General features: G+C 40.9%; 26 protein-coding genes, 1 long non-coding RNA gene, 9 other non-coding genes and 1 pseudogene across 44 annotated transcripts; 22 read left to right on the plus strand and 15 right to left on the minus strand.

Annotated features, from left to right (window-relative positions):
* Positions 1 to 15,809: 15,809 nt before the first annotated feature.
* rabggtb (Rab geranylgeranyltransferase subunit beta) lies at positions 15,810 to 51,603 on the minus strand. 3 transcript variants are annotated; one of them, XM_034152857.1, is made up of 10 exons: positions 51,566 to 51,603; positions 50,940 to 51,047; positions 47,119 to 47,316; positions 46,746 to 46,802; positions 21,264 to 21,312; positions 20,666 to 20,718; positions 20,466 to 20,576; positions 18,649 to 18,774; positions 16,612 to 16,761; positions 15,810 to 16,038 (listed from the first exon to the last, which is right to left on the minus strand). In XM_034152857.1, the coding sequence occupies exons 1-10, from the start codon at positions 51,566 to 51,568 to the stop codon at positions 15,898 to 15,900; spliced, it is 996 nt and encodes a 331-aa protein (XP_034008748.1). In that variant the 5' UTR covers positions 51,569 to 51,603; the 3' UTR covers positions 15,810 to 15,897. The 3 variants fall into 3 exon arrangements, with proteins under 3 accessions (XP_034008748.1, XP_034008749.1, XP_034008750.1); XM_034152858.1 differs by lacking the exons at positions 46,746 to 46,802; positions 47,119 to 47,316; positions 50,940 to 51,047; positions 51,566 to 51,603 and adding exons at positions 21,687 to 21,884; positions 22,609 to 22,716; positions 23,215 to 23,271 and having other exon boundaries at positions 21,264 to 21,369; XM_034152859.1 differs by lacking the exons at positions 46,746 to 46,802; positions 47,119 to 47,316; positions 50,940 to 51,047; positions 51,566 to 51,603 and adding exons at positions 21,687 to 21,884; positions 47,317 to 47,355 and having other exon boundaries at positions 21,264 to 21,369.
* LOC117500143 (tripartite motif-containing protein 16-like) lies at positions 24,073 to 27,639 on the plus strand. Of its 2 annotated transcripts, XM_034152849.1 has the most exons (2): positions 24,073 to 24,198; positions 25,862 to 27,639. In XM_034152849.1, the coding sequence occupies exons 1-2, from the start codon at positions 24,165 to 24,167 to the stop codon at positions 27,529 to 27,531; spliced, it is 1,704 nt and encodes a 567-aa protein (XP_034008740.1). In that variant the 5' UTR covers positions 24,073 to 24,164; the 3' UTR covers positions 27,532 to 27,639. The 2 variants fall into 2 exon arrangements, with proteins under 2 accessions (XP_034008740.1, XP_034008741.1); XM_034152850.1 differs by lacking the exon at positions 24,073 to 24,198 and having other exon boundaries at positions 25,852 to 27,639.
* On the plus strand, positions 43,498 to 45,370 carry LOC117500147 (tripartite motif-containing protein 16-like). The gene has a single exon (XM_034152856.1). It carries the CDS (start codon positions 43,597 to 43,599, stop codon positions 45,253 to 45,255), a length of 1,659 nt encoding a protein of 552 aa, XP_034008747.1. The 5' UTR covers positions 43,498 to 43,596; the 3' UTR covers positions 45,256 to 45,370.
* Positions 51,604 to 53,762: 2,159 nt separating the features above from the next.
* On the plus strand, positions 53,763 to 55,569 carry LOC117500144 (tripartite motif-containing protein 16-like). Its single transcript, XM_034152851.1, has one exon. The coding sequence runs from the start codon at positions 53,860 to 53,862 to the stop codon at positions 55,525 to 55,527; it is 1,668 nt and encodes a 555-aa protein (XP_034008742.1). The 5' UTR covers positions 53,763 to 53,859; the 3' UTR covers positions 55,528 to 55,569.
* A 755-nt stretch (positions 55,570 to 56,324) lies between these two features.
* LOC117500150 (geranylgeranyl transferase type-2 subunit beta-like) lies at positions 56,325 to 61,807 on the minus strand. The gene is made up of 4 exons (XM_034152862.1): positions 61,760 to 61,807; positions 61,134 to 61,241; positions 57,379 to 57,576; positions 56,325 to 57,062 (listed from the first exon to the last, which is right to left on the minus strand). The coding sequence occupies exons 1-4, from the start codon at positions 61,760 to 61,762 to the stop codon at positions 56,844 to 56,846; spliced, it is 528 nt and encodes a 175-aa protein (XP_034008753.1). The 5' UTR covers positions 61,763 to 61,807; the 3' UTR covers positions 56,325 to 56,843.
* A 3,337-nt stretch (positions 61,808 to 65,144) lies between these two features.
* On the plus strand, positions 65,145 to 66,854 carry LOC117500145 (tripartite motif-containing protein 16-like). The gene has a single exon (XM_034152852.1). The coding sequence runs from the start codon at positions 65,145 to 65,147 to the stop codon at positions 66,807 to 66,809; it is 1,665 nt and encodes a 554-aa protein (XP_034008743.1). The 3' UTR covers positions 66,810 to 66,854.
* Positions 66,855 to 68,123: 1,269 nt separating this feature from the next.
* On the minus strand, positions 68,124 to 83,962 carry LOC117500149 (geranylgeranyl transferase type-2 subunit beta-like). 2 transcript variants are annotated; one of them, XM_034152861.1, is made up of 5 exons: positions 83,888 to 83,962; positions 83,278 to 83,385; positions 81,243 to 81,440; positions 80,849 to 80,926; positions 68,124 to 68,275 (listed from the first exon to the last, which is right to left on the minus strand). In XM_034152861.1, the coding sequence occupies exons 1-5, from the start codon at positions 83,888 to 83,890 to the stop codon at positions 68,135 to 68,137; spliced, it is 528 nt and encodes a 175-aa protein (XP_034008752.1). In that variant the 5' UTR covers positions 83,891 to 83,962; the 3' UTR covers positions 68,124 to 68,134. The 2 variants fall into 2 exon arrangements, with proteins under 2 accessions (XP_034008752.1, XP_034008751.1); XM_034152860.1 differs by lacking the exon at positions 68,124 to 68,275 and having other exon boundaries at positions 80,654 to 80,926.
* On the plus strand, positions 71,324 to 73,584 carry LOC117500152. Of its 2 annotated transcripts, XR_004557765.1 has the most exons (4): positions 71,325 to 71,600; positions 72,004 to 72,265; positions 72,459 to 72,526; positions 72,921 to 73,584. It is a non-coding gene; the product is annotated as an uncharacterized LOC117500152 (long non-coding RNA). The 2 variants fall into 2 exon arrangements; XR_004557764.1 differs by having other exon boundaries at positions 71,324 to 72,265.
* On the plus strand, positions 77,620 to 79,435 carry LOC117500146 (tripartite motif-containing protein 16-like). 2 transcript variants are annotated; one of them, XM_034152855.1, is made up of 2 exons: positions 77,620 to 78,695; positions 78,822 to 79,435. In XM_034152855.1, exons 1-2 carry the CDS (start codon positions 77,717 to 77,719, stop codon positions 79,373 to 79,375), a joined length of 1,533 nt encoding a protein of 510 aa, XP_034008746.1. In that variant the 5' UTR covers positions 77,620 to 77,716; the 3' UTR covers positions 79,376 to 79,435. The 2 variants fall into 2 exon arrangements, with proteins under 2 accessions (XP_034008746.1, XP_034008744.1); XM_034152853.1 differs by having other exon boundaries at positions 77,620 to 79,435.
* Positions 83,963 to 88,541: 4,579 nt separating the features above from the next.
* LOC117500200 (tripartite motif-containing protein 16-like) lies at positions 88,542 to 98,939 on the plus strand. Its single transcript, XM_034152978.1, has 2 exons — positions 88,542 to 90,037; positions 98,513 to 98,939. The coding sequence occupies exons 1-2, from the start codon at positions 88,763 to 88,765 to the stop codon at positions 98,897 to 98,899; spliced, it is 1,662 nt and encodes a 553-aa protein (XP_034008869.1). The 5' UTR covers positions 88,542 to 88,762; the 3' UTR covers positions 98,900 to 98,939.
* LOC117500202 (geranylgeranyl transferase type-2 subunit beta-like) lies at positions 92,301 to 104,184 on the minus strand. Of its 3 annotated transcripts, none has more exons than XM_034152982.1 (5): positions 104,128 to 104,184; positions 103,510 to 103,617; positions 101,476 to 101,673; positions 100,869 to 101,037; positions 92,301 to 92,369 (listed from the first exon to the last, which is right to left on the minus strand). In XM_034152982.1, the coding sequence occupies exons 1-4, from the start codon at positions 104,128 to 104,130 to the stop codon at positions 100,912 to 100,914; spliced, it is 435 nt and encodes a 144-aa protein (XP_034008873.1). In that variant the 5' UTR covers positions 104,131 to 104,184; the 3' UTR covers positions 92,301 to 92,369; positions 100,869 to 100,911. The 3 variants fall into 3 exon arrangements, with proteins under 3 accessions (XP_034008873.1, XP_034008872.1, XP_034008871.1); XM_034152981.1 differs by having other exon boundaries at positions 92,303 to 92,363; positions 100,863 to 101,037; XM_034152980.1 differs by lacking the exon at positions 92,301 to 92,369 and having other exon boundaries at positions 100,665 to 101,037.
* Positions 104,185 to 110,192: 6,008 nt separating this feature from the next.
* LOC117500097 lies at positions 110,193 to 120,365 on the plus strand. The gene is made up of 3 exons (XM_034152797.1): positions 110,193 to 112,347; positions 114,840 to 114,915; positions 118,650 to 120,365. The coding sequence occupies exons 1-3, from the start codon at positions 110,690 to 110,692 to the stop codon at positions 120,312 to 120,314; spliced, it is 3,399 nt and encodes a 1,132-aa protein (XP_034008688.1). The 5' UTR covers positions 110,193 to 110,689; the 3' UTR covers positions 120,315 to 120,365.
* A 747-nt stretch (positions 120,366 to 121,112) lies between these two features.
* On the minus strand, positions 121,113 to 124,807 carry LOC117500201 (geranylgeranyl transferase type-2 subunit beta-like). Its single transcript, XM_034152979.1, has 4 exons — positions 124,772 to 124,807; positions 124,163 to 124,270; positions 122,180 to 122,377; positions 121,113 to 121,863 (listed from the first exon to the last, which is right to left on the minus strand). Exons 1-4 carry the CDS (start codon positions 124,772 to 124,774, stop codon positions 121,645 to 121,647), a joined length of 528 nt encoding a protein of 175 aa, XP_034008870.1. The 5' UTR covers positions 124,775 to 124,807; the 3' UTR covers positions 121,113 to 121,644.
* Positions 124,808 to 126,486: 1,679 nt separating this feature from the next.
* Positions 126,487 to 138,140, plus strand: LOC117500098. Its single transcript, XM_034152798.1, has 2 exons — positions 126,487 to 128,701; positions 136,425 to 138,140. Exons 1-2 carry the CDS (start codon positions 127,040 to 127,042, stop codon positions 138,087 to 138,089), a joined length of 3,327 nt encoding a protein of 1,108 aa, XP_034008689.1. The 5' UTR covers positions 126,487 to 127,039; the 3' UTR covers positions 138,090 to 138,140.
* Positions 138,141 to 144,888: 6,748 nt separating this feature from the next.
* On the minus strand, positions 144,889 to 152,449 carry acadm (acyl-CoA dehydrogenase medium chain). The gene is made up of 12 exons (XM_034152945.1): positions 152,380 to 152,449; positions 151,067 to 151,166; positions 150,861 to 150,958; positions 150,463 to 150,532; positions 150,119 to 150,219; positions 149,917 to 149,997; positions 149,523 to 149,653; positions 149,137 to 149,245; positions 148,481 to 148,621; positions 148,201 to 148,296; positions 147,373 to 147,621; positions 144,889 to 145,815 (listed from the first exon to the last, which is right to left on the minus strand). Exons 1-12 carry the CDS (start codon positions 152,392 to 152,394, stop codon positions 145,744 to 145,746), a joined length of 1,263 nt encoding a protein of 420 aa, XP_034008836.1. The 5' UTR covers positions 152,395 to 152,449; the 3' UTR covers positions 144,889 to 145,743.
* Positions 152,450 to 153,694: 1,245 nt separating this feature from the next.
* On the minus strand, positions 153,695 to 158,034 carry LOC117500099 (annotated as a pseudogene).
* Positions 154,107 to 154,172, minus strand: LOC117500420. Its single transcript, XR_004557790.1, has one exon. It is a non-coding gene; the product is annotated as a small nucleolar RNA SNORD38 (small nucleolar RNA).
* On the minus strand, positions 154,725 to 154,792 carry LOC117500417. The gene has a single exon (XR_004557787.1). It is a non-coding gene; the product is annotated as a small nucleolar RNA SNORD38 (small nucleolar RNA).
* On the minus strand, positions 155,241 to 155,308 carry LOC117500412. Its single transcript, XR_004557782.1, has one exon. It is a non-coding gene; the product is annotated as a small nucleolar RNA SNORD38 (small nucleolar RNA).
* Positions 155,533 to 155,640, minus strand: LOC117500415. Its single transcript, XR_004557785.1, has one exon. It is a non-coding gene; the product is annotated as a small nucleolar RNA SNORD46 (small nucleolar RNA).
* LOC117500413 lies at positions 156,391 to 156,458 on the minus strand. The gene has a single exon (XR_004557783.1). It is a non-coding gene; the product is annotated as a small nucleolar RNA SNORD38 (small nucleolar RNA).
* A 732-nt stretch (positions 158,035 to 158,766) lies between the features above and the next one.
* LOC117500185 (high choriolytic enzyme 1-like) lies at positions 158,767 to 159,661 on the plus strand. Its single transcript, XM_034152946.1, has one exon. The coding sequence runs from the start codon at positions 158,826 to 158,828 to the stop codon at positions 159,627 to 159,629; it is 804 nt and encodes a 267-aa protein (XP_034008837.1). The 5' UTR covers positions 158,767 to 158,825; the 3' UTR covers positions 159,630 to 159,661.
* A 3,032-nt stretch (positions 159,662 to 162,693) lies between these two features.
* On the plus strand, positions 162,694 to 163,588 carry LOC117500186 (high choriolytic enzyme 1-like). Its single transcript, XM_034152947.1, has one exon. The coding sequence runs from the start codon at positions 162,753 to 162,755 to the stop codon at positions 163,554 to 163,556; it is 804 nt and encodes a 267-aa protein (XP_034008838.1). The 5' UTR covers positions 162,694 to 162,752; the 3' UTR covers positions 163,557 to 163,588.
* Positions 163,589 to 166,664: 3,076 nt separating this feature from the next.
* On the plus strand, positions 166,665 to 167,706 carry LOC117500273 (high choriolytic enzyme 1-like). Its single transcript, XM_034153085.1, has one exon. The coding sequence runs from the start codon at positions 166,724 to 166,726 to the stop codon at positions 167,528 to 167,530; it is 807 nt and encodes a 268-aa protein (XP_034008976.1). The 5' UTR covers positions 166,665 to 166,723; the 3' UTR covers positions 167,531 to 167,706.
* Positions 167,707 to 170,573: 2,867 nt separating this feature from the next.
* On the plus strand, positions 170,574 to 171,626 carry LOC117500271 (high choriolytic enzyme 1-like). Its single transcript, XM_034153083.1, has one exon. The coding sequence runs from the start codon at positions 170,647 to 170,649 to the stop codon at positions 171,448 to 171,450; it is 804 nt and encodes a 267-aa protein (XP_034008974.1). The 5' UTR covers positions 170,574 to 170,646; the 3' UTR covers positions 171,451 to 171,626.
* A 2,932-nt stretch (positions 171,627 to 174,558) lies between these two features.
* LOC117500277 (high choriolytic enzyme 1-like) lies at positions 174,559 to 175,606 on the plus strand. The gene has a single exon (XM_034153089.1). The coding sequence runs from the start codon at positions 174,618 to 174,620 to the stop codon at positions 175,428 to 175,430; it is 813 nt and encodes a 270-aa protein (XP_034008980.1). The 5' UTR covers positions 174,559 to 174,617; the 3' UTR covers positions 175,431 to 175,606.
* An 8,355-nt stretch (positions 175,607 to 183,961) lies between these two features.
* Positions 183,962 to 185,000, plus strand: LOC117500272 (high choriolytic enzyme 1-like). The gene has a single exon (XM_034153084.1). It carries the CDS (start codon positions 184,021 to 184,023, stop codon positions 184,822 to 184,824), a length of 804 nt encoding a protein of 267 aa, XP_034008975.1. The 5' UTR covers positions 183,962 to 184,020; the 3' UTR covers positions 184,825 to 185,000.
* Positions 185,001 to 187,256: 2,256 nt separating this feature from the next.
* LOC117500281 (high choriolytic enzyme 2-like) lies at positions 187,257 to 188,098 on the plus strand. Its single transcript, XM_034153092.1, has one exon. The coding sequence runs from the start codon at positions 187,316 to 187,318 to the stop codon at positions 188,096 to 188,098; it is 783 nt and encodes a 260-aa protein (XP_034008983.1). The 5' UTR covers positions 187,257 to 187,315.
* A 3,965-nt stretch (positions 188,099 to 192,063) lies between these two features.
* LOC117500100 lies at positions 192,064 to 193,572 on the minus strand. Its single transcript, XM_034152800.1, has one exon. The coding sequence runs from the start codon at positions 193,450 to 193,452 to the stop codon at positions 192,064 to 192,066; it is 1,389 nt and encodes a 462-aa protein (XP_034008691.1). The 5' UTR covers positions 193,453 to 193,572.
* Positions 193,573 to 199,761: 6,189 nt separating this feature from the next.
* On the plus strand, positions 199,762 to 200,732 carry LOC117500276 (high choriolytic enzyme 1-like). Its single transcript, XM_034153088.1, has one exon. It carries the CDS (start codon positions 199,821 to 199,823, stop codon positions 200,625 to 200,627), a length of 807 nt encoding a protein of 268 aa, XP_034008979.1. The 5' UTR covers positions 199,762 to 199,820; the 3' UTR covers positions 200,628 to 200,732.
* Positions 200,733 to 203,079: 2,347 nt separating this feature from the next.
* Positions 203,080 to 211,650, minus strand: LOC117500101 (E3 ubiquitin-protein ligase TRIM39-like). Its single transcript, XM_034152801.1, has 3 exons — positions 211,051 to 211,650; positions 205,616 to 206,233; positions 203,080 to 203,717 (listed from the first exon to the last, which is right to left on the minus strand). Exons 1-3 carry the CDS (start codon positions 211,648 to 211,650, stop codon positions 203,460 to 203,462), a joined length of 1,476 nt encoding a protein of 491 aa, XP_034008692.1. The 3' UTR covers positions 203,080 to 203,459.
* Positions 211,651 to 213,117: 1,467 nt separating this feature from the next.
* On the plus strand, positions 213,118 to 216,766 carry rps8a (ribosomal protein S8a). Its single transcript, XM_034153155.1, has 6 exons — positions 213,118 to 213,189; positions 214,308 to 214,414; positions 214,657 to 214,756; positions 214,973 to 215,148; positions 215,625 to 215,754; positions 216,612 to 216,766. The coding sequence occupies exons 1-6, from the start codon at positions 213,186 to 213,188 to the stop codon at positions 216,719 to 216,721; spliced, it is 627 nt and encodes a 208-aa protein (XP_034009046.1). The 5' UTR covers positions 213,118 to 213,185; the 3' UTR covers positions 216,722 to 216,766.
* On the plus strand, positions 214,456 to 214,563 carry LOC117500416. The gene has a single exon (XR_004557786.1). It is a non-coding gene; the product is annotated as a small nucleolar RNA SNORD46 (small nucleolar RNA).
* LOC117500414 lies at positions 214,787 to 214,854 on the plus strand. The gene has a single exon (XR_004557784.1). It is a non-coding gene; the product is annotated as a small nucleolar RNA SNORD38 (small nucleolar RNA).
* Positions 215,334 to 215,401, plus strand: LOC117500418. The gene has a single exon (XR_004557788.1). It is a non-coding gene; the product is annotated as a small nucleolar RNA SNORD38 (small nucleolar RNA).
* LOC117500419 lies at positions 216,297 to 216,364 on the plus strand. Its single transcript, XR_004557789.1, has one exon. It is a non-coding gene; the product is annotated as a small nucleolar RNA SNORD38 (small nucleolar RNA).
* A 6,139-nt stretch (positions 216,767 to 222,905) lies between the features above and the next one.
* Positions 222,906 to 223,941, minus strand: LOC117500275 (high choriolytic enzyme 1-like). The gene has a single exon (XM_034153087.1). The coding sequence runs from the start codon at positions 223,880 to 223,882 to the stop codon at positions 223,082 to 223,084; it is 801 nt and encodes a 266-aa protein (XP_034008978.1). The 5' UTR covers positions 223,883 to 223,941; the 3' UTR covers positions 222,906 to 223,081.
* Positions 223,942 to 229,592: the final 5,651 nt, after the last annotated feature.

Below are 229,592 nucleotides of genomic sequence, written 5' to 3' on the forward strand. Positions count from 1 at the left end.
CTCAACATAATTGGCGCAATTTAATTAGGCTATATGTAACGCCTAATTTGCAATATTAGATACACATTTTACTGTATTCACCTGTAGTCTCTCCCCTTAAGTACAGTACATTAGCCTACGCCCATGATAAATTGCCATAGCTAAACCTTGAGCTAACTTATCCATTAGCCACCACCTTAGTTAACTATTTGTTTTTTGGCTTTTGGCTAAGCTCTGTAAACTAGAGGCACTGGCAGTTTAGTCATTTGTTCATCACCACTCACCTTCAAACAAGCCAAGAAAAGCCGGCATAACATGGGACTGTGAGGTGGGAGGTGCTGCTTCCTGTCTGTCTGAAGTGACTGCCGATGACTGTCATAAAATGCACCCCCCCCCCCAAAAGATGTTTATATTAATCCCACCCTCAAGCATGTTTCAGGGTATAGTTGTAGGACTAGTACCAATGAATGGAGCAAGTTTCATGAATGTGACCCTTTTATTATGTAAGATAGCAAGGGGTGCATAATGTGGCAAAGATATGCTGACAAAGACTATGTAACATTTGTAAACATATATTTTGATTATTATATGACAAATATGTAAAATTAAACAATACATTTTAAAGCACGTGAATACAGACAGGACGTAACAATAATTTAAAAAAAAAAGATTAAAAAAAAAAAAAACTGAAAAGGAAGTGACGAATGAATTTCGACACCACTACCATCAAATACGGAGCGAAAAGTTTAACCACAAGAATCAAGACTATATGAGCTACCACTAAACAACTCACAGTCTGAAAATTACCATTAATAAAAACCCTGAACGTTTACTTTTCGTTTTAGGCCCCGCTCACACAGGACCGTTTGCGTTTATGCACAGTATGCGTATTCAAAAAAGTCTTCCGTTCACATGCATTAGTTTCATTTAACGTGTCTGTTCAAACGAGGCCGCTGGAAACGCTGTAGTACATATGCCGGGACTGTAAGTGGCGCTGTAACTTCCGCCAAAATACACCGAAGAAGAAGAGCAGCCCGAGCAGCCCCGCCGCAATGTTGCCATGGCTACCCTTCTGTTTATGCCCCGCGGTGGATTTAGCAACATGTAGTTCATGTAATTCTCCATGTCCACTTGTTGCTGATGGTTGTGGTAGAGGAGCTGTAGATTTTGCACTAATATCTGTAGCATGGTCAGTAGCAGTAGCACTAGCAGTAGCTACTGACAGGAGGAAGTGTGTGTGGCGATTGCTGGTATTCAGCGGGATATAGTCATTTCCTCAGCATATGGATAAATGCAACGGGGAAGTTAACCGAATCTGTGGATATTGCATCGACCGACCAAGAAGCACGTCTCCGTGGAGAGGACGGCTCAGAAAGAGAGATATTCTCTACAAACACCGGGTGAGATCGCACCTTTGTCAATATAATGGATCAATGCATGAAATCTGACTCTGTTTATTTTGTTTAAGGAGTATATTGGGCGTTAACAATTCTGGTTTGCCTTTTATAATATTATTTCATTCAAGAACCCCTTGTGCGTTTAATTAACACAGTTCTTTTTGATAGTTGCTACAGCAGTGAGCAGGAGAGGTGGGGAGAGGTGGGGCTATCGCTATTTTTTCAGGAAATATTCGTATAGAGGCGATTACACGGACTCGGTTGACCCCCCAGAGCGTTTCGTTTGCAAATCTATCCACCTTGGGACCCGTTATCGTTTGTGGGGTCAGTTTCTATCGGCCTCGTGTAAATAATAGGGCTATACGCACGCGAAACTATGCAGATACAAGCAGTTTTCTCCTCGTGTAAACGGCGCCTTAAACATCGTTTTAAGATGTAAACGTGTCATTTAGAAATGCGCGTTCCCGTGACAAGGGGGACATTTCATGATGGGGGTGCATAATTTGACACAACACCTGTACTAAATACGGCAAAGTACTTGGTGTGAACGCGCCTTATGTGTGCACCAGAGTTCCCGTTAGCCGGTAATTACCGGACAATGACCGGTAAAATATGCTGAAGTCCGGCAAATCTAAATCTCTCCGGTCAAAATGTCCGGTCAAAATAATTTTCCCTTAGCGCAATACCGCATCAGTTGCGCCACTTATGTGACAGACAAGAATAGTATGTGACAGACAAAAGAGTATGTGACAGACAAAAATTGTCAATTCTAATGTCTAACACTTAATGTGGAGAAAGAGATGTCCTGTATGGGTTGATTGTGCGTTGATCTGTTGGTAATGCCTCGGGGTTCCGGTGGGCATGTAAACAAATGCATAATGCTGCGCTATACTTTGTGGCCTCATCCGGTTGCATAGCGACGCTTATTGTTTAGGTGTCTTTTAACAAGCAGGTAGTCATATCATTAGCTAGAACTAGCTAGATCTGATCGATATGGACATAAATGCGAGTAAAGTCTAATCTGACAGGAGAGAGAGATCGGCTGCTGCTGACGAGTCGACACGCAGCTCTGCATGATCCCCTGCAGCGGCGAGCAGAGCAAAACACACTTCAGGTTAGAAAATCACACGTAGCTATTTTAATTACCTCTCAAACTACCTAAACTAGTTATAGATATGTTTAGTTTTACTGTCGGGTCACTCATTACTGGATCCGCGAGCTGCATGATACTGACGGGCTGTCAGGAGAAGGAGAGAGCGCTCCGTTTATTATTCCCGCGTTTTTGTAAATTACTGTACACTTTTGAATAATGTAGTTAATCTACTATAATTAGTTTGTTTAATGTCGAATCATATCAATTTGTTTTAAAGCTCAATAAATAACAAAGAAGACCTTTAACCGGCACTTATCTAATTTTGTCCGGAAGATTTCAACTTTAACGGACATGTTGACCGGCAAAAAAATATTCTAACGGGAACTCTGGTGTGCACGTGCCTGCAACACAGTAATAAAATGTATAGACTTAAGTTCTTAAGTTTTACATGCATAAATGTACATTTACTAAAGTAAATCCTCACTTTCAATCAATAAATGAATATATTAAGACAATAACTTTGGAAAAAAAGTTATTACAACTGTGAGACTGCTCTCCTAATATAATGTTACTTTCTATATATAATAATTCCTAGTATTTTGTGTTACTAAATGTTTCTCTTTTTATGTTTATCCCATCCTTTGTATACTTGAATTGGTCACGTATTTAAATAAAAAAATAACAGCAAAATCTTCTACATGACAAGATGATTGAAGTTATATTATTTTCTGTTACTTCACATTTCTACTGGAAAGTGTGTGTTTTTTTTAAATCAACACAGTAGACAAAAATCTAGTTGTCAATCGTAAAATTGGTTTTGCAGAGCTGTACATAAAAAGGGGTAAAAAGTAAATCGTCACTTTTATGTTTCAAAACAACAAACGCAGGTAAATGTTAAAACAATTGCTTTTTAAAAAAGCTTTTCAATCTGTGAGACTGTGTTAATTCATGCCTTTACCCAAATTACTTTTATGTTATTTCTTTGCATGTTTTGTTACCTTATTGTAAATCATTTAATGTTTTTATTCTATTTTGCTTTCATATACAGTTAAACATTGTCTTTCTTATCTACAAAAATATCCCTAAAATGTGTTTTCAATGCGGGGGGAAAAACCGCGGAAACAAGAAGTATCCAAATAGGTTTCATAAATAGTTTCTGTGTGTTTTGGAATGAGCCTCTGGGTTTTTCAAACATCGCAGATTAAATATGTTTTCCATTTAGTTATGATAAGCTGAATACATGCTAATAAGGGAGAGGCTCAAACTGGGCTCAATGTTCCCTGTATCACCCTTCCATGTTACTATGTATTTTCATGCTCATGCAAGGGATAAAAAGAATGGTTGCATTCAGGCTGCTGTGCATGCAGAAGGTCAGTTGTGTTTCCTATCGGAGAATATTAATGTTATCTGGTTGGGGGACAGAGAGAGGTAAACTCAGGTCTGCAAACACATTATATTCCTCAGAGCTGAATTCACATGAATGCAAAAGTGTTGCATTAAAACATATCATTTCCCCTCTGTGGGAAGAATAAAGGTATTTTGATATATTTCCTGGAAACATTTCAGGGATCCTTATAGAGACACATTCATACACATTTTCCCTCTTATCTGTAGCACTATTTATCAATGTATTTGGAAAGACCGGCAGCGTGTAGGAGATATCAGCCCTAGAGGTGTCAGCCTTCTCTGTAATGTTACTGCATTACTCTCTGCCTGTGGTGCTATAGAATGGCAAACATATACATGAGAAAACTCTCAACAGCAATGTCTCAAGATTATCCACAGATCCTGTGAAAGAACAATACAAAGAAGTAAGCATGCATCTACACATGGGTCTGAAGACTGTCATCCTCCAGTGGTCTGATCCCCTGGCGCTGTAGTCAACATGGCTTTGTGTCCTTGGGGGATACACTTAACCCCAAATTGCTCCCGATGGCCAATGTGTGTGAATGTTAGCGTCCCAGGTGTATGGCAGCCCCTGCCTCTGTATGAATGTGTGTGAATGTAAAAGTACTTTGAGGGGTCAAAAAGACTGAAAAAGCGCTGTACAGATGTAAATATGTAAATGCCGTCCCCCATGTCTGAGTTCTTGTATTAATTCGCTGAGTAACGCCGGGTGAGTTACAGTAGCTTCTCCAATATCTCCATCACTCGACAACTCACACCACACATCTAGTTCATAATTAGCACTACAGGTAAGAGAGTGAATATGTATTTCAGATTTGAGGTGAACTGTTCCTTTTACTCAGTCGTAAAGAGATTCCAGCGACCAGCCGTGATTCTTCCTCTATTTTCTACATGAGGCTTTTTCACGGTCACAGGAGGACCAGAGGCCTCCTCAGGGGTCAAGTTCCTGTCCGTCACACAGAGGGGAAAAACACTAACACTGCAGATGATTCAGAGAATCTAATCCTCCCTTTCTACATGTCTTTGGACTGCGAGAGGAAACCGGAGCACAGCGAGGGAAACAGGAGCCGGCATGGTGAGAACATGTGAACACCGCACAGGAAGAGCCAGCAGAAAGGATCCGATTATTTTCTGCAGGAGTAGAGGTGCCGTATCACACAAGAGAAGTTTATGAACTTTTGATTCAAGATTCAAAGGTGTTATTGCACAAAGCTACAGTGTAGAAATGGCAATAATATTATTCTGACCTGAGCTCCTCCAACAATTCTACATATATAAAAAAAATACAAAATAAGAAGTAGTGCAAAAAGTCTATATCGGTCTATATACATGTAAATAGAATATGAGATATGTACAAGAACAGAATATGAAATTAAATAATGTAAATTAAGACTATTTACATAAATTAGTATATTGCAAGATGACAACAGTAATGTATATTTATATTTGAGTGATTTCACTTTTAGTTTCAGAATTTGTTAAATTGCATTTGGCCATTGCATTAAAGGTTTTTGTCAATATTCACATGGTTAAATTAGTTTAACTTAAGCTGGCAGGGACAGGAGGAAGGAAACACTTTGAGGAACTAAGTAACTGTAAATCAGTGTATTTACTAAAGTACTATAGTTAAGTAAAATACAAGTACCTCAAAATTGTCCTTGAGTGTGTCTACTCTATGCTATTTAAAACTTGTACTACACAACCTTTTGGAAGAAAATGTCGTACTTTTTACGTCACTGCATTTATCTGATAGCTTTGATCACTAGTTACTTTGCAGATTCAGATTATTAAACAAAATAAACATAAAAAAATACATTATTAATAATATTTTATCATTTATTAAGCTAACCAGAAGTACTTAACGTAGTAGGGATTAGCCCTACATTTTCAAACTACAACATTAGTGATGCATGAACATTAATGATTATATTTAAATTAGTAGGTTAATCTTACTTTTGGTGCTTTAAGTTCATTTATATGCTACATAAGTATTCGCATGGCCATTCTTTATAAACCTGTGTGACCAGCTTTGACATTATGACATGTAAAGCTTCTAAAGGAGCTTAGTAAATAACTTAAAATGTACTTAAAGGTCCCATGGCATGGCCATTTCTACTGATCATAATTCCATTGTTGAGGTCTACTAGAATAGATTTACATTGTTCAATGTTCCAAACTCACATTGGTTTCTTATACAGCATCTCTGTATAGTATTCACTCTCTGTCCTACACGGCTTGTTGGAGCTCCTGCCCCCCCCCCCCTCCCTCCCTATGAGCCCACTGTGCTCTGATTGGTCAGCTCGCCCACTGTGCTCTGATTAGTCAGCTCGCCCACTCTGTTCTGATGAGTCCACCACCGTTACAGCTGAACATCAGTGATTATGTGTTACAATGGCGTTAGCAACCAGAAAATGACACCAGTAATGACAAACAGATGAGAATGCTGCGTGGGGTCTGGGTGCCGTGTTGGCGGGACGTTGCGCGGCTCGCTGCTCCGCCCTTTGAGGCTCGAGGAGCAGACAGTGTGAGCTGGATTACTGGTGTCGTTTCCTGGTTGCTGCATGGGGTCTGCGAGACAGCGAGACATCGCGAAACTCAGCCTGAACTCAGCCTGAGCACCATGGACGCGGGAAGGGGGGATGCTGAGGGGGCTGCAGCACCCCCATCTGCGAGGCTCCACTAGCACCCGCACCCCCAAACGCGGCGCACCTACAGTGTAAGCTCGCCACAGTTTCGCCGCTGAGAGAGTGTGTGTGTGTGAGGAGCTCCACGGATTGGTCCATTGGGTCGTCGTTACGTCACTTGGTTCCCGGAAGAAAAACATGGAAAAAGAGAAATCTCCAACGAGGCGTTCTGGGGCAGCATAGACAGGTCTTTTCTGTGTTAGAGTTGTACTCGCTACAGGGTGTACTTATTCTCTCTTGTGAAGTTGAGAACCTTTGCTTGTTGACCTTTTGTCTCGTTGCCTGTTGTTGTTTACTTTCAACTGTGCGAAATAAATGAGAAAACTTTGTTTAGGAAGATGATTAGACAGTGTGTACGAAGTCTCTGGTGCAACTATTCAAATAGGATGAATGCAGAGAGGAGGTATGTGTACAGATGTTTCAGTTGATTCTGAATAAATAAACCAATAACATAAAAAGGAAGCCTCTCACAATATATCTCCATTTAATCTGCTCTGATAGGCGGTACTTGAGAGCTGTTTTTGGTTTATCACTGATTTTCGCTTTATTTTTACAGCTACTGTTGAAATGATCAGAAAGCGTGATGCAAACCTTGCAAGCATCCTGTCATTCAGAGGCTGCCTCTGTGTTTGCCCGCCTGCACGGAGGCAGTAATTGAGTTCAGCTGCAGTCTGCCTTCCTACAAGATGACATGACACCTCGAGTAAACAGAAAGAAAAAAAAAATTGGTTTCTTTGATTTGCAAACAAACAAAAATTCTATCACCGAATATATTTGATGTACACCCTCTGTAATTACCGGAACACAAACAAGCCTGAATCTGCAGATGTACAAACACTCGAGTGGGAAGAGGAACATTCACTCAAACCCTGTGAGCTCTGCAGGTCACCACATGCTGCTGGAACTCATCACTATTTCTGATTCGCTGTCGGCACATCGATTAAAACTCTCAGTTCTTTTTTCTGAATCTCGCCAGGTGTGAAGCAGGTCCTCTAACTAAATCAATATCTCTATCTGGGTTATCGCCAAATCTCCCTCCCGGCCTCTCCTCTCTTAAAGCCTTTCAAACAGAGCATGAAAAAGGTAATCCTCAAACTCGGAGAGCGCCACATCAAGGATTACATTCTCAGGAGTGCGCACCCTGCTCAAAAAGAGAGAGTCAAGGTCATCTGCATCTGAAATTACCTCAAGATGAATAAGAGACTGCGGATGATAACCCGTCACCTTTGAGGGTGTGATAAGGAGCTATCAGGCTCAGGAAGATGAGGATGTAACACAACGCTTTCAAGATTAAAGTTTTATTTTTGAACCTCCTTCTAGGATCACAAGTGCAAATCGTGACGTGCACCTCCAACTCCCAGCTCTCAACAATGCTGTGTCCCCATTTCATATGAGATACTAATTATCATACTAAAACGAAATGATGCAATAACATGTGTTAATCTATGCGAGTGTCACTAACAATGAAACCTCAAAGATTGTTGAAGAAAAATGTTTTAAACCGAGATCTTAAATACTTACTTTTTGTGTTTATCCACCCCTAAACATCCCCTAATCCCCCGCCATTACCCCACTTAAAAAAGGGAATGGTAATTTCAATGTGTTTTAAGTATATTGAAGATTTGCTTAAAAAAAAAATAGTGAAAAAGCTGGGAATCAGAGCCAGGTATTGTTCATAACTTTAATTAGAGAAAAGGCCATCGGGTTCACCTCATTTAGGGATTATTTCTCTCAGCAGTGAAGAATACATTAAAAAAAAGTTTGGACTGGAGATGTGTCAGTGCAGGTCTGTACTTTCTGTCTCTGAGCTTTTGTCTAAAAATACTTGACACCCTGCTGTGCAGCGGGGCTCTGATTTCAGTTTCAGAGCACCTGGGTCCATTTGCCTGATGAGAACGGTCATCGTTGGTCTGGTTCCCAGGCTTCAGTCCAGTGAGCTCAGTAAGAGGATGCCTCAGAGAGGATGAGGCCTGAAACCCTCCTCCTGTGCTGACAGACGCACACAAAGACACGGCGGAGGTTCCCAGCTGATGGAGACAAGTCGCTCTTCACAGTCTGTCAGTCTGCAGGAGACCCGTCTGGAGTCCAAAACAAGAAAACTTTTGAAGAAAACGTAGCTTTCTCGCATGCCTCCATGATGAAGGAAGACTCCAAATACAGGAAATGATTGATGAATAAAATAATGTTAATGAGGGCCGGCTTTAACAACAGCAAACTATATAAAAACAACAGTTAATAAGCTGTCACGCAACTAGAGCAGGATAATCCAACTCTTACATTTTTGTATGCTAACTATTTCGCAAACGTGTGCTTTTCGCTAAAACCTCACTATTTTAAGCCCTCTCGCAAAAACAGGCTAACTCTTATGCAGGCCAGCTTCTTGTCTGAATGAGGACTTTGTCTGTTGAAGTGTTTTAAAATAGTAAGGTTTTGACAAAAATGCATTTATACATTTTGACTCCTGTGTCACTAACCTTTTGATACGCTGTTCACAAACTATTCAACATTAAAGGTAGGGTAGGTAAGAATGGAAAAACCAGCTCGAGTGCGCTAAAATTTGAAAGTACACAACCGGAAAAAATCTGCCTCTTCCTTCAGACTTCCTTACAGAGCCCCTCCTCCAACACACACGAACGCGCACATGACCAATGAGGGCACGAGATAAGTTTGTGCACAGATGGAAGGCTGACAGGCAGGTAGGCCATCCAGTTATTTTAGCCGGGCCGGCTCAGATGATTGGTCGTGCTTTTTACAGCGCCACGGCTTCCACAGATGACATTTTGTTATGTATTTATTGTCAAAGCATTTAATGTATTCATTGCTATCGGGATGTTAAGAGCATTCCATGGAATATAACAACAAGTGTTTCTGAAGTGAATTACCTACCCCACCTTTAAGTGGTAATCTATAGTTGCTTTCTATAACAGGTATAAGTTTGCTGTGACTTGAATAAAGAGTAACTCTCTCACACTAGTGGAGCACTTCAGCCTTTCTGTACAGAGGATGTACTCTCACATCAGATTGCCGGCAGCCACAGGATAAGCTGCTGTCCCGTGTTCCTCCTCTGCTTCCAAGAAGGCTTACCACCATGAATCATCTCCATTCAATGTCGCAGATTTGTCTCTACTGCCACTGAAAAGAACCATACACTGAAATCCATATACTTGTACACTGTGTACATTTGTCAACGTGTAATGGTTCGTTTTAAAACACAAGCTTCCTTTATGTTCATATTGTTCGTTAATTTTACCATTTGAGGCTTAAAGGGCATTTTATTATGTCTTTTGACAGAATCTACTACAACACAACTGATAAATGTAACCATGACTATGCACTGTGCTTTACTGCCTCCTAGTGATTATAACAATGTGTTAATGCAGAAAAAGGAGCCTCAAATCATCAGATATCATTCTTTTTTTTTGTTTATCTATATGAAAAACTCCAGAGTGTCAAAAAGTCAATTATAAATTCACTGGAAAGAAAATGGTTGCAAACAAAAGACCAGTTTAGTCCAGTTTGGTCGAGTTTAGTCCAGAGAGTTGAGCTATCAATCAGACTTCCCCAGAGCTGGGCAAATAAGTGTAATATGTCAGTCTAGTTCAGTAATAATAACCCCAGACTGGGTGAACAATGCAACACAAATCTCTTTCGGAGCCGTTTTAAACACCATTTCATTTCCTACCAAACTTGTGAGTCATCCACATACACATTCAAATAACACTGCAGCGGTTTAATTAAACATTTATGAAGTGATTATCTGCTGTGCCTGTGGTTCAGCAGCATTTGGCTGCAGCCCCCGTGGCCTGGACTAATCCTCAGTATTTTGTGCGGAGAGATAACAAGAGGGAGACTGAGAAGAAGAGAAGGAGGGAAATGGGTTGCGGATTTTCCTCGCAAACAAAACAAGACTGAGAGTGAAAAGCTGTGATCCGTCCATCTGCTTCTCCCTCCATATATTCCTAAATCTCTGCCTCTATCGCCCATTCACACCTTTCTTTACCCATCTCTCCCACCTTCTGTCTCCTCTTCATCTCTCTCTTCCTCACTAATGAGAGCCGGTGGGGTTTCCTGGTCTTAACAACCAGCCTGTTTGTCTCTGCCCAGACACCAGGGGGCCACAGATTACTGCTCCCCCGTCGCCTAAACAGAGAGACAAGTATATCTAAAACTCACAGGGCTGCCAGCAAATTCTTTATAGTGTTTGCAGTTTGCAATGCACTGAGAATACCACATGATGAAATGTGCATTCAGCTGGAACCGAAGCAGGGCATGGACCCCTCCCTGGAGTCTGATCCAGCCCCTAAATAATACCTTCTCGTACCAGAGGCAGAAGATGGTTGGTTTGTTAATAACAGGGATGGATAACTGAACAGGCCTACTGGGTGCAGGGCCTCTGTATGCGTTCATTTAGTTGGTAAATAAACTACAAACAAAGAGACAAGCAGAACAAAAGGAGATACACAATGAGTACAGAACAGCGCAAATAAACTATAAAGAGACACAAAACAAACCACAAGGATACAGACCCAGGGACTCGTGTGAAATGAGAGTTGACATTTCTTGTTGGAATATCAATCCAAACAAATACAATAAATCGACCACAAACAGAAATACGATGATGATAAGGAGGTCACGCAACATTGGTGCAAAACAAGCCAAAAAGACACAAAGCAACCACAAAGTAAGGCAACATAACTAAGATGTTCAAAAACATTTAAGAGTCACAACATTTTCATGAGATGTAAAACAACCACAACGAGATTCAGTTTGATCACAGAGATGCAAAACAATGCAATTCACTCGAAGGAGACGTTAAAAAGTTGAAAGTACGTCGTCCACACGGCAGCGTGCGTTGAAGCTTGCCAGTGGGCGTGTCTGGCGTGCGACCAACAACCAATCACATTAATCTCCCGCCCTGGACACACAAGCACGCGGTTTGATTGGCTAGCGCTTGTACTGGCATATGATTTGATTGGCTGGCGCTTCCGTCGACGCTTGAAAAGTTGAACTTTTCTCAACTTTCGAAGCGAGCAACGGAGGCAAAGCGAAGCGACGGAACCACAAATCAAATACAGTTCGGCAAAGCCTGACGTCACCCCATTCAAAGTGAATGGGAAGCGTCTCCGCTGAAGCACGCGACGTCCACACGGCAGCGTGCGTTGAAGCTTGCCGGTGGGCGTGTCTGGAGCGCGACCAACAACCAATCACATGAATCTCCCGCCCCGGACACACAAGCACGCGGTTTGATTGGCTAGAGCTTGTACTGGCATATGATTTGATTGGCTGACGCTTCTGTCGACGCTTGAAAAGTTGAACTTTTCTCAACTTTTGAAGCGAGCAACGGAGGCAAAGCGAAGCGACGGAACCACAATGCAGTTAGGCAAAGCCTGACGTCACCCCATTCAAAGTGAATGGGAAGCTGCGTTGAAGCTTCAACGCACGCTGCCATGTGGACGGGCCGTTATGTTTTGTAATATGTAAGGGTAAAACTTCCCATGTTCAATTGTAAATAATTAAAGATTATGTCATGAAAGAAACCTTTGAAAGAGCCAAGCTGTAAAATGGTTATCAAATGTACTTCAGTTTTGTTTTGCGGTGTGCACAATGCTAAATTAATCTACCTGTCGTAGCCTACATACTGGTGCTATGTAAAACCATGAATGTGAAGTAAATTGAAACAAGAGAGAAGAAACAGACCCATGGGATTTGAGTCTATGAAATGACTGTTTAACATTTCTTGTTTGAAAGTCAATCAACTACAAAGACAGGCACATAAACTACAAAAATACTCACAACCACATCCCCACCCATATTTAAAGTTGCAAAACCACCCCTGAGCAGGAATCCAGAGGTGCATCAGAATATTAAAACTGTCATGTAGAGTAATTAGTGCACGGAGATAAAAATGTTCCTCATAGTTCCTGTTATCACTTGATCATTAGTCAGACTTTTTAGCCATTATTTTTTAAACAAAAGCCATTGTTAGTAATGGTTGCATCAGGTAAAGCGTAATCTTTCTTATCAGTCTGTCCATTGCAGGGGAAGTGGTGATCTTTTATACAAGGAAGAAAACATGTAGGAGGGAATTACCTTCCTCTAATTGAGAGCATCAATCTTTACACTCTATTATTACAATCTGCCACTGCTATGAGACATCATTTCTCCAACAGTCTGGGCTGCCAGCATTGTTACTAAAGCCTCAATATGGCTGTGGAGTAGGATGTAAAATGCATGAGAACATTTTAAGTGCTTCAAGTGACCAAAGTAGGTTACAGATAACTCACAGTTTCCATAGAGCTTTTGATACCGTCTCACTGTATTGGTATAAAGTCAGAGAATGTAACCTGTGATTATTATATATTTGCTTTCAATCACATCACAAACTACCAATAATCTGGCAAATGACTCACCAGGAGTCTTCTCAATTGTACATTAGTCGCATCAACATAAATGCATTTTGAACATTCAGTAAAGATGTTGAATGGTAAGACCGCCATCTAGTGGCTTTACTCAAACCAGCCACAAATACTGAAACGCAAACGTGCCCATGTAACAACACAAACAGAGTGGTATTTAATGTGGGAAAAAATGGGGCAACTTTGGACAGATGCAACACAAAAAAAACACAATTTTTGGTTGAAAAACATCAAAGTTCTAGTTTAACAAAAGGGATATCCAGACTGAGCACCTCAACTTGTTAAATTGCTTCGGTGCGGTGTCAGTTTTGTTAACGTCATGTTCGTCCAAATGTTATCTTGATGTCCTCTTGTTCCATGTTTGTTTATCCTCTCAGAATAATGCCTGATATCCTAAAAGCTTGTTTTTGACCACTAACCATAACAGAGGCGTCTCTCTGGCAAGCTAGCCGCCTTTAACGTTAGCCACTTTTCATGGCAAACCGCTAAATCTCAATGAAGTTTGGTTAAAACAACATTCCTTAGATATTTGACTTACATTTTATCTAAATTTCGATGTCAGCTGTAGAAGATAATCCACATCGTTCATGGTGGGGCCGACCGTTACCAACAGCCAATCAGCTCTGAGCATGGTTATTGTTGTTTTCCCACACTCTGGGAGCACTTGACACTGACAGCGTGTAAACCGATTAAAACCCCATTTTAAAACTATTATCAGCCACTTACCTCACATTTTATTATAATGATTTCTTTAATATTATGCAATAAAACTGAAATATCAAAAACAAATGCTGTTAAACAATTTAGACTAAGATTTGTTGGCTGGAAGGTGCCGAATAGAGCAGAAATGTGTGTACTATTAGGTACATTTCACATAACTTTATAGCTAGTCGGTTACAAATTAAAACGACTTCGGATTCCTGCAAGCCAATAGGATATTAGCTTGATCTTAGAGAAAACATGGATATACCTACTATACATGTATTGTTGAAGGAGATGTATTGTAGGTATCGGATAGACCGATTTACAAAGGAAGGCCTGGATTATTTGCAAAAAAAAGTGATTTATTTTCTGAATTTTTGGAAGTCCAGGTGCAGAGTCATTTTAAAATTGATTTGCATTTCTGAGTGTTTCTTTGTTTTTGTTTTCTTTACTTCGTCATGCTTTTATTTTAAATGTAGTTTTATTTCTTTGTCGAATATGTGAAATATAGCGAATGTTTAAATAATGTGTATCCAATTTGTCCTTTATCACAGTGAGTGATATCCAGTGACTAAAATAAACTGGGTTAGATAATTACCCAATTTGTCCAATATACTGAGAGATGAATATTAAAAATATCCTTATTCCCATTTAGTGCACAAACATACTGAATCAGAGTTGATGGAGTTATCCTACATTTATTGCCAACCAAAATAACAAATAAGTTACATGAATATACACACAGACAGTTGTGCAACAGTAAGCAGCTTTTTGGATTAGAGCTGCCCCCACAACACAGAGATGAGAAATAGAAGTTTACCCTAAAGTTTTGACTTTTTGAATCATACAATTTCTTTATAATTGTGATATAAAACCGATGATAATAATAAAGGGATTTGTTTGAGTAATGACACAGCATTAACTTGGCATAACAATGTCAATATGAACATTTATCAGTTTGTCATTTAAATTGGGGACACACTAATAGGTTCAATGAGTGATTTAGTGACTCTCTGTAACAATGTCAACACTGAACAGTTAGCTTACAACAGATCAAAGAAAGACAACAAGTGTGCAGCAATATGACAATCAGTTATTACTGAAAAGGGGGGGGGGGGGGGGGGGGGGGGGGGGGGGGGGGGGGAGTACACTTAAGAAGAAGCTTAAAAATCATCAAGATTTGAGACGAACATTTACTTCATGTTTTAACACAGTTTGGGGGCAATTCTTAACTCTCTGCCCACAGCTGCATCACACATCTGGGTTGAGTAACACAGGTTTAAATAAATAGTGTAGCTAAGATTGTGGATAAGACGTTAAATGTGCTTGGCAAGAGACTAAGACGTGGCCATGTTTTATACCTCTAGGGACAAAAGATTACATCTTCCTCAAATCTATGCAAAAAACTATTCCTGTTAGTACTGTAAACTGAAGTGAACTAACTTGTTCACAACAAGTCATATGTTGCTTCTCCAAGTGTAAGAGATGTAAGCAAAGGGGTGGTACATTTGCTCTAGTTTAAACAGGACAAGGATAGTTTTACCTTCACATGCTTTTACTTTTCAAAAAACACAGTCGATGCATAAGAAAGGCAGAACCAGTCAAGTGTCTTAATCTGTCAAAAATAATCTACCTTGATCATTTGTTTAATGCACATAACAAAGCAGAGTTAATCAGTGCCTCTGTCTCTGGCCAATGAGAGGTATGAGAATATTCCAGTTCGCTAACAGTCACATGTTTTCCCTCAGACAGAGTAAGTCGGAAATCTAAGGAATGTTTTCTAATGGTTTCTGGAGTTTAGCACTGATGGTTGTCTCTTTTCCAAACTGTTCTCTTGCAGTAAAACCGACAAAAGTGACATGATAACATAAGCTGTGAGGGTGTAAAGACAGACTCTCCTTGTCCTTAGTGAAACCTGCAGATAAAATGTGTCTGAGGACTTCAGTTAACACTAAGATGTGTAGTGGTCCTCTCTCTCTCTCTCTCTGGGTGTTTAGCAGGGCAGCTGTGTGTGAGTGTGAGTGTGAGTGTGTGTGTGTGTGTGTGTGTGTGTGTGTGTGTGTGTGTGTGTGTGTGTGTGTGTGTGTGTGTGTGTGTGTGTGTGAGTGTGAGTGTGAGTGTGAGTGTGAGTGTGTGTGTGTGTGTGTGTGTGTGTGTGTGTGTGTGTGTGTATGTGTGTGAGTGTGTGCGTGTGTGTGTTGTTGTGATGGTGTCGTGGGCTAGCTGAGGATGTCGGGCTGCAGGCGGACCCTCTGCAGGACGTCCTCCGGCATGCACAGAACCGGATTCACCGGCTTTATCTGCTCGTCCCCGAGAAGAGAGAGACCTGCGATTCCAAACAGAGTGTGGAAAGGATCCACCTGCAGAGAGGAGGCATGACACTTAACATTTAAGAGGAATATAATAAGCAAAAAGGAGTTGCAAACTTACTTATTTAGCCAGGCTATGTATTCAGAATGGTTTATGGACATTATTTACATCATTTTATTTACATAATTTTTTTTTTATTTCAGTCGTAACAATGTTTCTATTCTATTTTAGTATTATTTTTTCCAGTACTTTTCCCTATTATTACTATTATAATATCTTTTTGATTACATCTTCAATATGCTTATATGCACTTCTGGGTAAATTCTTAACAGGATTACGTAGGTTGTCTCTGTGCCTGAACTGTGCACAAACTAGAGTCTGATCTTATCTAAAACCCTCCAGTACTTAAGTCCATTGCCATCTACCTCAAGATCTCTTTATCTCATACCTTTTGACCGGTTCAAAATATATATATAAGATGGAGAGACAAAGGAGGGGATCATGGATGTGCAGACAGGGTTAGACGAGTTGAAACAGCAGACAGGATTTGGGGAAAACACAGGTCTTAAACGCTTCCTCTTTCCATCACAGCATGCAGGAGTTACTCATGTGTGACGGCTCACCATGTCTCCCGGTCTGTCGGCAAAGCCTCCGGTCTCCTCGTCCTGACAGGCCAGAATAAACGATCGCAGCTTGGCCTTGTCGATCCAGTGGATCCTACCAATGATTTTAAGAGATGCTAAAACCCACCACGAGTAGCACACATCCGGAAGCTGAATGACACAAAGAAAACCAGAGCGGTGTCAGTACTGTACGTGCAAGTTAATAAGATCCCAGCTTCCTTATGTTTTTGATATAAACAAATGTACATATATTATTTTATTTTACAAGTTAACGGAATTACTTTTGCTAATTTAAATGAGTAGATATGTTGCACTTGGAGCAGTCAGCAGGAACAAGGAGAAATATATGGGATTGCAGGGGCATGCAACACCGAACAGAAACTTTGGCTGTGAAAGCCCAAACTTGGTGGTCAATATGCTGCCGTCTGAGCTTTTCAAAGTTTCCCCATCTAATGAGGAGATGCCTTGTCTGTGAGATCAATTAAATACTTCGTGTGATTCATCATCAAATGTTTTGCTAATATTTGGCAAACAGTGAAGGCCACTCTCTGCTCTCTACTCAGCAGTCCACACACTCTCATCTGAGCACATACACACACTCATCTGAGCACATACACACACACACTCATCTGAGCACATACACACACATTCACAGAGCAAGTGGGGACGGAGTGGGGGAGACAGTCATTTTTTCCCCCCTCATGCTGGCATTGTTTCAAAGTTAAGGCGTGTAAGGCAAGGCAAGGCAAGGCAAGTTTATTTATATAGCACCTTTCAACACAAGGTAATTCAAAGTGCTTTACAAAAATGGAAGACATTTTAAAAATGGCATTTAAAATCAGTCATTAAAAACAAAAGATAATAAAATAAACATTAAAAGAAAAAATACATGGATAAAAGTTAAAAGTTACAGTGCAGTTTAAGATGTGAATAGTTCAATTAAAAGCAGCGGCAAAAAGAAAAGTCTTCAGCCTGGATTTAAAAGTAGTAAGAGTTGCAGCGGACCTGCAGGTTTCTGGGAGTTTGTTCCAGATATTCGGAGCATAATAACTGAACGCTGCTTCTCCATGTTTAGTTCTGACTCTGGGGACAGAAAGCTGACCAGTCCCTGAAGACCTGAGAGTTCTGGATGGTTCATAATTTAGCAGTAGGTCAGACATGTATTTTGGGCCTAAACCATTCAAAGCTTTATAAACCAGCAACAATATTTTGAAATCTATTCTTTGACACACAGGAAGCCAGTGTAAAGACTTCAGAACAGGAGTGATGTGATCCACTTTCTTAGTGTTAGTGAGGACTCGAGCAGCGGCGTTCTGAATTAGCTGCAGCTTTCTAATAGATTTTTTAGTGAGACCTGTAAAGACACCATTGCAGTAGTCGAGTCTACTGAAGATAAAAGCATGGACAAGTTTTTCCAAATCCTGCTGTGACATTAATCTTTTAATCCTAGATATGTTCTTTAGGTGATAGTAGGCTGATTTAGTAACTGTTTTAATGTGACTGTTGAAACTCAGGTCAGAGTCCATGACTACACCTAGATTTCTGGCTTTATCTGTTGTTTTGAACATTGCAGACTGAAGCTCAGCGCTAACTTTTATACGTTCTGCCTTGGCTCCAAAAACCATTACCTCAGTTTTATCTTTGTTTAATTGGAGAAAGTTCTGACACATCCAGTCATTGATTTGTTCAATGCACTTACTCAGTGTTTGAATTGGAGCATAATCTCCTGGTGAAATCATACAATGAACACATATAGCACATTTAAAGCTGTGGAGCTAAATTGTTTTGTTAGACTCAGCCATATAAGTATATAATAATGGCAGCCAGGAAATGGAAATCTCTGTTAAACTCTTCCAGTGTGAATAAACTTTTGTCCTGTGGAACTCACAACTAATCAAAAATAATTTCCAGATAGAGAAGAAATAAGAATAGGAGCAGCAGAACTACTTCAGTAATCATTCTGTCCTGATTTAGTTAAGGTTAAACAATGACAAGAAGCCCCTTGATTTCCCCGCACATCCTCTGGAGAGCACTAACCTTCTCCGGGCGTCCGTTCAGGCCTCCGGACGGCAGCTGCCTCTCGCAGAGCCACCAGCCCAGCAGGTCAGCGTTCACCTGGTGCAGCTGGCCGGTGAGCGACAGGAAGCCGGCGCAGCAGTAGATCTGACGGACAGCAGGGAAGAGACCACAGGGAGTACAGGTGAGAAGAAGTTTAACACATGTCACAGCTGAAGAGGGGTGTGAATGAAACGGCATCCGACTCCAGAGAGGACATTTCACCTGTCAGTGTGAGGGATTGACAGTCTCTCCGTTGTGATTTAATCTTCCCACAAGACCAGCCCACAGCCTCACAAATAAATAACATTTATTTAGAAACTGGCAGCTCAACACCTGTATGAGGCAAGGATTTGCTTGTACATTTCCCCATAGTTTTCCTATTCTATTCATAAAAGATGTACATTTGAACAGGGAAGGGGGGGGTGCTGAGGGGGCTGCAGCACCCCCATCTGTTGGCGGAGAGTTGTAACTGCAACGCCAAAAAGTTCACTAAACAAATCAATACAAAAGTTTTATTTTGAGTTACTATTTTTGAGTTAGCATTTTAGTGTAAGCAGTCTATAAAAAGCTTCACTATATAAGAGAAAGTGATAATGCGGGGTGCTTCTTCTGTTGCTCTGCTATAGAAAAGAAGCTCGTCACTGCAGACAAGATCAGGGATGGGGGTTTTGTGAAAGCAGGGTTTAACAACTGGCGAAAGGCAGGGGAAACATTTAGGGAGCATGAGAAGTCCCATCAACACACAGGCCGTCAACAAACTGGCAGCATTAAGACGAACACTGATGAATGCGCTGCTCTCACAAGCTGTTGCTAAAGACCAAATGACTGCATTTAATATGACGTTATTATACAGGGCCGCCCCTCCCTACACGCAGATCACGCAGAGCCCTCGCGGATGGGGCCTCATTTTGCGGAGGGAGCCTCCTCTGAAGCGCAAACTCGGCGCACCTAGTGTAGCGCGCCACAGTTTCGCCGCTGCGAGGCTCCACTAACACCGCCCCCCCCCAGCACGCCGCACCCCCAACTCTGACTGACTTCCTGCGTCCCTGCATTTGAAGTTATATCTTTTGAATTTAAGTATATTAGAGGTAAGGTAGTCATTATGGATTATGAAGTAGGTTTTTATTGAGATTTGAATTTTTAGATATGATTTGTCTTGAAAAGAAAAAGCTCCCTGGTGCATGAGCTTCAGTTCAGCTGTTGAACTGTATAATAAAGTGGAAGCTAGTCTCTCATACAGTGTCTTCTAATGGTTAGTTTTTACATGACTGCTTGATTATGGCAAAAATCATAATCTCGATTATTTGGGTCAATAACTGATATCACGATTATTAAAAACTTTTACTTTTACTTTGAAAACATCAATTTATTGGAGAAAAAAAATGTGAACAGTATGTTTTTAACAGTTGATTACCCTGAACTTTAAGTATAATTCAACTGAAAACAAAAACAAAAAATTGTTTTTATTATTATTAATAAAAAAATAATCGTTTTATTTCGATTACGATGTTTTCGTAATCGTTGCAAGCCATAATCGTAATCGCGATTAAAATACGATTAATTGAGCAGCCCTAATTTGACCTGTATGTGTGTGTTTTCCTAACCCTACAACAGATGTCAAGGATAATTGAAAAAACGACATCAGATAAACATATCAAATGTTGAACACCTTGACACACCAGTTAGAACCTTCTTCAGGTTTAAACTCTGGATGGGCTGCTTTTGTTCTAAAAGAGATGAAAGTGAAACTCAAATAGCGATTGTCTTGCATTAAAGGTGAACATGAGTGGACTCACCTGACCAGCGTGAGACTCTGAACCCGGTCTGCAGCCAAAACCCCCGTCAAAGTTCATACAGGACAGGATGAACTCCACAGCTTTGTCAACATTTATTTTGTCCATCTTGCCCTTAGAAGGAAGAGAGGACAGAGAGTCATCTTCAGATTAGAAAGAGTTACACTGTTGAGACAAGAAAAAACTGTACATGATATACGTACCAGTAACGCAAGTGTCGCAACAGCACAGAAGGAAAATCTGGTGTCTATTTCTCCTGTAACGCAAACACGGTATTTAATATTATATTTATTATTATTATATGTTTAAGTGGAATTTACGCTGCAAGCACAACACGCGTTTGAATTGTACCGGGGCTGAAACTAACCATTATTTTTATTATGAATGATCAAATGGTCTAAGAAATGTCAGAAAATACAAAAAGAAATGCATCCCAGTTTGTCAAAGTTCAAGGGGACGACTGTAAATGTCTTTCTTGTCAGACCAAGACCAAATGATAATCAGTTCAATATTATATAAAACAGGAAATATCATAATAAAGCAGCTAAAAACTGCATTTTCTGGAATTCTTGCATAAAAAAACAACTTAAACACTGTATTATTATTTTATATATAGTGGGTTCATTAATCTGTTGTTAGACTAATTGTTACAGCTCTAATTTGTACATTGTTGTTGTGATACAAGTTATTTGATGAAATGCCTATTATTTGATCCCCTTTTCTCAAATTATTGTCTGCTTTTATTTTTCATTGGAGGAGCAAATGTTTCTTGAGACATTAATCAGAGTAAGTCTGGCTCACCCCATTTGTCTCCTGCAAAGGATCCGTCTTCCTGCTGCAGCCCTTTGATGTACTCCACCACTTTGTCCACATCGAGAGCATCCACACTGTCATACAAGCACAGGATCTGAAGAAAGGAGTAAAACAGTAAATAGACTGAAAGGATTTGGGTACTGAGGCTGCTAGAGAGAGAGAAAGAGTAAGATAAATAAAATCTATAAGAAATACAATTATTGTATAGTTCTGTGTGTCCTCCAGGAACTAAATCCATTAAAACATACTTAAAATGTCTGCTTGCATCAAATTTGAATAAAGTTGAAAGTTTGAACAAAGTATACTATTTTTTCCGTTTGTTGGCAACATTTCCAACTTCTCTCATCCACAGAAGTTGATGAGAAAAACAAGAATAGGTTTAGCAATCTGTCACATTTCCTGAGGAGTCACCTGCACGGCGCTGAGGGTGTAGAGCAGGTGGGGGTCGTGTCCGATGCTGGCGCTGAGGCCTCCACACTCGTGCTGACAGGATTTGATGAAGTCTACGATCTCCGGCCGGTTCATCCGGGGCAGCTGCGCCATCAGGTCCATCACCGTCAGCCCCCAGTAGATGCCGCTCATCCGCAGGTACTCTGACAGTGTGTACTCCTGGACAAACACAAACAAACAGGAAAGATAAACAGTGCAGCAGGAATGAGTCCAAAAACCCGGGAATGAGTCAGCATTATTGCACTTATGGGTCCCTCATCTCAAAATCTATGGGATCTTTTATGGGTTTTTGGTTAAATCCCTGGTCTGTGGTAAAGACAATCTTAGGAGATTTTTTTCCAGAATGAATGTTCCTTGGATCCAAGACTAGCCTCAGCATTATTCACCGTACTTAACAATGTTGGAAGAGGTTGGTAAGGCCATTCACAGATCAAGCAAGGAAGTTGAAGTGAGAGTTTTGAATGCAGTTATTACAGTCAAAATATGTTCAGCCACTTTGGAAATATAAACGCCCAAAGGGGAAAAAATGGTGGGTCAAAACCGATGCGGAGTAAAGTCATATTATGTAGATGAATGAGTGAATATGACAAGAAGAATTGTTGACATGCTGTGGTATATCTGCACATTTGATGGTGTCTGTTTCAAAGAGTAGATCAGTTTGCTTTTAGCTGAAGGTGGGTGATTTCAACTGACCATGAAAAACATATATTGAACATTTAACAATGGCCAAAAAAGCATTGCTTAAAAAACGAATTCCTCTAAAAAGTGTCCTTCATGTGTCATATAAAGATAAAATATACTTGGGGAACATAGGACCCTGGGAACTAAAAGATACACTCTTAAAAAAACATCAATTAATCCTGCAAAATGTCCTTTTACTCACATAGTCATCCTTTTTGGAGCCGTAGGCCGCGATGTAGTCTGCATGTTTGTCCAGCAGCAGAGAGCTGGGGGCGTCAGGCTTAATGATGACATCTTTCACTTGGGTACCCTGACATTGAACACATCACCACAATACTTATCAGAATCAGAATCAAGTGTTTTACACGTTTACATAAACAAGAAATTAGCTTTGGTGTATGGTGGTGCAAACATAAACAAAGAAAATATACAAATAATAACCTAAAAAGAAACTTAAGACAATGAATATATGACATACTACAGTGTATTATATATTTTAAACATGGCACAATTTCTAAATGACCTTGTTTCAATGATATACAACCACAACCTGCGTGTCAAGCCTGAAAATGACTATATTATGGAGCGAAATTAGTGAAAATTGCAGTTGTTTTGGTATCATTGAGCTACATGCTAACTCTGATGCTAACCACTTTACTTATGTTAGCTGTTTTCACAGGTAAGCGGTCAATGTAACGCTAAAGCTGAACATAACGGAGATAAGTGGACATGTTAATGCATTTCGGCTGTATTGTTATATAAAAATAAGCTGAGTAACGATGACATTTACAACATGATAACCGGTTACCATTCTGGAGATGTTCGCATGATCAGGCTACTTCTTCTTCTTCTGTTTTCTTTTTGGTGGCTGTCAAACTGGTTAAGATGCGCATTACCGCCACCTAGTGGGGACACGGGATTATGCAGGAGAAAATCACTTGGATGCTTTTGGAATTAGATATAACAATACAAAATCCCTTTTCGTTTCACACATGTACAATGGTGTTACATGAGTGGATATTATACATTGCACATGGTGGGGTTAACTTACAGTCTTTATTGTGTGGTGGTCAGTGGTGGAAAGTAACTAAGTACATTTACTCAAGTATTTTACTTGAGTATTTTTTTGACGTGTGTACTTTACTTCAGTGCTTTCATTTTATGTTACTTTATACTCGGCTTATGAGCTTGGCTTGTGCGCAGTTCTCAGCGCAGTTGAGATTATTAGTAGAAGTAGTTTATTTGCATTAATTATATTTTAATCTTTTTGAGGCTAGTATTTGGCAGGAAATGCAGACTTATTCACCTGTAAACGCATACTGAACGACATACATGCACATTTACCATTTACCTCACTGTATAAAAAAGTAACTGTGTGGATAATAATAATAAACAGGAATTATATTTGCAAAGTACTTTGTTTCCAAAAAAATGGTTTCACTCCTGTCGGTGGGGGGGGGGGCCTCATCTCACAATGTCGCTTGGGGCCCCAAGTTGGCTGCGGAAACCTCACCTCAACCCAAACCACATGCCTGAAGTTCACATGAGATCAGACTGCAGTTGAATGCCACTCATAAAACATTCCCCTGATCTGAGGAACACAGTTTAGTGAGGAATCTAATGCTTTTAGTTTAATTTGCTGGAATCATAGACTGTATACATAAAGGGTGGGATATGAATGGGTTAAGAGGCAACGCTGCTACTCTGTGGTTAATGCGGGATATGGCATGCAGACAGATATGGTGTCAGATGATATGAATGCCAATCCTCTGTTTAACAATTCTGAGCTTTAGTTTTCTTACAGGTAACAGGGGATTTGAACCTTTTCTGTTTAACCGTAAATGGTTTGTACCTAACATGTTGAGTATATAGTGCACAATCTTAAACTCATACACTACAAATAAAATAGAATAGAATATAATTCCTGACCTGTCCGGTGGTGATTATCAGATGTGAAGCTGCTGGGAGTTTGTTCCAAGGGTGGGGCTGAAGAGCATTTACTATACATTGGAGCACCAGAGACAATCACTACACTTGATTTCTCTCCATGGGTCTGCACCGTGGAGTCCTTACATACAGAGTTAACAGTTTGAAGACAATGTATCCCAGATACTGTGTTACCTGACTGAAAGAAGTCATGAGGAAAAAGCATGGATTTTCAGTTTTTACTGCCTTGTGAATTCATTTTCAGGAGATATTTGTAAACCACCTCAGGTCTGGAAAATATACGACTGCAGGGGGTTTTCTTATTCATTAAAGAGCTGAAAAAAGACCACAGTCAAAGTGAAGTAGTCATGACCGCAGAAAGCATTGCATTTATTTGACAAAATGAGTTACTAGTTACTTTACAAATACAAATGATTAGATTAAACAAAATATGAATAAACAGTGATATATAATTATTATTATTATTATTATTATAAGATATCCAGCAGCAGTATATAAAGTAAACCTTGCTCCACTTTTAACAGCTGTGATGAACACATTAACGTAAACAAAATGAAAGAATCCAGTAATTCAATATAAGATTCTAAAATGGGACATTGGGCGCAGTAAGTACTTTTACTTTTGGTACTTTAACTATTTTTTGATGCCAATATGTCTCAGTTTATGCTGCTTTACTTCTACTCGACAGCTTTTAGTTACTAGTTAGATATAGATTAGTAGATAATTCAAATTATAAATCAGTTATTAAATACACTTTGACAGATATTTATAGGATAAGATATCCAGCAGCAGGACATACAGTTGCTCAAATTAGCTCTACATTTACTAACTGTGATAAAACACATCAATAATCATTATAGTAACTCAATATATATATATATATATATATATATATATATATATATATATATATATATATATATATATATATATATATATATACGATTCTGAAAAGGGCCATTATGCATAAGGAGTACTTTTACTTTTGGTACTTAAAGTATATTTTGATACCAATGCTTTTGTACTTTTACTTGTTACAGAGTATTTTTACCCTGTAGTATTTCTACTTTTGCTTTAGTAGAATATCTGAGTACTTCTTTCACCACTGCCACCATGAGTGTGGAGCTGTGTGCTACAAAAGCCTGAATTTAAAACAAATATTTTACAGCTGAAGACTGTTTACAAATGTAGAGCAGGTTGTAAGCGAGGCTCCGTTTGTGAATGAGGAAACAGTTCAGAGTGTCAGCGCTGCTCCTCCTCCTGGAATGAGTCAGAGTTTGATAAGCCCTCCCTCTTCTTCCTGCTCTCAGACACAGCCAGCTCCACTCTGTATTTCCTGGCTCCTCCCCTTTAGATCCACACTGAGGAGGACGGGTGTAACCAACATGTGGGTAAAGAACAAGAGCTGATAGGCCACATTCACTGCACACACCCATGCTGTTCAGATCACAGCTCACATAGTTTCAGGTTTCAGGAAGTGAAACTCAGACACTCGCTGCCAGTGAGAGGTGAAATGGCGCAGAAAGGAGTTCAGCTGGACCGGGAAACCTTCTCTTGTTCGATCTGTCTGGATCTACTGAAGGATCCGGTGACGACTTCCTGTGGACACAGCTACTGCATGAAGTGTATTAAAGGCTTCTGGGATGGAGAGGATGAGAAGAAGATCCACAGCTGCCCTCAGTGTAGGCAGAGCTTCACACCGAGGCCTGTCCTGCTGAAAAACACCATGTTAGCAGCTTTAGTGGAGGAGCTGAAGAAGACTGGACTCCAAGCTGCTCCTGCTGATCACTGCTATGCTGGAGCTGAAGATGTGGCCTGTGATGTCTGCACTGGGAGAAAACTGAGAGCCTGTAAGTCCTGTCTCGTGTGTCTGGCCTCTTATTGTGAGAAACACCTCCAGTGTCATAATGAATTTAATAATGTCTTGAAAAAACACAAGCTGGTGGAGCCCTCCAAGAAGCTCCAGGAGAACATCTGCTCTCGTCACGACGAGGTGATGAAGATGTTCTGCCGCACTGATCAGCAGTGTATCTGTTATCTCTGCTCTGTGGACGAACACAAAGGCCACGACACAGTGTCAGCTGCTGCAGAAAGGACTGAGAGGCAGAGAGAGCTGGAGGGGAGTCGACTAAACATCCAGCAGAGAATCCAGGACAGAGAGAAGGAGGTGAAGCTGCTTCAGCAGGAGGTGGAGGCCGTCAATGGCTCTGCTGATAAAGCAGTGGAGGACAGTGAGAAGATGTTCACTGAGCTGATCCGTCTCATGGAGAAAAGAAGCTCTGATGTGAAGCAGCAGGTCAGATCCCAGCAGAAGAGTGAAGTGAGTCGAGTCAAAGAGCTTCAGGAGAAGCTGGAGCAGGAGATGGCTGAGCTGAAGAGGAGAGACGCTGAGCTGAAGCTGCTGTCTCACACAGAGGATCACAACCAGTTTCTGCACAGCTACCCCTCACTGTCAGCCCTCAGTGAACCTACACACTCATCCAGCATCAACATCCGTCCTCTGAGCTACTTTGAGGACGTGACGGCGGCCCTGTCAGCAGTCAGAGACAAACTACAGGACGTCCTGAGAGAGGAATGGACAAACGTCTCACCGACTGAAGTGGATGTTTTACTGTCAGCAGCAGAGCCCACCACCAGAGCTGGGTTCTTACAATATTCACAGGAGATCACTCTGGATCCAAACACAGCACACACACTGCTGGTATTATCTGAGGGGAGCAGAAAAGCAACATGCATGGGACAACATCAGTCTTATTCTAGTCACCCAGACAGATTCACTGTATTGCCTCAGGTCCTGAGTAGAGGGAGTCTGACTGGACGTTGTTACTGGGAGGTGGAGTGGAGAGGGAGAGGAGTTTTTGTAGCAGTCGCATACAAGAATATCATCAGAGCAGGGGGTGAAAGTTTATTTGGATACAATGACAAATCTTGGTCCTTAGATTGTAACCAAAACAGTTATTCATTTCGTTACAACAATATCAAAACTCCCGTCTCAGGTCCTCAGTCCTCCAGAGTAGGAGTGTACCTGGATCACAGAGCAGGTATTCTGTCCTTCTACAGCATCTCTGAAACCATGACTCTCCTCCACAGAGTCCAGACCACATTCACTCAGCCGCTACATGCTGGAGTTTATCTTTATGGTTATGGAGACACATTTGAGTTGTGTAAACTGAAATAGCCTGAAGTCATTTGAGGAACTCTTCTACTTCTTAAACTCATTGTGTGTCCATCATTGTTGCTGAGAGCTGATTGTTCATGTCTTCACTGCACAGAGATCAGCTGTCAATCAAACATTATGGGATGTGCTTTAACATCTTCTCCTGAGTTGTTCTGTAGATGTTGGAGTTTCTTTAGGCGGCGCTCCTTCCTGTGTCTGTTTAGCCGTGGAGGCTGTCACTGCTCAGGAGGATTTCTGTTAACCTCAACTCATATTTCTCTGCATGGAAATGTAAACTTTGCTCTAAATATTTGTTGAATATCGATATTGATGTATTTGTATGTTGTTGTTTCTCTTGTAAAGCATGAGAGAGAGAAAGCACCAGAGCTTCTTTCATTGTAGATATTTTATTCTAAATGTCTTTTATTTTTGACTAAGTCTCAATGTGTTGAATGCATCAATGAAAGTTTGAAGAAGGAAATAAAACACATTCAAAGAAAAGCTAACAGGTTGAGTTTGTAATAAATTGTGTTTCTATGTTCAAGATGTGAGATGAGTGCCACATTTACATGTCTGTACAAAATAAAATGTTGGAGTTTTTCTTGTTAATAAAAGAGCTAAGAGGACACAAGTGAACATCTCAGTCTTTGTTTGTAATCTTAAAATGAATGATCTCTCCTCTCCAGTGAAGCTGCACTAAGTTGAGTTGAATTTTTAATACATGTAGTTCTTGTTTTACTGCTACGTCCCCAATAAGCTCTAGGACAAAAAAGGAGACGGTAACACACGACAACAAATAACATTGAGAGAGTCGGGGGGGAAAGTGAACACAAGTGCATTTATTTACACCAAAGAATGGAGAGGACGAAACGTCTATGGAAGAGGGTTAGGAACATGTGGAGAAATGTGAGATCTGAACTAAAGTGATATTTTTTTATGTTTCAAGATTTTAGTCAGAATATTGAGAAACAAGTCAGAATTCAGAATATTTTTAATAAATCTTTTTCTTAAGAACATTTTTTTTCTGAAAATCTCAGAATTCAGAATAAATATATTTTATTCCTTTTTTTTAATGAAATTACAGAAATCTGAGATTAAAGTTAGAAAAAAATCACTTTGGTCAGACCTCAACATGTTCTTTACTAGTGAAAGTCAGAATTCTGATAAAAAAAATATTCTTTTACAAAAGAAATTCAGATTTTCAATTTTTTTTAAAGAAAATCTCAGAAATCTGACTTTTTCTTCAAATATATTTTATTTATTTTCATGAAAACCTTCAGAATTAGTTTTCATAGATCTGAGATTTAAGTAAGAATTTTTGATTTATTACTCAAAAGAAAAAATCAGTTTTGGTCAGGTCCAAAAGATAAATCCACATGTGGTCCTAATCCTCTTCTGTATTTCAGAAAAGCAGAAAAGCATTGTTACCAGGATGAGAGAGGATGCTAGATCTGCCTGAAACTGTCTCCTGTTCAGCATCTCCTGCTTTGGCATCTTTAGAGCTTTGCAGAAATGACATCCTCTGTGATATCTGGAGCAGAGAAATCAGTATTGGGACTGATCAAATATCTTTTCAGCCAGCGATACCTGTCACGGGGCTTGGTGTGTTTATTTGGTTGGGGCTCGATGTCCACATAATCACTGACTGGGCGGCCATTGGGTTCAGATAAGAGATAAGATAAGATAGTACTTTATTGATCTCAATTTGGGACATTGTTGTGTTGCAGCAGCATAAAAGACATGGCATTGTACAATAACGATTAAAAAAGACTGGAAATAAACAAGAAAGTAGAAAATATACATGTTGACTTTACACATTAACAATGACAAAAATAAAATATAAAGCAAGTTATTATATGAACATAAGTATATGAGGGATGGATTGTTGTTGGTTTTCTTTGTCCACTTGTCCACAGGCATCTTCTTCTGCCTCTTCTTCACTCATAGCAGTGTCACTGAACTCTGATTCCATCTCAAAGTCACTTTTTGGATGGCAGCAGTGGTCGTTGGACGCGGGGGATCGCCGTTCCCCCACTTTCTTTGAAGCATGATTTTTTTTGAATAGTCTAATAAATATAAAATCATTGCCAGTGTTATCAGTTGCAAGTGTGTATTTGTTGTAATAATGATGAAAACATAATACATTTCACAATAATTATAATAAAAAATAAAAACGATTTCCTTAAAAAAGTATCCGTCCAGATTCAATATTGTTTGCAGAGCCGGCCCGAGCGTGTCGTTGTGTCCCTGAGACACTTCACCCCAAATTGCTCCTGTGGGGATTGCCCACAGTATTGAGTATGTAAGTTGCTTTGGATAAAAGCGTCCAACAAATGACATGGAATGTAATGCAAGTTATTGCAAGGTCTGCTTCACCTTAATTGTCCCCACTGCTTGGTGGCAACAGCTGTCTGTTCTCCAGTTTTTTAAGGTGGTAGCCTGTCTTCTGTGTTCATGTTTCACAGGAAAGAAATGGGAATGTATCAACCTCAGATGTTGCTCCAGCTGAAAACTATATCCAACCATATCAAATTAATAGTACCACAAAGTGGTTCTGAGACTTATTCAGAAATGTATACAAAGGGTCATCGCAAACACTGCAGCATTTTCTGCTTCTATTTCATTGCATGCTGCAGAATAGTATTATATATTGATATATAGTGCTTGTGAAGGAAGAGGGGACACATATATATGAAAACAAGAGGGACATAATATCACAAAACATATGTACTTTACCATATGTACAGTACATTTAAAAAAAAAAAAAAAGTAAGTAAGTGGCCTGGATAGTAAATCACCTTGAAATAATAATGAAATATCAGAATGCTAGAACGTCCATGACACAGAGTTCTGCTCCATTTTATTGTTTATCTTTCCTGTGGTTGGCGTCCTGGTTGCTGAGCAACTATCTTTGTCTCTATCAAAGAAACTGCGCTAGCTGTTTGTATATGCTTATTTGTTTACCAATGTAGCACTTTTGGAGATAATAAGGAGCCTTTAGAATTTCTGAAATGAATGAACGGATGAAAAGAAACACGATGTGTGTCCTTGGAGATGCTTCAGAGTCCATACCGAGTAAAAAGAGGTGGTCAATTTCATCGGAGACTATGGATCCAGATGTTCAAGGTGCCCTGCTCTATAGCGTGGTCTATAAATATATGGTGTAATATAATATAATATGTAATATATGGTGGTTAAAGTCCGTAGGTTTTGGTGTGCAACACTCCATGTCATTTTCACTTTACATTCAGAAAACTTATTATTATTAGCCACATGCTAACTGCTAACTGCTGACTGGATATGAAGGATTTTCAGAATAAAAGCTTGGCATTGAGATTTCCTGAGAACTTCCGGGTTTTTTCACAATAAAACAGCTTTTAAACTGACGATATGTTTTAGACTAAATTATGCTATTAAACATTGATTTTAATTTCTAACACAACCCTGAAGACAGAGACGCCCTCTCTGGCACCCTTTCAATGTCCTCATTCACACGTTTGATGATACGTGGTGTGTACTACAGATGGCCAGACTGCCCTCGATGGGGGAGGGGGAATAGCGTCTCCTCTACTGTGGCAGGATATAAAGTTGGAATTTGGAGTACAGTTTTAAGAGGACAACTCGAGACTCAGAGCGTCTCACCAGAATGTTCTAATTAATAGCTGGCAACTACAGATTAAAAAGGTTTTTATATTGGCATTACCAATATTTCAAACAAATAATTACTTTGAAATGTATTGGCCACTTAGTACTCAACAATACTATCACTGGTTTATCAACGAAAGCCTATGCTAAAGTGAACAATTATCACATCGACCGACCTTGTTGTGCGGGTGTGGTAGGCCAAGATCTCCGGACTTCAAGTATATATTCCCGAAGGTCCTGAAGTAAAATATCAGCTGTAGGGACGTTAATTAGCCTGCCCCGTGACCACTCGAGGCTCCTTTCCATGGTTTCTAACCTGCCAGTAAACGGTTTGGTGAAATAGGGGAGAAGACAGAATTTGTAAGTGTGAAAGATCTCACACAACCTCAGTTTAGGTTACATGCAAAAACAAACTACATTCCTTTGTGTTGGTACTGGTAGTAGTGATAGGCTTGGCCCTTACCTCGTTACTGTGGATTGTAACACAGCATGACCGGCATCATCTGTTTGGAGAAGTCTTGTGCAGTAATTTATTGTCCTTTTGCAACGCAAGATGAAGTTTCTCGTGGACATTTTTCCGGCTTCTGAATCTGCTTCTTCTTCGATGATACTGCCATCCGTATGTCTTACCTTTATATACAGTCTATGGTCTTACCTTAAACTGCCCCGCCCATTTGTTTAGCTTCCGGTTCGAACACATGTTCTTCTTGTTCTTCTTCTTTGGTGTTTATTGGCGGTTGACGTTGAATAAACAGAAGGCTGCTTTTGTGGAGGAAGTTACAGCGCTACGTACAGGCTCGGCATATGTACTGCAGCTTTTTCCAGCGGTATCCATAAATCTCTTAATTTTGCCCTCAAAGTGCACCAGATTGATGCATTTAACTTCAATATAAAGAAAAACATCTTCTGTTGTAACAACAATAACATTATAAATAGTAACATAGCTGAACATGGTATTGCACATTTAGCTTTCAGTGTTACTGACCTGAGATGTTTTTATTACATGAATTAAGGTGACTGAGGCTTTTTAACATAGACTTGGGAAATGCAGATTGTCTGAGACAACTTGGCACTAAGAGTACTGATATGTCTACCATTTCTTTTCTGAGTGTAATATCTGCATTTTCTCTGACCCAGACAAAACTGACCCAAGATACCTGTACATAGTGGAAAGTGAAATTGACATTGTCAAATTTAATAAAAATACAAAATAATGTATCTGTGTACATGTTTTACTGTACTGTGATCTGCATGCACTTATCAAACATTTAATTAAAGAATGGTGATATACACAGTATATGCTGTGATGCAGCGGGAGGAGGAAAACACACACTTCAAGTCAGATCATCACCCTTAGCTATTTTAATTACCTCTCAAACTACCTAAACTAGTTATAAATGTTTATTGATATATCTACCATTTCTTTTATGAGGGTAATATCTGCCTTTTCTCTTTTGGTTTGAATTGGAGAAGGGCAATGGTTATCGATGGTGCTTTTAAAGCCTATTGTATACTAACTGTGTGATTTATATTGCTTTTCAAATGCATATAGGCCACCCATTTACACTGCTCTTCCCGTCAAGAATATGAATAGAACTTAGTTAGATCACTTTACATTTCTGCGAATGAATTTTTAATCACAGACGTCTCCCCGTCCCGAAAATAATAAATAAAATAAAAAGAGGAAACAATTTTCAAGTTCAGTTTTCATCGTTTTATTTAAAACAACTGACATAACTGACATAACTGACACCATAGGCCTATCTGCTGCGGAAACCAGGACGAGCTATAAAAAGATAAAATAAAGATAAAAATGTTCCTCTCGCTCTGAGGAAACTGCCCTGGTGGGTTCATCAGGTGTGGCCGCCGACCCTGGAGTGACCACTGGCACTGGAATGACTGGTGGCAATGATGTTTTTATTTATTTATTCATTTATTTAACAGGGACAGTGCACATTAATGAACATTTCTGTAAATGTGCCAGAGTTAGCCAAGAGGCTATTTTTCATCTGTAGTCCCTGGACAGATTTTAAAAGTCAATCTAAAACACATTTCATTTTAAACAAGTAAATACAATACATTTAAAACATGCAACATACATTACTGGGATACTTAAATAAAACAATTTAAAATACAGAACATTAAAACAAAACAAATAAAACAAAACAAAAGAACATGTTAAAACACAGGCAGTGGGTTGTAAGGAGCAGAATATTTGGTTGGCAGAGCTGATTCCTCACTAACCATATTTTGAGTTTTGATTTAAATAAAGTGAATGTGGACTGGTCTCTGATTGGAGATGGGATTGAGTTCCATTGCTGAGCAACTTTAACAGAAAATGAAGACTGACTGAAATAATCTCCTCTCTCTGCACCTCTTGTTACCCTAGTTGCACTTGTGCGTATGTTAATAAACTGTCTAAGAGGAGGTGAGGTAAGGCCGTTTATTTTAAGGCCAGTATTTTGAGTGCTTGTTTGTACAATGACTCCAGTGGTTTTAATGTTGTTGTACTGGCATGTGACCAGGTCGTTAAACAGTAGGTGATGTGTGAGAGAACCACAGAGTGTGTGTCAGAGATGCCTCAATTGACATGTAATCTCTGGTGAACCTAAAATTCGACAGACTGACTGTTGGTGTTGAGATGTTTTTATTACATGAATTAAGGTGACTGAGGCTTTTTAACATAGACAAGCAGATAGTGGATAGATTTAGTTTGAAAGATATAACTCTGGAGTCCACCCACACAGTGCAGTGTCAAAGTGCGCATATTTTACATATTTAATCATATATTTTCGAATATAAGGGGTAGAAATATGATTCAGATAACCGCATAAATATGTGGTTACATTTTCAATGTATATTGTCTTGTATAAATTAAGTTATACTCTCCAAGGCATGTTTATGTTAAACAGTGTATATCATTACAAACAGCAGAGGGCAGTATAGGACACGGAAAGGCCTCTGCGCCGTAAAGTAAGTGTTGTTATTATGTGTCTGCCGCAGACTTGGCATTCTGGCTAGAAAGGCAGCAACGTTCCCTCTGCTTCATTCATATCTCCTGTTCAACAGGTTAGTAGTGTGTACAAATATGATGTCATATTTCGATCTAAGAAGTGTGTTTGAAACTGTTCTTTATGTGTAGTTTAATGTCATTTTGTGAGCTAGTGAGCTCCACTACAGTAGCTAATGGCGTCCGCTAGCTTCTTTAGCACAGGCTATCGCTCCCTGAATAATGTAGGGCTAAAACCACTATGTTACTAGGTGTATGACTCCCGTGCACTAGTTTGGCTTACATTTCAAGTGTATTCTGCTTGTATAAATATGTGAAATGCTGGTCTGAGTTCATAATTGTTCATAGTATTGCAATGCTAATAGCGCTAATGCTATGCTAATATTGTGCCTATCAGTGTACAACAGAGCCAGGTTAAAGGGAGTACAGTCAACTGGGTTGTGTGTGTTATCACTATATTATATACTGTAAATTAAGAAGGCTTTAATCCTCCATTAAAGTCATAATATGGCATGTGAATTTATTTCCATTTTTTTATTAGAGACAAATACGTCATACAGTTATTTTGATTTGCTAATAGTAAAGGTATGTTTTTTTTTCATATTTCACAGCTGCCTGGGCCTAGTGGCCCACAGGCGACGTTTATCCAGCAGCCAGAACCTTCATCTGTGCCGGCCCCCAGGTCAAGATCTACCGTGGCTCAAAGACCTCCACCACAGCCATCACCACCAAGGACCAGAGGACCAGCATCACTACAGCAGCCCCCACCTCCATCTGTGCCTGCCATAAGATTAAGATACACATCGGCACAAAGGCCTCCACCACAGCCATCACGATCAACCCGGGACAATCCCACCTACCTCCCTCCGACACAGCCACCAGCAGCCCATGCACCATCACCCCCACCTACACAGCAGCCAGCCCCACTGTCTTGGAAGACGGACAAAGAGCATGACACTGCTCCCCCTGTCTTTACATGTATAATGAATAGTTGGTTGAGAAAGTTCTGATATTGTAAATATTGAAATTTTACAGTTTCTTATGTTAACATAAATAGTTGGTTGAAAAAAAAAGTTGTAATGCTCAATTTGTATTTGTACACATCACATGAACCTCATTATGGAATATGAAGTCATGAATCAGTCCTGATGTAACTTTTCTGTGGTGAAAGTAGAGTGATAGAACAATTTTACTTACTCCAAATTCTAATTTACACATTTTCATTTTAGACATGAATAACACATTTATGTAGGCCTATAGTGTAATTCATATATTTCACTACTTTTGTGAACCAAAGACTTTGGTGAACCAAATCTGAAACACCAAAATAAAAGGAGGACATGAGTAAATCTGTGTTTCACAACAGTTTTGAAGTTTTCCAAAAATCGGATTTCTAAGCTAAGTATCTCATAAAACAGTGCTCTAAGGTGAGTGACTTGCATTTCTAGCAAGACCAGAGACTGTACTGAACATTTTGACAAGGTGATAAGGTGTAAGGTGATATATTTATTATATACAAATTAATACTTAGTCCCCTGCATCTGGAATAATGTACAATTTACAGCACAGCCTCACAATGTCAGTCAGGAACTTTTCATCTACAGATTGCTTTGGTCTGGCTTTACCCCTCACTGATTGGTTGAAGACACTTTGAACTCATTGGCTAATGAAATCAGAAGGAGGGGCTCATTATCATATTAAAAACCGCGCGAAAAAACGCGCGAATATACGGACCTCCCCGTATATTCGCGCGAGACTATGTATGCGTCATATGGCACATTCGGCTTTCCATAGGGGCCTCACATTGCGCAGGGGGCCTCGGCTTATGAGCTCGGCTTGTGCGCAGTTCTCAGCGCAGTTCCCCCCCCCCCCCCCCCCCCCCCCCCGCTGACACGCGAGAGTGAGAGGTGACAAGGGGAGTACGTCTGTAACCCGACACCGTTGCAATGAATCGATATCTGACCAATCACGGCTTTGATACGGCCACTAGTGCAGGGTTGCGGTCGAATACTCCAAAAAAACAGCTCTTAAAGGGCCCATGTCATGGCCATTTCCACTGATCATAATTACATTGTTGAGGTATACTAAAATAGATTTATACTGTGCAATTTTCCAAACTCACATTGGTTTCGCATACAGCATCTCTGTCAAGCATGTGTATTCAGCAGTATTCACTTTCTCCACTAAACGACTCGTTGGAGCTCTTGCCCCCCCCTCCCTGTGAGCCTAGTGTGCTCCGATTGGTCAGCTCGGCCACTCGTTCTGATTAGTCAACCACCAGAGAGGCTGCGCCCATGTCAGTGCTTTTCCCGGCTGCTCTCAGCGTAACATCAGTCTTATCATGGCGTCGGTACAGCGGTATATTTTATATACATATATATTTTTAACTGTTGTTATAGAAGAGTGTGACGGCCTCAGGGCCTTTGTCTTACGGTGGGGTGGAGCTGAAGAGGGTAATCAGCGCGATCACGGACACCTCCGTAGCCGGTGCTATTAATCCCAGCGGCCCGGAGTCTCTCTCCAAAGCGGCTGCAGAAGGACGAACTGAGCGACCCTCTCCCCTCGACCACCTGTCTCTGCATTTACTACAATAAATGTGCCGTGGTTTTGTAAACTCGTGTATGTCTCCTTGTCTTTCCGTTGTGGCCTACGAGCTACTCTCATAACAAAGAGTAAGTTATTTTTACCCGTTATAAACTACTACTGTTTGATGAGAAATCAAATCATGGTTTGCTATATATGAATTCAGGGAAGAAAGGATAGGCCTACTAAGTATTTCCATTAAACTTTATTTTTAGAAATGTACAAAATGAACATAAATATACATATATACACGGTATATCATCCATTCCTCCTCCTCGCATCTTGCCTGCGCACAGTCGGTGCGGTGCCTTTTAGCACCCTCAGTAGTAGTAGAATCCCTTCCCCGTCATGGATTGTCTGCCAGGATCTGGCTGGACGAAATCAAATGCAAATCACAAAATATTAGAGAAACTTAGTTGTTTTAGATTCGTTAGTAGTAGTTGTGTAATGAACAGCTTGCCTGCTAATATGCTAACCTAGCTTTGTTTACCTTGGTAGCTAACACGATATGAATGTTAGCTTGGAGGAAAGGCAACTATAATGCAGTGTAATAAAACTACTATGAACAAAAGCTAGTGGTTCATATTAGGCTAGCAATAACGTGTTTATAATTGCAATCGTATACGGGTATTCTGCTACGTTCGGTCATACAATGTAACTTGCATGAATACATTGTTTTGCGCTAGCATACAGCTAGCCTCGTTAGCTACATGCAGTATATGTACGGTCACAATGTACGGTAAATCACAGTACAGTATACTGTATGAGTATTCCGTGTGTGTGACTGCAGACATTCTCCTGCCATGACAAACATGTAAGGCCATCTGCTGACATTGTAGTTGATATATTTAAACGCTAGCAACGTAGCATCACAAAAATGTTTTTCTGACCGAAACTAGCTCTAGCTCCGTGTGTTAGATCGCTACGCCAGCTATAATGTAATTACGTTTCGCGACTGACCGGCAAATCACCCGGAGTATACTGTCAATAGGTATTTTGTGTGTGAATGCAGACATTCTCCTGCTATGAGATACATGTATGCAAGGCCATCTGCTGATATTAGAGTTGATATATGGAAACTCTAGCAACTTAGTTAGCACTGTGTCAATGGCTTAGCAGTCCAACACAGTTTACACATTTAAACAGTCTTGTTTGATAAATACACAAATAACAATGCAAACTTACAGGTTGTATACCCAGATCTTCCCCTGCTCCAAACGGTCCAAACAAGCTGTGCATATCCGGCCTCAAACTGGGCAATGTTTTGGAAGCTTTCGTCTGTGAAATGCCGGTTCTTCGAACCTCTGGAGGAGGAACACGACGCTGCTGGTGTGGCCATAGCTCTTCGGGATTGGTCCATTTCGTTCCGGGTACCGCATGACATCAGGCGGTACCCGGAACTAAATGGAAGACTCAAATGGGCAGTGACGTATCTCCAACGAGGCGTTTTGGGGAGGTATTTTCTGTGTTAGAGTTTTACTCGCTACAGGGTGTACTTTGAGGGTTTTGACTCTGCACACCGTTTACATGCATAAAAACCTTCATAACACACAAGGGGACGGGTAATAACCGGAAAAGCATGACATGGGAGCTTTAAGTTCTAACCCTATCGTCTATTCCTTGACCTCGGAGTGAAACGTCATGGGGTTAAGGGATAGTGGATAGGAGAATTCAAAAGGATTTAGGAGAAGAGACTGCGGTACTTTAGAGCAGGGGTTCCCAACCTTTATTGTGCCAAGGACCGGCAGATACATTAAAAAAAAATCGCGGACCGGTTGTCAATTTTAACTGATTTTAATATTTACTCACCACCAGCAGGTAGCAACAGAGGCTAATTGTATGTAACAGCCTGAACAGATACTAGAACAATATGCATCCAAAACATATTAACAAAGTTTAAAAAAGAACCGGTGTCATTTTTTGGTTTTTCGGAAAACCAAAAAACCGACGTTATTCAGTTTTTAAACCAAAACGGGAAAACAGATAAATTAACGTTTTGGTTTTGTTTGTATGATTTACGGATAATCCAGTGAATGCTGGGAAAACGAGGAGAAGCCGCATTATGAACACTGGCATTTGTTTTCAGAAGATATTATGATAGTGTCGTTCGTTCCGGTGCACTCCGACAGCATTAGCACTACATCGAGATTAAGATTAAACTAATTTATTTTGGGAACAGCCGCATATATGGAGTTAGCCATATGTGTGTAAATTACTGTTCATAAACATTTGAAAACAAATGCCGGTGTCGGACAGACACAAACACACCGAACACACAGAGCTGAGCTGAGCAGAGCACATACACACACACATCATGCGCCTTGGTGACTGACTGGACATCTCCTTCATAAAACTAATAAAAGGGGGAGTAATCGGGCAGTTCGATGTGTGTAGATGTGTGTGTATAGGTGTGTGTGGTTAACACGTAGCAGCCTGCAGTCACTCTTAAACTGTTCTGATGAAGTTAAACACAGTCATACTGGTGCTGCACTTCTCAGAAGCGGAGTATACGTGCCGCTGCCTCCGGATGCTGCAGCCGTTTTAAGAAGTGAAGGAGGGTTTCCGTCTATAAAGCAGCTGCGGGCAGCTGCGGGTCCGAGAGTCCCGGACATTAATTCATAGATCAAGGCAGACTGGTTTACTCTTCTGTTTTGCCAATCCGGTGCTTAAACAAATAGCTCTACACCCCTGGCCGACATGTCCTTAAAATGAAGTCCGAGTTTGAAATATATCTCAAATAATGTATGCACCACCATTTCCCCACATAAACATAACAGTCTGCAATCAAACGGTTGTCTCCTGTGCGCTCCTCTTCCTACTTGGCGCACCGGTAACATGCTTGTGCGCACGAGAGGAGACCTTATAAGGCTGAGCCGCCGAATCCCTCATCATAAAAGCCATTTTCAACGGTTTTCTGGTGAAAGATTAACTAGCTACTGGATGAAATAATATGACTGGTGGCATAGGTGCGAAAATTAAACACTTTTTGAAAAAATATTATGATAAAATATTTTTATATATTTATAATTCTGCAAATATTACGATAAACTCACAGCTATTTCGCGGCCCGGCAGTAACACCTCTGCGGCCCGGTACCGGTCCGCGGACCGGGGGTTGGGAACCCCTGCTTTAGAGAATCGACTGCACTTTCACTATCCGACGTGTTTATGATGCGCCAGCGGAGGTCATAAATGTGCGCCTGCTGCTGTGGGGAAACTATGGAAACTACAGTTTTCTATACAGCGGACTACAACATGGATGTTTAATAAGAACGAGGGCAAACTACTGTAAACTCATCTAGAGACTCTGCACCGTGCTCTGATGCTGTTGTTTTATGCTTTATGAACGGGGACAACAGAGAAACATATTCTTCATGACCAAAGTTGGAATTGAAATAAAAAAGGAAAGTGAAACTTATGCTCGTCACCCTCTCCCTCCGGTCCACATTAATACAAATGATCCCAATACGTATGATTGTATGAAAAGATCTTAAAATCAATACAAATGTATTTATTATAAACGTTAGTCCTTAACATCTATCACTGTGTATATCACCATTCAAACATCTTTTAAAAGTTGAACAAACCCCACACAGCTCAGTAAAGACTGTGAAATGTTGACTTTATTTGATCATTTCAGTAAAAACTAACGTTCATATTTCTCTTTTTGATTCTAATACTGATGAACGTTCAAAACAAAGCACTTTGGCAACTTACCACATACGTTTTAAAATGCTTAATAAGCACCGTAACTTTCATGATATTATTTCTCGTTCATAATCGGTTGTTTCCGTGAACGGCCGACTGTTGTGTGACGGCTGTCACTACCCGATCTGTCCCCCTGCCCGATCTGTACTGCGCATGTGCGAGATGGTCCGCCATATTGGACAACTACATACGGCAACTCTACTAGGACACTTGACACAGTGGCTTTTGGCAAAGCAGAAAAAGAACCGAGAGAGATTATTGTTATTACAACGTGACTTCACTATTATTTAACAACTCTTTTTATTGGGTTCTTTTATTTGGGGTTAAATACATTGTCAGAATAAGTGAGACATGGATTTAACTTCTGTTAGACAGCTATATGCCATACATTTTTGCATACAATCAGAGTAAATATTTATTCAGTATGATAGCTGTCTAACATAAGTTAAATCCATGTCTCACTTAATGTATGTATTTAACCCCAAATAAAAGAACCCAATAAAAAGAGTTGTTAAATAATAGTGAAGTCACGTTGTAATAACAATAATCTCTCTCGGTTCTTTTTCTGCTTTGCCAAAAGCCACTGTGTCAAGTGTCCTAGTAGAGTTGCCGTATGTAGTTGTCCAATATGGCGGATCATCTCGCACATGCGCAGTACAGATCGGGCAGGGGGACAGATCAGGTAGTGACAACGGCAAATGCGGCGGCCACAAGGCATTGTGGGGCAGCATTTTCTCCTCTCCTTTCGGTTAGGGAGGTCCAGTGGTTCCTAAGCTAAAGGAGGTTATAAAGGAAGTTTGAAACCTCCTTTCCTTTTAATTTAGAGAATTCGAACAGCACTTGTCATGGCTGCCACTGAGGGACTTCCGGGTCATTTCACTCCGTTAGGAAGGTTCCTAAGCTAAATGGACTATTCGACCGCAACCCAGGTGAAGAGATGTTGGCGAAAAGACAGTTTCAGTCCGGCGCAAGCAAGAGGGAGAAAAAAACAAAACATGAAGAAACTAGAGCATCACTCAAAGGTGGGTTATTGTATGAGTCAAATGTACAACTTGCGAATGTTGTATAAGTCAAATGTCAAACTTTTGCCAATTGCCATATTAAACACATCAGCTGCAATTCACGACATGAAGAAGGCAGTCTCTGCATAGCATATAGGCTAATGGAGATGCAGTTATTTCCAGCATTCTTTATTTACCATTCATTCAAGTATTTTATGCCTTTTAATAATAATCTTTTTGAGGCTAGTATTTGGCAGGAAATGTAGACGTATTCACCTAACGCATACTGAACGACATACATGCACATTTACCATTTACCTCACTGTATAAAAAAGTAACTGTGTTGATAATAATAATAAACAGGAATTATATTTGCAAAGTACTTTGTTTCCAAAAAAATGGTTTCACTCCTGTCGGTGGGGTGGGGGGGGGGCCTCATCTCACAATGTCGCTTGGGGCCCCAAGTTGGCTGCGGAAACCTCACCTCAACCCAAACCACATGCCTGAAGTTCACATGAGATCAGACTGCAGTTTAATGCCACTCATAAAACATTCCCCTGATCTGAGGAACACAGTTTAGTGAGGAATCTAATGCTTTTAGTTTAATTTGCTGGAATCATAGACTGTATACATAAAGGGTGGTATATGAATGGGTTAAGAGGCAACGCTGCTACTCTGTGGTTAATGCGGGATATGGCATGCAGACAGATATGGTGTCAGATGATATGAATGCCAATCCTCTGTTTAACAATTCTGAGCTTTAGTTTTCTTACAGGTAACAGGGGATTTGAACCTTTTCTGTTTAACCGTAAATGGTTTGTACCTAACATGTTGAGTATATAGTGCACAATCTCAAACTCATACACTACAAATCAAATAGAATAGAATAGAATTCCTGACCTGTCACCGGTGGTGATTATCAGATGTGAAGCTGCTGGGAACCACCTCAGGTCTGGAAAATATACGACTGCAGGGGGTTTTCTTATTCATTAAAGAGCTGAAAAAAGACCACAGTCAAAGTGAAGTAGTCATGACCGCAGAAAGCATTGCATTTATTTGACAAAATGAGTTACTAGTTACTTTACAAATACAAATGATTAGATTAAACAAAATATGAATAAACAGTGATATATAATTATTATTATTATTATAAGATATCCAGCAGCAGTATATAAAGTGAACGTTGCTCCACTTTTAACAGCTGTGATGAACACATTAACGTAAACTAAATGAAAGAATCCAGTAATTCAATATAAGATTCTAAAATGGGACATTGGGCGCAGTAAGTACTTTTACTTTTGGTACTTTAACTATTTTTTATGCCAATATGTCTCAGTTTATGCTGCTTTACTTCTACTCGACAGCTTTTAGTTACTAGTTAGATATAGATTAGGAGATAATTCAAAATATAAATCAGTTATTAAATACACTTTGACAGATATTTATAGGATAAGATATCCAGTAGCAGGACATACAGTTGCTCAAATTAGCTCTACATTTACTAACTGTGATAAAACACATCAATAATCATTATAGTAACTCTATATATATATATATATATATATATATATATACGATTCTGAAAAGGGCCATTATGCATAAGGAGTACTTTTACTTTTGGTACTTAAAGTATATTTTGATACCAATGCTTTTGTACTTTTACTTGTTACACAGTATTTGTACCCCGTAGTATTTCTACTTTTGCTTTAGTAGAATATCTGAGTACTTCTTTCACCACTGCTACCATGAGTGTGGAGCTGTGTGCTACAAAAGCCTGAATTTAAAACAAATATTTTACAGCTGAAGACTGTTTTCAAATGTAGAGCAGGTTGTAAGCGAGGCTCCGTTTGTGAATGAGGAAACAGTTCAGAGTGTCAGCTCCTCCTGCTGGAATGAGTCAGAGTTTGATAAGCCCTCCCTCTTCTTCCTGCTCTCAGACACAGCCAGCTCCACTCTGTATTTCCTCGCTCCTCCCCTTTAGATCCACACTGAGGAGGATGGGTGTAACCAACATGTGGGTAAAGTCCAATAGCTGATAGGCCACATTCACTGCACACACACATCCTGTTCAGATCACAGCTCACATAGTTTCAGCTCTCAGGAAGTGAAACTCAGACACTCGCTGCCACTGAGAGCTGAAATGGCGCAGAAAGGAGTTCAGCTGGACCGGGAAACCTTCTCTTGTTCGATCTGTCTGGATCTACTGAAGGATCCGGTTACGACTACCTGTGGACACAGCTACTGCATGAAGTGTATTAAAGGCTTCTGGGATGGAGAGGATGAGAAGAAGATCCACAGCTGCCCTCAGTGTAGGCAGAGCTTCACACCGAGGCCTGTCCTGCTGAAAAACACCATGTTAGCAGCTTTAGTGGAGGAGCTGAAGAAGACTGGACTCCAAGCTGCTCCTGCTGATCACTGCTATGCTGGAGCTGAAGATGTGGCCTGTGATTTCTGCACTGGGAGAAAACTGAGAGCCTGTAAGTCCTGCCTCGTGTGTCTGGCCTCTTATTGTGACCAACACCTCCAGCCTCATTATGAATTAGCTGTATTTAAAAAACACAAGCTGGTGGAGCCCTCCAAGAAGCTCCAGGAGAACATCTGCTCTCGTCACGACGAGGTGATGAAGATGTTCTGCCGCACTGATCAGCAGTGTATCTGTTATCTCTGCTCTGTGGACGAACACAAAGGCCACGACACAGTGTCAGCTGCTGCAGAGAGGACTGAGAGGCAGAGAGAGCTGGAGGGGAGTCGAGAAAACATCCAGCAGAGAATCCAGGACAGAGAGAAGGAGGTGAAGCTGCTTCAGCAGGAGGTGGAGGCCGTCAATGGCTCTGCTGATAAAGCAGTGGAGGACAGTGAGAAGATGTTCACTGAGCTGATCCGTCTCATGGAGAAAAGAAGCTCTGATGTGAAGCAGCAGGTCAGATCCCAGCAGAAGAGTGAAGTGAGTCGAGTCAAAGAGCTTCAGGAGAAGCTAGAGCAGGAGATGGCTGAGCTGAAGAGGAGAGACGCTGATCTGAAGCTGCTGTCTCACACAGAGGATCACAACCAGTTTCTGCACAGCTACCCCTCACTGTCAGCCCTCAGTGAACCTACACACTCATCCAGCATCAACATCCGTCCTCTGAGCTACTTTGAGGACGTGACGGCGGCCCTGTCAGCAGTCAGAGACAAACTACAGGACGTCCTGAGAGAGGAATGGACAAACGTCTCACCGACTGAAGTGAATGTTTTACTGTCAGCAGCAGAGCCCACCACCAGAGCTGGGTTCTTACAATATTCACAGGAGATCACTCTGGATCCAAACACAGCATGCACAGATCTGTTATTATCTGAGGGGAGCAGAAAAGCAACATTCATGGAACAACAACAGTCTTATTCTAGTCACCCAGACAGATTCACTCATTGTGTTCAGGTCCTGAGTAGAGAGAGTCTGACTGGACGCTGTTACTGGGAGGTGGAGCGGAGAGGGGGAAAAGTTCGTGTTGCAGTCGCATACAAGAATATCAGCAGAGCAGGGAGTGGATGTGGATTTGGATACAATGACAAATCTTGGTCCTTAGAGTGTAACCAAAACAGTTTTTCATTTTGTTACAACAATATCAAAACTCCCGTCTCAGGTCCTCAGTCCTCCAGAGTAGGAGTGTACCTGGATCACAGAGCAGGTATTCTGTCCTTCTACAGCATCTCTGAAACCATGACTCTCCTCCACAGAGTCCAGACCACATTCACTCAGCCGCTACATGCTGGAGTTTGGCTTTATGGTGGAACCACAGCTGAGTTGTGTAAACTGAAATAGCCTGAAGTCATTTGAGGAACTCTTCTACTTCTTAAACTCATTGTGTGTCCATCATTGTTGCTGAGAGCTGATTGTTCATGTCTTCACTGCACAGAGATCAGCTGTCAATCAAACATTATGGGATGTGCTTTAACATCTTCTCACGAGTTGTTCTGTAGATGTTGGAGTTTCTTTAGGCGGCGCTCCTTCCTGTGTCTGTTTAGCCATGGAGGCTGTCACTGCTCAGGAGGATTTCTGTTAACCTCAACTCATATTTCTCTGCATGGAAATGTAAACTTTGCTCTAAATATTTGTTGAATATCGATATTGACGTATTTGTATGTTGTTGTTTCTCTTGTAAAGCATGAGAGAGAGAAAGCACCAGAGCTTCTTTCATTGTAGATATTTTATTCTAAATGTCTTTTATTTTTGACTAAGTCTCAATGTGTTGAATGCATCAATGAAAGTTTGAAGAAGGAAATAAAACACATTCAAAGAAAAGCTAACAGGTTGAGTTTGTAATAAATGGTGTTTCTATGTTCAAGATGTGAGATGAGTGCCACATTTACATGTCTGTACAAAATAAAATGTTGGAGCTTTTCTTGTTAATAAAAGAGCTAAGAGGACACAAGTGAAAATCTCAGTCTTTGTTTGTAATCTTAAAATGAATGATCTCTCCTCTCCAGTGAAGCTGCACTAAGTTGAGTTGAATTTTAATACATGTAGTTCTTGTTTTACTGCTACGTCCCCAATAAGCTCTAGGACAAAAAAGGAGACAGTAACACAAGACAACAAATAACATTGAGAGAGTCGGGGGGGAAAGTGAACACAAGTGCATTTATTTACACCAAAGAATGGAGAGGACGAAACGTCTATGGAAGAGGGTTAGGAACATGTGGAGAAATGTGAGATCTGAAATAAAGTGATAATTTTTTATGTTTCAAGATTTTAGTCAGAATATTGAGAAACAAGTCAGAATTCAGAATATTTTTAATAAATCTTTTTCTTAAGAACATTTTTTTTCTGAAAATCTCAGAATTCAGAATAAATATATTTTATTCCTTTTTTTAATGAAATTACAGAAATCTGAGATTAAAGTTAGAAAAAAATCACTTTGGTCAGACCTCAACATGTTCTTTACTAGTGAAAGTCAGAATTCTGATAACAAAAATATTCTTTTACAAAAGAAATTCAGATTTTCAATTTTTTTTTAAGAAAATCTCAGAAATCTGACTTTTTCTTAAAATATATTTTATTTATTTTCATGAAAACCTTCAGAATTAGTTTTCATAGATATGAGATTTAAGTAAGAATTTTGATTTATTACTCAAAAGAAAAAATCAGTTTTGGTCAGGTCCAAAAGATAAATCCACATGAGGTCCTAATCCTCTTCTGTATTTCAGAAAAGCAGAAAGCATTGTTACCAGGATGAGAGAGGATGCTAGATCTGCCTGAAACTGTCTCCTGTTCAGCATCTCCTGCTTTGGCATCTTTATCTGCAGCCCTTTGATGTACTCCACCACTTTGTCCACATCGAGAGCATCCACACTGTCGTACAAGCACAGGATCTGAAGAAAGGAGTAAAACAGTAAATAGACTGAAAGGATTTGGGTACTGAGGCTGCTAGAGAGAGAGAAAGAGAAAGATAAATAAAATCTATAAGAAACTAAATTATTGTATAGTTCTGTGTGTCCTCCAGGAACTAAATCCATTAAAACATACTTAAAATGTCTGCTTGCATCAACTTTGAATCAAAGCAAAGTATACAATTTTTTTTGTTTGTTGGCGACATTTCCAACTTCTCTCATCCACAGAAGTTGATGAGAAAAACAAGAATAGGTTTAGCAATCTGTCACATTTCCTGTTGGCTGTCTGAGGAGTCACCTGCACGGCGCTGAGGGTGTAGAGCAGGTGGGGGTCGTGTCCGATGCTGGCGCTGAGGCCTCCACACTCGTGCTGACAGGATTTGATGAAGTCTACGATCTCCGGCCGGTTCATCCGGGGCAGCTGCGCCATCAGGTCCATCACCGTCAGCCCCCAGTAGATGCCGCTCATCCGCAGGTACTCTGACAGTGTGTACTCCTGAGGCCTGTACTACGAAGCCGGATTTTCCTAACCTGGATATGTTTGAGTTAGCCGGTTGGCCCAATCCAAAACATACGCGCTCTCGCTAAGCTGTACTACGACGCTGGTTATCAAGTGGATCGCTCAAGCCAGCCGTGTCCTATCTAGTTAGGTGCGCGTTCACATGAAAGGGGTGGTATTTGGAGCATTCGACTAATCTCAAACATGGACAAGCGCACTGACAGCGCAGCGTCATACTTCCTGAATGAAAAGTGAACTTTAATATTAGTCAAATATGAAGAAGTTAAACTTCAAACATCCATGACTTAAACACTTTATCCAGGATAAAAGCCACATAGCTGCACCTGCAAGGTGAATACAGCTGGTAAAAGAAAAAGCGTTTGAATGCGTACATTAACAGGTTTATGAAATCACTGCCCCGTCTAAGACACGATCTGACTTTAATTACATTTGACTCGAGTGTTTCTTCAACTTAATGTGCTGCTTAAAATAATACTTCTGCATACAGTATGTGACACTGTGAGTGTTGCACGGCCAGATACGGCTCAAGAAGCTGACTCAGATAAGGAAATATATGATACATTATGATGTGATATGATATGAATGATAATGGGACACATCGACGTCTGCACTCACAGTGCCGCGGACTGTACTTAATGTTACTCTAATCCGGTTACTTATGTCGTGGCAGATATTTAAGTAAGCTTTCTTAACGCTAATGTTATAATAGTCAGATTGCTCTGAAGATGGGAGGGGATATTCTATTCATTTTCACGTTCACACAGTCAGTTGATTTTTGCCGGCCGTCTTTCCTGCAACGGCAGTTTTTCTGTATTTCCTCTATCCTGTAATATGACTTGATAGCTTTAAACTCCGCACACTGAGCTCTGATTGGTCAGCAGGCGGTGCTTTCACTGAGTTGATCTCTGAGCCTGCAACCTAACCTGCTCCCGAGGAGGTTAGCCGCTCAGCATAAGTTACCATGGAGATCTAGCCCGCTAAAAAGAGAACCAGCGTCGTAGGACCGGAAAGCCCGAGTTTTCCCTGAAGTCAGCCGGCTAAGCGAAAATCCGGCTTCGTAGTACAGGCCTCTGGACAAACACAAACAAACAGGAAAGATAAACAGTGCAGCAGGAATGAGTCCAAAAACCCGGGAATGAGTCAGCATTATTGCACTTATGGGTCCCTCATCTCAAAATCTATGGGATTTTTTATGGGTTTTTGGTTAAATCCCTGGTCTGTGGTAAAGACAATCTTAGGAGATTTTAAGTGTTTTTTTTCCAGAATGAATGTTCCTTGGTTCCAAGACTAGCCTTAGCATTATTCTCTTTACTTAACAATGTTGGAAGAGGTTGGTAAGGCCATTCACAGATCAAGCAAGGAAATTGAAGTGAGAGTTTTGAATGCAGTTATTACAGTCAAAATATGTTCAGCCACTTTGGAAATATAAACGCCCAAAGGGAAAAAAATGGTGGGTCAAAACCGATGCGGAGTAAAGTCATATTATGTAGACCAGGGGTCGGCAACAGGCGGACCGCGGTCCGGATCCGGACCCAGACGCCGACCTATACGGACCCGGACCTATAATCAATACATTAATAGGGGATTTCAATTTTGACGGGGCGATTCTATTTTAACCGCCGCCGACAGGGGGCGAAAGAGACGAGTGAGCGATACAGGGAGAGAAACACAGAAGAAGAGACGAGTGAGCGATACAGGGAGAGAAACACAGAAGAAGAGACGAGAGAGTGGCAGAGAGAAGCGGAGAGGAAAGTGAGTGAAGAGAATAATTAGCGATACAGGGAGAGAAGCGGTGAATGTGAATACATTTTGGAATACTTTTTGGAATTATTGGTGGAAAAGTTTCCTCATAAAATGTAATATTCATTACCAGCAGAACTGTGTGCACACTGCACAGTGCTGCAGCATGTCTGTGAGGCCCCGCCCCCGCACGCAGATCAGAGAGAGAGATCTCTTTTAAAATATATAGAAACGGAGATGGTTCGATAAAATGTGCAAGATAACGTTTATGTAGCATTTCTTTATTGTCGAAATGATGACATTTCATAACGGGATCAAATCAAAGTGAATGGCCTGCTGCTGCTGAATGCATGGGGCAAGTGACTGGAAACAGTTTTAAAAGTTATTACGTCGTTTCAGATAATAAATAATAATAGTAATTCATTCTATTTAGGGGCGCCTTTCAAAGCACCCAAGGACACCTGACAATTCATAACATATTCTAAGGAAAGGTTTAAGAGAGTACAAATAATGCAGTCCTTGTGATGTTTTTTATGTGGGTGCAGATGAGAGGGAGCTGTCCAGAATGACCCAAAGATGTTGTGTTTGAGTTGTGCTCTTGATAAGCCATTAAAACAGTAAAATAAGTGTCTCCTGTTCACCAAAACATACCCATCTGTTATGGAAAAATAAAGTATTCTAAAAGTAATCTGAATACGTTACTTTTTTAAGACACGTAACTCTAACTGTATTCGGATTACTTTCAGAGCCATGTATTCAGTAACCGATTACATTTACAAAGTAACCCTCCCAACCCTGATTAAAAGTGCCAAAACGCCACTATGAGACAAAACACAAAGTGTTTGACCAAACATTCCCTCTCAAGTCAGAACTGAGGTCACAAAAAGTAAGCAGTCTCAGAGCCCAATATGATCAGTCCACCAGGATCAAAATTAAAACTAAATATCGTTCCAGGGCAGGCTAACCGAGGCTAACCAATGAGCACCTGCATGTGTGTATGAGAATGGCCCTGACACCATTTCAGCCCAGATTTAAACTCCTGGCAGGACAAGCTCGAGCTCAATTCTCGCACTGAATTAAAGAAAAGTGAGTGAGGGACTGCAATATAAGAGGGAAAGAAAGAGAAACTTTAAAACTGTTCAATTGTTATGATGTGTAAAGACTGATATTGTTCTATAATCGTCTGAAACTGTTAAGTCATGATGTGAAACGGTTAACAAAGCTATTTTATTTATTTCTCTATTTTATTTTTAAATGCAGCCCGAGAGGAACATTACACATATCCACAGTATTTACTGTATATCTGTATAGTTCAATGTTCATTGACAATAAATATTGTTGTTTTTGAATTGTACTTTCTTTATCTGATTGGCAGTCAGTTGTTGATTACATGCAGACGTTGATACAGCTACAGGCTACTTCAATATATATCACACTAATTCATAAAGCAAGTTAGATATTTTGATGTTCCGGACCTTTGCATGGGGACATTTTCTCTAACTGGACCTCGTTGAATTTTAGTTGAATACCCCTGATGTAGACGAATGAGTGAATATGACAAGAAGAATTGTTGACATGCTGTGGTATATCTGCACATTTCATGGTGTATGTTTCAAAGAGTAGATCGGTTTGCTTTTAGCTGAAGGTGGGTGATTTCAACTTATTGACCATGAAAAACATACATTGAACATTTAACAATGGCCAAAAAAGCATTGCTTAAAACATGAATTCCTCTAAAAAAGTGTCCTTCATGTGTCATATAAAGATAAAATACACTTGGGGAACATAGGACCTTGGGAACTAAAATATACACTCCTAAAAAAACATAAATGAATCCTACAAAAATGCCTTTTACTCACATAGTCATCCTTTTTGGAGCCGTAGGCCGCGATGTAGTCTGCATGTTTGTCCAGCAGCAGAGAGCTGGGGGCGTCAGGCTTAATGATGACATCTTTCACTTGGGTACCCTGACATTGAACACATCACCACAATACTTATCAGAATCAGAATCAAGTGTTTTACACGTTTACATAAACAAGGAATTAGCTTTGGTGTATGGTGGTGCAAACATCAACAAAGAAAATATACAAATAATAACCTAAAAAGCTCAAAAGAAACTTAAGACAATGAATATATGACATACTACAGTGTATTATATATTTTAAACATGGGACATTTTCTAAATGACCTTGTTTCAATGATATACAACCACAACCTGCGTGTCAAGCCTGAAAATGACTAATATTATGTAGCAAAATTAGTGAAAATGAAGATAGTAAAGCAGTTGTTTTGGTATAATTTAGCTACATGCTAACTCTGATGCTAACCACTTTACTTAAGTTAGCTGTTTTCACAGGTTAGCGGTCAATGTAACGCTAAAGCTGAACATAACGGAGATAAGTGGACATGTTAATGCATTTCGGCTGTATTGTTATATAAAAATAAGCTGAGTAACGATGACATTTACAACATGATAACCGGTTACCATTCTGGAGATGTTCGCATGATCAGGCTACTTCTTCTGTTTTCTTTTTGGTGGCTGTCAAACTGGTTAAGATGCGCATTACCGCCACCTAGTGGGGACACGGGATTATGCAGGAGAAAATCACTTGGATGCTTTTAGAATCAGATATAACAATACAAAATCCCTTTTCGTTTCACACATGTACAATGGTGTTACATGAGTGGATATTATACATTGCACATGGTGGTGTTAACTTACAGTCTTTATTGTGTGGTGGTCAGTGGTGGAAAGTAACTAAGTACATTTACTCAAGTATTTTACTTGAGTATTTTTTTGACGTGTATACTTTACTTCAGTGCTTTAATTTTATGCTACTTTATACTTAACCTCACCTCAACCCAAACCACATGCCTGAAGTTCACATGAGATCAGACTGCAGTTGAATGCCACTCATAAAACATTCCCCTGATCTGAGGAACACAGTTTAGTGAGGAATCTAATGCTTTTAGTTTAATTTGCTGGAATCATAGACTGTATACATAAAGGGTGGTATATGAATGGGTTAAGAGGCAACGCTGCTACTCTGTGGTTAATGCGGGATATGGCATGCAGACAGATATGGTGTCAGATGATATGAATGCCAATCCTCTGTTTAACAATTCTGAGCTTTAGTTTTCTTACAGGTAACAGGGGATTTGAACCTTTTCTGTTTAACCGTAAATGGTTTGTACCTAACATGTTGAGTATATAGTGCACAATCTCAAACACATACACTACAAATAAAATAGAATAGAATATAATTCCTGACCTGTCCGTGGTGATTATCAGATGTGAAGCTGCTGGGAGTTTGTTCCAAGGGTGGGGCTGAAGAGCATTTACTATACATTGGAGCACCAGAGACAATCACTACACTTGATTTCTCTCCATGGGTCTGCACCGTGGAGTCCTTACATACAGAGTTAACAGTTTGAAGACAATGCATCCCAGATACTGTGTTACCTGACTGAAAGAAGTCATGAGGAAAAAGCATGGATTTTCAGTTTTTACTGCCTTGTGAATTCATTTTCAGGAGATATTTGTAAACCACCTCAGGTCTGGAAAATATACGACTGCAGGGGGTTTTCTTATTCATTAAAGAGCTGAAAAAAGACCACAGTCAAAGTGAAGTAGTCATGACCGCAGAAAGCATTGCATTTATTTGACAAAATGAGTTACTAGTTACTTTACAAATACAAATTATTAGATTAAACAAAATATGAATAAACAGTGATATATAATTATTATTATTATTATTATTATAAGATATCCAGCAGCAGTATATAAAGTGAACGTTGCTCCACTTTTAACAGCTGTGATGAACACATTAACGTAAACAAAATGAAAGAATCCAGTAATTCAATATAAGATTCTAAAATGGGACATTGGGTGCAGTAAGTACTTTTACTTTTGGTACTTTAACTATTTTTTGATGCCAATATGTCTCAGTTTATGCTGCTTTATACTTCTACTCGACAGCTTTTAGTTACTAGTTAGATATAGATTAATAGATAATTCAAAATATAAATCAGTTATTAAATACACTTTGACAGATATTTATAGGATAAGATATCCAGCAGCAGGACATACAGTTGCTCAAATTAGCTCTACATTTACTAACTGTGATAAAACACATCAATAATCATTATAGTAACTCAATATATATATATATATATATATATATATATATATATATATATACGATTCTGAAAAGGGCCATTATGCATAAGGAGTACTTTTACTTTTGGTACTTAAAGTATATTTTGATACCAATGCTTTTGTGCTTTTACTTGTTACACAGTATTTTTACCCCGTAGTATTTCTACTTTTGCTTTAGTAGAATATCTGAGTACTTCTTTCACCACTGCCACCATGAGTGTGGAGCTGTGTGCTACAAAAGCCTGCATTTAAAACAAATATTTTACAGCTGAAGACTGTTTTCAAATGTAGAGCAGGTTGTAAGTTGTAAGCGAGGCTCCGTTTGTGAATGAGGAAACAGTTCAGAGTGTCAGCGCTGCTCCTCCTGCTGGAATGAGTCAGCGTTTGATAAGCCCTCCCTCTTCTTCCTGCTCTCAGACACAGCCAGCTCCACTCTGTATTTCCTGGCTCCTCCCCTTTAGATCCACACTGAGGAGGACGGGTGTAACCAACATGTGGGTAAAGTACAAGAGCTGATAGGCCACATTCACTGCACACACCCATGCTGTTCAGATCACAGCTCACATAGTTTCAGGTTTCAGGAAGTGAAACTCAGACACTCGCTGCCACTGAGAGGGGAAATGGCGCAGAAAGGAGTTCAGCTGGACCGGGAAACCTTCTCTTGTTCGATCTGTCTGGATCTACTGAAGGATCCGGTGGCGACTCCCTGTGGACACAGCTACTGCATGAAGTGTATTAAAGGCTTCTGGGATGGAGAGGATGAGAAGAAGATCCACAGCTGCCCTCAGTGTAGGCAGAGCTTCACACCGAGGCCTGTCCTGCTGAAAAACACCATGTTAGCAGCTTTAGTGGAGGAGCTGAAGAAGACTGGACTCCAAGCTGCTCCTGCTGATCTCTGCTATGCTGGAGCTGAAGATGTGGCCTGTGATGTCTGCACTGGGAGAAAACTGAGAGCCTGTAAGTCCTGTCTCGTGTGTCTGGCCTCTTATTGTGACAAACACCTCCAGCCTCATTATGACGCAGCTACGTTTAAAAAACACAAGCTGGTGGAGCCCTCCAAGAAGCTCCAGGAGAACATCTGCTCTCGTCACGACGAGGTGATGAAGATGTTCTGCCGCACTGATCAGCAGTGTATCTGTTATCTCTGCTCTGTGGACGAACACAAAGGCCACGACACAGTGTCTGCTGCAGCAGAGAGGACTGAGAGGCAGAGAGAGCTGGAGGGGAGTCGACTAAACATCCAGCAGAGAATCCAGGACAGAGAGAAGGAGGTGAAGCTGCTTCAGCAGGAGGTGGAGGCCGTCAATGGCTCTGCTGATAAAGCAGTGGAGGACAGTGAGAAGATGTTCACTGAGCTGATCCGTCTCATGGAGAAAAGAAGCTCTGATGTGAAGCAGCAGGTCAGATCCCAGCAGAAGAGTGAAGTGAGTCGAGTCAAAGAGCTTCAGGAGAAGCTGGAGCAGGAGATGGCTGAGCTGAAGAGGAGAGACGCTGAGCTGAAGCTGCTGTCTCACACAGAGGATCACAACCAGTTTCTGCACAGCTACCCCTCACTGTCAGCCCTCAGTGAACCTACACACTCATCCAGCATCAACATCCGTCCTCTGAGCTACTTTGAGGACGTGACGGCGGCCCTGTCAGCAGTCAGAGACAAACTACAGGACGTCCTGAGAGAGGAATGGACAAACGTCTCACCGACTGAAGTGGATGTTTTACTGTCAGCAGCAGAGCCCACCACCAGAGCTGGGTTCTTACAATATTCACAGGAGATCACTCTGGATCCAAACACAGCATTCACACTGCTGTTATTATCTGAGGGGAGCAGAAAAGCAACATACATGGGACAACAACAGTCTTATTCTAGTCACCCAGACAGATTCACTGCATGGTCTCAGGTCCTGAGTAGAGAGAGTCTGACTGGACGTTGTTACTGGGAGGTGGAGCGGAGAGGGGGAAAAGTTTATGTAGCAGTCGCATACAAGAATATCAGCAGAGCAGGGGATGGAAGTGGATTTGGACGCAATGACAAATCTTGGTCCTTAGAGTGTAAACAAAACAGTTATTCATTTCGTTACAACAATATCAACACTCCCGTCTCAGGTCCTCGGTCCTCCAGAGTAGGAGTGTACCTGGATCACAGAGCAGGTATTCTGTCCTTCTACAGCATCTCTGAAACCATGACTCTCCTCCACAGAGTCCAGACCACATTCACTCAGCCGCTACATGCTGGAGTTTGGCTTGGTTATGGTTATGTTGGAGACACAGCTGAGTTTTGTAAACTGAAATAGCCTGAAGTCTTTGAGGAACTCTTCTACTTCTTAAACTCATTGTGTGTCCATCATTGTTGCTGAGAGCTGATTGTTCATGTCTTCACTGCACAGAGATCAGCTGTCAATCAAACATTATGGGATGTGCTTTAACATCTTCTCACGAGTTGTTCTGTAGATGTTGGAGTTTCTTTAGGCGGCGCTCCTTCCTGTGTCTGTTTAGCCATGGAGGCTGTCACTGCTCAGGAGGATTTCTGTTAACCTCAACTCATATTTCTCTGCATGGAAATGTAAACTTTGCTCTAAATATTTGTTGAATATCGATATTGATGTATTTGTATGTTGTTGTTTCTCTTGTAAAGCATGAGAGAGAGAAAGCACCAGAGCTTCTTTCATTGTAGATATTTTATTCTAAATGTCTTTTATTTTTGACTAAGTCTCAATGTGTTGAATGCATCAATGAAAGTTTGAAGAAGGAAAGAAAACACATTCAAAGAAAAGCTAACAGGTTGAGTTTGTAATAAATGGTGTTTCTATGTTCAAGATGTGAGATGAGTGCCACATTTACATGTCTGTACAAAATAAAATGTTGGAGTTTTTCTTGTTAATAAAAGAGCTAAGAGGACACAAGTGAAAATCTCAGTCTTTGTTTGTAATCTTAAAATGAATGATCTCTCCTCTCCAGTGAAGCTGCACTAAGTTGAGTTGAATTTTTAATACATGTAGTTCTTGTTTTACTGCTACGTCCCCAATAAGCTCTAGGACAAAAAAGGAGACAGTAACACACGACAACAAATAACATTGAGAGAGTCGGGGGGGAAAGTGAACACAAGTGCATTTATTTACACCAAAGAATGGAGAGGACGAAACGTCTATGGAAGAGGGTTAGGAACATGTGGAGAAATGTGAGATCTGAAATAAAGTGATAATTTTTTTTTTCAAGATTTTAGTCAGAATATTGAGAAACAAGTCAGAATTCAGAATATTTTTAATAAGAACATTTTTTTTCTGAAAATCTCAGAATTCAGAATAAATATATTTTATTATTCCTTTTTTTAATGAAATTACAGAAATCTGAGATTAAAGTTAGAAAAAATGACTTTGGTCAGACCTCAACATGTTCTTTACTAGTGAAAGTCAGAATTCTGATAACAAAAATATTCTTTTACAAAAGAAATTCAGATTTTCAATTTTTTTTTAAGAAAATCTCAGAAATCTGACTTTTTCTTAAAATATATTTTATTTATTTTCATGAAAACCTTCAGAATTAGTTTTCATAGATATGAGATTTAAGTAAGAATTTTGATTTATTACTCAAAAGAAAAAATCAGTTTTGGTCAGGTCCAAAAGATAAATCCACATGAGGTCCTAATCCTCTTCTGTATTTCAGAAAAGCAGAAAAGCATTGTTACCAGGATGAGAGAGGATGCTAGATCTGCCTGAAACTGTCTCCTGTTCAGCATCTCCTGCTTTGGCATCTTTATCTGCAGCCCTTTGATGTACTCCACCACTTTGTCCACATCGAGAGCATCCACACTGTCGTACAAGCACAGGATCTGAAGAAAGGAGTAAAACAGTAAATAGACTGAAAGGATTTGGGTACTGAGGTTGCTAGAGAGAGAGAAAGAGGAAGATGAATAAAATCTTTAAGAAACTAAATTATTGTATAGTTCTGTGTGTCCTCCAGGAACTAAATCCATTAAGACATACTTAAAATGTCTGCTTGCATCAACTTTGAATCAAAGCAAAGTATACAATTTTTTTTGTTTGTTGGCGACATTTCCAACTTCTCTCATCCACAGAAGTTGATGAGAAAAACAAGAATAGGTTTAGCAATCTGTCACATTTCCTGTTGGCTGTCTGAGGAGTCACCTGCACGGCGCTGAGGGTGTAGAGCAGGTGGGGGTCGTGTCCGATGCTGGCGCTGAGGCCTCCACACTCGTGCTGACAGGATTTGATGAAGTCTACGATCTCCGGCCGGTTCATCCGGGGCAGCTGCGCCATCAGGTCCATCACCGTCAGCCCCCAGTAGATGCCGCTCATCCGCAGGTACTCTGACAGTGTGTACTCCTGAGGCCTGTACTACGAAGCCGGATTTTCCTAACCTGGATATGTTTGAGTTAGCCGGTTGGCCCAATCCAAAACATACGCGCTCTCGCTAAGCTGTACTACGACGCTGGTTATCAAGTGGATCGCTCAAGCCAGCCGTGTCCTATCTAGTTAGGTGCGCGTTCACATGAAAGGGGTGGTATTTGGAGCATTCGACTAATCTCAAACATGGACAAGCGCACTGACAGCGCAGCGTCATACTTCCTGAATGAAAAGTGAACTTTAATATTAGTCAAATATGAAGAAGTTAAACTTTAAACATCCATGACTTAAACACTTTATCCAGGATAAAAGCCACATAGCTGCAAGGTGAATACAGCTGGTAAAAGAAAAAGTGTTTGAATGCGTACATTAACAGGTTTATGATATCACTGCCCCGTCCAAGACACGAGTGGATCTGACTTTAATTACATTTGACTCGAGTGTTTCTTCAACTTAATGTGCTGCTTAAAATAATACTTCTGCATACAGTATGTGACACTAAGTGTTGCACGCCAGATACGGCTCAAGAAGCTGACTCAGATAAGGAAATATATGATACATTATGATGTGATATGATATGAATGATAATGGGACACATCGACGTCTGCACTCACAGTGCCGCGGACTGTACTTAATGTTACTCTGATCCGGTTACTTATGTCGTGGCAGATATTTAAGTAAGCTTTCTTAACGCTAATGTTATAATAGTCAGATTGCTCTGAAGATGGGAGGGGATATTCTATTCATTTTCACGTTCACACAGTCAGTTGATTTTTGCCGGCCGTCTTTCCTGCAACGGCAGTTGTTCTGTATTTCCTCTATCCTGTAATATGACTTGATAGCTTTAAACTCCGCACACTGAGCTCTGATTGGTCAGCAGGCGGTGCTTTCACTGAGTTGATCTCTGAGCCTGCAACCTAACCTCCTCCCAAAGAGGTTAGCCGCTCAGCATAAGTTACCATGGAGATCTAGCCCGCTAAAAAGAGAACCAGCGTCGTAGGACCGGAAAGCCCGAGTTTTCCCTGAAGTCAGCCGGCTAAGCGAAAATCCGGCTTCGTAGTACAGGCCTCTGGACAAACACAAACAAACAGGAAAGATAAACAGTGCAGCAGGAATGAGTCCAAAAACCCGGGAATGAGTCAGCATTATTGCACTTATGGGTCCCTCATCTCAAAATCTATGGGATTTTTTATGGGTTTTTGGTAAAATCCCTGGTCTGTGGTAAAGACAATCTTAGGAGATTTTAAGTGTTTTTTTTCCAGAATGAATGTTCCTTGGTTCCAAGACTAGCCTTAGCATTATTCTCTTTACTTAACAATGTTGGAAGAGGTTGGTAAGGCCATTCACAGATCAAGCAAGGAAGTTGAAGTGAGAGTTTTGAATGCAGTTATTACAGTCAAAATATGTTCAGCCACTTTGGAAATATAAACGCCCAAAGGGAAAAAAATGGTGGGTCAAAACCGATGCGGAGTAAAGTCATATTATGTAGACCAGGGGTCGGCAACAGGCGGACCGCGGTCCGGATCCGGACCCAGACGCCGACCTATACGGACCCGGACCTATAATCAATACATTAATAGGGGATTTCAATTTTGACGGGGCGATTCTATTTTAACCGCCGCCGACAGGGGGCGAAAGAGACGAGTGAGCGATACAGGGAGAGAAACACAGAAGAAGAGACGAGAGAGCGGCAGAGAGAAGCGGAGAGGAAAGTGAGTGAAGAGAATAATTAGCGATACAGGGAGAGAAGCGGTGAATGTGAATACTTTTTGGAATTATTGGTGGAAAAGTTTCCTCATAAAATGTAATATTCATTACCAGCAGAACTGTGTGCACACTGCACAGCGCTGCAGCATGTCTGTGAGGCCCCGCCCCCGCACGCAGATCAGAGAGAGAGATCTCTTTTAAAATATATAGAAACGGAGATGGTTCGATAAAATGTGCAAGATAACGTTTATGTAGCATTTCTTTATTGTCGAAATGATGACATTTCATAACGGGATCAAATCAAAGTGAATGGCCTGCTGCTGCTGAATGCATGGGGCAAGTGACTGGAAACAGTTTTAAAAGTTATTACGTCGTTTCAGATAATAAATAATAATAGTAATTCATTCTATTTAGGGGCGCCTTTCAAAGCACCCAAGGACACCTGACAATTCATAACATATTCTAAGGAAAGGTTTAAGAGAGTACAAATAATGCAGTCCTTGTGATGTTTTTTATGTGGGGTGCAGATGAGAGGGAGCTGTCCAGAATGACCCAAAGATGTTGTGTTTGAGTTGTGCTCTTGATAAGCCATTAAAACAGTAAAATAAGTGTCTCCTGTTCACCAAAACATACCCATCTGTTATGGAAAAATAAAGTATTCTAAAAGTAATCTGAATACGTTACTTTTTTAAGACACGTAACTCTAACTGTATTCGGATTACTTTCAGAGCCATGTATTCAGTAACCGATTACATTTACAAAGTAACCCTCCCAACCCTGATTAAAAGTGCCAAAACGCCACTATGAGACAAAACACAAAGTGTTTGACCAAACATTCCCTCTCAAGTCAGAACTGAGGTCACAAAAAGTAAGCAGTCTCAGAGCCCAATATGATCAGTCCACCAGGATCAAAATTAAAACTAAATATCGTTCCAGGGCAGGCTAACCGAGGCTAACCAATGAGCACCTGCATGTGTGTATGAGAATGGCCCTGACACCATTTCAGCCCAGATTTAAACTCCTGGCAGGAAAAGCTCGAGCTCAATTCTCGCACTGAATTAAAGAAAAGTGAGTGAGGGACTGCAATATAAGAGGGAAAGAAAGAGAAACTTTAAAACTGTTCAATTGTTATGATGTGTATGTTCTATAATCGTCTGAAACTGTTAAGTCATGATGTGAAACGGTTAACAAAGCTATTTTATTTATTTCTCTATTTTATTTTTAAATGCAGCCCGAGAGGAACATTACACATATCCACAGTATTTACTGTATATCTGTATAGTTCAATGTTCATTGACAATAAATATTGTTGTTTTTGAATTGTACTTTCTTTATCTGATTGGCAGTCAGTTGTTGATTACATGCAGACGTTGATACAGCTACAGGCTACTTCAATATATATCACACTAATTCATAAAGCAAGTTAGATATTTTGATGTTCCGGACCTTTGCATGGGGACATTTTCTCTAACTGGACCTCGTTGAATTTTAGTTGAATACCCCTGATGTAGACGAATGAGTGAATATGACAAGAAGAATTGTTGACATGCTGTGGTATATCTGCACATTTCATGGTGTATGTTTCAAAGAGTAGATCGGTTTGCTTTTAGCTGAAGGTGGGTGATTTCAACTTATTGACCATGAAAAACATACATTGAACATTTAACAATGGCCAAAAAAGCATTGCTTAAAACATGAATTCCTCTAAAAACTGTCCTTCATCTGTCATATAAAGATAAAATACACTTGGGGAACATATTACCTTGGGAACTAAAATATACACTCCTAAAAAAACATAAATGAATCCTACAAAAATGCCTTTTACTCACATAGTCATCCTTTTTGGAGCCGTAGGCCGCGATGTAGTCTGCATGTTTGTCCAGCAGCAGAGAGCTGGGGGCGTCAGGCTTAATGATGACATCTTTCACTTGGGTACCCTGACATTGAACACATCACCACAATACTTATCAGAATCAGAATCAAGTGTTTTACACGTTTACATAAACAAGGAATTAGCTTGTATGTATGGTGGTGCAAACATCAACAAAGAAAATATACAAATAATAACCTAAAAAGCTCAAAAGAAACTTAAGACAATGAATATATGACATACTACAGTGTATTATATATTTTAAACATGGGACATTTTCTAAATGACCTTGTTTCAATGATATACAACCACAACCTGCGTGTCAAGCCTGAAAATTACTAATATTATGTAGCGAAATTAGTGAAAATGAAGATAGTAAAGCAGTTGTTTTGGTATAATTTAGCTACATGCTAACTCTGATGCTAACCACTTTACTTAAGTTAGCTGTTTTCACAGGTTAGCGGTCAATGTAACGCTAAAGCTGAACATAACGGAGATAAGTGGACATGTTAATGCATTTCGGCTGTATTGTTATATAAAAATAAGCTGAGTAACGATGACATTTACAACATGATAACCGGTTACCATTCTGGAGATGTTGGCATGATCAGGCTACTTCTTCTTCTTCTGTTTTCTTTTTGGTGGCTGTCAAACTGGTTAAGATGCGCATTACCGCCACCTAGTGGGGACACGGGATTATGCAGGAGAAAATCACTTGGATGCTTTTAGAATCAGATATAACAATACAAAATCCCTTTTCGTTTCACACATGTACAATGGTGTTACATGAGTGGATATTATACATTGCACATGGTGGTGTTAACTTACAGTCTTTATTGTGTGGTGGTCAGTGGTGGAAAGTAACTAAGTACATTTACTCAAGTATTTTACTTGAGTATTTTTTTGACGTGTATACTTTACTTCAGTGCTTTAATTTTATGCTACTTTATACTTAACCTCACCTCAACCCAAACCACATGCCTGAAGTTCACATGAGATCAGACTGCAGTTTAATGCCACTGATAAAACATTCCCCTGATCTGAGGAACACAGTTTAGTGAGGAATCTAATGCTTTTAGTTTAATTTGCTGGAATCATAGACTGTATACATAAAGGGTGGGATATGAATGGGTTAAGAGGCAACACTGCTACTCTGTGGTTAATGGGGGATATGGCATGCAGACAGATATGGTGTCAGATGATATGAATGCCAATCCTCTGTTTAACAATTCTGAGCTTTAGTTTTCTTACAGGTAACAGGGGATTTGAACCTTTTCTGTTTAACCGTAAATGGTTTGTACCTAACATGTTGAGTATATAGTGCACAATCTCAAACACATACACTACAAATAAAATAGAATAGAATATAATTCCTGACCTGTCCGGTAGTGATTATCAGATGTGAAGCTGCTGGGAGTTTGTTCCAAGGGTGGGGCTGAAGAGCATTTACTATACATTGGAGCACCAGAGACAATCACTACACTTGATTTCTCTCCATGGGTCTGCACCGTGGAGTCCTTACATACAGAGTTAACAGTTTGAAGACAATGTATCCCAGATACTGTGTTACCTGACTGAAAGAAGTCATGAGGAAAAAGCATGGATTTTCAGTTTTTACTGCCTTGTGAATTCATTTTCAGGAGATATTTGTAAACCACCTCAGGTCTGGAAAATATACGACTGCAGGGGGTTTTCTTATTCATTAAAGAGCTGAAAAAAGACCACAGTCAAAGTGAAGTAGTCATGACCGCAGAAAGCATTGCATTTATTTGACAAAATTAGTTACTAGTTACTTTACAAATACAAATGATTAGATTAAACAAAATATGAATAAACAGTGATATATAATTATTATTATTATTATTATTATAAGATATCCAGCAGCAGTATATAAAGTAAACCTTGCTCAACTTTTAACAGCTGTGATGAACACATTAACGTAAACAAAATGAAAGAATCCAGTAATTCAATATAAGATTCTAAAATGGGACATTGGGCGCAGTAAGTACTTTTACTTTTGGTACTTTAACTATTTTTTGATTCCAATATGTCTCAGTTTATGCTGCTTTACTTCTACTCGACAGCTTTTAGTTACTAGTTAGATATAGATTATTATAAAACGGACAAGTAAAATCAAGCAATCTGATTGGTTCTTAGCCGTGGTATACTGAGCGTATACCACGGGTAGAATTGTAAGTTACTTTTCACAACAACTCAGTATCCCTCCGCGTCTGAGATAAACAGTATACAGTTGGGCAGTTTGCTTTTCAAACTGGAACAAGAAAGCAGCGGAGAAGTAACGGGGCAGAAACCCTCCTTTTTACGCAACGGTCCAGACATAGACATCAAACGGCAAAAACATATTCAGTGTGCAGTTCCTTTGGCATTAGGGCAGGGATATTTAGATACTTTCCAAGGTTTGACATAATGAATTGTGCTACTTTTAAAGCAAGCAACCATGTTTTCAAATCTGTAATCAAAAAGGTCCGCAAAAACATTTAAGATTAACTTCGACCTCCGGGGGGGTCTTACTATGGAGGAGTGGATTGAGGAGTGCCTATCTCCAGAACAAAAAGCACCTAAACGACGACATGCAGAGCTACGTGAAGAGCAGGTAGACCAACTGGAAAAGGATCACCATTCAAAAGCTTTCTGATGCGGGTCTTGAAACAAAGCAGAGAAATTATGACCGTTAGTGGCCACAGGTGCGAAAGCTCTCTCCAGAGCTACTGGAAGCCGAATCTCGGGGACCGGAGAAAGTGGAGCAATATTCTCGCCACGCAAAGCAACAGCCTAGAACAACCTCAGCCTATACAAGTAACCACGTAAGCCATGCTACTGATGCTGGACAGTTTTTCAGTGGGTGCACAATAAACGGCAACATACAAATTAATGTAAATAAATAGCCAAATAATGGATCAACGCTCTCTGTCTAATATGTTCGCTAGTTGTTGTTAGTGTTGTTGCATAGCAACCACCTCGCACTATGTTTCGTGCAGAAGGCAACAGAGGGACTATTTTATTTTGAACATCATTATTTACTAATAAAAACTATTTAAATTAGAGTGTGTATTTTTCTTTCATATTGCCACACTTGGTAACCGTTTTATAAAAGCAATAGCTCACTTCAGGCCGTGATATATGCTCATTATATCACAGCTAAGGGGGTTGTCGACCCTCCGCTTCGCGTCGGGCCGAACCACGCCCCTTAGCTGTGATATAATGAGCATATACCACGGCCTGTCGTGAGCTATTGCTTAAGTAGATCATTCAAAATATAAATCAGTTATTAAATACACTTTGACAGATATTTATAGGATAAGATATCCAGCAGCAGGACATACAGTTGCTCAAATTAGCTCTACATTTACTAACTGTGATAAAACACATCAATAATCATTATAGTAACTCAATATATATATATACGATTCTGAAAAGGGCCATTATGCATAAGGAGTACTTTTACTTTTGGTACTTAAAGTATATTTTGATACCAATGCTTTTGTACTTTTACTTGTAGTATTTCTACTTTAACTTTAGTAGAATATCTGAGTACTTCTTTCACCACTGCTACCATGAGTGTGGAGCTGTGTGCTACAAAAGCCTGAATTTAAAACAAATATTTTACAGCTGAAGACTGTTTTCAAATGTAGAGCAGGTTGTAAGCGAGGCTCCGTTTGTGAATGAGGAAACAGTTCAGAGTGTCAGCTCCTCCTGCTGGAATGAGTCAGAGTTTGATAAGCCCTCCCTCTTCTTCCTGCTCTCAGACACAGCCAGCTCCACTCTGTATGTCCTGGCTCCTCCCCTTTAGATCCACACTGAGGAGGATGGGTGTAACCAACATGTGGGTAAAGCACAAGAGCTGATAGGCCACATTCACTGCACACACCCATGCTGTTCAGATCACAGCTCACATAGTTTCAGGTTTCAGGAAGTGAAACTCAGACACTCGCTGCCAGTGAGAGGTGAAATGGCGCAGAAAGGAGTTCAGCTGGACCGGGAAACCTTCTCTTGTTCGATCTGTCTGGATCTACTGAAGGATCCGGTGGCTATTCCCTGTGGACACAGCTACTGCATGAAGTGTATTAAAGGCTTCTGGGATGGAGAGGATGAGAAGAAGATCCACAGCTGCCCTCAGTGTAGGCAGAGCTTCACACCGAGGCCTGTCCTGCTGAAAAACACCATGTTAGCAGCTTTAGTGGAGGAGCTGAAGAAGACTGGACTCCAAGCTGCTCCTGCTGATCACTGCTATGCTGGAGCTGAAGATGTGGCCTGTGATGTCTGCACTGGGAAAAAACTGAGAGCCTGTAAGTCCTGCCTCGTGTGTCTGGCCTCTTATTGTGACAAACACCTCCAGTGTCATAATGAATTTAATAATGTATTGAAAAAACACAAGCTGGTGGAGCCCTCCAAGAAGCTCCAGGAGAACATCTGCTCTCGTCACGACGAGGTGATGAAGATGTTCTGTCGCACTGATCAGCAGTGTATCTGTTATCTCTGCTCTGTGGAGGAACACAAAGGCCACGACACAGTGTCAGCTGCTGCAGAGAGGACTGAGAGGCAGAGAGAGCTGGAGGGGAGTCGACTAAACATCCAGCAGAGAATCCAGGACAGAGAGAAGGAGGTGAAGCTGCTTCAGCAGGAGGTGGAGGCCGTCAATGGCTCTGCTGATAAAGCAGTGGAGGACAGTGAGAAGATGTTCACTGAGCTGATCCGTCTCATGGAGAAAAGAAGCTCTGATGTGAAGCAGCAGGTCAGATCCCAGCAGAAGAGTGAAGTGAGTCGAGTCAAAGAGCTTCAGGAGAAGCTGGAGCAGGAGATGGCTGAGCTGAAGAGGAGAGACGCTGAGCTGAAGCTGCTGTCTCACACAGAGGATCACAACCAGTTTCTGCTCAGCTACCCCTCACTGTCAGCCCTCAGTGAACCTACACACTCATCCAGCATCAACATCCGTCCTCTGAGCTACTTTGAGGACGTGACGGCGGCCCTGTCAGCAGTCAGAGACAAACTACAGGACGTCCTGAGAGAGGAATGGACAAACGTCTCATCGACTGAAGTGGATGTTTTACTGTCAGCAGCAGAGCCCACCACCAGAGCTGGGTTCTTCAAATATTCACAGGAGATCACACTGGATCCAAACACAGCATGCACACTGCTGTTATTATCTGAGGGGAGCAGAAAAGCAACAAACATGAAACAACATCAGTCTTATTCTAGTCACCCAGACAGATTCACTTATTGTGTTCAGGTCCTGAGTAGAGAGAGTCTGACTGGACGCTGTTACTGGGAGGTGGAGTGGAGAGGGGGAGACGTTTCTGTAGCAGTCGCATACAAGAATATCAGCAGAGCAGGGGGTGGAAGTCTATTTGGATACAATGACAAATCTTGGTCCTTAGATTGTAACCAAAACAGTTTTTCATTTCGTGACAACAATATCAAAACTCCCGTCTCAGGTCCTCTGTCCTCCAGAGTAGGAGTGTACCTGGATCACAGAGCAGGTATTCTGTCCTTCTACAGCATCTCTGAAACCATGACTCTCCTCCACAGAGTCCAGACCACATTCACTCAGCCGCTACATGCTGGAGTTTGGCCTGGTTATGTTGGAGACACAGCTGAGTTTTGTAAACTGAAATAGCCTGAAGTCATTTGAGGAACTCTTCTACTTCTTAAACTCATTGTGTGTCCATCATTGTTGCTGAGAGCTGATTGTTCATGTCTTCACTGCACAGAGACCAGCTGTCAATCAAACATTATGGGATGTGCTTTAACATCTTCTCCTGAGTTGTTCTGTAGATGTTGGAGTTTCTTTAGGCGGCGCTCCTTCCTGTGTCTGTTTAGCCATGGAGGCTGTCACTGCTCAGGAGGATTTCTGTTAACCTCAACTCATATTTCTCTGCATGGAAATGTAAACTATGCTCTAAATATTTGTTGAATATCGATATTGATGTATTTGTATGTTGTTGTTTCTCTTGTAAAGCATGAGAGAGAGAAAGCACCAGAGCTTCTTTCATTGTAGGTATTTTATTCTAAATGTCTTTTATTTTTGACTAAGTCTCAATGTGTTGAATGCATCAATGAAAGTTTGAAGAAGGAAATAAAACACATTCAAAGAAAAGCTAACAGGTTGAGTTTGTAATAAATGGTGTTCCTATGTTCAAGATGTGAGATGAGTGCCACATTTACATGTCTGTACAAAATAAAATGTTGGAGTTTTTCTTGTTAATAAAAGAGCTAAGAGGACACAAGTGAAAATCTCAGTCTTTGTTTGTAATCTTAAAATGAATGATCTCTCCTCTCCAGCACTAAGTTGAGTTGAATTTTTAATACATGTAGTTCTTGTTTTACTGCTACGTCCCCAATAAGCTCTAGGACAAAAAAGGAGACGGTAACACACGACAACAAATAACATTCAGAGAGTCGGGGGGGAAAGTGAACACAAGTGCATTTATTTACACCAAAGAATGGAGAGGACGAAACGTCTATGGAAGAGGGTTAGGAACATGTGGAGAAATGTGAGATCTGAACTAAAGTGATATTTTTTTTTATGTTTCAAGATTTTAGTCAGAATATTGAGAAACAAGTCAGAATTCAGAATATTTTTAATAAATCTTTTTCTTAAGAACATTTTTTTTCTGAAAATCTCAGAATTCAGAATAAATATATTTTTTTATTCCTTTTTTTTAATGAAATTACAGAAATCTGAGATTAAAGTTAGGAAAAAATCACTTTGGTCAGACCTCAACATGTTCTTTACTAGTGAAAGTCAGAATTCTGATTAAAAAAAAATGTTTTACAAAAGAAATTCAGATTTTCAATTTTTTTTAAAGAAAATCTCAAATCTGACTTTTTCTTAAAATATATTTTATTTATTTTCATGAAAACCTTCAGAATTAGTTTTCATAGATCTGAGATTTAAGTAAGAATTTTGATTTATTACTCTAAAGAAAAAATCAGTTTTGGTCAGGTCCAAAAGATAAATCCACATGTGGTCCTAATCCTCTTCTGTATTTCAGAAAAGCAGAAAAGCATTGTTACCAGGATGAGAGAGGATGCTAGATCTGCCTGAAACTGTCTCCTGTTCAGCATCTCCTGCTTTGGCATCTTTAGAGCTTTGCAGAAATGACATCCTCTGTGATATCTGGAGCAGAGAAATCAGTATTGGGACTGATCAAATATTTTTTCAGCCAGCGATACCTGTCACGGGGCTTGGTGTGTTTATTTGGTTGGGGCTCGATGTCCACATAATCACTGACTGGGCGGCCATTGGGTTCAGATAAGAGATAAGATAAGATAGCACTTTATTGATCTCAATTTGGGACATTGTTGTGTTGCAGCAGCATAAAAGACATGGCATTGTACAATAACGATTAAAAAAGACTGGAAATAAACAAGAAAGTAGAAAATATACATGTTGACTTTACACATTAACAATGACAAAAACAAAATATAAAACAAGTTATTATATGAACATAAGTATATGAGGGATGGATTGTTGTTGGTTTTCTTTGTCCACTTGTCCACAGGCATCTTCTTCTGCCTCTTCTTCACTCATAGCAGTGTCACTGTCCTCTGATTCCATCTCAAAATCACTTTTTGGATGGCAGCAGTGGTCGTTGGACGCGGGGGATCGCCGTTCCCCCACTTTCTTTGAAGCATGATTTTTTTTGAATAGTCTAATAAATATAAAATCATTGCCAGTGTTATCAGTTGCAAGTGTGTATTTGTTGTAATAATGACGAAAACATTATACATTTCACAATAATTATAATAAAAAAATAAAAACGATTTCCTTAAAAAAGTATCCGTCCAGATTCAATATTGTTTGCAGAGCCGGCCCGAGCGTGTCGTTGTGTCCCTGAGACACTTCACCCCAAATTGCTCCTGTGGGGATTGCCCACAGTATTGAGTATGTAAGTCGCTTAGGATAAAAGCGTCTAACAATTAACATGTAACTAACACTGACTTTGGACCCCCCTGTGGCCCCCCTGAAAATTAAAAATTAAAAAAAGTTTATGATTAAACGATGTTTTGGCTGACGGAATAGGCGGAACTAACACTATTTGTCATTCTAGTCAGACCCAGCGTAAAAACTGTAACTATAAGAATCTGAAATAAATATGTGTACCGAAACAAATACCAATAACTGTATTGCATTGTTTTCTTATGCGCAATTACTTCATACTGTCTTTGTCTTTTTCGCCCTGCATTTATTGTGCCCCCCTCAGAAAATAACTGGCCCATGGCCCCCCAGTCAAATTGGTCTAGAACCGCCACTGGTCATCCCAAACAATGCCACAAGTGCGCACGCGCGCAGTGCACTCACCAAACGGGCAGACATGTCTACAGAAACTACCGGTATGCTTAGTCCTACTGTAGTTACCGTACTGCAAAAAGCAGACGGCGCTGCTCTCAACACACACACAGACTCAAAACCATGGACACACCGGCACATAAGTTACATATGTAGTGCCGAGAGAAGGGAGACGGAGGCGGTGCATCGAAGGTGCAAATCTCTCTTTATTGGGGAGCAGAAATCGACGTGCTGTCGGGTTGCAGGAAAGAGGAGAAGAGAAAGTGAAAGAGGAGGACACACAGTAGGTACCCCGGAGGTACCGTCAACATATGTGTCCGGGCGGAAACAATACCCCCAACCTGTAGTTCCATGATTGGATTATGTAACCCCAGTGTATGCATCAGTGATCACTACACATAAACAATTTATAGGCGTAAGTTGCATAAATGCTTGAGCTAGGGTATTGCAACTCAGACAGCGCTGCTTCTCTCTCTCTATCTCCACTTTCAAAATATATTTAAAACTCATAACAAACAAACAAAATTCCCCAAGTTGTCCTGAAATTAATTTATTAAATAAACGAAACGAAAAATATAGCCTACTTATGCAAACAACTATCTGAACAATAAACTGGACTGGACTGATAATTCTGCTGCTCTTTGCAAGAAGGGACAGAGCAGACTCTTTCTGCTGAGGAGACTGAGGTCTTTCGGGGTGCAGGGGGCCGTCCCTCCCTACAGGCCGATCATGCAGGCTGCATGGGGCCTCACATTGCGCAGGGGGCCTCGGCTTATGAGCTTAGCTTGTGCGCAGTTCTCAGCGCAGTTCCCCCCCCGCGCTGACACGCGAGAGTGAGAGGTGACAAGGGGAGCACGTCTGTAACCCGACACCGTTGCAATGAATCGACATCTGACCAATCACGGCTTTGATATGGCCACTAGTGCAGGTGAAGAGATGTCGGCGAAAAGACAGTTTCAGTCCGGCGCAAGCAAGAGGGAGTCAAAAACAAAACATGAAGAAACTAGAGCATCACTCGAAGGTGGGTTATTGTATGAGTCAAATGTACAACTTGCGAATGTTGTATAAGTCAAATGTCAAACTTTTGCCAATTGCCATATTAAACACATCAGCTGCAATTCACGACATGAAGAAGGCAGTCTCTGCATAGCATATAGGCTAATGGAGATGCAGTTATTTCCAGCATTCTTTATTTACCATTCATTCAAGTATGTTATGCCTTTTATCTGCTTATGTACAGGAGGAAGAGTGATAAACTGTCTGTCTAGTTGGCTTACATAACAGTTCAAGTTTACAGCCTAAAAAACATGGAGCATTTTTTCCCCTTTTATTCATTTTTATGTCAATTTACACATTTCATGGTGATGCTCAGCCTCTCCCCTTAACTCCTAACAGTCATCATCATGTCAACCACAACACAGAGAAATACTGATAGAAATGTGTGTGTAGTTCAGGGGCGTCGCCTGGACCTGGAAACATTCGGGGCTGAGCCTACAGTGGCGGTGTAGGTACCAGAATCTGTTCGGGGTTCGTTACGCCGCTTACCAATGACGTCACGCATTGGCTGTACAGCAACCCAATAGGACATTTTACATGGCCAAATTCCGCAAAGAATATTACAAAATAACAATAAACAGTACTGTAAACATTATGTAAATAACCCAATTTGTGTTCTGTGAAACTGAAAAGGATATTACAGTGTTTTTTGTTACTTTTCGTTGGCTGTTGACAGGAAGTTGTTGTTGCTATGGAAACAACATGACGGAGAAAAAAGTAATATCTTCTCCATATAAAGACGTAGAAAGTAAAGAATAACGTGGTGGCCTACCAGATCTGTTACAATGAAGGCTCGATAATCAGCTCACGACATATAGGTGTGTCGTGTGTGTACAGAGTTATAAAGGTTGGTATAAAATCCTTGTTAAATCGGAGAATTAATTCGGGTTACGCCAGAGGTGGCGATATATGCTCCAAGTGGAAGCGATTCGCCATTAAATAAAAGAAGAAGAAGAAGAATTACGCCATCTGGTGTCACAAACAAACGTGTGCCTGCATTAGCTTTGTTACGGCAATGGATTGTGGGAGATTCTCATAACATGTGAGGATCTCTCGAGGGTAAGGTGCCTGTATTATTTTGGTGGACAAAATGTATGTTTTTATTTTATAAGGACTATAACGTTTTGTTGTGTTTGTTTAGTTTAATGTTAATCGTTTAATGCTCACACAGCAGCATGTTTTTTGTGTGTTTGGCTATTGGTTTTATATGATTTATCAACGTGATCATCAATAGCTAATCTGAGCTAATAAGCTAATGGGAGAGCTGCTCCACACGATGCCTCGACTACAAAGTCTTCCATGTTTCTACGCTTCTTCCTCTGTGTCACAGTTTCGGGAATATCAAGATCATTGCACAGGGCCTTGGTCTTGCTTTCTCGTCACTTCTGTAACTTTTCAGTGTGTTCTCAACTGCTGTTTTGTAATTTACTGCCTGCACCAAGTCAATTGTTTCTTTCTGCAGGTATTTGTGCAGGCCCTGAGTGGTTGAGAGCAGTGTCTGGAACAGCACAAGCATGTAGATGGTACTGCATTTGCAAAACTTGCTTTCCAGCCCCTTTGCCAGAGGGGCTGAAAGGCTCCCTAAAGTCTTGATCAAAGCAGGGAGGTTTTTGACATGCCCAGCGAACAAGTTATTTGTCCCCTACCTCTAGCTGTTTCTGAAATGTTTGCAATCTCTAATGGTGGAGAAGAAAGAGTAGAGACACTCCAGGAGATCAACGCAGGTATGTGAGTTTTGTACACCAGTTTTTTTAAGTTTAATGTTTCACATTGCTTATGAAAAATATACTACCACTATATGATCACTGATGTTTTGTTGTTGACTGGACACTTATTTTTTTAAAGAGATGGCATGTGAGGATCTCTTAAGCAATGAAGCTCACGTGTCCTTTTTATATGCTGTCCATTGAAATGCAGGAAAGTAATCACCAACTGTGAGTGATCTGTTGCCGAGGGGACACTACACCGGAGTTACATAAGCAGAGGTAAAGTACTATTTTTGGGGGGAACTCCCCCAGGAAGATTTTTTTTAAATATTGAAGTTAAAAGCATCAATCTGGTGCACTTTGAGAGCAACATTAAGAGATCTATACATCTCTCAACACCCATATGTCAAAAAAAATCAAAGAATCAGAATCAGAAACAGGTTTATTATTTAAAAACACTTGATTTTCCAATTAAATCATAAACTATGTCAAATTATTAGAAGTTGTTAGTAATGAGATTAAACTGAAAAAAGGGATGGAAGGAGGAAATAATAATCCCTCATCACTTGCTTCCTTCCTCACTTGCTGCTTCCTTCATCACATTACCTTTCATTTGCTTCGTTTTTTCTCCCCATCATCATTCGCTGTCTTCACACTCTTTATTGTTTTGTAGGTGGAAGTGTTAGGCTAAATCGCCTTGGTTTGACCTTCGCAAATCGGTCGACGACCTCCCCATGGAGGGTGACATGCCTGTATGCCAATTAATATTTTTTCCCCAACTCCAGAAAACCTGTTTTGAAGCTCCTCCAGCATTCTGTCGAGAACTGGAAAGAAGAGCCTTGTGTATGTTTGAATTTTCATGTTCTCGAAAAGAATCCAATGCACGCTTCCAGTTTGTGTATCCTGAGGTGGTGAGGGTGTCCCTTTGATCCCTTGATTGCTTTGGTTTGCCATATAGTCTACAACTAAAGCAGAATGCTGCATTGGCAGTGGTAGAATATTCAACCCATTTAAAAGTATCAAACCAACTTGGTTGAAATGATCTATTTTGCTGGCCAAACATGCCGGATGGAAAACAGTGATGTCTCACTTGCCTTGGCCCTGTATCTGCAGTCCCTAAATCAGTTACCCAGTTACCCATTGACTCTTGTCTGTTCTGATGTTCCTGTTCATTGTTGTTCTTATCTGTTGTATCTCCTTCTTGTGTGTCCCTTTCTCCTGTTCTCCTTTCTTCATCCTCTACTATTTTTGGCTCATCTGTGATGACTGTGTAGGTAAACACAAACAAGTATTTAAAATCAGTTTCCAGCTCTGTCAAATAAATGAATTTCAAGATACACAAATTTGTCTTCATTAAAATGAGTGTCACCACACTGTCACAAAATATAATACTAACCAATTGAAAATAGTTAAATTGACATTGGAAACCTCTTGTACAGTAGATATCACTGTTAGTAGTTATCTGCCAATAGGAGAGAATCATTCCTATACAAATGCAGTTTGAGTAATTCACTTAATATATTTACTTAACACTTAAATATAGTCATTTTCACGTAATACTCGAATAGTCATCTTTCTGCATTCAAAACTAAGGAAAGCTGTACAATTTGACATGATAATGAGGAAAAAAGGCCTCCGACAATGCAGATTTTTTGATCATATCAATTTTAAGATGGGGGTTGAGGCTTAATATTTGGGAGCATAGTGTCCCTTGTCCCCTTTCAGGAGCCCTACTGGATTAGCTTTGATCTGAAATCTTTGTATATAAAAAGCTTGTTAGCTGGCTGTCCATCTCATAATGTTCACATAGAAACTAGCTATCAATAGGAAATATCAATCAGAATTATAATTTCATGCAAAAATCTGTCACAAAAAGAGGTTGCACATTTAAATTCAGGTGTTATGGCAACGTCAGTGGCCAAACAGCCACATTTACTGCTGCAAATACGTTCAAACGTGCTGTCGACAGTAAAGCAGTGGCAACTAGGCCACCATTTAAACGGACTTTTCTCAGAAATACTGTCACATAACATCCATATATTTCAGTGCTAGTTTGATGCTTAGCTAAGCTAACTATGAAACACTTTAACTGACAGGACTCAGGATCAACTGTGTACTGTAAGGTAGCTTCTAGCTTCCTGTCGAACAGTAAGTCAACATTTCCCAGAGAGCTTTCTTTGAAATCACCAGGTAACGCTAAAAAACACAACATTTATATTGTATGACAAAGTGTTTATTTAATATATCTGGCTCGCTATAGCTACTTGCTAACGGTTTAGATTACCCGTGCGATTCAAAGTAACGTCAACGTAGCTGTAATTTATGCTTTGCTTACATGTTCGCATAACTTGTAAGTTTACTGACATGTACATACCTTGTTCACCTGGCTCAGGTGGTGGCTCTGGGGTTGTTGTGTGAGCCACCACTTGAGTATTGCCGTCTTTTTTATTGAAAACATGTCTAATGTCCATCTTCAGAATCTCCGCGTCCGGGGCTGACAGTTTAAAGTTTAAACATTGTCACAGAGGAGAGGTACGTACCTGTCAGCCAATAAAACACGTTTATTTCCATGCAACTCTCTGATTGGTCTGGTGGTGTCTTGGCTTGCCTATGTTGCATTCACTGAACACGGGAAATTACAAATCTGCCGTCCTATAGGTAAAGAAGTACGGTTAATGTATTATATTGAGGGAGAATTTGTCCGGGGCTAAAGAAAAAACATCCGGGGCTAAAGCCCCGGATGCCTACCCCAGGCGACGCCACTGGTGTAGTTCTTGATACATTGCTGACAGAGGAAACTACATTTGAATACAGATTGAAGAAATATCAGTTTTTGAGCATGTAATAAGCATGTTTTGTCTTGACTATATTACAACTATATTATAATAAAATAATATAGTATTTATATTATTGAATTGATTATGATTATTATTATTAGTAGAAGTAGTTTATTTGCATTAATTATATTGTAATCTTTTTTAGGCTAGTATTTGGCAGGAAATGCAGACGTATTCACCTGTAAACGCATACTGAACGATATTGTCACGATCTGTCTGTGTTGTGTTTTGTCTTGTCTTTTTCTGTCTCTGGTTTCCTGTTTTGTTTTGAAATGTTTTCCTCCTTGTGTCTTCTCTGTTCCTTCTTCCTGTGTTTGCCTTCCTGTCTTAGTTTCCCTGGTGTGTCTGATTGTTTGATTGTGTTCACCTGTTGCCCTTGTGTTTCTGCCTCCCTTACCCCAGCTGTGTCTCGTCTTGTGATTACCCCTCTCTGTATTTAGTCTTGTCTTCCCCTGTGTGCCTTGTCGGTTCATTGTTTGTTTCTCCTGTCTCCCACCATGTTGGTCACGGTCAGTTTCTGTAGAACCTATGTGTTTCATGCCATGCTATTGTTCAGCTTTTTAAAATAAAGCTCGCTTTTTGTTTCGAGACCGTTTACCTTTTTTGATAGTCTGCATTTGGGTCCTACCCTTCCACGCATCCTTACAGACATACATGCACATTTACCATTTACCTCACTGTATAAAAAAGTAACTGTGTTGATAATAATAATAATAAAGAGGAATTATATTTGCAAATTTGGCTGCGGAAACCTCACCTCAACCCAAACCACATGCCTGAAGTTCACATGAGATCAGACTGCAGTTGAATGCCACTCATAAAACATTCCCCTGATCTGAGGAACACAGTTTACTGAGGAATCTAATGCTTTTAGTTTAATTTGCTGGAATCATAGACTATACATAAAGGGTGGTATATGAATGGGTTAAGAGGCAACGCTGCTACTCTGTGGTTAATGCGGGATATGGCATGCAGACAGATATGGTGTCAGATGATATGAATGCCAATCCTCTGTTTAACAATTCTGTGCTTTAGTTTTCTTACAGGTAACAGGGGATTTGAACCTTTTCTGTTTAACCGTAAATGGTTTGTACCTAACATGTTGAGTATATAGTGCACAATCTCAAACTCATACACTACAAATAAAATAGAATAGAATATAATTCCTGACCTGTCCGGTGGTGATTATCAGATGTGAAGCTGCTGGGAGTTTGTTCCAAGGGTGGGGCTGAAGAGCATTTACTATACATTGGAGCACCAGAGACAATCACTACACTTGATTTCTCTCCATGGGTCTGCACCGTGGAGTCCTTACATACAGAGTTAACAGTTTGAAGACAATGCATCCCAGATACTGTGTTACCTGACTGAAAGAAGTCATGAGGAAAAAGCATGGATTTTCAGTTTTTACTGCCTTGTGAATTCATTTTCAGGAGATATTTGTAAACCACCTCAGGTCTGGAAAATATACGACTGCAGGGGGTTTTCTTATTCATTAAAGAGCTGAAAAAAGACCACAGTCAAAGTGAAGTAGTCATGACCGCAGAAAGCATTGCATTTATTTGACAAAATGAGTTACTAGTTACTTTACAAATACAAATGATTAGATTAAACAAAATATGAATAAACAGTGATATATAATTATTATTATTATTATAAGATATCCAGCAGCAGTATATAAAGTAAACGTTGCTCCACTTTTAACAGCTGTGATGAACACATTAACGTAAACAAAATGAAAGAATCCAGTAATTCAATATAAGATTCTAAAATGGGACATTGGGCGCAGTAAGTACTTTTACTTTTGGTACTTTAACTATTTTTTGATGCCAATATGTTTATGCTGCTTTATACTTCTACTCGACAGCTTTTAGTTACTAGTTAGATATAGATTAGTAGATCATTCAAAATATAAATCAGTTATTAAATACACTTTGACAGATATTTATAGGATAAGATATCCAGCAGCAGGACATACAGTTGCTCAAATTAGCTCTACATTTACTAACTGTGATAAAACACATCAATAATCATTATAGTAACTCAATATATATATATATATTTATACGATTCTGAAAAGGGCCATTATGCATAAGGAGTACTTTTACTTTTGGTACTTAAAGTATATTTTGATACCAATGCTTTTGTACTTTTACTTGTTACAGAGTATTTTTACCCTGTAGTATTTCTACTTTTACTTAGTAGAATATCTGAGTACTTCTTTCACCACTGCTACCATGAGTGTGGAGCTGTGTGCTACAAAAGCCTGAATTTAAAACAAATATTTTACAGCTGAAGACTGTTTTCAAATGTAGAGCAGGTTGTAAGCGAGGCTCCGTTTGTGAATGAGGAAACAGTTCAGAGTGTCTGCTCCTCCTGCTGGGATGACTCAGAGTTTGATAAGCCCTCCCTCTTCTTCCTGCTCTCAGACACAGCCAGCTCCACTCTGTATTTCCTGGCTCCTCCCCTTTAGATCCACACTGAGGAGGATGGGTGTAACCAACATGTGGGTAAAGTCCAAGAGCTGATAGGCCACATTCACTGCACACACCCATGCTGTTCAGATCACAGCTCACATAGTTTCAGGTTTCAGGAAGTGAAACTCAGACACTCGCTGCCACTGAGAGGGGAAATGGCGCAGAAAGGAGTTCAGCTGGACCGGGAAACCTTCTCTTGTTCGATCTGTCTGGATCTAATGAAGGATCCGGTGGCTATTCCCTGTGGACACAGCTACTGCATGAAGTGTATTAAAGGCTTCTGGGATGGAGAGGATGAGAAGAAGATCCACAGCTGCCCTCAGTGTAGGCAGAGCTTCACACCGAGGCCTGTCCTGCTGAAAAACACCATGTTAGCAGCTTTAGTGGAGGAGCTGAAGAAGACTGGACTCCAAGCTGCTCCTGCTGATCACTGCTATGCTGGAGCTGAAGATGTGGCCTGTGATTTCTGCACTGGGAGAAAACTGAGAGCCTGTAAGTCCTGTCTCGTGTGTCTGGCCTCTTATTGTGACAAACACCTCCAGCCTCATTATGACGTAGCTCCATTAAAAAAACACAAGCTGGTGGAGCCCTCCAAGAAGCTCCAGGAGAACATCTGCTCTCTTCACGACGAGGTGATGAAGATGTTCTGCCGCACTGATCAGCAGTGTATCTGTTATCTCTGCTCTGTGGACGAACACAAAGGCCACGACACGGTGTCTGCTGCTGCAGAGAGGACTGAGAGGCAGAGAGAGCTGGAGGGGAGTCGACTAAACATCCAGCAGAGAATCCAGGACGGAGAGAAGGAGGTGAAGCTGCTTCAGCAGGAGGTGGAGGCCGTCAATGGCTCTGCTGATAAAGCAGTGGAGGACAGTGAGAAGATGTTCACTGAGCTGATCCGTCTCATGGAGAAAAGAAGCTCTGATGTGAAGCAGCAGGTCAGATCCCAGCAGAAGAGTGAAGTGAGTCGAGTCAAAGAGCTTCAGGAGAAGCTGGAGCAGGAGATGGCTGAGCTGAAGAGGAGAGACGCTGAGCTGAAGCTGCTGTCTCACACAGAGGATCACAACCAGTTTCTGCACAGCTACCCCTCACTGTCAGCCCTCAGTGAACCTACACACTCATCCAGCATCAACATCCGTCCTCTGAGCTACTTTGAGGACGTGACGGCGGCCCTGTCAGCAGTCAGAGACAAACTACAGGACGTCCTGAGAGAGGAATGGACAAACGTCTCACCGACTGAAGTGGATGTTTTACTGTCAGCAGCAGAGCCCACCACCAGAGCTGGGTTCTTCAAATATTCACAGGAGATCACTCTGGATCCAAACACAGCATACACATATCTGTTATTATCTGAGGGAAGCAGAAAAGCAACATTCATGAAACAACATCAGTCTTATTCTAGTCACCCAGACAGATTCATTCATTATGTTCAGGTCCTGAGTAGAGAGAGTCTGACTGGACGCTGTTACTGGGAGGTGGAGTGGAGAGGGGGAGGAGTTTATGTAGCAGTCGCATACAAGAATATCATCAGAGCAGAGGATGGAAGTGGATTTGGATACAATGACAAATCTTGGTCCTTAGATTGTAACCAAAACAGTTATTTATTTCGTTACAACAGAATCAAAACTCCCGTCTCAGGTCCTCAGTCCTCCAGAGTAGGAGTGTACCTGGATCACAGAGCAGGTATTCTGTCCTTCTACAGCATCTCTGAAACCATGACTCTCCTCCACAGAGTCCAGACCATATTCACTCAGCCGCTACATGCTGGAGTTGGTTATGGTTATGGAGCCACAGCTGAGTTCTGTAAACTGAAATAGCCTGAAGTCTTTGAGGAACTCTTCTACTTCTTAAACTCATTGTGTGTCCATCATTGTTGCTGAGAGCTGATTGTTCATGTCTTCACTGCACAGAGATCAGCTGTCAATCAAACATTATGGGATGTGCTTTAACATCTTCTCCTGAGTTGTTCTGTAGATGTTGGAGTTTCTTTAGGCGGCGCTCCTTCCTGTGTCTGTTTAGCCATGGAGGCTGTCACTGCTCAGGAGGATTTCTGTTAACCTCAACTCATATTTCTCTGCATGGAAATGTAAACTTTGCTCTAAATATTTGTTGAATATCGATATTGATGTATTTGTATGTTGTTGTTTCTCTTGTAAAGCATGAGAGAGAGAAAGCACCAGAGCTTCTTTCATTGTAGATATTTTATTCTAAATGTCTTTTATTTGTGACTAAGTCTCAATGTGTTGAATGCATCAATGAAAGTTTGAAGAAGGAAAGAAAACACATTCAAAGAAAAGCTAACAGGTTGAGTTTGTAATAAATTGTGTTTCTATGTTCAAGATGTGAGATGAGTGCCACATTTACATGTCTGTACAAAATAAAATGTTGGAGTTTTTCTTGTTAATAAAAGAGCTAAGAGGACACAAGTGAACATCTCAGTCTTTGTTTGTAATCTTAAAATGAATGATCTCTCCTCTCCAGTGAAGCTGCACTAAGTTGAGTTGAATTTTTAATACATGTAGTTCTTGTTTTACTGCTACGTCCCCAATAAGCTCTCGGACAAAAAAGGAGACAGTAACACACGACAACAAATAACATTGAGAGAGTCGGGGGGGAAAGTGAACACAAGTGCATTTATTTACACCAAAGAATGGAGAGGACGAAACGTCTATGGAAGAGGGTTAGGAACATGTGGAGAAATGTGAGATCTGAACTAAAGTGATAATTTTTTTATGTTTCAAGATTTTAGTCAGAATATTGAGAAACAAGTCAGAATTCAGAATATTTTTAATAAATCTTTTTCTTAAGAACATTTTTTTTCTGAAAATCTCAGAATTCAGAATAAATATATTTTATTCCTTTTTTTTAATGAAATTACAGAAATCTGAGATTAAAGTTAGAAAAAAATGACTTTGGTCAGACCTCAACATGTTCTTTACTAGTGAAAGTCATAATTCTGATAACAAAAAAATGTATTTTACAAAAGAAATTCAGATTTTCAATTTTTCTTTAAGAAAATCTCAGAAATCTGACTTTTTCTTAAAATATATTTTATTTATTTTCATGAAAACCTTCAGAATTAGTTTTCATAGATATGAGATTTAAGTAAGAATTTTGATTTATTACTCAAAAGAAAAAATCAGTTTTGGTCATGTCCAAAAGATAAATCCACATGTGGTCCTAATCCTCTTCTGTATTTCAGAAAAGCAGAAAAGCATTGTTACCAGGATGAGAGAGGATGCTAGATCTGCCTGAAACTGTCTCCTGTTCAGCATCTCCTGCTTTGGCATCTTTATCTGCAGCCCTTTGATGTACTCCACCACTTTGTCCACATCGAGAGCATCCACACTGTCGTACAAGCACAGGATCTGAAGAAAGGAGTAAAACAGTAAATAGACTGAAAGGATTTGGGTACTGAGGCTGCTAGAGAGAGAGAAAGAGGAAGATGAATAAAATCTTTAGGAAACTAAATTATTGTATAGTTCTGTGTGTCCTCCAGGAACTAAATCCATTAAAACATACTTAACATGTCTGCTTGCATCAACTTTGAATCAAAGCAAAGCATACTATTGTTTTCGTTTGTTGGCGACATTTCCAACTTCTCTCATCCACAGAAGTTGATGAGAAAAACAAGAATAGGTTTAGCAATCTGTCACATTTCCTGTTGGCTGTCTGAGGAGTCACCTGCACGGCGCTGAGGGTGTAGAGCAGGTGGGGGTCGTGTCCGATGCTGGCGCTGAGGCCTCCACACTCGTGCTGACAGGATTTGATGAAGTCTACGATCTCCGGCCGGTTCATCCGGGGCAGCTGCGCCATCAGGTCCATCACCGTCAGCCCCCAGTAGATGCCGCTCATCCGCAGGTACTCTGACAGTGTGTACTCCTGAGGCCTGTACTACGAAGCCGGATTTTGCTAACCTGGATATGTTTGAGTTAGCCGGTTGGCCCAATCCAAAACATACGCGCTCTCGCTAAGCTGTACTACGACGCTGGTTATCAAGTGGATCGCTCAAGCCAGCCGTGTCCTATCTAGTTAGGTGCGCGTTCACATGAAAGGGGTGGTATTTGGAGCATTCGACCAATCTCAAACATGGACAAGCGTACTGACAGCGCAGCGTCATACTTCCTGAATGAAAAGTGAACTTTAATATTAGTCAAATATGAAGAAGTTAAACTTTAAACATCCATGACTTAAACACTTTATCCAGGATAAAAGCCACATAGCTGCACCTGCAAGGTGAATACAGCTGGTAAAAGAAAAAGTGTTTGAATGCGTACATTAACAGGTTTATGATATCACTGCCCCGTCCAAGACACGAGTGGATCTGACTTTAATTACATTTGACACAAGTGTTTCGTCAACTTAATGTGTTGCTTAAAATAATACTTCTGCATACAGTATGTGACACTGTGAGTGTTGCACGGCCAGATACGGCTCAAGAAGCTGACTCAAATAAGGAAATATATGATACATTATGATGTGATATGATATGAATGATAATGGGACACATCGACGTCTGCACTCACAGTGCCGCGGACTGTACTTAATGTTACTCTGATCCGGTTACTTATGTTGTGGCAGATATTTAAGTAAGCTTTCTTAACGCTAATGTTATAATAGTCAGATTGCTCTGAAGATGGGAGGGGATATTCTATTAATTTGCACGTTCACACAATCAGTTGATTTTGGCCGGCAGTCTTTCCTGCAACGGCAGTTTTTCTGTATTTCCTCTATCCTGTAATATGACTTGATCGCTTTAAACTCCGCACACGGAGCTCTGATTGGTCAGCAGGCGGTGCTTTCACTGAGTTAATCTCTTAGCCTGCAACCTAACCTCCTCCCGAGGAGGTTAGCCGCTCAGCATAAGTTACCATGGAGATCTAGCCCGCTAAAAAGAGAACCAGCGTCGTAGGACCGAAAAGCCTGAGTTTTCCCTGAAGTCAGCCGGCTAAGCGAAAATCCGGCTTCGTAGTACAGGCCTCTGGACAAACACAAACAAACAGGAAAGATAAACAGTGCAGCAGGAATGAGTCCAAAAACCCGGGAATGAGTCAGCATTATTGCACTTATGGGTCCCTCATCTCAAAATCTATGGGATCTTTTATGGGTTTTTGGTTAAATCCCTGGTCTGTGGTAAAGACAATCTTAGGAGATTTTAAGTGTTTTTTTTCCAGAATGAATGTTCCTTGGTACCAAGACTAGCCTTAGCATTATTCTCTTTACTTAACAATGTTGGAAGAGGTTGGTAAGGCCATTCACAGATCAAGCAAGGAAATTGAAGTGAGAGTTTTGAATGCAGTTATTACAGTCAAAATATGTTCAGCCACTTTGGAAATATAAACGCCCAAAGGAAAAAAAATGGTGGGTCAAAACCGATGCGGAGTAAAGTCATATTATGTAGATGAATGAGTGAATATGACAAGAAGAATTGTTGACATGCTGTGGTATATCTGCACATTTGATGGTGTCTGTTTCAAAGAGTAGATCAGTTTGCTTTTAGCTGAAGGTGGGTGATTTCAACTTATTGACCATGAAAAACATATATTGAATATTTAACAATGGCCAAAAAAGCCTTGCTTAAAACATGAATTCCTCTAAAAACTGTCCTTCATGTGTCATATAAAGATAAAATACACTTGGGGAACATATTACCCTGGGAACTAAAAGATACACTCTTAAAAAAACATCAATTAATCCTACAAAATGTCCTTTTACTCACATAGTCATCCTTTTTGGAGCCGTAGGCAGCGATGTAGTCTGCATGTTTGTCCAGCAGCAGAGAGCTGGGGGCGTCAGGCTTAATGATGACATCTTTCACTTGGGTACCCTGACATTGAACACATCACCACAATACTTATCAGAATCAGAATCAAGTGTTTTACACGTTTACATAAACAAGAAATTAGCTTTGGTGTATGGTGGTGCAAACATAAAAAAAGAAAATATACAAATAATAACCTAAAAAGAAACTTAAAACAATGAATATATGACATACTACAGTGTATTATATATTTTAAACATGGCACAATTTCTAAATGACCTTGTTTCAATGATATACAACCACAACCTGCGTGTCAAGCCTGAAAATGACTATATTATGTAGCAAAATTAGTGAAAATGAAGATAGTAAAGCAGTTGTTTTGGTATAATTTAGCTACATGCTAACTCTGATGCTAACCATCAGTTAGCTGTTTTCACAGGTAAGCGGTCAATGTAACGCTAAAGCTGAACATAACGGAGATAAGTGGACATGTTAATGCATTTCGGCTGTATTGTTATATAAAAATAAGCTGAGTAACGATGACATTTACAACATGATAACCGGTTACCATTCTGGAGATGTTCGCATGATCAGGCTACTTCTTCTTCTTCTGTTTTCTTTTTGGTGGCTGTCAAACTGGTTAAGATGCGCATTACCGCCACCTAGTGGGGACACGGGATTATGCAGGAGAAAATCACTTGGATGCTTTTAGAATCAGATATAACAATACAAAATCCCTTTTCGTTTCACGCATGGGCGTAGGAAGCATCCTGAATGTGGGGGGGACATTTTTAACGGGGGGTGTGGGGGCGAAAAAATATATAGATTTCCTGTATTCTGGTGCATTTTAACAGGTGGTTTGATACTTGTATGTGGCTATACTAGCATGAGGAAAATGATGGGTACATTTTGTAATTTCATCCAGTAGTAAAGAAAGGAAACATATTTGATTATTAATTCAGAGCTGTCTTTGAATTAATAAAAAGCAGTTTAAATGCCCATTTTTTGTACATTTATATACAACAATAAATATTTGAGTGCATTGAGAGATATTGTTGTGGAGAGTCATTTATATATAAATCGCAAAATACATTTGTGAATCCTTCTGTGAGCATTTATTAATATTGAGACTGATCTGACTCCATACAGATGTTAAGTTCAAATAAATGTTGCTCTTCTGTCTATATTGGTCATATGATGCCCCTTGACTGAAATGTTTCCTGTTCAATATCCCCACTGATTTCCTTAAAATCCTGGGATGAGAGTCCACATCACAATTTACTCTCAACTGTCATTTCCCTTTCATCACTCACCTCAGCAATGGACCTCTCTCTCTGTCCCTGTATTCTGCCTCTGACTCACTCTCAAGTGCCTAGATGTCAAGAGAGGTGGTGAAGTGATAATTATTTATTGAGCAGTATACTCTTTCACATTGAATCATAACAAGACATACTGAATGTAAATACAACTGACTCTAAAGTAAGTCCCAGTCTGTGACATTGGACATTTTGAAGACTCAAAGTCCCAAGCAGTAGGTATCTCTCTACCATGACATAAAGACGAAACTCCTCTCCAGAAGTGAGACGCCGCCATCACTGTTAACTGCTACCAGCTGATGACTTACTTTCCTCTTCTTTGAAAAAAATGTTCTTATGCCCATGTTGTCTGGGGGAGAAAACATATCAAACCAAGAGATCGTCAGCTTTGATTTTCGCTGTATTAACCATTTCCCGAACATTTGGTGTGTGTGCCTTACCTCCGCTACCGGCATCGCTTCATACAACAGATCAGGGGCCTCATTTATAAAGGGATATACGCTCAAAAAATGGCGTACGCCAGTTTCTACGCAATGTTTGCGATTTATAAAATACTAACTTGACGGGAAAATGTGCGGTCCTCCACGCAAACTGTAACCCATGCGTACGCACTAAGCACAACAACGGGAGAGACGAGAAACTGCGACACCGTTGGCAGAAGGAAGAATGGAGAGAAATATGTGGAAATAAATAAAATGTTACCTTGTAGTGATTTATCATATGAAGAATTCATTTTCAAACATTGATTAAAGCCAATCTTAAAATGATTAAACAAACGCCTGTTTGAGACTCCTCAGTGCACACAAAAACATAACTTGGGGAAATAAATAAATACGGATATGTTATTTAAAACCACCTCGAATATGTTGTGTTAATGTTATGAAATGTTTTCTCATAAATGATGCGGTAAGCAGGAGGACAGAATAACGTCTAAACTGACGCCGTTTTGCATTTCTATAGGTTGTAGATACGAGCATGGTTTTATATACTATCACGTTTAATCGTGTTTTATGCCGTTTGCCAAGACTTGATAAGTCGCTCGTAAAACACAGGAGGTATGGAAACTAAGAACACCATATGTGGTAAATTGTACAGCTAATATAACACAACACATTAGTTGTATTTCCTTTAACTGGTGGATTATGGATATATAGTTGCTGATCGACAGCTGGAACACAAACCACCAAATACAACAAAATAATTCAGATCCAGTCGTCATGACTCCACTCCGGAGGGATTCCCCGATCATTTCTTACAGTTTCTCATCAAGGGGGTGTCTCCTGTCCCCGGGACAAACACACTGCCTGAGGAAGGTTATGTGTATTTTTTTTGTCATTAACTTTTTTCGGACCACTTATTTATTTATTTTGGTGACGATCCGACCTCCATGCTGCTACTCTGGTTCAAACTGCATCCACCAAACAATATGATTTATCTCGACCTCCCCAAAATAACCAAAATCTGACACGGTGTGAGATGTCTTTTTTAGCTGTTCGGTCGTAATTTCCTGCGATCTTCTTCATGCAGTCAGTCAAAATGAATGAATGAATGGGAGTTTCTTTGACTATTTATAGGCAAATATGGGCGTTACGTGAAGCCTGCAAAAGCTGCGCCGCATTTCGAGTCGATTGTGATTTATAAAGGGAAACAGGCGTATGAAGTGCCGGTACGCACTTCCCTCACCGGTACGCAATGTTTTGTGAATCGGAAAATGTCGGAAAATCTCTGTACCTATTTTTTTGCTTTGTACTACGTAAGCAACCTTCTCACGTCAATCCTACGCAAGGCGTTATAAATGAGGCCCCTGAGCTGTCCAACTATGACAACACTCCTTGAACATGCGCGCGCTATGTGAGAATCTGCCTTGGTACAAAGTAGCAGTGAAAACATGGTACGGAGTTTCATTGATTTGGGCATTCTCTCAATAAGCAAGTGGAATGGATTTCATTTGATAGTAAAGCACTGACACAGCGCTCTACAAAGTGCGGCGAGTGGATAGACCGATTCACGGACTTTCCGCATAGTAAAAGTGGGGGGGTCTAAACTAATCATTTGAAAAAGTGGGGGGGACTTGTCCCACACTCTTATAATGGCTGCGACGCCCATGGTTTCACGCATGTACAATGGTGTTACATGAGTGGATATTATACATTGCACATGGTGGTGTTAACTTACAGTCTTTATTGTGTGGTGGTCAGTGGTGTAAAGTAACTAAGTACATTTACTCAAGTATTTTACTTGAGTATTTTTTTGACGTGTGTACTTTACTTCAGTGCTTTCATTTTATGCTACTTTATACTTAACCTCACCTCAACCCAAACCACATGCCTGAAGTTCACATGAGATCAGACTGCAGTTTAATGCCACTCATAAAACATTCCCCTGATCTGAGGAACACAGTTTAGTGAGGAATCTAATGCTTTTAGTTTAATTTGCTGGAATCATAGACTGTATACATAAAGGGTGGTATATGAATGGGTTAAGAGGCAAGGCTGCTACTCTGTGGTTAATGCGGGATATGGCATGCAGACAGATATGGTGTCAGATGATATGAATGCCAATCCTCTGTTTAACAATTCTGAGCTTTAGTTTTCTTACAGGTAACAGGGGATTTGAACCTTTTCTGTTTAACCGTAAATGGTTTGTACCTAACATGTTGAGTATATAGTGCACAATCTCAAACTCATACACTACAAATAAAATAGAATAGAATATAATTCCTGACCTGTCCGGTGGTGATTATCAGATGTGAAGCTGCTGGGAGTTTGTTCCAAGGGTGGGGCTGAAGAACATTTACTATACATTGGAGCACCAGAGACAATCACTACACTTGATTTCTCTCCATGGGTCTGCACCGTGGAGTCCTTACATACAGAGTTAACAGTTTGAAGACAATGCATCCCAGATACTGTGTTACCTGACTGAAAGAAGTCATGAGGAAAAAGCATGGATTTTCAGTTTTTACTGCCTTGTGAATTCATTTCCAGGAGATATTTGTAAACCACCTCAGGTCTGGAAAATATACGACTGCAGGGGGTTTTCTTATTCATTAAAGAGCTGAAAAAAGACCACAGTCAAAGTGAAGTAGTCATGACCGCAGAAAGCATTGCATTTATTTGACAAAATGAGTTACTAGTTACTTTACAAATACAAATGATTAGATTAAACAAAATATGAATAAACAGTGATATATAATTATTATTATTATTATTATAAAATATCCAGCAGCAGTATATAAAGTGAACGTTGCTCCACTTTTAACAGCTGTGATGAACACATTAACGTAAACAAAATGAAAGAATCCAGTAATTCAATATAAGATTCTAAAATGGGACATTGGGCGCAGTAAGTACTTTTACTTTTGGTACTTTAACTATTTTTTGATGCCAATATGTCTCAGTTTATGCTGCTTTATACTTCTACTCGACAGCTTTTAGTTACTAGTTAGATATAGATTAGTAGATCATTCAAAATATAAATCAGTTATTAAATACACTTTGACAGATATTTATAGGATAAGATATCCAGCAGCAGGACATAAAGTTGCTCAAATTAGCTCTACATTTACTAACTGTGATAAAACACATCAATAATCATTATAGTAACTCAATATATATATATATATATATATATATATATATATATATATACGATTCTGAAAAGGGCCATTATGCATAAGGAGTACTTTTACTTTTGGTACTTAAAGTATATTTTGATACCAATGCTTTTGTACTTTTACTTGTTACAGAGTATTTTTACCCTGTAGTATTTCTACTTTTGCTTTAGTAGAATATCTGAGTACTTCTTTCACCACTGCCACCATGAGTGTGGAGCTGTTTGCTACAAAAGCCTGAATTTAAAACAAATATTTTACAGCTGAAGACTGTTTTCAAATGTAGCCCTCCCTCTTCTTCCTGCTCTCAGACACAGCCAGCTCCACTCTGTATTTCCTGGCTCCTCCCCTTTAGATCCACACTGAGGGGGATGGGTGTAACCAACATGTGGGTAAAGTACAAGAGCTGATAGGCCACATTCACTGCACACACACATCCTGTTCAGATCACAGCTCACATAGTTTCAGCTCTCAGGAAGTGAAACTCAGACACTCGCTGCCACTGAGAGGGGAAATGGCGCAGAAAGGAGTTCAGCTGGACCGGGAAACCTTCTCTTGTTCGATCTGTCTGGATCTACTGAAGGATCCGGTGACGACTTCCTGTGGACACAGCTACTGCATGAAGTGTATGAAAGGCTTCTGGGATGGAGAGGATGAGAAGAAGATCCACAGCTGCCCTCAGTGTAGGCAGAGCTTCACACCGAGGCCTGTCCTGCTGAAAAACACCATGTTAGCAGCTTTAGTGGAGGAGCTGAAGAAGACTGGACTCCAAGCTGCTCCTGCTGATCACTGCTATGCTGGAGCTGAAGATGTGGCCTGTGATTTCTGCACTGGGAGAAAACTGAGAGCCTGTAAGTCCTGTCTTATGTGTCTGGCCTCTTATTGTGACAAACACCTCCAGCCTCATTATGACGTAGCTCCATTAAAAAAACACAAGCTGGTGGAGCCCTCCAAGAAGCTCCAGGAGAACATCTGCTCTCGTCACGACGAGGTGATGAAGATGTTCTGCCGCACTGATCAGCAGTGTATCTGTTATCTCTGCTCTGTGGACGAACACAAAGGCCACGACACAGTGTCAGCTGCTGCAGAGAGGACTGAGAGGCAGAGAGAGCTGGAGGGGAGTCGACTAAACATCCAGCAGAGAATCCAGGACAGAGAGAAGGAGGTGAAGCTGCTTCAGCAGGAGGTGGAGGCCGTCAATGGCTCTGCTGATAAAGCAGTGGAGGACAGTGAGAAGATGTTCACTGAGCTGATCCGTCTCATGGAGAAAAGAAGCTCTGATGTGAAGCAGCAGGTCAGATCCCAGCAGAAGAGTGAAGTGAGACGAGTCAGAGAGCTTCAGGAGAAGCTGGAGCAGGAGATGGCTGAGCTGAAGAGGAGAGACGCTGAGCTGAAGCTGCTGTCTCACACAGAGGATCACAACCAGTTTCTGCTCAGCTACCCCTCACTGCCAGCCCTCAGTGAACCTACACACTCATCCAGCATCAACATCCGTCCTCTGAGCTACTTTGAGGACGTGACGGCGGCCCTGTCAGCAGTCAGAGACAAACTACAGGACGTCCTGAGAGAGGAATGGACAAACGTCTCACCGACTGAAGTGGAGGTTTTACTGTCAGCAGCAGAGCCCACCACCAGAGCTGGGTTCTTACAATATTCACAGGAGATCACTCTGGATCCAAACACAGCACACACACTGCTGTTATTATCTGAGGGGAGCAGAAAAGCAACACGCATAGAACAACATCAGTCTTATTCTAGTCACCCAGACAGATTCACTTATTGGCGTCAGGTCCTGAGTAGAGGGAGTCTGACTGGACGTTGTTACTGGGAGGTGGAGTGGAGAGGGGGAGGAGTTGATGTAGCAGTCGCATACAAGAATATCAGGAGAGTAGGGGATGGAAGTGGATTTGGATACAATGACAAATCTTGGTCCTTAGAGTGTAAACAAAACAGTTTTTTATTTCGTTACAACAAAATCAAAACTCCCGTCTCAGGTCCTCTGTCCTCCAGAGTAGGAGTGTACCTGGATCACAGAGCAGGTATTCTGTCCTTCTACAGCATCTCTGAAACCATGACTCTCCTCCACAGAGTCCAGACCACATTCACTCAGCCGCTACATGCTGGAGTTTGGCCTTATGGTTGTGATGGAACCACAGCTGAGTTCTGTAAACTGAAATAGCCTGAAGTCATTTGAGGAACTCTTCTACTTCTTAAACTCATTGTGTGTCCATCATTGTTGCTGAGAGCTGATTGTTCATGTCTTCACTGCACAGAGATCAGCTGTCAATCAAACATTATGGGATGTGCTTTAACATCTTCTCACAAGTTGTTCTGTAGATGTTGGAGTTTCTTTAGGCGGCGCTCCTTCCTGTGTCTGTTTAGCCATGGAGGCTGTCACTGCTCAGGAGGATTTCTGTTAACCTCAACTCATATTTCTCTGCATGGAAATGTAAACTTTGCTCTAAATATTTGTTGAATATCGATATTGATGTATTTGTATGTTGTTGTTTCTCTTGTAAAGCATGAGAGAGAGAAAGCACCAGAGCTTCTTTCATTGTAGATATTTTATTCTAAATGTCTTTTATTTTTGACTAAGTCTCAATGTGTTGAATGCATCAATGAAAGTTTGAAGAAGGAAATAAAACACATTCAAAGAAAAGCCAACAGGTTGAGTTTGTAATAAATTGTGTTTCTATGTTCAAGATGTGAGATGAGTGCCACATTTACATGTCTGTACAAAATAAAATGTTGGAGTTTTTCTTGTTAATAAAAGAGCTAAGAGGACACAAGTGAAAATCTCAGTCTTTGTTTGTAATCTTAAAATGAATGATCTCTCCTCTCCAGTGAAGCTGCACTAAGTTGAGTTGAATTTTTAATACATGTAGTTCTTGTTTTACTGCTACGTCCCCAATAAGCTCTAGGACAAAAAAGGAGACAGTATGACAACAAATAACATTGAGAGAGTCGGGGGGGAAAGTGAACACAAGTGCATTTATTTACACCAAAGAATGGAGAGGACGAAACGTCTATGGAAGAGGGTTAGGAACATGTGGAGAAATGTGAGATCTGAACTAAAGTGATATTTGTTTTTATGTTTCAAGATTTTAGTCAGAATATTGAGAAACAAGTCAGAATTCAGAATATTTTTAATAAATCTTTTTCTTAAGAATATTTTTTTTCTGAAAATCTCAGAATTCAGAATAAATATATTTTATTATTCCTTTTTTTTTATGAAATTACAGAAATCTGAGATTAAAGTTAGGAAAAAAATCACTTTGGTCAGACCTCAACATGTTCTTTACTAGTGAAAGTCAGAATTCTGATTAAAAAAAAATTCAGATTTTCAATTTTTTTTAAAGAAAATCTCAGAAATCTGACTTTTTCTTAAAATATATTTTATTTATTTTCATGAAAACCTTCAGAATTAGTTTTCATAGATCTGAGATTTAAGTAAGAATTTTTGATTTATTACTCAAAAGAAAAAATCAGTTTTGGTCAGGTCCAAAAGATAAATCCACATGTGGTCCTAATCCTCTTCTGTATTTCAGAAAAGCAGAAAAGCATTGTTACCAGGATGAGAGAGGATGCTAGATCTGCCTGAAACTGTCTCCTGTTCAGCATCTCCTGCTTTGGCATCTTTAGAGCTTTGCAGAAATGACATCCTCTGTGATATCTGGAGCAGAGAAATCAGTATTGGGACTGATCAAAATATTTTTTCAGCCAGCGATACCTGTCACGGGGCTTGGTGTGTTTATTTGGTTGGGGCTCGATGTCCACATAATCACTGACTGGGCGGCCATTGGGTTCAGATAAGAGATAAGATAAGATAGTACTTTATTGATCTCAATTTGGGACATTGTTGTGTTGCAGCAGCATAAAATACATGGCATTGTACAATAACGATTAAAAAAGACTGGAAATAAACAAGAAAGTAGAAAATATACATGTTGACTTTACACATTAACAATGACAAAAACAAAATATAAAGCAAGTTATTATATGAACATAAGTATATGAGGGATGGATTGTTGTTGGTTTTCTTTGTCCACTTTTCCACAGGCATCTTCTTCTGCCTCTTCTTCACTCATAGCAGTGTCACTGTCCTCTGATTCCATCTCAAAGTCACTTTTTGGATGGCAGCAGTGGTCGTTGGACGCGGGGGATCGCCGTTCCCCCACTTTCTTTGAAGCATGATTTTTTTTTAATAGTCTAATAAATATAAAATCTTTGCCAGTGTTATCAGTTGCAAGTGTGTATTTGTTGTAATAATGACGAAAACATAATACATTTCACAATAATTATAATAAAAAATAAAAACGATTTCCTTAAAAAAGTATCCGTCCAGATTCAATATTGTTTGCAGAGCCGGCCCGAGCGTGTCGTTGTGTCCCTGAGACACTTCACCCCAAATTGCTCCTGTGGGGATTGCCCACAGTATTGAGTATGTAAGTCGCTTTGGATAAAAGCGTCTAACAAGTAACATGTAATGTAATGTAATATTTGTATACATATTTGTACACATATTTGTATTTTGTATTCCTCTGGATTGTGGGAAACGGTATTTCGATCTCTCTGTACACACAAACTGAAAGATTGACAATAAAGTTGACTTTGACTGATGCTCTCTTCAGGAAGGGGCGAGCTGTTCTTCCTGAGGAGTCTCAGGTCCTTCAACGTCTGCACGAGGCTGCTGCAGATGTTTTACCAGTCTGTGGTGCAGGGGCGGTTCTAGGGGAGGGAGGCAGGGGGGGGCAGTTTCCCCCTAACACTGACTTTGGACCCCCCTGTGGCCCCCCTGAAAATAACAAATAAACAAATTAAAAAAAGTCTATGATTAAACGATGTCTTGGCTGACGGAATAGGCGGAACAAACACTATTTGTCATTCTAGTCGGACCCAGCGTAAAAACTGTAACTATAAGTATCTGAAATAAATATGTGTACTGAAACAAATACCAATAACTGTATTGCATTGTTTTCTTATGCGCAATTACTTCATACTGTCTTTGTCTTTTTCGTCCTGCATTTATTGTGCCCCCCTCAGAAAACAACTGGCCCATGGCCCCCCAGTCAAATTGGTCTAGAACCGCCACTGGTCATCCCAAACAATGCCACAAGTGCGCACGCGCACAGTGCACTCACAAAACGGGCAGACAGGTCTACAGAAACTACCGGTATGCTTAGTATGAGGTGTGATTTGTGCCAATGAACGAACTCACTGAGCAGACCCTGATCGTGTTGATCGTCGCCTACCATGCCGTGAACTATGCCGCGAGAGAAGTAACGTGACACTCTCGTCGCCACCCCTCTCGTCTGAGAAGCTAGGTGACGTCTGCGTCTGAAGTTACTTTACTTAGTTATCACCAAATAACCCAGTAATGTTACAGCTATGTTGCTGTTCAAGCTAGACTCTATTTCAATATAGTTTTGGTATTCAAATAATGTTACACCTCTTGTATGCCCTGAATGCAAAAACAACCAGACAAGAATATATATTTTTAATTATCAAAATGATAACAAAGGCTGAAAAAACAGGAGAAGCCTGTCTTCCCTTGGTCTCCAGGAGAAAACTGTATATCACTAAGTTTTCATATAGTTTTGTGTGTGAAATAGATCGCTGCAGTGAACACGACTTTATGTATTTGTTTATGGTTTATTTGATTTGGAGGGATGCAGTCAGAGAAGAGGCAACCCCTATATATTGTTTATTTTATTTCATTTCATTTTGGCACCATGGCAGAGGCAAATATAGAGTTAATGTGCGGAGATTATAATGTCCCGTTTACTAAAATATGTATTGTATGTATGATGTTTAGTTGACAAAATAGTCACTGTGCTACATTTTCCTGCACTCAAGCATACGTCTGAAGACAAGAGTTGTGTCCCCATTTGGCCACAAGGGGGAGTATATATATATTGTATATATATATATTTTGTATAGATGTTGCAACTATACAGAGCTTTGGCAATACTATATGTAACTGAGGTCATGCTAATAAAGCTATTGAATTGAATTGAGTATACCTTTAAGTGAGCTGTCAGGAGGAAACAAAGGTTCGCCAACACATTGCACTTTAATGCTGAGAAAGGCAACGATGTGCTGCAATGTCTGTGTATTTTTGAAGAATGCCAAGTAAAGGAAGAAAGTAATAACTCGCACTGAGTCTTAATACATTACTTTATTTCTATTATATATAAACACTATCCAATGATTTATTATGTTTGTGTTACACACACACCATTACTGAATTCATTCTAAAACCAAGAATAACCTATACAACAATAGGGAGCCCTGGCTCAAGGACGGACAAAGCAAGGACACCACACATGATTATTTTCCAATTACAGTATATTTATTTAAAGAGAGTAACTTAATTGTGATATCAGTTGATCAGTAATGTGTGTAGTGTACGGGTGTGTGATGTGTCAGCAGGGCCGGACTGGGACCATAGCAGGCCGGGAATTATACACCCAGCCAGGCCACTACCAGTTTTGTTTGGGGGCGTTTTGCTGGATGTATCGTCAATATTTACAACGTTGCTGCCCTTAGTGATAGCCCTACAGTTTGAATCTACTACTTAAATAGAAACATATGGACATAGGATATTGTTAAAAAAAGTGTGCATATGTATTTGGGAACCTTTCAATGTGAACATGTTTTATTTGGGGGTGGACCTCAAATGGATTAAACTCTGATCAATAACTATAGTAACTTATTGAGAGAACATGAACATAGCTTGCTTATACTGTTGTCATTACATTTCCTTTGGTTTGTTCAGTGTTTTCATAGACATAGCCTATTGAAACAGTTTCCTCTGTACCTGCCAGTTCTGTCCACTGAGCTCTGCATCTCTCCCTCAGGGCCATCACCATCAGCATCATCTGATAGTGGAACTGAATAAGGAGAACATGTAATCATTACATTAACAACTATTTATGAAATAACATTATTCAAGAACATATATTATGCAACACTTATTTTATCACTTAGTTGACCCTGTATTTGCATGGCCTAATACCATAATGATTGTCTCCCCTTTAGACAACATAACCATCTCAAGTGATTCACTCACAGTATGAGGGGTTTGTAGCCCCACAGTTAGCTGCAGTCTAACGGTTATATTACATATATTTGCCTTGAGTAACATTAAGGACATGTTTGGGTTTTGTGTAGCCTTCTAGTCTCCAGTCACACAGGGCCTGCCACTAACTTAGCATTGGACTGAGAAACTGTTTTGTTGACAGTCGATGTGCACATCAGGCTACAATATAGAAAGAAATGTGGCTCATAATGTTCGCTCACTTACTCTCTGCTTCGTCATTCTATACCATACGGGGGGTTCTGAATAAATCAGTGATTTTAGAACATTTCGCTACCTTTTTTTGCAGGATGGGGGTCCATCCTTCCACAATAATTAACCTTGGCGTCAGTTTCAGTCGGTCCAGTCCACACACTAATGTAAACAGCAGCGCGCTGGTCTCGTGAGAAACGGAGAGTGGAACAACCAATCACATCTTCATTATTCTCCTGAAATTTAAATGTGCCCATTCGCTTGTCTGACACATAGACTATAAAGGTCTGGTCTGACAGGTGCGTGGTTCTCACTGCGCTTCATACCGGTGCAACTTTGAACACCTTCAATATATGCCGCATTAATGGATTTGGCCTGCAGTCACCGCATCTGGGCTGAATTAAACACGTATTATTGTAGTCCTGTGTGTTTATTAGAGGCCATGTCAGCAGGCCACATCATATTATGCCAGCGTTGCGTTCACAAGACATACAAGCCACAAACTGGCAATCGAAACATGCCACAACCTGAGGGACAGTGAATGAGACACACAGACACAGACACACCCACACACACCTTGAGGGAGGGAGGGACAGCTGATCGCCGTGCAGCAATCAGCTGTTCCCGAGCAGAGAGAGAGAGAGAGAGAGAGAGAGAGAGAGAGAGAGAGAGAGAGAGAGAGAGAGAGAGAGAGAGAGCTGCGTCACAGAGCAGACTCTTTTTGAGCATGTAATAAGCATTTTTTGTCTTGACTATATTACAACTATATTATAATAAAATAATATAGTATTTATATTATTGAATTGATTATCATTATGATTATTATTATTAGTAGAAGTAGTTTATTTGCATTAATTATATTTTAATCTTTTTGAGGCTAGTATTTGGCAGACGTATTCACCTAACGCATACTGAACTACATACATGCACATTTACCATTTACCTCACTGTATAAAAAAGTAACTGTGTTGATAATAATAATAAACAGGAATTATATTTGCAAAGTACTTTGTTTCCAAAGCGGAAACCTCACCTCAACCCAAACCACATGCCTGAAGTTCACATGAGATCAGACTGCAGTTTAATGCCACTCATAAAACATTCCCCTGATCTGAGGAACACAGTTTAGTGAGGAATCTAATGTTCCAAGGGTGGGGCTGAAGAGCATTTACTATACATTGGAGCACCAGAGACAATCACTACACTTGATTTCTCTCCATGGGTCTGCACCGTGGAGTCCTTACATACAGAGTTAACAGTTTGAAGACAATGCATCCCAGATACTGTGTTACCTGACTGAAAGAAGTCATGAGGAAAAAGCATGGATTTTTTGGAGATATTTGTAAACCACCTCAGGTCTGGAAAATATACGACTGCAGGGGGTTTTCTTATTCATTAAAGAGCTGAGAAAAGACCACAGTCAAAGTGAAGTAGTCATGACCGCAGAAAGCATTGCATTTATTTGACAAAATGAGTTACTAGTTACTTTACAAATACAAATGATTAGATTAAACAAAATATGAATAAACAGTGATATATCATTATTATTATTATTATTATAAGATATCCAGCAGCAGTATATAAAGTAAACCTTGCTCCACTTTTAACAGCTGTGATGAACACATTAACGTAAACAAAATGAAAGAATCCAGTAATTCAATATAAGATTCTAAAATGGGACATTGGGCGCAGTAAGTACTTTTACTTTTGGTACTTTAATTATTTTTTGATGCCAATATGTCTCAGTTTATGCTGCTTTATACTTCTACTCGACAGCTTTTAGTTACTAGTTAGATATAGATTAGTAGATCATTCAAAATATAAATCAGTTATTAAATAGACTTTGACAGATATTTATAGGATAAGATATCCAGCAGCAGGACATACAGTTGCTCAAATTAGCTCTACATTTACTAACTGTGATAAAACACATCAATAATCATTATAGTAACTCAATATATATATATATATACGATTCTGAAAAGGGCCATTATGCATAAGGAGTACTTTTACTTTTGATACTTAAAGTATATTTTGATACCAATGCTTTTGTACTTTCACTTGTAGTAATTCTACTTTTACTTTAGTAGAATATCTGAGTACTTCTTTCACCACTGCCACCATGAGTGTGGAGCTGTGTGCTACGAAAGCCTGAATTTAAAACAAATATTTTACAGCTGAAAACTGTTTTCAAATGTAGAGCAGGTTGTAAGCGAGGCTCCGTTTGTGAATGAGGAAACAGTTCAGAGTGTCTGCTCCTCCTGCTGGAATGAGTCAGAGTTTGATAAGCCCTCCCTCTTCTTCCTGCTCTCAGACACAGCCAGCTCCACTCTGTATTTCCTGGTTCCTCCCCTTTAGATCCACACTGAGGAGGATGGGTGTAACCAATATGTGGGTAAAGAACAAGAGCTGATAGGCCACATTCACTGCACACACCCATGCTGTTCAGATCACAGCTCACATAGTTTCAGGTTTCAGGAAGTGAAACTCAGACACTCGCTGCCACTGAGAGGGGAAATGGCGCAGAAAGGAGTTCAGCTGGACCGGGAAACCTTCTCTTGTTCGATCTGTCTGGATCTACTGAAGGATCCGGTGACGACTACCTGTGGACACAGCTACTGCATGAAGTGTATTAAAGGCTTCTGGGATGGAGAGGATGAGAAGAAGATCCACAGCTGCCCTCAGTGTAGGCAGAGCTTCACACCGAGGCCTGTCCTGCTGAAAAACACCATGTTAGCAGCTTTAGTGGAGGAGGAATGGACAAACGTCTCACTGACTGAAGTGGATGTTTTACTGTCAGCAGCAGAGCCCACCACCAGAGCTGGGTTCTTAAAATATTCACAGGAGATCACTCTGGATCCAAACACAGCAAACACACTGCTGGTATTATCTGAGGGGAGCAGAAAAGCAACACGCATGGAACAACAACAGTCTTATTCTAGTCACCCAGACAGATTCACTCATTGTTCTCAGGTCCTGAGTAGAGAGAGTCTAACTGGACGTTGTTACTGGGAGGTGGAGTGGAGAGGGGGAGACGTTTCTGTAGCAGTCGCATACAAGAATATCAGCAGAGCAGAGGATGGAAGTGGATTTGGACTCAATGACAAATCTTGGTCCTTAGAGTGTCAACAAAACAGTTATTTATTTCGTTACGACAATATCAAAACTCCCGTCTCAGGTCCTCAGTCCTCCAGAGTAGGAGTGTACCTGGATCACAGAGCAGGTATTCTGTCCTTCTACAGCATCTCTGAAACCATGACTCTCCTCCACAGAGTCCAGACCACATTCACTCAGCCGCTACATGCTGGAGTTTGGCCTTATCATGATGGAGCCACAGCTGAGTTTTGTAAACTGAAATAGCCTGAAGTCATTTGAGGAACTCTTCTACTTCTTAAACTCATTGTGTATCCATCATTGTTGCTGAGAGCTGATTGTTCATGTCTTCACTGCACAGAGATCAGCTGTCAATCAAACATTATGGGATGTGCTTTAACATCTTCTCATGAGTTGTTCTGTAGATGTTGGAGTTTCTTTAGGCGGCGCTCCTTCCTGTGTCTGTTTAGCCATGGAGGCTGTCACTGCTCAGGAGGATTTCTGTTAACCTCAACTCATATTTCTCTGCATGGAAATGTAAACTTTGCTCTAAATATTTGTTGAATATCGATATTGATGTATTTGTATGTTGTTGTTTCTCTTGTAAAGCATGAGAGAGAGAAAGCACCAGAGCTTCTTTCATTGTAGATATTTTATTCTAAATGTCTTTTATTTTTGACTAAGTCTCAATGTGTTGAATGCATCAATGAAAGTTTGAAGAAGGAAAGAAAACACATTCAAAGAAAAGCTACCAGGTTGAGTTTGTAATAAATGGTGTTTCTATGTTCAAGATGTGAGATGAGTGCCACATTTACATGTCTGTACAAAATAAAATGTTGGAGTTTTTCTTGTTAATAAAAGAGCTAAGAGGACACAAGTGAAAATCTCAGTCTTTGTTTGTAATCTTAAAATGAATGATCTCTCCTCTCCAGTGAAGCTGCACTAAGTTGAGTTGAATTTTTAATACATGTAGTTCTTGTTTTACTGCTACGTCCCCAATAATCTCTAGGACAAAAAAGGAGACGGTAACACACGACAACAAATAACATTGAGAGAGTCGGGGGGGAAAGTGAACACAAGTGCATTTATTTACACCAAAGAATGGAGAGGACGAAACGTCTATGGAAGAGGGTTAGGAACATGTGGAGAAATGTGAGATCTGAACTAAAGTGATATTTGTTTTATGTTTCAAGATTTTAGTCAGAATATTGAGAAACAAGTCAGAATTCAGAATATTTTTAATAAATCTTTTTCTTAAGAACATTTTTTTTCTGAAAATCTCAGAATTCAGAATAAATATATTTTTTTATTCCTTTTTTTTTATGAAATTACAGAAATCTGAGATTAAAGTTAGGAAAAAAATCACTTTGGTCAGACCTCAACATGTTCTTTACTAGTGAAAGTCAGAATTCTGATTTAAAAAAAAAATTCTTTTACAAAAGAAATTCAGATTTTCAATTTTTTTTAAAGAAAATCTCAGAAATCTGACTTTTTCTTAAAATATATTTTATTTATTTTCATGAAAACCTTCAGAATTAGTTTTCATAGATCTGAGATTTAAGTAAGAATTTTGATTTATTACTCAAAAGAAAAAATCAGTTTTGGTCAGGTCCAAAAGATAAATCCACATGTGGTCCTAATCCTCTTCTGTATTTCAGAAAAGCAGAAAAGCATTGTTACCAGGATGAGAGAGGATGCTAGATCTGCCTGAAACTGTCTCCTGTTCAGCATCTCCTGCTTTGGCATCTTTAGAGCTTTGCAGAAATGACATCCTCTGTGATATCTGGAGCAGAGAAATCAGTATTGGGACTGATCAAATATTTTTTCAGCCAGCGATACCTGTCACGGGGCTTGGTGTGTTTATTTGGTTGGGGCTCGATGTCCACATAATCACTGACTGGGCGGCCATTGGGTTCAGATAAGAGATAAGATAAGATACATGTAGTACTTTATTGATCTCAATTTGGGACATTGTTGTGTTGCAGCAGCATAAAAGACATGGCATTGAACAATAACGATTAAAAAAGACTAGAAATAAACAAGAAAGTAGAAAATATACATGTTGACTTTACACATTAACAATGACAAAAACAAAATATAAAGCAAGTTATTATATGAACATAAGTACATGAGGGATGGATTGTTGTTGGCTTTCTTTGTCCACTTGTCCACAGGCATCTTCTTCTGCCTCTTCTTCACTCATAGCAGTGTCACTGTCCTCTGATTCCATCTCAAAATCACTTTTTGGATGGAGGAGCAAATGTTTCTCGAGACATTAATCAGAGTAAGTCTGGCTCACCCCATTTGTCTCCTGCAAAGGATCCGTCTTCCTGCTGCAGCCCTTTGATGTACTCCACCACTTTGTCCACATCGAGAGCATCCACACTGTCGTACAAGCACAGGATCTGCAGAAAGGAGTAAAACAGTAAATAGACTGAAAGGATTTGGGCTGCAGGCAGGGCACTTGTACCTGTAGCCAACGCACACATTGAACCGTTTAGCTGGGAGGTAAATACTCATAACATTTGAATCAAAAGGATCCTTCAGAAGAACAAATGCTTTAAAAACACAGATACTGAGGCTGAGAGAGAGAAAGAAAGAGAAAGAGAAATAAAATCTATAAGAAACAAAATTATTGTATAGTTCTGTGTCCTCCAGGATCAAAATCCATTAAAACATACTTAAAATGTCTGCTTGCATCAACTTTGAATCAAAGCAAAGTATACTATCTTTTCCGTTTGTTGGCGACATTTCCAACTTCTCTCATCCACAGAAGTTGATGAGAAAAACAAGAATAGGTTTAGCAATCTGTCACATTTCCTGTTGGCTGTCTGAGGAGTCACCTGCACGGCGCTGAGGGTGTACAGCAGGTGGGGGTCGTGTCCGATGCTGGCGCTGAGGCCTCCACACTCGTGCTGACAGGATTTGATGAAGTCTACGATCTCCGGCCGGTTCATCCGGGGCAGCTGCGCCATCAGGTCCATCACCGTCAGACCCCAGTAGATGCCGCTCATCCGCAGGTACTCTGACAGTGTGTACTCCAGAGGCCTGTACTACGAAGCCGGATTTTCCTAACCTGGATATGTTTGAGTTAGCCGGTTGGCCCAATCCAAAACATACGCGCTCTCGCTAAGCTGTACTACGACGCTGGTTATCAAGTGGATCGCTCAAGCCAGCCGTGTCCTATCTAGTTAGGTGCGCGTTCACATGAAAGGGGTGGTATTTGGAGCATTCGACCAATCACAAACACGGACAAGCGTACTGACAGCGCAGCGTCATACTTCCTGAATGAAAAGTGAACTTTAATATTAGTCAAATATGAAGAAGTTAAACTTTAAACATCCATGACTTAAACACTTTATCCAGGATAAAAGCCACATAGCTGCACCTGCAAGGTGAATACAGCTGGTAAAAGAAAAAGTGTTTGAATGCGTACATTAACAGGTTTATGATATCACTGCCCCGTCCAAGACACGAGTGGATCTGACTTTAATTACATTTGACACAAGTGTTTCGTCAACTTAATGTGTTGCTTAAAATAATACTTCTGCATACAGTATGTGACACTGTGAGTGTTGCACGGCCAGATACGGCTCAAGAAGCTGACTCAAATAAGGAAATATATGATACATTATGATGTGATATGATATGAATGATAATGGGACACATCGACGTCTGCACTCACAGTGCCGCGGACTGTACTTAATGTTACTCTGATCCGGTTACTTATGTTGTGGCAGATATTTAAGTAAGCTTTCTTAACGCTAATGTTATAATAGTCAGATTGCTCTGAAGATGGGAGGGGATATTCTATTAATTTGCACGTTCACACAATCAGTTGATTTTGGCCGGCAGTCTTTCCTGCAAAGGCAGTTTTTCTGTATTTCCTCTATCCTGTAATATGACTTGATCGCTTTAAACTCCGCACACGGAGCTCTGATTGGTCAGCAGGCGGTGCTTTCACTGAGTTAATCTCTTAGCCTGCAACCTAACCTCCTCCCGAGGAGGTTAGCCGCTCAGCATAAGTTACCATGGAGATCTAGCCCGCTAAAAAGAGAACCAGCGTCGTAGGACCGAAAAGCCTGAGTTTTCCCTGAAGTCAGCCGGCTAAGCGAAAATCCGGCTTCGTAGTACAGGCCTCTGGACAAACACAAACAAACAGGAAAGATAAACAGTGCAGCAGGAATGAGTCCAAAAACCCGGGAATGAGTCAGCATTATTGCACTTATGGGTCCCTCATCTCAAAATCTATGGGATCTTTTATGGGTTTTTGGTTAAATCCCTGGTCTGTGGTAAAGACAATCTTAGGAGATTTTAAGTGTTTTTTTTCCAGAATGAATGTTCCTAGGTTCCAAGACTAGCCTTAGCATTATTCTCTTTACTTAACAATGTTGGAAGAGGTTGGTAAGGCCATTCACAGATCAAGCAAGGAAATTGAAGTGAGAGTTTTGAATGCAGTTATTACAGTCAAAATATGTTCAGCCACTTTGGAAATATAAACGCCCAAAGGAAAAAAAATGGTGGGTCAAAACCGATGCGGAGTAAAGTCATATTATGTAGATGAATGAGTGAATATGACAAGAAGAATTGTTGACATGCTGTGGTATATCTGCACATTTGATGGTGTCTGTTTCAAAGAGTAGATCAGTTTGCTTTTAGCTGAAGGTGGGTGATTTCAACTTATTGACCATGAAAAACATACATTGAACATTAACAATGGCCAAAAAAGCATTGCTTAAAACATGAATTCCTCTAAAAAGTGTCCTTCATGTGTCATATAAAGATAAAATACACTTGGGGAACATATTACCCTGGGAACTAAAAGATACACTCTGAAAAAAACATCAATTAATCCTACAAAATGTCCTTTTACTCACATAGTCATCCTTTTTGGAGCCGTAGGCCGCGATGTAGTCTGCATGTTTGTCCAGCAGCAGAGAGCTGGGGGCGTCAGGCTTAATGATGACATCTTTCACTTGGGTACCCTGACATTGAACACATCACCACAATACTTATCAGAATCAGAATCAAGTGTTTTACACGTTTACATAAACAAGGAATTAGCTTTGGTGTATGGTGGTGCAAACATAAACAAAGAAAATATACAAATAATAACCTAAAAAGAAACTTAAGACAATGAATATATGACATACGACAGTGTATTATATATTTTAAACATGGCACAATTTCTAAATGACCTTGTTTCAATGATATACAACCACAACCTGCGTGTCAAGCCTGAAACTGACTAATATTATCTAGCGAAATTAGTGAAAATGAAGATAGTAAAGCAGTTGTTTTGGTATAATTTAGCTACATGCTAACTCTGATGCTAACCACTTTACTTAAGTTAGCTGTTTTCACAGGTAAGCGGTCAATGTAACGCTAAAGCTGAACATAACGGAGATAAGTGGACATGTTAATGCATTTCGGCTGTATTGTTATATAAAAATAAGCTGAGTAACGATGACATTTACAACATGATAACCGGTTACCATTCTGGAGATGTTCGCATGATCAGGCTACTTCTTCTTCTTCTGTTTTCTTTTTGGTAGCTGTCAAACTGGTTAAGATGCGCATTACCGCCACCTAGTGGGGACACGGGATTATGCAGGAGAAAATCACTTGGATGCTTTTAGAATCAGATATAACAATACAAAATCCCTTTTCGTTTCACACATGTACAATGGTGTTACATGAGTGGATATTATACATTGCACATGGTGGTGTTACAGTCTGTATTGTGTGGTGGTCAGTGGTGGAAAGTAACTAAGTACATTTAATCAAGTATTTTACTTGAGTGCTTTCATGTTATGCTGCTTTATACTTCTCAGGGCCGTCCCTCCCTACAGGCCGATCATGCAGGCTGCATGGGGCCTCACATTGCGCAGGGGGCCTCACATTGCGCAGGGGGCCTCGTGCAGGGGGCCTTGGCTTATGAGCTTGGCTTGTGCGCAGCTCTCAGCGCAGTTCTCAGCGCAGTTCTCCGCGTAATATAGTATTTATATTATTGAATTGATTATGATTATTATTATTAGTAGAAGTAGTTTATTTGCATTAATTATATTTTAATCTTTTTGAGGCTAGTATTTGGCAGGAAATGCAGACGTATTCACCTGTAAACGCATACTGAACGACATACATGCACATTTACCATTTACCTCACTGTATAAAAAAGTAACTGTGTTGATAATAATAATAAACAGGAATTATATTTGCAAAGTGCTTTGTTTCCAAAAAAAAGAATTTCACTCCTGTTGGTGGGGTGGGGGGGGGGCCTCATCTCACAATGTCGCTTGGGGCCCCAAGTTGGCTGCGGAAGCCTCACCTCAACCCAAACCACATGCCTGAAGTTCACATGAGATCAGACTGCAGTTTAATGCCACTCATAAAACATTCCCCTGATCTGAGGAACACAGTTTAGTGAGGAATCTAATGCTTTTAGTTTAATTTGCTGGAATCATAGACTGTATACATAAAGGGTGGTATATGAATGGGTTAAGAGGCAACGCTGCTACTCTGTGGTTAATGCGGGATATGGCATGCAGACAGATATGATGTCAGATGATATGAATGCCAATCCTCTGTTTAACAATTCTGAGCTTTAGTTTTCTTACAGGTAACAGGGGATTTGAACGTTTTCTGTTTAACCGTAAATGGTTTGTACCTAACATGTTGAGTATATAGTGCACAATCTCAAACTCATACACTACAAATAAAATAGAATAGAATATAATTCCTGACCTGTCCGGTGGTGATTATCAGATGTGAAGCTGCTGGGAGTTTGTTCCAAGGGTGGGGCTGAAGAGCATTTACTATACATTGGAGCACCAGAGACAATCACTACACTTGATTTCTCTCCATGGGTCTGCACCGTGGAGTCCTTACATACAGAGTTAACAGTTTGAAGACAATGCATCCCAGATACTGTGTTACCTGACTGAAAGAAGTCATGAGGAAAAAGCATGGATTTTCAGTTTTTACTGCCTTGTGAGTTCATTTTCAGGAGATATTTGTAAACTACCTCAGGTCTGGAAAATATACGACTGCAGGGGTTTTTCTTATTCAATAGCCGCGTTCACACCAAGTACTTTCCTGTACTTAGTTCCGGCACTAATGGCGCATTTCCATTGCAGCGCGTAGCTCGCTTTAAGCGTGCCGTGTCGTGCCGTCCCCTTTTTTGGTTGTGCTTCCACTAGGCCTCGTTCCGGCGCGGCACGGCGCGGGGCCACTTTTTCCCCTCTTTTCTGGCCCTAGAAAATTGTGGTTCTATCGGGGCCAACAAACAGGGCTGAGTCGGGCTGAGTATGCTAAACTAGAGAGAGGAGCGCTGGCAAGAGGGCTAGAACTACAACAAGATGGACATATTTGACCGTGATTTAATTGTAATACACGTTTCAAAATGATGCCGAAGTAACAACATACTGATACCGGTTAGTAAAAACCATGAATTAATGCTTTGTCAAGTCTGCAGACAGACGGCAGGCGAAAAACCTTTTAAAATTCGTGTTTTTCTAGATGGAGATTGGCTAAGCTAACGCAGTATATGCCCCGACCGTCCACACTCACAACAACGGCCTATACAGACATAAATAAGGCAGCGACTGTATTCACCATGACACAGGCAGTCTGTGGTGTGTACTTGTTTAACTTTTGTCGAGTTTCTGAACATATATAAGGAGCTGTGAGCTCTGAGTGCTCACAGCTAACGGCTGTGTTGTGTTTCTGGATTTCTCATTGAAGATGACGTCACGGCTCCGCCTACACTGCGTTACTATAGTAACTACCCCAGTTCCTAAACTGTAATGGAAGCGCAGCATGAAGTGAGTCGGCCCTGTTAAGGCCCAACGCGGCCAAGCCGTACCGAGCCGTACCGAGTGTGGCCGAGGCCGACCGTGTAGTGGAAATGCGCCATAAGAGCCCCGGCGCTTTTAACCCCAGGGCACTTAGTACAGATCGCGTTCACACCGGAGTACTTTTCCCTGAGGGAAGATTACGCAAATGAGCCGCTGACGTCACTTCTTCTTCTTCTGCTTTGGCTTTACTGGCAGGCCACAAACCACTTCACGGCGAGTACAGTAGGTGGCGGTATGCACCTTAAAGTTGTTTGCAATCCGCTGCAAAACAAGAGAAGAAGAAGAAAAACTTCCCGCGTATACTGCGACGCCCACCCACTCGCTGTGTACATTAGGCGTCTGTTGTTTACCTTCCGACCTCAGACATGATGGAGATGGAGTCGACTGAAGTTGTGCTGTTTGTGCTCATGTTATACAGCTTTGTAACTGAGTTAATGCAGCCTGAGCAACTTGCGTACAATAACAAAACAAGCCGAGCACGAGTGGTGGTGGAGAACGCTTTTGGCAGACTGAAGGGCAGGTGGCGGTGCTTGATGAAAAGAAACGACTACAAGATCACAATCCAGGTGGCAGCATGTTGCATATTACATAACCTTTGTGAAAGTAATGAGTACAGGGACGAATGGACTGCCTTACCGGCGACCCAGCTTTATGAGGCATCTGAACAGCGTGTCAATTGTAAACATTTTGACAATAAAGCTAATCTTTTGTACAGTGCTTGTTTCTCTTTTATTTTCCAGTCAAGACAGGCATCATTACAATAGTGTACAGTGTGGCAATATAATAACAATAAACTGTGCCAGGTGTGTTGTATGCACAGTAAATAGGCTCAGCAGCAAACCCACCGTTATTAGTATATATATATCTTCCTGAGACCCACTGCATCCGTCTGCCATAAACACTATGGAAACAAATGTTAGTTTCGGCCCATAGTGGACTCCATTTTCATGTTGTGTAAAATGGGGGGGGGGGGGAATTAAAGGTTTGCAAATCCCCATGTCCTCCTCAGAGGACAATCATAAAAACATTTAGTTTTAGGTCAAATAATATTTTAAATTATATAAATTATCATATTTGTGTATGTGCCCCTGCCATTCCTCCACAAGGTTGCAACATTGATGATAAATAAATGACAAATAAAGCTTTGCCAGTTTATAACCGATGAAACATGATGGTATCAGAATAATCACTTACATGTGATGTATAGGATGCTACACAGGTCACTAAAGATAAAGTGTCAGGAGAAATAAGCAAGCTACAGGATCTGTTTAACAGTAAATAGAAGTTCACATTTTTAATGTAAATAAAATAGATGTTGTACATGTAAATTAACATTATCAATATAAAATAAAGTGTCAGTTGTATCAAGACTATATAATAACAGTAATAACAATAATATAAAATGAACTGGTGAGCATCTTGTCCTCCGTTTCCTGGGCCTTGGTGAACAGCACCAACTGATCCCCGTGCATCGACTCTTTCACCACGGCACGCCGGTCCTCCAACGCCTGGACGGTGTCAAAGAAATTCGCATCCCGTGTCCGCTTTCCTAAGAGGGGAAAATAAGCAAGATACAAGATCTGTTTAGTCGCCATGTAGTTTTACAACATACTAGGAATGTGTTTTTTGTATTTTCACAAATAGAATTAAGGTTTCAGAAATCTGAAACTGTGTTATAAAGAATCTTTTGACTCTCTGGGATAATCCAGTCCAGATTTGATGAGTCTAGGTAGAGTGGTTTTAGATCAGGACCTGGTCTAATGTGGTCTACATGTAAAAAAAGCACTGAAATCTCCCTTTTTTGTATTTTTACAAATAGAATTAAGGTTTCACAAATCTCAAACTGTGTTATAAAGAATGTTTAGCCTCTCTGGGATAATCCAGTCCAAATAAATCGGCTATGCAGCGATTTAAGAGGTTCAAACACGGAGGATTGTGCTTCATGTATGCTTGAATTTTGTTTAATGTTGTTGAGGCAAGTTTTCGTACCGGAAGTCATGTGACCTCTAGCCCGGATGTTTACAATGTTTGTGAGAGACATTTGTAAATGCCGGTCTGCGAATACGTTTTCACGCTGTTTCATAATTGTACCAAGAAGGAAATAAACATGATTGTGAACATCAGTTCGATGCGTAACGTTCTTTCAAGACAAAGTTACAGTGTGTGTACCTTTGCGTTTGGTTGCTGGTAAGGGGGACGAGCTAGCGCTGTGATCTAGAATGCAAAGCTCGCTTGTTTCCAATCCCGAGAGTTGTCCATCCTCGCCTGAAACAGACGATTAGTGCCATGAGTTAGTGAAGCAAATTACAGAAACACTACACAGTTATTCACAAGTCAAAACGTTTTCATAGCGGCCGAGAATATCTAGCTAGCTAGATGTAGCTAGCTCGGGGCCGGTGTTAGCCTATTCAACCTAGCATGGCTAGCTTGATCTACTGAGCAAATAAAAGTACATCTGAGACCATTATTGTGCAGATTAAAACCCCAGTGCATGTAGTTGATTTTACCTTCGTCGTGGTCGTCATCGTTGGCCACTGAATCCGCCGTTTGTAGTCCTGCCCGAGTTTCTTTATTTTTAGCCGGTGTGTGCCGTGGCGCTGTGCACGATTCCCAGGTCGAGTGAAAGCTACTGAACTGGCTTCAGTAGCATTCCCTGGGTCGCGTCCTCGGCGTAGATCTCCAGAAGCGCCGACACCTCCTCATCATTTCTTGATGCTTGCCATAACTGCTTTCAAAAACAAACCCAACGCTCCGTCGGTGCGTTGGGATTTTGTAGCGAGGGAAAACAATGGCGTCTCCACACATCATTTTCACAGTTGTACGGGCGTGGTTTGCAATTCGCCCAGCCAATCAGCACTGGGGCACTTTTGGGGCACTTTTCACCCTCAGGAAAGTATGCTCTCTCAGCCGGCTCTAAAAATGGGGGTAAAAGTACCCGAGATTAAGTACAATTTTTGGTGTGAACGCGACATAAGGGGTACCAACGGAACTAAACGCGAAAAGTACGGTGAAAAGTACTCCGGTGTGAATGCGGCTATTAAAGAGCTGAAAAAAGACCACAGTCAAAGTGAAGTAGTCATGACCGCAGAAAGCATTGCATTTATTTGACAAAATGAGTTACTAGTTACTTTACAAATACAAATGATTAGATTAAACAAAATATGAATAAACAGTGATATATAATTATTATTATTATTATAAGATATCCAGCAGCAGTATATAAAGTGAACGTTGCTCCACTTTTAACAGCTGTGATGAACACATTCACGTAAACAAAATGAAAGAATCCAGTAATTCAATATAAGATTCTAAAATGGGACATTGGGCGCAGTAAGTACTTTTACTTTTGGTACTTTAACTATTTTTTGATGGCAATATGTCTCAGTTTATGCTGCTTTACTTCTACTCGACAGCTTTTAGTTACTAGTTAGATATAGATTAGTAGATAATTCTAAATATAAATCAGTTATTAAATACACTTTGACAGATATTTATAGGATAAGATATCCAGCAGCAGGACATAAGGTTGCTCAAATTAGCTCTACATTTACTAACTGTGATAAAACACATCAATAATCATTATAGTAACTCAATATATATATATATATATATATATATATATATATATATATATACGATTCTGAAAAGGGCCATTATGCATAAGGAGTACTTTTACTTTTGGTACTTAAAGTATATTTTGATACCAATGCTTTTGTACTTGTACTTGGTACACAGTATTTTTACCCTGTAGTATTTCTACTTTTGCTTTAGTAGAATATCTGAGTACTTCTTTCACCACTGCCACCATGAGTGTGGAGCTGTGTGCTACAAAAGCCTGAATTTAAAACAAATATTTTACAGCTGAAGACTGTTTTCAAATGTAGGGCAAGTTGTAAGCGAGGCTCCGTTTGTGAATGAGGAAACAGTTCAGAGTGTCTGCTCCTCCTGCTGGAATGAGTCAGAGTTTGATAAGCCCTCCCTCTTCTTCCTGCTCTCAGACACAGCCAGCTCCACTCTGTATTTCCTGGCTCCTCCCCTTTAGATCCACACTGAGGAGGATGGGTGTAACCAACATGTGGGTAAAGCACAAGAGTTGATAGGCCACATTCACTGCGCACACACACGCTGTTCAGATCACAGCTCACATAGTTTCAGGTTTCAGGAAGTGAAACTCAGACACTCGCTGCCACTGAGAGGGGAAATGGCGCAGAAAGGAGTTCAGCTGGACCGGGAAACCTTCTCTTGTTCGATCTGTCTGGATCTACTGAAGGATCCGGTGACGACTTCCTGTGGACACAGCTACTGCATGAAGTGTATTAAAGGCTTCTGGGATGGAGAGGATGAGAAGAAGATCCACAGCTGCCCTCAGTGTAGGCAGAGCTTCACACCGAGGCCTGTACTGCTGAAAAACACCATGTTAGCAGCTTTAGTGGAGGAGCTGAAGAAGACTGGACTCCAAGCAGCTCCTGCTGATCACTGCTATGCTGGAGCTGAAGATGTGGCCTGTGATGTCTGCACTGGGAGAAAACTGAGAGCCTGTAAGTCCTGCCTCGTGTGTCTGGCCTCTTATTGTGACAAACACCTCCAGCCTCATTATGACGCAGCTACGTTTAAAAAACACAAGCTGGTGGAGCCCTCCAAGAAGCTCCAGGAGAACATCTGCTCTCGTCACGACGAGGTCATGAAGATGTTCTGCCGCACTGATCAGCAGTGTATCTGTTATCTCTGCCCTGTGGATGAACACAAAGGCCACGACACAGTGTCAGCTGCAGCAGAAAGGACTGAGAGGCAGAGAGAGCTGGAGGGGAGTCGACTAAACATCCAGCAGAGAATCCAGGACAGAGAGAAGGAGGTGAAGCTGCTTCAGCAGGAGGTGGAGGCCTTCAATGGCTCTGCTGATAAAGCAGTGGAGGACAGTGAGAAGATGTTCACTGAGCTGATCCGTCTCATGGAGAAAAGAAGCTCTGATGTGAAGCAGCAGGTCAGATCCCAGCAGAAGAGGGAAGTTAGTCGAGTCAGAGAGCTTCAGGAGAAGCTGGAGCAGGAGATGGCTGAGCTGAAGAGGAGAGACGCTGAGCTGAAGCTGCTGTCTCACACAGAGGATCACAACCAGTTTCTGCTCAGCTACCCCTCACTGTCAGCCCTCAGTGAACCTACACACTCATCCAGCATCAACATCCGTCCTCTGAGCTACTTTGAGGACGTGACGGCGGCCCTGTCAGCAGTCAGAGACAAACTACAGGACGTCCTGAGAGAGGAATGGACAAACGTCTCACCGACTGAAGTGGATGTTTTACTGTCAGCAGCAGAGCCCACCACCAGAGCTGGGTTCTTACAATATTCACAGGAGATCACACTGGATCCAAACACAGCATGCACACAGCTGTTATTATCTGAGGGGAGCAGAAAAGCAACATACATGGGACAACATCAGTCTTATTCTAGTCACCCAGACAGATTCACTAATTATGTTCAGGTCCTGAGTAGAGAGAGTCTGACTGGACGTTGTTACTGGGAGGTGGAGTGGAGAGGGGGAGACGTTTCTGTAGCAGTCGCATACAAGAATATCAGCAGAGCAGGGAGTGGAAGTGGATTTGGACTCAATGACAAATCTTGGTCCTTAGAGTGTAAACAAAACAGTTATTTATTTCGTTACAACAATATCATCACTCCCGTCTCAGGTCCTCTGTCCTCCAGAGTAGGAGTGTACCTGGATCACAGAGCAGGTATTCTGTCCTTCTACAGCATCTCTGAAACCATGACTCTCCTCCACAGAGTCCAGACCACATTCACTCAGCCGCTACATGCTGGAGTTGGGCTTTATGCTGGAACCACAGCTGAGTTTTGTAAACTGAAATAGCCTGAAGTCATTTGAGGAACTCTTCTACTTCTTAAACTCATTGTGTGTCCATCATTGTTGCTGAGAGCTGATTGTTCATGTCTTCACTGCACAGAGATCAGCTGTCAATCAAACATTATGGGATGTGCTTTAACATCTTCTCACGAGTTGTTCTGTAGATGTTTGGGTTTCTTTAGGCGGCGCTCCTTCCTGTGTCTGTTTAGCCATGGAGGCTGTCACTGCTCAGGAGGATTTCTGTTAACCTCAACTCATATTTCTCTGCATGGAAATGTAAACTTTGCTCTAAATATTTGTTGAATATCGATATTGATGTATTTGTATGTTGTTGTTTCTCTTGTAATGCATGAGAGAGAGAAAGCACCAGAGCTTCTTTCATTGTAGATATTTTATTCTAAATGTCTTTTATTTGTGACTAAGTCTCAATGTGTTGAATGCATCAATGAAAGTTTGAAGAAGGAAATAAAACACATTCAAAGAAAAGCTAACAGGTTGAGTTTGTAATAAATTGTGTTTCTATGTTCAATATGTGAGATGAGTGCCACATTTACATGTCTGTACAAAATAAAATGTTGGGGTTTTTCTTGTTAATAAAAGAGCTAAGAGGACACAAGTGAAAATCTCAGTCTTTTGTTTTTAATAATAAAAATATTATTAAATTATTTTTCTGAAACAAGATATTTGAATTTTTTTATAAATATTGTATTTATCTGGAGGATCAAGAAAAATGCAATAAATTCAGATTTTCTCATGTATTTTCAGAAAAACATGTGAAAGCCTTTTAGCTGATGCAGCTCTTTTAGTAACCCTGCTCACGTTTCGTCAGGTTGGTGTAGATTTCTCTTCATTCACATGTGTGTTGGCACATTGCTGTTAACATGTTTCATCGTTTTTGAAGCTGCAGCACGTTACTCCAAGTGTTTGGGCCGATGTAGCGCGATTGCACCTACCTACCGGCCACCGTAGTTTTTACATTTTAAATGTAAGCATTGAGTTTAAAGTAATAAAAGGTAAAATAAATGTCTTCTTGTTCTTCAGAGAGCGATGTAAACTGCTGCAACACTTTTTAGACCATAAAGCCGGGAGGACATTGAAACCAGAGCTGAAAAAGGTATACTTGTACAAAATGAAAAAGGCATCTCTTGCTAAGATGTAGCAGGAAATAAATAACGGAGGATGGAGGCTGGTGAGCCGTTTCTCCACCAGCAGCAGTTTGATGTCAGACCGGTCTGACCGGAACAGGGAAGGAACTCCTGCGTCACGTTGTAAATGTTAAAGTCACACAGGGAACATTGAGCTTCTGTTCTTCTGTTTGTTTTGAGTGTAATGTAAGAGTATAAAGCGAGGCGTTTGTATCGATGAGACAACACAACAGAACTCAGGTATGAGTTTGAGGTTGTGTCAGCAGAAAGACAGCAGGTGTGTGTGTGTGTGTGTGTGTGTGTGTGTGTGTGTGTGTGTGTGTGTGTGTGTGTGTGTGTGTGTGTGTGTGTGTGTGTGTGTGTTTACTTGTGAATGTCAGGTGTGAGAGATAAAAATAATAATAATAATGCTCACTTTCAGTTTTCTATTTTAAACACCCCCCCCCCCCCCCACCCGTATGATCATAGGGCCACACTGCAGCAGGATCTACACCCAAAAGGCGTTTCTTTGCTGGTTAAATCGTGGAGCATGCTCATTGTAATAAAGAAAGAACACATTCCTTCTGATGTTAATGTTTGGATCCTCTGGATGTCTGAGGGTTTGCACCATTATGCCTACACGGTATCCAGCAGGCCTTCTCATGTAGAACAGTCCACAGAGCACTAAGAAGTTGAAAACGTCTTGACTTATAAAAACGAGCGAGTACATGATGAAGGAAACCATCAGCAGTGCTGCCCCAATAACTAAGACTAATGTGTGGTTAATGCACAGGCCAACAAATTGTATCAAGGAAAGAGCGACTGCAATCCCTGATTTGGCCACTGACAATGTTACTGAAGCAGCTCCTATCAGCTCAGGACCAACGGCAACTATCCTTCGCCTCGCGCCTGAACATGCAGATGAAAATCCTTTCAGTACCTTGGGCGCAGCAGCGACTATCCATCTATATGCCACAGAATAAATAGATGAAAAAACGTCTGGTACTTTAGGACTAACACCTCCTATTCTGTATACAGTTGTAGATCCTACCAACGGCGCAAAACTACCAAAAATTCTTCTTCGAGCAAAAGGAATAATGACTGCAATCCCTAAAAGAGTAACTCCTCCTATCACATATCTATTTCCAATCATGTATGTGATGTGAGCTCTCAGCTGTTCAAGTAGAGGAAGTCCACCTCCATTTGGGGTCTGAGGTGGCTGAGGCATCCAAGGGAGCCTGAGCAACCTGACAGCCTCACTTTGATGAACCTGTTGTGTTCCCTGACCACCCTGGACACAAGGGAGGAAAGTGCTAATGGGAGCATTTCTCCAGACTTGTGTGAAAGGCCAGTTGTTGTGTCGGTGACAACAGCAAGTCCGGGAAACTGGAGCAACCTCCTCCAACTCCTCTCCTGAGCTTTCTCCTCTTCTTAATTCATGATGCTCAGGTCTTTGCTGGTTGAACGGGGTCGCTGTGGGAGGACGAGGGTTCAGAAAATCCTTCACTCCCTTTGTGACATAAGTGCCCACAACATAACCAAGACAAAGGAACACCATGGCTATCACGGGTTATTTGTCTGTTTTGAATATGGAATAAAATTAATTAATTCTTGTCTCAGTGTCTGTCTTCAAAAGTGTCTCACTGAACACAAATGTTCTAATAGTAGAAGCAAGTAGATCCCTATGACGTCATCGTTCTTCCATCGCATAGATGACGTCACTGTCCTATGACGTCAGTGCGTCGCTGCTGGCGTCAAACAGCCCCGCCCCCTTTTACAGGTGAAAACAACAAATCGGCGCAGAGTGGAAAAATATACTTTCGTCAAGCTGCTGTGTTGCACTTTAAACAACAAAAAAGCTCCAGAATTACAAGTTTCTTTACTTCCAATTATAAAAAAAGGACAATAATAGAAGAAATCTTTGGCTTCAGACCGTTCACAGAGAAAACGAAAACAGTAAACAAACACTTGATCACAGTTAGCATCAATTATGATGCTAATGAGGTTACCGTCAGTCGTCAAAGTGCACAGTTGTAATGTTAAAAGTCAAGGTGATGAATCTAGATGCAGCATTAAAATATTAAACACTTTTAAAGTCAAAGAAATTCTGTTGTTTTGTGTTATTTTGATTAAGAACATTTTTTTTCAGAATTCAGAATAAATATATTTTTTTGTTCCTTTTTTTTAATGAAATTACAGAAATCTGAGATTAAAGTTAGGAAAAAATCACTTTGGTCAGACCTCAACATGTTCTTTACTAGTGAAAGTCAGAATTCTGATAAAAAAAATATTCTTTTACAAAAGAAATTCAGATTTTCAATTTTTTTTAAGAAAATCTCAGAAATAAAATATAAAATAAAATATATTTTATTTATTTTCATGAAAACCTTCAGAATTAGTTTTCATAGATCTGAGATTTAAGTAAGAATTTTGATTTATTACTCAAAAGAAAAAATCAGTTTTGATCAGGTCCAAAAGATAAATCCACATGTGGTCCTAATCCTCTTCTGTATTTCAGAAAAGCAGAAAAGCATTGTTACCAGGATGAGAGAGGATGCTAGATCTGCCTGAAACTGTCTCCTGTTCAGCATCTCCTGCTTTGGCATCTTTAGAGCTTTGCAGAAATGACATCCTCTGTGATATCTGGAGCAGAGAAATCAGTATTGGGACTGATCAAATATCTTTTCAGCCAGCGATACCTGTCACGGGGCTTGGTGTGTTTATTTGGTTGGGGCTCGATGTCCACATAATCACTGACTGGGCGGCCATTGGGTTCAGATAAGAGATAAGATAAGATAGTACTTTATTGATCTCAATTTGGGACATTGTTGTGTTGCAGCAGCATAAAAGACATGGCATTGTACAATAACGATTAAAAAAGACTGGAAATAAACAAGAAAGTAGAAAGATGTTGCGGCAGTGCACCGGTACCGGGGTCTCTCGGGCTTAACAGGTTAAGAAATATCAGTTTTTGAGCATGTAATAAGCACGTTTTGTCTTGACTATATTACAACTATATTATAATAAAACAATATAGTATTTATATTATTGAATTGATTATGATTATGATTATTAGTAGAAGTAGTTTATTTGCATTAATTATATTTTAATCTTTTTGAGGCTAGTATTTGGCAGGAAATGCAGACGTATTCACCTGTAAACGCATACTGAACGACATACATGCACATTTACCATTTACCTCACTGTATAAAAAAGTAACTGTGTTGATAACAATAATAAACAGGAATTATATTTGCAAAGTACTTTGTTTCCAAAAAAATGGTTTCACTCCTGTCGGTGGGGTGGGGGGGGGGGCCTCATCTCACAATGTCGCTTGGGGCCCCAAGTTGGCTGCGGAAACCTCACCTCAACCCAAACCACATGCCTGAAGTTCACATGAGATCAGACTGCAGTTTAATGCCACTCATAAAACATTCCCCTGATCTGAGGAACACAGTTTAGTGAGGAATCTAATGCTTTTAGTTTAATTTGCTGGAATCATAGACTGTATACATAAAGGGTGGTATATGAATGGGTTAAGAGGCAACGCTGCTACTCTGTGGTTAATGCGGGATATGGCATGCAGACAGATATGGTGTCAGATGATATGAATGCCAATCCTCTGTTTAACAATTCTGTGCTTTAGTTTTCTTACAGGTAACAGAGGATTTGAACCTTTTCTGTTTAACCGTAAATGGTTTGTACCTAACATGTTGAGTATATAGTGCACAATCTCAAACTCATACACTACAAATAAAATAGAATAGAATATAATTCCTGACCTGTCCGGTGGTGATTATCAGATGTGAAGCTGCTGGGAGTTTGTTCCAAGGGTGGGGCTGAAGAGCATTTACTATACATTGGAGCACCAGAGACAATCACTACACTTGATTTCTCTCCATGGGTCTGCACCGTGGAGTCCTTACATACAGAGTTAACAGTTTGAAGACAATGCATCCCAGATACTGTGTTACCTGACTGAAAGAAGTCATGAGGAAAAAGCATGGATTTTCAGTTTTTACTGCCTTGTGAATTCATTTTCAGGAGATATTTGTAAACCACCTCAGGTCTGGAAAATATACGACTGCAGGGGGTTTTCTTATTCATTAAAGAGCTGAAAAAAGACCACAGTCAAAGTGAAGTAGTCATGACCGCAGAAAGCATTGCATTTATTTGACAAAATGAGTTACTAGTTACTTTACAAATACAAATGATTAGATTAAACAAAATATGAATAAACAGTGATATATTATTATTATTATTATTATAAAATATCCAGCAGCAGTATATAAAGTGAACGTTGCTCCACTTTTAACAGCTGTGATGAACACATTAACGTAAACAAAATGAAAGAATCCAGTAATTCAATATAAGATTCTAAAATGGGACATTGGGCGCAGTAAGTACTTTTACTTTTGGTACTTTAACTATTTTTTGATGCCAATATGTCTCAGTTTATGCTGCTTTATACTTCTACTAGACAGCTTTTAGTTACTAGTTAGATATAGATTAGTAGATAATTCAAAATATAAATCAGTTATTAAATACACTTTGACAGATATTTATAGGATAAGATATCCAGCAGCAGGACATACAGTTGCTCAAATTAGCTCTACATTTACTAACTGTGATAAAACACATCAATAATCATTATAGTAACTCAATATATATATATATATATATATATATATATATATATATATATACGATTCTGAAAAGGGCCATTATGCATAAGGAGTACTTTTACTTTTGGTACTTAAAGTATATTTTGATACCAATGCTTTTGTACTTTTACTTGTTACAGAGTATTTTTACCCTGTAGTATTTCTACTTTTGCTTTAGTAGAATATCTGAGTACTTCTTTCACCACTGCCACCATGAGTGTGGAGCTGTGTGCTACAAAAGCCTGAATTTAAAACAAATATTTTACAGCTGAAGACTGTTTTCAAATGTAGCCCTCCCTCTTCTTCCTGCTCTCAGACACAGCCAGCTCCACTCTGTATTTCCTGGCTCCTCCCCTTTAGATCCACACTGAGGGGGATGGGTGTAACCAACATGTGGGTAAAGTACAAGAGCTGATAGGCCACATTCACTGCACACACACATCCTGTTCAGATCACAGCTCACATAGTTTCAGCTCTCAGGAAGTGAAACTCAGACACTCGCTGCTACTGAGAGGTGAAATGGCGCAGAAAGGAGTTCAGCTGGACCGGGAAACCTTCTCTTGTTCGATCTGTCTGGATCTACTGAAGGATCCGGTGACGACTACCTGTGGACACAGCTACTGCATGAAGTGTATTAAAGCCCACTGGGATGGAGAGGATGAGAAGAAGATCCACAGCTGCCCTCAGTGTAGGCAGAGCTTCACACCGAGGCCTGTCCTGCTGAAAAACACCATGTTAGCAGCTTTAGTGGAGGAGCTGAAGAAGACTGGACTCCAAGCTGCTCCTGCTGATCACTGCTATGCTGGAGCTGAAGATGTGGCCTGTGATGTCTGCACTGGGAGAAAACTTAGAGCCTGTAAGTCCTGCCTCGTGTGTCTGGCCTCTTATTGTGACAAACACCTCCAGCCTCATTATGACGCAGCTACGTTTAAAAAACACAAGCTGGTGGAGCCCTCCAAGAAGCTCCAGGAGAACATCTGCTCTCGTCATGACGAGGTGATGAAGATGTTCTGCCGCACTGATCAGCAGTGTATCTGTTATCTCTGCTCTGTGGACGAACACAAAGGCCACGACACAGTGTCTGCTGCAGCAGAGAGGACTGAGAGGCAGAGAGAGCTGGAGGGGAGTCGACTAAACATCCAGCAGAGAATCCAGGACAGAGAGAAGGAGGTGAAGCTGCTTCAGCAGGAGGTGGAGGCCGTCAATGGCTCTGCTGATAAAGCAGTGGAGGACAGTGAGAAGATGTTCACTGAGCTGATCCGTCTCATGGAGAAAAGAAGCTCTGATGTGAAGCAGCAGGTCAGATCCCAGCAGAAGAGGGAAGTGAGTCGAGTCAAAGAGCTTCAGGAGAAGCTGGAGCAGGAGATCTCTGAGCTGAAGAGGAGAGACGCTGAGCTGAAGCTGCTGTCTCACACAGAGGATCACAACCAGTTTCTGCACAGCTACCCCTCACTGTCAGCCCTCAGTGAACCTACACACTCATCCAGCATCAACATCCGTCCTCTGAGCTACTTTGAGGACGTGACGGCGGCCCTGTCAGCAGTCAGAGACAAACTACAGGACGTCCTGAGAGAGGAATGGACAAACGTCTCACCGACTGAAGTGGATGTTTTACTGTCAGCAGCAGAGCCCACCACCAGAGCTGGGTTCTTCAAATATTCACAGGAGATCACTCTGGATCCAAACACAGCACACACATATCTGTTATTATCTGAGGGGAGCAGAAAAGCAACATTCATGGAACAACAACAGTCTTATTCTAGTCACCCAGACAGATTCACTGGTTATTCTCAGGTCCTGAGTAGAGAGAGTCTGACTGGACGCTGTTACTGGGAGGTGGAGTGGAGAGGGAGAGAAGTTCGTGTTGCAGTCGCATACAAGAATATCAGCAGAGCAGGGTGGGGGGATGAATGTGGATTTGGACTCAATGACAAATCTGGGTCCTTAGAGTGTAAACAAAACAGTTATTCATTTCGTTACAACAGTATCAAAACTCCCGTCTCAGGTCCTCAGTCCTCCAGAGTAGGAGTGTACCTGGATCACAGAGCAGGTATTCTGTCCTTCTACAGCATCTCTGAAACCATGACTCTCCTCCACAGAGTCCAGACCACATTCACTCAGCCGCTACATGCTGGTGTTTGGCTTTATGATGGAGCCACAGCTGAGTTTTGTAAACTGAAATAGCCTGAAGTCATTTGAGGAACTCTTCTACTTCTTAAACTCATTGTGTGTCCATCATTGTTGCTGAGAGCTGATTGTTCATGTCTTCACTGCACAGAGATCAGCTGTCAATCAAACATTATGGGATGTGCTTTAACATCTTCTCCTGAGTTGTTCTGTAGATGTTGGAGTTTCTTTAGGCGGCGCTCCTTCCTGTGTCTGTTTAGCCATGGAGGCTGTCACTGCTCAGGAGGATTTCTGTTAACCTCAACTCATATTTCTCTGCATGGAAATGTAAACTTTGCTCTAAATATTTGTTGAATATCGATATTGATGTATTTGTATGTTGTTGTTTCTCTTGTAAAGCATGAGAGAGAGAAAGCACCAGAGCTTCTTTCATTGTAGATATTTTATTCTAAATGTCTTTTATTTGTGACTAAGTCTCAATGTGTTGAATGCATCAATGAAAGTTTGAAGAAGGAAATAAAACACATTCAAAGAAAAGCTAACAGGTTGAGTTTGTAATAAATTGTGTTTCTATGTTCAAGATGTGAGATGAGTGCCACATTTACATGTCTGTACAAAATAAAATGTTGGAGTTTTTCTTGTTAATAAAAGAGCTAAGAGGACACAAGTGAAAATCTCAGTCTTTGTTTGTAATCTTAAAATGAATGATCTCTCCTCTCCAGTGAAGCTGCACTAAGTTGAGTTGAATTTTTAATACATGTAGTTCTTGTTTTACTGCTACGTCCCCAATAAGCTCTAGGACAAAAAAGGAGACGGTAACACACGACAACAAATAACATTGAGAGAGTCGGGGGGGAAAGTGAACACAAGTGCATTTATTTACACCAAAGAATGGAGAGGACGAAACGTCTATGGAAGAGGGTTAGGAACATGTGGAGAAATGTGAGATCTGAACTAAAGTGATATTTTTTATGTTTCAAGATTTTAGTCAGAATATTGAGAAACAACTCAGAATTCAGAATATTTTTAATAAATCTTTTTCTTAAGAACATTTTTTTTCTGAAAATCTCAGAATTCAGAATAAATATATTTTATTCCTTTTTTTTAATGAAATTACAGAAATCTGAGATTAAAGTTAGAAAAAAATGACTTTGGTCAGACCTCAACATGTTCTTTACTAGTGAAAGTCAGAATTCTGATAACAAAAATATTCTTTTACAAAAGAAATTCAGATTTTCAATTTTTTTTTAAGAAAATCTCAGAAATCTGACTTTTTCTTAAAATATATTTTATTTATTTTCATGAAAACCTTCAGAATTAGTTTTCATAGATATGAGATTTAAGTAAGAATTTTGATTTATTACTCAAAAGAAAAAATCAGTTTTGGTCAGGTCCAAAAGATAAATCCACATGTGGTCCTAATCCTCTTCTGTATTTCAGAAAAGCAGAAAAGCATTGTTACCAGGATGAGAGAGGATGCTAGATCTGCCTGAAACTGTCTCCTGTTCAGCATCTCCTGCTTTGGCATCTTTATCTGCAGCCCTTTGATGTACTCCACCACTTTGTCCACATCGAGAGCATCCACACTGTCGTACAAGCACAGGATCTGAAGAAAGGAGTAAAACAGTAAATAGACTGAAAGGATTTGGGTACTGAGGCTGCTAGAGAGAGAGAAAGAGGAAGATGAATACAATCTTTAAGAAACTAAATTATTGTATAGTTCTGTGTGTCCTCCAGGAACTAAATCCATTAAGACATACTTAAAATGTCTGCTTGCATCAACTTTGAATCAAAGCAAAGCATACTATTGTTTTCGTTTGTTGGCGACATTTCCAACTTCTCTCATCCACAGAAGTTGATGAGAAAAACAAGAATAGGTTTAGCAATCTGTCACATTTCCTGTTGGCTGTCTGAGGAGTCACCTGCACGGCGCTGAGGGTGTAGAGCAGGTGGGGGTCGTGTCCGATGCTGGCGCTGAGGCCTCCACACTCGTGCTGACAGGATTTGATGAAGTCTACGATCTCCGGCCGGTTCATCCGGGGCAGCTGCGCCATCAGGTCCATCACCGTCAGCCCCCAGTAGATGCCGCTCATCCGCAGGTACTCTGACAGCGTGTACTCCTGAGGCCTGTACTACGAAGCCAGATTTTCCTAACCTGGATATGTTTGAGTTAGCCGGTTGGCCCAATCCAAAACATACGCGCTCTCGCTAAGCTGTACTACGACGCTGGTTATCAAGTGGATCGCTCAAGCCAGCCGTGTCCTATCTAGTTAGGTGCGCGTTCACATGAAAGGGGTGGTATTTGGAGCATTCGACCAATCACAAACATGGACAAGCGCACTGACAGCGCAGCGTCATACTTCCTGAATGAAAAGTGAACTTTAATATTAGTCAAATATGAAGAAGTTAAACTTCAAACATCCATGACTTAAACACTTTATCCAGGATAAAAGCCACATAGCTGCAAGGTGAATACAGCTGGTAAAAGAAAAAGCGTTTGAATGCGTACATTAACAGGTTTATGATATCACTGCCCCGTCTAAGACACAAGTGGATCTGACTTTAATTACATTTGACTCGAGTGTTTCGTCAACTTAATGTGCTGCTTAAAATAATACTTCTGCATACAGTATGTGACACTGTGAGTGTTGCACGGCCAGATACGGCTCAAGAAGCTGACTCAAATAAGGAAATATATGATACATTATGATGTGATATGATATGAATGATAATGGGACACATCGCCGTCTGCACTCACAGTGCCGCGGACTGTACTTAATGTTACTCTGATCCGGTTACTTATGTTGTGGCAGATATTTAAGTAAGCTTTCTTAACGCTAATGTTATAATAGTCAGATTGCTCTGAAGATGGGAGGGGATATTCTATTCATTTTCACGTTCACACAGTCAGTTGATTTTTGCCGGCCGTCTTTCCTGCAACGGCAGTTTTTCTGTATTTCCTCTATCCTGTAATATGACTTGATAGCTTTAAACTCCGCACACGGAGCTCTGATTGGTCAGCAGGCGGTGCTTTCACTGAGTTGATCTCTTAGCCTGCAACCTAACCTCCTCCCGAGGAGGTTAGCAGCTCAGCATAAGTTACCATGGAGATCTAGCCCGCTAAAAAGAGAACCAGCGTCGCAGGACCGGAAAGCCCGAGTTTTCCCTGAAGTCAGCCGGCTAAGCGAAAATCCGGCTTCGTAGTACAGGCCTCTGGACAAACACAAACAAACAGGAAAGATAAACAGTGCAGCAGGAATGAGTCCAAAAACCCGGGAATGAGTCAGCATTATTGCACTTATGGGTCCCTCATCTCAAAATCTATGGGATCTTTTATGGGTTTTTGGTTAAATCCCTGGTCTGTGGTAAAGACAATCTTAGGAGATTTTAAGTGTTTTTTTTCCAGAATGAATGTTCCTTGGTTCCAAGACTAGCCTTAGCATTATTCTCTTTACTTAACAATGTTGGAAGAGGTTGGTAAGGCCATTCACAGATCAAGCAAGGAAATTGAAGTGAGAGTTTTTAATGCAGTTATTACAGTCAAAATATGTTCAGCCACTTTGGAAATATAAACGCCCAAAGGAAAAAAAATGGTGGGTCAAAACCGATGCGGAGTAAAGTCATATTATGTAGATGAATGAGTGAATATGACAAGAAGAATTGTTGACATGCTGTGGTATATCTGCACATTTGATGGTGTATGTTTCAAAGAGTAGATCGGTTTTAGCTGAAGGTGGGTGATTTCAACTTATTGACCATGAAAAACATATATTGAATATTTAACAATGGCCAAAAAAGCCTTCATATAAAAATAAAATACACTTGGGGAACATATTACCCTGGGAACTAAAAGATACACTCCTAAAAAAACATCAATTAATCCTACAAAAGTGTCTTTTACTCACATAGTCATCCTTTTTGGAGCCGTAGGCCGCGATGTAGTCTGCATGTTTGTCCAGCAGCAGAGAGCTGGGGGCGTCAGGCTGAATGATGACATCTTTCACTTGGGTACCCTGACATTGAACACATCACCACAATACTTATCAGAATCAAGTGTTTTACACGTTTACATAAACAAGGAATTAGCTTTGGTGTATGGTGGTGCAAACATAAACAAAGAAAATATACAAATAATAACCTAAAAATCTCAAAAGAAACTTAAGACAATGAATATATGACATACTAGAGTGTATTATATATTTTAAACATGGGACATTTTCTAAATGACCTTGTTTCAATGATATACAACCACAACCTGCGTGTCAAGCCTGAAAATGACTAATATTATGTAGCAAAATTAGTGAAAATTGCAGTTGTTTTGGTATCATTGAGCTACATGCTAACTCTGATACTAACCACTTTACTTAAGTTAGCTGTTTTCACAGGTAAGCTGTCAATGTAACGCTAAAGCTGAACATAACGGAGATAAGTGGACATGTTAATGCATTTCGGCTGTATTGTTATATGCAAATAAGCTGAGTAACGATGACATTTACAACATGATAACCAGTTACCATTCTGGAGATGTTCGCATGATCAGGCTACTTCTTCTTCTTCTGTTTTCTTTTTGGTGGCTGTCAAACTGGTTAAGATGCGCATTACCGCCACCTAGTGGGGACACGGGATTATGCAGGAGAAAATCACTTGGATGCTTTTGGAATTAGATATAACAATACAAAATCCCTTTTCGTTTCACACATGTACAATGGTGTTACATGAGTGGATATTATACATTGCACATGGTGGTGTTAACTTACAGTCTTTATTGTGTGGTGGTCAGTGGTGGAAAGTAACTAAGTACATTTACTCAAGTATTTTACTTGAGTATTTTTTTGACGTGTGTACTTTACTTCAGTGCTTTCATTTTATGCTACTTTATACTTAACCTCACCTCAACCCAAACCACATGCCTGAAGTTCACATGAGATCACACTGCAGTTTAATGCCACTCATAAAACATTCCCCTGATCTGAGGAACACAGTTTAGTGAGGAATCTAATGCTTTTAGTTTAATTTGCTGGAATCATAGACTGTATACATAAAGGGTGGTATATGAATGGGTTAAGAGGCAACGCTGCTACTCTGTGGTTAATGCGGGATATGGCATGCAGACAGATATGGTGTCAGATGATATGAATGCCAATCCTCTGTTTAACAATTCTGTGCTTTAGTTTTCTTACAGGTAACAGGGGATTTGAACCTTTTCTGTTTAACCGTAAATGGTTTGTACCTAACATGTTGAGTATATAGTGCACAATCTCAAACTCATACACTACAAATAAAATAGAATAGAATATAATTCCTGACCTGTCCGGTGGTGATTATCAGATGTGAAGCTGCTGGGAGTTTGTTCCAAGGGTGGGGCTGAAGAGCATTTACTATACATTGGAGCACCAGAGACAATCACTACACTTGATTTCTCTCCATGGGTCTGCACCGTGGAGTCCTTACATACAGAGTTAACAGTTTGAAGACAATGCATCCCAGATACTGTGTTACCTGACTGAAAGAAGTCATGAGGAAAAAGCATGGATTTTCAGTTTTTACTGCCTTGTGAATTCATTTTCAGGAGATATTTGTAAACCACCTCAGGTCTGGAAAATATACGACTGCAGGGGGTTTTCTTATTCATTAAAGAGCTGAAAAAAGACCACGGTCAAAGTGAAGTAGTCATGACCGCAGAAAGCATTGCATTTATTTGACAAAATGAGTTACTAGTTACTTTACAAATACAAATGATTAGATTAAACAAAATATGAATAAACAGTGATATATAATTATTATTATTATTATTATAAGATATCCAGCAGCAGTATATAAAGTAAACCTTGCTCCACTTTTAACAGCTGTGATGAACACATTAACGTAAACAAAATGAAAGAATCCAGTAATTCAATATAAGATTCTAAAATGGGACATTGGGCGCAGTAAGTACTTTTACTTTTGGTACTTTAACTATTTTTTGATGCCAATATGTCTCAGTTTATGCTGCTTTATACTTCTACTAGACAGCTTTTAGTTACTAGTTAGATATAGATTAGTAGATCATTCAAAAATATAAATCAGTTATTAAATACACTTTGACAGATATTTATAGGATAAGATATCCAGCAGCAGGACATACAGTTGCTCAAATTAGCTCTACATTTACTAACTGTGATAAAACACATCAATAATCATTATAGTAACTCAATATATATATATATATATACGATTCTGAAAAGGGCCATTATGCATAAGGAGTACTTTTACTTTTGGTACTTAAAGTATATTTTGATACCAATGCTTTTGTGCTTTTACTTGTTACACAGTATTTTTACCCCGTAGTATTTCTACTTTTACTTTAGTAGAATATCTGAGTACTTCTTTCACCACTGCTACCATGAGTGTGGAGCTGTGTGCTACAAAAGCCTGCATTTAAAACAAATATTTTACAGCTGAAGACTGTTTTCAAATGTATAGCAGGTTGTAAGCGAGGCTCCGTTTGTGAATGAGGAAACAGTTCAGAGTGTCAGCGCTGCTCCTCCTGCTGGAATGAGTCAGAGTTTGATAAGCCCTCCCTCTTCTTCCTGCTCTCAGACACAGCCAGCTCCACTCTGTATTTCCTGGCTCCTCCCCTTTAGATCCACACTGAGGGGGATGAGTGTAACCAACATGTGGGTAAAGTACAAGAGCTGATAGGCCACATTCACTGCACACACCCATGCTGTTCAGATCACAGCTCACATAGTTTCAGGTTTCAGGAAGTGAAACTCAGACACTCGCTGCCACTGAGAGGGGAAATGGCGCAGAAAGGAGTTCAGCTGGACCGGGAAACCTTCTCTTGTTCGATCTGTCTGGATCTACTGAAGGATCCGGTGACGACAACCTGTGGACACAGCTACTGCATGAAGTGTATTAAAGGCTTCTGGGACGGAGAGGATGAGAAGAAGATCCACAGCTGCCCTCAGTGTAGGCAGAGCTTCACACCGAGGCCTGTCCTGCTGAAAAACACCATGTTAGCAGCTTTAGTGGAGGAGCTGAAGAAGACTGGACTCCAAACTGCTCCTGCTGATCACTGCTATGCTGGAGCTGAAGATGTGGCCTGTGATGTCTGCACTGGGAGAAAACTGAGAGCCTGTAAGTCCTGCCTCGTGTGTCTGGCCTCTTATTGTGACAAACACCTCCAGTGTCATAATGAATTTAATAATGTCTTGAAAAAACACAAGCTGGTGGAGCCCTCCAAGAAGCTCCAGGAGAACATCTGCTCTCGTCACGATGAGGTGATGAAGATGTTCTGCCGCACTGATCAGCAGTGTATCTGTTATCTCTGCTCTGTGGACGAACACAAAGGCCACGACACAGTGTCTGCTGCTGCAGAAAGGACTGAGAGGCAGAGAGAGCTGGAGGGGAGTCGACTAAACATCCAGCAGAGAATCCAGGACAGAGAGAAGGAGGTGAAGCTGCTTCAGCAGGAGGTGGAGGCCGTCAATGGCTCTGCTGATAAAGCAGTGGAGGACAGTGAGAAGATGTTCACTGAGCTGATCCGTCTCATGGAGAAAAGAAGCTCTGATGTGAAGCAGCAGGTCAGATCCCAGCAGAAGAGTGAAGTGAGTCGAGTCAGAGAGCTTCAGGAGAAGCTGGAGCAGGAGATGGCTGAGCTGAAGAGGAGAGACGCTGAGCTGAAGCTGCTGTCTCACACAGAGGATCACAACCAGTTTCTGCTCAGCTACCCCTCACTGTCAGCCCTCAGTGAACCTACACACTCATCCAGCATCAACATCCGTCCTCTGAGCTACTTTGAGGACGTGACGGCGGCCCTGTCAGCAGTCAGAGACAAACTACAGGACGTCCTGAGAGAGGAATGGACAAACGTCTCACCGACTGAAGTGGATGTTTTACTGTCAGCAGCAGAGCCCACCACCAGAGCTGGGTTCTTCAAATATTCACAGGAGATCACTCTGGATCCAAACACAGCAAATACATGGCTGTTATTATCTGAGGGGAGCAGAAAAGCAACATACATGAAACAACATCAGTCTTATTCTAGTCACCCAGACAGATTCATTTATTATGTTCAGGTCCTGAGTAGAGAGAGTCTGACTGGACGCTGTTTCTGGGAGGTGGAGCGGAGAGGGGGAGGAGTTTCTGTAGCAGTCGCATACAAGAATATCAGGAGAGCAGGGAGTGAAAGTGGATTTGGACTCAATGACAAATCTTGGTCCTTAGAGTGTAAACAAAACAGTTATTCATTTCGTTACAACAATATCAACACTCCCGTCTCAGGTCCTCAGTCCTCCAGAGTAGGAGTGTACCTGGATCACAGAGCAGGTATTCTGTCCTTCTACAGCATCTCTGAAACCATGACTCTCCTCCACAGAGTCCAGACCACATTCACTCAGCCGCTACATGCTGGAGTTTGGCCTTATCATGATGGAGACACAGCTGAGTTTTGTAAACTGAAATAGCCTGAAGTCATTTGAGGAACTCTTCTACTTCTTAAACTCATTGTGTGTCCATCATTGTTGCTGAGAGCTGATTGTTCATGTCTTCACTGCACAGAGATCAGCTGTCAATCAAACATTATGGGATGTGCTTTAACATCTTCTCCTGAGTTGTTCTGTAGATGTTGGAGTTTCTTTAGGCGGCGCTCCTTCCTGTGTCTGTTTAGCCATGGAGGCTGTCACTGCTCAGGAGGATTTCTGTTAACCTCAACTCATATTTCTCTGCATGGAAATGTAAACTTTGCTCTAAATATTTGTTGAATATCGATATTGATGTATTTGTATGTTGTTGTTTCTCTTGTAAAGCATGAGAGAGAGAAAGCACCAGAGCTTCTTTCATTGTAGATATTTTATTCTAAATGTCTTTTATTTTTGACTAAGTCTCAATGTGTTGAATGCATCAATGAAAGTTTGAAGAAGGAAATAAAACACATTCAAAGAAAAGCTAACAGGTTGAGTTTGTAATAAATGGTGTTTCTATGTTCAAGATGTGAGATGAGTGCCACATTTACATGTCTGTACAAAATAAAATGTTGGAGTTTTTCTTGTTAATAAAAGAGCTAAGAGGACACAAGTGAAAATCTCAGTCTTTGTTTGTAATCTTAAAATGAATGATCTCTCCTCTCCAGTGAAGCTGCACTAAGTTGAGTTGAATTTTTAATACATGTAGTTCTTGTTTTACTGCTACGTCCCCAATAAGCTCTAGGACAAAAAAGGAGACAGTAACACACGACAACAAATAACATTGAGAGAGTCGGGGGGGAAAGTGAACACAAGTGCATTTATTTACACCAAAGAATGGAGAGGACGAAACGTCTATGGAAGAGGGTTAGGAACATGTGGAGAAATGTGAGATCTGAACTAAAGTGATATTGTTTTTTATGTTTCAAGATTTTAGTCAGAATATTGAGAAACAAGTCAGAATTCAGAATATTTTTAATAAATCTTTTTCTTAAGAACATTTTTTTTCTGAAAATCTCAGAATTCAGAATAAATATATTTTTTTATTCCTTTTTTTTAATGAAATTACAGAAATCTGACATTAAAGTTAGAAAAAAATGACTTTGGTCAGACCTCAACATCTTCTTTACTAGTGAAAGTCAGAATCCTGAAAAAAAAAAAATTATTTTACAAAAGAAATTCAGATTTTCAATTTTCTTTTAAGAAAATCTCAGAAATCTGACTTTTTCTTAAAATATATTTTATTTATTTTCATGAAAACCTTCAGAATTAGTTTTCATAGATCTGAGATTTAAGTAAGAATTTTGATTTATTACTAGAAAAAATCAGTTTTGGTCAGGTCCAAAAGATAAATCCACATGTGGTCCTAATCCTCTTCTGTATTTCAGAAAAGCAGAAAAGCATTGTTACCAGGATGAGAGAGGATGCTAGATCTGCCTGAAACTGTCTCCTGTTCAGCATCTCCTGCTTTGGCATCTTTAGAGCTTTGCAGAAATGACATCCTCTGTGATATCTGGAGCAGAGAAATCAGTATTGGGACTGATCAAATATCTTTTCAGCCAGCAATACCTGTCACGGGGCTTGGTGTGTTTATTTGGTTGGGGCTCGATGTCCACATAATCACTGACTGGGCGGCCATTGGGTTCAGATAAGAGATAAGATAAGATAGTACTTTATTGATCTCAATTTGGGACATTGTTGTGTTGCAGCAGCATAAAAGACATGGCATTGTACAATAACGATTAAAAAAGACTGGAAATAAACAAGAAAGTAGAAAATATACATGTTGACTTAACACATTAACAATGACAAAAACAAAATATAAAGCAAGTTATTATATGAACATAAGTATATGAGGGATGGATTGTTGTTGGTTTTCTTTGTCCACTTGTCCACAGGCATCTTCTTCTGCCTCTTCTTCACTCATAGCAGTGTCACTGTCCTCTGATTCCATCTCAAAATCACTTTTTGGATGGCAGCAGTGGTCGTTGGACGCGGGGGATCGCCGTTCCCCCACTTTCTTTGAAGCATGATTTTTTTTGAATAGTCGAATAAATATAAAATCATTGCCAGTGTTATCAGTTGCAAGTGTGTATTTGTAAATGAGGTGGGGGGGGGGGCGGCTCATCTCGCAAGGTCGCTTGGGTCCCCAAGTTGGCCAGGGACGGCCCTGATACTTCTACTATACAACATTTTAGTCTATTTGAGTTTTACCAATGTATTGTGTTGCGCTGATTAAGAAAGATATAATCTGAAATGAAAGGGAGCCTCATTCAACATTATCTACCCATCCGGGAAAAGCTCTCTGTCAAAAAATCTATCTAACAAATGAGTGTTGAAATAAGTGCTTCAATTTCAGGAAAACATTAAGTTCAAATACTAGAAATATATATTTTCTTACTAAAAATCATGACTTAATTTGTTTGGCAATTTTTAAATATTTCTTTCTTTATTTTTCATTGCTGAAGTGAATGATAGGGCAACGCTGCTGCTCCAATTTAGCAGGGAGAGGATCTACGGCCAAAAGTTGAATCTTTGCTGATTAAATTCTGGAGCCTGACTGGCTATATTAATAGTACTAGTAAAAACAATTGTAAAAAAATAGTAAAAGTTAAACATTTTGAATTTCTAACCTCCCTCGCATCGGGGTACAACAAAACATGGGCACCATAATCCAGTTAAAAGCGTTTTGGTTCATCCTTCATCCTCATAACTCCAACATAAATCTGCAAGAAGACAATCAAATGTAAATATATAATACAAATAAAACAAATTGATACAGTAAAGTAATTTCACATTGAATGAGTGTGTGGTTACCAGATGTGAGTTACATATTTATTCACAACAGAAAATGTTGCATACCTTCACTATTTTCAGTTCATTTTTTTGAGTTATGACGTGCCTTTGTAAAGAATGCATTGAGCATTAAAAGTACAAAATATACAATTACAGAATAAGAAAGGGACAGAAACATAATGCTCACTTTCAGTTTTCTATTTTAAACACCTCCCCCCCCCCCCCCCCGTATTATCATAGGGCCACACTGCAGCAGGATCTACACCCAAAAGGTGTTTCTTTGCTGGTTAAATCGTGGAGCATGCTCATTGTAATAAAGAAAGAACACATTCCTTCTGATGATAATGTTTGGATCCTCTGGATGTCTGAGGGTTTGCACCATTATGCCTACACGGTATCCAGCAGGCCTTCTCATGTAGAACAGTCCACAGAGCACTAAGAAGTTGAAAACGTCTTGACTTATAAAAACGAGCGAGTACATGATGAAGGAAACCATCAGCAGTGCTGCCCCAATAACTAAGACTAATGTGTGGTTAATGCACAGGCCAACAAATTGTATCAAGGAAAGAGCGACTGCAATCCCTGATTTGGCCACTGACAATGTTACTGAAGCAGCTCCTATCAGCTCAGGACCAACAGCAACTATCCTTCGCCTCGCGCCTGAACATGCAGATGAAAATCCTTTCAGTACCTTGGGCGCAGCAGCGACTATCCATCTATATGCCACAGAATAAATAGATGAAAAAACGTCTGGTACTTTAGGACTAACACCTCCTATTCTGTATACAGTTGTAGATCCTACCAACGGCGCAAAACTACCAAAAATTCTTCTTCGAGCAAAAGGAATAATGACTGCAATCCCTAAAAGAGTAACTCCTCCTATCACATATCTATTTCCAATCATGTATGTGATGTGAGCTCTCAGCTGTTCAAGTAGAGGAAGTCCACCTCCATTTGGGGTCTGAGGTGGCTGAGGCATCCAAGGGAGCCTGAGCAACCTGACAGCCTCACTTTGATGAACCTGTTGTGTTCCCTGACCACCCTGGACACAAGGGAGGAAAGTGCTAATGGGAGCATTTCTCCAGACTTGTGTGAAAGGCCAGTTGTTGTGTCGGTGACAACAGCAAGTCCGGGAAACTGGAGCAACCTCCTCCAACTCCTCTCCTGAGCTTTCTCCTCTTCTTAATTCATGATGCTCAGGTCTTTGCTGGTTGAACGGGGTCGCTGTGGGAGGACGAGGGTCCAGAAAATCCTTCACTCCCTTTGTGACATAAGTGCCCACAACATAACCAAGACAAAGGAACACCATGGCTATCACGGGTTATTTGTCTGTTTTGAATATGGAATAAAATTAATTAATTCTTGTCTCAGTGTCTGTCTTCAAAAGTGTCTCACTGAACACAAATGTTCTAATAGTAGAAGCAAGTAGATCCCTATGACGTCATCGTTCTTCCATCGCATAGATGACGTCACTGTCCTATGACGTCAGTGCGTCGCTGCTGGCGTCAAACAGCCCCGCCCCCTTTTACAGGTGAAAACAACAAATCGGCGCAGAGTGGAAAAATATACTTTCGTCAAGCTGCTGTGTTGCACTTTAAACAACAAAAAAGCTCCAGAATTACAAGTTTCTTTACTTCCAATTATAAAAAAAGGACAATAATAGAAGAAATCTTTGGCTTCAGACCGTTCACAGAGAAAACGAAAACAGTAAACAAACACTTGATCACAGTTAGCATCAATTATGATGCTAATGAGGTTACCGTCAGTCGTCAAAGTGCACAGTTGTAATGTTAAAAGTCAAGGTGATGAATCTAGATGCAGCATTAAAATATTAAACACTTTTAAAGTCAAAGAAATTCTGTTGTTTTGTGTTATTTTGATTAAGAACATTTTTTTTCAGAATTCAGAATAAATATTTTTTTTTGTTCCTTTTTTTTAATGAAATTACAGAAATCTGAGATTAAAGTTAGGAAAAAATCACTTTGGTCAGACCTCAACATGTTCTTTACTAGTGAAAGTCAGAATTCTGATAAAAAAAATATTCTTTTACAAAAGAAATTCAGATTTTCAATTTTTTTTAAGAAAATCTCAGAAATAAAATATAAAATAAAATATATTTTATTTATTTTCATGAAAACCTTCAGAATTAGTTTTCATAGATCTGAGATTTAAGTAAGAATTTTGATTTATTACTCAAAAGAAAAAATCAGTTTTGATCAGGTCCAAAAGATAAATCCACATGTGGTCCTAATCCTCTTCTGTATTTCAGAAAAGCAGAAAAGCATTGTTACCAGGATGAGAGAGGATGCTAGATCTGCCTGAAACTGTCTCCTGTTCAGCATCTCCTGCTTTGGCATCTTTAGAGCTTTGCAGAAATGACATCCTCTGTGATATCTGGAGCAGAGAAATCAGTATTGGGACTGATCAAATATCTTTTCAGCCAGCGATACCTGTCACGGGGCTTGGTGTGTTTATTTGGTTGGGGCTCGATGTCCACATAATCACTGACTGGGCGGCCATTGGGTTCAGATAAGAGATAAGATAAGATAGTACTTTATTGATCTCAATTTGGGACATTGTTGTGTTGCAGCAGCATAAAAGACATGGCATTGTACAATAACGATTAAAAAAGACTGGAAATAAACAAGAAAGTAGAAAGATGTTGCGGCAGTGCACCGGTACCGGGGTCTCTCGGGCTTAACAGGTTAAGAAATATCAGTTTTTGAGCATGTAATAAGCACGTTTTGTCTTGACTATATTACAACTATATTATAATAAAACAATATAGTATTTATATTATTGAATTGATTATGATTATGATTATTAGTAGAAGTAGTTTATTTGCATTAATTATATTTTAATCTTTTTGAGGCTAGTATTTGGCAGGAAATGCAGACGTATTCACCTGTAAACGCATACTGAACGACATACATGCACATTTACCATTTACCTCACTGTATAAAAAAGTAACTGTGTTGATAACAATAATAAACAGGAATTATATTTGCAAAGTACTTTGTTTCCAAAAAAATGGTTTCACTCCTGTCGGTGGGGTGGGGGGGGGGCCTCATCTCACAATGTCGCTTGGGGCCCCAAGTTGGCTGCGGAAACCTCACCTCAACCCAAACCACATGCCTGAAGTTCACATGAGATCAGACTGCAGTTGAATGCCACTCATAAAACATTCCCCTGATCTGAGGAACACAGTTTAGTGAGGAATCTAATGCTTTTAGTTTAATTTGCTGGAATCATAGACTGTATACATAAAGGGTGGTATATGAATGGGTTAAGAGGCAACGCTGCTACTCTGTGGTTAATGCGGGATATGGCATGCAGACAGATATGGTGTCAGATGATATGAATGCCAATCCTCTGTTTAACAATTCTGTGCTTTAGTTTTCTTACAGGTAACAGAGGATTTGAACCTTTTCTGTTTAACCGTAAATGGTTTGTACCTAACATGTTGAGTATATAGTGCACAATCTCAAACTCATACACTACAAATAAAATAGAATAGAATATAATTCCTGACCTGTCCGGTGGTGATTATCAGATGTGAAGCTGCTGGGAGTTTGTTCCAAGGGTGGGGCTGAAGAGCATTTACTATACATTGGAGCACCAGAGACAATCACTACACTTGATTTCTCTCCATGGGTCTGCACCGTGGAGTCCTTACATACAGAGTTAACAGTTTGAAGACAATGCATCCCAGATACTGTGTTACCTGACTGAAAGAAGTCATGAGGAAAAAGCATGGATTTTCAGTTTTTACTGCCTTGTGAATTCATTTTCAGGAGATATTTGTAAACCACCTCAGGTCTGGAAAATATACGACTGCAGGGGGTTTTCTTATTCATTAAAGAGCTGAAAAAAGACCACAGTCAAAGTGAAGTAGTCATGACCGCAGAAAGCATTGCATTTATTTGACAAAATGAGTTACTAGTTACTTTACAAATACAAATGATTAGATTAAACAAAATATGAATAAACAGTGATATATTATTATTATTATTATTATAAGATATCCAGCAGCAGTATATAAAGTGAACGTTGCTCCACTTTTAACAGCTGTGATGAACACATTAACGTAAACAAAATGAAAGAATCCAGTAATTCAATATAAGATTCTAAAATGGGACATTGGGCGCAGTAAGTACTTTTACTTTTGGTACTTTAACTATTTTTTGATGCCAATATGTCTCAGTTTATGCTGCTTTATACTTCTACTAGACAGCTTTTAGTTACTAGTTAGATATAGATTAGTAGATAATTCAAAATATAAATCAGTTATTAAATACACTTTGACAGATATTTATAGGATAAGATATCCAGCAGCAGGACATACAGTTGCTCAAATTAGCTCTACATTTACTAACTGTGATAAAACACATCAATAATCATTATAGTAACTCAATATATATATATATATATATATATATATATATATATACGATTCTGAAAAGGGCCATTATGCATAAGGAGTACTTTTACTTTTGGTACTTAAAGTATATTTTGATACCAATGCTTTTGTACTTTTACTTGTTACAGAGTATTTTTACCCTGTAGTATTTCTACTTTTGCTTTAGTAGAATATCTGAGTACTTCTTTCACCACTGCTACCATGAGTGTGGAGCTGTGTGCTACAAAAGCCTGAATTTAAAACAAATATTTTACAGCTGAAGACTGTTTTCAAATGTAGCCCTCCCTCTTCTTCCTGCTCTCAGACACAGCCAGCTCCACTCTGTATTTCCTGGCTCCTCCCCTTTAGATCCACACTGAGGGGGATGGGTGTAACCAACATGTGGGTAAAGTACAAGAGCTGATAGGCCACATTCACTGCACACACACATCCTGTTCAGATCACAGCTCACATAGTTTCAGCTCTCAGGAAGTGAAACTCAGACACTCGCTGCTACTGAGAGGTGAAATGGCGCAGAAAGGAGTTCAGCTGGACCGGGAAACCTTCTCTTGTTCGATCTGTCTGGATCTACTGAAGGATCCGGTGACGACTACCTGTGGACACAGCTACTGCATGAAGTGTATTAAAGCCCACTGGGATGGAGAGGATGAGAAGAAGATCCACAGCTGCCCTCAGTGTAGGCAGAGCTTCACACCGAGGCCTGTCCTGCTGAAAAACACCATGTTAGCAGCTTTAGTGGAGGAGCTGAAGAAGACTGGACTCCAAGCTGCTCCTGCTGATCACTGCTATGCTGGAGCTGAAGATGTGGCCTGTGATTTCTGCACTGGGAGAAAACTTAGAGCCTGTAAGTCCTGCCTCGTGTGTCTGGCCTCTTATTGTGACAAACACCTCCAGCCTCATTATGACGCAGCTACGTTTAAAAAACACAAGCTGGTGGAGCCCTCCAAGAAGCTCCAGGAGAACATCTGCTCTCGTCATGACGAGGTGATGAAGATGTTCTGCCGCACTGATCAGCAGTGTATCTGTTATCTCTGCTCTGTGGACGAACACAAAGGCCACGACACAGTGTCAGCTGCAGCAGAGAGGACTGAGAGGCAGAGAGAGCTGGAGGGGAGTCGACTAAACATCCAGCAGAGAATCCAGGACAGAGAGAAGGAGGTGAAGCTGCTTCAGCAGGAGGTGGAGGCCGTCAATGGCTCTGCTGATAAAGCAGTGGAGGACAGTGAGAAGATGTTCACTGAGCTGATCCGTCTCATGGAGAAAAGAAGCTCTGATGTGAAGCAGCAGGTCAGATCCCAGCAGAAGAGTGAAGTGAGTCAAGTCAAAGAGCTTCAGGAGAAGCTGGAGCAGGAGATGGCTGAGCTGAAGAGGAGAGACGCTGAGCTGAAGCTGCTGTCTCACACAGAGGATCACAACCAGTTTCTGCACAGCTACCCCTCACTGTCAGCCCTCAGTGAACCTACACACTCATCCAGCATCAACATCCGTCCTCTGAGCTACTTTGAGGACGTGACGGCGGCCCTGTCAGCAGTCAGAGACAAACTACAGGACGTCCTGAGAGAGGAATGGACAAACGTCTCACCGACTGAAGTGGATGTTTTACTGTCAGCAGCAGAGCCCACCACCAGAGCTGGGTTCTTAAAATATTCACAGGAGATCACTCTGGATCCAAACACAGCATACACATATCTGTTATTATCTGAGGGGAGCAGAAAAGCAACATACATGGGACAACATCAGTCTTATTCTAGTCACCCAGACAGATTCATTCATTATGTTCAGGTCCTGAGTAGAGAGAGTCTGACTGGACGTTGTTACTGGGAGGTGGAGTGGAGAGGGAGAGAAGTTCGTGTTGCAGTCGCATACAAGAATATCAGCAGAGCAGGGTGGGGGGATGAATGTGGATTTGGACTCAATGACAAATCTTGGTCCTTAGAGTGTCAACAAAACAGTTATTCATTTCGTTACAACAGTATCAACACTCCCGTCTCAGGTCCTCTGTGCTCCAGAGTAGGAGTGTACCTGGATCACAGAGCAGGTATTCTGTCCTTCTACAGCATCTCTGAAACCATGACTCTCCTCCACAGAGTCCAGACCACATTCACTCAGCCGCTACATGCTGGTGTTTGGCTTTATGATGGAGCCACAGCTGAGTTTTGTAAACTGAAATAGCCTGAAGTCATTTGAGGAACTCTTCTACTTCTTAAACTCATTGTGTGTCCATCATTGTTGCTGAGAGCTGATTGTTCATGTCTTCACTGCACAGAGATCAGCTGTCAATCAAACATTATGGGATGTGCTTTAACATCTTCTCATGAGTTGTTCTGTAGATGTTGGAGTTTCTTTAGGCGGCGCTCCTTCCTGTGTCTGTTTAGCCATGGAGGCTGTCACTGCTCAGGAGGATTTCTGTTAACCTCAACTCATATTTCTCTGCATGGAAATGTAAACTTTGCTCTAAATATTTGTTGAATATCGATATTGATGTATTTGTATGTTGTTGTTTCTCTTGTAAAGCATGAGAGAGAGAAAGCACCAGAGCTTCTTTCATTGTAGATATTTTATTCTAAATGTCTTTTATTTTTGACTAAGTCTCAATGTGTTGAATGCATCAATGAAAGTTTGAAGAAGGAAAGAAAACACATTCAAAGAAAAGCCAACAGGTTGAGTTTGTAATAAATTGTGTTTCTATGTTCAAGATGTGAGATGAGTGCCACATTTACATGTCTGTACAAAATAAAATGTTGGAGTTTTTCTTGTTAATAAAAGAGCTAAGAGGACACAAGTGAAAATCTCAGTCTTTGTTTGTAATCTTAAAATGAATGATCTCTCCTCTCCAGTGAAGCTGCACTAAGTTGAGTTGAATTTTTAATACATGTAGTTCTTGTTTTACTGCTACGTCCCCAATAAGCTCTAGGACAAAAAAGGAGACAGTAACACACGACAACAAATAACATTGAGAGAGTCGGGGGGGAAAGTGAACACAAGTGCATTTATTTACACCAAAGAATGGAGAGGACGAAACGTCTATGGAAGAGGGTTAGGAACATGTGGAGAAATGTGAGATCTGAACTAAAGTGATATTTTTTTTATGTTTCAAGATTTTAGTCAGAATATTGAGAAACAAGTCAGATTTCAGAATATTTTTAATAAATCTTTTTCTTAAGAACATTTTTTTTCTGAAAATCTCAGAATTCAGAATAAATATATTTTTGTATTCCTTTTTTTTAATGAAATTACAGAAATCTGAGATTAAAGTTAGGAAAAAATCACTTTGGTCAGACCTCAACATGTTCTTTACTAGTGAAAGTCAGAATTCTGATTTAAAAAAAATCTTTTACAAAAGAAATTCAGATTTTCAATTTATTTTAAAGAAAATCTCAGAAATCTGACTTTTTCTTAAAATATATTTTATTTATTTTCATGAAAACCTTCAGAATTAGTTTTCATAGATCTGAGATTTAAGTAAGAATTTTGATTTATTACTCAAAAGAAAAAATCAGTTTTGGTCAGGTCCAAAAGATAAATCCACATGTGGTCCTAATCCTCTTCTGTATTTCAGAAAAGCAGAAAAGCATTGTTACCAGGATGAGAGAGGATGCTAGATCTGCCTGAAACTGTCTCCTGTTCAGCATCTCCTGCTTTGGCATCTTTAGAGCTTTGCAGAAATGACATCCTCTGTGATATCTGGAGCAGAGAAATCAGTATTGGGACTGATCAAATATCTTTTCATCCAGCGATACCTGTCACGGGGCTTGGTGTGTTTATTTGGTTGGGGCTCAATGTCCACATAATCACTGACTGGGCGGCCATTGGGTTCAGATAAGAGATAAGATAAGATAGCACTTTATTGATCTCAATTTGGGACATTGTTGTGTTGCAGCAGCATAAAAGACATGGCATTGTACAATAACGATTAAAAAAGACTGGAAATAAACAAGAAAGTAGAAAATATACATGTTGACTTTACACATTAACAATGACAAAAACAAAATATAAAGCAAGTTATTATATGAACATAAGTATATGAGGGATGGATTGTTGTTGGTTTTCTTTGTCCACTTGTCCACAGACATCTTCTTCTGCCTCTTCTTCACTCATAGCAGTGTCCAGTGGCGTTTTTATATGTACAAAAGTGGTGGGGCACAAAAAACTTAGATGTCTATATATAAGCTTCTGCAGTGACGTGCAGTGAGGTTCATGGCTGGTGAGGCACTGGCACTGACTCTTCAGGTTTACAAATATTATATTTTGACCTAAACCAAAATATAATATTATTTTCAAAAGCTTTTTTTGTCTGATGCTTCGATTAATTTTAAACAGACAGTTCAACAAAAGGATACCCAAAAAATGTAATTTTATCATTTAAATATTGAATTGTTCTCTCTTAGTAAGATCCCATTTTCAATAAAATGGCGGTCTTACCTTGACTTGAAGATGAAGTCCATTTGCCTATCCTTCTGGACAAACATTTCTATTACTTTTTTGTAAAAGTCCTCCTTATCTTCCTGTAGTTTCAAAAGTCTATCATAAATCTAATCGATAGATTTATGATAAAAAAATTATAAAAGTAGGGTAGACATGTGGATGTTATCCGGCTAATCAAAACGTGCATTTATCTAACAGGTACGTTTCCCACAGATCTTATTTCGAGCTATTTTCTAAAATCCTCTGGAGAAATCTCATTGCTTTTTTGTGCTTACTTCCTGGTTTTAGGACGCGCCACTGCAGCTCTCTCGTCTCCTCTTCACACAGCACACTTTTCGCGGCACACGTACTTACAGCCAATCAGCTCTGAATGATTTGAGATGACGTATGGTGGGGATGGTAGCTCCGTGCCCCTCTGGTCATTATTTTTTTGACACACACATTTCATTACAAAATACTCTGAGCATGCGCAGTGTAGTTTTTACAGTCACCGTTGACTTCACAGCGAGAGGAAGGGGCATAATCAGGTTTTGTCCCACATGGCTCTAAACAGCTCAATAGGCACACACTGTGACTGTAGACACACTAATTAGAAGAACACAGACTAAAACAGCAATGTACAGACGAATCAGATGATTAAACATGATCTTAAAATATATTTTATATATTTTTTTATTTATTTTTTTGCATTTTTGTAATCATTATTTGTAATACTTTCTGCTGACACTAGGTGGGGCTGTGCCCCACCTGCCCCTAATGACCAGTCGCCACTGCCAGTGTCACTGTCCTCTGATTCCATCTCAAAGTGACTTTTTGGATGGCAGCAGTGGTCGTTGGACGCGGGGGATCGCCGTTCCCCCACTTTCTTTGAAGCATGATTTTTTTTGAATAGTCGAATAAATATAAAATCATTGCCAGTGTTATCAGTTGCAAGTGTGTATTTGTAAATCTCATCTCGCAAGGTCGCTTGGGTCCCCAAGTTGGCCAGGGACGGCCCTGATACTTCGACTATACAACATTTTAGTCTATTTGAGTTTTACCAATGTATTGTGTTGCGCTGATTAAGAAAGATATCATCTGAAATGAAAGGGAGCCTCATTCAACATTATCTACCCATCCGGGAAAAGCTCTCTGTCAAAAAATCTATCTAACAAATGAGTGTTGAAATAAGTGCTTCAATTTCAGGAAAACATTAAGTTCAAATACTAGAAATATATATTTTTTTACTAAAAATCATGACTTAATTTGTTTGGCAATTTTTAAATATTTATTTATTTATTTTTCATTGCTGAAGTGAATGATAGGGCAACGCTGCTGCTCCAATTTAGCAGGGAGAGGATCTACGGCCAAAAGTTGAATCTTTGCTGATTAAATTCTGGAGCCTGACTGGCTATATTAATAGTACTAGTAAAAACAATTGTAAAAAAATAGTAAAAGTTAAACATTTTGAATTTCTAACCTCCCTCGCATCGGGGTACAACAAAACATGGGCACCATAATCCAGTTAAAAGCGTTTTGGTTCATCCTTCATCCTCATAACTCCAACATAAATCTGCAAGAAGACAATCAAATGTAAATATATAATACAAATAAAACAAATTGATACAGTAAAGTAATTTCACATTGAATGAGTGTGTGGTTACCAGATGTGAGTTACATATTTATTCACAACAGAAAATGTTGCATACCTTCACTATTTTCAGTTCATTTTTTTAGAGTTATGACGTGCCTTTGTAAAGAATGCATTGAGCATTAAAAGTACAAAATATACAATTACAGAATAAGAAAGGGACAGAAACATAATGCTCACTTTCAGTTTTCTATTTTAAACACCTCCCCCCCCCCCCCCCCCCGTATTATCATAGGGCCACACTGCAGCAGGATCTACACCCAAAAGGCGTTTCTTTGCTGGTTAAATCGTGGAGCATGCTCATTGTAATAAAGAAAGAACACATTCCTTCTGATGATAATGTTTGGATCCTCTGGATGTCTGAGGGTTTGCACCATTATGCCTACACGGTATCCAGCAGGCCTTCTCATGTAGAACAGTCCACAGAGCACTAAGAAGTTGAAAACGTCTTGACTTATAAAAACGAGCGAGTACATGATGAAGGAAACCATCAGCAGTGCTGCCCCAATAACTAAGACTAATGTGTGGTTAATGCACAGGCCAACAAATTGTATCAAGGAAAGAGCGACTGCAATCCCTGATTTGGCCACTGACAATGTTACTGAAGCAGCTCCTATCAGCTCAGGACCAACAGCAACTATCCTTCGCCTCGCGCCTGAACATGCAGATGAAAATCCTTTCAGTACCTTGGGCGCAGCAGCGACTATCCATCTATATGCCACGGAATAAATAGATGAAAAAACGTCTGGTACTTTAGGAATAACACCTCCTATTCTGTATACAGTTGTAGATCCTACCAACGGCGCAAAACTACCAAAAATTCTTCTTCGAGCAAAAGGAATAATGACTGCAATCCCTAAAAGAGTAACTCCTCCTATCACATATCTATTTCCAATCATGTATGTGATGTGAGCTCTCAGCTGTTCAAGTAGAGGAAGTCCACCTCCATTTGGGGTCTGAGGTGGCTGAGGCATCCAAGGGAGCCTGAGCAACCTGACAGCCTCACTTTGATGAACCTGTTGTGTTCCCTGACCACCCTGGACACAAGGGAGGAAAGTGCTAATGGGAGCATTTCTCCAGACTTGTGTGAAAGGCCAGTTGTTGTGTCGGTGACAACAGCAAGTCCGGGAAACTGGAGCAACCTCCTCCAACTCCTCTCCTGAGCTTTCTCCTCTTCTTAATTCATGATGCTCAGGTCTTTGCTGGTTGAACGGGGTCGCTGTGGGAGGACGAGGGTTCAGAAAATCCTTCACTCCCTTTGTGACATAAGTGCCCACAACATAACCAAGACAAAGGAACACCATGGCTATCACGGGTTATTTGTCTGTTTTGAATATGGAATAAAATTAATTAATTCTTGTCTCTCTGGAGGATTTTACCGACCGACTGCAGTGTCTGTCTTCAAAAGTGTCTCACTGAACACAAATGTTCTAATAGTAGAAGCAAGTAGATCCCTATGACGTCATCGTTCTTCCATCGCATAGATGACGTCACTGTCCTATGACGTCAGTGCGTCGCTGCTGGCGTCAAACAGCCCCGCCCCCTTTTACAGGTGAAACCAACAAATCGGCGCACAGTGGAAAAATATACTTTCGTCAAGCTGCTGTGTTGCACTTTAAACAACAAAAAAGCTCCAGAATTACAAGTTTCTTTACTTCCAATTATAAAAAAAGGACAATAATAGAAGAAATCTTTGGCTTCAGACCGTTCACAGAGAAAACGAAAACAGTAAACAAACACTTGATCACAGTTAGCATCAATTATGATGCTAATGAGGTTACCGTCAGTCGTCAAAGTGCACAGTTGTAATGTTTAAAGTCAAGGTGATGAATCTAGATGCAGCATTAAAATATTAAACACTTTTAAAGTCAAAGAAATTCTGTTGTTTTGTGTTATTTTGTTTAAGTGTTGTTTGCCACTCGTTCACTGTTACTCTGAAAGGACATCAATCCCCTTTCCCTCACTGACCATCCTACCTGGGCTTCATGTAGTTGAAAAAATGCACGGTCCTGTTCTGGTTTTGATCGGATTTGCAGCATTGCACTTACCGTCAGCCAAATGACACCAGATAAATTCACCCTACGAGTAGCGCGGCCACAACGTAGGGGGAAAGTACCCGGATGGGTTGCTCTCAACTTTCTGAATAGGATCACCATGATCAAGTGTAAAACTGATACCTCTCTATATTGGATGGCAACTGTTTATTTCTAATTGTGGGGGGAACTTCTGAAGCAATTGGAAACAGGACTCAGAGGCACGAGGAGAGCTGGAGCTTTGATGGCAAACACTGGTGGTTTATTTGGAGTTACGGCCGGAGAATTGACAAGACAGGTGGTCACAGCTCTACTCACGCTGTGTCACGAGTTGACACAGCGGTTGCCAAACCAATTCTGAAGAACTGTTCTGCAGCTCGAGGTTTTAACTAGTTCAGACTAGTGTAATAATCAACATTCTTTATCAGTGAGATTAAACAATTATGGACCCTGAATCTAACTAGAGCTCTCGTCCATAGAAAAGAATGTGCGCCAGGGAACCGACGTCCCTGAACAGTAAACTACCTCATGGCGGCTTGTGCTCTGTCATAGACTGGCAACAACAATGCGCCCAAGCTGCCCCCTCCTTAAGAGATAGCAGCAATACCCAAGGCCGTAGACCTATGCCATGAAAGGAGACAGTGAGAGGAGAAAATTATGAACTGTGTCGAAGGTTGAATACCTAAGCAAATTATTCCCTAACACTAATAACTTTAAAACCATATTCAGACAATATGCATTTGATAAACAAAGTATTAAGCCACACATATTCACTTGTTTCTAACACTCTGGTGAGAAAGATATTTAGTTGGTTCTGATTTTTGGAAGGAGGCATGAACTGGACATCTTTGAGAATGTTCCTGGATAAATGATTACCAACATCTTTGTTTTGACATGCTTTTATTGCCAATTAAAATGCGAACCAAACCAACACTTACTGAAAGAGTTGCAGCACACACAGTTTAAGGATGAATATCAGGCTGAACCTGCTCCTCCTCTCCTGAATGAGACACTCTGTTTTGACTGGGCCTGTGAACTGTGCGTTTAGAATGATCCACGTACCCTCAAACAGTCACCAAAATATCATACTAGATATAAACAACTCTACAGCTTTGTGCCAAGACTATAGTTTATTGATTTTAAGAGATGATGCCTCTGAGACCGCAAATCTTGGCGTCCACATAAGTAAAAGGCATGGCATGATTAAATACAAGCATATCATATAAAGCTAAAATAGTGCATTCTGAAACATCAGATGTTTATTTTCAAACAATATTCATTATAATTTGAGCATTACATTCTTGGCTTCTTCCAAGAAGGATCAGAAGGCTACTATTCTCATAGTTCATATGCTTCATCTGTTTGTGTTGTATTTGTTCCTGGTTCACATTATTTACAGAGGTTGGAGCCTGACAGGACAGTCGTGTGATATCTTGCGTGAATGTGGTGATCCCAAACCTATCAAGTCTCAAAGTAAGGCAACAGTTCTACAATGCATTTCAAAAAGAAACTAGTACAGGTGTTGAAGGGTTCTGATGTTTTCTGATTAGAAAAGCGGACGGCGGATGCAAAGTCTGGATCAATGTGAACAAAGCTCGGCCCGGATTAAGTGCTGATACGGCAAACAACATTTTGTGAGTATAAATTAGCAGATCTATTCCCAGGAACACATGTACAGTATGTGTAGACAAGTTACAACATTAGTACATCTGAATAAGGGACGTTAGGTGTGAAGAGTTCATTTCTTGTATTTTCCCAGGAGTTCTCGAGCAATAATCATTCTCTGGATTTGAGCTGTGCCCTCGTAGATCTGCAAAGGAAATGAAATAACATTTAGAAAAGTTATTCTAACGACCTCAGCCATTAGCAAATAGGTGCACAACATCCAGGGCTTGAAATGTTTTATAAACATCCCGAAATACAATTTGAACCATTCCAAAGTTGAGTGTGTGTGTACAATAGTTATTTTGAATGGAGGCTTTACCAGAGGTCATTAAAACAAGTTTGTTGTTACACTTCTGCACCTCTTGCAGTATCAACTACATTTACACTAGGGATGGGTACCGAGCCCCGGTATTAAAGGGGCCCCGGGGCTGAATTATTAAAGACCGTGGTACCGTTAAACTCCGACGTTATCTGTCTTTTTATCGGTACTGGAGACATGTAAAAAATATATGTCATATGTATTATTGCTACATAAACATTATATTGCAGTTTTAGTTTCGCCAACTCCGTTTCTAATATGCAATAAGACTACTAAATGCGTCTATGATGTATTTTCGATCTTTCCAATCCAGACGAGAGATCTCTCTCCCCCGTCTGTGTGCGAGGGGTTGAGGCAGTTTACACACACACACACACACACACACACACACACACACACACACACACACACACACACACACACACACACACACACACACACACACACACACACACACACACACACACACACACACACACACACACACACACACACACACACACACACACACACACACACACACACACACACACACACACACACACACACACACACACACCACACACACACACACACACACACACACACACACACACACACACACACACACACACACACACACACACACACACACACACACACACACACACACACACATCACACACACACACACACACAACACACACACACACACACACACACACACACACACACACACACACACACACACACACACACACACACACACACACACACACACACCACACACACACACACACACACACACACACACACACACACACACACACACACACACACACACACACACACACACACACACACAGTGTGGTTGTGGACAATGCTCGTTGCCAATAGTGCAATAAGAGTTTAGTATCTAAGGGCGGTAACACGAGCAATTTGTCTAAACATTTAGCAAAAGTGCACCACATTCAGACGGAGAAATGCACCGGGTTCGACTGTCTTTCTAGTAGCTCTGTAGCCCCATCCACGAGTAACGTTTCCACGTCAGGTATGTTATATATACCTTAATCTTCCTCCAGAAGAACCGTTAGGCCTTTGGCAGCATACCTGTCTGCCCCACCTGTGTTGCTCTGTACTAATGCATTTTTGCAGTAAATTCTTGTTTTGTTTGTTTTTTACAGTTCCGTAAGTTCACATTATTTACAATTTGTTTAGTTAATTTGCCTTTTTTTTTTTTCAAAAGAAGCGATAAGAGTACCGTTAAAGGACCGGATCGATAAGCGGTATCGATAAAAGTAGTAGTACCGTTAAAACTTTAACGGTACCCATCCCTAATTTACAATGAATAGTCTTCTTTTCTAGATGTCCTTAGGTCCAATCCCTGAAACATCAGCACCCAACCTGGTAGATCTTGGCATCTCTCATCAGCTTCTCCACGGGGTATTCGCTGTTGAAGCCATTTCCTCCGAACACCTGCACGGCGTCAGAGGCCACCTGGTTGGCGATGTCTCCGGCGAAGGCCTTGGCGATGGAGGCGTAGTACGTGTTCCTGCGGCCCTGGTCCACTTCCCAGGCCGAGCGCTGGTACGCCATCCGGGCCAACTCCACCTTCATGGCCATCTCAGCCAGGATGAAGGACACGGCCTGGTGCTGTGAGACAGGAGGAGACAGAGGGGCCTGTTAGTCCTCTACTCACCTTTTAACACTATACCTGTAACTAAAGCTAAAACAAGCATTGAAACATTTAATAAAAAATGATATCCTATAAGAAAATCATTTCAACTGAAACGAAATTATCTGATTCAAAACATAAACATAAATGAAAATAAAAAAGCCATTTGATTTTTTAGCTTAAATATATTAGTACAGTATAATTGTCCATGAATTTCAATAACATCGATCCCAAGAAACGGTACAAACAAGACACTCCAGGAGATGGCGCTATGCTTCGTTTGTCAAAGTTAATCCCTGCTGTTTTGCATATGCAATCATGGAATTCAACGACAAGAGCAAGATGTATTAATTCTAGTCGTAAGAAAAACAAAACTACTGTAAAACAAAAATATATGTTTACTAAAACAAAACCACATAGAAAACTATAGAGTTGAAAAGTCATTCTTTCAGCACTCTTCAGTAAATTCATTGAACTACAAATGGGATGTATCAGCGCTATAAGCCTGTGATGGAACGTGTGGTTTTCTGCTGATGAATGAAATGAAGAGAACCAACCTCAGCAATAAATTTTCCGAAGGTCTTCCTCTCCATTGCGTAGTTGGTTGCTTCCTCAAGCGCCCTCTGTGCCAGACCTGTGGCTCCCGCTGCCACCTGCCAAGCAATAATTACATTAGCATCATAGATACATGTCTTCAGTGATAATCACATTAGCATGAACAGTTTGGTATCCAATTGTTTGGATGTAGCAATATAATATCAGATATGAGATGTAAAACAAGAGACATTTATACATGGTGCTACAAATTTCAAGTTCAGTTACAGTAAGGAGACTTACCGGTGGCCTTGTGTTATCGAAGGCCCCCATGGCAATTTTGAATCCGGACCCCTCTCCGATCAGGACGTTCTCCTTCGGTATCCTCACATCCTCAAAAGTGATGCCTCTGGTATCGGAGCACCTCTGGCCCATGTTAATCTCCTATAAGCACAAAACAGACGAAAGCCCTGTTATCTTGTGGTGTGCATATCACAGTGAGAAACAATCCACCGGGAGGATGGGACCACTCTGACTGGATAGCAGATGTTTTCCTATCAATTCAAATCTAATGTTATTTTATACAAATACACAACATTAATCTGGAGGAAGAGTTCATAAGGAGCTCACAAGGAGACAAAAAACAAGTCTCAAAGCAGAGGGACATTTAGCAAGATTCTGTCTCTAGAAAGAACGTTAATTGTACAGGTGAATTATATACATTTAGGGGATTTTACACACAATAACATTCTAAAGAATTCTTTTGGAGTCTTGGGGATAGGCGACTTTTCCCAGATAAATTGTAAAAATGGCATCGGTTTGTATATTCTGTTACTTCCTAAAATGTACTATCACAGCTTTGGGAGCACACATGCAACGTTGCAAATTACCATTACAGGTATTACTACATTTAGCTATGGATAAAACTACATTCCTAGAACAATTGAGCCTCATCTTACCTTCCTTCCTACTATAATTCCAGGCGTGTCAGCCTCCACAATGAAGCCAGTGAAAGCCTTGCTGGTAGGACATTTAGGATCTGGGTTAGACCGGGCCAGGAGGAAGTACCTAGGAGTATAAGAGACGTAGAAAAGTTCAAAAAACCTTAGAGCAACAGACAGATGTATGTGTATTTATGAGCTTTATGGATACACATACATACATATACATATCAGTTGACAGGTTATTAGATACACCTAGCTTAAACTAAAGCAGTCTAATACAAAGTCCTTCAATAAATCCTCCTTTAACCAAAGTTATCATGTTCAGATTTCGTAGCATCACAAACATAAAAGTGGAAAATGAGTTTATATTCTTAGTGTACAATAAGAGAAACAGTACATACCAGTTTGCTTTCCCACCATTGGTGATCCACATCTTCTGCCCGTTAACAACGTACTCGTCTCCCACCTTCACAGCGCGGGTCTTGAGGCTGGCCACATCAGAGCCGGCGCCGGGCTCCGTCACACAGTACGCCTGCAGAAAACACCCAGCAGTCAGTTAACCCCGTCAGATCTGAGGCAAGAAAGAGCTATACCTGTTTTCATGTGTTATTTGTGATCTTTGCATTAATACAAATAACACAGTGAATGATTTACATAGGGCAGTGGCTATTCATTTGTTCTGTCATTTACATCCTTGGATGAAGACTTTTTTTCACATAAACAGACTATTTTTTGAATATGTGTGCTATCAACATCAACAAGCATGACTACGCCGGTGTTATTTCTCATACTTACACACATGAGAGGCTCCTCCATCATCCTACCCAGGTATTTAGTCTTCTGCGCTTCATTGCCGGCTAGAATAACAGGCATTTGCTGTGAGAGAGAAACAGATGATTAAACGTTGGATTTGAAAATCAGTTTTGAAAAATGACCATCGTGGTGGACTATATTTTGATTTGATTTCAAATAAAAAACAGGAAAAACGACTACTTACTCCCAGAGAGTTTGCTTCGATAGCGGTCTGTATGCCTGTGCAGCCATAAGCCAACTCCTCTGTGATGAGGCAGTTGTCAAAGATTGTCAAGCCCATTCCACCTGAAAACAAAGGGACAAACATAGTAAGGTGTGTCAAGGTGTTTTTACACAGGCATTAATAAACCTTCACTTAATTTTCAATTAGATAAAAAACATTTAAACATACTTAAACTGAGATGCTATTCTTTATTTGTGTGTGGGTATTTAGGCCATCACCTTCAAACTAAATTAATCTGAGACAAGATGTGCCAGGGTATACGTTGTGAAAAGATGAAATAGTCAATCAGCAAATAAATAACATACCATACTCCTGTGGAATGTGGCCATTAATTAAACCGAGTTCCCATGCTTTCTTGATGATGGGCATAGGATACTGCAAAACAGGATATTTAAGAGTTATTCAATCTTTCTAGAAAATAATATGATCACCACTTTCAGGGGACATTCACGTTACACCAGCACAAAACAAATCTATGTATTCGCCACATGATAAGGATCGGTGCAAATATTTAAAGATTCAAGATTCAGAGGTTTTAATGCACATAAGCTACAGTGTAGAAATGGCATAAGATAAAGGGTTCTTCCTTAGCCAATACTACACAGCTCCATAAACCGACAAACAAACTGAACCGTAAACAAACAACAAAATTGAATACGATTATAATTGAATATAATCTATTATTTGCATATATTATACTCACTTCACCACTCCTGTCATACTCCGCTGCAGCAGGGAGGATCTCTTCACGAGCAAACTTCCTCGCCACCTGTTGGAACTCTTTCTGTTGCTCAGACAGCTCTGTGGGTCAAAGCAGCAAAACACGAAATCAGTAACTTCAAAACTGGGGAAACTGGTCATGAATGATAGCATGATAGGTTTTAATCATCTATTCTACTTCCTTCTCACCAAATGAGAAGCCGAGGGATGCGTTGTTAGATGCAGCAGCACTGGCAGCAGCAGCAGAGCTCTGCAGCCGGATCCCCGACCGCACGCTGGCTTTGAGAAACTGTGGATGGAAAGGAGGGGAAATCAGCAACAAACTACATTTAACAGGACACCTCCACACCTCTAACGTTTTCATGAAGAATTTAGTAAAATATTAGCATTTTCCTCTCAATGTATTTACCATTGGCAAAGAGTACAAGCTACCTCATGAATGTTATATGGTCTCTTTTGAAAAAATTATATACTCTGCTACTTTTTTTACCATGGTTTACTTATCTGCTTTGTGTTGTTTTTTTAAAATTAATAATAAAGTGTGCATACTTAGTTATTTTTCATTTCTTCATATGTAAGTCTATTCTCTTCACTTTATCTGCACTATATTTCTGCTGTTGTAATAATGTACATCCCCCCGTTGTGGGACAAATAAAGGAATTCTGATTCAGAGCCAAGCTACTTTTCCCTGAACGTATTCACCTCACAAAGTTTGGCAAACATAGAGATCACTGAAATTAATCATGTAGTTCTGAAGTGAAGGAATAAATAGAATCATTAAAGACTTTTCTAACGTATTGGGTCCAACACTTTTATAAATATGCAGCACAATAAAAACCGATACACTAATTTCCCCAATTGTTTTTCACATCAAGCCATGAGGAAATGACCAACATATGCCCTTGTTTTCATTACAACACAACAGCCCAGCTCATAATGTTTTTGGCTATATTGCTGTAAGAAATGTAGGTTTACATGCCAGAATGTTTAGTTTGTAGGACACATACGTAACATTTGATGGAAAGTACCATATACCTTGACTATATCCTTTTAAAATGTGGTCAATGTATAATGTTTTAATCATGTACTAATATTAAAAAGGAAAGTCCTTGTATGTTAAAGAACTGTCGGAAATAACCGGATACTGATATCCGTTACTTGAGTTTTGTTCAACGACCTTCGCTGTTTCAAAGAAGACCAGCTAGCTGATCATTTGTGCAGAAAGACATGCTTTGCTCCTTATGTTTAGCGTTATGGTTAATGTTATCTTATGGTCATTACATAGATGACGTTGTTTTGTAACGTAACGTCAGTTTTAAAATGTATTATAACCGTTGACGCTGTTAGCTAACGTTAGCCGTTGACGTAGTTTAACTTTCCTTTGATTTAAACGAACAATGTAAACATTAGGACAATAAGACAACAAGCTGTGTGCATCACATTAACATAACTACAACTTTAAAAATATGCTGCTGAATTAAAGCTAATTTAAAGACACGTACCTTGTTGAGCAGCATTGTTGTGTGTCCTGATACCACTGCACGTATATAACTAGACTGAACACCACCACAACCTTTGTCCCACATATGCGCCAACCAATCACAGCAGCGGGATTTATCACGTGTCGTTCAGGGACATGCGGAAAATGACTTTTCCCCCAGTTCCTTACCTAACTTAACTTTTTTATAACCATAGATATGGAAAATGTTTGGTAACATTGTGGTAATGACAGCTTGTATTTGTTCTTTCACGCTTTTTATTGTTACACATGGACACAGTAAAACTAAGACTGCGTAATTTCACCCACCCTAGTATTAGTATCCAGGGGAGATAATTACGTATGTTGTCGTTGACTTTATTTCCCCCTTTACTTATTCAAGAACATATATGAACATCATATATTTTGTATACTAAAATTGACATCAGGGGTAGACTTATAAATACAAAAGTACATAAAAAAACCACACCAAGTTTGGTTGATTCATACCGTTTATAATATTCTACCACTTTGAATTGCCTTGTGTTGAAAGGTGCTATATAAATAAACAAGTCTTGCTTCATAACCAAACATGTCGGGGACTAGCAACCCTCTCCCCAAGCCACACCCCAACAAACAGTGGGACTCACACCCAGATAGATAATTTTCTTGGCATTTCACTAGTGTAGAGTACTTAATATCATGAAGTCATGTATCATTTTAAAGCTCAAGTCATTACCTACCAGTCACATATACATGACGCTTATTTTGACCCCTAACATAGCAGGGCAAATTCTGAATGCAGCTGCAAACGTCCTTATACCTAACTAAACAATGTTATGTGCCTTTTAATAGTTAATTCATGTAGAGCGCAAAAAATAGCTTTATAATACATGAAAAAAAAATACATGTTAAAAAATTGAACTGTTGAAACAACTTCAAAACATTCTTCAGCTACTCAATAATATGTATCTAATACCTAATATATATAGATCATTCCAATAACTTGTATAGACTCGTACTGCACTATTCCACATCACTTTATAACCATTTTTCTTTTTGTATTGCTCTTGCTCTTATTGTTATTATGTTGCATTGTTGGAGAAGCCTGTGACATAAGATTTTCAACTACATAATTACTCTGTAGCTATGTCAGATTGACAATAAAGAACCTTGAAAACATTGATGGTCAGAATTCATTTGAAGTTAGTGCAGTTTGTTTCTGTTCAGAACTATGCATCTGTTGTTATAATTGCCGTTGCATATTGCTTTCTAGGCAAGAAAAGCAAAACATAGTTTTTTTTAAACTAAAATTGTGGACACAGTAACAAGACAGACAGTTGTGGGGCGTTTGGATTTTATTGACGTATCAAACAGCTGAACATCTATTTGCCTTTCTTGGCCTTGATCTTCCTCAGGTAGAACTCCAGCTCCTTGCCTTCCAGGATGTAGCCGTCACACCTGCCGCACTGGCCGGGTCTGGATGCAATGCAAGCTGCAGGAGGAGAGACAACATGTCAGCTGAGGGGAACAAACGCTATCAAAAACTGTCCAACACTTGTCTATTTTACAGGGATGCCAAGCTCTGTGGCATTAATACTTTGACTCTCTTCATCATACTCTAACATTTTATTTAAATAAGAGAAATTAAGGATTTGTTAATAAACACCTTAATAAATGTAAGATCTGTAACTTCAGCACCCAGACTAGGTGAATTAAGAATGGAGCAGACGTCTGTGCAGGTAATAGGTCTTTCTCAGTCACATTATCATCACTTTCATTCAGTAGCAGAACTGGACAAAGTTATCTTCATTGAGAGACGTGCACCAGGACAGACAGCACTTTAAAGAGGCGTAAGGGACATTTTCTATGATTTAGTTTTCTTGTGATCTTGGTGGCTTGGTTGGAAATTAACCAGTGATGCAGTCCATTTAATGATTTAAGGACAATCACTACAGTAGACTACAGATGTTCAGACTCACCAAGCAGTTTTCCCTGCTGGAACTGCTCCTCCAAAAGGGGGCTGATCTTGGCCGTCTTTTTGCGCTCATCGTACTTCTTCTGGATCCTCTTTGACCTCCTCTTCCTCAGGAGTCTTAACAATGGAAAGAAAGCCCATTAGCAAGATATTAACAGAATTGCGGTACATTTCTGAAAGATGATTCTTACATGCATAAAAATGTACTACTCTATGTAATCATTACAGGGGCATCTGAAGCACTTATGAGTCCCTGCTCATATTAATTGAAAGGGTGCCTAGAGGAACTGTTAAATAAGCATTCAAATAAATAAAGACAGAAAACTAACCCATGACACTGAAGTGTTTAGGACTTTAGAAAACGGCTGAGTAAGGGGTGCAGGTAACCGGTCTTTCTCAGAGTCACATTATCATCACTTTCATTCAGTAGCAGAACTGGACAAAGTTATCTTCATTGAAAGACGTGCAACACCCGAGAGTATCACGATCTGGAATTACTAGAGAAGGTATCTTTGTGTGGCTTTAACAAAACGGATGCATTCTCAGGCCCAAGTTACACACATGAGTTATGAGTCTCTACACAAAGGGGTAGTGTAAATGGGTTTTTTTCCACTTACGAGCTTGGCTCCCTTCTTGCGTCCCAGAGGAGTGGCAAAGTGGGCCTCGTACCACTGCCTGTAGGGAAGAGAGTCCACGAGCACGATGCAGTTCTTCACCAGGGTCTTTGTCCTGACCAGCTCGTTGTTGGAGGCATTGTAGACCACATCAATGATCCTGGTCTTACGTGTGCAGCCTGTGTACACAACATAAAGAGCAGTTAGTAAAAGCAAATGACTGCTCCCATTGGACCTGTTAGACAACAATGACTAAATAAAACTTTGAAATGCTAGGCAGAGGAAACGGATCGTTCTCAGATGTCTTTGATATCAGCACTTGCATTCAGTAGCAGAACTGGACAAAGTTATCATCATTGTAAGATGCCTTTTGTGAAAGAATAAAAAAACGTACACTCAGAGCCCCATGAGAAGTTACCGACATCCAGCCTCAGAGCACGGTACTTCTTGTTCACACCACGCACCCTCACTGTGTGGATGCGACGGGGTCCAATCTAAGAAAAAATAAAGACACATTTAATGTTAGTTTTGCATTTTCCTAGGATTCAGGTTATCCATGAGTTAAGATTGTATTCTGATGTGTTGAAGCGTGTCAGAGTAACTATGACATGTCCTGGCATTGGTAAGTCAAGAACTTTGATCCAAAACGGCTCAAAAATGACAAACCTAAGGTCTCTTTATCATCACCCACACTTCAACACTGGCATGAAAGCAGGTGATCACTGTTTTACTCACTTTTGTGTTTGCAGGAGGGCGTCCAAGCTCATACTTCCTTTTCTTGTGGTAGGGCTTGCGTTTACCGCCGGTCTTGCGGCGTTTATGCCAGTTATCCCTTGAGATACCTTAATAAAAACAAACATGGATAAAGAAACACAGGTTAGATCACCACAACTCACAGGACAATTTCCACAGAATGATTTGCTATGCTTGAGCGTCAGTTCTCCAAGGTAAGTTTTCCTCAATTGAATTTGGATCCGCTTATGAGTTTCATCATGTTGCTCAAGCATTAAAACATTCAAATGATGCACAGGAGAAGGCATCTTTGTGTGGCAGTAACACAATAGATATATTCTCAGATCCAAGTTACACACATGAGTTATGATTCTCTACACAGAGCAAGGTGTATGGGAAATGTGTTTTCTTCCACTTACGAGCTTGGCTCCCTTCTTGCGTCCCAGAGGAGTGGCGAAGTGGGCCTCATACCACTGCCTGTAGGGAAAGCTGTCCACGAGCACGATGCAGTTCTTCACCAGGGTCTTGGTCCTGACCAGCTCGTTGTTGGAGGCATTGTAGACCACATCAATGATCCTGGTCTTACGTGTGCAGCCTGTGTACACAACATAAAGAGCAATTAGTAAAAGCAAATGACTTCTCCCTTTCGCTTGTTAGAGGACAACAATGACTAAATACAACTTTAAAATGCTAGGCACAGGAAACGTATCGTTCTCAGATGTCTTTGATATCAGCACTTGCATTCAGTAGCAGAACTGGACAAAGTTATCATCATTGTAAGATGCCTTGTGTGAAATAAAACAAACTTACACTCAGAACCCCATGAGAAGTTACCAACATCCAGCCTCAGAGCACGGTACTTCTTGTTCCCTCCACGCACCCTCACTGTGTGGGTACCTTAATACAAAGAAACATGCATAAAGAAACAGGGGTTAGATGACCACAACTCACAGGACAATTTCCACAGAATGATTTGCTATGCTTGAGCGTCAGTTCTCCAAGGTAAGTTTTCCTCAATTTAATTTGGATCCGCTTATGAGTTTCATCATGTTGCTCAAGCATTAAAACATTCAAATTCTGCAAACAGATTGACATTATTTGAAGCTTGTTAAATGGACTTGCTCAGCTAATTTGGTAGCAATTTTGTGGCCTTTCAAGAACCAGCATGTACCTCACGTGTCCAAGATACACTTCCCATTACCGTTCACGTTGATCAGACATAACAAACAAAACCTTATGTTAAATGCCCACAACTTCCTTCTCAAATAAGTATTCTTATTATTCATCGGGTTCGTTTTAGTGCAGCAGCTTGACACGATCACTGCCACCCTGCTAAGCTAACTAATGCTAACATGCTACAGTTAATTCGCAGATAAAACCTCTTAACGCTTTTCATGAACGGCTAACCGGTTCAGTACAAACATCTGAATACTACTGAAATAAGATAAATAGCACCAACAATTGAAACTAACTACACTGCCAACAAGCAAAGCCACCTTGGCCACACATCCTTTTCAGAATACTTAAATAAAATATAAAAACTCCAATGAAGTCAAAAAAGATAAAGCTGTATATGTTCAAATAACATTTAGCTTCAATATAGCAAACCATTTTAGATAGATATCTTCGTTAAAACATCAGATGGACAAGGATTCTCCCTCCGACCAGAGCGTGGGTATTCCTTTGCCAAAACTACACAGCTCCATAAACCAACAAACTAACTGAACCGAAAACAAACAAACCAATTGAATAAGATTTTAAAAAAGTAGAGCTGATACTAAAAACTAAGCTATATATGCTACATTTTAACAGGGAGAAAAGGCATGTGCACACATCACTCACAGACAAAAACAGAATAACATTTGTGAAGCTTTTATGTTAATCAATTAAGTCAAGCTATATTTAATGTTACACTGCCACCTATTATTTCCATATATTATATATTCATATATCATATACTCACTTCATCACCACTCCTGCCATAGTCCGCTGCAGCGGGGGGATCTCTTCACGTGCACATTTCCTCGCGACTTGTTGGAACTCTTTCCGCTGCTCGGACAGCTCTGTGGGTCAAAGCAGCAAAACCCAAAATCAGCAACTTCAATAACAACTTCAGTTATTTTTCCAAATGTGGTGAAACTGGTCATGAACGCATGATAGGTTTTAATAATACGAAATCAGCAACGCTGTTAGCTAACGTTAGCCGTTGACGTAGGTTAACTTTCCTTTGATTTCAACGAACAATTTAAACATTAGGACATGAAGGCAACAAGCTGTGTGCATCAAATTAACATAGCTAAAACTTTGAAAATATGCTGCAAATTTAAAGACACGTACCTTCCTTGTTGAGCGGCATGGTTAAATGTCTTCTTGATAGTACTAGCAGCACTAGAAGACCACGTTTGTCCCAAATATGTACCAACCAATCACAGCAGCGGGATTGATCACGTGTCGTTCCTGGGCCGAGGTGAAGTCCCGCCCATCTACTTCCGACCCATGGGACCTTATTTCGGAAAAATTATGTATTGAAGTCAATGGGGAGAGAAAACGTATCTTTCGATCCCGTTTGAATTGTGCCATGAATTACACATATGATGCTTGTCAATCTTAAAAAATAATTTCCTTCTCAAAAAAGTCCCAGTTTGTCGTAAAACTGTTGAAATATAAGACTATGGAAAATACGCAACAAGAAAGACTACAAATCCCAGAATTCCGGCCCTGCATGCTGGCTCTTACGGAACCGACGTTATAAATAATACAATCAATAAAAATGTTTGTAAAACAAATCTCACTTGCAAGTTTTAAATGTACATTACCCTTCTTAAGGTTAGTTTGGCAAAGAGGTTCTAATGTGAGGTCTTATTGTCTGAGGAACATGAAAAGTGTCTCCTTAAATAAATCCAACATAAAGCTGAGGCTATCCATCTAATGACCAGAAATAACAAACATGTTTAAAAAGCAGGTTTGTCTGTGGAGTCCTCCCTTCAGAGGTTTGTTCAGGCCTAGCAGTGTAGACACCAACCCATAATCCTCCTGCAGACACACCTGTAGAGGAGAGTATAAAGTCCCTGGACTGAACTGAGTCAAACATCAAGCTTCAAGGAGTCTCTCCACAGCAGCTCCACAGCCTCCAGACCGACCCTGAAGATGACTCCCTCTGCCAGCCTGCTGCTGCTGCTCCTGCTCGGCCTCTCTCAGGCACTTCCTCTCCAGGAGGAAGGAATTGAAGAAGAAGAAGAAGAAGAAGTAGACGAAGAGGACACTGTCGACATCACCACCAGAATTTTGACCTCCAACATCGCCACAGATGAGATCCTGCTGGAAGGAGACCTGGTGGTTCCCAAAACCAGAAACGCCATGAAGTGCTGGTCCCAGAGCTGCCTGTGGAAGAAAGGCTCCAACGGCTTGGTGACAATCCCCTTCACCACGAGCAGTCAATTCACCAGCTTGGAGAGACAGAAGATCACCAACGCTATGAATGCCTTCCACAGCAAGACCTGCCTCCGCTTCGTCCCCCGTCGGAACCAGTACGACTACATCAGCATTGAGAACAAGGGCGGATGTTACTCCTCTCTGGGCAGAACAGGAGGCAGACAGGTGCTCTCTCTCAACAGGCGGGGCTGCGTCTACCATGGCACCATCCAGCACGAGATCAACCACGCTCTGGGCTTCAAGCACGAACAGACCAGGAGCGACCGCGACTCACACGTCAGGATCAACTGGCAGAACATCAACCCGCAGATGGCCTACAACTTCAAAAGGCACGACACCAACAACCTGAACACCCCCTACGACTACACCTCCATCATGCACTATGGAAAAACAGCCTTCTCCATCCAGCGGGGGAGGGACTCCATCACCCCCATCCCAAACCCCAACGTCCAGATCGGCCAGAGGAGGGGCTTGTCCCGCTTGGACATCGTGAGGATCAACAAGCTCTACCGTTGCTAATAACAATGCTGATGATAAATGCAAACAAATCGTACTTTTTCTGCTTTGTTTTTCCTGTAATTAATCAAAAAAACACTGTGACGTATGGAAACAACATCAAATATTTCACTTTTCTTCAAATGTTCAAACGGCAGATTATATGACCGTCATATCCCTAAATGATCTGGAATAAAAGTAATGCAGAGATTACTGATTGCTGTCTAGTTATTTTCATCATTTGTGTCTTTTAAAAAAAATACACACATATGCACATGAATGCAATGCCGACATGGTGCATGTATTCATCTTATCATTTTCAGTTCACTGTAAAGTCACACAGGAATTGTGTATTTCTGTATTTTTGTATCAGTATTGGATCGTGAGGTGAAAGTTACAATTCTGCAATTAATGTCAAGCTTTATCTTGCACTGAAAAACTATTCTGATCAAAACTGAACAAAAATGAATTGAGGATGAACATCACTGACTGTTAGTCAGCCCCAAGTCCTGCCTCTCATGTATAACCATTATATTTTTACAACCCATTTATAACCATATTATTTGGGCCACAGAGCTCAGCATGAAACAATTTCAACAAAATTAAAGAACCCAGTGATCTTTTTACTTGCAACAAACATATCTTAAATGTTTCATCCAGATGGTTAAAAGAGTATTTCAGGTATCTTGAACGACTTCCAGAACAGCAGTTACGTTTTTTTATAGGACTTCTGGTGTTGTTAATTATGCAAGCAGCCTGCCTGTAGGTATGTTGATGTCAGCTGCCTCATGGATATGGGTTAGAAAGGGTATGCTGCACCTTCTAGTAGGTTCAGAAGGCCTTTGTTATTTATTCACATGTTTGCCCACCGATACAAATACAATACGATGTGGATCTATAGTGGTCTAATAATGACGTAGCAAAGGAGGAAATGAGGTAAGATAATGTGCTGAAAGGAGCAACAAGTCCATGCAGACAAAGGGTGTGGGGGGGGGGGGGGGGGGTATATGGGTGGTTAATGGGTGGATGTATGGATGTATGGACGGGTCAAATAAGACATACATTTGACCCAGGAGACAGCTGTCAGTGTCATGTGTGAAGACATAACTGAATACATTGACTTATTATAAGTCACGTAATACGTAAAAAAACATACCAATGTAACCCAAGCCATAATCCTTTCCTTAACCTAACCAAGTCTTTTTTGCTGCAAAAACCTTAGACACGTTATTCTGTTTAAATTCACAATGTTAACCAGGTGCTTAAAACTGTGATTGTTAAGTTTCACTTTTATTTTAGCAACCTGCAGTAGCTGCAGTCTTCCCAATCTGCCTCCTCTGTAGCAACACAACGAAACTGATAACAACTAGTAACGGGTCAAAAACGTGATAACGTTTCATCATGTGCTTCGGACCAGACTGAACAATTATTTTAAACATGGATTAATTGCCATAATGTTTGCAACAGTTCTCCTGAGCCCAAGATAGGTATTCCTACCAACTTTTTTGATACCTAGACATTTACTTTAAGGTCGGCATGAGGTTGACATCTATGGTTTCGTAACAACTAGTTGAATGTATTGCCATGAAATTTGGTGCACACATTCATGACCCCTAACAATACATTTGAATCACTTGCGTTGATATCAGACTTTTCCTAAAGCTCATTCATCAGGCCAACATTTTGATTGGTCCTATACTTTGATCTTTTCCCAAAGACCTCGAAAACTAATCAAGGTTCAAGGTTCAAGGTTCTTTATTGTCAATCTGACATAGCTACAGAGTAATTATGTAGTTGAAAATCTTATGTCACAGGCTTCTCCAACAATGCAACATAATAACATAATAACAATAAGAGCAAGAGCAATACAAAAAGAAAAATAGTTATAAAATAAAATAAAGTGATGATGTGGAATAGTGCAGTACGAGTCTATATACAAGTTATTGGAATGATATATATATATTAGGTATTAGATACATACTACTGAGGAGCAGATGAATGTTTGAAGTTGTTTCAACAGTTCAATTTTTTAACAGTCTCACTGCCCGCGGGAAGAAACTCTCTCCGAATCTTCTTGTCCTTGCCAGGATGCTGCGGTAATGTCTGCCAGACGGCAACAGAAAGAACAGTTTGTGGCTGGGGTGATGGGGGTCTTTGATAATCCGTATTGATTTCTTCCTGAGCCGCTGGGAGTAAAGGTCCTCCATGGATGGCAGCTCCGTCCTGGTGATGTGCTGTGCAGTTTTCACCACCCTCTGTAAAGCCTTACGATCGAGGTCGGTGCAGCTGCCGTACCAGGCCGTCATGCTGCCAGTGAGGATACTCTCTATCGTGCACCTGTAGAAGTTGCAGATTCCCATTGGCCTCGCTCAGCTGTACTGTATGTGTATTACTCATTTAAAAAAAAATGTTAGCATACTTGCATGCTAAACTACGATTGCAGACATGGCAAACATAAGCCAAGAGCTGACGTTTTGAGATATGAGCTTCCTTTTACTATAATTCATAACCTCTGCTCACATGACATCAACTTCTGCCACAAATGTAAAAAGGGAATTATCTTGATTTTAGTACTTAAAGATGTCTGTGTGTTTTTTTATTTCACTTGGTAATGACCCTTACTGTATATAAAGTGTCGACCCAGTGACAGATCAGTCTCCAAATATTCAGATGCTGTTTGTATTTGTTTGGCATAAATGATCTGTTCCTGTCCAAATAGTGTTTGTCTATTAGTATAAAAAACTATTTTGAAATAATACAATCAATAAAAATGTTTGAAAAACAAATCTCACTTGCAAGTTTTAAATGTACATTACCCTTCTTAAGGTTAGTTTGGCAAAGAGGTTCTAATGTGAGGTCTTATTGTCTGAGGAACATGAAAAGTGTCTCCTTAAATAAATCCAACATAAAGCTGAGGCTATCCATCTAATGACCAGAAATAACAAACATGTTTAAAAAGCAGGTTTGTCTGTGGAGTCCTCCCTTCAGAGGTTTGTTCAGGCCTAGCAGTGTAGACACCAACCCATAATCCTCCTGCAGACACACCTGTAGAGGAGAGTATAAAGTCCCTGGACTGAACTGAGTCAAACATCAAGCTTCAAGGAGTCTCTCCACAGCAGCTCCACAGCCTCCAGACCGACCCTGAAGATGACTCCCTCTGCCAGCCTGCTGCTGCTGCTCCTGCTCGGCCTCTCTCAGGCACTTCCTCTCCAGGAGGAAGGAATTGAAGAAGAAGAAGAAGAAGAAGTAGACGAAGAGGACACTGTCGACATCACCACCAGGATTTTGACCTCCAACAACGCCACAGATGAGATCCTGCTGGAAGGAGACCTGGTGGTTCCCAAAACCAGAAACGCCATGAAGTGCTGGTCCCAGAGCTGCCTGTGGAAGAAAGGCTCCAACGGCTTGGTGACGGTCCCCTTCACCACGAGCAGTCAATTCACCAGCTTGGAGAGACAGAAGATCACCAACGCTATGAATGCCTTCCACAGCAAGACCTGCCTCCGCTTCGTCCCCCGTCGGAACCAGTACGACTACATCAGCATTGAGAACAAGGGCGGATGTTACTCCTCTCTGGGCAGAACAGGAGGCAGACAGGTGCTCTCTCTCAACAGGCGGGGCTGCGTCTACCATGGCACCATCCAGCACGAGATCAACCACGCTCTGGGCTTCAAGCACGAACAGACCAGGAGCGACCGCGACTCACACGTCAGGATCAACTGGCAGAACATCAACCCGCAGATGGCCTACAACTTCAAAAGGCACGACACCAACAACCTGAACACCCCCTACGACTACACCTCCATCATGCACTATGGAAAAACAGCCTTCTCCATCCAGCGGGGGAGGGACTCCATCACCCCCATCCCAAACCCCAACGTCCAGATCGGCCAGAGGAGGGGCTTGTCCCGCTTGGACATCGTGAGGATCAACAAGCTCTACCGTTGCTAATAACAATGCTGATGATAAATGCAAACAAATCGTACTTTTTCTGCTTTGTTTTTCCTGTAATTAATCAAAAAAACACTGTGACGTATGGAAACAACATCAAATATTTCACTTTTCTTCAAATGTTCAAACGGCAGATTATATGACCGTCATATCCCTAAATGATCTGGAATAAAAGTAATGCAGAGATTACTGATTGCTGTCTAGTTATTTTCATCATTTGTGTCTTTTAAAAAAAATACACACATATGCACATGAATGCAATGCCGACATGGTGCATGTATTCATCTTATCATTTTCAGTTCACTGTAAAGTCACACAGGAATTGTGTATTTCTGTATTTTTGTATCAGCATTGGATCGTGAGGTGAAAGTTACAATTCTGCAATTAATGTCAAGCTTTATCTTGCACTGAAAAACTATTCTGATCAAAACTGACCAAAAATGAATTGAGGATGAACATCACTGTCTGTTAGTCAGCCCCAAGTCCTGCCTCTCATGTATAACCATTATATTTTTACAACCCATTTATAACCATATTATTTGGGCCACAGAGCTCAGCATGAAACAATTTCAACAAAATGAAAGAACCCAGTGATCTTTTTACTTGCAACAAACATATCTTAAATGTTTCATCCAGATGGTTAAAAGAGTATTTCAGGTATCTTGAACGACTTCCAGAACAGCAGTTACGTTTTTTTATAGGACTTCTGGTGTTGTTAATTATGCAAGCAGCCTGCCTGTAGGTATGTTGATGTCAGCTGCCTCATGGATATGGGTTAGAAAGGGTATGCTGCACCTTCTAGTAGGTTCAGAAGGCCTTTGTTATTTATTCACATGTTTGCCCACCGATACAAATACAATACGATGTGGATCTATAGTGGTCTAATAATGACGTAGCAAAGGAGGAAATGAGGTAAGATAATGTGCTGAAAGGAGCAACAAGTCCATGCAGACAAAGGGTGTGGGGGGGGGGGGGGGGGTATATGGGTGGTTAATGGGTGGATGTATGGATGTATGGACGGGTCAAATAAGACATACATTTGACCCAGGAGACAGCTGTCAGTGTCATGTGTGAAGACATAACTGAATACATTGACTTATTATAAGTCACGTAATACGTAAAAAAACATACCAATGTAACCCAAGCCATAATCCTTTCCTTAACCTAACCAAGTCGTTTTTGCTGCAAAAACCTTAGACACGTTATTCTGTTTAAATTCACAATGTTAACCAGGTGCTTAAAACTGTGATTGTTAAGTTTCACTTTTATTTTAGCAACCTGCAGTAGCTGCAGTCTTCCCAATCTGCCTCCTCTGTAGCAACACAACGAAACTGATAACAACTAGTAACGGGTCAAAAACGTGATAACGTCTCATCATGTGCTTCGGACCAGACTGAACAATTATTTTAAACATGGATTAATTGCCATAATATTTGCAACAGTTCTCCTGAGCCCAAGATAGGTATTCCTACCAACTTTTTTGATACCTCGACATTTACTTTAAGGTCGGCATGAGGTTGACATCTATGGTTTCGTAACAACTAGTTGAATGTATTGCCATGACATTTGGTGCACACATTCATGGCCCCTAACAATACATTTGAATCACTTGCGTTGATATCAGACTTTTCCTAAAGCTCATTCATCCGGCCAACATTTTGATTGGTCCTATACTTTGATCTTTTCCCAAAGACCTCGAAAACTAATGACATTCCCATTGGCCTCGCTCAGCTGTACTGTATGTGTATTACTCATTTAAATACTTGCATGCTAAACTACGATTGCAGACATGGCAAACATAAGCCAAGAGCTGACGTTTTGAGATATGAGCTTCCTTTTACTATAATTCTTAACCTCTGCTCACATGACATCAACTTCTGCCACAAATGTAAAAAGGGAATTATCTTGATTTTAGTACTTAAAGATGTCTGTGTGTTTTTTTATTTCACTTGGTAATGACCCTTACTGTATATAAAGTGTCGACCCAGTGACAGATCAGTCTCCAAATATTCAGATGCTGTTTGTATTTGTTTGGCATAAATGATCTGTTCCTGTCCAAATAGTGTTTGTCTATTACAGGGCTTCTCAAACTCCGGACCAAGGTCCGGATCCGGACCGAACTGCAAATCAATCCGGACCGAACCCTGTGACCCATTATGAAAAAAAAAAAAAATTATAAAAAAAAAAAAAAAAAAAAAAAATTCTGATTCTGATAAATTAATGTACATCATCATGTACGCGCGTCTTGTGTCTGACGCGTTGTGAGAATGAACGTGCATATATATTTACTTGTGTGTGCGAGCGTGACACGCATAGCAGACCGCAAGTTAACCGCAAGTTTACCTTGACTTTCTAATGCTTCTAATGCCTTTTTTGCAGAGGTTCAAAGCATTGACTACAGACAAACAGTGCCATTTCTCCCACTAGTTCAAGCCACCATACTGTATGTATGTATTGAATGTGTGTGTGTATACACGGGCGCCGTTTACCGACAGGCAAGGCAGGCAAGGCAGGCAAGTGCTTGGACCAGAAGGGGTCCCCCAAAGAAGGTAGATTAAGAAGGTCCACAGCAACGACAGCATGAAACACCCATGCATAGAGCGCCAAGAAACTGCTTCTTAATTTCAGTTTCGTTTCTCCGCTCGGGGGGGGGGGGGGACGGACTTTACTGGCATTGATCCGGACCAGTGACCTTGTATAAAGTTCTCAACTGGACCTTTAATAAAAAAGTTTGAGTACCCCTGGTCTATTAGTATAAAAAACTATTTTGAAATAATACAATCAATAAAAATGTTTGAAAAACAAATCTCACTTGCAAGTTTTAAATGTACATTACCCTTCTTAAGGTTAGTTTGGCAAAGAGGTTCTAATGTGAGGTCTTATTGTCTGAGGAACATGAAAAGTGTCTCCTTAAATAAATCCAACATAAAGCTGAGGCTATCCATCTAATGACCAGAAATAACAAACATGTTTAAAAAGCAGGTTTGTCTGTGGAGTCCTCCCTTCAGAGGTTTGTTCAGGCCTAGCAGTGTAGACACCAACCCATAATCCTCCTGCAGACACACCTGTAGAGGAGAGTATAAAGTCCCTGGACTGAACTGAGTCAAACATCAAGCTTCAAGGAGTCTCTCCACAGCAGCTCCACAGCCTCCAGACCGACCCTGAAGATGACTCCCTCTGCCAGCCTGCTGCTGCTGCTCCTGCTCGGCCTCTCTCAGGCACTTCCTCTCCAGGAGGAAGGAATTGAAGAAGAAGAAGAAGAAGAAGAAGTAGACGAAGAGGACACTGTCGACATCACCACCAGGATTTTGACCTCCAACAACGCCACAGATGAGATCCTGCTGGAAGGAGACCTGGTGGTTCCCAAAACCAGAAACGCCATGAAGTGCTGGTCCCAGAGCTGCCTGTGGAAGAAAGGCTCCAACGGCTTGGTGACGGTCCCCTTCACCACGAGCAGTCAATTCACCAGCTTGGAGAGACAGAAGATCACCAACGCTATGAATGCCTTCCACAGCAAGACCTGCCTCCGCTTCGTCCCCCGTCGGAACCAGTACGACTACATCAGCATTGAGAACAAGGGCGGATGTTACTCCTCTCTGGGCAGAACAGGAGGCAGACAGGTGCTCTCTCTCAACAGGCGGGGCTGCGTCTACCATGGCACCATCCAGCACGAGATCAACCACGCTCTGGGCTTCAAGCACGAACAGACCAGGAGCGACCGCGACTCACACGTCAGGATCAACTGGCAGAACATCAACCCGCAGATGGCCTACAACTTCAAAAGGCACGACACCAACAACCTGAACACCCCCTACGACTACACCTCCATCATGCACTATGGAAAAACAGCCTTCTCCATCCAGCGGGGGAGGGACTCCATCACCCCCATCCCAAACCCCAACGTCCAGATCGGCCAGAGGAGGGGCTTGTCCCGCTTGGACATCGTGAGGATCAACAAGCTCTACCGTTGCTAATAACAATGCTGATGATAAATGCAAACAAATCGTACTTTTTCTGCTTTGTTTTTCCTGTAATTAATCAAAAAACACTGTGACGTATGGAAACAACATCAAATATTTCACTTTTCTTCAAATGTTCAAACGGCAGATTATATGACCGTCATATCCCTAAATGATCTGGAATAAAAGTAATGCAGAGATTACTGATTGCTGTCTAGTTATTTTCATCATTTGTGTCTTTTAAAAAAAATACACACATATGCACATGAATGCAATGCCGACATGGTGCATGTATTCATCTTATCATTTTCAGTTCACTGTAAAGTCACACAGGAATTGTGTATTTCTGTATTTTTGTATCAGTATTGGATCGTGAGGTGAAAGTTACAATTCTGCAATTAATGTCAAGCTTTATCTTGCACTGAAAAACTATTCTGATCAAAACTGACCAAAAATGAATTGAGGATGAACATCACTGACTGTTAGTCAGCCCCAAGTCCTGCCTCTCATGTATAACCATTATATTTTTACAACCCATTTATAACCATATTATTTGGGCCACAGAGCTCAGCATGAAACAATTTCAACAAAATGAAAGAACCCAGTGATCTTTTTACTTGCAACAAACATATCTTAAATGTTTCATCCAGATGGTTAAAAGAGTATTTCAGGTATCTTGAACGACTTCCAGAACAGCAGTTACGTTTTTTTATAGGACTTCTGGTGTTGTTAATTATGCAAGCAGCCTGCCTGTAGGTATGTTGATGTCAGCTGCCTCATGGATATGGGTTAGAAAGGGTATGCTGCACCTTCTAGTAGGTTCAGAAGGCCTTTGTTATTTATTCACATGTTTGCCCACCGATACAAATACAATACGATGTGGATCTATAGTGGTCTAATAATGACGTAGCAAAGGAGGAAATGAGGTAAGATAATGTGCTGAAAGGAGCAACAAGTCCATGCAGACAAAGGGTGTGGGGGGGGGGGGGGTATATGGGTGGTTAATGGGTGGATGTATGGATGTATGGACGGGTCAAATAAGACATACATTTGACCCAGGAGACAGCTGTCAGTGTCATGTGTGAAGACATAACTGAATACATTGACTTATTATAAGTCACGTAATACGTAAAAAAACATACCAATGTAACCCAAGCCATGATCCTTTCCTTAACCTAACCAAGTCGTTTTTGCTGCAAAAACCTTAGACACGTTATTCTGTTTAAATTCACAATGTTAACCAGGTGCTTAAAACTGTGATTGTTAAGTTTCACTTTTATTTTAGCAACCTGCAGTAGCTGCAGTCTTCCCAATCTGCCTCCTCTGTAGCAACACAACGAAACTGATAACAACTAGTAACGGGTCAAAAACGTGATAACGTTTCATCATGTGCTTCGGACCAGACTGAACAATTATTTTAAACATGGATTAATTGCCATAATGTTTGCAACAGTTCTCCTGAGCCCAAGATAGGTATTCCTACCAACTTTTTTGATACCTAGACATTTACTTTAAGGTCGGCATGAGGTTGACATCTATGGTTTCGTAACAACTAGTTGAATGTATTGCCATGAAATTTGGTGCACACATTCATGACCCCTAACAATACATTTGAATCACTTGCGTTGATATCAGACTTTTCCTAAAGCTCATTCATCAGGCCAACATTTTGATTGGTCCTATACTTTGATCTTTTCCCAAAGACCTCGAAAACTAATCAAGGTTCAAGGTTCAAGGTTCTTTATTGTCAATCTGACATAGCTACAGAGTAATTATGTAGTTGAAAATCTTATGTCACAGGCTTCTCCAACAATGCAACATAATAACATAATAACAATAAGAGCAAGAGCAATACAAAAAGAAAATAGTTATAAAATAAAATAAAGTGATGATGTGGAATAGTGCAGTACGAGTCTATATACAAGTTATTGGAATGATATATATATATTAGGTATTAGATACATACTACTGAGGAGCAGATGAATGTTTGAAGTTGTTTCAACAGTTCAATTTTTTAACAGTCTCACTGCCCGCGGGAAGAAACTGTCTCCGAATCTTCTTGTCCTTGCCAGGATGCTGCGGTAATGTCTGCCAGACGGCAACAGAAAGAACAGTTTGTGGCTGGGGTGATGGGGGTCTTTGATAATCCGTATTGATTTCTTCCTGAGCCGCTGGGAGTAAAGGTCCTCCATGGATGGCAGCTCCGTCCTGGTGATGTGCTGTGCAGTTTTCACCACCCTCTGTAAAGCCTTACGATCGAGGTCGGTGCAGCTGCCGTACCAGGCCGTCATGCTGCCAGTGAGGATACTCTCTATCGTGCACCTGTAGAAGTTGCAGATTCCCATTGGCCTCGCTCAGCTGTACTGTATGTGTATTACTCATTTAAAAAAAATGTTAGCATACTTGCATGCTAAACTACGATTGCAGACATGGCAAACATAAGCCAAGAGCTGACGTTTTGAGATATGAGCTTCCTTTTACTATAATTCATAACCTCTGCTCACATGACATCAACTTCTGCCACAAATGTAAAAAGGGAATTATCTTGATTTTAGTACTTAAAGATGTCTGTGTGTTTTTTTATTTCACTTGGTAATGACCCTTACTGTATATAAAGTGTCGACCCAGTGACAGATCAGTCTCCAAATATTCAGATGCTGTTTGTATTTGTTTGGCATAAATGATCTGTTCCTGTCCAAATAGTGTTTGTCTATTAGTATAAAAAACTATTTTGAAATAATACAATCAATAAAAATGTTTGAAAAACAAATCTCACTTGCAAGTTTTAAATGTACATTACCCTTCTTAAGGTTAGTTTGGCAAAGAGGTTCTAATGTGAGGTCTTATTGTCTGAGGAACATGAAAAGTGTCTCCTTAAATAAATCCAACATAAAGCTGAGGCTATCCATCTAATGACCAGAAATAACAAACATGTTTAAAAAGCAGGTTTGTCTGTGGAGTCCTCCCTTCAGAGGTTTGTTCAGGCCTAGCAGTGTAGACACCAACCCATAATCCTCCTGCAGACACACCTGTAGAGGAGAGTATAAAGTCCCTGGACTGAACTGAGTCAAACATCAAGCTTCAAGGAGTCTCTCCACAGCAGCTCCACAGCCTCCAGACCGACCCTGAAGATGACTCCCTCTGCCAGCCTGCTGCTGCTGCTCCTGCTCGGCCTCTCTCAGGCACTTCCTCTCCAGGAGGAAGGAATTGAAGAAGAAGAAGAAGAAGAAGTAGACGAAGAGGACACTGTCGACATCACCACCAGGATTTTGACCTCCAACAACGCCACAGATGAGATCCTGCTGGAAGGAGACCTGGTGGTTCCCAAAACCAGAAACGCCATGAAGTGCTGGTCCCAGAGCTGCCTGTGGAAGAAAGGCTCCAACGGCTTGGTGACGGTCCCCTTCACCACGAGCAGTCAATTCACCAGCTTGGAGAGACAGAAGATCACCAACGCTATGAATGCCTTCCACAGCAAGACCTGCCTCCGCTTCGTCCCCCGTCGGAACCAGTACGACTACATCAGCATTGAGAACAAGGGCGGATGTTACTCCTCTCTGGGCAGAACAGGAGGCAGACAGGTGCTCTCTCTCAACAGGCGGGGCTGCGTCTACCATGGCACCATCCAGCACGAGATCAACCACGCTCTGGGCTTCAAGCACGAACAGACCAGGAGCGACCGCGACTCACACGTCAGGATCAACTGGCAGAACATCAACCCGCAGATGGCCTACAACTTCAAAAGGCACGACACCAACAACCTGAACACCCCCTACGACTACACCTCCATCATGCACTATGGAAAAACAGCCTTCTCCATCCAGCGGGGGAGGGACTCCATCACCCCCATCCCAAACCCCAACGTCCAGATCGGCCAGAGGAGGGGCTTGTCCCGCTTGGACATCGTGAGGATCAACAAGCTCTACCGTTGCTAATAACAATGCTGATGATAAATGCAAACAAATCGTACTTTTTCTGCTTTGTTTTTCCTGTAATTAATCAAAAAACACTGTGACGTATGGAAACAACATCAAATATTTCACTTTTCTTCAAATGTTCAAACGGCAGATTATATGACCGTCATATCCCTAAATGATCTGGAATAAAAGTAATGCAGAGATTACTGATTGCTGTCTAGTTATTTTCATCATTTGTGTCTTTTAAAAAAAATACACACATATGCACATGAATGCAATGCCGACATGGTGCATGTATTCATCTTATCATTTTCAGTTCACTGTAAAGTCACACAGGAATTGTGTATTTCTGTATTTTTGTATCAGTATTGGATCGTGAGGTGAAAGTTACAATTCTGCAATTAATGTCAAGCTTTATCTTGCACTGAAAAACTATTCTGATCAAAACTGACCAAAAATGAATTGAGGATGAACATCACTGACTGTTAGTCAGCCCCAAGTCCTGCCTCTCATGTATAACCATTATATTTTTACAACCCATTTATAACCATATTATTTGGGCCACAGAGCTCAGCATGAAACAATTTCAACAAAATGAAAGAACCCAGTGATCTTTTTACTTGCAACAAACATATCTTAAATGTTTCATCCAGATGGTTAAAAGAGTATTTCAGGTATCTTGAACGACTTCCAGAACAGCAGTTACGTTTTTTTATAGGACTTCTGGTGTTGTTAATTATGCAAGCAGCCTGCCTGTAGGTATGTTGATGTCAGCTGCCTCATGGATATGGGTTAGAAAGGGTATGCTGCACCTTCTAGTAGGTTCAGAAGGCCTTTGTTATTTATTCACATGTTTGCCCACCGATACAAATACAATACGATGTGGATCTATAGTGGTCTAATAATGACGTAGCAAAGGAGGAAATGAGGTAAGATAATGTGCTGAAAGGAGCAACAAGTCCATGCAGACAAAGGGTGTGGGGGGGGGGGGGGTATATGGGTGGTTAATGGGTGGATGTATGGATGTATGGACGGGTCAAATAAGACATACATTTGACCCAGGAGACAGCTGTCAGTGTCATGTGTGAAGACATAACTGAATACATTGACTTATTATAAGTCACGTAATACGTAAAAAAACATACCAATGTAACCCAAGCCATAATCCTTTCCTTAACCTAACCAAGTCGTTTTTGCTGCAAAAACCTTAGACACGTTATTCTGTTTAAATTCACAATGTTAACCAGGTGCTTAAAACTGTGATTGTTAAGTTTCACTTTTATTTTAGCAACCTGCAGTAGCTGCAGTCTTCCCAATCTGCCTCCTCTGTAGCAACACAACGAAACTGATAACAACTAGTAACGGGTCAAAAACGTGATAACGTCTCATCATGTGCTTCGGACCAGACTGAACAATTATTTTAAACATGGATTAATTGCCATAATATTTGCAACAGTTCTCCTGAGCCCAAGATAGGTATTCCTACCAACTTTTTTGATACCTCGACATTTACTTTAAGGTCGGCATGAGGTTGACATCTATGGTTTCGTAACAACTAGTTGAATGTATTGCCATGACATTTGGTGCACACATTCATGGCCCCTAACAATACATTTGAATCACTTGCGTTGATATCAGACTTTTCCTAAAGCTCATTCATCCGGCCAACATTTTGATTGGTCCTATACTTTGATCTTTTCCCAAAGACCTCGAAAACTAATGACATTCCCATTGGCCTCGCTCAGCTGTACTGTATGTGTATTACTCATTTAAATACTTGCATGCTAAACTACGATTGCAGACATGGCAAACATAAGCCAAGAGCTGACGTTTTGAGATATGAGCTTCCTTTTACTATAATTCTTAACCTCTGCTCACATGACATCAACTTCTGCCACAAATGTAAAAAGGGAATTATCTTGATTTTAGTACTTAAAGATGTCTGTGTGTTTTTTTATTTCACTTGGTAATGACCCTTACTGTATATAAAGTGTCGACCCAGTGACAGATCAGTCTCCAAATATTCAGATGCTGTTTGTATTTGTTTGGCATAAATGATCTGTTCCTGTCCAAATAGTGTTTGTCTATTACAGGGCTTCTCAAACTCCGGACCAAGGTCCGGATCCGGACCGAACTGCAAATCAATCCGGACCGAACCCTGTGACCCATTATGAAAAAAAAAAAAAAATTATAAAAAAAAAAAAAAAAAGAAAAAATTCTGATTCTGATAAATTAATGTACATCATCATGTACGCGCGTCTTGTGTCTGACGCGTTGTGAGAATGAACGTGCATATATATTTACTTGTGTGTGCGAGCGTGACACGCATAGCAGACCGCAAGTTAACCGCAAGTTTACCTTGACTTTCTAATGCTTCTAATGCCTTTTTTGCAGAGGTTCAAAGCATTGACTACAGACAAACAGTGCCATTTCTCCCACTAGTTCAAGCCACCATACTGTATGTATGTATTGAATGTGTGTGTGTATACACGGGCGCCGTTTACCGACAGGCAAGGCAGGCAAGGCAGGCAAGTGCTTGGACCAGAAGGGGTCCCCCAAAGAAGGTAGATTAAGAAGGTCCACAGCAACGACAGCATGAAACACCCATGCATAGAGCGCCAAGAAACTGCTTCTTAATTTCAGTTTCGTTTCTTCTCCGCTCGGGGGGGGGGGGGGACGGACTTTACTGGCATTGATCCGGACCAGTGACCTTGTATAAAGTTCTCAACTGGACCTTTAATAAAAAAGTTTGAGTACCCCTGGTCTATTAGTATAAAAAACTATTTTGAAATAATACAATCAATAAAAATGTTTGAAAAACAAATCTCACTTGCAAGTTTTAAATGTACATTACCCTTCTTAAGGTTAGTTTGGCAAAGAGGTTCTAATGTGAGGTCTTATTGTCTGAGGAACATGAAAAGTGTCTCCTTAAATAAATCCAACATAAAGCTGAGGCTATCCATCTAATGACCAGAAATAACAAACATGTTTAAAAAGCAGGTTTGTCTGTGGAGTCCTCCCTTCAGAGGTTTGTTCAGGCCTAGCAGTGTAGACACCAACCCATAATCCTCCTGCAGACACACCTGTAGAGGAGAGTATAAAGTCCCTGGACTGAACTGAGTCAAACATCAAGCTTCAAGGAGTCTCTCCACAGCAGCTCCACAGCCTCCAGACCGACCCTGAAGATGACTCCCTCTGCCAGCCTGCTGCTGCTGCTCCTGCTCGGCCTCTCTCAGGCACTTCCTCTCCAGGAGGAAGGAATTGAAGAAGAAGAAGAAGAAGAAGAAGAAGAAGTAGACGAAGAGGACACTGTCGACATCACCACCAGGATTTTGACCTCCAACAACGCCACAGATGAGATCCTGCTGGAAGGAGACCTGGTGGTTCCCAAAACCAGAAACGCCATGAAGTGCTGGTCCCAGAGCTGCCTGTGGAAGAAAGGCTCCAACGGCTTGGTGACGGTCCCCTTCACCACGAGCAGTCAATTCACCAGCTTGGAGAGACAGAAGATCACCAACGCTATGAATGCCTTCCACAGCAAGACCTGCCTCCGCTTCATCCCCCGTCGGAACCAGTACGACTACATCAGCATTGAGAACAAGGGCGGATGTTACTCCTCTCTGGGCAGAACAGGAGGCAGACAGGTGCTCTCTCTCAACAGGCGGGGCTGCGTCTACCATGGCACCATCCAGCACGAGATCAACCACGCTCTGGGCTTCAAGCACGAACAGACCAGGAGCGACCGCGACTCACACGTCAGGATCAACTGGCAGAACATCAACCCGCAGATGGCCTACAACTTCAAAAGGCACGACACCAACAACCTGAACACCCCCTACGACTACACCTCCATCATGCACTATGGAAAAACAGCCTTCTCCATCCAGCGGGGGAGGGACTCCATCACCCCCATCCCAAACCCCAACGTCCAGATCGGCCAGAGGAGGGGCTTGTCCCGCTTGGACATCGTGAGGATCAACAAGCTCTACCGTTGCTAATAACAATGCTGATGATAAATGCAAACAAATCGTACTTTTTCTGCTTTGTTTTTCCTGTAATTAATCAAAAAACACTGTGACGTATGGAAACAACATCAAATATTTCACTTTTCTTCAAATGTTCAAACGGCAGATTATATGACCGTCATATCCCTAAATGATCTGGAATAAAAGTAATGCAGAGATTACTGATTGCTGTCTAGTTATTTTCATCATTTGTGTCTTTTAAAAAAAATACACACATATGCACATGAATGCAATGCCGACATGGTGCATGTATTCATCTTATCATTTTCAGTTCACTGTAAAGTCAGCACAGGAATTGTGTATTTCTGTATTTTTGTATCAGTATTGGATCGTGAGGTGAAAGTTACAATTCTGCAATTAATGTCAAGCTTTATCTTGCACTGAAAAACTATTCTGATCAAAACTGACCAAAAATGAATTGAGGATGAACATCACTGACTGTTAGTCAGCCCCAAGTCCTGCCTCTCATGTATAACCATTATATTTTTACAACCCATTTATAACCATATTATTTGGGCCACAGAGCTCAGCATGAAACAATTTCAACAAAATGAAAGAACCCAGTGATCTTTTTACTTGCAACAAACATATCTTAAATGTTTCATCCAGATGGTTAAAAGAGTATTTCAGGTATCTTGAACGACTTCCAGAACAGCAGTTACGTTTTTTTATAGGACTTCTGGTGTTGTTAATTATGCAAGCAGCCTGCCTGTAGGTATGTTGATGTCAGCTGCCTCATGGATATGGGTTAGAAAGGGTATGCTGCACCTTCTAGTAGGTTCAGAAGGCCTTTGTTATTTATTCACATGTTTGCCCACCGATACAAATACAATACGATGTGGATCTATAGTGGTCTAATAATGACGTAGCAAAGGAGGAAATGAGGTAAGATAATGTGCTGAAAGGAGCAACAAGTCCATGCAGACAAAGGGTGTGTTTGGGGGGGGGGGGTATATGGGTGGTTAATGGGTGGATGTATGGATGTATGGACGGGTCAAATAAGACATACATTTGACCCAGGAGACAGCTGTCAGTGTCATGTGTGAAGACATAACTGAATACATTGACTTATTATAAGTTACGTAATACGTAAAAAAACATACCAATGTAACCCAAGCCATGATCCTTTCCTTAACCTAACCAAGTCGTTTTTGCTGCAAAAACCTTAGACACGTTATTCTGTTTAAATTCACAATGTTAACCAGGTGCTTAAAACTGTGATTGTTAAGTTTCACTTTTATTTTAGCAACCTGCAGTAGCTGCAGTCTTCCCAATCTGCCTCCTCTGTAGCAACACAACGAAACTGATAACAACTAGTAACGGGTCAAAAACGTGATAACGTTTCATCATGTGCTTCGGACCAGACTGAACAATTATTTTAAACATGGATTAATTGCCATAATATTTGCAACAGTTTTCCTGAGCCCAAGATAGGTATTCCTACCAACGTTTTTGATACCTAGACATGTACTTTAAGGTCGGCATGAGGTTGAGCACTGTAGTTAATCCCCCAGTGAGACGGAGGCTCATCTGCCGGTATTCCTTCTGCTATCTGCTTGAGTACAACTGCGTATTCCTGATGCATCCAGGTGTCCCCCCCGTGATGGGAGAGGTTAGGAAGACATCAAACTCCTCCAAGAAACATGGAACCTTGTATTATAGAAGCCTCTGAAGCCCTCGCTCGTCCTGCAGGGTTGTCTGCTAGAGCCCACCGAGCAGAAAGATGAAGAGAAGAACCCCCTCTTATCAGAAAGGTGAAGAGAAGCATCCCATCTCGAACGACCTCGTGCTTCCTTGCACGTGGCTGGGGGTGCTCTCTGCACCCGGAGAGTGTGACCCTCTCTCTCTGACCCTTGGCCTTGAGAGCTGTCCTAGTTATTGGGTTAACACCTGATAGGGATGTTTTTCTGAGTGAAGACAACTCAAAGTAATGGATTAGCACATTATCATTTAATTACAAAAATAGGATAGGCCCCTCAGAATTATTTGGGAGCCTTCCTGACACATGCACATTATCATTTTGAAGGTTTGTGTTAGTCATTGAACATGCAAGAATCATATACTCATCAGTCCATAGCAGAGACATGTTATTGTAAGTTAAAGGTGAGCTTGTCCCTGTGGATATAACCCCTTCTCAATGATTCTAAATGTATATTAATTCACCATTTACCTTTTGATAAAATATTAGTTTATCAGAAATATTTTGTCTCTTCCATAAAACATAGGTTTGAGAAATAAATTACCCAAAATAAAATAAATTACTCAATATAATTGACTCTTCCCTCCCTTTTCTTACATATGGTACATATGAAATAATAACTTAGGAGTCTATTTAAGCATGGTATAGTTTATAATCTATTAATCGAGAAGACTCAGTATCACCTGTGTGCAGCTTACAAAAAACCATTGTGATAAACATATATTATGCAGGAAATTGATACATTTGTTGAAAAACAAAGCATATCTGATTTGGGAGGAAAAGGTTTCATCCCTTTAACATCTGAGTTATTACTGAAGGCATAGCAGGAATGATATTGGGTGTCTGAGGGTGTCATTACTGAGAAATGTCAAACAAAATCAAAACCTTACATTTGAAAACAGGTTTGCATTCCTCCACTTAAGGTGACGTTATCATTGGAAACAATAAAAGCTAATTGTTTTGATGTAGAATCTATACATTGAATCGTTAGAGCAGAACAGAATGGTTGTATTGTAGCCTGAGTTTTGTGCAGCCTTTAGTTTTACCAGGTGGAAACATTGTCTATATAATGTGAATACATGTAGAACTAGACATTAAAAGACCCCTGACATTAGGCCTATTTGAAACAATAGTAGGGGCTTTTACCAGCTCGCCCACTTACAGGCATCATAGCAGTATGAATAGCCTTAAAAACAACCCAATCTGCGGTAACGAGAGTCATGTATCCGAACCAAATGCCCTAAGTGAAGCCGTTAGTCTCATCTGACTGACCCAAGGGTTGGTGCTGGTGTGACAGGGAGGCTTCCAAGTGTTCATAGCAGATGTCATGCTTTCAGTTCATGGCTCAGTGGGGGGGAGCAGACCCATGTGAGACAGTATCAACGGCTGTAATGTTCAGTTTGAGGAGTGTCATTCTCTCTGGGAGCAGGAAATGGTGTCCATTCTCCGACCAGACCATTAATGTCATGTAGAGCAGCCATAGCATCTCTGTGACTGCACTCAGCCGGACTGCAGCAGGGCAGAACTGGGTGACTTTTAGGGAAGCCGTCCAAGGCCATAGACAAAATGGATCCACGTACTAACAAAAGGGACACAAGGTCATCAATGTCTCTCTTTACCTTTGGCCTAATTGTAAAACAAATTAGTGGAAGAAATGTGGAACCCTAATCCATCATCATGTGAAATTTAGAGTTAATTTAAATAATTACTTATGGGTTGAAGTCAAATTAACATTAACATTAGAACTAAAGTCAGTCAAAATTGGACTTGCACGGATCAGAATCTAATCAATACACCATTTTCCCAGCTCTGTAATGAAAAGGATATCAAGATTAGGTACATTACAGGAGTGTTAAAACATCCAAACATGCACACTTATCTTATTCTAGTAGAGATTAGAGGACAGGTCTAATGTTGTGAACAAAATGATCAAGTCAAAGTTATTTTATTTATTTTTATCTTATGTACCACATTTAATTTAATAATTAATCTTAAATTACTAATAACTTTAAAGAAGGCAACAATTTACAATGTGGATAAGGTGACTACTTATCCAAAGTGTGTGTGTGTGTGTGTGTGTGTGTGTGTGTGTGTGTGTGTGTGTGTGTGTGTGTGTGTGTGTGTGTGTGTGTGTGTGTGTGTGTGTGTGTGTGTGTGTGGTGTGTGTGTGTGTGTGTGTGTGTGTGTGTGTGTGTGTGTGTGTGTGTGTGTGTGTGTGTGTGTGTGTGTGTGTGGGTGTGTGGGTGTGTGAACAGCTTGTCTGCCCAAGGTTAAAACATTTGGGACAGCAGTGAGAATGTTATGAGAAACAATTTGTTGCTTAGACTGAACTCGAAAGAAGCTAGACTGGAACATTTTAAATAAATCAAAACACTTGCACCTTAATTAAATACATTTGACATTTAGCTTGAGCTGGGTTCAATACTTTCTTTATGGTATTTAAATTGGGCTCAAGTAGAACCTTTACATGGATTTGGCTTGCAACACAAAGTGATACCGATCTCTGTCTGTTATGATTTGAAAGTCTCATGATTTAAAGTGTAGGGCTGTGAAGGAGAGGCCCTTGGAAAACAACATCTATTTTTTTAACTGTAATTACTTATTGTAAAGATATTGCAACCTTATACTTTCTAAAAAATTGCATTTAACACATTTATTATGCACACAATAAAAACGTCAACAAATATATAGATCCTGGCTTAACCAGCGACCTTTACTCTTTTGTTCATAAGCTCGGTTTCAGAAAACTTGTCAGTAGTTTAACAACTATTATAATTTTAGTAATGTCTATGGAGACCAATTGGTTGATACGAGAAATCATTTGAAGCAGTTTAATAAAGAATGTTAAACTATTTAAAACTGTAATTAAACTTCAACTTATATTAATTATCTGAATCCAGTGGCCAGTTGGAATAGATAATCAACAAAGTTTCCATTTTGCAGCAACAGCGCAAAAGGTTTCAACAATAATTTGTATTATGTCTGAGTCAAGTTCTGTCTTATCAGCTTTGTTTCGGAATGTGTTCAATACATTACGTTTTTTTCATTATTACCATACAATACATAGATTTAAGAATAAATGAAACAAATAATACAATATTGACCTAAAACAGCAGACAGATTTTGCAACCCTGACCTCCTCAGGCAGGGTTTTTTACGACCAGCAGTGATGCCTCTGAGGGTCTCAGGGTGCAGGACGGGGCATAGGGTTTATAAAAGGTCACAAACATATCTTAACATAACAGCAATACAATTTAAAATGTATTCTTAAAATAATATAATCTTATTTTCTTCTTACACCTACAGCGCACACCCTGAACAGTGTGCTTCTTGTTTACATTTCCTCTGCACACTCAGATGCAGGACATAAAAACACTCTTTTGCTATTTATTTTCATTTTGCAGCACATTTATACTACCAGAATTTTGCAAAACACTATATATTATTTATCTTTCTCAAGTCATTTACTTTTGGTGAGTTAACTAAAGCTTAGTTTATTTTACCCTGGCTATGGACTGATTCATTATTAGTTGTTACAAAACATACACAAGACGGCGGTTAGACAAACCAATATAGACCCCCGGATACAAACAATCAGACAAACAAACATGATGAACTCGTAATAAACACCAGTGCGTCAGCAAAGTTCATCCAGCTCAATTTAGTCCGGATTAAAGAGGTTTCAGAGGGGGTAGGGATATGATCTCTCCCCAATGGGGAACCCAGTGGGGCACCTTGACTCGCGCACCCCACCCTTGTATACAAGTCCTAGATCGGTGCCTGAAGACCGTCCAAGAGCAATAACTAGCTTATCCTCTTGCGACCCCACTATCCCTGTTCTAGTGGTGCTATGCCCCCCCGATCAGGAGCACATAGACTTTTTTCTCCTCTACCCTTTCTATCCGAAACTACACAGTTAACTGTAGTCCTACTCGACCAGCCTATACACCTGCCATCATGTTCATCACAACGATGAAACACAGTTTTGTTCTACACTTGCATGCCACTGCCCACCCATGATCAATTAGCCTATAATTTTATGTATGCACCCCGGACCGGCACCAGCTCCTCCAGCAATGTAGGGAGCCTGTCGCATCAGGTAATGCACGCACCTCGCACCTGCCAGCTCGTAGTAAACGGCCACAAGCCACGAGAGTGCTTTTAAACCGTCTCGTTTTTAATAGAGACGGCGGTGGTGTGAGTTAAAGCTATAGACAAAAGCTGTGATTTTCTCCCTCTGAGTTCACTTCACCAGCCCATGCAGATACGGGGAGGTATGTTACACACATTCCCCGGAGCCGCAGCTGGAGCCGTGTTTTTTTTAGAGGCGCTGGGGGTAATATCTCTGGCTGCTTGAGTTAACTGCTAGTGTTGGCTGCTGAAACCCCCGGAATCTCGGCGATTTGTTCATTACAAATCTCTATTTTGATTTCACACAGAAGTTCCACTTTACTGCTGCCCTCATTAAGGTCTTTTTAAACATCTCCGCGTATGCCTGCACGGCACATACGTCCCGAGCAGCACACACAGAGGGAACCAGCCAAGACAGAGTCCCTGGATGATCCCCTGGGGTTACTAGGCCCAAATGTTCATTAACCAAAACGAAACGCAGCCGCTTAGCTTCACAGATAATTTTAGGATACCGTCAATCACAGATTCTGGTAAGGCAATGTCCAAATGTAGATTTGAAATCACACTTACCAGCCTCTGAAGATCTGTTGGTATCCTGCCGACAACGCCAATTTGCGGAGGAAACTTCTGTGTAGTAATGCATGGAGTCACCGACTCAGGAAGGAGACACGGTGAGAGTTGGAGCTTTGATGTCAAACACTGATGGGTTTATTCAGAGTATTCGGCCGGAGGATTCACATCACAAATCAAAGAGTCAGAGGTTCTGACTTCACGGTAGAGTTGCCACGTCAATTCTGAAGAACCTCTCTCTATGCTAGACCTTTTAACTGGTTCACAGAGAGAAATCAACATCTCTGAAGGAGTAGACTAAACACTGAGCCACCTGCGACACTCATGGCCTCAAGGATTTCACATCCTAGAGCCCACAAACACCGATAAAGAAGTGCCTCAGTGTTCCCACAACAATTACCCTTCGTGCCAGTCAAGTTTACCGGTGACAGAGCAAAAGGTTAGATATCTAGAAGAATTATTCCTTAACACAGAAGGCCTTTGTTATTTATTCACATGTTTGCCCACCGATAAAAATACAATACCATGTGGATCTATAGTGGTCTAATAATGACGTAGCAAAGGAGGAAATGAGGTAAGATAATATGCTGAAAGGAGCAACAAGTTCATGCAGACAAAGGGTGTGTGTGTGGGGGGGGGGGGGGGGGGGGGTATATGGGTGGTTAATGGGTGGATGTATGGATGTATGGACGGGTCAAATAAGACATACATTTGACCCAGGAGACAGCTGTCAGTGTCATGTGTGAAGACATAACTGCATACATTGACTTATTATAAGTCACGTAATACGTAAAAAAACATACCAATGTAACCCAAGCCATGATCCTTCCCTTAACCTAACCAAGTCGTTTTTGCTGCAAAAACCTTAGACACGTTATTCTGTTTAAATTCACAATGTTAACCAGGTGCTTAAAACTGTGATTGTTAAGTTTCACTTTTATTTTAGCAACCTGCAGTAGCTGCAGTCTTCCCAATCTGCCTCCTCTGTAGTAACACAACGAAACTGATAACAACTAGTAACGGGTCAAAAACGTGATAACGTTTCATCATGTGCTTCGGACCAGACTGAACAATTATTTTAAACATGGATTAATTGCCATAATATTTGCAACAGTTCTCCTGAGCCCAAGATAGGTATTCCTACCAACTTTTTTGATACCTCGACATTTACTTTAAGGTCGGCATGAGGTTGACATCTATGGTTTCGTAACAACTAGTTGAATGTATTGCCATGAAATTTGGTGCACACATTCATGACCCCTAAAAATACATTTGAATCACTTGCGTTGATATCAGACTTTTCCTAAAGCTCATTCATCCGGCCAACATTTTGATTGGTCCTATACTTTGATCTTTTCCCAAAGACCTCGAAAACTAATGACATTCCCATTGGCCTCGCTCAGCTGTACTGTATGTGTATTACTCATTTAAATACTTGCATGCTAAACTACGATTGCAGACATGGCAAACATAAGCCAAGAGCTGACGTTTTGAGATATGAGCTTCCTTTTACTATAATTCTTAACCTCTGCTCACATGACATCAACTTCTGCCACAAATGTAAAAAGGGAATTATCTTGATTTTAGTACTTAAAGATGTCTGTGTGTTTTTTTATTTCACTTGGTAATGACCCTTACTGTATATAAAGTGTCGACCCAGTGACAGATCAGTCTCCAAATATTCAGATGCTGTTTGTATTTGTTTGGCATAAATGATCTGTTCCTATCCAAATAGTGTATGTCTATTAGTATAAAAAACTATTTTGAAATAATACAATCAATAAAAATGTTTGAAAAACAAATCTCACTTGCAAGTTTTAAATGTACATTACCCTTCTTAAGGTTAGTTTGGCAAAGAGGTTCTAATGTGAGGTCTTATTGTCTGAGGAACATGAAAAGTGTCTCCTTAAATAAATCCAACATAAAGCTGAGGCTATCCATCTAATGACCAGAAATAACAAACATGTTTAAAAAGCAGGTTTGTCTGTGGAGTCCTCCCTTCAGAGGTTTGTTCAGGCCTAGCAGTGTAGACACCAACCCATAATCCTCCTGCAGACACACCTGTAGAGGAGAGTATAAAGTCCCTGGACTGAACTGAGTCAAACATCAAGCTTCAAGGAGTCTCTCCACAGCAGCTCCACAGCCTCCAGACCGACCCTGAAGATGACTCCCTCTGCCAGCCTGCTGCTGCTGCTCCTGCTCGGCCTCTCTCAGGCACTTCCTCTCCAGGAGGAAGGAATTGAAGAAGAAGAAGAAGAAGAAGTAGACGAAGAGGACACTGTCGACATCACCACCAGGATTTTGACCTCCAACAACGCCACAGATGAGATCCTGCTGGAAGGAGACCTGGTGGTTCCCAAAACCAGAAACGCCATGAAGTGCTGGTCCCAGAGCTGCCTGTGGAAGAAAGGCTCCAACGGCTTGGTGACGGTCCCCTTCACCACGAGCAGTCAATTCACCAGCTTGGAGAGACAGAAGATCACCAACGCTATGAATGCCTTCCACAGCAAGACCTGCCTCCGCTTCGTCCCCCGTCGGAACCAGTACGACTACATCAGCATTGAGAACAAGGGCGGATGTTACTCCTCTCTGGGCAGAACAGGAGGCAGACAGGTGCTCTCTCTCAACAGGCGGGGCTGCGTCTACCATGGCACCATCCAGCACGAGATCAACCACGCTCTGGGCTTCAAGCACGAACAGACCAGGAGCGACCGCGACTCACACGTCAGGATCAACTGGCAGAACATCAACCCGCAGATGGCCTACAACTTCAAAAGGCACGACACCAACAACCTGAACACCCCCTACGACTACACCTCCATCATGCACTATGGAAAAACAGCCTTCTCCATCCAGCGGGGGAGGGACTCCATCACCCCCATCCCAAACCCCAACGTCCAGATCGGCCAGAGGAGGGGCTTGTCCCGCTTGGACATCGTGAGGATCAACAAGCTCTACCGTTGCTAATAACAATGCTGATGATAAATGCAAACAAATCGTACTTTTTCTGCTTTGTTTTTCCTGTAATTAATCAAAAAACACTGTGACGTATGGAAACAACATCAAATATTTCACTTTTCTTCAAATGTTCAAACGGCAGATTATATGACCGTCATATCCCTAAATGATCTGGAATAAAAGTAATGCAGAGATTACTGATTGCTGTCTAGTTATTTTCATCATTTGTGTCTTTTAAAAAAAATACACACATATGCACATGAATGCAATGCCGACATGGTGCATGTATTCATCTTATCATTTTCAGTTCACTGTAAAGTCACACAGGAATTGTGTATTTCTGTATTTTTGTATCAGTATTGGATCGTGAGGTGAAAGTTACAATTCTGCAATTAATGTCAAGCTTTATCTTGCACTGAAAAACTATTCTGATCAAAACTGACCAAAAATGAATTGAGGATGAACATCACTGACTGTTAGTCAGCCCCAAGTCCTGCCTCTCATGTATAACCATTATATTTTTACAACCCATTTATAACCATATTATTTGGGCCACAGAGCTCAGCATGAAACAATTTCAACAAAATGAAAGAACCCAGTGATCTTTTTACTTGCAACAAACATATCTTAAATGTTTCATCCAGATGGTTAAAAGAGTATTTCAGGTATCTTGAACGACTTCCAGAACAGCAGTTACGTTTTTTTATAGGACTTCTGGTGTTGTTAATTATGCAAGCAGCCTGCCTGTAGGTATGTTGATGTCAGCTGCCTCATGGATATGGGTTAGAAAGGGTATGCTGCACCTTCTAGTAGGTTCAGAAGGCCTTTGTTATTTATTCACATGTTTGCCCACCGATACAAATACAATACGATGTGGATCTATAGTGGTCTAATAATGACGTAGCAAAGGAGGAAATGAGGTAAGATAATGTGCTGAAAGGAGCAACAAGTCCATGCAGACAAAGGGTGTGTTTGGGGGGGGGGTATATGGGTGGTTAATGGGTGGATGTATGGATGTATGGACGGGTCAAATAAGACATACATTTGACCCAGGAGACAGCTGTCAGTGTCATGTGTGAAGACATAACTGAATACATTGACTTATTATAAGTCACGTAATACGTAAAAAAACATACCAATGTAACCCAAGCCATGATCCTTTCCTTAACCTAACCAAGTCGTTTTTGCTGCAAAAACCTTAGACACGTTATTCTGTTTAAATTCACAATGTTAACCAGGTGCTTAAAACTGTGATTGTTAAGTTTCACTTTTATTTTAGCAACCTGCAGTAGCTGCAGTCTTCCCAATCTGCCTCCTCTGTAGCAACACAACGAAACTGATAACAACTAGTAACGGGTCAAAAACGTGATAACGTTTCATCATGTGCTTCGGACCAGACTGAACAATTATTTTAAACATGGATTAATTGCCATAATATTTGCAACAGTTCTCCTGAGCCCAAGATAGGTATTCCTACCAACTTTTTTGATACCTCGACATTTACTTTAAGGTCGGCATGAGGTTGACATCTATGGTTTCGTAACAACTAGTTGAATGTATTGCCATGAAATTTGGTGCACACATTCATGGCCCCTAACAATACATTTGAATCACTTGCGTTGATATCAGACTTTTCCTAAAGTTCATTCATCCGGCCAACATTTTGATTGGTCCTATACTTTGATCTTTTCCCAAAGACCTCGAAAACTAATGACATTCCCATTGGCCTCGCTCAGCTGTACTGTATGTGTATTACTCATTTAATACTTCACTTGCATGCTAAACTACGATTGCAGACATGGCAAACATAAGCCAAGAGCTGACGTTTTGAGATATGAGCTTCCTTTTACTATAATTCTTAACCTCTGCTCACATGACATCAACTTCTGCCACAAATGTAAAAAGGGAATTATCTTGATTTTAGTACTTAAAGATGTCTGTGTGTTTTTTTATTTCACTTGGTAATGACCCTTACTGTATATAAAGTGTCGACCCAGTGACAGATCAGTCTCCAAATATTCAGATGCTGTTTGTATTTGTTTGGCATAAATGATCTGTTCCTGTCCAAATAGTGTATGTCTATTAGTATAAAAAACTATTTTGAAATAATACAATCAATACAAATGTTTGAAAAACAAATCTCACTTGCAAGTTTTAAATGTACATTACCCTTCTTAAGGTTAGTTTGGCAAAGAGGTTCTAATGTGAGGTCTTATTGTCTGAGGAACATGAAAAGTGTCTCCTTAAATAAATCCAACATAAAGCTGAGGCTATCCATCTAATGACCAGAAATAACAAACATGTTTAAAAAGCAGGTTTGTCTGTGGAGTCCTCCCTTCAGAGGTTTGTTCAGGCCTAGCAGTGTAGACACCAACCCATAATCCTCCTGCAGACACACCTGTAGAGGAGAGTATAAAGTCCCTGGACTGAACTGAGTCAAACATCAAGCTTCAAGGAGTCTCTCCACAGCAGCTCCACAGCCTCCAGACCGACCCTGAAGATGACTCCCTCTGCCAGCCTGCTGCTGCTGCTCCTGCTCGGCCTCTCTCAGGCACTTCCTCTCCAGGAGGAAGGAATTGAAGAAGAAGAAGAAGAAGAAGAAGTAGACGAAGAGGACACTGTCGACATCACCACCAGAATTTTGACCTCCAACATCGCCACAGATGAGATCCTGCTGGAAGGAGACCTGGTGGTTCCCAAAACCAGAAACGCCATGAAGTGCTGGTCCCAGAGCTGCCTGTGGAAGAAAGGCTCCAACGGCTTGGTGACGGTCCCCTTCACCACGAGCAGTCAATTCACCAGCTTGGAGAGACAGAAGATCACCAACGCTATGAATGCCTTCCACAGCAAGACCTGCCTCCGCTTCGTCCCCCGTCGGAACCAGTACGACTACATCAGCATTGAGAACAAGGGCGGATGTTACTCCTCTCTGGGCAGAACAGGAGGCAGACAGGTGCTCTCTCTCAACAGGCGGGGCTGCGTCTACCATGGCACCATCCAGCACGAGATCAACCACGCTCTGGGCTTCAAGCACGAACAGACCAGGAGCGACCGCGACTCACACGTCAGGATCAACTGGCAGAACATCAACCCGCAGATGGCCTACAACTTCAAAAGGCACGACACCAACAACCTGAACACCCCCTATGACTACACCTCCATCATGCACTATGGAAAAACAGCCTTCTCCATCCAGCGGGGGAGGGACTCCATCACCCCCATCCCAAACCCCCAACGTCCAGATCGGCCAGAGGAGGGGGCTTGTCCCGCTTGGACATCGTGAGGATCAACAAGCTCTACCGTTGCTAATAACAATGCTGATGATAAATGCAAACAAATCGTACTTTTTCTGCTTTGTTTTTCCTGTAATTAATCAAAAAACACTGTGACGTATGGAAACAACATCAAATATTTCACTTTTCTTCAAATGTTCAAACGGCAGATTATATGACCGTCATATCCCTAAATGATCTGGAATAAAAGTAATGCAGAGATTACTGATTGCTGTCTAGTTATTTTCATCATTTGTGTCTTTTAAAAAAAATACACACATATGCACATGAATGCAATGCCGACATGGTGCATGTATTCATCTTATCATTTTCAGTTCACTGTAAAGTCACACAGGAATTGTGTATTTCTGTATTTTTGTATCAGTATTGGATCGTGAGGTCAAAGTTACAATTCTGCAATTAATGTCAAGCTTTATCTTGCACTAAAAAACTATTCTGATCAAAACTGACCAAAAATGAATTGAGGATGAACATCACTGACTGTTAGTCAGCCCCAAGTCCTGCCTCTCATGTATAACCATTATATTTTTACAACCCATTTATAACCATATTATTTGGGCCACAGAGCTCAGCATGAAACAATTTCAACAAAATGAAAGAACCCAGTGATCTTTTTACTTGCAACAAACATATCTTAAATGTTTCATCCAGATGGTTAAAAGAGTATTTCAGGTATCTTGAACGACTTCCAGAACCAACCAGGTATCACGGCAAGACGTGAACATGTGACGATCTACCATGCTGGGAGACGTGAATATGTCGCGGTTTCGTCCCTTCAAACGTGACAGTTACACGGTATTGTTAACATGGCCCAACCAGTGGAGAAATACCCGGAAGTGCCTAGCAAATGGTCTACCGCGCCTATTGGTCGTTTTTTATTGTCAAAATTAGATGTTTTTAATTTATTTTTTAATCGTCACACTCGATTTTGCCGATTTTCTTGTTGCCCTAGCTGGTCGACACCTCTTTTAGCAGAAACAAAGGCTACATTAATGTATTACATCGATGTTAATCCATGTGTGTGGAGGTGAGGATGTGGAATTAACGGACGTGACGTTGTGCGATTGCGTTGCCAGGCAACGCAATTTACAAACTCTTCAACTACAACCCTAATTATATTTAAAAACATTTTAAGCCTCACGAAATACTTTAATGTAAATTAAAATGTAAATGTGAAGGAATGTGTGTAATGTGGTGATTGACATTATTCACCCACGGATCTATGGGTTGGGGGTATTGTTCCGCAGCACGGACATCTTAGTTAACCGGACTCCTGTTGATGTGAAATCCGAAAACATTTAAAAAAAATAAAAAAATACTTTATTCCGAGTTTGCTTGCTTTTCTGTTTGGAGGTCATCACATAACGACATTGTAATACACGGTTTGGCTGCATTAAATATGACATATCTGCCGTAGTTCTGTATTTATAGAGCCCTGATGAGAAGACTTCTGGACAAACAGGAAGCACTGCCGCCAAAACTGAAAACGTGACGTGGATCATAAATATATCAGCAATTAAACCACATCTTACATTTATTTTCACACAATACGTCTCCTTGCAGTATCAATACTAATTCGGCTGACTTTTATATTTGATCCAATTGGTAGATAGGCTGTATTTACACCATAACGGTGCACAGCTGATAGAAAGGCACATCTAGTGGTTAAAGCACGTTATTGAATTTTATTATTTTTCACAAAAATGAAACCATCAATAGCAGAAACAGAATTAACTGTCATTAGTAAACCACCCAAAAAAAAAGATCATAAATGGTTTTGTTTTATATATATTTTAAGGATAATAATAGCAATGTAACACTGTCTATGACACTTACTGTATAACACTGATTTGAAAAACATACAGAAAAAACTAATTCACTGCCCTTAATAAAGTATTTAAATATACATTTCAGGTGTGCTGTTTTGTTTAGATCATTGACATCTGGAGCTCTTTTAATGTCCTTTTTGATTATTGTTACACCAGGTCTTGTCAAAACCTTTATTCCATATTCAATATCCATTACTAAACAAAACAGCAATTCTACTCCACTACAATTCAGAGGTTAACCTGGTATTTTTACTCCACTACATTTATTTTAGTTACTTTGCAGATTCTGATTAATGATGTGAAATATAAACAACCCTTAAATCAGGCTTTAGTTACACCTGAGTAAAATTCAGGGAAAGGTGATTGTCAAGTGCCAACAATCAGGAGAGATATTTGATAGTTGCTGCTTGAGAAGACTAAACATTTATCTGCAGATCCCTATAAAGTATATTCATTACTCGTTATTCTCTACTAATAGTTAATTAAAGACTATTTCACTAGCAAGAACCACGCCACAACAGTGTGATGTTTGTACATTTATTGAAGTAACATGTGAGGGATATGAGGGGGGTGAAGAGATGATCTGGGAGGACGAGCTATGGTCCGTGCGGTGGGAGACTCAGAGTGGGGGTTCCGTCTCCGGCAGGATCTGCGTGGGCTGATTGCGGTCCCCCAGACGATACCTTGAATTTAATGTTAGTATAAGCGGTATACAGATATGCACCGTTTAGCTGTAAATGGTGCTGGCCGAGGATGTAGGAATGAAGGATGAATGTATCGCTCGGTGTGAGTCGGAAGGGAACTATATGGGTAGAAGGGTAAGGGAGGGTGGGTTGAAAGATGAGACAAGCGGTGGCCGGAAGCTTTTGCCGGATATAAATAGGGGTGGCCGTGGTTTGAGGCGGAGTTTTAGGCGTGGCCATGCTCCTGAACCTATGTTAACATTTTAACCTCATTTCACTAGCAAGAACCACGCCACAACAGTGTGATGTTTGTACATTTATTGAAGTAACATGTGAGGGATATGAGGGGGGTGAAGAGATGATCTGGGAGGACGAGCTATGGTCCGTGCGGTGGGAGACTCAGAGTGGGGGTTCCGTCTCCGGCAGGATCTGCGTGGGCTGATTGCGGTCCCCCAAAAGAGTCAGATTAAATGGAACCGAGTTGAGCGTGTGCCTGTCTGAGATCATTGAGATTGTTACGGATGTAAGTGTGGTAAGCTTGGGATGACCAGCGGCCCAGGACCTGGATGGTTTGGTCGGAGATGCCCAGTCTCGCTGCTGTGGACGCTGCGCCAATGCGGAAGGAATGGCTCGAATAGTGTTCTGAGCATATCCCCGAAATGAGCAAGACATTGTGGAAGTGTTTCTGGAACCAGAAACGTGTGGCCATTTTCCCTGTTTCGGTGAGAAAGAGTGGGTGTTGAGGCGTTGCGTGTGCAGCATACCTCGTGCTGAGGTATTTGGTTAGTGGCTCGTATGGGCTGAGATACGAGTTCAGGCGGAAGAAGTGGATGGGAAAAGAGATTCCCAGCTGATCTGTTTTACTCCTGCGGAGTGTGAATATGAGAGAGTCGTTTGTGTGGAGGGATATGTCGGATAGGCTGGGGTGGTGGTGAGGGTTGTAGGCGGATGAAGTGGGTGCGAATTCGGAGCATCGCAGGAAGCCGAAGAATGCTAGCAGGAACATGCATTCTAGGGTAAGGTCGACCGTTGGTGATAAGTATCCCGAGCGTAGGGAACGGATGCAGAGGCTGAGAAGGTCGGATGTGAGTGGCAGTCGTTTGGCTGTGGCAGAGGGTTCCTGCTTACGTAAGCCTTTGATAAGCATGGTGACATGGCTATGGGATGTGGAAGGACATGGTTGGCCGCTGGCTATTTTAATGAAGAAGTTAATTCCGGCCAAGTATGTCTGAATGGTGGATATCCGGCACTTGCGGATGGAATGAGTGTGAGTGATGAAATTGCAGACGGACATGACGTCCAGAGTGGGGAATGGTAGCTGGTATGTGCCGTGGTATGCCTTAAAGCAATTCCAGCCGGTGAGGTAGGCTCACAAGGTGCTTGGGGCGAGGCTGTTGAGGATGGCTTCCCGTGAAGCATGTGTGAGCAGTTCCAGCTGTGGGTTCAGTTGAATGTGGTGGCTGAAAACGGTGGGACTGGTGTGGGATGGAGATCCGCCTCTGGGGCCGAGTTTCTGAATTTCTGAAATTGGAAACGAGACAGAGAGTCAGCGATGCCGTTCTCATGACCTGGGATGTGTGCTGCTTTGAGGATGAACTGGTGTTTGGCGGAGATTAAAGTGAGTCTGCGGAGGAACTGCATGATGACTAGGGAGCGAGATCGGCCTTTGTTAAGGATCTTGACGACTGCGCTGTTGTCGGTGTGGATGAGTATGGCTTTCCTAGACCATTCGTGCCCCCAAAGAATGGCAGCTATGATAATGGGATATAGTTCGTGAAGTGCGGATGAAGGAGAAAGCGTCTGTGAATTGAGCGCTGTGAACTCTGGGGGCCAGGTGGATGCGAACCATCTCCCTGCGTAGTAGCCGCCGAAGCCTATGGAGGGGGCTGCGTCGGTGAAGAGTTGGATATCCTCTGGTTTGGTGATGAAGTCGTCGTAAAAGAAAGAGATGCCGTTCCACGAGGACAAGAAATCCTGCCAAAGGTGCATTTCCATTTTGCATGCGTCGTCGAGGACTAGTCGATCGTGGATGGAGGGGACTGAGGCCGCTCTGTTAAGCAGGTTGGATAAGAATGGTTTTGCTTGGGGTATTATGCGGATGGCGTAATTTAGGTGGCCGAGGAGGGCTAACAGCTGCCGTTTCGTGCATCTGTCTGCCTGTAAGTAGTTTGACAGGAGGAGAGTGATGCGCTGTACTTTCTCTGAGGGTAGAGAAGCCTGGAAAGACATTGAGTCCAGGGTGATACCTAGAAACTCGATGGAGGTATTAGGCCCTGAGGTTTTCTCTTCAGACAGAGGGATGCCGAGGTCTGAAAATGTTTGTATGAGTGTGCTCAGCCCGTGGCGGGGGGGTGAGGATGGTGGAGTGACGATGAGGAAGTCGTCAAGGAGATGGAGCACGTAGGGGAGTCTGTGGTTGTTTATCAAGATCCAGCACAGAGCTTCTGAAAGGGAATCGAAGATTTTGGGACTGCTTCTGCAGCCGAATGTGAGGCGTACTGAGAAGTAATAGGCTCCCTTCCAGTATACTCCGAAGAAACGCCAGAAGTCTGGGTGAATAGGCAAGATCTTGAATGCACTGGTGATGTCTGCCTTAGAGAGCCATGCTCCGCGGCCTGCTGAGCGGATGAGGGTGATGGCGTGGTCGATGTTTGCGTATTGCATTGAAAAGTCTGGGCTTGGGATGACGCTATTAATGCTCGGGATGGCTGAGCCGTGTGGAGAAGACAGGTCTATTATGAGCCTCTTTTTTCCCGAGTATTTCCGAGTAGCTATGCCTATTGGACTGATGCGGAACACTGGAAAGGGGGGACTGTCGAATGGGCCTATCATGAATCCTTCTTTGACTTCTTTAGCCAGTAAAGTGTCAACGGTGTGAGGTTCTGTTAACGCAGACTGAAGGTTGTGGCAGATGTGAGATGTGTCGGGCAGTATTGCTATGCCTGGGTGGAACCCGTGGGAGAAGCCGTGGGTGAGAAAGTAAACGAACTGTCTATCTGGATGATTAACTAAGGCTGTAGCTAAGTTGCTTACCCTGACGGGTGTGCTGAGGTGCCGTGCTAGTCAGTCTGCTGGTGTAGTTGGGTTGTGAGGGCAGGTGCTCCTGGCGTGAGCGCCGCCACAGAAGGAGCAGATGTGCATGAGGCGGCAGCTAGAAAGAGAGCAGCCTAAGTCGTTGAAGTTGTTGCACACCATCCTGCCTCCCTGGTAGAGGACTGGCCTTCCGTGTCTGTCGACGCCCTTTGGAGCGGGGGCGTTGGCTGGTGAGCGTTTGAATGCGGCCCTAGGGATGATGGGAGGTGGAGGTGCGGCGAATGATAGGCGGTCGGGGACTGAGGCGTTGCCTCTTGATGGAAAGGGGCGTGGGCGGGGTGGCTCGGGTTGTGGGGCGCTGACTGAGCAAGCTGTGGCCGGGTGGGAGGGGGCTTCGCATATTTGGCACGAGAGGGATGCGCGTGCTGCAAAGATGCGGCAGTAAAGCTCGGAGTCCAGAGCGCCCCAGTATGTTCCCTGATTGAACTGGTTGATGCGGCCGGCGGCTTGGCTAGCGAAGTGGATGTGGTAGGTGTAAAACCCTGAGCCTCCGAAGCGTAAGGCCATGTCGAGCTCTATGCGGAGGTACTCGTCTAACTCGGGTCTGCGTGTGGGGTAGACTGAGCAGATGACGTCGCGGTAGAGGGAAAAAGCTAGGGCGAACTCTGCAGGGGTTAAGTCCTTAGACCTCTGAGGTGATGGATTTCGCAGCTGGACTAAACCGAAGTTGGTCTGTATTTCCCTGGGCTGGCTAGTGTCAATGATTGAAGGATGTAGAAGCTGAGCTAAGTCTACATAGTTACCCAGGAGAATCTGCTGGCGCAGGGCGAGGGACACGGGGGAAGGGCGATAGGCTAATGAGGCTGGCTGGATGGGTGGTGTTGCTGTGGCTAGAGTGTAGCTGGTTGCACAGGGAGGAAAAACATTTGGGTGTTGGGGAAGGGATGGGGTAGGGATGGGGGGAGGGGGAGGGGGAAAAGGTAGAGCAGTTGGAAAGGAAGATACTAGGTAAGAATCGGCTGAAAGGTTAGCATGTGGCATGGCCCCTGCCCCTTGGTTTACTGGGTGGGACGCTGTTGCTACGGGGTTAGCTGCTAAGGAAGGAAGGTAAGCAGAAGCTGGGTAGCTGTGGACTGCTGAAGGTAGAGAAGAAGAAGGGATGGAGGGATGAAGGGATGTATGTGCATGGGGATTATGTGAAGCCTGTGGGCACAAGGATGAGAGAAAGGTTGAAATGAGCTGTGACATGTCAGACACAGAGAGAGCAGGCACAGAGGGCAATACCACCTGGCCCCCGCCAGGGGGTGCTGGTGAGTCGGGCTGTGTCCGTGGAGGAGGACGGAGGCCTGTGACGTCACGACCCGTGGTGCGCGCGCGCGCGGTGGTTGATTCTGGGGCGGGAAGAGCTGTGTGTGTTGTTGTTCTTGCCGTTGTGCTGCAGTAGGCTTGGTAGAGGTTGAACAGTCTAGCCTTGTTGTCGTTTCGGTGAAAGTGGATGCCGTTGTCTTTCAGGAAACGTTGGAGTCGAATGACTGTCCACCTCCGTAGTTCGGGATCTGTTGTGGAGCGTCGAGTGCGTTCGGGCTCTGCTGTGGAGCGTCGAGTGCGTTCGGGCTCTGGTGTGTAGCGTCGAGTGCGTTCGGGCCCCGTTGTGGGGCGTCGAGTGCGTTCGGGCTCTGTTGTGGAGCGTTGAGTGCGTTCGGGCTCTGTTGTGGAGCGTCGAGAGCGCCGCTGCGAGTGGCCGGGAGCTGCGAGTGAGGCAGGCTGCCGGTGGTGGGGAGATTGGAGCTGGCTGTACCTGATGCGGCCCTGGCTGTTTGCCCTCGCTGGCGGAGTAGGCGAAGCCTGGGACCTGTCTGGAGTTGGAGGTATCTCGTTGGGGGAGCTTGAGCGGGAGCGGTAGCGGCTGGTGTGTGGGGCACTGAATGCCGAGCACGCGCGGCTCCGTTCGGATGCTTGGCTTGGCTCCGTCTGCTGACCCGAGGATGGCGGGTAGCCGATGTCGAATAGATCCTCATCTGACTCCGGCGAGTTGATCAGGATTTCGGGATCCATGGTGAGTAGCAATGTTCTTGTGGTAGCGTTTTAGCTTGTATTGAACTGTGACGACGCGCAGCGTGAATCACAGTCTGCCTGTCGATCTTTGAAAGATGAGACAAGCGGTGGCCGGAAGCTTTTGCCGGATATAAATAGGGGTGGCCGTGGTTTGAGGCGGAGTTTTAGGCGTGGCCATGCTCCTGAACCTATGTTAACATTTTAACCTCATATATAATGGCTATTTTGCATATCCCTTTCAAGATTTCAAGATTTTCTAAGGATCATTGACATATCATATACACAACTAATTCAATAACGTGCTTTAACCACTAGGCGGTGCACACAAGGTACACACAGCCATAATAACTTTGTATTATTAGTGTAGGACACTTGTGTATGTATAACATCTGAAGATGTGTAGTTTTATTCATGTTTTCACATAATTGTACAGGATATTGCTATATTATTTCACATGTTTTACTTATAATATCTGATTTGTAAAACATCACAGACAGAAAGGTATATCCGTCATTTAACAGTAAGCTATTGAAATTCTGAATCCATAGATGTGTCTCCCATCACCCAAATCCCCTGACTATTCTCTCAACTCAGTATTTACATTCTTATATTCAAAGAAAATCAGTAATATCTTTAAAAACGACAAGTCCTTTTATATCAGCTGTGCACCGTTATGGTGTATAACGTATTTTTTTTCGGATTTCACATCAACAGTAAGTCCGTTTAACTAAAATGTCCGTCCGGAACAATACCCCCAACCCATAGATCCGTGGGTGAATAATGTCAATCACCACATTTACATTTTAATTTACATTAAAGTATTTCGTGAGGCCTTCTAAAATGTTTTAAAATATAATTAGGGTTGTAGTTGAAGAGTTTGTAAATTGCGTTGCCTGGCAACGCAATCACACAACGTCACGTCCGTTAATTCCACATCCTCACCTCCACACACATGGATTAACATCGATTTAATACATTAATGTAGCCTTTGTTTCTGCTAAAAGAGGTGTCGACCAGCTAGGGCAACAAGAAAATCGGCGAAATCAAGTGTGATGATTAAAAAATAAATTAAAAACATCTCATTTTGACAATAAAAACCGACCAATAGGCGCGGTAGACCATTTGCTAGGCACTTCCGGGGGTCCTTCTCAGGTCGACTATTTTCATTTCCTCGGTCCTCGGTCCTCGGTATCACCGGAAGTTGATTTGTCTGCGCCATCTTGAGTAGCGTCCCATGGCTCTTATTTCTGCCGGAGGACCGAGGATCGAGGAGCGAGGAGCGATAATGGAGGAGCGATAACCGAGGTACCACCAGACCATCCTCCGGTGAAATCCTCAGATACTCTCCCCGCCCCCTTACTGTGTATCGCTCACTGATTGGACGATGCAGCGCATGCACTGATCTGATGCTTCTTGACATGAGAGCAGAGTTTCCCAGCGGAGTGAAGAAAACACATGAAACTCACGGGACTCACTCCTCAGTTTATACTGGAATGCATCATTCAGTTACAAATATGTGATATATCTGAACAACAAAGTGGTCAAAAATTATTTTATTCATTTATTGGAAACATTTTCATGATTGCTTTTTCGTTTTACATTTTCATTTATTGTCATTTCCATTCAGTCAGTCATTAAGTGCTATTTAACATGTTAATTTGCTACATATCCACACAAACAAACAAAGTGTGCAATCCAATGATAACTGGGTTTTGATAGATAACATATCTCTTTTTCTTCTCTGAATTATTTTATTTCTATTGTGCACTCTCATCAATATTAATCCAACTATTGTTCGTTTATACATTTTAAGAATGGCGTTTTTCTTTTTTGAGAATGAGTTCTTATTTTATTTAATGTATTTGGGTCTACAACAGATGATACAAATGTTTGTGTCAGTAAATGTGTACTAACAGAGGCGGGGGTGTTTGTGAAAATAACGGGGACAGAGCTGCTGTCAGACGAACAGCTGTGCGGCGTCATCACAAACGGACGTCGCTTCACGTGACGCTCCGGAGGAAAGGACGTCCCATTGCTCTTAAAACTAATTTCCCTGCTTCTCGTGGTTCCCTTGCGTCTCTCCATGCTTCCCTGGTGGGAGGGACTAAACGCAGGGAAACGACGCAAGTGAGGGACGCAAGGATTCCATTTAATCGACCTGAGAAGGACCCCGGGTATTTCTCCACTGGTTGGGCCATGTTAACAATACCGTGTAACTGTCACGTTTGAAGGGACGAAACCGTGACATATTCACGTCTCCCAGCATGGTAGATCGTCACATGTTCACGTCTTGCCGTGATACCGGGTTGTCCAGAACAGCAGTTACGTTTTTTTAAAGGACTTCTGGTGTTGTTAATTATGCAAGCAGCCTGCTTGTAGGTATGTTGATGTCAGCTGCCTCATGGATATGGGTTAGAAAGGGTATGCTGCACCTTCTAGTAGGTTCAGAAGGCCTTTGTTATTTATTCACATGTTTGCCCACTAATAATGACGTAGCAAAGGAGGAAATGAGGTAAGATAATGTGCTGAAAGGAGCAACAAGTCCATGCAGACAAAGGGTGTGTGTGTGGGGGGGGGGGGGGGGGGGGGGGGGGGGGGGGGGGGTATATGGGTGGTTAATGGGTGGATGTATGGATGTATGGACGGGTCAAATAAGACATACATTTGACCCAGGAGACAGCTGTCAGTGTCATGTGTGAAGACATAACTGAATACATTGACTTATTATAAGTCACGTAATACGTAAAAAACATACCAATGTAACCCAAGCCATGATCCTTTCCTTAACCTACCCAAGTCGTTTTTGCTGCAAAAACCTTAGACACGTTATTCTGTTTAAATTCACAATGTTAACCAGGTGCTTAAAACTGTGATTGTTAAGTTTCACTTTTATTTTAGCAACCTGCAGTAGCTGCAGTCTTCCCAATCTGCCTCCTCTGTAGCAACACAACGAAACTGATAACAACTAGTAACGGGTCAAAAACATGATAACGTTTCATCATGTGCTTCGGACCAGACTGAACAATTATTTTAAACATGGATTAATTGCCATAATATTTGCAGTTCTCCTGAGCCCAAGATAGGTATTCCTACCAACTTTTTTGATACCTCGACATTTACTTTAAGGTCGGCATGAGGTTGACATCTATGGTTTCGTAACAACTAGTTGAATGTATTGCCATGACATTTGGTGCACACATTCATGACCCCTAAAAATACATTTTAATCACTTGCGTTGATATCAGACTTTTCCTAAAGCTCATTCATCCGGCCAACATTTTGATTGGTCCTATACTTTGATCTTTTCCCAAAGACCTCGAAAACTAATGACATTCCCATTGGCCTCGCTCAGCTGTACTGTATGTGTATTACTCATTTAAATACTTGCATGCTAAACTACGATTGCAGACATGGCAAACATAAGCCAAGAGCTGACGTTTTGAGATATGAGCTTCCTTTTACTATAATTCTTAACCTCTGCTCACATGACATCAACTTCTGCCACAAATGTAAAAAGGGAATTATCTTGATTTTAGTACTTAAAGATGTCTGTGTGTTTTTTTATTTCACTTGGTAATGACCCTTACTGTATATAAAGTGTCGACCCAGTGACAGATCAGTCTCCAAATATTCAGATGCTGTTTGTATTTGTTTGGCATAAATGATCTGTTCCTGTCCAAATAGTGTTTGGCTATTAGTATAAACAACTATTTTGAAATAATACAATCAATAAAAATGTTTGAAAAACAAATCTCACTTGCAAGTTTTAAATGTACATTACCCTTCTTAAGGTTAGTTTGGCAAAGAGGTTCTAATGTGAGGTCTTATTGTCTGAGGAACATGAAAAGTGTCTCCTTAAATAAATCCAACATAAAGCTGAGGCTATCCATCTAATGACCAGAAATAACAAACATGTTTAAAAAGCAGGTTTGTCTGTGGAGTCCTCCCTTCAGAGGTTTGTTCAGGCCTAGCAGTGTAGACACCAACCCATAATCCTCCTGCAGACACACCTGTAGAGGAGAGTATAAAGTCCCTGGACTGAACTGAGTCAAACATCAAGCTTCAAGGAGTCTCTCCACAGCAGCTCCACAGCCTCCAGACCGACCCTGAAGATGACTCCCTCTGCCAGCCTGCTGCTGCTGCTCCTGCTCGGCCTCTCTCAGGCACTTCCTCTCCAGGAGGAAGGAATTGAAGAAGAAGAAGAAGAAGAAGAAGTAGACGAAGAGGACACTGTCGACATCACCACCAGGATTTTGACCTCCAACATCGCCACAGATGAGATCCTGCTGGAAGGAGACCTGGTGGTTCCCAAAACCAGAAACGCCATGAAGTGCTGGTCCCAGAGCTGCCTGTGGAAGAAAGGCTCCAACGGCTTGGTGACGGTCCCCTTCACCACGAGCAGTCAATTCACCAGCTTGGAGAGACAGAAGATCACCAACGCTATGAATGCCTTCCACAGCAAGACCTGCCTCCGCTTCGTCCCCCGTCGGAACCAGTACGACTACATCAGCATTGAGAACAAGGGCGGATGTTACTCCTCTCTGGGCAGAACAGGAGGCAGACAGGTGCTCTCTCTCAACAGGCGGGGCTGCGTCTACCATGGCACCATCCAGCACGAGATCAACCACGCTCTGGGCTTCAAGCACGAACAGACCAGGAGCGACCGCGACTCACACGTCAGGATCAACTGGCAGAACATCAACCCGCAGATGGCCTACAACTTCAAAAGGCACGACACCAACAACCTGAACACCCCCTACGACTACACCTCCATCATGCACTATGGAAAAACAGCCTTCTCCATCCAGCGGGGGAGGGACTCCATCACCCCCATCCCAAACCCCAACGTCCAGATCGGCCAGAGGAGGGGCTTGTCCCGCTTGGACATCGTGAGGATCAACAAGCTCTACCGTTGCTAATAACAATGCTGATGATAAATGCAAACAAATCGTACTTTTTCTGCTTTGTTTTTCCTGTAATTAATCAAAAAACACTGTGACGTATGGAAACAACATCAAATATTTCACTTTTCTTCAAATGTTCAAACGGAAGATTATATGACCGTCATATCCCTAAATGATCTGGAATAAAAGTAATGCAGAGATTACTGATTGCTGTCTAGTTATTTTCATCATTTGTGTCTTTTAAAAAAAATACACACATATGCACATGAATGCAATGCCGACATGGTGCATGTATTCATCTTATCATTTTCAGTTCACTGTAAAGTCACACAGGAATTGTGTATTTCTGTATTTTTGTATCAGTATTGGATCGTGAGGTGAAAGTTACAATTCTGCAATTAATGTCAAGCTTTATCTTGCACTGAAAAACTATTCTGATCAAAACTGACCAAAAATGAATTGAGGATGAACATCACTGACTGTTAGTCAGCCCCAAGTCCTGCCTCTCATGGATAACCATTATATTTTTACAACCCATTTATAACCATATTATTTGGGCCACAGAACTCAGCATAAAACAATTTCAACAAAATTAAAGAACCCAGTGATCTTTTTACTTGCAACAAACATATCTTAAATGTTTCATCCAGATGGTTAAAAGAGTATTTCAGGTATCTTGAACGACTTCCAGAACAGCAGTTACGTTTTTTTATAGGACTTCTGGTGTTGGTAATTATGCAAGCAGCCTGCCTGTAGGTATGTTGATGTCAGCTGCCTCATGGATATGGGTTAGAAAGGGTATGCTGCACCTTCTAGTAGGTTCAGAAGGCCTTTGTTATTTATTCACATGTTTGCCCACCGATACAAATACAATACGATGTGGATCTATAGTGGTCTAATAATGACGTAGCAAAGGAGGAAATGAGGTAAGATAATGTGCTGAAAGGAGCAACAAGTCCATGCAGACAAAGGGTGTGTGGGGGGGGGGGGGGGTATATGGGTGGTTAATGGGTGGATGTATGGATGTATGGACGGGTCAAATAAGACATACATTTGACCCAGGAGACAGCTGTCAGTGTCATGTGTGAAGACATAACTGAATACATTGACTTATTATAAGTCACGTAATACGTACAAAAACATACCAATGTAACCCAAGCCATGATCCTTTCCTTAACCTAACCAAGTCGTTTTTGCTGCAAAAACCTTAGACACGTTATTCTGTTTAAAATTCACAATGTTAACCAGGTGCTTAAAACTGTGATTGTTAAGTTTCACTTTTATTTTAGCAACCTGCAGTAGCTGCAGTCTTCCCAATCTGCCTCCTCTGTAGCAACACAACGAAACTGATAACAACTAGTAACGGGTCAAAAACGTGATAACGTTTCATCATGTGCTTCGGACCAGACTGAACAATTATTTTAAACATGGATTAATTGCCATAATATTTGCAACAGTTCTCCTGAGCCCAAGATAGGTATTCCTACCAACTTTTTTGATACCTAGACATTTACTTTAAGGTCGGCATGAGGTTGACATCTATGGTTTCGTAACAACTAGTTGAATGTATTGCCATGAAATTGGGTGCACACATTCATGACCCCTAACAATACATTTGAATCACTTGCGTTGATATCAGACTTTTCCTAAAGCTCATTCATCCGGCCAACATTTTGATTGGTCCTATACTTTGATCTTTTCCCAAAGACCTCGAAAACTAATGACATTCCCATTGGCCTCGCTCAGCTGTACTGTATGTGTATTACTCATTTTAAAAAAACGTTAGCATACTTGCATGCTAAACTACGATTGCAGACATGGCAAACATAAGCCAAGAGCTGACGTTTTGAGATATGAGCTTCCTTTTACTATAATTCTTAACCTCCCCTTAACAATCCCCTTCACCACGAGCAGTCAATTCACCAGCTTGGAGAGACAGAAGATCACCAACGCTATGAATGCCTTCCACAGCAAGACCTGCCTCCGCTTCGTCCCCCGTCGGAACCAGTACGACTACATCAGCATTAGGCGCATTCTTATTATTCTGTAGTTCTTGCAATTACACAACAGCAGCTTATATGTGTCAAAAATGATGTGCAGTGTTAAGCTCTGAAACCTATTCCTATGCACAGCAAGATGTAACAAGACAAATCGGATGAAGATGGATGTGTGTGTAGGGCCATAAGATCAGTACTGGACCAATCTCAACCCTCACCTTTAAGCCTCAACACCTGAACACTATATTTATATTATTTTTAATGAAGTAATCCCTATAACTCTGTTTATTTGTATTTTATTTCATGTGTCTAAAATGCAAATAATTGAGTTATTTAGTTATGGATTTTCACGTTTGGAAACTTTTTAATCTGAACTAGAATTCAACATGTATTTGTTTGTAGCTGATAAATGAATGTGTGCTCAAACATTCAACCGAATACATTTTTTTAATTTCATTTTGTAACCCATCACACACATCAAAAATGAACAATTTAAAATGACACAGTATCAATAAAACAGAAAAGGTTAAACCAACCCAGCATAAAGTTCGGACACCGAGTGAAATCATTTGACATACAGCATAAAGAAAACTCGTCCCCTTATTGCCTCTAAATGAAACGCCATATTTTAATGAATAAATGCATGATTCTTACAATTTTTTGTTGTACCCACGTTTCCCCTTGGACAAAAACCAGCTAAATGCATGTATTTTAGGTTCATAAAGATTGACAATTCAAAACAAAAAGGATATTGTAAAACTAAGTAACAAGAATTCCAGGGGTTCAATTCAGTGAATCTTTAAGAAATAAACACCATCATAGATACAATCTTTCTCTTTATCTAGCTGCGTTATTCCACCGTCACACACACCTTCACTGGTAATATCTTCACTTCACCACCAATGTCAAAGTATGGAAACATCCTCTCGGTGAAAGTGTGTGTGCAGGTGTGTATGTGTGTGTTAGTATCAGGATCAGAGAACAACAACTCTCCTCTGTTCCAGTCCAGATTCACTCTGACCCTCCGGGGCTTCTTCTGCACTCTGAGAGGAGTGTGCGGATCTAATGGTGACCCTGCATAGTATTCACCATCACAGAAATGTATTCTCCATAAGGTTCAAGGTTCTTTATTGTCAATCTGACATAGTTACAGAGTAATTATGTAGTTGAAAATCTTATGTCACAGGCTTCTCCAACAATGCAACATAATAACATAATAACAATAAGAGCATGAGCAATACAAAAATAATAATAGTTATAAAATGAAATAAAGTTATGATGTGGAATAGTGCAGTACGAGTCTATATACAAGTTATTGGAATGATATTAGGTATTAGATACATGCTACTGAGTAGCAGATGAATGTTTGATGTTGTTTCAACAGTTCAATTTTTTAACAGTCTCACTGCCCGTGGGAAGAAACTGTCTCCGAATCTTCTTGTCCTTGCCAGGATGCTGCGGTAACGTCTGCCAGACGGCAACAGAAAGAACAGTTTGTGGCTGGGGTGATGGGGGTCTTTGATAATCCGTAGTGATTTCTTCCTGAGCCGCTGGGAGTAAAGGTCCTCCATGGATGGCAGCTCCGTCCTGGTGATGTGCTGTGCAGTTTTCACCACCCTCTGTAAAGCCTTACGATCGAGGTCGGTGCAGCTGCCGTACCAGGCCAGTCAGGATACTCTCTATCGTGCACCTGTAGAAGTTGCAGAGTATCCTGGAATCCATTTTGAACCTCCTCAGCCTGCGAAGGAAGAAGAGCCGCTGTCGAGCTTTCTTGGTGATGGTGGTGGTGTGAAGAGACCATGTCAGGTCCTCAGTGATGTGGACCCCAAGGAACCTGAAGCTTTTGACTCTCTCCACCGTAGTCCCATTGATGGTGATGGGAGCGTGTCCCTCTCCCTGCTGCTTCCTGTAATCCACAATCAGCTCCTTTGTTTTGCTGATGTTGAGATGTAGGTTGTTATCCTGGCACCAAGATGTCAGGTTTTCGACCTCCTCTCTGTACGCCGTCTCGTCATCGTCTGTGATCTGGCCGATGACGGTCGTGTCATCAGCAAACTTCACGATGGTGTTGGAGCTGTGTGTGGCCACGCAGTCGTGGGTGAACAGGGAGTAGAGGAGAGGGCTGAGCACGCAGCCTTGAGGGGCACCGGTGTTTAGAATCAGGGTGGAGGATGTGATGTTTCCCACCCGCACTGCCTGGGGTCTGCCCGTCAGGAAGTTCAGGATCCAGTCACAGAGGGCGCTGTTGAGCCCGAGGTCTCTGAGCTTGATGGCCAGCTTGGAGGGCACAATGGTATTGAATGCTGAACTGTAGTCAATGAACAGCATTCTCACATATGTGTTCCTGTTCTTCGGGTCCAGGTGTGAGAGGGCAGTGTGGAGGGTGAGGGCTATGGCGTCGTCAGTGGACCTGTTTGCTCTGTAGGCAAACTGCAGGGGGTCCAGAGAGTCAGGGAGGGAGGAGGTGATGAATGATTTGACTAACCGCTTAAAGCACTTCATTATGATGGAGGTGAGTGCTACTGGCCGGTAGTCGTTGGGGCAGGTGATGATTGTCTTTTTGGGGACAGGAACGATGGTGGAGTGTTTAAGACATGTGGGGACTACAGACTGCAGCAGGGACCTGTTGAAGATGTCTGTGAACACCTCTGCCAGCTGAACTGCACACACCCTGAGAACACGGCCAGGGATGCCATCAGGTCCAGGAGCCTTGTGTGGGTTAACCCTTTTAAAGGATTTACACACATCTGCCCTATTTAAAACAAAAGGGCAGTGTAGCTCCTGGTCCCTCTGTACCTCCACAGCCCGGCTGCTCTCAAAGCGTGCAAAAAAACTGTTCAGCTCATCTGGGAGAGATGCGCACGCAGACACTCCCGCAGCACCCCCCGCTGCTCCTTTGTAGTCAGTCATTGTCCTTAGTCCCGCCCACATATTCCTAGTGTTACAGCCTTTGAAGTCAGATTCCACCTTTTCTTTGTACTGTCTCTTTGCATTTTTAATTGCTCTCCGGAGATCATACCTAGACTTCCTGTACTCCTCCAAATCTCCCGCTGTGTGCGCGATAGTGCGCGCTCTCAGCTTACAGCGCACATCGGAGTTTATCCATGGCTTTTGATTTGGGAATGTCCGTACATAATCCATAATCCATAATCCAGACCATATGTCTCCCTTCTTTTGGGCAGACTCTGCTAACACACCTAGTAACCAGTATGTGCTGTCTCCAACCTGGACGTCCCAGCTGTGAGTCCCTGAGTTGAAGCCCTCAGAGCCCAGGACAGAGCAGAAGTTATCAAACCTCTCTGGGTTATCAGGAAGTTTCTGATACTCTCCTCGTCTCACAGAGGTCAGATCTTCAGACAGGAAGAGGTTTGGATTAGCAGTGTTTGGGTCCAGGATGAGAGGAGAGTAGGGCACCATGTCCTTCATCTTGCTCCAGATGTTGAAGGTGAGGTTGCCCAGATGTTTGGCCTGGTCTATCAGAGCTCCTGAGGGCAGCTGTGGATCCTCCAGCAGGGGGCGCTGCAGCCTCTCCACTGCAGCCTTGTCGTTGTGCAGGAAGGAGACGTCTTCAGCTCTCAGCTCCTCCTCTGTGGCTCTGACTGAAAGAGCAGGGTTGCGTTCGAATACTCCAAAAAAAACAGCTCCTAAATTCTAACCCTATCGTCTATTCCTTGACCTCGGAGTGAAACGTCATGGGGTTAAGGGATAGTGGATAGGAGAATTCAAAAGGATTTAGGAGAAGAGACTGCGGTACTTTAGAGAATCCGACTGCACTTTCACTATCCAACGTGTTTATGATGCGCCAGCAGAGGTCATTAATGTGCTCCTGCTGCTGTGGGGAAACTATGGAAACTACAGTTTTCTATACAGCGGACTACAACATGGATGTTTAATAAGAACGAGGGACTACTGTAAACTCATCTAGAGACTCTGCACCGTGCTCTGATGCTGTTGGTGTATGCTTTATGAACGGGGACAACAGAGAAACATATTCTTCATGACCAAAGACAAGAAGCCATTCCTGCAGGCTCGAGGAGCTAGCATCACAACTAGCATCACAACTAGCATCTCTTCCGCTACAGCAACAACTACGCGACGACAACAGAGACCATGGAGACAGCGGAGACCGAGGAATCAACGGAGACTTCGACATTCCCCCGGGGACGCCTCGGCAGACAGACACGCATGAGGCAGTGACGAGAGGAAGAGAACCGAGATCCGAGGGAACAAATATCCACCATGTTGTTAGCCACCCTGCTAGCATATCGACGGCTAAAGCTACAACGGAGCCTCCCTCCCCCCACCACCCCACCGCTCCAAGCACCACGGCAGGCCGCAAGCCGTTTGCTGTAACGGACAAAGACAAATATCTGCAAGCTGACGACATTATGCATTTAAACAACAAAAATGGACTACATATTTTTCATCTGAACACTAACAGCCTGAGACACAAACTGGCTGAACTCAGGCAACTGTTCATGAACGGTAAGGCAAGCATATTATGCTTTTCTGAGACCAAATTGGACAATTCCATTACAGATTCAGAGATTGAAATTGAAGATTATCTTGTAGTGAGAAGGGACAGGAACGTGAATGGAGGTGGTGTCTGCATGTACATACATAAAGACACCAATTTCAAAAACCGTACTGACCTGCATCATGAAAATATTGAATCTGTGTGGGTTGAAATTCTTTTTGACAATGCTAAATCTGTAATAGTCGGGACAATCTATAGACCACCGGAACAGAGTGACTTTTATGATACATTAGATGGGTGTTTGGCTGATGTGGGGGATGTAGAGACAATTATTATTGGAGACTGGAACACGGATATGCAACGTAAAGACACGTCCGTCTTCAAGTCCTTCAGTAGGATTTGTGATCTGCACGGCTTCAGCCAGCTAATCACCCAACCCACCCGGGTATGTGAAACAACACAAACTACCATTGATCTCATTCTGACCTCTGACAGGTCCAGGATCTCCAGTAAAGGGGTTATAGCATGCGGTTTAAGTGATCATTATATGATATTCTGTACCCGCAAAAAGCTAAAACAAAAGGCCGGCTGTCACAAAACAGTCATATCTAGAGACCTCAAAAACTACTCTAGCGAGGCCTTTAACCTAGAACTGGAGAGCCTGGACTGGTCAGATGAGCTCAGTGGTACACAAGTTGAAGAAACATGGCTTGGTTTCAAAAACAAATTCTCTGCAATACTCAATGATTTGGCCCCCCTAAGAACAACCAGGGTAAAAAATCGCGCTGAGCCGTGGATGCACTCCGGCATACTGACCGCCATGAAAACCAGAGACAAAAAATGCTCTGAGTTTCATAAAAGTCAGTCAATGCTTTCCAAAAGCACGAGCAGTGAACTCCAGGCCCACGTGACTGAACTAAAAATTGAAAGAAACAGACTAAGAAATGACGTAAGCTCCATGATCAAAACTGCCAAAAAGAATTTCATCAATGACAAAACTGAGGAAAACAAAAATAAACCCCGTGAACTTTGGAAATTACTCAATAACCAGCTTGGCTGCAGTAAAAAACTCAAAACGAGATTTTCAAACTTAAACATAAAGACAGATAACAGGCTCATCACAGACAAACTGGATGTGGCCAAGTACTTGAACATTTTTTTCACAAACATAGCCACAACTCTTGTAAATAAATTACCCTCCCACTCAGGGCTTTTTGGAGTAGATCACATCATGACCTACTACAAAAACCTAGGGGTACGCAAAGATGATTTCAGTCTAGCAAGGGTAACAACAGCAGAGGTACTCATTAAACTGAGCGCCCTCAAACCTAACAAGGCCACTGGCCACGACAATATCCCCTCCAAATTCCTCAGAGACACAGCAACCCGCCATCTCACCAGTCATAGCTCACATAATTAACCTCTCCATAAAACAGGGAAAAGTACCCAAAGACTTCAAAATTGCAAGAGTAACCCCCCTGCACAAAAAGGGCAGCAAATTGGACCCAGGCAACTACCGCCCTGTTTCTATACTTACCTCCATCTCGAAAGTCATGGAAAAAATAGTATATGAACAGGTCGAAAAGTACCTCGCAGAAAAGAAACTAATCTATGAATTTCAATCTGGCTTTAGAACATCCCACTCCACTGACACATGCCTTCTTTATTTGAACGACCACATCAAACAAGAGGTGGACGAGGGTAAATACTGCGGCATGGTGATGCTGGACCTACAAAAGGCTTTCGACACTGTCAATCACCCCATTCTGATTGACAAGCTAAAAGCAATTGGTTTTGATAAACTATCGGTGAGCTGGATGCAATCCTACCTGGAGGGGAGAGAACAGATGGTGGAGGTAAACGGTACTCTGTCCCCCCCCCTCCCAGTGAGCTGTGGTGTTCCACAAGGAAGCATATTAGGTCCGTTACTGTTCCTAATTTATGCAAATGACATGTCATCAGCATGTGACTGCAACTTGTTCCTGTTCGCGGACGACTCAGCCCTGCTGGTCTCTGACAGGAGCAGATTGCAGGTTGAAAAAACCCTCAGCTCCGAGCTCGGCAGAATCTGCACCTGGCTCGCCGATAATAAATTATCATTACACCTGGGTAAAACAGAGTCCATTCTCTTCGGTTCGAAACATAATCTCAGCAAATCCGACGACTTCTCAGTTGCAGTGGGTGACATTATTGTCACAAGTAAGAAGGAAATTACATACCTAGGATCTATTCTTGAGGCAAACCTCTCCTGTGACAAAATGGCATCCAATGTAATAAAAAAAGTCAATCAAAGAACTAGATTCCTATACCGGATCTCCTCTCTGGTAAACAAAAACACCCTGAAAACTCTGGCAGGAGCACTCATTCAAGGGTACTATGACTATGCTTGCACGTCATGGTACCATAGCACCTCCAAGGCGCTAAAAATAAAACTTCAAACATCGCAAAATAAACTGGTCAGACTACTGCTTGACCTTTCATCTAGAACCCACCTCACCTCTGCCCACTTTGACAACCTAGGATGGCTTAGAGTAGACGACAGAGTACAGCTACTTGCAATGGGCCTGGTCTACAAGATCCACTACACCTCTATGGTACCCATGTACATGTCAAAATTCTTCCCAAAGGTCAAGGAATACCATGATCATAACACCAGAGGGAGCTCCACAAATCATGTAAAACCCAGATTTGGCACAAAAAAAGGGGAATACACATATCGCAATTATGCCACATCAAGGTGGAACGCTCTTCCCACAACTGTAAAGGAAAGTAAAACTATACTTACCTTCAAAACCTCTCTTAAAGAGCACCTTCGGGGGAAAGCATTGCAAAACTGGCCCCGGTAATGGTACAAATCTCAACCTGTCGTACAATGGACAGCTTCCCCCCCCCATCTATGTATATACTCGCATTTTAGACTCTGTTACTAACTGTATATCTGTAAACTTGGTATGTCTTAAATGTCCGGTTAGGATGTATTAGAACGAAATCTAAAATGAAAATTGTAAATAAGCCATCTGTATGTAAAAAACCACCTGTATGTAAATTGTAAATAAGCCATCTGTATGTCAAATATGTCTTATATGTCTTAAATGATATGATGAATTGGAAATGGGGGACCCTGATGTAAACAAGACGAAAGTCTTTCTCTGGTCTGCATCCCCTTAACAATTGTATGTTTTGAGCTGTACTGTACTGTACCCAATATACAAGCTGTTAATAAACTTTTCAATCAATCAATCAATCAAAGTTGGAATTGAAATAAAAAAGGAAAGTGAAACTTATGCTCGTCACCCTCTCCCTCCGGTCCTCATTAATACAAATGATCCCAATACGTATGATTGTATGAAAAGATCTTAAAATCAATACAAATGTATTTATTATAACCGTTAGTCCTTAACATCTATCACTGTGTATATCACCATTCAAACATCTTTTAAAAGTTGAACAAACCCCACACAGCTCAGTAAAGACTGTGAAATGTTGACTTTATTTGATCATTTCAGTAAAAACTAACGTTCATATTTCTCTTTTTGATTATAATACTGATGAACGTTCAAAACAAAGCACTTTGGCAACTTACCACATACGTTTTAAAATGCTTAATAAGCACCGTAACTTTCATGATATCATTTCTCGTTCATAATCGGTTGTTTCCGTGGACGGCCGACTGTTGGGTGACGGCAAATGCCGCGGCCGCAAGGCATTGTGGGGCAGCATGTTCTCCTCTCCTTTCGGTTAGGGAGGTCCAGTGGTTCCTAAGCTAAAGGAGGTAATAAAGGAAGTTTGAAACCTCCTTTCCTTTTAATTTAGAGAATTCGAACGGCACTTATCATGGCTGCCACTGAGGGACTTCCGGGTCATTTCACTCTGTTAGGAAGGTTCCTAAGCTAAATGGACTATTCGAATGCAACCCTGCTATCTCTCTGCTCACAGCCTCCATCTTCTCCTCCATCATCCTCCTCTTCTGCTCATCTTCCTCCCTCAGTGCAGCCATCCTGGCCTCCTCTTCCTCTTCTAGAAACTGGTGAAGCTTCTGAAACTGCTTCTTGATCTGCAGCTCTGTGCGATGAACCTGGACCTTCAGGTGTCCTGCTGTTTGATCAAACTTCACTTTAACTTCTTTAAAATACTCTAACTTCTCCTTTAAAGGATGCAGAGATGTCTGGAGCTCTTCTTTGAGAACCTGTGCCGCCTCATTGATGGGCATGAAACTGTGTTTGTTGTGTGTTTCTGATTCTCTGCAGATGTGACACACTGGCTGCTGATGGTCCAGACAGAAGAGTTGGAGTTCTTCAGAGTGCAGAGTGCAAAGAGCCTCTGAAGCGCTCTGATCTCTCTCCTGTAAGAAACACTCACACAGGTTTTTCAACACCAGGTTTACAGGAGGAAACTCCTTTGAAGATCTTCTCTTACAAACTGGACAGTCGTGGAGTTGTTTCTTCGTCCACCAGCTCTTTAGACATCCTTTACAGAAGCTGTGGTTGCATGTCAGAACTACAGGATCTATAAAGACGTCATGACAGAGCGGACAGCAGAGATCCTCCTCTGGTCTGGAAGACATTTTGTCTCTGAGTAAAGCTGAAAACACATCAGACAGGGAGAACAGTCATTGCTCCCCTTCCTCCTACTGACTTCACTTAAATTCACTTAAAGTGCTGTTTAGGGTCAGACTCACCTTCAGTGTGTGGAGAACTCCGAGGAAGTGGTTTGGTCTGAAGGTGAACGTTATCCTCTGTTTTTCAGTCCGTTTGTCACTCCGCAGTGATTAAGAATGACAAACGGTGTCCTGGTTTGTCTCTGTTCACCTATAGAATACAGGTGTGTCTCATTCCTCAGACACCAAGGCAAGGCAAGTTTATTTATATAGCACCTTGCAACACAAGGCAATTCAAAGTGCTTTAGAAAAATGAAAGACATTAAGATCATTAAGAAATAGTGCAGCGTAAAACCATTATAAACATCAAAAACCAAAGATAATAAAAACACAGTTACATGTATAACAGTGTGAGATTCGAGTTGCAGCGGACCTGCATGTCATGGTTTGTTCCAGATATTTGACAATACCCCTAACCATGCATGCTCACATTCCTCACACCAGCCACACGTCTACAGCTCTCAGTAAACTGGTTTAACTTCATTTTATCTTTACAGTACAGGACATTTTGAACCATTCGGAGCTCATAAAATATCCTTCAGTTGTTCAGTTATAATAAAGTTCTTATCTGTAAAGTAAAGAAAGTTATTTTCATTTTTGGGTATTTTAAGTATATTTTAGTGCTATTGCCCAGTGGTGTAAAGTCACTAAGTACTTGACTCAAGTATTGTATTTAAGTACCATTTTGACGGACTTGTACTTTAATTGAGTATATCAAATTGTTGCTGCTTTGTACTTCTACACCACTACAATTCAGAGGTAAATCGTGTACTTTTACTCTACTACGTTTATTTTGTACCTTTAGTTACTTCACATATTTGAATGAATAATGTGAAATATAATCAACACTTGAATAATAACTTTAGTTACACCTGGATTAAATTCACAAGTTACCCTGCAGTTTACAGGGTATTGAAAAATAGCTGCACCTTATACCAGCTTCAATAAGACCTTATCAATAATTATAATCAAAACATATCATATATATTATTCTGAAATGGACCAATCTGCATAATGAGTACTTTTACTTTTGCAACTTTAAGTATATGTTGATGTTAATACTTTTCTACTTTTACTTTTGTAACAAAGTGTTCCTACACTCTGGTACTTCTATTTTTACTGAAGTACAACATCTGAATACTTCAACCACCTCTGCTTTTACCTTTGTACTTTTACTTAAATTGGATTTTGAATGCATTATTTTTCATTGTAAAAAAGTATTTCTGAATGACAGTGGTGCTACTTTTACTTTTTTTTTAAATCTGAACATTTCCATCGCTGTAATTGATCATTAATCCGCAATAACAAACACCCGCGATGATACTCCTCTGTGGACAACAAAACCTCGCCCAGATGAAGATCTCGCAAATTATCGCGAGCTCACGTGGCTTCAAACCTCCCCATGATCCTTTGCGATTCCTCTTTCTAGCCGGCGCCTGAGAATGGGTACGTGTTTTCATGCTCTGGTCGGAGGAAGAATCCTTGTCCATCTGATGTTTTAACCAAGATATCTATCTAAAATGGTTTGCTATATTGCAGCTAAATGTTATCTGAACATATGCAGCTGGATCTTTGTTGACTGCATTAGAGTTGTTTAATTTAATTTAAAGTATTCTGAAAAGGCTGTGTGAAGGGCTCCAAGATGGCCGCCTTGTTGGCAGTGTAGTTAGCTTCTGGTGCTGAAATGTGTTTGAAAATGGCACACTATTGATAGTTTGTGCTATTTATCTTATTTTAGTAGTATTCAGATGTTTGTACTGAACTGTTAGCCGTTCATGAAAAGCGTTGAGACGTTTTAACTGTGCCAATAGAGTGGCGAATTAACTAGCATGCTAGTATTAGTTAGCTTAGCAGGGTGGCAGTGATCCTGACACGCTGCTGCACTAAAACAACGAATAATAAGAATGCTTATTTGAGAAGGAAGTTGTGTGTATTTAACATAAGGTTTTGTTTGTTATGTCTGATCAACGTGAACGGCAATGGGAAGTGTATCTTTGACACGTGAGGTACATGCTGGTTCTTGAAAGGCCACAATGTTTAACAGATTGTGAAATTGCTACCACATTTAGCTAAGATAATTATTACATGTCTAAAGATGGAATTGTTGCACAGAGTGCAACACGTCTATTAAGTTCTGAGGCAGAATTACTCTAGTATACGTAAGCTTCTTGATCATATATTTCCTTTAATCCAGCTTGACTATGAGCTTGTGAAGTTAATTTAGAACAGTAAAGTGAATAGAAGATACACTGGATGTATAAAAGTGCTTTGTATCATTTCTAGTCATGAATACAGATTCTTTTTATTTTACCAGTTGATAGCACTTGGACTTGTTGTTACTATTTGCACAGAGAGAGCACGTCCATTTAACAAGCTTCAAATGTCAATCTGTTTGCTGAATTTGAATGTTTTAATGCTTGAGCAACATGATGAAACTCATAAGCGGATCCAAATTCAATTGAGGAAAACCTACCTTGGAGAACTGACGCTCAAGCATAGCAAATCATTCTGTGGAAATTGTCCTGTGAGTTGTGGTGATCTAACTCCTGTTTGTTTTTATTAAGGTATCTCAAGGGATAACTGGCATAAACGCCGCAAGACCGGCGGTAAACGCAAGCCCTACCACAAGAAAAGGAAGTATGAGCTTGGACGCCCTCCTGCAAACACAAAAGTGAGTAAAACAGTGATCACCTGCTTTCATGCCAGTGTTGAAGTGTGGGTGATGATAAAGAGACCTTAGGTTTGTCATTTTTGAGCCGTTTTGGATCAAAGTTCTTGACTTACCAATGCCAGGACATGTCATAGTTACTCTGACACGCTTCAACACATCAGAATACAATCTTAACTCATGGATAACCTGAATCCTAGGAAACCGTAAAACTTACATTTGTCTTTTTATTTTATTTTTCTTAGATTGGACCCCGTCGCATCCACACAGTGAGGGTGCGTGGTGGGAACAAGAAGTACCGTGCTCTGAGACTGGATGTCGGTAACTTCTCATGGGGTTCTGAGTGTAAGTTTGATTTATTTCACACAAGGCATCTTACAATGATGATAACTTTGTCCAGTTCTGCTACTGAATGCAAGTGCTGATATCAAAGACATCTGAGAACGATCTGTTTCCTCTGCCTTGCATTTTAAAGTTTTATTTAGTCATTGTTGTCCAACAACAGGTCCAAAGGGAGCAGTCATTTGCTTTTACTAATTGCTCTTTATGTTGTGTACACAGGCTGCACACGTAAGACCAGGATCATTGATGTGGTCTACAATGCCTCCAACAACGAGCTGGTCAGGACCAAGACCCTGGTGAAGAACTGCATCGTGCTCGTGGACTCTCTTCCCTACAGGCAGTGGTATGAGGCCCACTTCGCCACTCCTCTGGGACGCAAGAAGGGAGCCAAGCTCGTAAGTGGAAGAAAACGCATTTCCCATACACCTTGCTCTGTGTAGAGAATCATAACTCAGGCACTGACTTCAGTTTTTACCTCATTTGTGTAACTTGGGCCAGAGAATATATCTTGTTAAAGCCACACAAAGATACCTTCTCCTCTAGTAGTTCCAGATCGTGATACTCTCGGGTGTTGCACGTCTTTCAATGAAGATAACTTTGTCCAGTTCTGCTACTGAATGAAAGTGATGATAATGTGACTCTGAGAAAGACCCGTTACCGGCACCCCTTACTCCTAAAGTCCTAAACAGACCGAAACCTTTCTGTTTAGATTATTTATTTTAATGCTTATTTAACAGTTCCTGTAGGACTCATAAGCGTTTAGATGCCCCTGTAATGAGTAGTACATTTTTATGCACGTAAGAATCATCTTTCAGAAATGCACCACAATTCTGTTAATATCCTGCTAATGGGCTTTCTTTCCATTGTTAAGACTCCTGAGGAAGAGGAGGTCCTGAACAAGAAGAGGTCAAAGAGGACCCAGAAGAAGTACGATGAGCGCAAAAAGACGGCCAAGATCAGCCCCCTCTTGGAGGAGCAGTTCCAGCAGGGAAAACTGCTTGGTGAGTCTGAACATCTGTAGTCTACTGTAGTGATTGTCCTTAAATCATTACATTGACCGCATCACTGGTTCATTTATTTGGAAGCACTTCACCTGGTGGTACATTTTAAGGAAATGTCATCCATTTTTTGCTCTGCAATTCAAGAGCAGGCACTCTGACTTTTGTTATTAAAATACTTCTAGCCTCCAGATGTGATTGCAGTTAATCCCACTCCTAAAAGACACAATCTCTGTCATATTGTCAGAGGGGTTATTTCTTAGAGTTCAAGAAGAACATTTCAAATAAAATATGGGAAATGCAAATACACTTTAAATGATGACAAATTGAGAATCTAAATTTACAGAAGGATATCTCAAACTTTAAATTTTTGGAATAATCTGCACTAATTTTGATCATGTTTGAGGCTATATTCAACCTATTCTAGATGCAGCGTATTAAGTAGTCTTTGAAGATAAACTAATACTTAAATTACCACAAAGAAAACAAAATCAGAAAAAAATCCTTTACACTTCTATAGAGTGCTGTCTGTGCTGGTGCACGTCTCTCAATGAAGATAACTTTGTCCAGTTCTGCTACTGAATGAAAGTGATGATAATGTGACTCTGAGAAAGACCCGTTACCTGCACAGACATCACTTAATTCACCTAGTCTGGGTGCTGAAGTTACAGATCTTACATTTTCATGGGCGTTTGGGAACAAATCCTTAATTTCTCTTATTTAAATAAAACGTTAGAGTATGATAAAGAGAGTCAAAGTATTAATGCCACAGAGCTTGGGATCCCTATAAAAAAGACAGGTGTTGGACAGTTTTTGATAGCGTTTGTTCCCCTCAGCTAACATGTTGTCTCCTCCTGCAGCTTGCATTGCATCCAGACCCGGCCAGTGCGGCAGGTGTGACGGCTACATCCTGGAAGGCAAGGAGTTGGAGTTCTACCTGAGGAAGATCAAGGCCAAGAAAGGCAAATAGATGTTCAGCTGTTTGATACGTCAATAAAATCCAAAAGCCCCACAACTGTCTGTCTCGTTACTGGTTCTTTGTTTTAGTACTGATAGAAAACTGCATTGAATTTGTTATCTTGGCCACAGGCAGCCATAGGTTTCGTTGGACCTGCTTCACCCAGAAATGGCCTGTGCCAGAGGGGTTGAAAACTAAAACTGTCAAATGTATTCATCTGATAAACATGGTTCGAGGACACATAAGATAAGAAGTACTTAATTGATCCCAATTAGGGCATTTTTGTTGTGTGATTCCAATATAAACATTGAATGTTTACATAAGAGCTTGTTGGTTTATCAGGCAAACAAATAAGTGTTTTCTCTCAAACAGTATTTCATGTCAGTGGGTTAAATACCTCACGTTGGGCTAGAAGGCTGCAAGGTGTCATAGTAGACTACTGGAAGCTGAAATGCATAACAATGGCGGAAGTTTTCAAATCTTGAATAGATTAGATTCCTTAATTGTCACTACAGAGTACAGCGAAATAACAAGCATTCCCGATGGTGCAATCACGCATAACAGACAGTATAAGTATCATTTTGACAAAACAAGCTAACACTTTTAATATATAAAGGGACTAAATTGGACCTATGATACATTGAACAGTACGCTTACAAGAGCAATACGGTCAAGGCAGTAAATGTAAACCAGTCAGTTATTGTACATGTATTTTTTAGTGCAGTTCATCACAAAACTAGAAATACATGTGTTCTATAAAAAGGAAATGAATCAAATCGGTATGTCAAACGTTGTACATGAATTTGAGTACTTGACAAATTAATGTACAATGTTCATTTTCACTGTTCAAAATTGTGGCATGTTGTCGGGAATTTTTAGTAGAACGTGCAAAAAATATCAGAAGATGCAAATATCAAAATGGCTAAACATTTAAATATGGTGATTATTTTCCCATCATTAAATACATTTAACAATGAGTGATCTATCCTGTACTGCAGTAATGGTTACAATATTATCCACCAGAATGTGTCACATACTAAGCTCAAACCGATTTCTCAACTGTTTGAAGTGTATCGGGTCAACTACCTCATTCACTACTCAACTTTTTATTGTAATTTACAATACCATTCATTACCTACATTTATTTAAAAGGTTATTTTAGTCAAAACCCTCAACTCCTTTATGAAAGAACCTGGCATTTATGTATTACTCCACTGTGTTAGGAACTCCCTGTAGAAACCTTTACATGAGTCAGGTTAATCTAAAAGATTGCTACAGGTTATGTTAAATAGTTTGTTCTTATGCAAGATTTCTAAGTGAATGAAATGAAACGGAAATTACAGCCTTTAGAAGAGTTAAGGAACTTCAGTGATTTTCTTTTCTCATCTCCTTAAATAATACACAGGTAACCACTATGATATATTTAGGGGTCCTAAAATGATTATTGGAAGAGCTAAGAAGAAAAAACTAAGTTCTGGTACACATGTTCTTTTTTCTTTTCTTTTTTTAATGTTAGACCATTTAAACATTTTTAAACATTCAACTTATTTTAACAATATGCATAACCCTTGCTACTGAATAGAGGCCTCTGCAGTTTTTTATACTAAAAGTGGGGGAAGGGGGCGATAATTATCTCACAGGTCCATCACTATTTTAATTTCTTTAGGATTTTTAAAGGTTCTTTTGCTGCCTAGAAAGCCAGTTACGGCTACAATTATAACAACAAATGCATAGTTCTGAACTAACTGCGCAAACTTAAATTCATTCTCACCATAAATGTAATTATTCATGTAGGCCTAATAATTTATAACGCTCTTTTTGTTCTCTACATGAATGTACTATGATAGGCACATCACTACATTATTAAGTTCGTTAAAAAAGCCTTTGCAGTCGCATCCAGAATTTGCCCTACTGCGGTGTTGGAGGTAAAAAATCAGTGTCATGACAATATGACTGGCAGGTTATAGTTTAAGCTTTACAATGATACATGACTTCATGATATTATGTGGAGGTTACGCCTATGAATACAGGTGAAATGCTAAGAAAAATCTATGGAAAATGTGTGGCTTTGGGGGAGGGTGGCTCGTTAAAGTCCCTGACATGTTTTGGTATTGAGGTAAAATATTAAACAAAAAGAAAAACGGAACAAACAATAAAACTCCAGGATAAAGAGATTGTTACACAATTCAAGGGTGCTAGTATGGAAGCAGAGCAGTTAATTTCATTTTTAGGAAAATGTCATACTCATAAAAGAAATGGGCTGAATCCAAACCTACTTTTGAAATGTTTTACCAAAAATAAAGTAGCACTTTTTTATTAATAAAAAGGCTAATTGTGTAACAAATATTTAATCTGAAATATGAAACTGTATTTAACTTTTTTTTATGTCATTTTTCATTAGTTAATAAGTCTACACATGATGTCAACTTTTTGTGTACAAAATATATGATGTGTTGATATATGTTCACAAAAGTCCCAGACATGACAACGTACGTAACGCACGCCCCCTGGATACTACACCTAATTCTAGGGTGGGTTACCACATGCAATCTTAGTTTTACTGTGTCCATCAGTAACAATAAAAAGAGTGAAAAGGCAAATACAAGCTGTCACGAGCACAATGCTTCCAAACATTTCCCACAACTATGGATATAAAGAGGTTAAAGGTCACCTATTATGCAAAATCCACTTTGTCATGTCTTTTATACATCAAAATGTGTCCCCTCTGTGTAAAGACATTCTGAAAGTTTCAGGAAAAAAGATTCGCTCACTTTTTGTCCTGATCCATTTATATAAAAACCTGTCTGAAAATGAGCTAATCAGATTTTGGACCCTTTGTGATGTCATAACGATTTTTTGGCTTGTGTAACCATTAGCCAATCACCAACCAAGGTAACCCCCCCCCCCCTTATCACCTGAATCTCCTCCTAGAGCACCATTAGACGCGTTCACACTGCTGTACTTTTCCCACTTTAGTTCCAATATAGTTCCGAAATGTCGCGTTCACACCAAAAAGAGCCGGAACTAAAATGAGTTCATGAGAACCTCTTTACCCCCTTTTCCGTCCCTGCTAGAGAGCAGGTACTTTCGTGGGAGAAAAAGGTTCCTATGTCTGATTGGCTGGGCGGAATGCAAACCACGCCCCGTAAAACTCCCAAAAAGTTTTGTGAAGCCGCCATTTTATTATCCTTGCATTAGCATTATTAGCATTAGCATCAGTGCTTGAATTGGGCCGGTACTCACCGGTACGCAGTAACGGCACTTCTGATTTTTACCCATGTGGTACCGGCACTTCTCACTGAGTACCGGCAAGGTGCCGGTACTCAGTAAGATGCCGGTACTCAGCCGCCGGCATGACGCATGACAACAAATATGCACAGCGTAGATGCACCTAGATGCGTCATGCGTCATGAGATGCCGCCGGTTGTTGCCGGACAAGGAGCCGACTGCTAATACAGAAATGTTGTGCCTGTGTTAGAAATGTTGTCTGACGGGGAGCCTTCTCTGGACGAGCCTCCTGCTCCAAGTTCTGTAGCACTAGCTCCCACAGAGCCTTCTCTCCCGTCTCATTGATTCCTTCTCTCCTTTCCTGCTGAAAGATGGTGAGTGTACTCAGGGACGAGGAGTCATTTAACCAGCCGCAAGTAGGAGTCAGGCTTTACTTTCTTTTATATCCATAAAGAAAAAGTAAATCTGTTTACAGTTCTGTTTCATATGGATGTTGAGAGGTATCCATAGATCTCTTCATTTTGCTCATTGTGCACCAGATTGATGCATTTAACTTCAATATTTAAAAAAAATCTTCCCGGGGGAGCATGCCCCCGGACCCCCCTAGAGGGTGTCAGGTCCACTCCCCACTTATAAATGTTGCACTTTACCACTGCACCCCCTCTAATCTCAGATGCACCCTGAGTCATTTTGTTTAAGTACAGTGAGCCTTTCTAAAATATACAGTAAAGAGACAAACCCACCAGCATTATAGGATACTATGTGACTTTGAGTCAAATACTTGTTTTTGGGCTGTATAAATAAATTGACTTGAAACAGTTGCTGATTTAGAGTACTGGCACCTTTTTTATTCCAATTCAAGCACTGATTAGCCCAGCGCAGAAACGCAGAGAGACTAATTTATGGCAACACAAAAGAAAACATGGGAGCGGACAGTGATGTTCATCCTCAATTCATTTTTGGTCAGTTTTGATCAGAATAGTTTTTCAGTGCAAGATAAAGCTTGACATTAATTGCAGAATTGTAACTTTCACCTCACGATCCAATACTGATACAAAAATACAGAAATACACAATTCCTGTGTGACTTTACAGTGAACTGAAAATGATAAGATGCAGTGGCGGCCGGTCCATAGGGGCGCTAGGGGCGCCGCCCCACCTCTTCCCATATTGAAAAAAAAAAAAAATAATAATAATTAAAATTAAAATGAAAAAAAAAAAATATGTTTAAAAAAATATATATGTTTTTATTTTTATTTTTAATGAACAAGGTAAATATTATATAATTGGTATCAGTAAAATGTATAATCTACAATAAAATCTCGTTTAAAATTGTGTTACGATGTCTAAAGTTACTGATAAGTCACATGTTTCCTGCCTGGCCTTGCCCATGCACCTTCTCTCGTCTGGGCGCTAAGAGAGGAGCCTTCAACCAGTGCAGCAGCAGCCACTAGCAGCTGACTGTTGCTATCTGTAACGTGTAAACTATGCCGCGAAAATATAATTTCAGCCAATCAGCGTCGTCAAAGATGACGGTCACCGGGCGCCAATGTCAGCGCCCAGTGCAGTCTGTGAGTAGTTTGGACAGTGACTCGTATCCGGTTGACGCAGTAGTTGATGAGGATGGCTTCGTGTGCAGGTGGAGTCTCCGGACCTCGGTCCCCGCCTAATTCTGTTCAAGAGCTAATCTCCAATCCTTTCGAAAGGAGAAGTTTGGCAGATAAATTGTTGCTTAAAGACCTTGCACCGGACCAACCCGATTTGAATATATCGCAGCAATCTCGTGAAAAAGACAACATTTATACACGAGGCTTCACAAGTAGCTGGTACACAAGAAAGGCTTGGCTAGCTGGATGCAAACAGGTAAATGCTGTCTTTTGTTTCCCATGCTTGGATATCACTTTATATGTAGAGAGGAGGTTTCCCATGGTTGTTAGAAGTTTATTAATAAGTGGGCATTTATCACAGAAGTGATTGTTCTGTCTCCACGTTTGTTGCATTGTCTGTGATGTATTTTCCAACGGTTATAGCTCCTGTTCTGTCCCAGCAACACTACACGGTTTGCAGCTCCACCACATTTTTGGTTTATCTTCGGTGTCGCTTAAAATCTGCTTCCCATCGGACTAAAACCTCCACGTAATCTGAAGACAGATACTTGAAGTTATTTAAACCTTTTGCAAACTTTATGTTCTTTCTTGCTCTAGCCTTGCCAGTTACATTGTACATAACACATATATTATCATTATGCTAACTGGTTGTTCGTGTTAGACGATGTAGCTTTTTCATTTCTGAGTTATTGCTATATGTAAATAAGCCTGTTTGTAAATAATCCTCAGAGAAACAAAGAAAAAAACACAATTTATGACATTTTGTGCTGTGGTTATTTTTTTTAAATTGCATTTATTCACAGTTCAGTTTGAAATGCTGTAGTGACTTGTATTGAACCACTTAAATATTTATAATTAATGCTACTGAAAAGATGCTATTAATTTTATATCTCACATGCAGTTCACTGTAAAGCTACTTGGTGAAGGTGTTGGTTCATAAAACATGAACAGTTTTAAGAAAGAAAAAAACAGACCAGTTCTGAGAACACAAATTCCTGGTAAAGTAGTAGATGTTCAGGTTGATAAATAATATTTTCCACACTGAAGATTATGGAGGTATTGATCAGTCTTCTCATATTTTTAAGCCTCAATTTCTCCTTTCCCCCCCCCTCTAACATCACCAGAAGTCATCATTTAAGGGGTCATTTCTCGAAAAAATTTTCCGGGGGAAACCCCCCGGACCCCCCGGGTAGGTCACTTACGGTACGTCAAGAGCCCCACCAAAAAAAAAGACCACCGGCCGCCACTGATAAGATGAATACATGCACCATGTCGGCATTGCATTCATGTGCATATGTGTGTATTTTTTTTAAAAGACACAAATGATGAAAATAACTAGACAGCAATCAGTAATCTCTGCATTACTTTTATTCCAGATCATTTAGGGATATGACGGTCATATAATCTGCCGTTTGAACATTTGAAGAAAAGTGAAATATTTGATGTTGTTTCCATACGTCACAGTGTTTTTTGATTAATTACAGGAAAAACAAAGCAGAAAAAGTACGATTTGTTTGCATTTATCATCAGCATTGTTATTAGCAACGGTAGAGCTTGTTGATCCTCACGATGTCCAAGCGGGACAAGCCCCTCCTCTGGCCGATCTGGACGTTGGGGTTTGGGATGGGGGTGATGGAGTCCCTCCCCCGCTGGATGGAGAAGGCTGTTTTTCCATAGTGCATGATGGAGGTGTAGTCGTAGGGGGTGTTCAGGTTGTTGGTGTCGTGCCTTTTGAAGTTGTAGGCCATCTGCGGGTTGATGTTCTGCCAGTTGATCCTGACGTGTGAGTCGCGGTCGCTCCTGGTCTGTTCGTGCTTGAAGCCCAGAGCGTGGTTGATCTCGTGCTGGATGGTGCCATGGTAGACGCAGCCCCGCCTGTTGAGAGAGAGCACCTGTCTGCCTCCTGTTCTGCCCAGAGAGGAGTAACATCCGCCCTTGTTCTCAATGCTGATGTAGTCGTACTGGTTCCGACGGGGGACGAAGCGGAGGCAGGTCTTGCTGTGGAAGGCATTCATAGCGTTGGTGATCTTCTGTCTCTCCAAGCTGGTGAATTGACTGCTCGTGGTGAAGGGGACCGTCACCAAGCCGTTGGAGCCTTTCTTCCACAGGCAGCTCTGGGACCAGCACTTCATGGCGTTTCTGGTTTTGGGAACCACCAGGTCTCCTTCCAGCAGGATCTCATCTGTGGCGTTGTTGGAGGTCAAAATCCTGGTGGTGATGTCGACAGTGTCCTCTTCGTCTACTTCTTCTTCTTCTTCTTCAATTCCTTCCTCCTGGAGAGGAAGTGCCTGAGAGAGGCCGAGCAGGAGCAGCAGCAGCAGGCTGGCAGAGGGAGTCATCTTCAGGGTCGGTCTGGAGGCTGTGGAGCTGCTGTGGAGAGACTCCTTGAAGCTTGATGTTTGACTCAGTTCAGTCCAGGGACTTTATACTCTCCTCTACAGGTGTGTCTGCAGGAGGATTATGGGTTGGTGTCTACACTGCTAGGCCTGAACAAACCTCTGAAGGGAGGACTCCACAGACAAACCTGCTTTTTAAACATGTTTGTTATTTCTGGTCATTAGATGGATAGCCTCAGCTTTATGTTGGATTTATTTAAGGAGACACTTTTCATGTTCCTCAGACAATAAGACCTCACATTAGAACCTCTTTGCCAAACTAACCTTAAGAAGGGTAATGTACATTTAAAACTTGCAAGTGAGATTTGTTTTTCAAACATTTTTATTGATTGTATTATTTCAAAATAGTTTTTTTATACTAATAGACATACACTATTTGGACAGGAACAGATCATTTATGCCAAACAAATACAAACAGCATCTGAATATTTGGAGACTGATCTGTCACTGGGTCGACACTTTATATACAGTAAGGGTCATTACCAAGTGAAATAAAAAAACACACAGACATCTTTAAGTACTAAAATCAAGATAATTCCCTTTTTACATTTGTGACAGAAGTTGATGTCATGTGAGCAGAGGTTAAGAATTATAGTAAAAGGAAACTTATAAACTCAAAACGTCAGCTCTTGGCTTATGTTTGCCATGTCTGCAATCGTAGTTTAGCATGCAAGTATTTAAATGATTACACACTCCGGTAATGAGTTCGTCTGACCCGCTTTTCAGTCCCTGCTCTCCCTGTTGTGGAGAAAATAGTTCATACGTCTGATTGGCTGTGCGGAATGCAAACCACGCCCCGTACAACTCCCAAAAAGTTTTATAAAGCAGCCATTTTACTTGCTCGGATTAAAATCTCAGTGTAGCAACGAAGAGATTACTTTTTTGCAAACCAGCTATGACAACACCAAAGAAATCAGTGGAGCGGTGGAGTGATGATGATGTGTCGGGCCGGCGCTTCTGGATATTTACTCGGACGACGCGAACCAGGGACTTCTGCTGAAGGCATTTTCCAACGCGAAAATCTCCGGTACCGCAAAGACCATTGCTTCTAGCACGATGGGGTGGGAGGATGCAATGGTTGAATTGCCCAAGGACGACGACGAATTAGGTAAAATATACTACATGCACTGTTTCAATCTGCACAATACTGGTCACATATGTACTTTTATTGGCTCGGTAGATCGAGCTAGCAATGCTAGGTTGAATTGGGTAACACTGTTAGCAGGCTGGAACATAGCTAGCTAATAACATCTAGCTAGCTAGCTCGCTATATATTCTTGGCCGCTATAAAAACGTTTTGACTTGTGAATAAGTGTGCCATGTCCTGTAATTTGCTTCACTAACTCATGGCACTAATCGTGTGTTTCAGGCAACGAGCTGTTTCCCATGGAATTTGAAATCAGTGAGCTTTACCCTCCGGAAATCCACGGTAGCGCCTCCTCATCTCCCTTTCCAACAACCAAACGCAAAGGTACATATAAACACACTGTAACTACTCTGGCCTTGAAAGAAGGTTACGCATCGAACTGATGTCCACTAATCACGTTTATTTATTTATTGGTACAATCATGAAACACCGTGAACATACATCGTTTACACTTTTCGCGCCCTTTTCACTCTCTCACAAACGTAAACATCCGGGCTAGAGGTCACATGACTTCCGGTAAGAAAGCTCTTAATCATTTTTTGACAAAATAAAATTCTAGCATACATCAAGCACAAAACAATAAATAAGGGCACTTTGAGCGTCAGCTATTTGATCCTATCTTATCTTCTACTTTACACCTGCATTTTGTACACTGTCCCTGCCTGCACCATGTCCAATGTTGTCTCTGTTGACAACCTGCTAGTAAACACATTCCTAGTATGTTGTAAAACTACTTGGCTTATTTCTCCTATTAGGAAAGAGGACACGGGATGACCGCTTCCTGGACACCATCATGGTGATGGATGACCGGCGTGCCTTGGCCAGCAAGGAAAATGAGGACCGGCATGCCATGGCCACCAAGGAGATGCACAACGAATGGCTGCTGCATGCACACAAGGCCCAGGAATCGCAGGACCAGCATCTAAAGGTGATGGCTGACTCGGCGGCGCGCCGGGTGGAGGTGGCGGCGCTCCAGGTGGAGGTGGCGGCGCTCCAGGTGGAGCAACAAAATAGCTTTCAGGCTGGGCTTCTGGGAGTGCTAAGCGAGCTGGTTAAATCCAACAGGCCTCCAATTAAAAAGAAAAGAAAAACTTGTCGTCGTTAGTAAACTATACAATGACTTGTTGGGAGGCGTGTGGCGCAGTGGCTGAGTGCGTTGGTGTTCGGATCAGGGGAGCACAGGTTCAAACCCCACTGCAGTCAGCATGTCGTTGTGTCCCTGGGCAAGACACTTCACCCCAAATTGCCTACATCTGGGACAGTACATTTTGTATTATTATATATATATATATATGCCACTGTTATTAATACTGACACCTAACTTTGCACTAAGGTGTGTCTGCTGCTGAGTCTATCCCCACATCTGGGACAGTCAATTTTGTATTATAATATATATATATATGCCACTGTTATTAATACTGACACCTAACTTTGCACTAAGGTGTGTCTGCTGCTGAGCCTATTATTGTTATTTTATATATATATATATATATATATATATTGCCACTGTTATTATATTGTTTTGATACTACTGACACTTATTGATCTGCTGCTGATAAATAAAAGAGAACCTACATGGCGATTAAACAGAAAATGTATCTTGCTTATTTCTCCTGACACTTTATCTTTATGGTGACTTGTGTAGCATCCTATACATCACATGTAAGTGATTATTCTGATACCATCATGACACCATGAAAATGGCGTCCATCAACACAAACACTATTTATAGAAAGATAAATGGTTAAGTTTGTAATTAACAGTGTTGTGAGTTCAATATTTTAATTAATTATAGTAAGGGAACATCTTAGGTGTTGGTGTACTGAGTTCCTCTCAGGAGGATATATAATAAAGGTGTGTTAACTGCTGAGCCTATTTACTGTGCAATACTTTTTTCCATAATCACAGTTTTAATCATTTAGATTTGTATGGACCTCTAAAACACATCTGCCACATCATTTGAGTTTTGACATACCACAACCAGCCAGCCAGTCTTAACTGTGATTGTTATCCTATTTCTTTTGATTTTGATGTCAAAAATGTTCTTTGAAACTCAACATTTTAAAGGAATACTTTTACATCCTGGGAAAAACACTCACTTACTTCCTGTCAAGAGTAAAATAACAAGATCTGTCTGTAAGATAAAAGACTATAGCCAGGACGCAATAAACTCAAATATAATAGAAACAGGAAGTCTAGGAATGATAATTTATAGAATATCTACAGGAGTATTTCTTAGTGGGTGACTTCACGGATCTTGACACAAAACCTCCTGTAAAACACCAAAGTACACTTTGTTTTCTTGTACAATTAAACAAACATATTACTTCGATAAGCTTCGATATACGTCTCCTGGCTGGAGCTTCATAGCAAACAGACATGTTAGTGGTATTATTTCTTATCTAACTCTTTCATATGGTCAGACAAATCAGAAGTCATTTAAACTTAATTTGAGATTTTGTTGTTCTTTTTTTGTTTCTCAATTGATTTTCCAGAATATGCACCTATAGGAATAGACTTTATATCACAAATAAATGAATGACATGTACTACAGTAATTGATTATATTGATATTGCCTACTCAGATATAAATGTGTATAAAATTAAATCAATTCAAAGTTTCTTGCTGCTTTTAATGCAATTCATGGCTGCAGGGCACACGTCCAAAATCCTTATTCTACAATCATTTAATCAAGACACTTGTGTATATTTTACTTTAATTTGTAATAAACAAAAAAATATGAATGGTTGTCATCATTGGTCATTATTACTTAGCTATTTAAAGTACTTAAAAACTATTATAAATATTGAAAAGTCATGACTGATGAAGTGCATTGTTCTGCTGACAGTATTTCTACTCAGTATTTCACCTGTATGGTGCGGTTCTGGGCGACAACACAGTGAAGATGATCTGCTGCACGGCACTAGCATCATGACTGTCTTTGTTTAAACCAGCAGCAGTGCAGCGGTACACAGACTAACCTGTGTGTGTGTAACGTAGTTCTTCAGGTGTGTATGCATTTATCACAGTAAAGATGGTTTACAAAAGCTTTTTTAAGAGCCTTCAACCTCATCCCATTGTCTTTAACACACATTTAACATAATAATATACTCATATTAATATACAAATATACAGTATGAGTACTGTTTTGATACTGACATTTTATCTTTGCACTAAGGTGTGTATGCACTATTGTAATTTTGTCTGTTGACTGGTAAATAAAAGAGAGAACCAAAAGCACTGTACAAAAGATCAGCTTTATTGTCAATTTACAATTTCCATGCTGTTCAGATGCCTCATAAGAGCTGTGCGCGTGTCTTGCCCCCCCAGCCTCAACAATGTCTGGCGCTGGCCCATCAAGCTGGGTTGCCAGTAAGGCAGTCCATTCCTCCCTGTACTCATCACCACGACGCTCACACAGGTTATGCAATACGCAACATGCTGCCACCTGGATTTTGATATTGTCCATGTTGCAGTCGTTTCGCTTCATCAAGCACCGCCATCTGCCCTTCAGTCTGCCAAAAGCGTTCTCCACCACCACTCGTGCTCGGCTTGTTTTGCGGTTGTACACATGTTGCTGGGGTGTGAGCCTTGCATTGTCTTGGAAAGGTTTCATCAGCCATCTTTGCAGGGGGTAGGCTGAGTCACCAAGGATATAGTAACCCACATCATGTCCACCAATATTCCTTGTTACATGAGGAAGTAGACCACCTCTATCCACACAACTAACCAGTGATGACATGCTGAACACTCTGCTATCATGCATGCTCCCTGGTAAGCCAACAAAAACACTCCAAAAGAGGCCCTTACCATCCACAACACCCTGCAGGATGACCGAGTGCCAGCCTTTGCGGTTGAAATACTCGTTGTGGTATTCCTCTGGTCTCAGAATAGGGATGTGTGATCCATCTACTGCACCTACACACTGTGGCACACCCCATCTGCCCTCAAAACGTTGCTTCCAGGCGCATACAGAGGAGTTGAAAAGAGCCCTTGGACATTCGGAAATCTTTGATCCACTGCACATTGGTGTACGTTGGCACCACCTTCTCCCACCAGGGCGATGTTCTGTTGTTCACCCAGAGAGAGCGCGGGACACGACGCGTTCCGTAGTATTCGCATATCTGGAACACATACAAAGACACAAATTAGCCCTACATAACTCCATAAATCCTACATTAGATAGTATTAATGTGATTTACTGAACGTACCATTGCTGTTCTTTGGGCGTGATAACGGTCATCATCCTCAGCTGTCCTACGGCGAAACATGTCCATAGCGTGTGCTTGTCGTCGTCCAGTCCTTTTGTTAAGGCTTCTTAACCGCCTTCGCCTCCGAATCAGCATCGCTATTGCATTTGAATGGTCGATCTGTATTTGTGGCTGAGTTATTGGCTTAAATAACTCAGTTACGAAGCTGTGTAACACGAGCACCAAAACCACAACTTCAGTCAACTCCATACAGTGGGTGTTTCTCAATCGCGAGTAAAGCTGCTTCAGAGCCACT

Source organism: Trematomus bernacchii, unplaced genomic scaffold (genome assembly GCF_902827165.1).
Source record: "Trematomus bernacchii unplaced genomic scaffold, fTreBer1.1, whole genome shotgun sequence".
Taxonomy (NCBI): domain Eukaryota; kingdom Metazoa; phylum Chordata; class Actinopteri; order Perciformes; family Nototheniidae; genus Trematomus; species Trematomus bernacchii.

Coding starts and splice junctions, on each gene's coding strand:
- LOC117500281 (XM_034153092.1), top strand. CDS start 187,316: ATGACTCCCTCTGCCAGCCTGCTGCTGCTGCTCCTGCTCGGCCTCTCT.
- LOC117500272 (XM_034153084.1), top strand. CDS start 184,021: ATGACTCCCTCTGCCAGCCTGCTGCTGCTGCTCCTGCTCGGCCTCTCT.
- LOC117500277 (XM_034153089.1), top strand. CDS start 174,618: ATGACTCCCTCTGCCAGCCTGCTGCTGCTGCTCCTGCTCGGCCTCTCT.
- LOC117500202 (XM_034152982.1), bottom strand. Junction 101,674..103,509: donor GCTCCAAAAAGGATGACTAT/GTGAGTAAAAGG, acceptor TACAGGCCTCTG/GAGTACACACTGTCAGAGTA. Junction 101,038..101,475: donor ACACCCTCAGCGCCGTGCAG/GTGACTCCTCAG, acceptor TCCTTTCTGCAG/ATCCTGTGCTTGTACGACAG.
- LOC117500186 (XM_034152947.1), top strand. CDS start 162,753: ATGACTCCCTCTGCCAGCCTGCTGCTGCTGCTCCTGCTCGGCCTCTCT.
- LOC117500144 (XM_034152851.1), top strand. CDS start 53,860: ATGGCGCAGAAAGGAGTTCAGCTGGACCGGGAAACCTTCTCTTGTTCG.
- LOC117500185 (XM_034152946.1), top strand. CDS start 158,826: ATGACTCCCTCTGCCAGCCTGCTGCTGCTGCTCCTGCTCGGCCTCTCT.
- LOC117500275 (XM_034153087.1), bottom strand. CDS start 223,882: ATGACTCCCTCTGCCAGCCTGCTGCTGCTGCTCCTGCTCGGCCTCTCT.
- acadm (XM_034152945.1), bottom strand. Junction 148,297..148,480: donor TCGATAACACAAGGCCACCG/GTAAGTCTCCTT, acceptor ATTGCTTGGCAG/GTGGCAGCGGGAGCCACAGG. Junction 145,816..147,372: donor GAGATGCCAAGATCTACCAG/GTTGGGTGCTGA, acceptor TTTCCTTTGCAG/ATCTACGAGGGCACAGCTCA.
- LOC117500143 (XM_034152849.1), top strand. CDS start 24,165: ATGCCAATCCTCTGTTTAACAATTCTGAGCTTTA. Junction 24,199..25,861: donor TTTAACAATTCTGAGCTTTA/GTTTTCTTACAG, acceptor TGCCAGTGAGAG/GTGAAATGGCGCAGAAAGGA.
- LOC117500097 (XM_034152797.1), top strand. CDS start 110,690: ATGGCGCAGAAAGGAGTTCAGCTGGACCGGGAAACCTTCTCTTGTTCG. Junction 112,348..114,839: donor GAGTTTTGTAAACTGAAATA/GCCTGAAGTCAT, acceptor CGGTGACAACAG/CAAGTCCGGGAAACTGGAGC. Junction 114,916..118,649: donor TCTTAATTCATGATGCTCAG/GTCTTTGCTGGT, acceptor CTGAGAGGTGAA/ATGGCGCAGAAAGGAGTTCA.
- LOC117500276 (XM_034153088.1), top strand. CDS start 199,821: ATGACTCCCTCTGCCAGCCTGCTGCTGCTGCTCCTGCTCGGCCTCTCT.
- LOC117500100 (XM_034152800.1), bottom strand. CDS start 193,452: ATGATAGGCCCATTCGACAGTCCCCCCTTTCCAGTGTTCCGCATCAGT.
- LOC117500201 (XM_034152979.1), bottom strand. Junction 122,378..124,162: donor GCTCCAAAAAGGATGACTAT/GTGAGTAAAAGA, acceptor TACAGGCCTCAG/GAGTACACGCTGTCAGAGTA. Junction 121,864..122,179: donor ACACCCTCAGCGCCGTGCAG/GTGACTCCTCAG, acceptor TCCTTTCTTCAG/ATCCTGTGCTTGTACGACAG.
- rps8a (XM_034153155.1), top strand. Junction 214,757..214,972: donor CTTCTCATGGGGTTCTGAGT/GTAAGTTTGATT, acceptor TTGTGTACACAG/GCTGCACACGTAAGACCAGG. Junction 215,755..216,611: donor CCAGCAGGGAAAACTGCTTG/GTGAGTCTGAAC, acceptor CTCCTCCTGCAG/CTTGCATTGCATCCAGACCC.
- LOC117500098 (XM_034152798.1), top strand. CDS start 127,040: ATGGCGCAGAAAGGAGTTCAGCTGGACCGGGAAACCTTCTCTTGTTCG. Junction 128,702..136,424: donor CTGAGTTTTGTAAACTGAAA/TAGCCTGAAGTC, acceptor CTGAGAGGTGAA/ATGGCGCAGAAAGGAGTTCA.
- LOC117500147 (XM_034152856.1), top strand. CDS start 43,597: ATGGCGCAGAAAGGAGTTCAGCTGGACCGGGAAACCTTCTCTTGTTCG.
- LOC117500101 (XM_034152801.1), bottom strand. CDS start 211,650: ATGTCTTCCAGACCAGAGGAGGATCTCTGCTGTCCGCTCTGTCATGAC. Junction 206,234..211,050: donor GGGAGGAAGATGAGCAGAAG/AGGAGGATGATG, acceptor TTTTTTGGAGTA/TTCGAACGCAACCCTGCTCT. Junction 203,718..205,615: donor AGTCTAGGTATGATCTCCGG/AGAGCAATTAAA, acceptor TGAACCTTATGG/AGAATACATTTCTGTGATGG.
- LOC117500273 (XM_034153085.1), top strand. CDS start 166,724: ATGACTCCCTCTGCCAGCCTGCTGCTGCTGCTCCTGCTCGGCCTCTCT.
- LOC117500150 (XM_034152862.1), bottom strand. Junction 57,577..61,133: donor GCTCCAAAAAGGATGACTAT/GTGAGTAAAAGG, acceptor TACAGGCCTCAG/GAGTACACACTGTCAGAGTA. Junction 57,063..57,378: donor ACACCCTCAGCGCCGTGCAG/GTGACTCCTCAG, acceptor TCCTTTCTTCAG/ATCCTGTGCTTGTACGACAG.
- LOC117500271 (XM_034153083.1), top strand. CDS start 170,647: ATGACTCCCTCTGCCAGCCTGCTGCTGCTGCTCCTGCTCGGCCTCTCT.
- rabggtb (XM_034152857.1), bottom strand. Junction 21,313..46,745: donor TGGACAAAGTGGTGGAGTAC/ATCAAAGGGCTG, acceptor GTGGTGGAGTAC/ATCAAAGGGCTGCAGCAGGA. Junction 16,039..16,611: donor CCGACAGACCGGGAGACATG/GTGAGCCGTCAC, acceptor TCCTCTCTGCAG/GTGGATCCTTTCCACACTCT.
- LOC117500200 (XM_034152978.1), top strand. CDS start 88,763: ATGGCGCAGAAAGGAGTTCAGCTGGACCGGGAAACCTTCTCTTGTTCG. Junction 90,038..98,512: donor GATTCACTTATTGGCGTCAG/GTCCTGAGTAGA, acceptor CATTGTTCTCAG/GTCCTGAGTAGAGAGAGTCT.
- LOC117500145 (XM_034152852.1), top strand. CDS start 65,145: ATGGCGCAGAAAGGAGTTCAGCTGGACCGGGAAACCTTCTCTTGTTCG.
- LOC117500146 (XM_034152853.1), top strand. CDS start 77,717: ATGGCGCAGAAAGGAGTTCAGCTGGACCGGGAAACCTTCTCTTGTTCG.
- LOC117500149 (XM_034152861.1), bottom strand. Junction 81,441..83,277: donor GCTCCAAAAAGGATGACTAT/GTGAGTAAAAGG, acceptor TACAGGCCTCAG/GAGTACACACTGTCAGAGTA. Junction 80,927..81,242: donor ACACCCTCAGCGCCGTGCAG/GTGACTCCTCAG, acceptor TCCTTTCTTCAG/ATCCTGTGCTTGTACGACAG.